The sequence below is a fragment of the Carettochelys insculpta genome, chromosome 23, assembly GCF_033958435.1.
Source record: "Carettochelys insculpta isolate YL-2023 chromosome 23, ASM3395843v1, whole genome shotgun sequence".
Taxonomy (NCBI): domain Eukaryota; kingdom Metazoa; phylum Chordata; order Testudines; family Carettochelyidae; genus Carettochelys; species Carettochelys insculpta.
Window position 1 is genome coordinate 6147647 of NC_134159.1, and position 259193 is coordinate 6406839.

General features: G+C 51.8%; 1 protein-coding gene across 11 annotated transcripts; it reads right to left on the minus strand.

The window, feature by feature from the left end:
* Positions 1-13798: 13798 nt before the first annotated feature.
* On the minus strand, positions 13799-221568 carry ARHGEF10L (Rho guanine nucleotide exchange factor 10 like). Of its 11 annotated transcripts, none has more exons than XM_074975929.1 (29): positions 221231-221563; positions 184464-184548; positions 178089-178373; positions 176996-177023; positions 157399-157490; positions 156379-156462; positions 148467-148624; positions 144755-144871; positions 134985-135093; positions 126452-126558; positions 124721-124798; positions 123339-123518; positions 121961-122077; positions 120869-120961; positions 119798-119971; positions 115685-115830; positions 113589-113603; positions 113112-113296; positions 109317-109432; positions 108578-108705; positions 107345-107445; positions 97017-97138; positions 91095-91181; positions 90148-90380; positions 88954-89108; positions 78556-78701; positions 63269-63443; positions 50405-50527; positions 41996-48619 (listed from the first exon to the last, which is right to left on the minus strand). In XM_074975929.1, exons 2-29 carry the CDS (start codon positions 184498-184500, stop codon positions 48105-48107), a joined length of 3906 nt encoding a protein of 1301 aa, XP_074832030.1. In that variant the 5' UTR covers positions 184501-184548; positions 221231-221563; the 3' UTR covers positions 41996-48104. The 11 variants fall into 11 exon arrangements, with proteins under 11 accessions (XP_074832036.1, XP_074832030.1, XP_074832032.1 ...); XM_074975931.1 differs by lacking the exon at positions 221231-221563 and adding an exon at positions 189404-189543; XM_074975935.1 differs by lacking the exons at positions 41996-48619; positions 50405-50527 and adding an exon at positions 13799-14449 and having other exon boundaries at positions 221231-221568.
* Between the last annotated feature and the right edge of the window lie 37625 nt (positions 221569-259193).

Consider the following 259193-nt stretch of genomic DNA (forward strand, 5'->3'; position numbering starts at 1 on the left):
CAGCATGGATCCCCAGCTGCCACAGCAGCAGCCAGAAGCCCTGGGCTAAGGGCTGCTGCCCACGTTGACCATAGAGCCCCACAGGGGCTGGAGAGAGAGCGTCTCTCAACCCCTCAGCTGATGGCCGCCATGACGGACCCCACTATTTCGAAGTTGCGGGACGCGCAACGACTACACGGTCCCTACTTCGACGTTGAACGTCGAAGTAGGGCGCTAGTCCTATCCCCTCATGGGGTTAGCGACTTCGACATCTCGCCGCCTAACGTCGAAGTTAACTTCGAAATAGCGCCCGGCGCGTGTAGCCGTGACGGGCGCTATTTCGAAGTTAGTGCCGCTACTTCGAAGTAGCGTGCACATGTAGACACAGCTCCTGTTTTCGCCACACAAACTCCTTGTAGGCCAACAGTCTCTTAAGGCAAGCCTCTCACTGGGCCTGAAGGGTCTCATTCGGATGCATTAGTAGGAGCATTGCCAGCAGCTCTAAGGAAGTGATTATTCCCCTTTATTCATCACTGATGAGGCCACATCTGGAATACTGTGTCCAGTTCTGGGGCCCATTACAGGAAGGATGTGGATGCATTGGAGAGAGTCCAGCAGAAGGCAACAAAAATGATGAGGGAGCTGGAACACATGACTTATGAGGTGAGGCTGAGGGATTTGGGCTTCTTTAGTCTACAGAAGAGAAGAGTGAGGGGGGATTTGATGGCAGCCTTCAACTACCGGAAGAGGACTTACAGAGGGGATAGAGAGAATCCGTTTTCTGTGGTGACAGATGACAGAAAAAGGAACGGTAGTCTGAGGTTGCAGCAGGAGAGTTATAGGCAGGATATTAGAAACAAACATTTTCACCAGTAGGGTGGTGAAACACTGGAAGGTGTTACCTAGAGAGGTGGTGGAATCTCCATCCTTGGAGGTTTGTAAGTCCCAGCTTGACAAAGTCCTGGCTGTGATAATGTAGTTGAGATTGGTCCTCCTTTGAGAGTAGGGGTGACCTCCTGAGGTCTCTTCCAACCCTATGATTCTCCAGCTGCTTAGAACTCTGATGCTGCTTCGCACATCCTCTGGTGGGGGACTCCGGATCTGAACTGCTTTGTGTGAGAGTAGGCTCCCAGAGGGAGCGCGAGCAGCCTGGCCTTTCGGGAGAGTTGAAACCAAACTGGATGAAACATTTCAAGTGCCCTGCAGGGAACAGTCATGCCTGACACACAGGCGCTCAGGAAAGAGGGATCACAACTGTTCCACCTTTCCCAAGGTGCTAAACAGGGTGAAGGGATTTCACTAGCTTCCAGTTAGGGGGAGCGATAGCTCAGTGGTTAGAACATTGGCTTTGTAAACCCAGGGTCAGAAGGTCAATCCTTGAGGGGGCTGAGCTGGTGATAGGCCCTGCTGTGAGGGCAGGGGGCTGGCCTCAATGACCTCTCAAGGTCCCTTCTGGTTCTATGATTGATACATACAGTAGTTCTGCATTCCTCATGTATCCCAAATTTCAGGTGAGTCAGGAGTGGGGGGCACTTGGTGGTGGGTTAAGCCTGGGGTGGGTTATGGCTGCCAGGGGGGTTGGGCCTGGGGAGGTTGGAGTATGGTCTGCAGGGGTGGCGGGTAGGGGCTGGAGCCCAAGCCCTATGGGGCGCTGTAGCATGCTAGGGGCTGCTAGCCACATGCATGGGTTGGGGCTGAGCTGGGGCCATGGGGGGAAGGGGGTTTTAGCCCCCCTGCTGCAGCAGGCAGCAAGGTGAGCTAAAACCCTTCCCCAGAGCAGTGCCTAGTGCAGCTTTGGGAAGCAGTGAAAGGGACTCAGCCTTTCCAGCTGCCTGCAGGTGCAGAACGCTGGGCAGGCTGACAGCCACATGTCTTCAAGTTGTGGGAAACTCACATTTAAGCAAGTTCGGCGCAACCTGAAGATGCGCAAAGCGAGGGTTTACTGTATAGCCAAACTCAGTGGAAGTGAAGAGAGTGGTGGTAGGGAACAGACTGAGCAGCAAGGGTCTAATAGGCTTTTGCCAGGTGAGACTCTGGGGAGACCACTTCACCATTAAAATCCTACTTACTTCTGGCAAAAAGCGGGTCATGTCCATCTTGCTGCCCTTGGAAAAAATCTTTGTCTTCTACATCACTCAGCTCCTGGCTTGTCACGTCCTGTCCCGAATGGCTGGACGCCAGCAGTGCACGCTGCTGGCTGGATGCTGCATGTCTCCGAGTGACCAGCTACATTTCTATGGCAGGGAGAACAATTCATGCATGGAAAGAGATTTGTGTGTTTTCAAAGTGTCTTCCAGGGACCCCCTCAGTGGCATGAGCTGCAGGCCAGGTCCTGGGCTAATTCCAACCCCCTCAAAGTGCTGAGGAGGGAACCAGGCGGCTGTATGGAAACTGAAATCAAATCTGACGTTCGACTAGGGCGCCCATGTGCCAAATACGGGATGGGGAGATGGAGGGGGGAGGGGCAGCTCCGCCCAGCTCCACTGAGCCCCCGGGAGCCAGGAAGGAGGTGGCAGCTGCTGGTGCTCCCTAGGAGCCCCAGGGAACCAGCAGGGACGTGACAGCCCCCCTCACGATCCCTCCACTTCCTTGAGGCTCAGGGAAGTGACCCACGTGCTCTCCGGCCAGCAGCTGCACCTGTGGAAAAAGTCAGCACAGGGAGGGCCCAAATACAGGACAATTATTCCCTTTTAAAAATTAAGTAGGGACGTCCCATGGGACCGTCCCACCAAATATGGGACAGCTGGTCAACCGAAGTTTGGCGCAATGGAAACAGGCACTGGGATCAGTGTGGCAAGTAAGTCAGCCCACCGCTGGGCCTTGCCACTTTGCACCCCCAGGCAGCTGGAGGGCACAGCTCTTCGGGCAGCCAGTCTGGCTCGCGGGGCCTGTGGCAGAAGAAGAAGCGAATCGTAACCGATAACGAAGCTGGTACGGTATTTTCAACATCTTCCCCTGTAAGTACCAGCACGTTCTGAAGTCTTTCCGGAATCTTCTGAGTTCCTCTGCATCTGATCTCTCCGCTCAGTTTCCAAGCAGTAACCCATGGGCAGTGGGTGACCCCACCGGGTGGGGAGGCTAGACCCCCCCCAGCCATGCCCCTTCCTCCTGAGGCCCTCCCACGATGGCCACAGCCCAACCCCCTCTCCCCCGCACATATGTAACCCACCCACCTATGTGTGGTCCACTCTCCCATGTAGCAGTATATAGACCACTTCACAGAGAAAGAACAAGTGTCCTTTTGGCCAGCCAGCTGGCCTTTAGCTCAAGCTGTAGCGGCACCTCCATGAAGCTCCAGAGGTCCCAGGTTTGAGCCTGCCTGTGGGTACTTATACATGCACACAGTGGGGGCACTGGCCTGCAACCAAGCCTCCAGCCTCCCTTCCCCAGCCTCTGTCACCCACAAGGGCAGGCTGTGGGAGGTACCCTGGGTGAGCATGGGTGGCACCAGGTGAGGTGCTTTGGGAAAATATTGCCTGCACCCTACCACGAACCCCCCTGCCCAGGCCGTAACCCACCATCCAGCCAGGATGGCAGTGCAGCTCCTTAGCAGCAATCCCGTGAGAATTCATGTGCCAGGAGGAAAAAAATCCCACAGTGTGCTTCAGGGAAAAGAAAAAAATATAAGGCTGAACCCTGAAGCATGGCCATGCATAATTCATCCCTTGACCTTCAGCCAGAAGTGGTAATGGGGAGAGCTACTTGAGCAGCTTTAATCCCCTCGCCTGGGAAAGCAGTGCTGCTTTGGACACGGTCCAGGCCAAACCAGGAAGAGCTTTTAAATCACTAAGAGGCCTGAGGACAATCGCTGTAGGTAAAGCAATTGGTCTTTCAGCTCCTTCTAATAGACAGCTGGTAAGTCTAGCTATCACAGACGACTTGGCAACAGCTACTGCAAACGGGGTGTGTGTGTGTGTCTGGAAAGGAGGAAATGGGCTAGTCTCACACCTTCTTTGCTGGATTCATTTTCACCAGTGGATGTCTCTGTTTAATGTTTAGAACACAACGATCATGTCTGAAAATAGAAATGGTCCCTCACCTTGTCCCCAGGTGGCTCCATGGTAAATGGAGCAAGAGGGACCCCCACCCCTGTGCAGTTTTCCCCCTTGCTTTAATACCACCTACTCTGGAAGACACCTCCCCCAGCCCCACACACACACGTCCAGTCTCCCCCTCCATCTTGTGTCTTACCAGCTGAGGACTGGAGCTGCATTTGAGTCCACTGACTTTATCAAGGCTGTTCCCCCTTTGACACTCCAAGTGTGGAGGCAGGAGGTTCTGCAAGGGACCATAAAAATGCCTTGACTCTATTCTATAAGGTTCTGCATAAAAGCTTCCCAAGGTCACAGATTGCCTGATCCTTGGAGGTAGCTGCCACCACCCAAGTGAGAAAACCCCTCTTTAGAGCCCAGGAAGACACACTTGGGATGTGTCCCTGTGGAGTAACCTCAAGATCTTAACCATCGCTTAGAAGAGAGCTTTAAAACAAAGAGGAAGAAATTAAGCTGAAATCTGATCGTTGACCTTTCAGTCTTAGGCCTGCACATACACAAACCCTCCTGTGGGACACAGGAATCAAATAATTGCCTTAAAAAGCGGTTTATTAACAAAACCAGATATATGTGATAAAGCATACTTGGCTGCTAGGTGCTACAGAGCAACTAAATAAAAGGTAGATTAAAGCACACTGGAATTCAGTTTCACAGTTGCAGTGTACAAAGGGTTAACATCAGCCAGCCTGAGAAGTCGCACACCAAACCCAAAATAAGAAAATAACCTGATTGCATCTAACTAAACATTTCCTTTCTACTTACATATTAGTATGCCCAGATTTCTTTGAGACCTAGATATTTACTGAATCCTCCAAGCCTCCCCAGGCTGAAACCATCTCTGTCTGTCTGTCTGTCTCTCTCTCTCTCTCTCCTCCAGTTACACCTCAGCAGGAAACTCAAGTCAACAGTCCCCTTCTGTCTTCCTATTGGCTCACCTGGCAGTTTGCCAGCAGAGAACCCACTCTTGCTGGGTTTAACCCTTTCCAGGCATTCATTCATGACAAACCTGACTTCTGAATTGGCCCCAGCAGTGGCGAGGAACCTGTGGCAATCTCCAAAGCTGAGCCTGTCACTTCCTTCTCCCTGAGCTCACCAGCCACTGGCAGCCAGGGAGGGAGGGCAAGAGGCTGAGACCTTGCGATTAAAACCAGGTCCCTCATGTTTCAGAGCAGCACATCAGCCACGAGCTGTATCACCAGGGTGCCCAGCCTGACTTCACCTTCTCCCTCAGCAAAGGGCATTGGTGACAGATGAGTCTAGAGTGGCAGATGTTGACGTTCACCACAGAACACATGCCATGGGCATCTCTCATTTCTCATCCCCCTTGGGTGACAGTGGCAGGGAGGCTGCATGGCCTGTCTGATGACAACACTGCCTCAGCTGTCCAAGGCCTGCGCCTGGACAAGGCCCCTGCCACCCATGCTACACGTCGTGGTGTGACATTCCCAATGGCTGAGGACAGCTGCCCCGCACAGCAAAGTGCCATGCAAAGGTGGAGAGAGACATTCTTCCCAGCTCCTGGCCAAAGCAGCAGTCTGAGGGCCTGTCTTCATGGCAGTGTCCCCGGTGGGAGAATGTGTTCCGTGAGTGGCAATTGCGGGATGATGTTGGAGGGTTATTGGCACCGGTGATGTTACCTACATCTTCACTGCAAGCTGAGCCGGTGGCAGCCTGAGGGAAACCAGAGTCTGGTTGTTTCAAAAATGTCAAAAGGAATCGTTAGTGGTTTTTTTTCCTGATTTGTTCTTATTGCTTTTTTTTCAGATGAAACTATTCAATAAATTCAACATGAATTGAGGAAATATTTGGGTTGAACTGAATCAGCATTTTTCAGGGGGGAAAATGTTTAGGTTAAAAAAAAAAAAGTTACCCAGCTGTTAAGATAACACTGCTCAGGACCCTTTGCTCTTTCAGCTCTTTCTGTTGAGGTGGCCAACAGGTGGGCCTGAGTTCTGATTATGATGGGGTGTATCCTAGCCATCAGACACTGGCCAGAACCCTCATCCTCTTGTCACAGCCAGCCATTGGGTGAGAAAGATCACTGCATCCTAGCACCTCTGACTGGACGACATTTTCTTAGCTTCCAGCAGCGGGCTGCTGAGAAATCAGGAAAGCAGAAGGATGCCTGCTTTAGCACGGCCTGATTTCCAGCAACGAATTCAATCAGCAGCCAGTCACCTGGACAGTGCTCTTGTTTCTATTTCAAATGAAGAGACAAGGAAAAGCGTTTAGTGTGGAAAGTGGAACACATTGCCATGTCTAAGTTGCACGTGCTGCTACACGCTCCCCACTCCCCAGCCTTCTGGATCTTCCGTTGCTTGGCTCCAGGAGAAAACAAAAAATGTAAGAAGAAGAAAAAATGATCTAAAAAAAAAAAAAAAGTGGGAGCCTGGGGACTGAAATGAAGAGAGCCTTTCCAACCAGCCCTTGGTAGCCTGATCCAGGAGTCAGGGCAGAGGACTGAGAAGTCAGCAGGAAAGGCTACTGGTTTGTTACATGACTTTTGGACATTCATTTCATACTACTACAATCTAAAATTACATTTGCTATTTGCATGTAACAGTCTGTTGTGCTCGTTGCTGCACAAACACAGTGTGGGAGACTGTCCTTGTGCTGAACAGTGAGAGAGGATGTTACCCCCATTTTATAGACGAGGAACAGAGGCAAAGATGAAGGTCATTTGCCCATGCCACACAGTGAGTCAGAAGCAGAGCTGGGAATTCAGCCAGACTCCCGGGTCTTAGCTAGATCTAAGCCAGTGCACTGCATCTGGTATGTTTGCCTCAGGGCCACGCTCCAGGCGTGCCGTCGGCTGCTCTGGACACGCACCGCCTGCTTAGTGGGAGAAAGGAGTGGCAGCAGTGGCTCTGGGGAAGCAACTCTGGGGTGGCGACAGTGGTAAGTTGCTGGCATTGAGTTAGAGTGAGGTAGGGGGTGCTGAGGGTGCCTGGGGAGGGGGAGTGGGTTAGAGCGGGGGGGGCTGGGGGTCCCTGGCTCTGAGGGAGGAGGAAGGGATTGGGTTACAGATATTGGGTGTGCCTTGAAATTATAACAAGCACTGAAGTGTGCCAGGAGGTGATAAAGGCTGCTGAGCACTGGTCTAAACCACAAAAGACATCCTTCATCTTTTATCTAGCATTATGAGATCATTTTGAATGATGCCATATAAATACAAACTAATATGAGCAATAACAAACACTGCCCTAAACTCAAGCGCTGCAGACACGATCCAGGGTCAGAAAGCAGCAGGAATGCCTTTCAACAAGCTTCAGTCACCGGCTCGACAAATCCCTCGTGTCAGAGGAGCCAACGCTGTTCATCTCCATTCCCTCACTTCGTGTTTGTCACACGGCTACTGTAAATATCTTCTCTTGTTATCCTCAGTGGAGCGCTATAAATCCAACCCGCTCTCCCTGCGACGGTTCATGAGCCGTATCGCTGAGAACAGCACGGCTCAGGGCTCAGAAAAACACCTACAAGTCGAAGCCTGAGAACTTTACTCTGCTCTTTAGTTTCCTGCCTACTGGACAAACCATGTTCTGGGGGATAAGGGAACAGAGAGAGACAATTACAGCCAATTGCAGCCAGTTAGTGGCTTTGCGATGGACAAAGGGGAATTTTCAGTGAGTATTTTTGCACTGGTTCAGAGCCTCTGAGAAGCTGTTTGTGGCAGCCTTAGGCATGTTATCTCTGACTGCTCTTCTTCCCTTTCCCCCCTTTCCTGTACACTTTGGAGTAGTTTGCTGTCATAAATGCTAAATGGAGCGTGCAATCTTTAATGGGTGAGATGGAGTTGCATAAAGCAGGTGGTAAAATTTAAAGGCGTGCCAGGAGATAAGCACAGAGCTGGTTATCTCCCCCCACAGGCCTTCACGCTCCCCCCACATCCAGGGAGCTAACACAGGATGATGATCCTTTAAAAGTTGGGATAAACATACAAAGGCCCTCAGGAGCAGCGAATGTAAGAGTGTTTGAGGCTGGTGCATGCTAGCTGGGTCCTTTCCCTGCTGGGGAACTCTGAACGTAGGACCCTGGGAATAGGTCCCCCAATTCATTTGCAACCTGGACCTTTATCTTTAAATCCATGTAAAGAAACCTGCCCATTCTACCCTAAAGGTTCAGCTGAGACATAGATACATAGGAATCATCCGGTTGGATCAACCCCAGGGGCCACCCAATGCAGTAGTCTGGCTCTGACAATGAACAGCGCCAGGTGCTGCAGAGTAAGGTATAAGAGCCCTGCAGAAGGCCAGTGCAAGATAATTTGCCTCCTGAATGTTACGTTTATCTGGATTTCTAAGGGGTAGTGATTGCCTTAGAGATGCCAGGACACAACCATTCACCCAGCTGGCACAAAGACACCGCTACATGTGCACATACATGTGGATGTTTGCACAGGCACCCACCTCTCTCTGCCCCATGGTGGCATTTGCATACCAACACAATGGGTGCAATGTAGGGAGGCAGGCCAAAGACCTCTGCTCGGCGTGGTCACACAGCCTGCTGGCTTCTTTCCTTCCCCGAAGGGAAATTTGCAGGGGACGGACAAAGGGGAATTTGCAGCTAGAATTTTCACACTGGTACAGAGCTGCTAAGAAGCTGGAATGATTGTTGCAGCCTTAGGCATGTTTCCTCTACCTGCTCCTCTTCCTTTTCCCCCCTTTCCCATACACTTTGGAGCAGTGTGCTGTCATAATGCCAAACGGATCTTGCATACATAAGCCCTAATTCTGCACTAGCCACAGAGTCTGTCCTAGAGCTCTCAGAGCACAGCCCTGGTCTCCCACTCCATCCTTGGCCATCGGCCTGGTGTTAATGCACAGCCATGCAGTCAAGGGATCATTGCATGATGGTGAACCAGGTGCAAAGCATGCGCAAGACCGGCTGTGTGTCATTTTTGCAGGAGACACACCACTGCCAGCATCAGTATGGACAAGAATTGGAGCACTGGTCTCTGCCGTAGAATCATAGGATCCTAGGGCTGGAAGGGACCTCAGGAGGTCATCAAGTCCAGCCCCTGCCCAAAGCAGGATCAATCCCAACTGAATCATCCCAGCCAGGACTTTGTCAAGCCAGGACTTAAAAACCTCTAGGGATAGAGATTCCACTTCTGTAGGTAACACATGCCAGTACTTCATCACCCTCCTGGTGAAACAGTTTTTCCTAATATCCAACTTATACCTCTCCGTCCTTAACTTCAGACCATTGCTCCTTGTTCTGCTATCCAGCACTACTGAGAACAGCTTCTCTCCTTCCTCTTTAGAGCTCCCTTTCAGGAACCTGAAGGCTGCTATCAAATCACCTCCCACTCTTCTCTTCTGCAAACTAAATAAGCACAGATCCCTCTGCCTCTCCTAAGAAGTCATGTGCTCCAGCCCCCGAATCATTTTCCTTGCCCTCCACTGAACCAGCTCCAATGCATCCACATCCTTTCTATGGGAGGGGTGGGGTCAGAACTGGACACAGTACTCCAGATGTGGCCTCGTCAGTGCCAAATAGAGGGGAATAATGTCTTCTCTAGATCTGCTGGAAATGCTCCTCCTAATGCACCTCAATATGCCATTAGACTTCTTGGCTACAAGGGCAAATCACTGACTCATATCCAGCCCTTCATCCACCGTAGTCCCCAGTCCTTTCCTGCTGCACTGCTCCTTAGCCTGTCGGACCCCAGCCTGTAGCAACACATGGGATTCTTCCATCCCAAGTGCGGTACTCTGCACTTGCCCTTGTTGAACTTCATTGTATTACTTTGGCCCAATCCTCCAATTTATCTAGGTCACTCTGGGCCCCATCCCTAATCCCCAACATATCTACCTCTCCCCCTAGCTTAGTGTGGTTTGCAAATTAGCTGAGGGTGCAACCCATCCCCTCATCCAGGTAATTAATAAAGGTGTTGAACAAAAACAGCCCTTGAAATGATCCTTGGGGCACTCCATTGAAACCAACCACCATTGATTGCTACTGTTGGGCCCAACCATCTAGACAGCTTTCTATCCATCCTACAGTCCGTTTATCCAGTTCATACTTCTTCAACTTATTGGCAAGAATGTTGTGGGAGACTGCATCAAAAACTTTGCTAAAGTCAAGGTATATCACATCCACCAACTTCCCCATGCCCACAGAGCTTGTTACCGCATCATAGCAGCTAATCTTGGTCAGGCATGACTCGTCCTTGGTGAATGCACGCTGACTACTTTCATCACCTTCCTCCCTTCCAAGCACTTCAGTTCCAGGACAGGCAGGCTTCAATTCCTTTTCATTTCCTTTTCGACTGAGTTTTATTTTTAATTAAAGTCACACGCCCACAGGAGAGCTTTCTAAGCCTATGAATGGGTGGGGTGGGCAGTTTCTCTGAACTGGGTTCCACCTGCTCTCCCACAGAGGAATATAGGGATTCTTCATCCGCCCCTCAGCAGGGCCCCTTTTGTCCCCATTCCCCCAAATGAAATTTGCTATGAAAAGGGACAGATCACATACACGCTACAGGCTTTGCATTATCTCAGACAAGTGGGACATGTGCCAGTCCATCCTTGTGGGACATAGAATGGGGGCTGTGAAATGTGGGAATAAAAGGAGAAATGCTACATTTCTGTGCAGAGCAGGCCAGCTCCTCCTACTGAGAGGTGTGCCGGGAATATCTATCTTGGTTTACTTCTGTGGTTGACAAATCATGCCAGGCAGAGGCAGATTTTTCTCTCTTTTCCACATTGCTTCCTCCACCTGCTTTTTAATTTCTTGCACTGTCTCTTATCTGCAGTCGTCCTGAACTCTCAAGTGGCTTTATATTGTTGCAGTGAAGAACAAAACAAGAGCATAGTGTGTCTCACCAACTGAAGCTGCCGTAGAGTCAAAGGAGACATTCCTACCCTCTAGCAAATGAGCATCATACTAGATAAATGGCACAGAAATGCACATACGTTCATCTGGATTGTCAAGTGAATTCACGTCCTTATCCCTTTCCTGTTTATTTTTCACAAACAACAAAGCAATCACATTGCACTAGCATGAATGTTTGAAGAAAACAAAATTTAAGCCAGGACAGAAAGCAACTTTAAAAACATGCTCTCTGTCATCATTATGTGCGACAGACAGACACCCAATGTCCATCTATCCCAGAAGATGTGACTCTACTACAGCTCTTGGTTACAAACACTAGCTCTTTGGCCCTTGCTTTTAGCTTTGAAGGTCCTCCATTAAATCCCTGGTGTCAGCTATCACCTATTCGCTGGTAACCCTGCTCAGAGAACAGTTATTTGCCTTCTAGGGAAAAAACAAACAAACAAACAAACAAACAAACATCAGACCACCTCCACGATCAAATTGCAACCCAGTAGCTACTCTGCTTTCAGCTTTTGAATGGGTACACAGAGAGCTCAAGCTGCTCAAAAGAACACCACAAAGTATGGTAGAATTTTGAAATTTTGCACTTAAATGTTGTACTGAAAATCCAAGGAAACAGGATGGAAGCTATGTAAATGGATCCCTACCCTAATGAGCCAGCCAGTGACTTTTTTGATAGCATACCAGGAACAGAAAACCATTTTCATACACAGATCTAAAATCACTTTCCACAAGGAAGGCAAGGATTGCTAGCCCCATATAGGTAGAGGTGATATAAGGCCTGGATGATCAAAGACCGTATTGAACAATGTGCCAGGCAAGAATGGACTTTAGGGACAATATGAAGGACTCCAGAGGAATCCAAATGCAAATTCGCCAGCTTTGATTATGCAGCAACCCAGATGTTTGGCACTATGCCCTGAGAAGTGGGCCTTTGCTTGCTAATCACTTGTGACATGAGGACAAGATCAAAGGCCCAAAGAAAGACTGATCTCACTGGGCAGTTGCCTCCCTGGTCCATCTTCTGCTTCTTCCTGGTTGTTCTGTTTCTGAATGAGATGGTTACAAACTTGTAGCCATGGGATAAACCCACTTGTGGGTTTTGAAGGACTGCACCTACAAGACCCAAGGCTGGATGTGGAGTGTCCTCTGGTGAACTTCTTAGCAGGTATGCATGTTCTTTTATTGTTCTTAATAAGTTTTCTCTGAAATGCTTTCACCTTAGGAATAAATGTGCTTGCTTATAAAAACAGCTATGAGTACACCTGTAGCTGCTGACAATTGCAGCTGTTCAAAGCCAACAAAGAGAAAGCAAAGCAAAGACGCTGACCTGTCTGGGCAATTTGGCTTGCTATGGACATCACAGTGTCATCTGGGAACTGTGCCACCTGGAAAACCCCCAGTCCAGAAGGTCTGCACCCAAAGGAGGTGACAGCTGACAAGCCAGGAATCTAGAGTGTATGCCCTCAAGAGACCATGCAGGGAAATACAAGTGAAGACATCCTAACCCGTGACACAGTTTATGACCACTCCCTCTGGGTTTGTTACACATGGTGTATCTTCATGACCTCTTCTGTCATTTTATCCAGCTGCCGCAACAGTATAGCGATGTCTGATGTAACACCTGGGCACAAATGACACTGGCTTAGTGTTAATGTTGAGGGTACAGGTAAGTAGTTTAGTGTAAAACACTACAGGATTTTAATGATCTTCCAGACAAGCATTTCAATGGGGAAGGGAAATACACCCACACGTCCCTATTTACATATGCAGTTTGCAGATCTTTTTTCAGGGCTTTCCTTTAGAAGGCACGATCCAGTGCAGTGGAGTGGTGTCCAAGAGAAATTTAACAGATCACCACTGGTGACCCCCCACCCATGCACCCCCCCCCCAAATCAGGTGCCACCCCACCCCTCCGAGCTAGCCACCACCTCCCCACCCAGGTTACTCACTGGAGCCATGCAAGCTGCCCCAGGATGCAGCTGCACTGCATGAGCTGCCTTGCAGGGAGCCCGCCAGAGCCAAAGGAGCCACCTCTGTCGCTGCCGCCAAGCGCCTGTCCCACTATATGGTGGGGCGTGTGCACAGAGAGGCTGGCAGGGAGTCCCACATGTGTGGCTCTCCTGAGCTGCTGAGCCACAGATCGCCACATTCTGCTGCCCCGTGCAGCAGCTGGAATGAACGGGGAGCATATTGGACTCGTGGATCTAGTGGGTAGGTCACTAGACTGAGATGCCAAAGACGTGTGTTCCAATTCACGCCCCCAAGCAGTGGGCAACCTGCGGCCCACTGGGGCCCCAACTGCGGCCTGCTGACCCCTGGCTCCCCCCGTCCCCCCTGCCTCTTGCACACCTGGGTACTGGAACTCCACACTACCTTGCTCCTCCCCCTCCCTCCCACCACTTTCAGAGCCACAAATCACCTGATTCGCACCTGTCCCTGCTCCCCCACCTCTAAGCTGGACTAGGAGTGGGGGCGGAGCGGGAATCAGGCAATCGGCGGCTCCCGAAGTGCTGAGCAGGAGGGAAGGAGCAGGTCAGCGTGGGGCTCTGGCGCCTCGACGCATGAGAGAGACATGGGAGGGGGCAGATGAGGGTGTCTTGGGGTGGCGCATGCAGTTCACCCACTACTCAGGGTTGCCTGTCGCTGCTCTAGCCCTTGGTCACAGCCAATCAGTGCAAGTCACTTCCCCTCTGTTTACATTACCTGTACTGTATCTCTTGTCTGTTTAGACTGACTGTGAACAGTGCCTCGCCCACTGGAGGAGGGGGTGTGTCTCAAGTGGGGTTAAAGCCTGTGGACGTGATCATAATACACAGGGTAATAATTCTGTGCCTGCAAGCGGTGGCTTGTTAACCAAATAAAATCCAGAATTCGGGTTGGCAGAATGTGATATTATTTTGCATTGTCAAACACCCAGCAATGGTAATTTCTCTATTTTTAATTTATTTAAATTTTCAGTTGTGCAAATTTATGGGTTTTCAGCTATTCCTAATTTTATTGATTACAATTTTCACAGTTGTGGAAAAGCAGAACCAGTAATTATTTAATTACAATAAATATTGAGCTTTCAAGAGCTAATGCACAATTCTCAATGTCACATCAAAATATCCAAAGTAAATATGCATAAATCAACCTCCATTAAGTTCATCGCACTGTTCATAGCTTGCCTAACTTCTGTTCTATTGCTACTAGTGGGAACAATGTTTCATTATTTGCACGTGTATGGCAAAAGCAATGTTAACCCACATTTCCCGATAAAAATGGAATCCCTCCAAGCCTGTACGTGCTGATCTCTTTGTGTCCTGTAGAGGTCAATATTCATTTTGCTTGAGTTTATTTAGTCCCTCAGCCTTGTCTCCATAGACTTAAGTTATCCTGGCCGCTCCCATGTTCTTAACAGCTTTGTTCAACCAAAAAATATAATTTACTTGAAAGCCTCAAGGGGCTCACCTGTATCTGTTGAGTGGTCCTGGTTCTTCTCTGTTCACTTCTGGGTAATGTGAGCTCAAAGCAAACCAGGAAGGATTTTCCTGGGAAGTCCTATCTCCTTGCAACCATGTCATGCACCCATTCATCTGAAGAAGAATCATGGAAGTTAGATAGCCAGGTATGAACGATGCAATCCACCAGTCTGCAGTCTCCATTTTTTTGGCCTTTTTATAAGGAAATACAGAAGAAGCAACGAAAAATTACCTACCACCACACAGGGCAGATAGATTAATAACCCACAAGATCCGGCCAACCCTAACAACTAAAATGACAAGAAAGAAAACTGGGGAGAGCCAGGTTGCTGGCTCCATAATGTCCATCAGAACTAGCTTGGTTGTAGTGAATTGCGTATAACAATCGCTTAAGGGACTCACCCCAAAAAGCAATCAGCATGGCTGGCAGGCATGCCACACACACACACGGACGGACGGAAAATAAGTTTCCATCGAAAATGTTAATTTTCCAGCAAAAATTAGAATACAGGAATGTCTCAGTTTGGAACTGCTGCTTCCTGGGAGTTGTCATTTGTGTGCCACATGCTCCTATCTTTCTTTCTAGACCAGGCTCCCTGACCAAACTATATTTCCCATGATGCAGCTCAAGCTGAAGGGAGGCAGTTGCATCATGGGAAACCTTACCAGTGGGAGATGTAGTCTGGGCAGGAAGCCTGGCCCTCAAAGGAGAATGAGAAGTCAAGGTGACAAAACTACAGTTCCCATGTGCCACTAGAACAGCATAGCCAAATAGAAATATTTCAGCTTTGGGTTGTTTGACAATCAGACGTTTCCAACAGAAAGCAGAGACCTTGTGGGGGGAAAAAAATTCCTTTTACTTGAGTACTCAATTATCCATCAAAAACTATTCAGAGGAAATTGTTTTGACCTGCCCTATTGCATTGTCATTCTTTGAGGTGGTCCCTGAAAGTTGAGGTCTATTGATATCAGGGGTATTGGCACTAACCAGGCTGTAACTCTCTGTTGAAGAATGGGATTTTGCTTTCAGTCTGTTACCTTTTTGCAGATTTAAAAAACCCTGAAGTGTGCACTGTGCAACTCCTGGTATTTTCCTTTAAAAAAGGAGGGACTTTACAGTTAAACACTCAGCAAATTCTCATCTACTGCACAAATGGAGACCATGTGAGAACGAAATCAAAAAATACTTGGGTAAACCGATGGGATCCAAGACCATGTTGATACAGTATTTTTATGCCCCTTTTGTGATCTTTATCTCCTGGTGAACATTCAATCCTTCTCCACGGGCCCCTTTTTTCCTCTTCCTTTTTCTCTAAAATCGTGTGTTCCAGATGGTTTGAGCAGTTTTATACATCAGAGCCCTGTAGCTCTGCTGCACGCTCTGTTCTTTGCCTGGCCCTGTCATTGCCTGGAATTTATTTTTCCCCATTTTCGACCTACAGTGCATCTGTTTCTCATAAAAGCCCAAATTCGTTTTCCAGCTCTCCCCTGCCCTGCCGCCTCACCATTTCAGAATGAATTTTAGTGCTCGCACAAGCCGATGGCACTTGCTACAGACTATCCTTTCTGCAATGCATCTGAACCTTGACATGCTGTGTTAGCCCTGAACCGAGAGAGGCAAATTGTTGCAGGTTATGAAGCAATGTGCATTTGGGAATAAAGTGAAACCACTATACACATTTTACCATGGACCTGCACAAGCTCTGAACCCAGGCTGTCAGGACTGAAAAGCTATACGCTGTTCTCCCCCTGCATAAATCACTTCTCCCATAGCTGTTAGGCAGGGAGGGGGTCTGTCTCTGGAGGGCCAGGAGACAATGCAAGGGCTAAAGAGGGCATCAAATCAAAACCAGGATTTGAATGTTGGGGAGGTTCCGTACTTAACATTCAGCCCCAGGCCTGGTTTTGCTGTCAGTTACACTGGTGTAAACAGGAATATCTCACAGTATTGTCAAGCTGCCCAAAATTAAGAGATTGATTAAAAAAAAATCTTGAGATTTGACTGAACCTTTAAAATTGGGGTTTTTATTGCCCTTTTAGTTTCTGAACCTGAGGGCATGTTTTGAAGCTTTTTTTCCTTATGCCCTGAAGGCTAGAAGATTCCCTCTGCAAAAGTGAGGACAGCTGAGGTTCTTATCTATTCACATGACTCCAGAAGCTGGAGTTGTAATAAACATGGCAAGCACTGTGAGACCTGTAATTGTAATCATGAAAGATACTCAAGTCACTATCACTAGTGAAGGTCAATGTTGATGTTATGAAGGGTAGAACCCACTCCCCACAGCCCTGCACTGGGAGGAGGTAAACTGACAAGCATAGGCCCAAGTCAACCTGAGAGGTGTGATGATTTGGATTGCAACTTATATGAGGATCCCACACCCGTGCCAAACAAAATCCTGTCTAGAGGCGAGAGGCAGGTGCACCACCATCTGTAGAGGTTCTGACAAGTACATTAGAGAGAAAACCTAATCAACTAGCATTAAAGAGCATCCCATGCTACACCCAGAGTTAGACCCGGTAGCCTGTGTGCTGCCCCTTTGTCCTTTGATTCTTAGAACTGTTTCTCCAAGAAGGCACAAGCCGAGGCACTAAGGAACAAAGGAAAATGGCTCCTCCAAGGCACTGCTGACTTGGGTCTGGCCTTGCTGAAGATCACAACTCCAGTTGACAGCCATCTGCGTGATACCACAGTATGCCGACTGCCCTTAGCTAGCAGAAGCCTGGTGGGTTCTTCATTCCTTCCACACGCATACGCGCCTGAGTAGAAACAAGGCAGACAGCAAGCAAGCACGACAAAACACAGTCTGCAGGTACACGAGGGTCTTTGAAACTTCCGGGGCGGGGTGGGGTGCGGGGCTTGGCTCTCCTCAGCCTGCAGGCCCAGGAACCACCTCAAAGGCAGGAGTGTTCGGAGAAGCCCAGAAAAGTCTGGTGAGCTCTGGGACAAAAAGGGGAGGAGGGGAATCTGAGATTTCTTCTACAGGTGAAGCTGGGAAAGGGAATCAAAGAAACGCAGAACAGAGCTGAATACACACTATGTGCCAGCCGTCACCACTCACAGCCTCTGTCAGGATTTAACTGAGGCACATCAGCCTGCGGGCGCTGCAGTGCCCAGCGCGTAGGTGCGTGCGTGCAGCAGACAGTTTGACAGCGTGGAGGTACTCACGTCTCGTTTGCTTCCGAACCACATTCTTGCTGTGGCTTCTGCCATCAAAAATTCCAGCCCTCCCCCAGTTAGCATCAAGGATTCCAGCCAAGCCTCAGGGCCCCATTGAAGGGAAGCCTGCGAGAGAGCTTCATGACAACAGCCAACTACTAATTAACGGGGGTTGGAGAGGAACGATTTTCAGAGTGCCCAGGTTATTCCACAGCTGCCACGGCAGAGTTTCACAGCACGGGCAGAGGTTGTGCTTTTGTCCAATGGCTGTGCAGCATCGAGCACAATGAATTCCTGAGCCAAGACAGGGGCACCTAGGCATTGTCTCTCACTAGGCCTGTTTCAGCAGGAGGCTGTTCGACGTCTGACCTAGTGGGTAGTGCTCTGGACTGGGATTTAGGACCACATGGGGGTCTAGTCTTAGCTTTGCTGTTAGGTGACCTTGAGCAAATCACCCCCCTTCTTTTCCTCAGTTTCTCCATCTGTAAAATGGGGAGAGAGACTCTCCCCTCCACTATAAGCACTTCAAGATTTATTGGTGGAAAAGGCTAGATAAGAACTAAAGATTATTATTAGACAGAGCCACTTTGCTGGTTCCTGTGTTTCCAAGTGCTTTGTGATAAAAAGGTTTTGTGGCTTATCCAGGAATTTGACCCTGTTTTTACGTTCACATATGTCCGGATATTTATGGCCCTAGCCGTATAAAATCTCCTGAGGTTGCTGCCAGAGAAGGGCTGAAAGCGGAAGTTAATTGTGAGCAGGAGGTGGGTAGGTTTATCCTCTGCTTGCTCATGAGGAAAAGACTTGGTGGAAGGTGAAAGAGATGATTTAAACATTGGCTTTCAATGAGATTTAATAATGTGTCACATGCCCGTGAGTTCCCCAGGCAAACTATGAAGTGCCTCCTCTCACCCATTTTGAATTCGTCCTCTTTCACAATCACACCAAATGTCCCCTTGTTCTTGTGTTACGGGGCACTGTGAATGCCAGAGGCCACTTTGTGGTCTCCAGACCATTTTGTGCTTGGGCTCCCAATATTGGATCTCCTCCCCCTAGCAAACTGCCCACGCCATTTCAAGCTCTCTTTGTTAAGAAGGTTCCCACGCTGCTTAGGACGGAAGTACATCAGGCCTGACTTGCCCGTGAGCACAGCGGGATACCATTAGAAAACCCTTCCAGCCTACATCTCAGAAAAGACCTTCTCCTTGGGCAGGATCAGACAACTTCTGAGGACAGTGGAACTTGACTCTCAAGGTTCCTTCCAGTTCTAGTGTTCTATGAGTCTATGAAACAGCAGGAGAGAAATGAGGCTGTTGCTCAACACACCAACTCTTTCCCTGCATGACCATCTCACTGCCTTGGTGCAGTCCCATGGCTTTACTCTTCGACAGCCAACTAGGAGCACTCCCTTCTCACAACCGCGCAGTTTTGAGCATTAACATGCACGGCGGAGAGGCAGGGAAATGCTTGAGGATAAGCAGTACCACCTGACAGTGTGCTCACAAAGAGCTGGCGGCATAGCCTGGGTCCAAGCTACCCACTTGGCTGAAGCTGAAACAGATCCTCATGCAGCCCTCAGAGGTATCGCAACAGAGATCAGACACAGGGCTGTAATGCTTATGCTGATGGGGTATTTTTAGCCAGGCAAAGGGTTTTATAGAAAGACTCAGAAATTGCTACATTTTTAGATAATCCAGACGTTATATCGAGTAACCAGAGCCCTTTTCCATGCGAAGCATTCTAACTGAAATCACGCCCCCACCTCGGCCCCTGTCTCTCCCTACATGTAACCCAGAGGCAATGAAACCACTGAGAAGAGAGAGTGAAGGTGGCTTTACAGTCCTACTTGTGACCCAGTTGGCTTTTAGCTCACACCATACATGACTTTAGACCCTAAGGTTGCAAGTTCAATCCCACCTATCGAAGGTTTGGGTCTGTCAGCTTTACACATACGTTCACCTGTTCTCAAGAGCTCATATCTTCTACCCTCTCTGCCTACTAGGGGCAGCAGGGCAGGATACTAATGGGGATGGGGGAGACAGGTGTAGTAGAGAGAAATAGTCCTCAATCTTCCCCTCCTGGCAAATAATTCCTGTTGCACATATTTACAAAATCTTATTGCTTCATCTGCTACCCATCAGGCCTTGCAAACAAAGCATTACATGTGCACATCTTTGCAATTTCATGCAAATGACCTCTAAAGGACACGTTCCTTAAATTCCTTCAGCAGGATTAAGCTCCTGCTGACATATTCCTTACACCATAATACAACACACTTCAGAATACAAAAGCACCATTGGAGGCTTTTAAGAGCACATTAGACAAACACCTGTCAGGGATGAGATGGTGGTTGGCTGTGCCATGAGTGCAGGGGACTGGACTGAATGTCCTCTTGAGGTCCCTTCCAGGCCTATGATTCCATGATTAACTATGTCACTACACTATGAGTCACTCTAATCTTCAACCCCGTCTACTCTGAAGCCTCTACAAAAGGAAGTTAATGGAATCATCCAGATCAAAATCTGTACCCTAAGCAGAGCTTCCTTGAAAAAAGAGAAGTGCCAGCCACACCGTGAAGTCCACTAAAGTCTTGACAATGTTACTGACGTTACATAAGAGATGCCCAGAAGTGATGTTCAGGAGCAGCAGAGCAAACTCCTAAGACAGACCACTCTTCGACACACGTAAACACTCTTAATTCATGTGGCTGCAAGCTACAGATCTCCAGAGCCCCCTGAAGGCCCCAAATGCCTTTGATTTCTGTGAGAGTTGGTGCCTGAATCCCACTGAGGGTCTGGGCCTTAAGGACTTAGTATCACCCCTTGGTTCCATTTGTGAGAGATGCGTGCCTTTTAGAGCCTTTCTGAGTGAATATTGATCTGTATTTTTTCCATGGATCTCTCAAAGGAAAATCAGTATCCGTTTTACCAATGGGGAAACTGAGGCACAGAGCCGCAACAGAGCTACATAATAAGTCAGCGCCAGGAATAGAACCCAGGCATCCTGGTATCTCATCCATTGAGCAACACTGCATTCCCCCATGTGCTTAACCAACCTATTAATTATTTGCTGTTAACAGGCCAGACAAACAGTAGCTCAGGCTAGTCCCACCATTGACCATGCCCATTTCCTCGCCTCTATTGCTCGGCCAAGATTGCATTGCCCCTGGAGTTCTAATCTTCTCAGTCTCCTGGAGCATACAAACCTGCTATTCCCAAATCTCTCTCTCTCTAAAAGAGGCTCGTTCAGCACTCAGAGTCCTGCCAAGGAAAATCACATCAGAGCAACAAGGTGGGGGAGACACGGTGGTGCTGACAGCGACTGCGGGCCCTGGGACAAGGTGCCGGGGCTGGAGGAGAGTGGCAGGGCTGTCAACTCCTAGGGCCAAGGATGGCTAGGGTTACGGGATTCACTCCAACACACAGCCGAATAGGGATAGTGTACTACATTTCACAAGGTACACATTAGCAAGCAAAAAGTCCAACAGGACAATGCTTTATCAGATGCTCTTTGGAATGCTTATGTCCCTTCTGCCACATGGAATCCCAGCCCCAGAATTCCTCACCCCAGGACAGAGGTGGCTCCAGCTGGGGGAATCCAGGGCCCCTCTGAGGCTGAAGTCCCTGGGGGAAACTCACCAGGGGTGGGACCTCACAGTGATTTTGTCCTGTAGCTGTTCGCTGGGTGTGTACGCACTGGCACAATGCTACATTTAGTGTTCTCATGAGGCTGAAGCAAAGATTACCCTGTTTACTGGTTCCCTAGGTTCCTACCTCAAGTGCAAGCGTTGGGGCTGATGTGGCTATTTGGTGTTTGGGGGGTTTAAGGCTGTAACACAGGGATGGGAACTTGGTTGTACTACAGAAATGGAAATTTCCACTTTTGTTCTCTGAGGCCTGCTGGCTGCTCTTTCAGGCCTGCAGACAGGCCTGCTGGTGTGCTACATGACAGGGGTGTGGGGCAAGTGGCCCTCAGCACTGCACAGACCACAGTGCTGCCTCGCTCTGCCCCCAAACACAGCCATGTGCGGTCGGAGCAGCACTACTGTGGCAGTTCAAAGGTGTCTGGGGGGCCTGGGGCCGGGGTAGTATCTTTCCTTGGACCAGCTTCTGGTGGTTTAAAAGAGAAGCTTTCATGCTCACGCAGAGCTCTCTTCAGGTCTGTAGAGCTCAAAAGCTCATCTCTTTCACTGCCTGAACTTGGGCTCATAAAAGATATTATCTCATCCACCTTGTCTCTGTAATATCCTGGGCCCAACCTGACTACAACAACACCGCAAACCATTATGTCAGGGTAGCAGCCATAAAGAAGCCGGCTGGCCCGTTTAGTTCAACCCGTGGTTCGCTGTCGTTAAAGCTAGCTTTCTGTTTAATGTCATTAGGCAGGAGTTTTCAAATGTTGCCTGTGACTAGCTCGCCTGGTGCTCATCATATTAACATCTCAGAGTAGTAATGAGGCTGGGAAAACAGATCAATAAAGGACATATTGAAAAGCTAGGAGAACCAGGATCTCAATTTATAGCTGTTCCGGCCAGCCCTTCCAATACATGGCTGTCAAAGCCACTGCCTCCTACAACAGCCTGTACTGTTTAGATGTTAAAAAGTCAGATTTATCTTCAGGAACTCCCCATAAAATGTGCTTACAAGGAAACATTTCAGACCATTATAATACACCAGATTACATATATTTTTTAAATAGAATACAGGCAGCATTACATCTTCCCACGTACTCAGAGGAGCTTCTTGGAACTTGCCAAGAAATTCCACCGGTTAGCACTCCAGAGTCAAGCTATCTTCTCTGTGTAGCACTGTCATCCCCATACATCTAAATCAAAATGAGCTCTCTCATAGTGGTTGGGAAGCAGTGTGCACACAGCTGGACTGGGAGGCAGCAGATGTGGGTTCTGGTCTCAGCTTAGTCACTGGCCAGCTGGAGGATTTTGAGCAAGGCACTTCTCTATGAGCCTCAGTTACTGCATCCATTAAATGGGAATAATGATACTGCCCTGCTGTGTAAAGCACTTGGAGAGGGACCGATTAAAAGCGCTCTATAAGATCTAGGGACTACTACTGTTAGAATAATTTGCTACCAACAGTGAAGTTCTCCATCTCCCCTTTCACACCATTACAGCTCCAACCCTATCAGTTGATCACAGATGTGAAAGGTCTTCTGCTTGGATCCAGGCAGGGGAGCAGGGTCTAATACTGTAATGAGATTACATGAGCAAAACCAATTTTTTTTTAAAAATCAACATTTTGGCCATGATGTGTGCAACCTTTTTGAGAAAATGTACTGAAAATGTGGCTGTTTTCTAGCAAGTAACGGCTAAAATAGAATTCAAAACTTTAATTTTTAAGGGAAGTATTTCAACACATCACCCTTCTTTGGGGAAGTTCTTCTGCCTTTTTCAACCAGTTCTAATGACCCACTGATGCATGGAAACTGCTCAAATTCATTCACAGGCTGCTGCAAGTATTGAGGCATTCAGATGCTGTGCTAATTTAAAAGGGCAGGAGTACTAAAATCAATCCAATAGTGGGGCCCTCAGCATTGGAGGAGCATAGCACAACCAAGAACTTAGAGGAATGAAGCCCCATAGGTTAGGATACACACAGATTAGGTTCCCAGTTCTGTCTATGCGACCTTGGACTCACAAATTCTTGATCCTTCATCTGTCTAACTAGGATCTGAGCACACCCAAAGTGTTTGAGAATAAATACCGTAAGAAAAAAATGTTTGTGCTCAAATATAATTGGCAAGACAGCCTCTTAAGTACTTGAGATAAAGCAACAGGTCGGGTGCCCTAAAGAGTTATGACTTTGTCACCTACATTGCGATAATCAGTGGCTGCACCATCAGCCACCCTGTCCTTTTCCTCCATGAGATGCAACAGTTCCCCATTCCTCTGCTGCCTGGAGCACAGCCATCTTGAAAGCCTTTGACCAAGGCCCGGTGGTCCTCCTCTTTTAAGGGTCCTGCTCAAAAGCCATTTACAAATTCAAGTTCATTCTGATCATCACTAGTAAACTCCTAACTAGCCCTGTGTGGTTCAGTGGGTCAGGTGGATCCCTGCTGGTTGGCCATTGGAAGGTGGCCGAAAAGATGGTGTGGTCCAGGGATCAGGGACTATGACTCAGAAAGCCTGACTCTGCCATAAACAGGTGGGAAGTTGGGACGTTTTATTCTGATTTACCCATTTGGATTATAACACCTTTGGGAACAGGGGCAGTCTCACGCCCTGGGACGCCCATACACATGCCAAGTCATCCACTTCACCTCTATTTCCCCAGCAGGTATAATTATATTCACCTTCTTTGTTCAGGACCAGGGTGCAAATGAGGTGGTGTGGCTGAGGAATGAAGCCCAGGGTCAAACACCTGAGCTAACCAGGTCAAGGGTCAGGCCAGAGTCAGGGTCAGAAATTGGAGGCCTGGGTTGCAGCTGGAACTTGTAGCTGAGCATAAGAGATGAGCGTAAGGGCAGGGGAAGAGGTAAGTGGCAAGCAAGGAGGAGGAACGTAGTGGGAATGGGAGGAAAGACAAGTGCCGGGAGCAGAGCAGGAATCAGGTCCAATGCAACAAGAAACCTCTCTGCTGCTTGAAGAAGCATCCTGTGTCTCCTTCCAGCTTAAATAGCTTAGTTCAACCAATCACCGGAGCCGGACAGTCCTCCAGTCAGAGCCCTCGTAGGCGGTGCTTTGGCTGGGGCTGCCCTAGTAGCTTCTCACCCTACCTGGCTGCGGTAGGCATTGAGCGCGAGGGGAGGATGCAGGGTAGCACAGGGACTCCCACAGGCGGGTTCCAGAGCTGGAACATCGCAAGCACTTTGGGGACTCTGGGCGAGCTAGGAGCTAGGTACTGTAATGACAAGTGTGGGCCTGATTCTCATCGTTACACCAGGGGCTCTGCTGTCGTACCGCCTTAGAAACTGTGAGTCAGCAACAGACTCTCAGTCTAAAGGCAGACTCTTCTGTGACACGCTTCAGAGGCTGTCAATCTCTGCGAGCGCCACTGAAGTCAGTGGGAGAGATCCCCAGCTTCTGCCAAGGAGTGTAGCACCCGTGTGGTCAAGAGAGCTACACCAGCTGGGGATGACCGTAGCAAGGGCCTGCCTCCTGGCAGCGCCTCTGCAAGGTAAGAGGAATTCATGCATGCTGCCTCGCTCACAGGACAGACCCACCTGCACGTTCCCTACAGCCAATCTCATTAAGGAAACAGGAATTAGTTTGCTCTCTTTGACGGTTTCAATCTGCACGACACAGCGCCTCTCGGCAGTGCGATACCTACCTTATTAGGCAGACAGCAGAAAACGAGGCTCTGAGAAACATCTTCATTACACTGCTGCGCCAGCTAAAGTACATTAATTTGATAAAAGATAATCAAGCCCTCCGGAGCGAAGCTAACAACAGAACCCTGAGCAGCTGCTTGCTGCCAGAGCCTGGCTCAGAGAGAATCCCGATCGAGCCTGCACTTCTAGGTCTCACTGCACAGGGTGCAGACAAGGGGCCTGGTGAATTGTTCTGCCTTCTGCGTTCATATAAACCTCTTTGCTTCAGGCCGGCTCCAATGCCCACAGTAACTGGAAGGACCCACAGACTGGAGTGAGCTTTGAGTAAGCTGGGGACTGTTCATGAGCTTTGGATTGGTCTCCCATTATCCTTTAATAAACATGAGACAGCAGGTTCAAAACTAACTAAAGGAAGATTTTATTTACCTAGCGCAGTTGGACTGTGAAACTCCTGGCCAGAGGAGGTTGTGAAGACCAAGACTTTAACAAGATTCAAAAAAGACTTAAATAAATTCATGGAGGTTGGGTCCATCAATGGCTGTCAGCCAGGATGTGTAGGAAGGGTGTCCCTAGCTTCTGTCAGCAGCTGGAAATGGATGTCAGGCAAGGGATGGCTTTCATGATTATCTGTTCTGTTCATTCCCTCTGGGGCATCTGGCATTGGCCTCTGTCAGATGACAGGACACTGAGCTAGATGGACCTTTGGTCTGACCCAGTGTGGCCATTCTTATGTTCTTAACACTAAACCTTGTACCCTCCAGTTTGCTGTGTCTGAGCTACAGAGTCCCACCTCAGGTAGGCTAAAGCCTCTCACAGGTTCATGGTGGTCTTTGCTCCTGACTGTGGAGATCCCATGCTTCCACGGCTGCTGAACTCAGATCGATCAGCGAACAATTTCTGTTCATCAGTCAAGAAAGTTCTAAAGTGGAAAGGGAGCTGATGGCTCTGTCAGATATAATAATGAAAAACATTGATATATAGATGTGCGTCAAGCATGGGCTCTGGCAAAGTTTCCAGCCTCTCCCTGGCTTAGAATCACAACATTTAGTTTATGCCCTGAGACAGAAAGATGGGCTTGTAGTTAAGGTACTGGACTGGAATTCAGGTGGCCAGGGTCAAGTTCTTGATTCCAGCACAGACTCCTTCACAGATCCATGGCCAAGGCACTTAGGGTCAGATTTTCAAAAGTGCTCGGACCCCGTCTATGCAACAAACGGGACGTACACATTTGCAAGGGAGCGCAGCAGGTCGTGTGTTGGACTCTTGAAAATTTGGGCATGAGGTTCACAGCAGGAGCTGAGAACTTCTGAAACTCAGTCTTTATCCAGGTGCCTAAACAAGCCAGTGCTCTTTGGAAAAATCTTACCCCAAGTGTGGTGCTGAGTCCTTGGAAAACCTTTAATCTAGCCACACTCCCATCTCCCCACCAGCACAATGGGGATGACATTTCCTGCCTCACAAGGAGGTTATGAAGATCGCACCATTCCCACCTGCGAGGCCCCAGTGACCGGGGGGGATCACATATACGTACACAGAGGCCAGCTTTGAAGGGCATTCCTTGTAATGCAGCCTTTCCAGCTCGGTGTCATCTCTGTGGAGCTGTCAGAAGCCTGCTCCCCAGCTGATCAGCAAAGGCAGCAGCAGGTCAAAGCTTCCACACCGAGTACGCTCACAGGCTGAAGGTGGTGAAGGCTGCAGCAGCATTTTGTAGGTGGTTCCCCAATGGGTTGCCAGGTGTCTGGTTTTCAACTGATGGGGATGAGCGGAAATGGGGGATAGGGCCTGTAGGGAGAGGCATGGCGGGGCCTTGGGTGGGGGCGTGCAGGAATGGGCCAAGCAGAGGCAAGGCCTTGGGTGGGGGCAGACCTGGAACAGGGTCAGGGTCATGGTCTGTGGCGGGGAAGAGGTGGAACAGGGTGGTTCTGGCAGGCAGCGTCCATTTTTCACAAATTGGAAGGTTGGCCACCCTGGCATGAGCCACACTGGCACAAAATTAAATGGGAGCAGGGCAGACAAACGTTTCCCCTACTCTGGGCTTGGAAGTCTAGTCATCATTGGCATTCCACGCTACAGCAGCCACCCCATTTCCAGGTAGAAACGTGACTTCCAAGGGTCCCTTTGAAGGGCCCAGTGACACTTCAGAGACACTGGAGAGAAACGGGCTCTGGTGTTCCGTACCGCCAGCCCGGATCTGTCTGACATTCTCTCACCTTGTTTCATTTTGGTTTTCAGCTCCCTGGATGGTGCTGCTGTGAGGGCAGAGGACTGGACTCAATGGCCTCTCGTGGTCCCTTCCAGTTCCACCATTCTATGATGCTTTCCGGAAAGAGGTACTCCTTTGGTTTCTGGCAAGACGGTCAGGCTTTTCCCCTGGCTGTTCACAGCTCCCCTAACTTCACAAACATTCCTTTGTGGCTGCAACTGGCTGGCAGAGGTAAGGACGGTATTGCTGAAGAACCAGGAGCTGCCTTTGGGTGAGGAACACATGCCTGGGCGGGAGCTGAGCCACGCGACAATTGTCACACAGGGCTTGGGGCATCTGGTTTGACGGGGTTTGATTTCGAGCATGTTCTACATAAGGCCTCTCAAGGACGTCACCACTTGGCCACCCGCTGATTGAGACACAGCCAATCACGAGTCACGTTTCACAAATTTGCTCATCGTGCCCGAGGTCAGGGGCCAGCAACTCCCCCTCGCCCCGGCACAGGTGCCAGGAGCGGCACATGGCCCAATTTTCATGGGCAAGCGAGGTGGGAGCTCAGCCCCCATCCCCTCCCCCAGGCAGCTGGGAACTTGCTCAAAGCCAGGCCGCCTGTGGGTTAACAAAAGACCAGCTAATGCCACCAACCGCCAGCTAAACAGTAAAGCTCTGCACCTTTATTTCTGTATTAATGAAGCTGTTGCAAATAGGACTGTTAGTGACTTTAAAGAGTATCATCAGCCCTTGGACCATCCATAGGGGTGTAAAGGTTAAATTTCGGCACTCCGCCTCAGAAAGGTTGCTGACCCCTCCCCTAGATCCGAAAAAGTATTTAGAGACTTAACTCCCATTGATTGCAGTAACATTAGGTGCTTAAATACCTGGGCTGACGTTGCAGAGATGTAATCACACTGGTGCTGTAAAGAAAGGCCCTAGATCTTCACTTGGCAGTAAAAAAAGGCAGTTCTGTGGCCTTCAAGGGAGACAGGCTTGTTCATACCAGCAGAGGCTCCGGCCCAGGACCGGCCTGGTGCTCCTCAGAATCCCTGACCTAAGCACACTTCTCTGTGCAACAGCCACTGAGATGCAGGGAAAAAAACTTATTCAGAAACGGCTTTGCAAAAAATACATGCAGATTTGATGTCTAATTAGAAAAATACGAGCAAATTGGTGTAAGCCGGATAATCTGCTCTCTTCTGACAGCGCCGGCCAAGCTGGCCCATTTCAAGGATGAATAGCTGGGAATATAAATCTGATAATTGCAATGCTGAAAATGAAAATCAAATTGAAGCCATCAGAGGATCCTATTTTAAATTGATTTAGTCCCCTGACAAAATCTCCATTTTCCCCTCTCCCAGGTTGCTCTAGGAGACAGCTGGATGGAGTGTGCAGTCACTAATGGTTGAGACACACAGCAGCTGGGTCAGTTGTCCAGCTCTGAGTCTCTGCTTTCTGCATCCCTTCCCCCAGGCCAGGAAGTCACTGCCTGGGTGCCACATGGTCTCAGCTGGTTAACCACCAAACACAGTCTCACTGGCATGTTTTGATGGCACCAAACTGACATTTTTCAGAATTTTCCCTTTGCTGGAAATTTCAAAGTTCAGGTTGTGCTCCAGCCTGGGGGTGAGCCCCACCCCCATTTGATAGCCCGAGGGCCACTGGAGCAGATTGCTTTGAGGCAGGCCGAGCAGGGATATGCCCACATTCCAAGCAGTCGTTCTAACCACCAGCACACACTTGTGCTCACACAAACTTCCATTTTCACAAAAGCATTCCAAAAGATTTTGGTGTTGATCTAATGCTACACCTGGGTAACAGAGCTCCCCCCACCCCACACCCGAGCAACTCTACTCATGGATTCCTGGGGTCGCTTCTTTCACCACAGCCTCTCACCTCCTCCTCTCCTGCCGCCGACTGAGCAAGTATGTGAAGACCAGTTTCAGCCTGGCTGCATCGCTGCAATCCTATCCACTACAAGGGAGGAAGGATTTGGCAGATTTTGCAACACGAGTGGATGGCAGCAAATGTTGATCATATTAAAACGCCTCAGGGGTTGGTGCAGAGACATTTGAAATCAGCACTGAACCATGGCCAGCCAAGCTGGGAACTCAGTTTGCCTCCCAGCCAGAAGTTCTCTTGCCAGCTGGTCTTGTACTTGCGAAGGCAGCACCTTCTAGTCCCTGAGCAGGAGGCCTGTTTTCTTCCAACAGCAACATGCAGCTCCTCGGGAGTCCCAGCCAGTCTGGTGTCCAGCCAGAAGAAACCTGGAGCATGACGACCCAGGATGGAGGACCAGAAAGCAAAGAATTTTTTGAGGGAGATGAAAGAATATGTGAGAGCTACAGCAAAACTTTGGTAACGACCCTGACAGCCACTGGGATGTGACCCCCCATCCTCCACCTACCAGGCAAACTTGACTCAAGGAACTGTTGCAAGCAGAAGTCACACTTACGCTGGTGATTTGGGCAGCATTTCACCTTGACGTGCTAGTATCTTTCCACCTACAAATTGGAGGGTGTTGTGTGACCTGGCTCAGATGATCCGCCCAAACAGAATGGGTGGCATGAACCAGGAGAACTTACACTGGTGTTCCAAGCTCTAGGAGCTTGGATTGTAGAACACTGCACAGGCACTTGATGCAAGTCCTGATGGGGGTCAGTCTCCAGCTGGCTCTCAGAAGGACAATTATGATAGAGCTGAAGGTGCAATTTCCGGTCTGCACAGACACACTCGAGGGAGCATGTTAAACTAGCAGGATACCAGCTGTGGCATGGGGTGTGAATCTGCCTCATGTGTGGTCCCATCTGAGCCCTGGGCCTGCACTCTGGGCAGTCAGCCCTTCGCCCCACCTCTGCTGGTTTGAGCAGGCTAGCTCAAAACGAGGGTGTGGATTCCAGACGTGCTCCAGCCTAGACAGGCTCCCAGGCAGGTCTGAAAATCTTCCTCTTGAACCCACTCCTGGAGAGAGCAGCACTTCCCCACCAGACAGTACAGCCGATGCCCTGGCTGGCAGACAGTTTGGCACGGGGCATCGGCCGCATCTGCTCGGCTCTGTAGCACGTCGCTCAGAGCTGACGCTCCCGCAGAGCCAGGCAGGTAGGCTGGGCCCCCAACATTTGCGTCCCATGAATTATTCAGGGAACGTGCAGGGCGGCGCACACCAGAGGAGCCACAGCCTTGACGCTCCTTAGCTACGTCTACACGTGAATGCTACATCGAAATAAGCTATTTTGATGAATAACGTCTACATGTCCTCCAGGGCTGGTGCCGTCGACGTTCAACATCGACGTTGGGCAGCACCACATCGAAGTAGGCGCTGCAGGGGAGCGTCTACACACCAAAGCGGCCCACATCGAAATAAGGATGCCAGGAACAGCTGCAGACAGGGTCACAGGGCGGACTCAACAGCAAGCCGCTCCCTTAAAGGGCCCCTCCCAGACACAGTTGCACTAAACAACACAAGATCCACAGAGCCGACAACTGGTTGCAGACCCTGTGCATGCAGCATGGATCCCCAGCTGCAGCAGCAGCAGCCAGAAGCCCTGGGCTAAGGGCTGCTGCATGCGGTGACCATAGAGCCCTGCAGGGGCTGGAGAGAGGGTCTCTCAACCCCTCAGCTGATGGCCGCCATGGCAGACCCCGCTATTTCGATGTTGCGGGACGTGGATCGGCTACACGTGCCCTACTTCAACGTTCAACTTCGAAGTAGGGCGCTATTCCCATCTCCTCATGAGGAGAGCGACTTCGACGTCTCGCCGCCTTATATCGATTTCAACTTCGAAATAGCGCTCACCACGTGTAGACGTGGCGGGCGCTATTTCGAAGTTGGCACGGCTACTTCGAAGTATCCGGCACGTGTAGACACGGCTCTTGAGACGGCTTCTCCTGGGAATCTGACATTTGGTGCAGTGCAGGCATCAATCAATCAGTGATCCATCGCCCAACCCCTGCTCCTCGGCACCGCTATTCCTTTGCTCCTCCCCCGCATCCGCCCGCCCGCAGGTGAAAAGTGAGCCTCGATTTAGCGGATGAACCCAGAAGACTGGGAAACCCAGCAGGTGCCAGCAGCACCTGTGCCCAACCTCCCACTCAGGAGCCTGTACTGTCGGAGGGGACAGTCAGGGAGCGTAGGCGAGGTGAAGGTAGCCACCAGCACATCTTGTGGCCTCTCCACTAAACACCATGTCCCCCCACCCCAGCTGTGCCATGCAAACACGATGGGGAAGAAGTCGGGTATCAGGGTGTGGGGCTGGAGTGGAGTTCGAGAGATCAGTGACCGGAGTCATGCTGGCTCAGAGCCTCAAAGATGCTTCGGCTTCTAGGCTCATTGGATTCAATGGGAGTTACCAAGCTGTAAGGATCTGGGCCTCACCTCTCTTGTTTGTACAATAGGGAGAACGCTGTGTCCCTTCCCCAACCTCATCTGCCTGTCCTGTGCAGAGATCGCACACTCAGCACAATAGGTCCTGAGCTCAGTGTGCTGCCCTGGGTGAAGGAGAACTCAAAGGACTGGCTCAGCGTCTTCAAGGGAGAGCCCAGGTTCCCCTCCCTGCCCAGCTGAAGGCTGCACTGAATTTCTGGAGCTCAGATCATAGAGGGCCATGGGAGCCATTTCAACAGGACTGAGCTGGCACCTCATTTTCTCCCTCTTTGCCCAGCTGAGCCAGGTTTCCTTTCAGTTCTGGAAGGTTCACCCAGCAGCTGCTGCACCTACAGGTGCTGCAGATAAGAACCAAGAGGGCACCCTAAGTTTCAGACACGGGGAGGGGGAACGAATGCCTTAAAAGGAACAGGACTGTACCTTCCTGCAGGGTGGCTCATCGCTGTTCCCCCGAAGGCCAAAGGACAGAGCCCCAGTGAATATACTCCCGGTCACGTCATGAAATCAGCAGATCTTATGTTCTTATGATCTGTGCCTATGCATCCCAGCCTTTACAATGCTAAGCACTGAGCACCCCTAGAATGGCTCCTCTCGACAAGATCCACCGTGTTTCCCTACTATCTGCTCCCCCTATGCACCCTGGAACTCTGCTGCCAGGCACTTCACTGACTGCCACTGCATCTGGAGCCTCCTTGGGCAGGATGAGGGCAAAAGGGGCAATCAGGGGCTGGCAGCCCCATAAGCAGAGAGAAGCCAGCTGAGTGTGGCTGAGTCCTGGGGCTGGAATCTCCTGGTCCACGACAGCTTTGCTGGGCAAGGAGCCGACAGCTGCAGCGGTGGCTGCCCCTGACCTCTTGCTGATTAGCAAGCAGGCAGCTGTCCTGTTGGGAGGTAGAGCCTGAAGGACCTACCTGCTGTACTTCTCCTCTCCAGAGGAGGCGTGGAAAACACGTGGTGCAGGCTAGATTCCCGGAGCTCCGGGGCCAATTCATTAACAAGCCCTGGATATACCTCTTAGAAGCTAAAACCGTTCAGTGAAAAGGTTCAGTCGCACAAACCAAGCCCAGATCCCAGGTTTCCCTTCCGAAGACTTCCCACACCACCCACCCACACTAGGCTGAACGCCTGGGGCCCAAGGGCTGCACCACAACCAACACTCTTGGGTCTGCAGGTGGACACATCCCACAATGTAGAACCTCTGCTGTAGGGCTCCAAATCTGGCACCGTTGCTCTCGACAGGGTAGGTGGCTCCCACCCGAGCTCTGGTGCTCATCCAGAGTCCATTTGTAGGTAGGCTCCCCTCTCTCGCCTCCACGTGCCTTTCAGGCCTTTGGCCCTGCGTCAACCCTTGGCAAGTGCCCCGACACAAGCCATGCACACCTCCCAGAAGCAGTGGTATTGTGTCACTTCCCTGCACAGCTCACTGCCCCAACACCGGAGCAAGAGCAGTGTCCTTCCTTCATCAGCTCTAGTCACAACACGGGGCCCAACAGCAAATGGCTGAGTATTTCTCCAGAGAGGGTGTGCTTTGCTCTCCCTTGGTGCCATGCTGTCTGCATAGGGATTCTCACCTGCTAGCTTAGGAACGAAGCTGTGTCTGGAAAATGTGTGTATTCAGCAGCATGTTGTACGGGTGTGAGACACGGGTGATAATGAAAGATTTGAAGAGAAGGATATTGGCATTCGAGAGGAGTTGTTATAGAAAGATCCTGAGAATAGGATGGATGCAGAAGGTCACCAACGAGGAATTATATAAGAGGATACAGCCGAAAGAGAACCTGCTGCAGAAGGTTATACAATGCAAGTTACAGCTATTCAGGCACAGCTACAGAATGAACAATGAATGAAAATTCCAGACCCTGGTATTCGGCATAATGGCTGGTTTGAACAGGAGGGGCAGACCCTACAGAGAATGGGTAGATGACACAGTAGATTGGTGCGGCGCCAGTCTACAGAAACTCAGCCACTCCGCACTGGGTGGGGAAAGACAGAAGGAAATAGCGACGGAGGCATCGGACACCGACGGGCGCTGAGCCCATGGTGTTCATGATGACGATGGCAATGCAGCCAATGGCTGTGCAGCACCCCAGAGTCATCTGAAGCAGATCCCAGTCTAGCTGAACACACAGAGGTGGCAAGCAGGCAACCAACATGTAGGAAAGGCATCTGGCAAGAGCAAGCATCACAAACGCCCTCGACACAAAGCACATGCCAGGGGTTTGCCGGTCACCACAAGGACTTAGGTGTTGGATTTACCCCAGAGAGACCCTCTAGTAATGCCCCCGCATTTCCAGTTTTGCAGGTGACCAGGGAGCCTGCACTCTACACTGGGCACAGAGCCTGCATCCTTTGCTTTGAAAGAGCAGGCTCTGCTGTCCGAGCGAACGGAAACTCGCCCTCAGTCAGAGCAGATTCTGGGAGGGAGGCAGCCACATGTAGGTGGAGCATCCAGGGCACTGATGAGCTATCCATTAGTCGGGCAGCCCTGGAGACGGCCATTCTGTGCCAATCGCAGAGGCAACAAAGCAAGCTCCCCCCCCGGCACACTGCCCGTGACCAACATGGCTTAACCCTGAACAGAAGGAACTGGGCCTGAGAAGACAAGGAGGTCCCGCCAGACTGCTCTCCGCTGCAGAATTAACTTGCGTGTCGCCCAGCTTGAGTCCCGCGCACACACTAACCATGGTCGCAGGCTGGGTGAGATGAGAGGGAGGCATAGGCTGAAACCCAAGTTTCAAACACAGCCACTCTGTAGCATGGGCCCAGCAAGGTGTCACCCGAGAGCAGTGACTCCTCCAGCCCCCTTTCCACAGTTCCCACCATGCTCCTGGAAAGGCGAGATCAGTAATTCGCCCACAATTTGCTGGGAGAGAACTCATGGCTCAGCTCAGTCTAGCGCTAAGCACATGGGATATGCTCCCCAATCCTACCACCACACAAGGGCAGTGTCATTGGGGAATATGGTAACTTGAGCTAGACCAACTTGAAAGGTGTAACTCAAGTGTAGACAGCTTGAATTAACCGCTCAGTGGACAGAGACCTTGGTACATCTAGCCAGCAACGCTATTTCAAAATAAGCCATTCCAGAAGAGATCTTCCGAAATAGCTTATTTCAAAATAACACCGCTACACACAAAATGCATTTCAAAATAACCCTCAGCTTTTTCAAAAGAGCATCTACACACAAAAGAGCCTATTTCGAAACAGACCCATTGGCTGCACTACGGCTTACTTCAAAAGAGGCTCGGTTCCCTGTTTACACAGCCCCTAATTTGAAATAGGGGCTATTGCTCATGGAACGAGTTTTACCTTATTTCAATATAAGCCAACTTCTATTTTGAAATTCTTTCAAAATAGCGGTTGCGTTGTGTAGAGGCCAGCGAAGTTACTTTGAAATAGCGGCTGTTAGTTTGAAATAACTTTGCTGAGCAGACACACCCCTAGTGCCCAATCTGACTCAAGCCCAGATCTCTGCGATCAGTGAGCACAAGGACAAGTTGATCTCTCAACAGACTTCAGCATCTGCCAAACAGAAACCAAATCCTGCCAGACTAGAACTGGTCCGGAGTTGTACAATGAGACGCTTCTTCACCAACGAATGACGATTACTCAGACCCAAAGTTTTTCCCTGGAAAGAGACAGTTTCAACAGAACTGTAAGTCAGGAAGGTTTTCAGCTCCAGAATGGGATTTCAGATCCAAATCCCACAGTCCTACGGTTATGGCACTTGCCAGTGATGTGGGGGACAGGAGAGAATCAGGATTAGAAGACCAGATCCTGAGGAAGTTAAAAAGGCGGGGCATGTTTAAGCTTCAGAAAAAAGACTGAGCAGGGATCTGAGAACAGTCTTCATATATATGAAGTCAAGTATCGGAAGGGTAGTCGTGTTAGTCTGGATCTGTAACAGCAACGAAGGGTCCTGTGGCACCTTATAGACTAAACAGAAAAGTTTTGAGCATGAGCTTTCGTGAGCACAGACTCACTTCATCAGATGCTGGTCTTGGAAATCTGCAGGGCCAGGTATAAATAAGCCAGAGCAAGGGTGGGGATAACAAGGTTAGCTCAGTCAGCAAGGGTGAGGCTTACTACCAGCAGTTGACCTAGAGGTGTGAACACCAAGGGAGGGGAAGCTGCTTCTGTATTTAGCCAGCCATTCGCACTCTTTGTTTAAGCCAGAGCTGAGGGCGTCGAATTTGCAGATGAATTGTAGCTCAGAAATTTCTCTTTGGAGTCTGGTCCTGAAATTTCTTTGCTGTAGGATAGCTACTTTTAAGTCTGCTACTGTGTGGCCCGGGAGATTGAAGTGCTCTCCAACGGGTTTTTGTATATTGCCATTTCTGATGTCTGATTTGTGTGCGTTTATTCTTTTACGTAGAGACTGTCCAGCTTGTCGGATGTATATAGCAGAGGGGCATTGCTGGCACATGATGGCATAAATTATATTGGTAGATGTGCAGCTGAATGAATCCACGATGGTGTGGCTGATCTGGTTAGGTCCTGTAATGGTGTTGCTGGTGTAGATGTGGGCAGAGCTGGCAACGAGGTTTGTTGCATGGATGGGTCCCTGAGTTAGAGTGACTGTGGTGCGGTGTATAGTTGCTGGTTAGGATTTGCTTCAGGTTGGCAAGTTGTCTGTGGGCAAGGACTGGTCTGCCTCCCAAGGCCTGTGAAAGTGGGGGGTCATTGTCCAGGATGGGTTGTAAATCCCTGATGATGTGCTGTAGAGGTTTTAGCTGAGGACTGTAGGTGATGGCTAGTGGTGTTCTGTTGGTTTCTCTCTTGGGCTTGTCCTGTAGTAAGAGGCTTCGTGGCACACATCTGGCTCTGTTGATCTGTTTTTTCACTTCCTCAGGTGGGTATTGCAGTTTCAGGAATGCTTGGTAGAGATCCTGTAGGTGTTTGTCTCTGTCGGAGGGGTTGGAGCAAATGCTGTTATATCTTAGTGCTTGGCTGTAGACAATGGATCGTGTGGTGTGTCTGGGATGGAAGCTGGAGGCATGAAAGTAGGCGTAGCGGTCAGTAGTTATGGTACAGGGTGGTATTGATGTGGCCATCGTGTATTAGCACCGTGGTGTCCAGGAAGTGTATCTCCTGTGTGGACTGTTCCAGGCTGAGGTTGATGTTGGGGTGAAAGTTGTTGAAGTCCTGGTGGAATTCCTCCAGAGTCTCCTTCCCATGGGTCCAGATAGAGAAATTACTCACCGTAGTAACAATGGTTCTTAGAGACGTGTCCCCGTGGGTGCTCCACGATAGGTGTCGGGCTCGCCTCGGTGCCGCAGATCGGATCTTTCCAGCAGTTTCTGCCGGACCGCGCATGCGCTGGCGCGCGCCGCTCCCTTGCACACTCCCGGCCACCACGTGCGCGATCCGGTCCCCCCCAGTTCCTTGACCAACTGCCTCCGATGCTCCTGAAAAACACTAAACAGAGATCCGAAGCGGGGAGGATGGGCGGGTGGTGGAGCCCCCATGGGGACACATCTCGAAGAACCATCATCACTACGGTGAGTAACTTCTCTTTCTTCCTCGAGTGTCCCCGTGGGTGCTCCACAATAGGTGACTACCCAGCAGTAACCCAAGAAAGGAGGTGGGTAATCGGGTTATGTGCAGCTTGCCCCCGAAAGGACCGCTGTCGAGAGACAGGTATCCTCTTGGAATACCCTGTGTAGGGCATAATGCTTGGCAAAGGTGTCATAGGATGACCATGTCGCCGCTCTGCAGATGTCTTTTAGCGCAATGCCCTTGAAAAAGGCTGTTGATGCTGCCACCGCCCTGGTGGAGTGAGCCCTAGGCGGGGCCAGTAAAGGAGTCTTTCTAAGTTCATAGCACATTTTTATACAGGATACGATGTGCTTTGAGATTCTCTGCGAAGAGAGGCCTTCTCCTTTTGATCTGGGAGTGAGAGAGACTAGGAGTCTATCCGTTTTTCGGAAGGACTTAGTCCTGTCTATATAAAAAGCCAGCGCCCTCCTCACTTCCAGGAGGTGTAGGCGCGCCTGTTTGTTGGAGTTATGAGGCTTTGGATAAAACAAGGGTAAGACTATAGGTTCGTTAATATGAAACTCTGAAGAAACTTTCGGAACAAAGGCTGGATGCAGCCATAAGGTTACCGCCTCCTTCGAAAATACCGTGCAGGGTGGCGTTGCCATAACTGCCGCGAGCTCGCTCACCCTGCGAGCTGACGTGATTGCAAGAAGGAAGGTCGTCTTTATCATAAGGAGACGGAGGGAAACCGTGGCTAAGGGTTCCAGTGGTGGTCCCGTTAGCACGTTAAGCACCAGGTCCAAGCTCCACGAAGGTGGAAGCAGTTTCCGAGGGGGGTACAGGTTTACCAGCCCCTTCAGGAACCTGGTAACCATGGGATGGGCGAACACCGTGGGCCCTTCCTCTTCGTGTCGGAAAGCCGATATAGCGGCAAGGTGGACCTTCAACGAGGATAGGGAGAGTCCGCCTCTCTTGAGGTCCACTAAGTATTCTAATATTACAGGTATAGGCACAGCAAGGGGAGCTAATTGAGTCCATCGAGTCCATTTCTGCTTGTAGGTCTTCCTGGTGGAAATCCTTCTGCTACTTTCTAGGACTTGTTGCACTCCCTCCGTATATGTGCTCTCTAGGGAGCTGAGCCATGGATTAAACATGCTTGCAGTCGCAGCCCTCGGGGGTGTGGGTGCACTATAGACCCCTGGGCTTGCGTGAGCAGGTCCGGCACCACCAGAAGGGGCATCGGTGGGCGGTCCAACATGCGCAGGAGTAAGGGGAACCATTGCTGTCGATCCCAAGTTGGGACTACTAGGATCATGCGGGCTCTCTCTCTCCTGGCTTTCTGCAAGACCTTGTGGATGAGCACTGTGGGAGGAAATGCGCAGAGCATGGGGCCCTTCCACGAGATCACGAATGCGTCCCCCAGGGACCCCTGTCCCAGTCCTGCCCTGGAGCAGTATTGTGGGCACTTCTTGTTGCGATGAGTGGCAAACAGGTCTATCTGGGGAAACCCCCATGCATGAAAAATCGGTCGTAGCAGATCGGAATGGATCTGCCACTCGTGTGTGAGTGCAAAGTGCCTGCTCAACTGGTCTGCCTGCACGTTGTGAACACCTGGTAAATACACGGCTTTCAAAGTTATATCGTTGGCGATGCACCAGTTCCACAGGCGGACTGCTTCCGCACATAAGGCATGGGACTGAGCTCCTCCTTGTTGATATATATAAAACATGGTGGAGGTATTGTCTGTATTGATCCCGACTACTTTGCCTTGTATATGGTCTTGAAAGTGTTTGCAGGCGTTGAACACTGCTCTGAGCTCCAGTATATTTATGTGCAGCGACTGTTCCGTGGGGGACCACAGTCCCTGCGTCACCCTTTCGCCCATGTGTGCTCCCCACCCTATGTGGGAGGCGTCGGTGGTGAGAAAGATAGATATTTGTGGTTGATGAAAGGGTACTCCTGTTAGCATGTTCTTGGGGTTCACCCACCATTGCAGGGATCTGCGCACCTCTGTCGTGGGCGACACCACCCTACAGACGGTGTGTGCTGCCGGTTTGTAGACGCTCGCCAGCCAGTGCTGCATGCTGCGCATATGCAAACTGGCGTTCTGTACTACGAACGTTGCTGCTGCCATATGGCCTAGCAGCTCTAAGCACATTAGAACCGGCACCGTGGGGCTGAAGGTGATGACTTGTACGAGGGAACCAATGGCGCGAAAGTGGGCATCTGGTAGATAAACCCTTGCTGTGATGGAGTTTATGTGTGCCCCTATGAACTCTATGTCCTGTGTGGGGTCGATCTTTGACTTCGCCAGGTTGATGACCAGGCCCAGCGAAGAGAACGTGCCTGCTGTAACGCGTATCATGCGTAGTACCTCTTCCTTGGAAGCCCCTTTCAGTAGGCAGTCGTCCAGATATGGGAATATAAACACACCGTCTGTGCAGGTAGGCTGACACCACTGCCAGGGTCTTGGTAAATACTCTGGGGGCTGAGGAGAGGCCGAACGGCAGAACCTTGTATTGGAAATGTTCTTTGCCGACCATAAACTGGAGAAAACGTCTGTGAGCCGGGTGGATTGTTATATGGAAATATGCGTCTTGTAAGTCGAGGGCTGCGAACCAATCTCCATCGTCCAGTGCCGTAAGTATAGAGGCAACTGTGATCATCCGAAAGTGTTGTTTGCGCAAGTACCGATTGAGGCCTCGAAGATCTAGGATGGGCCTCCAGCCTCCTGTTTTCTTCTCTGTAAGGAAGTATCTTGAATAGAACCCTTTCCCTTGGAGTTGCTCCGGCACTCTTTCCACTGCCCCTATAAGCATAAGATGGTCCACCTCCTGCTTGAGTCTCGCTTCGTGGGAGGCGTCCTTTAGATGGGGCCTGGGTGGAGGTCGTGGCAGTGGGAGCGACTGGAAGGGGATCGCGTAACCCGTGGCTATGATCTCCAGTACCCATTTTTCTGAGGTGATCTTTTGCCACTGGGCATAGAATGGTCGGCGGCGATGATGCAACATTAGCTTTGGATGACACTGCGCGATGGTAGTGATAGTGCAGCCCTCGGTCTGTCCGTCAAACTTGTTGCCTTTGGCCCTGCCCCAAGGAGGCACGGCTCTGTTGGGAATGTCGCCTGGGAGTTCTGTACTGTTGGTGCTGTTGATGCCGCCCTTGCTCGTAGCCCCTTTGGTAGTGAGCACGCTGGGGTTGATACGGGTATCGTCTTTGCTGAGGGTAATACTTTTTCTTCTTGTATGGAGGGGTATAAATCCCCAAAGTTCTGAGAATAGCCCTTGAGTCCTTACTGGAATGAAGGACCGAATCAGTTGATTCAGCAAACAACTTGTGTGTGTCAAAGGGGAGATCAACGATCTTCGCCTCCAGATCCCTCGGGATACCCGATGTCTGAAGCCAGGATTCCCTGCGCATGACCACTGCCGTAGTTGTTGAGCGTGCCGCCGTATCTGCTACGTCGAGGGCGATCTGAACTCCTGTCCTCGAGGCTGCGTAGCCTTTCTGCACGATGGCCTTCAGCACCGGCTTCTTATCCTCTGGAAGCGAGTCTGTGAGGGAAGTCAGCCTGGAGTAATTGTCAAAGTTATGGTTCACTAGATGTGCTGCATAATTTGCCATTCTCAACAGTAGGGTAGAGGAGGAGTAGACCTTTCTGCCGAATAACTCTAGCTTCTTGGCATCTTTGTCCGTTCCCCCTGTCTTTTACTGAGAAGTTTTCGACCTCTGTTGAGACGATTCCACCACCAGAGAATTTGGTTGTGGGTGACTGAACAGGAACTCCATGCCCTTCGCCGGGACGAAGTATTTCTTATCCGCTCTCTTGTTTATAGGCGGAGCGGACGCTGGGGTCTGCCATATCGTGGTAGCGGACTCCATAATTGCTTCGTCGAGCGGAATAGCTATTTTGGAAGAGGCCGGAGGTCTCAGGTTTTTGAGGAGCTTATGGTGCTGCTCCTGCACCTCTGCTGTTTGGATGCCTTGCGTAAAGGCCACCTTTTTAAACAGCTCTTGAAACTGTTTGAGATCGTCCGGGGGGGTGGACATCTCCTGGTGCCATAGCCTCTTCAGGGGAGGATAGAGAGGAACCACTCAGGTAAGCCTCTCTGGATCCCTCTGGGTCCTGTTGACGGTGATACATCTTCTCGCTGGAGGCTTGCGAGGGGAAATCTCGGGGTTCCAGAATCGACTCCCCCTGAGATATCTGCGTTTCTGTCCCCGTCCGCGATTGCCCTCGGCGATAGTGAACCGTCTGAGGGGACCTGTTCCTGGGGGTATGCCTATGGTGTCTATGCCCCGCATGATAGGGGCGACCATGGCAACACGGGCACGGTTCCTGGGATGGAGACCTGGACCACTCTCGAGGCACATACCCCCTGCGTCTGGGGGAGCAAGATCGCCGAGCTGATTGAGACAATGGTGAGACTGATTTGTGATAGTATTCCAGGGGGTCAAATCCCAGAAAAGGCAAGGGTGGCCTGAGCCATGGTGAGGCTGGCTGGAGGAACGGGGAGGGAGGCTCAGGGGAGACTTGGGGAGACCCCTGCCTCCTTGTTGGAGTTCGCAGCATAAGGGGAGGGCTTAGGGAGAGCAGCCCTGCAGCCCTGTCTGGAGAAGGGCTGCGGTGCTGGGTTTTCTCTGTTGCCTTTCCCCTCCCCGTGGGGCTGACTCCGCCCCTTTCCGTGCCGGGGATCTTGGCCCCGCTGTCGGCGCCGCGCTCGGCACGCTTCGCTGCGGTGCCACGCGGGTGGTCTCCCCCGGCGCCTGCAGGCCACGTGCCTGCGAGCTCTGCACCGTCGGCGCCCCGGGGGTCTATGCTGCTAGCTGCGGTGCCGCCGGTTCCGGCGCTTGCCTGGCCGCCGCTCTGCCTGCGGTGCGGGCCGGCTGTTTGATTATCAGAGGCTCAGCCTCTGCCACGTGCGCTTCCGCGCCGCCGCCGCTTGTCTGTGATTGCGGCTGGGGGCTACGTGCTGCACCCGTCCCGCTCGCTGTGGCTGCCGGCAGTGATCGGGTTGGCGAGATTTTCCTCTGTTTCTGCACTGACGGGGTGAGGGAAGCTGCCTTTCTTTTATGACCCCCTGCGGGTCCCTCTTGTTGGGGCCTGTAGCCAACCAGGCTCGGGTTCCCCAGAGACGAGGCTGCACCCAGAAGGAGAGTGCTATATTTGGTTTATTGAAAGCGCGTGACACCCGCGACGGGAGCCCCGGAGACGCCGCAGTCACCCATGGGGGGAAACCCGACGCGCCGGAGCTTCGCTCGGGGAGAGGCTCTGTAACAGGCCTCCTAACACTAGCTGATAAAGCTGAGCTCATTAACATAAGATTGCCTAACATTGCCTATGCATTTCTTATCACTATCTCTTGTGGCCTACTGCCAGCGTAGCCTTGAAATCTTGGCAAGCGCGGCTTATTCTGCAGCTGTTCCCATGGCAGTTTGCAGCTTTCACCTTGCACAGACTGGTCTGTTTAGATTCTCCTGAGGATTCACAGAGGGGTCGATCTGCTCTCATGAGACCGTTACAAACTCTTCTCGCACCCTACACTCCTCCCCGCGACCCCTTTGTGAACGCCGAGGCTAGCAGGAATCCAGTGAGGTGGTTGATGCTCTTCTGACAACACAGTGTGCACCTGTGGAACAGACTTGACAACAGCATATGAGAGCAGTGAAAGCAAAGTTAAAAATAATGGTTCCCAGGAGAAGGGTGTGTGGAACAGTAAGTGTGGGGGCTCCCAAGCGCATGCACTGCTGTAAGTAGTGTTTCCACTTGAAGTGGGTAGCTGCTTGGGCCATGCCCATATGTGCACGCTCAGAGGTATCCGTGACCCACCCCATCCCTTGCTGACACTCAGACAGAGAACAATTAGACAGGAAGGCAGATGGGAATTATGGTCTAATCCAGAAAGTTCAAACCAGTTACTTCTACCCCCACCAGCTTGGGTGGGAGGACGGGACAGAAGGGCCCAGCCTAACCTTGGAGCTTCCTCGCACGCGATGGCTTCCACTCCGAGGAATTACAAGCAAGACACCCAGTTCCACGACAGTTCAAACCGGTTACCTCTACCCACACCAGCTTGGCTAGGAGGACGGGACAGAAGGGCCCAGCCTAACCTTGGAGCTTCCTCGCACATGATGGCTTCCACTCCGAGGAATTACAAGCAAGACACTCAGTTCCACCCTCCCAGCACCCGGGACGACAAGGTTGTCAAGGACTCAAATTCCAGCAAGCCTCATCCTGTTACAGGGTACGATAACAAAACCAGAACCAGAACCAGAACTTCCAGATTCCTTATCCAGGTAGGGGCTTACCCTATCGCAGCATGAACCCCAGGGGCCGCGGCGAAGGTAGGAGTGGATGTTGCTGTCATCAAACCAGACTGGTCCCCACCAGAAGATGTTGCTCTTGTCCCACCAATCATTCAGGTTCAGAGGGACAAACTCAATTCCCAATCTGGTAGAGGAGTTCAGCAGGGTACGCATCCAGCAATCCGTGGCACCAGCAGTGGAGACGATAGACTGGATGGCATTCCTGAGGAGATGCTTAGGTGTGGCAGAGGTCAGCGAGGTAGTCAGGAAGATGACAAGGAGTTGAGGTGCCATGCTGTCATCTGGGTTGAAGGTAGCTGTACTGGCATCATGCCTGCCACCTCCTGCAACTCCGGACAGTCCGCTGGGGCTGCCCAACAGGCCACCATCCGCGCTACCAGCCCCCATCGCCCCGTCGAGGGCTATCCTGGTATGCGCTGCAGGGACAGCGCTGGCTTCCCTGCCTCCCCAGCTTTCAACCAAAAAGGCATCATATCTGGAGAACCCTGCTCGCTGCGCCAATTGTAGCCAACCAGGCTCGGGTTCCCCAGAGACGAGGCTGCACCCAGAAGGAGAGTGCTATATTTGGTTTATTGAAAGCGCGTGACACCCGCGACGGGAGCCCCGGAGACGCCGCAGTCACCCATGGGGGGAAACCCGACGCGCCGGAGCTTCGCTCGGGGAGAGGCTCTGTAACAGGCCTCCTAACACTAGCTGATAAAGCTGAGCTCATTAACATAAGATTGCCTAACATTGCCTATGCATTTCTTATCACTATCTCTTGTGGCCTACTGCCAGCGTAGCCTTGAAATCTTGGCAAGCGCGGCTTATTCTGCAGCTGTTCCCATGGCAGTTTGCAGCTTTCACCTTGCACAGACTGGTCTGTTTAGATTCTCCTGAGGATTCACAGAGGGGTCGATCTGCTCTCATGAGACCGTTACAAACTCTTCTCGCACCCTACAGGGCCGCTCCGGCACGTCTGGCTGGAGGGCCTTGTCAAAGAGCAGCATTTTTAGCTGCATTTCTCTGTCCTTCCTTGCTCTAGCCATGAGCTTTGCGCAGAAGGGGCATTTTTGGGTGACGTGAGATTCCCCCAGGCACCTAATACACTGACTGTGCCCATCGGAGGCCGGCATAGCCTCGCGGCATGACTCACACTTCTTGAATCCTGAAGAGGACATTGCGGTGAGTCTTTGACTTGTTAATAGGGTACTTAGCACCTTTTCTGTGCGTGTTCCCCTCTCGGACCCAGCCTGCCGCGGCAGGAGGCCTAATGGCCTTACGTCCCCGTGCCTCCACTGCTCCTCTTGTTACTATGGCTTTTATATACTTTTTTTTTTGCAATAAGAAAAATAACAAGCTAACTTAAAGACTGAAAGACTGAAAAGAAATTCTAAAAACACTTAAAACATTAAATACGCTGACTCTGGCCGCAGCCTGAGCGGATTCCGTCTGCAGCCAATGGCGGTTAAGAAGGAACTGGCGGGGACCAGATCGTGCACGTGGCCGGGAGTGTGCAAGAGAGCGGCGCGCGCCAGCGCATGTGCAGTCCGGCAGAAACTGTTGGAAAGATCCGATCTGCGGCGCCGGGGCAAGCCCGACACCTATCGTGGAGCACCCACGGGGACACTCGAGGAAGAAGATGAAGATATCATCAATGTAGCGTAAGTAGAGATGGAGTGTTAGTGGACAAGAGCTAAGGAAGCGCTGTTCCAGGTCAGCCATGAAAATATTGGCATATTGAGGGGCCATGCAGGTACCCATAGCTGTGCCGCTGATTTGAAGGTATATGTCGTCGCCAAATCTGAAATAGTTGTGTATGAGGATGATCCTGTAGCATCATCAGGGATACTGTTCCGGACAGCATTTATTCCATCTTTGTGTGGAATGTTGGTATAGAGAGCCACTACATCCATGGTGGCTAGGATAGTGTTTTCTGGTAGGTCATCAATGTCTTGCAGTTTTCTCAGGAAGTCAGTGGTGTCTCAGAGATAGCTGGGAGTGCTGGTGGCATAGGGTCTACAGCGCATCATCAGGGATTTACAACCCATCCTGGACAATGACCCCCCACTTTCACAGGCCTTGGGAGGCAGACCAGTCCTTGCCCACAGACAACCTGCCAATCTGAAGCAAATCCTAACCAGCAACTATACACCGGACCACAGTCACTCTAACTCAGGGACCCATCCATGCAACAAACCTCGTTGCCAGCTCTGCCCACATATCTACACCAGCAACACCATTACAGGACCTAACCAGATCAGCCACACCATCGTGGGTTCATTCAGCTGCACATCTACCAATATAATTTATGCCATCATGTGCCAGCAATGCCCCTCTGCTATATACATCCAACAAACTGGACAGTCTCTACGTAAAAGAATAAACGCACACAAATCAGACATCAGAAATGGCAATATACAAAAAACCCGTAGGAGAGCACTTCAATCTCCCGGGCCACACAGTAGCAGACTTAAAAGTAGCTATCCTACAGCAAAGAAATTTCAGGACCAGACTCCAAAGAGAAATTTCTGAGCTGCAATTCATCTGCAAATTCGACGCCCTCAGCTCTGGCTTAAACAAAGAGTGCGAATGGCTGGCTAAATACAGAAGCAGCTTCCCCTCCCTTGGTGTTCACACCTCCAGATCAACTGCTGGTAGTAAGCCTCACCCTTGCTGACTGAGCTAACCTTGTTATCCCCACCCTTGCTCTGGCTTATTTATACCTGGCCCTGCAGATTTCCAAGACCAGCATCTGATGAAGTGAGTCTGTGCTCACGAAAGCTCATGCTCAAAACTTTTCTGTTAGTCTATAAGGTGCCACAGGACCCTTCATTGCTGTTACATATATATGAAGGGCTGTTATACACAGGACTGAGATCAACTGCCTCCATGGCCACTGGAAGTAGGAAAAGTAGCACTGGGCTTAATCTGCAGCAAGGGGGACTTAGGATAGATATGAGGGGGAAAATAATCTAAGTACGAGGATAGTTAAGATCTGGGGCAGGTTGGGAAGGAAAGCTGCAGAATCACCATGGCTGGAGGCTTCAAACCACAGGCTGGACAAACACCTGTCACAGAGACGGTAGGTTATTTCCTCCTGCCTCAGTGCAGGCCCTGGACTGGGAGGCCTCTCAAGGACATTTCCAGGCCTACAGAATCATAGAACACGAGAACTGGAAGGAACCTCGAGAGGTCATTGGGTCCAGTCCCCTGCCCTCAGGGCAGGACCAAGCACCACCTTGATCATCCCTGACAGGAGTTTGTCTAATTTGTTCTTAAGTATCTCCAATGATGGAGACTCCACAACCTCCTTAGGCAATTTATTCCACCCTGACAGTCAGGAAGATCCCAATGTCCAATCTAAACTTCCTTTGCTGCAATTTAAAGCCCATTGCTTCTTGTCCCGTCCTCACCGGTTAAATAGAATAGATTTTTCTCCCTCCTCCTTGTAACCACCTTTTACATATGCATATGTGATAGAACTGGAAGGGACGTCAAGAGGTCCTCAAGCCCAGGCCCCTGACCTCTCAGCAGGAACAAGCATCCTCCCTGACAGATTTTTTTAATCTATTTGCCCCTTGACCCCTAAATGGCCTCCCCAAGGACTGGCCTCACAACCCTGGGTTTACAAGGCCAATGCTCAAACCACTGAGGTACTTGAAAGCTGTGATCATGTCCCTTCTTGGTCTTCTCTTTTCCAAACTACACCTATTCTTTCAGTCGTCCCTCATAGGTCATTCCTAGACCTTTCATCATTTTTATTGCTCTTCTGTGAACCTACTTCAGCTTCGACACATCTTTGCTGAAATGTGGTGCCCAGAACTGGACACAATACTCCAATTGAGGGCTAATCAGCGCAGAGTAGAGCGGAAGAATGACTTCTTGTGCTTTGCCTACAACACTCCTGTTAATGCATCCCAGAAGGATGCTTGCTTATTTTTGCAACAGCCTCACACTGTTGACTCGCATTTAGCTTGTGGTCCACTACAATGACTGAAATCCCTTTCTGCAGTACTCCTTCCGAGACAGTCACTTCCCATTTCATATGTATGAAACTGATTGTTCCTCCCTAAGTGGAGTACTTTGCACTTGTCCTTGCTGAACTTCATCCTATTTGCCTCAGACCATTTCTCCAGTTTGTCCACATCATTCTGATTAATAACCGTGTTTCTAGGATTCTCGCGACCTGAAATTGGACTTCCCCCTTCCTGCGGGAGAGCTCTGTGGTTTGCAGGGTTCATCCCTATGTCAAAGCAGCTGTTCCTTGAAACAGTAAAAAAATCCTCGTGGCTGGGAAAGCCATTTCATGCCCAGCTTGAATCCAAGCCCTTGAGGTAGACGCACCACACTGCCCCAACAGGCATCAGAGCTAAACCCACACAACCAGCCAGCACAGCTTAAGGGGACCTTGAGAAAAAACAGTACCCACTGGGCTGCAATTTGCACCTCCTTTTTATTCCTGAACCTCCGGATGCCACAACATATACAGATGGTTTTATTTATACACATAATAATATACAGGATTTTTATATGTATATATAGGTGTGTGTGTGTGTGTATATATCTATATATCTATATATATATATATATATATATATATATATATATTCACACATGGACATTCACACCCCCTTCTGAAGAGAGGCACCCAAGAACTCTGCAAACCCCCTCAGCCTGCAGGGAGGTGCTGCTCCCAAAGCACTCCAGAAGGATAAAGGAACCCCCCAAAACAAGCTGGTTTCTCAAGAAAAATTACAGGAAATTTGAAAAAAAAGTGTCTTTAAAAAGAGGAGTGTTAATTTGTTCGGCACGTCTTTCCAGTCAGCCTGGGACAGTTGGAGGTACAATCCCAGCCTTCCCTGGTGCAGGCCACTCCTCCTGGGGCTTGGCATGAGTTCAGAGCCAGGGCCGGCCATTCTAAAAGGTGTGTTGTGGGTAGGGGATGCTGCTGACGCTATAGCATCAAAGGGACCTGCCACAGGAGAAGAGTGCTGTCCGTCTCGCTGCAGGCCGGTAGCTTGCTGCCGAGGTTGAAATTCCGATAGCCCCGCCCACCGGAGATGATGGCCACCGAGGATATCTCCTTGCGGTGAGTGTCCCGGCTGCACGGCCTGCTGCGCACCCAGACGTCCGGGTCGTCAGCCATTTCGTAGATGGAGCCATCCTCCTCGCTGTGCTCCAGGGCATTCCCGCCCTGCAATGGAGGGGCCTCCTTCACCGAGAGCAGCTGCCCAGGCAGGTGGGCGGTGGAACGGAGACGGTACTGCAGGAGGATCCCCTTCTTCCTCATCTCCCTGGCTGGGTGCTTGTCAGGGGCCGACAGCTCCGGAGACGGGCCGTCCGCCTTCTCCTCCTGGCCGCCCTCCTCCTCCTTGTCGCTCTTCAGCACGTCCGGGGCCAGGGTGCTGACGGCCACGGCCAGGAACTCCACCGGGCCGCAGTGGCCGTTCAGAGAGACCATGCCTTTCCCTGGGCGCAGAGCGGGGAGAGAGAGGTTTTATTAACAGTAAACGCTTCGTAAAACAAATCAAGTTCATGCCTCATAAATATTGCAAAGCTCGTCTGCCGAGCCCCGGCGGCTCCCTGCTGCCTCGATTACTAGAGCACGTGATTCTGAGCGGCACAGACAGGCCTGAGCTCTCTGCTCCTCGCTGTTAACCCTGCACTCGCCAGGAGAATAGAGGCCAACGCGCTCAGCGCTCCACAAGGTGCGTGAGCTTCCCGACAATCCCAACAGCCTGCAGCCCACACCCTCTTCGGTTCACTGAACCATGAAGGGGACCTGGACTGCCGTGCTGTGCTCCCCTTCTGGCCACCCCCAGCCTTTCTTGTGAGAGCCAATGTTTCGTTGCTCTTCTTCTTCCATCCCCTCATAATCTGTCTTGAGCCCCAAGTCCCCTTCACTCACGGACGCTGGCCCCTCCCTGGCACTGTGGCACCGGTGCCCTGGCTATGCACTGCGACTCCAGGTTTGTATTTGTGGAGGAGGGGGTGGGTGGTGCTGGGAAATCACTGGCAGCCAGCCCAGACAGGGGAGCTCAGACCGCTCGCCGTAGTCCTGATGACGATGCTTGTGTCCCAGTGTCTCTCGGGGCTCAGACGGTGCCTGAGCAGGGCTGACATTCGGCAACAGCTGCTTTGCAGGGTGGGAAGAGGGGAAGTGCAGTACCCTGGTGCTTGCAGAAGCAAAGGGATTGCAAAGGTGCCTAATGCATGCCTAGGAGAAGGAGCATTGTGCAGGCTTCCACGCCCAGCTCCGCCTGGGTACCCCTGCCCAGACCGGCACCTCTCTGTCCTCTGGGAGTCCAGCCCTGGGGACCCTTCTGGTTCATCCCTGGAATTCTCCACACCTGGGTCCTTCCCCAAGCACAGTGAAGAATGACCCTGGCTCCCAGTGCTGAGCTAGAGAACATGGGGCTGCTGTCCAAGGTAGGACCCAGGGGGCTCATTTTTGGCTTTTGCCTGTGTGTCCCATGTAGGGGACTCTGTGAGAACCCAATGTTATGCAAAAGGGCAACAGCTCTCCAGGGCCCCCTAGAGTTCATCCAGGGCCAGCCCAGGGAGGGAGAGTACCCACAAACCCAAAGCAAGGCCCCAGACTTTCTGGTGGACATAAGAGGAAACCCACAGAAAGGCACTGGTGCAGCCATGTGCCGGGGCAGATTCTGCAAACACATGGATAAATACGGGACCTTCCAGAAGAGCCAGCGCTTGGGGCTCGCGGCCTGGGACCCATGGAAGTGGCAAGGCTTCTCGGAACACAGTGCCTCTAGCAGCGCATCAGGGCATCGATTTACTGCTGGCTCAGCACGTGGCCACCGATGGCCGTCCTGGGCCTTGCCTGGGGATATTTCAGCCCCACCTCACCGAGTTGCGGAGAGGGAAAGGGTTGGTGGAAACACGCTCTGGAGCTAGTGCAGCCAGCTGACAAGCAGACGTGCTACCCCAGCGCAGGCTGCGTTTGGTCTCGGTGGGATCTGCAAAGGAGTCCAAGGGAGAGATGCCAAAATGCCACTGCGATGCCACAGGAGTTGGGGGGCTACGTTCCCTTCACCTCCATTGCAAATCCCCGCGAATGAGCCAGCCACAAGAGCTCTACAGTCCCACGGCTCTTCACCACCGCTCCCCAGTCACTGCTTATGCCTAGCTCATTAGCAATCCACCAGGACCAGCATAGACTCCCTCTCGGCCCAGCCGAGAGCCCTGCGCTCTGGCCAACTCCTGGGGTGAGACAGAGCCCATGAGCAGACTCACCAGTGATTTTGGGGATGCCCTCCAGCCTGGGCACAGGCAGCAAAACGATGATGCCCTGGTCTGTGCCAACCCACAGGAGTCCCTGGCAGATCAGCAGGCTGGTGACACGGACGTTCTTCTGGCCTGTGGGAGAGAGTTGGATGTGCACATGGACTGGACTAGGGGAGGCTTTAGCAATAGGAAGGGGGAGAGCTGGGCACTGTGAGACGAGCTCTTGTACAGCTGCAAGCTTAAGTCAGTAGGACGCCAAGGGGCAATGCCTGGAGCCACTGGACTTGGGCTGCCAGGAAGCCAGACTCCTATAGCCTCAGCTGGGGCCTTACATCAGTCAAGGGGGGACTGGCACCAGAGGGACCATGCCAACTCCATAGGCAGCATGGCAGAATGTGGCACCAACCAGGATTGCTGAAGCTGAGCAAGGGGCCAGCCTGGCTGGGCCTGGCAGGAAATGCACAGCGCCACCTGTGCCCTCTGAGCGCCCTGGCACGGCCCCGGCTGGACAGGAAAGTGGGGCTTAGGGACACCAGCGGGCGACGTGAGATTCCAGAGCCGCGTTTTACATTCTGAATGCATGAATGCCTCTGCCTCGCAAGAACAGAATACCCTGTTGTTTCTAGGCACGGACAACGAGACGGATAATTCGCTGCCATGAATTAACATGTTTCTGATGTCAGTCCAGATTAGCTCCCCCCGCATGATCAGCGCTGGGCTGTCTCTTCACTTTAGCAGCAACGGTCGGGAGTAAGAGGAAGGGGGAGCAGGCAGCTCAGTGGGGACAGTTCAGTCTTCTCTCAGCAGCGCTGACACACCTCGGGCAGGGCCCGAGCAGGCAGAGGTGCAGCTGGACAGGGAGAGGTCTCCACGAGGCCAGCGGGGCACGAAGAGCTTTATGATACCAGTCAGGCTGCCATGGAGAACCCAAACAAAGGAAGATCCCCCCCATCCCCATGCATGCGCACAAGGGGCCCAGACCAGCTGGTAACAATTCACCCTCTGCAATCACTGCCTGGAGGGATGGGGCTGTGGGGCTGGCTCAGATCACAAAGCGGGGGGGGCCGGGCTATAGCATCCAGCCCGTAGGGCAGGAGAAAGGGCGAGCAGGGTGTTTAATGCACAGTGCTGTGATGTACGAGCCATTCTGTGCCAGCCGGGGTCCCTGTGTGCGCGATGGAACTGAAAGAGAAATACGACACGCCTCCCTTGCTCTCAGCCCAGGAAGGGGTGCCTCCCAGCTTACCCTGCTGCCCACGGCACTACCCCGCTCCACTCCAGGGACGGGGGAGGAGGTTGCATGCTCCAGCAGCAGGTAGCAGAAAGGTAGCATGGAGGAGGGTGGGGGAGGCGTAAGAACAGCCGTGCTGGGTCAGAGCAAAGGTCCATCTAGCCCAGTGTCCTGTTTCCAACAGTGGCCAATGCCAGGCACCCCAGAGAGAATGAACAGAACAGGGCAAATGTCAAGAGATCCAGCCCATGCCCCACTCCCTGCATGCAGCAATCAGAGCTTAGCACAAAGGGCTGTGTCCCTGCCCATGTTGGCTAATAGTCAGCAGTGGATCTATGTCCTCTACGAAATGATCTCATTCTCTTTTGAACCCAACTCTACTTCTGCCCTCACAACATTGCCCGACACTGAGCTCCACGGGTTGATTATGCATTGTGTGTAGAAATGCTTCCTTGTGTCTGTTTCTAACCCACTGCCTGATGATTTCACTAAGCAGCCCGACTGCTATGTTACGAGAAGGGGTAAATCACACTTCCTTTTCACTTTTGCCACACAATTCAGAGTCCCACAGACCTCTGAGCCAAACAGTCCCAGTCTTCAGAAAACAAAGCAAGCAGTCCTGGAGCACCTTAAAGATCAACAATATTACTTATCAGGTGATGAGCTTCTGTGGGACAGACCCATGTCATCAGATCTGGAGAATATCTGATAACTGAGAGAAAAAGAATTAAAAACAAGATAGAAAAAAAAAGAAAGAAACAAAAACTGATGAACTTTCTTTTTTTCTTTCTATCTTGTTTTTAATTCTTTTTCTCTCAGTTATCAGATATTCTCCAGATCTGACAACATGGGTGTGTCCCATGGAAGCTCATCACCTATGAAATAATATTGTTAATCTTTAAGGTGCTCCAGGACTGATTTTTTTTTCTTTTGTGAAGACACAGACTAAGACGGTTACCTCTCTGAGACTAGTCCCAGCCTTTTTAATCTCTTCTCAGCTGGAAGCTGATCCAAACCCTTATTAATTTTTGTTGTCTTCAGTAGCTTTTCCAATTCTAATATATTTTCTCAGAGCTGGGGGAAGCAGAGCTGCACACACTAGGCAAGGGGTGGGCTCAGCATGGATTTACAAGGAGGAGTTACGATATTCGTTGTCGTATTATCTCTCTCTTTCCAAACGATCCCTAACATTGTGTTTGCTTTTTTGATTGTTGCTGCACACTGAGTGGATGTTTTCAGAGAATTATCCATGACTCCAAGATCTCTCTCGTGAATGGTAATAGCTAGTTTAGACCCCATCATTTTGTATGTATAGCTCAGATTATGTTTTCCAATGGGCTTTATTTTGCATTTATCAACATTCAACTTCATCAGCCATTGTGCTGCCCAGTCACCCAGTTTGGTGAGGTCCTGCTGTAATCCCCCACAGTCAGCTTTGGGCTTAGCTACCTTGGGTAATTTTGTATTGTCCGCAAACTTTGCCACCTCACTGCTTACCCCTTTCCCCAGCTCATTTATGACTACATTGAACAGCTCTGGTCCCACTATCCCTGGGGAACCTCACTATCTACAATAAACTCTTTCATCCCCGGCATCCCCGAGACCAGAAGGCTGCTGGATATTCAAGTATTCTATACAATAGACAGGTGGCTGAGCACAGGCAGTGGCTGTGTCTGGATGCAAAGAGCATCACACTGCCTGACTCCGGGGCTGTCTTAGAGGAAGGCAGGCAGACAAGAGAGGAGCAGGAACCATGCCTGGGGGCTCAGGCACCACCAGCCACTGCCACAAGCTGCTGCTGCAGGCGCTGTATGCTCATCTTCCTCTATGCACTGCAGCTGGCGAGTGACTGACCCAGGCTCAAGTCCAGGCAGGGACACAGAAAGAGCCCACCCTGCCACTGGGGACAACTGAGCTGTGATCACCACATGCCCAAACCAAGCCACCAGCTTCCACGATTCAGTCCAGCACTGGGGAGGGGACATCTGTAGCAAGCAGTTGAAGGATAGTTCCCATTGTTTTCACCACGGCACTAAACGCACACACAAAGCAATACACCCTCTTGGACTTCAGACTTTTGACTCTAGTGTCTAGCTGTTAAAACACCCGTTATCAGAGAATTCTGGGTGATAGAATGCCGGTTACAACTGAGTTTACTCTACCTCTTTCCCTTCTGCAAACGGACCATTTATTCCTGTCCTTTGTTTCCTCTTTTAGCCAGTTACTGACCCATGAGGTGAGGGACCTTCTCTCTTGCCCCATGACTGCTTAATTTGCTCAAGAGCCATTGGTGAGGGACCTAGTCAGAGCTCCTCCTAAACTCCAAGTCCACTATGTCCACTAGATTCTCCCTTGTCCACACATGCACGAGAGGCGGCAGACAGGTTGGAATGGCCAAGAAGCTACTATTACACCACAACAAATGATTTGCTTTGCATCTCAATGCTCCCCTGTTCCTAGTGCAGCGGGAAGGATGCCGGCTGACACACCGCCATGTCCCCAGTGGGGGCAGCTCCCACCAGCGACAAGAAAATACCATTTCCAATTATGGGGCAGGGAAGAGGGATTATGGATTTTACCCAGTCTCCTTCGCCAACCCCCGGATCTGGTATATCTCCTGCAGCCTCGCCATGCTGCTCCCAGGATGAAGTTCTGTCGCTGGGCTGCTGGCGCAGGGATCTAGCTTCCAGCATCCCTGTGCAGAACTAGCCTGGAGTCAAGAGCAGACCTTGCTAGTGCCGGGGCCTTGGGCGACTGGCAGAGGATAACAGCAGTCACAGAGGTGTCCTGAGCCCTGGCTAAGCCCGCCACCTCAGATCCAGGCCAGAGCCGCTGCTTCCTTCCTCAGCTGCCAATAGCTTGCATTTGTTTGCCCTGGAGAGAAGCAGGGGCTAGGAATTTCATGACAGCCCTAAAGGCCCAGCCTTCCGCAAGGCGAGCAAGGCAGTTGCCATGGGCCCCGCATCCCAACTGACTGTAGCATCCACCACCCGCCAACCAGGCCCTGCTGGGCCAGCTGTTACCCCCAGTGGCTCCACTGCAGGGGCCCTGCGTGGCTGGAATGTGGAAGAGGTCTGGCAGAAATGAATTAATCCCGGTAAGTAACCAGTACATGCAGACAACTCGAGGCAGGTCACAGCCTCACAGACACAGCTGGGCACCTGCGTGGGGCAGGCAAGGAGGGGCGGAGACAGCTCATCTGGGTGGACACCACTGCCTGCAACATCGCCTGCTCAAAGCCATCCTCCTCGCTACCAACGGAAGCTACCTGCTCACTGCAACTGGGGAGCAACATGCACCTCGATTCCCGCTTAGGGGCTGCCACATGAGCTGGGCTATGCCACATCCAGCACCCAGTTCTTCTGGTGTGCCCTCTGGGGCCCCTCCCAGGCCTGTAGTTATGCCCCATCTCACACCCTGCTCTGGAGAACTAACGACAGTACGAAGACTCAGGAGGCATCCTGAGTCCTGGTTCCAGTTCTACCACTTACTCGCAGTATGGCCCAGGAGAGCTGCTTTCTGCCTCAGTTTCCCCATCTGTGAAAAGGGGAGAGTAATGCTCCGCATTTACCACAGCAGGACGGCATGAACTAATTAGCTAATTGCCAGTACAGACTTTTAAACACACTCTGTGCTCTAGAAATGCTCAGGGGTTAAGGGAAGAGATCTCAGAGCCTTCTGCTTCCTCAGCACGTGGCTCTAGCCACTTGGACTAAAGGAGACTCCCCACTTGCTGATGGCAGTAGAGGGCTCATGACATACAGCAACTCAGCAGTGACAAACTCTAGCCAGTTTGATACACCTCCACACGGGTGTCCACAGACAGTGCCAATGCACTACAGAGCAGGCGACAGTCCTGGCATCAGCCCCACAGCCCAGGGTGCAGGAGAAAGGGGTGCTGGGTTTCTGTGCACAAGAAAGGAACATGCCCCTTGATGCCCTGGCAGCTCAGTGTCTGTGGGCGGCCATGCGGCTAGTTCTACTTCAAGAGGGATCAGCTACTTTTTTTGTCAAGATCCAAACTGCCTGGTCAAGTCCTACTCGCAGTCCTGACTCCAGAGACAATAACAGTGCTGACAGTAAGAACGTAAGAAGATTTCATGAGCCAGTTGAAACCAGCGGGCGGTGCAGCGCAGCCTGCGGTTCACCTATGACTACCCTGCCCTACTACCACAGCGAGCCGGGCTGGGTAGGGCTCCTTTAACCTCTGTGGGGCCAAGCGATGGAGAAGGCCAGCCCAGCTGAGCGGAAGCTGCCCTGTCACAGCGCTGAAGGGGCTCAACAACTCCCTCTGGTCGGTGATAAAAATGGGACAACAGCCACACACCAGGGATCCCGGAGCCGGGGGTGGGAAGTCCCTCCCTCCCAACATTCCCCTGCCTCCCCAAGCAAAAGGGGGCTCCGAACCGCACATCTCCCCCCCAAGACCCCCTCCCTTCCCTCAAAACTCCCAGAGGTGCCATCTCCCCAGAACCACAGCAGAACCAGCCGCCCTCTGCTCAGACCAGCAGGCCCCAGGAAGCAGTGGGTGGGGCAGACACCTGTGTTCCAAGGGCCGAGAACAGAGGGGGCAGCAGAGAGAATCAAGTGCCGCTCCATTCCCCCCAGCTTTACACAGAGCACAGGCAGACGGGGTGGGGGCTGGCAGAGGCACTGGCCAGACGTCCCCGAGCAAAGGGAAGCCCTCCCAGGTCCAAGGTAGGTGGGGATGGAGCCGCGTCCAGAGGCTGGCCTAGACCTGGTGGGGGTTAGCCCAGGCAGGAGGTGAAGAATCACTAGTCCCTCGTGCAGACAGACCCCACTGACACCTTCCATGCTCGCTGGGCCCCAGCCCCTGGTGCATACTGGGCCAAGGAGCAGCAGCAGGGACCCACGCCGGCAGCTGTCTGCAATAGCGAGGGGGCTAGGGACCAGCAGGCAGCCCCGATGAGCCTCAGAGTGGGAGGGTGCAAGGGCAGGACAGACAGCGCCCACAGGAGAAGGGCAGCTGTTTCCACCCCTCAGCAGCCACCGTCCCCTATACTCCAGCCACCAGCCCAGCTCTGCATCCTCCCCTAGCCCAGCTCAGGCCCAGCCCCTGGCCTCCCCTGCTACACACACGCTGGTGGCTGCACCCCTTTCCCCGCAAATGCCGTGAAACGCTCCCCCCATCCTCTCCCCACGCCGAACCCATGAGCCACTTTCCCCAGCCAGGAGCTGCTTCACAACCATCGAAGACTGCAATAAATACAGACATCAAATCAGGAGCAGGGCAGATGGAGGGAGGGAGACTTGAAAGGTGAGTTCTGAGCTCCTTCCCGAGCTTCTGTTCCCCCTTGCGCCCTTTGCTCATCCTGTCTCTTTAGACTGAGCCCTCTGGGGCGAGGACAGTCCCCACTGCAGCTGTGGCGCTGGTACAAGCGGCACACGAGGCAGCTATCCTGCTTACAGAGATGATTTTCCTTTGTAACTGAAACAGTTCTACCAAAAGAGCAGTTAGGTACCAGTAACAACCCAAGCGTGAACTCAGTTACAGCGATACAAGGGTAAAGCACTGGACTTGGACTCAGGTCTATGCCCTGCTCTACCATTAGCCTGGACAAGTCACACGCCCCGCCTCTGTGCCTCAGTTTTCCCATCCGTATCTCACTGGGGTTTTGAAATCAGCAGATAAGCAGCGCTGTGAGAGCGCTAGGAACTGGTAATATATGGGTACAGCTTTCCTGTTTGGGAATCAGCTGGAGCTGCATAACTGCATCCCCACAGGGGGTGGGACTGCTTAGAAAGCTCACCTAATAAATTATATTGCTAGTCTTTAAAGTGCTACTTCACTGCTTTTTTGTTTTTATCCTGGTATAGTTTAAAAGGTTCAGCTTGCTAGCACAGACAAGACCTAGCATCTGTGTAGCACCTCAAACAACAGAGCCCCAAACGCCAGTGAGACTTCTCAGCACTGCCATCTCACCAGCCCTGTTAATAAGATCCTTAACTCTTCAGGGCTCGTTAGCAGCTGGGCACCCCTCCCCCTCCAAGGAAGGAAGAGCAAGACATCAAAAGAAAAATAGGAAGATTTCTAATGGCAAATAAATATTTTATCACAGCGACTTAACACTGCGGCGTTGGACTCACCGAAGCAATATATCTGCTGAGATACAGCTGGAGAAAGCCAGGGCTCTCCAGGAAGACTTTATTAATGACCTGTCTCGTTAAGAAGGATGAGGGAGCTTCAGGTCAAAAACGCATTAATGCCAAAACACTCACTCTCCCTGGAAGAAAAGGAAGTGATACATTTTTTAACATGCACTAAAAAAACCCCACCACCCACTTACATGATGACTGCCTTTATTACTAATTAAACAATTACTCCTGCTCATTGCTGGAGCCAAGGGTGCGGACATGACGCTTCAAAGCTGAGAGTGGGGAATGACAAATTTCACAATTCTTTCCACTTGATTTCCCTGCTCTTAAAAGGGTCGCTGGTGCTTAGGGGAAATGAGAGATGGGTCCAGAGCAGAACTCCCTGATTCCTTTGAAGTTGGGTCAGCACTTGAAATCTGGGACTTGAGCCCATTTTGAAGGGCAAGCGTCAGGCCTGGTCCTCACCAGTGGGACTCCCCTGATTTCAGCCAGAGGCATAGCTGCATCATTGCAACACTAACCTGCTGTCAGACAGAGGTTCTGTCTGTACTTGATCACAGAGTGGGGCTGCAGTGCCAGAAGCCATCCCCTGAGCTAGCTTTAATCCAACTAGCTCACGCTGCAGAGCTGGGACAACTAGGGCTTCCATGCAGGCTGGACAAGCCCCGCGGGAACCCTGCACAATCATGTGCGTGACTAGCCCTGGATGAAGTGTGCACTGCTACTGCCTCATCGCTCCGGTATCCCAGCTCGTACCCTTGATTAGAGCTAGCATGTGCCCCTTCCTGAGTGGCAACCACAGCCCGTGATTATAGTACAGACATGGCCAGAGTTGCTCCTTTCACTGGCGAGGGGAAATCCAGCAAAACGGCAGCTTAGCTTTACTCTCTCTGCACCGGACACATGCTTAAAGCCAGCTTGGATTCTTGACACCAGCGTTTCTCAAACCACGTTCCATGGAACACTGGTGTTCTCCATGATGTGAATAGGTGTTCCATGAAAAAATATTTAGGCTAGTGATATTTTTCCCTTCTAAAATATTAAATATGAAATTATGTGTGCATCAAAACTACTAAGGAATGTGAATAGTATTTAGATTGTCAGTATATTAATATTTATAATGCATTCCTAATACTATAGTTACTATGTGACTCATGCCAAAATAAAGTCAATTTGGATTGTTTCGACATGAGTCATGTTCAGAGAAATCACGTCATGCTGTACTTGATTAAATGACCCAACTCTCCAGCATCGTTCCTAATATTAAGTGGATTTGTGATGAAAAGATGCAAAAACACTCTTCCCATAAGAAAACCTGTCAAATGTGATTTTTTTTTTAATTTTCCAGGAGTTTTCTCTAACAAATTTATAAAAAACACAAAATTTAAATATATTTTCCAGACCTAATTTACTTTGCATTTCTCATTCATAAAAATGTTTAAGCTTTAAGGAAGGACAGTTCTACTTTTATTTTTATACTTAATTAAAGGGTTGCTCATTGAGCACCTTTCAGAACATTAGTTTTTCATTCAGACAATTGTCTCTTGTTGTTTTGTGCTTTGTAAAATAAAAGACATCTAAAAAACTGACTCTTTTAAATCAACTTTTAAGCATTATGTGTGAAAATTTTTTTGGTAGCAGGACACCCTCCAGCCTCTCCACCCAACCAGCATGGATGTGTTCTGTCAACATATTCCAAGCCCCAAAGTGTTCTACAGTTAAATTAGTTTGGGAAAAGCCACTCTATATCATCTGTAGCCACTGTGTCTGAGCACCTGAGGCTCAATCCACGAGAGCTGCGTTGAACCAGAAACTGCCCCTCCTTGTTAGTTGAGGCAGAGGTGAAGGGATGAATGGTGCACAGCGCTTTCATCCTTTCAAGTCAGGGCGGCTACAAGGCAGCCTTGCCGGTGGAGCAGGGGAGGAGGACGTCCTATCCATATTCTGCGGCTAAATACACAACTTGGCTATCGGGCTGATAGCTCACAAGAACTTCTGTCGTCAATCCCCCAGACTGCACTTCTCATCCCCGCAGCCTGCTAAAAAAAACCCCATTAGCACTGACGAGCATTTGCATGACAACAGGCTCTTTGTTTCCAGAGTTCACCAGCTCCTGGCTTCTCATTGGCCCACTAGACATGGTTACTCTTTGCAATATCACAGACAGTTGCCTTGAAAACAAATGGACAGCACAAAGGTACAATCATTATTTGGAGAGGGGTGGGAGACCAGGGGAGAGGAACTGATGGGAACTGCTCTATGCAGACAATACAAATAGCAAGTGGATGAGAATGCAGAAGAGTGGAGCTCTGGGTAGAGCTTTCTCGGAAGGGAAAAAGGAGGGGGGGTGTCAGAAAAGGACTTGAAGGTGTTGTGGCTTGTCTAGATTATGGAAACTTGCAGTGCGTTAACTAAAGCAGTGTGCAAATCTCTAGCGTGCACCCATTACCATCATTCAAAAACACTACACGCACAAATATAATGGGCGCTCGTGCAAATCCAACATTAGCGGTGTCTATCAGTGCAACGCTATCAGTGATATTACACCGGTGCAGGTTTCCCCAGGCAGCCACGCACTAGGACTTCAGTTGTATCTTTTTATACAGGGCCTGAGAATTACAAGCCCCTGAAAGATGCCAGCTTGATGACAGAAGAGACCCAAGTTCTGTGTGTGACCAGACAGCAGAATCCAGACAAACTCCCCTGCCCGCCCCTCCCCTCCTGCTCTGCCTATGAGCCCCATGCCTGACACAGGCAGGGACCCCTCTCTAAGGACAAGGAAGGAGCTCAGGGGAGGTGGTCCATGTACAACTTGCCCTCTCCGCGAGACTGCTGGGAAGCGAGGATGCTCCCAGCAGGACCCACTGCGCTCTGCACCGAACACCCTTCTGCAGGGCACACGTCTTCATCAGTTTTAAATGTGACCACGTGAAGCAACTAAGCCACACTGACACCGACAGGAACAGAGCGTTGAACGAAGCCACAACAAGGAAGCAATGCTTAGCCTGAGACCACCCCCCTCCCAGAATGCACCTCTCTCCCGCAGGCCAAGCACTTGACAAGGGGGGAGAAGGGTCACCAGTGCTATTTTTAAGATGGGGAAACTGAGGCACCGACAAGTTTCCTAAATGCTCGTCACGCTGTAAACACACGGCAGAGCTGGGAGAGGGGACCTGCGTCTCTTGAACTGGACTGAAGCCGCACTGCTGTGCAGCCACAGCATGTCGAATGCTGCGAGGGAGGCCGAGCTCGTGCGCGGCACATGGGTGGGGCCAGGGGCAGCTGCGCATTGCACTGCTGCTCTCCAACTGCCTCCTGCACATCCGCAGGCTCACGCCAGCTCGCAGGCGGCAAACAGCTCTTCTCATTTCACAGCAGGAGGCTCCAAAGCAGGGCTGTGGAGTGACCTGCTCCAAGCCGGAGTCGCAGCCTCCCGGATCCCTAACCTTTTGGGATCCTTTTGCCTTCTACAGCTGGAGGCCTTGGGAATACAGTCTGAGTCCCCCTCTGGTGCGCCGCGGCCCATGGCTCTAGGGTCAGTGCCCAGACAGGTCGCTCCCAAGGGAGGTGTGGGCAGCTGTATCATGCCTCTCAGTGCAGCATGAAGGATCACTTGGGTTATTTTAACCTGGGGACCAGGCCTCTTTTCGGCTACTCACTCCCTTGGGTACTGTCCTGGCCCTTTAAGGTCCCTCCCTGCACAGCAGGTCCCTGAGCTGCTGTATGAAAGGTGAGACCAGACAAGGGCAAGTGGAAATTTAAAGGGCCAGGCCTGCAGTTTTAATGTAGTCTTCTTCATCCCATCCCCCAGGACTGGCTTTCCAGTGCTGCAAGGGTGAGCTGGGGCTACCAGGATCCAGGCTCGGAAGTGGGCGACTTCTCTCCCCACCATCTCCTACTGCCCCACTTACACCCCACTTTCCCCCTCCCCATTCCATTCCCCACTCCCGCTGCCCTGCAACAAAGCCGGCTACAAACATGAGTGGATGTCAGCCTGGAAAGTGACCTCATCTGTCCCACAGCTGGTAAAGCAGGAACTGCTTCTCAAATCGCCAGCTGAAAATCCCAGCCAAACATGCTGCAGGGAAGATGTTTCCTCAGACCAGTAGCATATGCAGGCGTCAGACAAAGCAGCTTCCCTCAGCATCAGTCACAGCCCATCTGGCTCCTTTAGCCCAGCAATTAGTGAGAGGTCTGCAGCACGTCTGGCCTACGCTCCTCTTTTAATGCTAATCAGACACCGTTCCCTCCACTGGTTCGGGGCGTGAGGTCGGGCCCAGGACACAGAGGCTGCAAGGGGGCTTGAGGGGCGAGTGTTCCCCTATTCTTCCCAGAAAGAGGGGTTTGGCCCATCTGCTGCGTGCGTCCTGCATGAACGGAACAGCTCGCAAAGGCTGGGCAGGGTCGTTTCTCTGCAGCACTTCACCCCCTGCCTCAACAAACTGCTGATAGGCTGCCCTCACACAAATTCTGCCTCGTTTCCTGGCATGGTTACAGCACCAGTGGGTGAGAAGGCAAACTCTTCTTCAGCCACACTGGTTAGACACCCTGGCCTTGCGCCCCACAGCCAGCCCCACTGGAGGGGTTTGACACACAGTCCACTCCTGGCCATGTGCACAAGCAGCATTCAGTCAAACAGCTACTTGCTTGTCTGCAGGAGGCACTGCCTGGCCAGTTCATCCACCCTGGCAGGGCAGAGGAGAGTCTGGAATGGGCCCCGAACATGTGAACCAAGGAACAGTGGCGAAGAGGCAGAAATGGTCTAAAGTGCAGTTAGCATCAGAGCGGCTCAACTGTGTGTCATAAACCCCTACATGAGGTCCAGGGATCAGGCACAGCACCAGCCCACGAAGCTCCCGCTGGGTCCCGAGTTATGACAATAGCAAGGGCGGGAAAGGAGAGACTGAAGCGGAGAGAACAACCCAGGCCGCCCACGCAGAACAGCGCAGGAAGGGCTCTCCTCAGAGAAGGGCCAGCCTGGGGGAGGCAGGATGCTGCAGAAGCTCTGCTACCCTGGCCACGTGGGGAGAACGTGTTCCTGGCACTAGCCTCTCTAGGCTGATTGTCTCCCCTGGTTTGCTGGGGGAGGAGGGATGGGGCCTTTGGCCAAACCTCGGCATTGCAGAGCTCCAGCAAACACCTGCTCCCACGGTATCTCCCCACAGTCATGTCCAGTTGACCCCGCCAAGGCTCTGCTGCTGGACCCCTAGAGTAACCTCCCTCAGCCCAGACACAGCGCAGCCTGTGCTCTGGGCTGCAGGGACTGGAGATGGTCAGCCTGGCCCCAAAGCCCCCACCAGCTGGCTCCTGGCTGCCGGAGCCCTGCCAGCTACCGTTGCTGTCACAGCACTTTGCCAAGATGACGTACAGCCTCCCTGAGCGTCAAGCTCTTTTCACTGAAATGCTCCCCTGCTCCTCCCGGCCCCTCTATCACCCCAAGCTTGTACAGGAGCTGCCTTCAGCACACACCACCGGCCCTGGGGCTGCGTCCTAACAAGCAGCCAGCCCTCCCCGCCTCGCCCTACCTGGCAGGACGAAGGTGGTCCGCGTTGCTATGTTGATCTCCTGCAGGTGCTCCAGGGTCTCGGTGTGGAAGAGGCGAATGGAGGACCCCGAGGAGAAGGCCATCCAGACGCCGCTGCCTGCCTTGATCATGTGCGTCACGCTGGCTTCCTCCTCCGGGTGGGCCTCAAAGGTTTGCTGTGGGGCGGGGGGGGGGATGAAGGAGAAGAACTGAGACAGGGCATCGCCATGGAGCACATTGTCATTGGGCAGGTGGCGAAGGGCCTGTAACACAGGCTTCCCGGCGGGCGCTCCGGCACCAAAGCCAGACACGGGGTTTGCCGCAGCGGTCCCCGAGGGCAGCAGGGGCGTGGAACAGCCAAGGCAGCTGGGCTGTCCCAGCTCTTGGCTCCTGGGTCACACCACAAGAGTTTCGCACAGGCTACAGCTTCTGGCGCAGCATGGCCCGGCTGGCGCCTGCGTGCAGCATGGTGGGAACTCCTGGAGCCAGCGAACAGGGGTCTGCTGGGTGGGCAGCACTCGCTCCATGCCCACTCATATCTATATAACTGCCCTGGCCAGTCCGACCAGCTCTGCACGGTAGGTCGTCCTAGAATGCATTGCTCTAGCATCTACTGGTGCTCGTCTGAGCAATCCAGCCTCTGCTGAGGCATTATGGAATAGCCGTCCCATTACCCGCACTCAAGTGCCTTCCAGCAACCATGGTTAGGCAGTGTGGCCCCAGACACACAAAACCCACACTGAGTGCCCCACTAGAACTGGGTGCTGTGGTAGCCTGGCCAGTCAAGATGACCAAGCTGGTAACTGGCTACCAAGTCACAGGGAAACGTGAACGGAGTCTGGATACCAGGCTCAGGCTATCGGGATTCTATTCCCAGCTCTGCCACTGACCTGCTGGGTGACCTGGGACAAGCCACTTCACTCCCTATGTCTCAGTTTCTCATCTATGAAATGGGGTCAATGGATCCCATGCTCCTTTGCAAAGTGCTTTGAGAGGTGCTAGAGAAGAGCCTGGGATTATTAGCTGGAGGTGGGAAGTGGCCCATATGCCTGCAAAGCAAGAGGCGCACAATAAAAGGAGGAGACCTCCGAATTGTAGATCGGATTCATCCGACCTCATCCCTTACAGGGCAGGGAGAAGGAGATCTAAATGCTACAGGCATGAGAGCAGAGATCTCCGTGTTACCAGGGGAAAGCAGGTCTACGGGAGAAACCTTGGCATGCAGCAGGAGCACATCAGAGCAGGGGAGAGATCTGAACTGGTTTTTAATTATCCAGCACTTTGATTTTAACCGTAACCACCTCCACCAATCACAGTGCACGCAGACAGCTCCATCCCCCACCCCATGTAGACAGCAGCACCGTGCCCTGCACCAGCCTTCAGGTGCAGGAATTCACAGCTGCTGCTCCCATCTTCATATGAAGCGATCACAGCAAAACAGCCCTGTGAGTGCAAGCAGCTGCCAGCCACCCACAAAACCACAACGAGGCAGCCCAGCCTTGTCCACTGCAAGTCCTCGATACAGACCCTACACCCAGCTCCTGGACCCAAGCACCCTGCACTTCAGAAAGCGGAACAGAGAAGCAAACCTGGTCTCAGCTTTGCAAAGGGCCCTGACCCACACAGACGGAGCAAACCACACTCTCCCGTTCAGCACTCCCTGAACTTCTTGCAGGCGCTGCAGAGGTGGAGGAGCTGCCTGCCCAGCTAATCAGGGAAATGCACGAGCCGTCCCATGGACCAGCAGGAGCGGCTCAGAGCTCTTCCACCTCCTGCCCTGAATTCACACCACCTGAGAGAGGCTCCACTACTCACATGGACCCCCAGCCACCAGCCTCCTGCTGAGTCCACTGCCCCCCAAACCAACAGACTAGAGCCGTCCATCCCTGCATCAGCGGGCAGTAAAGGCGGGTGCTCAGCCCTGCTCTGAGGCCCCCAGATGCCTGCCCAGGAGAATTGAATAAGGGATGCCTCCTCCGACCCCAGGAGCCACACCACAGAAGAGGACTCAGACCATGCTTTGTGCCCTTCTCCATCTCCTCTGCCCAGCCCGAATGACATGCATTTTCCCCACTGTTAATCCACCCCGGAGGCTGAGCTCTCTCCCCTACATGCACAAAGGAAGCCCCTGGAAGGAGAGTCACCCAGGGGGCTGAGAAAGGGAGATGGAGCCCAGATTCAAGACTGGGAAGAGCATTTTCGTACCAGTGCAGCGTGACTGCACCAGGGCTAGGGGTTTGCACCGAAGTAGCTATGCCCTGTGCAGACACCCCCCTCCTGCTTCCCTGCCATTGCACGGACTTCCTGCAAGCACAGGGAAGAGCCTGTTAGCTTGGGTTCCACTGGTGGCCAGCTCTGCAGCTGCAGAAATGTGCCAGGGGGCTGCCTAGACGACCTTTTTACAGCCAATTCTGGCTCCAATCACCTTCCCCATGGACAGCTGGTCTGTGGCGCACACAGCATTGAAAATGGCCATGCAGTGTTGCCAGTGCAGGAGAGGAAAGGCAATCTAGCCAGTCACCACTATGGGAGGGGGAAAGACAAACACCAGCAGGAAGAGGGTGGTTAGTCCATCCCACCCTGGGGCACTCCAACTAGTGAAGGGAGCTTCTTTCCTAGCACGACCCCTGCTTCCTGGAGGGAAACTATGAGCAAAGAGCTGTCTGGAAATAGCTTCGACCCAGCCCAGCCTGAGATGCAACAGCAACAGTAATAACCGCAGGCTGGGCCCTGGCTGTCAGAATTCAATGAGAATAAAGATTCAGTGTGGGAAATGGATTGGGTTACAATGCCGGAGAACCAGGTCTGCCTGGGACCCTCTGGCCTCTTTTAAAAGGCATCAGCCAATCTGCTGAACCTAACAGTGCTTGAAAAAACTCGCACCAACTCTGCCCCCAGCTGCAGGAATTCACTGTTTAGATTAGACAGGAACATAACATCCTAATCATCACCATTGGAGCTACTCACCCTCACCCTCTCCCCCTGCAAGGGTCCCTCCCTCCCCCTCATTCTCGGCTACAGGAGAAGGGAACGCCCAATGTCCTGGCTCTGCTAGGGGGCTGCCTACCAGATGACAGGGCTGGCAGGCTGCATGCAGGAGAAGAGAAGGGGATTGGGATTCACTTCCGAGAAGACAGACATTTCAGTGAACTAGAAACAACAGGGCCGAGCAGCATCCCAAGCAGGTGCTAAGCAGCTCCCACCGTCCTAGGGAATCAGGCACTAGACAGAGCTGTGGAGACTGGGACAGGCAAATGGGGACAAGCTCAGGAAGACCATTTAACAGGCTCCAGTGGACCCAGAGCTAGAGAGAGGACAAATCCAAGGGCTCTCAAGCCCAGCATCCCAATGGTCTCAATACATGCAGCTGCCAACCTGCCAGGACGTTCACAGGTTAACCCACTTGTCCTGCTTGGAATGAGTTGCTCTCTTTTTTTAAATGCACCCACCACACAGAATCATAGACTCCTAGGGCTGGAAGGGACCTCAGGAGGTCATCAAGTCCAACCCCCTGTTCAAAGTAGGACCAATCCCAACTAAATCGTCCCAGCCAGGGCTTTGTCAAGCTGGGACTTACAAACCCCTAGGGATGAAGATTCCACCGCCTCTCTAGGATACGCATTCCAGTGCTTCACCACCCACCTGGGGAAATAGTTTTTTCTAATATCCAACCTACATCTCCTGCTCTGTAACTGGAGACCATTGCTCCTCGTTCTGTCATCTGTTACCACTAGGAAAGCCAGCATCCTGGGCTCTTTAAATTGCTGCTGGAGTGCCAGGCCGCAGTGCTGGGCAAGAGGCATCCTGCAGCAATGATGGCTGTGGGGTGGGGACCAGCGGGTAGGGGTCACACTCTAGGCAGTGCCAAGGACAAGCTGCCCTCGGCCCTGCCCCTTCTGCCCTCAGCCTCACCACCCCCAGCATGGCCCAGAGGCCTGCAGAGGCTGCTGGTTCCACTGATGAACCTTCTTCCTGAACTGTGAACCTTGGCGTAAGTTACCAGCTGTGGTCACACCACATACAGCAGTACAATAGCCTCTCTCTTCCCGCCCATGATTCCCCCAGGCTCTGTACACACCCTAGGGTGCAATTCACTGCATGCGTATATGTGGGAAGGAGATCCCCTTCCTGGACTGGGGCACTACACACTAGGAATTTTTAACAGACAAGTCAGGACTGGGTAACTAGCCTATGTCTGGATCTCACCATGCACTCTTGTTTCTGCCACTGATCCCCTCAAAGGATCTAACTGGATCAGTTCGCTCTGGTTATGCAGAGAGCCCAGTAGTTTAATCACTTCCAGGGTGGCTATTAGGCACCGGGGACAATGAGTGGGCAAAGCAATGCACCAAACAGACGCGGCATCAAATCCGAGGCACTCAAAAGACATCCTGCCGGAGAGACTAAGCACTGTTTGCTGGAGAGTTAAAAATAAGAGGCGGCTCTTTGTTCCCATCTGGAGCGCGAAAAGGAAAGAGCCACAAGCTAGGCTGGAGTTTGGTACTGCTGTGAAGTAATCCTTTTAATGCCCCATCCTTATGGGCAGCCAGCAAACACCACGTTATGTCTGCAGGTTTGAGCGATTGCCAAAGACTCCTTGGGGACTTGGAAGCCCAGTAAGTGCGGATCGCAGCCTTTCAAGTACTACAAGTGCTACACAGGTGCTAGGATGGTATGTTGGAACATGCCTACGACCTTTCACTCAGGGCGTGAGCTCAGCTGCAGAACCCAGCGTACAGATCTCAGTTCAGAGATGTCTGGATGCAGTATTGCGGTTCCGGCCAAAATGAAATCTCTGACAAATGGTCAGATTCTCATCTCCTTCCTGATTTACTCAAACACAACTTGCTTCCCTGGATGTCAGAGGAGTTGCTCCAATTCCACACCAGTGTAGATGAACCCAAACTAACAGCTCTGCTTGTTATCACTATCCAGGCACCACGCAATTGTTAATGGATTTCGGGTCACAACGTCCCTGTGAGAAAGCTGGTGTAATTGACCCCATTTTGCAGATAAGGGAAACTAAGGCATAGAGTGGCTAGGTGACTTGCACAAAGTCTGCTCACAGGAAACCTGTGGCAGAGCAGGGATGGATCACCAGGCCTTCCAAATTGCAGGACCACCTTTCCTGCGCGCCTGCCTACCTCCACCAGTATGTCTTAGTAGTGTGGTTAAAAGCAGGCAAATGGCTGATTTATTATCCCCTTCCCCCAGTTTAGCAATAAAACCCAGGCCAAGATTCTATGCACCTCGTCCCAGCTCAGAGCAAAAAACTTTACAGTGGGAGTTATAAAATCCTGAATATTATATTGGAAATGCTGCCACAAGCTTACCTACAGCAGCACAGTATTTATGCACCTAGAAATGTCTATATAAAATAGTGGCCCTATAAATCTACACAGCAGGAAGCAAGGCAGGAAAAGTCATTAGTATTGATGAGGCATCAGTCGTGCTAAGAAACTTCCAACCGGCTGTTGATACGAAGAAGCCATCTTGGGGATGTGGGGCCTGATCCAACCGCCATGAAAGCAACAGTAGTTTTTTCCTGTTGAGTTTAATGGGAGGCTGGATTAAATGTGCTACTTGGAGAATGACATGGGGTTAAGTTACAGGAATGGGTCTCAGAACCGGATTCCAGTTCTCAGCTCTGTCCCGTTTGGAAAGATCTGGGAAGTTTTTGATGGATTTTCTTTCCCAGCAACGACTGATTCACTGAAAGCAAAGCTGTTTGAGAAACAGGGTTGGGTTCAGGAAATCTTGTGACCCAAAAAGGAAGCTGAGAATCCCCCCTCTCCAAAAGGGGACATTTTGACGTTTTCCAAGTGAAAACGTGTGATTTTCCAGTTAATTGCTTTAATTTGGAAATGTAAACTAGTGACGCTGTGTCTACACAGAGGAAAAAGGTTGAAATCAGACTCAACAATATTTGCAGGGTGGGAAAGCCATATCCCACTGACTGACCTTGTGTATGGCACGTAGGCACTCCTGAAAATTTCACCTTCAGTGATTTAGAAACCTAAGTGCCTAAGTCACTTTTGAAAATGGAAAGTCCATTGGGGCTTTTGAAAATGTTCCCCTTAGTTCTGAAAAGCCTCATTTTCCCACCTGTAGATTGGAGAGCAGACCTCCTCTCTTCAAGCGGCACCCAGGTCTTAAGGTTTCATCCAGCCACCTGGCCTCTCTCTTATTAATACATTTGTACAGCGCCTAGCACAACGGCAGCCAGATCTCAGCTGGAGCCACCCTGGCTACAACACAAAGGAGAGGTGTTTGCGTTCCTCAGGGAGCGCTGCCTAACCAAAGCAACAGAGCAAAACCAGGTGTGGTTTGGGAAAGATCATTGCTGAAGCATAAACTGCGAGCTGGAAAGAGACTCATTAGGTTACCTCCACTTTGCTGTCAACCAGAGTGGGATTCACTTGGCCTGTGGTTTATCATCCAGCACTTTGTCCCATTCACGAAACTACAAGAGCTTATTACACAGCGCTCTGTCAAATTCTATTTATACCGTAACCAGAGGGGGTGTTTGCAGAGCCACTATTATACTTCTGGTGGCTCATGTTAGTCACAAGGGAAGTAATAATGTGGCTGAGTGACTGTCTGACTGATACATGAAGGAAAAAGCTGGGAATATGCAGAGTTAACACAAAGCTTTACATCCCTAAGCTGCAGTAGGAGCATTCATTAATGCAACGCCACTCTGGGAGGAAGGTGGGCAGGTGTCATCCACATTCAGAGACTGGGAAATTAATGAAGAGGAAAGACAAAGTCCTGGCTGGGATGATTGAGTTGGGGTTGGTCCTGCTTTGGGCAGGGAGCTGGACTCGGTGACCTCCTGAGGTCCCTTCCAGCCCTAGGATACTATGATTCTAAGTATCCTGACTTCCAGAAGGGCCGTGTACCCAGTGGGAGATGCAGATGCTCAGCACCTCAAAGTCAGGTCATATGTAACTTGGCTAAGGCCACCCAGCAAATCCTTGGCAGAGGAGGCTCAGCACTTAACCTGCCAACCAGGCTGGTGCTTGCTCCTCTAGATGGAGAAGGACCAGTCTGCAACCCCAAACCTTTTCAGAGTCGCTGCGTCCCAGGACAGACTCCATCCTCCCATCTGCACAGACAACAGCTTTTGTTCCCTGACGCATAGGTTGAGATTTAGCCACAGTAACATATTGCTAACTTGCACCCAGTTCATCCAGCAATCCGGTGACCTGCCCTTCTTCCAAGTTATCGATTAAAAAAAAGTGTAATAGCACAGAGCCAAGAACTGATCCCTGCAGGGTCCCATGACAAACATATCCTTTTGATGATGCTATCTTGTCTATAATTTCATTTTAAGACGCAACCAGTTAGCCGCAAAACGCCTAACAGTCCATATGGCCAATTTCTGTTCCCAACTTTCCCCTTTGTTTGTTATTTTCATCAACAACAAACAGAGAGTAGGGAGGACTTAGTGGAGGAAAGCAGCACCCCAGATATCCTGCACTCCAGAAGCCTGAACATTGGAACTCTGCCCTTCTGGCAGCTTCGCAGCCTTCCAAAAACTTGGTTAATTTCCCAGCCCACATGCTGATTTGCACAGCATTACCCAGCATGCCCCGGACCCAGACCTCTCTTTTTCCTTGTGCAAAAAGTCCCAGCCGGCTCATGTCATAAATAAGATAGGAGAGAGAAAACTAATATAGCCCTGCAATGCATTATTCATCCCCAGCACTATTGTTATGATGGATTTACAACAGCTAATACATGCAAACTGAGTTTGGGCACTAACTGTGAAATTTAAGGGTGGGAGAAGAAAACTATTCAGCACTCCCTCCTTGGACGAAGCAACAAGATCTTTTCTTTGCACCCAGTGACAGGCACTGCTCGCTCTGGGCTCAAAGGCCATAGACCCAACAGCATTCATTCCAGCTGCAGGAAGATGGTTCAGCAGGACTGTCAAAGGCAGGTCAGCTTCAGCCCTATCACTGCATTGCAACAGTGATAAACTCAGTGTTGGCTGAAAAGTCTTTTCTCCTCCCCGACACGACAGCCCTTCGTGGACAGGCCCTGCTCACGCAGGGTCATCCCTGACTTTGCTCCTTGCTAACTATGCCGGCCCCACCCACCAGCTTTGTCTGGTTTGTCTCGAACAAGCAGCACGGTTCCCTCACGGCTGGCTTGCAAACAGGGAGCGTGCCCTTGGATTAGTCTAAGACCACAGTTCTCTCCCTTAGACAGCTCTGCTGCAACACCTACAACAGCTACTCTCAGCAGGTGCATGTGCGAATCACTCTGTGACACACACCCTCAGCTGGTATAATCTGGCACAAGTTCAGTGACTTCCCTGGAATGCCACAAGCTCGTGCCACCCACTCGATCTGTCCCGTGTTTGGGACCCTCGTGCTGTGCCCATTGTTAGCACAGATCACTCACGGCTGCTCTTATCTCTCCCCTTCTGGTTCGTCCGTCTTTTCTCACTTCTGGTCTTCGTCTCCAACGAGCCCTTCTGGGCAGGGACCCCATCGCTTACGTGTTACTAGCTCCTCTCCCTGTGGGGTTCTGGACGGCAGCCTTTCGCCAGGGTACCCAACTGCCTTCTGGGTGGCCCAGCCCAAACGTAACACTCAGTAACCAGCTCACTGTGCTCCACCCACAGGGCAGGGCTGTCCAGAACACCACAGCGAAGAATCATTTCCCTCCCTCCCTCAGGGCTAGGGCCACCTCACCCTGCCCAAGCCATGCCCTGACCCCCTATCAAGCTCAGGTCACAGTCTGCTCCTGGTACCCTCTCTTATCGATGGCCTTCACAAGGCTGAGTAGCTCCAGCTCTCCCTTCTCCATACAGGAGGGCTGTCTGGCTATTTCTGCTGTGAAGAAGAGCCACAGAGGGGCATGGGGAGACGTCACAGATCCTCTGGGCATCCAGACGCATGCAGAGGTGCCCAGGCAGAGCTATGGCGAAGGGGGAGCTGTGGAGCTGGATTGAGGCGTGGGACAGATGTGTGTGGGCCTGGCAATGGTGCTGCCAGCCCTGCCTGGCTGGAGCAGGGAGCGGAAAAGCTTGCCTACGTGGAGGGATACAGTGTCGCTTCAACGCAGAAGCAAACTCCCTCCAGAGCCAGTTTTGGGGTACCAGGAAGGAGACGCCCTGGCTGGAAGAGGGAGCTGCGCGACCCTGAACCTGCCTGGTCTGGCGGTTGGTCGGGCACCCAAAGCAAAGTTATGGAATCAGATGCGATGGGAGTGGGGCGACCGCGGAACGGGACGTTATTTCACATGCGTCTGACAGCAAAGAGCACCTCCGGCAAACAGCGCTGGCGGTTCAGCCCAGCCTCCAACCCAGGCTGCCGCACACTGTGAAATGCTGCAATTACAGGTAATAGGTGCCCTCACGTTGCCCTCCGCCTTCCTTGAAAACCGCTCCCCGCCCCCACCTCCCTGCCCCAGCCGGGGAAGGGATAATGGCTGGTGAGATGGAGCGTGTGTGCTGTTTGTGGAGACTGTCATTAGCCATATCCAGAGGGCCGCGCCGTGGAATGAAGCCCATTTGCTAGTCGGTTGCCAGCAGGAATAGCTCTCGATTAAATATGGATGGAGTTCACCTCGTTCCCGCGCAGAATGGAAATGGGACGGCATGTGCAGAAGGCCAGCTCCCCCGGACAGCGCACGCCTCCCCTCGCCTTCCATTTCCACCCGGCTGCCGAGAGGCACGTCTTCTTCGGCGCTCCCCCCACACCTGACAGCAGCGTGATGAGCCCCTGCTGCGTCAAAGACAGGCGAGGGGCAGCATCGATCCCTTCAAAATCCACTAGCTGTGTGCTGTTCTTCAGTCACAAGTACAGAAGGGAGAGGGGCTGAGGCTTGCCCTGACAGGGGTGTCCGACGTCAAGCTCAGGCGGGCAGTGCAGACTGCAGCCTTGGAACACAGTGGCTTGGCCCTACGGCCTCAGCCAGGGACGCAGCCCGTGGACACCGGGAAAGCGACACCGACCTACGGCCTCAGCCGGGGACGCGGCCCGTGAGCGCCAGCAAAGCGACACCGACCTACGCCAGCCGGGGACACGGCCCATGGGCGCCAGCAAAGCGACACCGACCTACGCCAGCCGGGGACACGGCCCATGGGCGCCAGCAAAGCGACACCGACCTACGCCAGCCGGGGACACGGCCCATGGGCGCCAGCAAAGCGACACCGACCTACGCCAGCCGGGGACACGGCCCATGGGCGCCAGCAAAGCGACACCGACCTACGCCAGCCGGGGACACGGCCCATGGGCGCCAGCAAAGCGACACCGACCTACGCCAGCCGGGGACACGGCCCATGGGCGCCAGCAAAGCGACACCGACCTACGCCAGCCGGGGACACGGCCCATGGGCGCCAGCAAAGCGACACCGACCTACGCCAGCCGGGGACACGGCCCGTGAGCGCCAGCAAAGCGACACCGACCTACGCCAGCTGGGGACACGGCCCATGGGCGCCAGCAAAGCAACACCGACCTACGCCAGCCGGGGACACGGCCCATGGGCGCCAGCAAAGCGACACCGACCTACGCCAGCTGGGGACGCGGCCCATGGGCGCCAGCAAAGCGACACCGACCTACGCCAGCTGGGGACACGGCCCATGGGCGCCAGCAAAGCGACACCGACCTACGCCAGCTGGGGATGTAGGACTAGATTCTCTTCTTCCAGCCACAGTCGACCCCACAGGGGACAGAGGAAGCAATGTGGAGCGTAAGACACAAGCTGAATCTCAGGCTCCCTGGATTCCCATTCTGCCTCTAGCCACAGACCAGGCGCATAACCTCAGACCAATCACTTGGCACCTCTGCCTTAGGCCATGTCTACATTACCACTTATGTCAGTATCACCTATATCATTCAGGGGTGCGAATAAGCCACCCCAGCCAAGTAATGTAACTTACACAGAGCCACGCGCTGGCGTAGACAGCCCTAGGCCAGCAGGACAGTGTCTCCCATCAACATGGCTACCTCGTTGGGTGGATTAAGTCTGTCAACAGGAGAGCTCTCGCCTGTCAGCTTAGAGCAGCGGCACTATGGAGCTCACAGCCACACAGCTGCATGGGTAGAGCTGTTCTGCTGTTACCGTGCACCCAGATGCACACTTGTGGTCCCTCCCCTCAGCAGTCTGGGGCAGAAGCACAAACCCTGGGGGCACCTATTTTGTCTCCAAGACCCCAGGCCCCCCTCTTTACAAGTTTATCCAGAGAAGTCAGGGGGGATGGGGCCGGGGGGGGGCACATTTCTAAGGGTGGGCCCAACAAACCCCAGCTGGGCCTGGTGAGTCAAGCTAGCTTCCCTTCAGCTCTCCCCTTCTCCCCAGTACTCAGGGCCAGAAGGTCACAATGCCTTCCTCATGGGGAGCTAGGAAGCCCCCTTGCCATCACTGGTTTTGCACAGGTGTGAGTGGGGGTGGGGCGGCCTTAAGTGGAAGAATAGAACAGGCTGCAGCTCCTCATCCACTGCCAGGCTAGCTCTGCTGGGGAACACGAGAGCACCAGAAGCCAGGCCAGCTCCATCCAGGTCACCAGCTTAAGTGGATGTGACTGAGTCTGCTCAAGGGACACACAATGGTGCAGTCACTTGCCAGGAGGCTTGCAAGGACGCCTGCTGTCTGTCCGCCGATGGCTCAGACGCAGGCGCAGCAGGGTCAGTGCCTGAGCCAAGCAGAGGGAGGGAATTTCTTGCAGAGGCTTTGCAGGGAGTTGGTGCTCCAAAGCAAAGGGGGGGGGAAAGAAATGCTGCAGCCCAGCCCATTGTCAGCCAGAGGCTTGTTCTATCACCCGCTCAACTAACGAGCTGCAGCCACATGACTGTTGGGTACGAGGCGTCTAGGGCAGCCCGGTTCCCGCGACAGAGAGGGCCTGACCCACCACCGGCTCTGGGAACAAAAGCACGTGAACAGTCTCACCAGCCCAGGGCCGCCTCTGCCTTTTCCTGACTCTGCCCCTCGCTGGTGCCGTCTCAGCCGCCCCATAAGCCCAGCTCCGGCGGCCTGCACCACACCCAGCGGGAAGCTTCCAGAGCAGTCTCAAATGCCTCTTTGTTCCCTCTGCTTGGGGCCCCTAAAACCTCAGTGCCTGTGTCCCGGCCATGCTCCGAGTGCAGCCCAATGTCACCCTGACAGGCTGCCGTGGGTCGGGGGTGTTTGGGGAGCCGCCAGCTGCACCAGCTTTAGCCTCTGGGACTTGAGTCTGCAGTGTGGGCAAAGGGGGTCCCCCGAGCAGGCCTGGAAGTACCAGCCATGGGAGGCCGGGGTGCAGGCAGAGTTTGAGAGCTCCCCACCCACCTCTCCTGGCACTGACTGTGCACTCTACAGCTCTGGGGCATCTTACTGGGGTGCCACCAGTTCAGTTGATGTTTCACAGCCAGAAGGAACAGCAGACTAATAAGCCCATTTTAAAGCCTCCATTTCTTGTACACTCCCACGCCCCATGAATCCCACCCCCCCGGGCGTGGGGTGAGGGGAGTCTGTGCCAGCCCTTCCACCAAGCCTGCAGCAGCCTGAATTCAGCACCTGGCTCAGGGTTCCACTCTGCAGTCCCTTCAGCCTGGTGTTTAGTACCTTCCTATGGGCCAGGACCTGCACAGCCCTCCCACTGGCTTTTATAATCCCCTGGGCTGGGGCCTCCCAAGTCGCCGGCCTTTGTCTGACAGAGCCCTTTGGAGAAACCGAGCCTGGCCAGTCCATCACGTAAGGCCCAGGGACTAGAACCCTCATCCCTCGGCTCTCTCAGGACAGGCCCCTGCTGAAGCCATCTCCTGTAGCTTTCAACCCCTGAGAGCAGCAGAGCCCTTATCCTCGCTATGGGCCGAGCTACTCTAGTTATCTGTAGCCTGGGAAAGCCCAGCCGCTAGCCAAGAGTCAGACTCCCCTTTGCCTGGACCGTCCTGACCCCAAAAGGCACAGCTCCCGGGGGCAACCCACGCTCACCGCCGGGGGTCACACACTGCCCCGCCGTTGGGTTTGCCAAGCTCAGCCTCAGGCCATCTCTTGCCACTGTTGCCTGGGGAACCACGAGTGCGCCGGGCCCATTGGCCCAGACAAGTCGGAGCTGGCTGATCTGCCCCATTCAGGCAGCAAACGACGCACTGCTCCTCCTCCCCACCTGGAGAGGCCAGTTAACAGCACTGTCACCTGGCGCTCTGAAGACACAAAGCAAGACACTAGCGGTGCTGCACGCCGAGGGACAATCACAGCCCATTAGGCAGGAGGTGGCATACAGAGTCCGGGGCCCACGCCTCTGTAGTAGGCTGGGAGTGCTCCAAGGAAGGTGCGGTAAGCAGAGACGCGGGGAGCGCTCAACCGAGAAACGCGCCCTCGTCGGACGCCTCGCTGCTTGCTGTGACCAGTGGGGAAATGGGCCTGTGAGGGCAGCCCTGGAAAGGGCACAGAACACTCGAGCGGTGTGAGCTCATGCACAGCAGCAGCAGCAGGCAGGGCACTGCCCCCACACCCTTCCCTGGTCTTTCCCAGGGGAGCCGCGAGGGCTGGCTGAGCCGGTCTGCGAGAGGCTCTGCTGCAGGCCTGCGGGGGCTGACTCGTCCTGCAGGAGCAAGGAGGGGCTGCCCCAGCCTCCCCAAGTTCAGCTCGTCACTGCAGAGGACCTCGAGGGCTGGTCTACACCTGAAACACTGGAGCACCCCACTGCCGCACCCCCCCACCCCCCTGCAGCAACCCCTCCCGGTTCTCCCGCCACTGTAGCCAACCCACCTCCCTGCGAGGCACCAGCCACGTCCGTGCACAGTGCTGTCTGGGCAGGGATTACAGGCCGTGTGCTCCCCTCTCTCGCGGAGGTGGCGGGGGAGCCACGTCATGGCCCTGAGTGGTGCAGTGGTGTCGGCGGCCAGCCCCACGGTCTATCTAAGCCAAGTCAGAGGCGGGACAGCAGCACGGAGCCAGAACAGCTTGAACCAGAACAGGAAAACCTTGGCAGCACGGGCGGTATGAGCCCCCCGGATCCAAGGCCCTGGTGGGCTAAGCCCCCCCGCCGCAGCTCCAGAGCTGTGCTTGGCGCGCACCAGAACACGTGGGGCCTCTACGCACACCCAGAAGTGCTCCAGCTGTGGCCTCTGGCTGGAGCTGGGACCCTGCCGGCTGGCTCCCACGCGTCAGCCTCAGCTCTGTCCGTCCTGGCTGGGGGGCGTGTGGGACGAGGTCGGAGACTCAGCCAGTCGCACTGGGTACAGGAGACCCTGCGTGCAATGGGGACAATGCGACCTGGGACCAGCCCAACCCCCGGGGGCAGGGCAGATGCCTTAGCCAGGCTGTACATCAGGGCCTCCTTCCTTGGCAGGCTCCTGCCAGCCGCCCACCCACAACCAGGCCTATCTGCTCCCCTGGGGCTCCGTCCTCAGGCTCCTCCCCACGTACCCCTGGCCCTTCCTCCGCCCACACCGGCACTCGCTGCCTCGGCCCCATGCACCAGTGTCAGGTGGGCTCTGGCTACCCTGGAGCACCAGCACCTCTGCTTGGCTGCCCCAGACACCCTGTGGGGGCTGCACCTTCCTCCCTGAGCCCCTCCACCAGCGACAGCTCCATGCTTTTTCCCAGCCAGTGCCCTTCCCCACCTCCAGTCACCCTCCAGACACAGCGGAAGCCAGGGACAGAGGGACCCCACGCACAAGGGTGCAGGGACCAGGGTCACAGAGCACAGAGCTCCACCCAGCCACATGCCCAGGTTCCATGCCTGCTGCCCCAGAGCTGGTCCCAGGCCATTCAGCGCCTGGCCTCCTCCTTTGCAACTGCCCCGGCCTTCGCTCAGCAGGGCCCCAAAGCAGGTCGGAGCAGGGCCCAGAGCAGGGCTCCTGGAAGGACTGGGCAGGGTCTGTTGGGCTCAGCTACCCCCCGACTCCGCCCAGAGCAGCTGATGCAAATAGGGACGAGGTGGCACCGGGGCCGCGTGGATGAGAGGCGCAACGGTCGCAGGGATCCCAAGGAGCAAGAGGCTTGCTGACCTCCCCACTCCCCCGGCCTGTTCAGCCACCCTACCTCCCCTGCCCCACTGCTCCAAGCTCACTCCTGCCCAGCCCCCACCAGACCAGCAGCGAGCTCTCCATCTGAGCTGTCTGCGTGGGGTACAGGCCAGGCCATACCTGGGCCTCCCAGGGAAGACGGGGGACGGAGAGACGTCAGCCCAGAGTAGCACCCACAGCAGCCCGGCCCCGGCCCCACCTGCTCAGTGTGCAGCTTCAAGGGGCTGGGAGAGTGCGTGTGGGGAGGGCAGAAAGGAGGCCGGGCCCCCAGCCCTGCCCGCGGGAGGGGGCGCCGCACTGACCGCATGCAGGGCCGTACCTGAGCCTTCAGGCTGGTGGCATCCAGCACGGTGACGTGGTTGGCGCAGCTGGCCCACACGGTGTCCTCCAGCGCCAGCAGTGTGCGCACCGGCCCTGTGCCCACCTCCAGGCAAGTGGGCTGTGCCTCCAGATCCCACAGCCCCCCTGCAGCAAGAGCAGACAAAGGAGGTGAAATCAGAGACTGCAGGGAGTAGACCAGAGGAGGCCGGTCACCTCGCAGCCGGCTCTCACGCCCCCCACCCCACCCCACAGCATCTAGGACTCCCATCAGGAGCCTGATCAGATGTGGACCCCCGGCAATGCTGCAGCACAGGACAGGTTTCAGCAGCCAGATGGAGCTCCCGCTTCCGTTCACCAGCTCACCAGCTCCCTGCGGCACCTGCAGCAGTCACCACAGCTTCGCCTGGGAAGCTTTAGCAGCTGAAAGTGCCCGGGTCTGCCCCTGCTCTCCAGAAAGCCCAGGAAAGGCCTCCATTGCCCTGAGTTTGGCAGTCTCTGCTCTCGTGCCCAGCCTTCCCCTGTGCTTGCAGCCCTCAGCAGTGGGGTTAAGGCAGTAGCTGTGCTGGGCAGATGCCAGGAGCTGGCCCATGACAGGAACCCAGGTGCTGGCTCAGCTGGGCTGCACTCTCTTTCTCCTGTGAATAAAGTCACACCTAATGCCACAACATCCCAAATGCTGCAGCAGGAAACCCAGCACGGTTCTCCCCTGCTGCAGCCCTGGCGGTATGCACAGGCTGCCAGGTGCCGGAGAGGAGGCTGTGTGGGGTTGCTTGCACTAAGAAACATGAAATATTGGAGAGCGCGGCATGAACCCTGGCCTTCCAAGCCGGCCGTGGCTCTTCCAGAGCTCCCTTGCCGCTCTGCCTGCCTTGGGCAGCAACTTAGGGGACTACATAACTTCCCTTCCTTGGAATGGGGCTCCGAGCCTGGGGAGGGATGAACCAGGTGCGGAACTTGGCTGGCTCGCGGCCTCCTTTGCTGAGCACCGTGGTGCTGGGAACAGGGCTAGTCACTGCACAAGACCCATCCCCTCCTTTCCCCCAAACAGCCTAGCCTGGCAGCCAGGGGTCCCTTTTTCCATCCAGGGCAGAATAAATTTTGTCACGTGCACCAAGGCATGTGCAGATGCGCACCACCCACAGAAACACAGGCTGCCCACTGGGGGATCTCTGCTCATCAGCTGGGCAGCACCCGAATGTCTCCCGGTGGCCGCCCAAGTGCTCAGCTTCCAGGGAACACAGCTGGCGGCACTTCCTGACTGCCACCTAGCTGCATTGGTTCCACAGTCTGGTCTCTGCATTCTCCACCCCCTCCTCCAGAGGGGTCAGGCTGGGGTGGGGAAGTTGCAAGGTGAGTAGGTTTTTGAAAACAGCCCAGATCCCAGGCCCCACACCACTGCCCAGCTAGAAGCAGCCACAACACGTGGGCTCTTTATACCAGAGTTAACCAACGCGCATTGGGCTGGCCGACGGGTGGCAGCTTTTGAGAGCTGCGCAGCTGCCTCCTGTACCCTGCTGCACTCTCTCGCACCAGACCCAGCCTGTCATTAAGAGAAACTGAACTGCAAGCCCATTTCATCAGGGCAGCCCGCTGCGCCCATTTCCCCACAAAAGGCGCGGCAGGAACGACCTCTCCCGCCCCTCGCATTTGCTGATCTGCTGCAGGTTGACCCCTCTTGGCACCTGCCTGATGTGAACCATGAAAGGCAGTCTCTGCTCTCCACCGCCCGACCCGCAGCGCGCACGACTCTACAGACGGTTTAAAGAGCTGGAGGCGGCGGCATCTCTTTGGGGAGACGGGGGCGTTCAGGAAGCTCTAATTAAAGCAGTGCCGGGTTATGGATTAAACCAGAGCCTGGAGCAGAAAGAGACAAGAGGCTGCCAATGGTGTGTGGTGCGGCAAGGGGACTCGGGGCAGATCAGTTGTTCTCGGCCTGCTGGGGGTTCTCGAGGTGCCACGCTTGGGTAGAAACCCCTCCTGCTGCACAGCACAGGTTAGAAGGGACCACTGTGGTCACGGAGGCTGATCTCCTGCAAGCTGCAGGCCACAGAACCTTCCCCATCCTCTCTCTCCCCTGCTCAAGAAGGAATGGTACCCAGCCCTCTCGGGTAGGTTTTTCCTAAACTCCCAACTTCATGGTGTCCTGCACCTGCTTTGTCTCTAGCGTTGACCAGATAGGTAGGCCCCTGTCAGGCCCTACGTGGCCATTCCTCTGATCTGGCCCAGGTACGTGAGTCAGTGGGTCTCCTTGAAGAAGCACAGGCAGTTTTTTTCTGTGGAGTTTGGCCAGGGATGTTGTTTTAAAGCCTGAAAATCACTCAAAAGCTCCCAGAAGGGGGCAAGCGACTGAAGGGATCGGGCATAGCTGGGTCTGGAACCCACGAGTGCAGTGTCTGTAATCCACATGCCTATGTGTGGTTCTCTGTCTCACATAATGGCACCTAGACCACTTCACAGAGACTAAGTAAGTCTCCTCTGCAGCCTAAGCTAAGAGGCAGCTCCCTTTTAGCTCAAACCATAGTGGCACCTGCACTAAGCTCCAGAGGTCGCAGGTTCAAATCCAGCTGTGAGCAGTTACACACCCACAGCAGACGATCCTCTCGCAATAAAGTAAAGGAGCAACTGCTGGCTGTATCGACAGCAGGCTGCGATAGATGCTGCCTGGCAGGAGGGGGAGAGGTGGTAACACCAACCAAGTGAGTGTTAAAAAGCCTGAGACGCATAATGAGCACTGGGCTTTAAAACAGAAGTTTTGGCAGTTCCCAGCTCCTGAGCGCAATGAGCTGCAGCCGTCCTGCCTGAAGGGCCAAGAGCCAAAGACAGAGAGACAGAGACCCCCAGAGCCCTGGACTTAAGGTTGAACAAGTCAGCTCCACACCCATTCTGGAAGGACCATTCCCTTCTCATTGCTTGCCTGGACTCAAGGTGGGAGTGTTAAAAGCCTGGGGAGGACACGCTGTGTTCTGCAGACAAAACACAGAGGTTGAAGCTCTGTTCTAAGCCCCTAATTGAACTCAACCCGAAGGCTGAAGCCACAAACCAGCACCTCCACAGTGCTACAGCCAAGAGTCCAGGCAGGAAGAACCCAGTCTTGGTTCCTCGGAATTGTTGGGACATTTCCACCTGATCGTTTTTATTCACCCAATCCACATACACAATCCACTTCTCTCCAACTCATCATGGACAAGAACTCCCTGCCCACAGCTCACTCCAGGGAATTTTCACACATTCAACACCCTTAAAACTCTCACCATTTTGATTAAATCCAGGTGACCTTGAATGGTTCTTTCCCTGAGTTTGCAGTCAGGTTCCAAGCACAGTCACTTTTGCAAAGGAACTTCTAATGCTCGGAAGGAGCTGTGCAGCCCTGGGCTATGGAATTTCCGAGAAATGCAGGACTGGAAGGTACCGCCAGAAGCCAGTCCTCTGTGCTGAGGTTTTCCTCAGGAAAGAAACCAACCACCAATTAAACCCAGCCCAGCTCTGACAGGTGCATTTCCGTTCTTAAAATCCTCCCTTGGAAGCCTATTTTAGAGCTTAACTATCCTTAAAGTTAGAAAGATTTTTCTGACATTTAACCTAAACCTCTCTTGCTGCCGATTGAGTCCATTACTGTTTGTCCTACCTTCAATGGACACAGAGAACTATTGATCATTGTCCTCTTTATAACAGCGCTGAACATAGTTGAAGACTATCATCAGGTCCCCAGCCCTCAATCTCCTTTTCTCAAGACAGCACAGGTCACAGAATTTCACCCCGCAATTCCTGCAGCGAAGGAATTTTTTTCCCTGCTATTGAAGTGACACCACAGAGCTGATTAATGTGTGGCTGAACTATAGTGTATCTTTTAGAAAGACATCCAATTTGGATTTAAAGCTTTGCAGTGATGAATCTACCACCATTGCTTGCTAAGCTGTTTCAGTGGCTAATTGCCCTCACTTAAAAATTAGCATCTTATTCCCAAAATGTTTTTTTTTTTTTAATGGAAACCATTGGCTCTTGTTATGCCTTCATCTGCTAAACTTCCTCACATCAGATCTCTTTTCTCTGGGACCTGTGGTTTGTAATCAAGTCACCCTTTAAGCCCTCTCTTTGATAAGATAATGATCTTAATCTGTTTAAGTCTCTCCCCTAAGGACGTTTGGTAGTTTTTGGAGCTCTCTGAGCATTTCTGCAATATTCACTGAACATCAGCAGTTCCAGAAAATGTTCCTGAAAATGAAACCGCTCAACAGACCAGTTACTTTTGGCTTAAACTGCAACAGCATTTATGGAAATATTTCTTCCTGAAATATTTAACCAGCCGTCCCTGTGTGCTTCACCCCAAAAATCTCTGCAGGAGAACTGGAAACAGACACAAAAAGCAACTTCGTCAGCCACCTTGGAAGACCCAAGCTGTGTAAATTGGCACTACTCTACTGACTTGTACCAACTCGGGATCTGGCCCAGAGACTCCTGGGCTCGAAGGTGCAGCCTTGGAAGAAACTTCAAATAGATTTTTAGGGAGGAAAATCTTAAGACTCGGGCCTCTGGCCCGACCAGAGGAAGGGAGGGCAAAGAGGAGCTTTGCTAATTTCTGCCCTTCTGGTCAAGAAGGAGAAAAGGGAAAGGAAACAAAAAACATAGCAGCTTCCTGAAAGCATCGCGCTCAGCTGCCAGTCTCAGCACCAGCTGCAGCGCAGAAAGCGACCGACTGCTGCCACCCAAGTAAGGTGGTGTCTGGTCACACGTGCAGGACACCACATGTTGTCCTCCCAGTTCTGCCCCAGAATCTGAAGGAGCAGGTCTCTCGCACCACAACTCATTATCAACAAACAATATTGTCAGTCGCGGGTACTACAGGCCTGCTTGCTTTGTTTTGCAGTGACATCACGTCTCCTCTATAGCCCATGCAGGAAACGGTAATGGAAACAGGCCAGCTGGGAGAGGAAGGGATCCCTGAACATTCACCAGCTGCTGCCCACATCGGCCTGCGTCAAAGGGAAAGCCATTCTGTGTATACACAACCGAGGCCAGCTCCCACCTCCCACAGCCCTGGTTTCCCTGGCTTTCAAGCAGGTCTCGCTAAGATCCCACACCCTGGCACATGACACCTCCAGGGTCCCTCTAATTCAGCTGAAAAAGAGATACGTCCCACTCAGCCGTTGGCACCCCACGCCTAGTCCGGCAGGCCTGCGCCATGGCAGGAGACTTCAGAAACCCAAGGGCAGACCTCTGGGGACACCCCAAGGTGCTCTTTGAGCCCACACCTGTGAGCAGAATTGGGTCTGAGCATGCTGTTGGCCCATGCTGGGCATACACAACTGTCCTGGACTGCATGCCTGCCTTTGGCCAGCGGCAGGACACTGAGCCTAGGCGAGACTGGACTGCCACACTCAGCGTTAACCTCAGAGAACATGGTCAGCAGTGGCTCCATATGGGAGCATCCTGCAGCCCAGGAATTAGCCCCCTCTCTGTAACTGGCGGGCCAGCACAGCCGTGTCCCCTCAGACACACCTTTCTCTACGGCCTTGTGGCTTCAATCCACCCAGGGAGCTGTAGGGCTCCGGCCCAGTGCTGTTCGACGTGCCCCACCCCAAGCCTGTACACAGCACTGCCAGTGGCTGGCAGGGCTCCTGGGTCCACGCCCCTTTCTGGGGATGCAGCTGCTTCGCTCAGCGGGCAGTGCCACTGCGGGACCCAGGCACCCGCAGACGTTTCCATACAGCCTGGTATCGAGGCTCTTCCCTGCCCTCTAGTGATACAACATAGGAACTTCCAAACCCCATCCGCATGGGTCTCTCAGGGGCGGGAGGGGAGCCCCGCTCGGCATCCTCGCATCCCATAATCCCTTGGGCTTCTCAGCCCCCGGCCAAGCCTAGGTGCCCACCTGCTGTTGAGACCCAGCTCCTGTGCACTGCGCGGCTGGCGCTCCAAGCAAGGATCGCGCTAGGACTCACTGGTCACACGCGAACGCCAGGCAGAGGACAGAAACCAGCTGCTCCCCACAACTCTCCAATCTTCAGAGCCCCGCAGGCAGCCTAAGCGCTGGCATAATGTGGCCCACAGCAGACACTGCCTCATGGGAACCCCACCCAGGACAAGGCCCCGGGTCCTCATGGGCTGCTGAACTGCGGTCACCCTAGAGCCGTGTTCCCCGTACGCTGGGCACTTCTGCGGCTGCTCAGGAGATTCCAGCATCGCCCAGCTGATTAGCCAAGCGCCCCCAGCCAGGTGTTTTGTTTCTATGGGCGGTGCACAGGCTAACATGCCTCAGTGCGCACAAGAATTTATTCTGCACACGGATGGAAGAGATGAGTGGGAACACAGCTCGGGAGGCACTCGGCTGCGGGCTCAGCCAGCCCCAGGGGTACGTAGTGACCCCCAGAATAAGCTGGTGGTGGTGTGGCTCCAAACCAGTCTTCTACACTTCTGCTACAGGAGTAGCTGCGTTAACTGACTGCAGTAGTAGACTGTTCTCCTCCAAGGGGGCCAGCTCCGCAGTGAGAATGGGATGCTTCCTAGGCGCAGCACATGGACGCAATGCTGGTGTTCTCCCCGTTGCCATCAGAGCGGGAAAGGGACGGGGAGAGGTTATTTGTGGTGTGGGGGTCAGTAATTCCAGAAGACAGAAGCTAAATTTAGCCCTGGAAATCCCAGCGGGAATGAAGTCTTCCTGGGGTCATCCACCTGACAAGCAACGGCCTGGATCCAACTTCACCAACACCCCAGAGAAAAGCAGCCAGTGACCAACGGAGGCCTGTATTAACCAAAAAAGCCACAGCAGGGGCCTTGCAAATCCCTCGCTCGCTCGCTCCACTCTGTCTTTTGCTGGGAGAGCCGGCAGAGCGCTGAGTGAAAGGGGCTCCCAGTGACGGAGCAGGGTGGAGACAGCCCCCTTGCAGGGAAAATGGTGCATCTGCCCCTGGTGTCAGAACTGCCCACAGCTCATCTTGTCCAGTCACTCCATGCTTTGCAGTCAGCACCACCAGGATCCTCGCAGCCTGGGGACTCTGTCCTCACCAGCCAAGGAAAAATCCCCTTCCACAAGGCTCGTGTGTGGCTGGCCACTGCACCCCACACATCCCTGGCACCAGGACACGCAGGCTCTCTGCACGCTGGTGACCACAGCTAGCTGCCTTGGCATGAGCAGGGGCCCTGGGACTCCTGCAGCCTCATCTGCTCAAGCCCCTTCAAGCCTTGAGACCAGGCTGGGCTCTGCCTTGACGAGGGGCTGAGGCGAAGAACTGCAGATCAGCTCCATGCCTGCTGTCGGCTGTACAAGGGCTGAGGGCAATGTCTGGATCCCCCATATGGCAGCTGCCAGCCAGGGAGCTGAACACCCCCCCATCTGGAAGCATCAAACACCTTCCTCTCTGGCCTCTGGCCTAGTCGAGGGTGCTCAGCACTGCACAGGGACAGGCCACCAGTATGGGCTTCATGGCAAGGGAGCTCCCAACCCCTCCCACCGGGACTCCTGGAGAGACCTAACAGCAGCACACTGGTGGCTGTGCAGTTCACACAGCTGGAGAGGAGCAATGGGAGGGAAGCCTTGAATATCCCCTTTGCAGAGCCTCAGGCCTGGGTAAGAGTGACAGGCCTTCGACCAGTGTCACTTCTTGGGGCAGATTAGCCCTGCCCAGATGTGCCATGGTTTCAGCAGAACATCAAAGGGCAACGGGGTGCTGGAAGGAGGGTGCCGACAGCCAGCACAGCAGGAGCTCTCCCCTGCAAACCCTGAAAAGGTGCCCAAAGGAACCTGCTCGCGTCCGATAGTTGAGGAGACAATCTGGCCAACCGCTGGCTGGGAGACCTCCCAGCACATTCCAGAAATGAGCCAGGCGTGGCCTCCAAGATCCTGCATCCTGGACAGAAGGGAGCCCAGCTTCCTCCAATGCCACACCTCAGAACCCCAGCGCCTGGCCTCTGTGCTGGCTACCGCGCCGCACCAGCAACAGGCGCAGCTGAACTGATGCTGAAAACGAGTAGCCAGGCCCAAGGCGCCTTCAGAAGCCAGGCTGAATGGCTGGGCACCAGAGCCCCAGAAATGTCTTTGCTAGGAAGCTACAAGCCAGCACCGAGCCCCAGTACACGCTCCCTGCGGGTTGGCAGCCTGGTGCCATATTATTCTGCTGCCTCTTAAACCACAAGCCTGGGCAGATACCAAGAGCAGCCAAGAAATATATTCCCATCCCTCCCCCAAAGCCACCTTCTCTGCCACTAAGGGCAACCCCCGACATGAGCAACAGAAGCAAAGGGGGCACATCCCCAGAAGAAGCAAAGCCCAGCAGCGAGGGAGAGGGTGCTGAGGGCAGTCTCCGTGCAATGCGAGGAGCCAGGTTCCCTGTTGTATTTATCCAGCCAAGCGAGAGCTCAGTGGTACATGACCCTGCAGATCTGTGCACATATTTACATTCCTGCACCGCCCCCAGGAGATGGCTTTTCTTCACCTCGCCCCCTTTAATTAAAATCTATAAATGCCTTATCAAAAACTCATTTAAAAAAACCAACATGCTGCAAAGCACAGTAAGAGCTCTGCGCACACGCCCATTTCAAACCCTGGGCTGGCGGTGATGACACAACTGTTCCAGCTGCTTAATGCAGCGCAGGGAGAGGCAGCACAGTGGAGACGCCTGGGCTGGAGGCTAGAGTACACATCCCATGGCACGCTACCCCACAGCCAGCGTCCAACCCACAGGGAAAAGTCATCCACAGCACAATATCCCTGCACTACACACCCTCCGGGCATCTTCCTCTATGCCTGAGCCACCCAGGGCATGAATCTAATACTGATGCCAGCACACACCCTGAGTCCTTTAGCTCCAGGGGCAGAGCTCTGGGCTCTGAAGGTCCCCACTTCAAGCCCTGATGGTGACCAAAAGGATGGTCAATGCAAATGAACCATTTCAGTCCTATTTTGCGAACAGTAACAGAGAGGGAGCCGTGCTAGTCTATACACTATCACAGCAAAAAGCAGTCAAGTAGCACTTTAAAGACTAGCAAAATAGTGTATTAGGTGAGCTTTCATGGGACAGACCCACGAAAGCTGAAGAAGTGGGTCTGTCCCACGAAAGCTCACCTAATAAACTATTTTGCTAGTCTTTAAAGTGCTACTTGACTGCTTTTCTATTTTGTGAACCTGAGTGGTGGTTATGGCTTTGTCCTGGTCCTCAGCAGAAGAGTGAATTTCACCCAGAAATTCTCTCTAGCTAGGCATTTTCACCATCAGTTTCAGTGTAGTTACCGGTGCCGGGCTGGACTCGATTTATTCTGGTAGCTGGAGATTGCCAGTTGCTCTCTTTTCCAGGAATGGAAATCATCCTGACAGATGTCACTTTGGCAACCCTCATCTAACTGGGCAGGCCAAGAAAGGATCATTGAACTGAATGGATCTGAACAAACATCTGGTGTCCATCTAGAACTTAGAACAAAGGACGTTTAAAAGCCATTTGGAGACTAGTGTGTTCTGCACCACAGAGAGGTGATGGACAATCAACAGGAAATTGGTCTAGAATTCTCAAATAAGATTTTTATTTCCGCAGCTGTTACGAATCCTGAGTTCCAGCCACTGTATTCTGAACTGCCAGTTTGAAGCTCTTGCTGTGTATATTTACAACAGGGGGAAATAAGAGTTTTAAAATCACTTGGCAACTGTCCTGGACCAACTTTCCTGACACGGTGCAGGGAAGGTTCAGACAAGTCTGTCCCTCCACTGGGTCAATTATGTATTATTCTGCATGTGACGGTCCCTCCGGAGGTTCAGGGCAATCCAATCTCAACGTGACCATGCACGCAGGCCACGGATACTGTGTGTGTCCTGTACATGGGAAACTGCATATCACATGATCTCCTCTCTTTGGTACATCTATGGCCTTCCTTATGGCAGTAGCTGAGTGTTTTCCAATATCAGGTGTACTTACCACAACAACACCTTTGGGAAGCACAGAAATGCTAATATTCCTGCTTTAGATGGGGGAAATGAGTCACTTAAATGTTAAGTGAGTTGACCAAGGTAACAAATGAAGTCTGTGGTAGAGAAGATAATTGACTCTAGGGCTCACACATCTGACCCATGGCATTGAACCGTCCTTCCCTTCTGAACGTGCTGTTTTACTCTCCAGACCACCGGCCATGTGAGCTGCTCAGAAGATCCCATTCCTCCTGACCCAGCTAGCACTAGGCACATCGCACCTGAGCTTCAGGCGCAGATTTGCAGGTGATGTTCCAGTGCAACGAACACCAAAGGGTTAACTGCCAGCCCTGCTGCGGCCAAGGCAAAGGTGAGATGAACGAGCTAGACCCACTGCTGGGAGACGGTGGGAGACCATTCCTGTCTCCCCAGCCTCATTCCAGACCCCTGGGGAAGGCCACTCGAAAGCCAAGCACTCGTCCCCCCATGCACTGCTCCCGCACTCACCGCTGTTCCTGGCGTAAGCAGCTACGGTGCCATTCTGCAGGCCAGCAAACAGGTAGTCGGGGCTGTGTTTCAGGCAGAGGACAGGCTGCGGCCCAGGGCTACGGCAGACCAGCAAGCACTGAGCCCCCGTGTCCACACTGCTGTACACCAGGATACTGGAAGGGGAGGTAGTGAGAAATGGAGTTACCGTGGAGAGCTCTTGCACAGCACGCAGTCCTGCACTGTGTGGGGAGTTGCATGCGTGGGGCAGCGCACGGGATTAGGCCCGTCTGACCCACCTGCACCAAGCAGGGCCCGACCAGGCCACCCCAGGCTGATTCCTGGTATTTCTACTCTGCCCATTTGCTCCCAGACAGGGGAAGGTACGGCCCAGCTCCTCTAGGCATGCAGGGAGGGACAGCTCACTGCCACGGCGGAAGCCACAGCAAGCAGGTCATGGAGCTCAGGGTACAATGACCATGGATGGGCCTGTGATGCCAGATTCAGGTTAGGTTCACAGGTTGGCAGCTGCCTTTCGTACCGGGGCTGAGGGCCAGTGGCACACGCAATGCCAGGATCCCCACAGAGAGACAAAGCTCAGTCTGGGGAAACTAGGGGTGCCCAGAGCATGGTCCTTGCCAGCTCCTGGCTGGTGCTGCAAATGCCCACAGCACCTAAAGGTGGCTGTCCTTAGCTGCATGGCAGAAGCATCCCATTGGCATCAAGTGGAGACAAGACCACGGGCTACAGGGAGGGATGCAGGGGACACACAGAGGGTATCTACCTGTCTGGGACTTGGCCCCTGCCTATCTCAGCTGGAGGAGGCAGGACATGTTTGGTACAGAGGAGCAGCCTTATAACCCCTGACAGGAAGGGCGGAGAAGCTCCATGCCCAGCCCCGCCTGCGGCTCTAGGAGTAGAGGCTGGCAGCCAGGCACACAGCAGGGGAGGGAGACGTAAGAACTGTGATTTGCCCCGGCTAGCAGAGGAGGGGGAAAACCAATGCTGCAAAACAAAGGAAGGACCAGCCGGGTGGATAACGGCAGCCCCTGAGCCGACACTGCCGTGCCGGGGGTAGCAGGCTGCTGGCGATCAATATGCAGCATGTCACCGTGGTGGTGCCAGGGGAAGAGCTACCTCCATAGAGGACACCCTGAGGCCAAGACACCGCCCCGAGGAGAAGGCACCACCGATCCCCCCCCGTCCACAACTCACCTGCCGTCCTGCAGCCCCAGGCAGATGGTGGGAGGCGGAGCGGAGGGCTGCTCAGCTGCCGTTCTCGAATCCTCCGCGGTCCCCTGCTCTGGCTCGCCCTCACTCTTCTCAGGAATGTATTCCATGCACAGCACCTGGGAGGCCACCGGGAAGGACTTCACCGTGCGGGGCACTGAGCGGTTGAGCGAGAAGATCTCCACCTGGCCCCCTGCCCCCTCCTGGCCACCGCCGACCTGTGAAGATACAGGAAGCCACCCAGAGAGGCTTTGAACTTCTGCGCTCCGGGCTGGAGCATCACCTCCACCCCGAGCCTTCATCATCACTGCTGACAGGGTGCCCCACGTCTCCCTGGTTTTATCGCAAGGTGGAAACTGGGACAGACAAGTCCTTGGCGGCTCCTCCCCTGCTTCAGAGGGTGCAGGACTGTTCTCTGGCCAGAGAGTGAGGGTCGGAGTGGCTGAGAAGGGCCCCTCCTGGGCTGCAAGCTCTCCGACGTGCCGAGGACCTCCTTAAAGGAGTGTTGGACAGCAGAGTGGGGTGGGGGGGTGGATTCAGCCCCATGCCACATACAATAGGCCACAGCCGAGGGGTTGGTTACTGCAGCTACTTGGGCAAGTGTGCACACAGCCCGGCTCGAACATCTGATTTCTCTGCAAGGAACCAAGCCCCTGGGGCTGTGGCATTTCACTGCCCTCCCTGTCGCTCCCAGTCCCCTCCGCACGGACACGGACCAATGGCGCACAGGCCTGGATTGTCCAGGAGCCGTGCTGAGTCCTCACAAGGCACTGCTCTTCTTCACCACCACCCCGGCCCCGGCCCCGGCCCATCAACGTGGCATCTGAGCTCAGGCCTGAGCTACTTCGAGACCCCCCTGCCAGTAGCAGAAGGCGTTAGCCTCTGGCTCTCCAGTGCCAGTCCCCACGCAGGCCAGCTCAGGCCACACTCACCCACAGATATCCCTGCGGCAGGGAGGTGCTGATGGCAGAGAAACCCAGCAGCGAGGACTGGACAGGACTGTGCACCACGGCTCCCAGCTGGAAGAGAGATGGGGATACGCCACCATCAGTCGAAGCCTGGACAACATCACATCAGCACACAGGCAAACTCAAGAGCCAGGTGACAGATCCAAAACGCGCCCTGGCCTCTCCACCACCCTGCTACACCCCAATGCTGCAAGGTGGGATTCGACCAGTGGTCCCAGCAACACGCTGCTCTGCTAGGAGAAACAGCAGGGTAGAGAAGATGGCTCTCTGGCCTGCGATCCACCAGGCCCCTGGTAGCCTGGGGATTGCACCTGCCAGCAGAGATATGGACCACTCAACCCTTCTCCTCTTATTCCGGCCACTGGGATTTTGAAGCACCATTTTTAGACACACCAGTTTAAATTGCGGCTTTCCTTAGGCAGCCTCTCGATGGGCGTGGGGGATATTTACAGAGCTCTCAATGAGACGCAGGTTACACTGGGGAGCTGGAAGACAGAGGGAGATCATCCACTCCCAGGCATGCAACTTTCAAACACACGAGCTGAAAACCTCCCTCAGACCCTGGCAATCCAGCTTCAGTCTGGAATCAGATGGCACCGTACGTCTCAGCCGCTCGCTCCCCTCAGAGGCAGGCAAGTCGCTTCATTAACAAACAGCAAAACTACAGACCGGCCCCAGGTGGGTTTGTCAGCAAGAGCGAAGTGACTTGGGACCAGTCACGTGGGCTTTTTCTGCAAGTCTCGCCCACCGCGATTTGCTCAAGATCGTGCGGCGAGCCCATGGCGGAGCCAGCAATGGAGCCAGGTGTCTTGGCTGAACGTTCCCTTGGGGAACTGAGCGAGTCTCCTACAGCTGCTGCCGGGCTCTGGCACTTTTCCAAACCGCACGTCGATCTCTTGGGGGAGGGGGGAGCGCGCACGAGATGGACCAGCCTCAGAGGCGGCCAATCAAAACTTGTCTGGCTTGTGTCCCAGGTCCCTGCTCTGACCACTAGGCCATTTTGCCTTTGCAGAACCCACAAACATTCTCAGCGGGAGCGGGGAGCTCAACACCCAAACTCCCTTTACATCTTTATTCCATCAGCTGCAATCAGGCCGAGCTGCCTTCATTTATGGAAGGAAATAGCAGGAGAGCCCTCAGACACCAATGGGCACTGAGCACGTGGGTGACGATGATGTCGTCTTCATTTACGGAGGCAAAACAAGGGAAGTCTCTGTTTCCTCTGCACATGGCCAGCCTGGGATCTACGTGCAGACAGGCAGACAGACGGACGGGTCTCTTCTCCCTCCTCACCGCACAGAGAGGGGCTGGGAACAGATGACCCGCAAGTCAGGACAAAGGCCTACCGCTCTCTCCCATAGCTCTGCTGGCTCTCCAGCTCCTGGGCAGCAGTCCCTGGCTTTGGGCAGCAAAATGCAGCAGAGGAGACACCCAAGGGACACACTCAGGGGCACACAGACATGCCTGACCCGAAGGATGCTTCAGCCAGGGCAAAGTCAGAGCCACCCGCCCTTCCCCGGGGGATGAAACGCCCCCTCCTCCAGCGAAGCGCATGGGAAAGCTGCCATCAGCGAGGGCAAGAAGCCCCTAGAACAGACTCCCCTTCTAGCTGGGGGTGGGGAGCACCCGGGCAAGGTTCTCCCCACCGCTGGCCCCTCCCTGGGCACTGCACTGTACCCCCTCCTCACGTGGGCACAAGGGCGGCCAGCAGGACACCGCTCCGGCGGCTCGGACTGGGCTCACGTATCCCGGTGTCTCCATGAGGAAGCTGAGGGTCGGACACTGCCGACACGCAGCCGGACAGGTAAAGGGGCGGGAGGCTGCTCAGTGGATGACCCACAGCAGACTGAAGGGAGGGCGGGGAGCTTGGCAAAGCCGGCCGCTTGGCGCCTCCACCAAGCACTTGGCTCAGCACTCCAGGCGCGCCGCTGCTCTCCCAGCTCGCCAGGTCTGGCTGGACGGATTCCTGGAGGCTGCATCACACGACAGGCTCTCATTCCTGGAGACTCCCGGACAAGCCTGGAGAGTTGGTGACCCTGCTGCCGCTCAGCGGTGCAGGGATGAGGGCCCTACCCCCTCGGAGCAGCCCACCTCCCTTTGTTGCAGCATTTGCGGCGGGCACTGCGCTCTTTAATGAGCGCCTCATTAGCCTCTCGGGGGGCTCTTCTAGCCTTGTTTGTGTTCTAATTGACTGGCATTATTTATCCATTCCAAAGCACCAGGACCCAGGCCATCTGTCAGAGACGGGCTGCAGGAGTGGCTCTGGCAGATGGAGCAGGGAGGGGCTGTGCCGAGCCAGGGACAGGTGGCAAAGGGGGATGCCAGGAGAGTGGAGGATGGGAGGGAACAGAACAGGTGGGAGAGGGAGAGGCCAAGGCCTTTGCTGAAGAACGCTGCCCTAACGAATCTCTCAGTGCACGGCTGCAACGGGTACCCAGGCACGCTGGGACTGGCACCGCTCCGGCGCAGGAAGCCTTGGCTGCGATGCTGAGTCACAAGCCTTCCCCGCTTTGCTTCACTATGCCCCTCCCTCAAACTACAACATGTTCCTTTGGCCCCTTGCACGGCGGAGAAGCCCGTCGAGGATTTGGGCACAGCTAGGGAATAGTTTCACCATTTTCTCCTGGAGCCCCACAGGGGGCATGTGGGTCCAGAGTGCCCCCAGGCTCATCCTCCCCACCTCCGCTTTCCAAGTGCATCCACAGAGCTGGACACTGGTCTCAAAACTGGACACACAGCGCCTGGTAAAGCCCAGCCCACGAAGGGAGCGAGGCTACCAGCAGCAGAGCTGAGCAAGGGGGGTAAAGCCGCGGTAGAGCCCCTCCCTCAGCAATAGGATGGAGAGGGGAGGACCAGAGATCTTAGTCTGAAGGTCAGGGAGGATCTGGAAAGCTGATGGCTCCCTGGAAACAGACCAGAAATACCCCAGCTCCTGGGACCCCAGCAGGTGTCCGGTCAGAGAACATCACAACCATTTCACAGACTCTGCCAGGACAGGCGGGCAGGATGTTACCCAGACAAAGGCCTGTAGATTAACGCCATATGCACGGGAGTCTTGTGCTCTTCCCTGTTGGCATCCTGATTGGCATTGCAAAAAAACGCCTCTACCGCCTCAGAGAGCGGACTGGTAAGAAAGCAGCACGCCCGCAAAACGCAGGCAGCCCGGCTCCCTTCGGAGAGCGACCAGCCGACGCGAGACGGAACGTGCTCCTCCGCGGACGGAGGCTCCCGCCGGAGCCGGCTGGGAGTGGGGGAAGGCAGCCGGCGGCTCGACAACATCGCAGCTGTTACTGTCGGTAACTGGATGAAAAGCCCAGCACTCCGGAGCCCTAATTTATCCCACTGATGTGGGACTTCTCTGTGGAAAGCAACAGGAAAGGTGTGGGGGGAGGGACAGGGGCTGGGGCCCTCTCTTGAAATAGAAGCACGAGGGGCGAGGCACTTACCTGAACAGCCCTGCTTAGCTAACCCCTGATCACCATGACGCCCGAGGAGACGCCTCTGTCCAGTGGAGAAAGGCAGAACTCCTGGGTCCTACTCTGGCCACGGAGACTCTGTGCCTCAGTCTCCCCAAGAGAATGCGACTCCCCTGCCTCAGAACGCTGCTGGGAGGGCTAATTGGTTCCCACCTTAAAACGCTTTGAGGACCTGGGATAACGGCATTGTCCCTTTCAGGGCTTCGGGGTTGGGGCCGTGTTCAGAAAAACCAACTGGCCAGGACATTTCCTCGGAGGCTGCTTTTGAGGGGGGCGTTTCCTGGCTTGGGTGGGATTGGAGCAGGCGAAAAACACAGGAAATCCATGACACCTGCAATGGTACCTGGGCTGCCGTCCCCTAAGCCACCCACCTCCAGGGCTCGGGCATGTTTTGCTGCTCTGAACCTGCAGATGGCTCAGGCTCACAATACGTTCTGGTCCACATTAGACTGTAAAGGAGAATCCACTCTCCCATCAGCCCAGGACCTGCTGGACTCGCCCCCTCCTTTAGAGGCCCAAGGAAGGCAGGGCAGGTTGCAGCCCACTCTGCCTATTCAGTTATCCTAGGCAGCCGGCTGCAGGACATCAGCACCGAGCCGGTGTGAACTGGGAACAGGCTGAGTCATTGATCCTTCCCAGTTCAGCCTCATAACAGCGCCCAGCTGACATCCCCCGGAGCTCAGAGCTCCTCCAAACACAGCACGGGCACGTTTCTGCGACCGATGGGGGCCCAGCCGTGCTGCCGCAGTCAGGCGGCCGTAACACCAGTGTCCTGCATCGATGGAAGGAGGTCTCCCAGCACTGCTGCTAGCCCACCTCCGAGTGGCGGTACCAAGCTGACAATCAATTCTTGCCCCCGCCCAGCCCTGGGCAGCTCCACGACAGTGCTCGAGGGCATGAATTTTGCACACCCGGGTCATGCAGCTGCACCAAGACCAGGGCCAAGGTTCGGCTCGGTCCTTGCTGCTGCAGCACACCGGGGGGAAGTGCCTTTTCCACCTGCTGCTCTGGAACTGGGATCCTCGCATGTCCCTCTGGTGTGCCCTGGGGCAACGGAGGGGAACTGCCCTTCCCCAGGCGGCACAGGAAGGCCTTGGGTGCTGCCCTCGAGGCCTGGGTCGCAGGCGGACAGGCAGTGGCGGTTCAACTCCAGGAGCAAGGCAAGCGGATCGGGACCACCACACGGTCCAGCGACTCAACAGGTGCAAGGAGCAGATCTAACCTTCAAGTCCTTCCACCCCACACACAAGCCAGGAGCGAAGCAGAGAGAGCGCTGGGCAGAGCGTGGCAAGGCAGCCAAGGTCAAACAGGCTCCCTTGTCGGGAAAGCAGCGCAGCGGCGAGCCCTGCGGCGGGCATGCTGTGTGCAGAGGCAGCCAGGCAGGTTACGCCTTGAGCTCCCAGGCCAGCCACGGGAGAAGGCAGGTCACCCAGCAAGAGCTAACCGGAGCTTTCGAGCCGTTTTCACTGGCTTCTTCCGCGGAATGCTGCATCTACCATCCCCCGCGTGGGCCGTCTGCAGCCCCCCAGCCCCAGCAGTCCGTCTCCGGCAAACCCGGCTGCCTGTGATTGTGGTAGCGCTGCAAGGCAAACCCTCCCCCCGGCTACTGTGAGGAGCTCCCCCGTGTGCTAGGGTCTGTCCATACAGCCACGGCCAAACTATCCCTGCCCCCGGGGGTCACAGCGGGCAGACCAGACAGAGCAGAAATGAAGGGCTGATATTCCCCGCTGGGTACAGCGCTCGGAGAGATGAAATCTCTTGCCAGTCACTCAGTGAGTTAGTGACAGAGCCAGGATCTCTGAGTGCCAGTCCAGTGCCTTAACTCACAGGGGAACTGAGCTCTCCAAGTGTTCCCTGAACTGGGGGCTACCGAGTTCGTCCCACGTCATACCAAGGCTGGACCACTTACACAGCCGGCCGGTCCACAGAGGCAGTGACTGGCTTTGGGTTCTGTGTTCATCCAGCCCCTCGCCCACGAGGGAGTTCCTCAGGGCTTCTGCACCAAGCTGACCACAGTGCCCCAGGCAAGCTTACCAGGGACACAGCACTGAGAGAGCACCTGGGATTTCCACCGGCCTGCAGTCCAGTGTCAGAGACTCCCTCCCTCACCCCAGAAGCCACACAATGACTCCCCCTGACCCTACGCCCCGGGCTTGCCCTGCAGCAGGGCTGTCCAATCTTATAACCCTCCTTCACCTTCTCCGGCTAGCATCTCCCAAAGCGATGTGAACCCCCTGGCGCTGCCTGGGGAACCCCTCTCCACACCCCTTACGAGCAGGGCAGCGCAGGCCAGGAGAAGCCGCAGACAGAGGGAGGTGGTGCATTCACATGGGGCAGCCCTAGAGCTCACCCCACATCTGCTCTGCTCGGCACCCTACGCAGCCTGGGGGAGGGGAGACCAGGTTCTCACCTGCAGGTCGAGGGCCTTGGAGGAGAAGGCAGGCATGCGGCAGGCCAGGATGGGACACCAGAAGGGAGCCTTGCTCTTCTTGTCTTCGTCAGGACACAACCATCCAGGCTGGTTCTCCTCCCCTGTGGCAAGCAGAACAGGCAGAGAAGTTACAAGCTTTGCAGGTTTTCATAGAGACTCTTCCCTTCCATCCAGCACTCCCCAAATGCGCCCAAATATGCAGAGCTGAGGCTCCAGCAGAGATCAGTGCCCAGCCCACCAGGGACAGAGACAGGGTTCAAGCCCTGCGTCTCAGAGAATAAACATCCCCATTCTGCACGGGAAGCTGGGTTTTGAAGTGCTCCCTGCCCTCAGGCGTGGGGTGGGCAGGTCTTAATGAAGTGCTTACAGGCCCACCAGCACAATCACATGAGAACACCTTGCATGACGTCTTTACCCTCACCGGGCCCCGTGGGAGCGTCCCGCTGAGTCAGCGACTAGGGACGAAGGCTCAGGCGACTGAGCGACGTGCCCAGTCATACCTCTCGGACAAGAACCCCGACACTTTATTTCCTAGTCCAGCGATGAACCAACAGGACGGCCTGTTTGCAGACAGGAGCAGACACCAACCGCTGTGATGTCGTCACCACCTGAGCTTTCAGTGGTGCTGCTCCAGGACCATTCACGGCAGGCAATGCCCAAGAAGCCAGTAGCTACCACCACCTATTTTTCACAACAGAGTCTCCCCCTCTTCTCCAACCAGCCTCTTCTACCCCCTCCCACCTACTGTTTTAAGAGACAGCCAGGGAGGGGTCAGATTAGATCTGCAAGAGAACTCTAGAATCCTCGGGCTGGAAGGAACCTCAGGAGGTCATCGCGTCCAGCCCCCTGCCCAAAGCAGGACCAACCCCGACTAAATCATCCCAGCCAGGACTTCGTCAAGCCAGGACTTAAAAACCTCTTGGGATGGAGATTCCACCACCATGCCTGGCTCAAAACAGCCTGGGGAAATCACCCTACAGCCCAGCAGCTGCTAGCGGGGGAACCACACACATCGACATCCATTGCTATGCCTGTGCCCGGCCTGCACGCCCCCAACCCTAGAATACTGGTTTGCCCAGCCAACCCTGGCCCCTCTGAACCTGCCCTATGCACCCCAGGGGGACAGCTGCTCCCTGGCTGGAGGAGACCAGCCTTTGATAGACAAGACAGGGGAACTTCTACAACGAGGGAAGCTTCAGCCAGCAGCACTCACCCTCCAGCCCGAGGAAGCAAGTCCCCAAGAGCTACTGCAGTAGGAATGGGCTCTTGTCATTTGCAGAGCTCCTGGAACACTCTCTTACCCTACTTGCTCCCTGAATGGATCTCTCCCTTTCCACCTGCGGCCAGGACACCGAGCACCTCCAGCTCCTTTAACACGCGGGGGATGGAGAGCTGTGGTAGGGCTACCACTCCACAACCCTGCCACTCAGCTAGGCTGAGTGGAGTGAGTGTTAATAGCCAGCACGAGTAAACAGCGGTGAAGGTGCAGCGATGCTGACTTCAGCGTGGGCTGCAGAGGCCTGCTCACAACTCTGGGCACACGCTCATCGCTAGCCCGCCCTGGGGTCCAGGCCGCCACAGCGACGCTGCTATCGTTAGCCCCACGTGCCAGACCCAGGCTAGCTCAGCAGCACTCCAGCTGGCAAGCCCACCTCTGGTTACGTTGCAGACAGACCCTTGGGGGCCTGTACCGACACTGCAGGCAGCCTGCGTTAACTTTGCATGTTGCAGCAGAAGGATTTCAGGCTCCCCCCAGCCACAGCAGCCTTAGTCATGGGCTTTGCAACCCCCGAATACAGAGCATACAGAGTACGTCTGTGCTGCAGCTAGACACACACTTGCCCAATGCGGGGCTTGGACTCAGGCTGTTTAACTGCTGCGTAGACACTGCGCTTGGATGGGACCCTGGGTTACGGGAGAGCCCCAGAGTTTGGGATCCAGGCCAAGCCAGAGAAGCTATACTGCATCTGAAGAGCCCTCGTCGGCTGCCACGGGCCAGCTACAGAGTCTCACTGCAGTGTGGCCATACCCCTGGACACTAGCGACCCGCCTGCCCTCTCTCTGGCTCAGCTGGCTGTGCCCTGCCGCACGTCGCCAAGAGTTTGCCCAGCCTAGTTTTTAAACATGCCAAGTGATGGCGATTCCCCGCCCTTGGGTAAGTTCCAGCCGAATCCACGGCACTGCCAAGACACCTTGCCCCACCTTTAGCTCAGCTTTACCCCAGCTTTCAATCTGACCCTCCTGCCACCCCCGCCCCCATCTCCAATCCTTGTTATTTAGCACAGCCCCCACATCACCCGTAAACCAGGCCCACTCTCCTTTAGAACTTGGCCAGAGGGCACCCAAGCTAAGCCCCAGTCGGCCTCCCAACTTCCTGTCCCCCCCGGTCATCTCCTGAGCCCCCAGCGAAAGAGGTCTACAGACCCTCTGGGCCCAGCTTCCCTTCTGAGCCAAGCCTGGCCCAGTACTACTCCGTTTGAGTCCGCAGAGAGACTCCCAACTTGCGCCCGTGAGAGGGGGCGTGAGCCAAACATGAGAATGACCCAGTTCCCTCCTAGCCCCCAGCTCCCGCCATCAGAGGCGGCCTTCTGCACTGCTTCCCCAGTGCTTGGCCCTTTGCTGCTCCTTGCACAGACCCCTCCCTGGAGGCAGCTGCTGGACTTCACTATCAGGTAAAACCGAAAATGAATGTGCAGCCTCCTCTGGACCCACACGCTTCCCCGCAGCCAAAGCCGCTGCTTTAGGAGCGCCTGGAACTGAGCTTTTACTTCTTGCAACTTAATTTACATTCCCAGATCAATACGGCATGACAGAGTAACTGGAGGGAGAGAGACCATTAACAAGGCTTTAATTGGGCTACGTAAACCTCGAGCAAGGCCAGCTGGGAGCTTTATACTTCCCCATCGCAGAGGAACACCTTCTTCTGCGCTAAGAACTTCCCTGCTCTTGCCACCAAATGGTTAACCCGCAGGCAGTGCTTGCGCCTCCTTGCCAGCGGCTGCGTGCAACCGGAAAAACATCTGGTCTGAGATGCAGCCAGAATTCAGCCAGCAACAAGCAGCTGTTGGGCATCTAGAGCAGCACCCAGGGGGCTATAGACTGGATGCTACACTCCAGCGGAGGCACCAAGCCCAGGCTGGGCTTAGTGAGAGGGTCCCGCCACCCCCTGCAGGTCTTTGCAGTCTCCGGTTTCATGTGTGGGCAGCCCCAGCCTGCTGATAACCCTCTTGGGTCTTACTCCTCCCTATGGGCAGTGCAGGACGCCTTCCTGGGCTTAGTCCTGTCTGAGGCAGCATGGGAAAGGTGTGCAGGAGGCCAGGCCTACCTGTGCTAACCTGAGTGCAGCCAGCAGGGCTAGTGAGAGTGGTGGTGAGCACAGACCTGGACGGCTACTACAAGCTCAGAGAGGACCCTGGGTTCACCCTCCTCGTTAGCTGCGCTGCCATCGCCGCTACCATTACCTGTGCTTTTGCCACGCGGACACAGCTACCCCCTTAGCATCCGCACGAGCAGCCAGGCTGGCACCTAGCACTCTCAGCTCACTAGAACGTGTCTATTGATGTCTCTCAGCTACCGGTCCACAGACGGGCGCCGATCCCCGGGATCTGCCGGACACTGTTTAGGGAGGCAGCAAGCCAGTCCCTTGTATGAAAAAGTTGAAAAACGCTGGCTTGGAGCTTTAGGGGATGAAAAGCGAGATTTGATCAACAGTGTGCAAAATGCATATAGATCACCTGCTCCCAATGAACCTCACAGGGGTGCACCCAGCCTCAGCCATATTGAAACTCCAGTCTCTGGCACGGACAAGGATGAAGAGAGGCTCTTTGGCCGAGCTCCCCTCCGCAGCGTGCTGCAGAGCGCCAGGCCCGAGCAACAAGACCAAAAAGGGAAAAGAAATAACAGAACAAAATGCTCCTTCACATGAGGCTTTAATGCATTTTTATTCTTAACTGGTGGTTACAGGATGTCCCCGCAGGCACCCCAGGCAAAAAAATAAACGGTTAAAAACAAGAGAATCAAAACTCCTTCCAGCCTGGGGGAATCCAGGCATTCAAATAATATTTCAAATGAATTTTTCTTGCATTAAACTTCTTTTTCCCCTGCAGTGGCTGGTGGTGTTAAATAGAAACAAAGATAAGAGGGGACAGAAGTACCACCAGGGAACTTGAAGCTGACAGGAGGACAGAGAGGGGAGGGGAGCTGCAGATGCCTACAACCATTTGCCTTTCTTTCCACTGTTCAATGAAGAGATCAAAAGGGCCACCGTGCTCTGAAAAGCAATTCCACCGATGACATTGTGGGGTTACACAGGCACTCACAGTGAACTCCCAGAGATGTGCTTCATTTACAAGACAAGAGAAGATTTGAAGAGACACCTTTGTGGCATGTTCTACCTTAGAGGTGACAAACTGCAGATTGGGTTGGACTCTCCAAAAGTGACTGGTGAATTTCGATACCTCCGTTCTGGGGCTCCCAAATAAGACCCTTTAAAAGGGGCCCAATGGCCAAGCACTGACCCTCTGAGGACCAAGGCCTCTCAGACTAGGTACTCCAGGCCACTAGTCCCGTGGGGTCCAACACACTAGCCACTAGCCACGTGGCTGGTTGAGTGCAACTAGCTGACTTGAACAAGAAAATATATTTTTAGAATAACGCGGCTAGTTTTCTACAGCAGCCCCCACTATGGCGTCTACTGGATGGACACCACAGCACTAGTCAGCGTTCAAAATCCTGGCCATCGTAATGGGAGCCTTCTGCCATCCATGGTATAAATTACAGGCTGCATCCGACAGGGCGCAACACTGATTTTTTTTTCCCCTAACGCCAATGCCATGGCTCAGCAGTTTCTTCACCTCCAGCACGGTTTCACACTTGGCACTTTTTGATGAAAAATTGCTTGCGGAAGAATTCCCAGCTGGTTCCTGCCTGAGTCACAACCCACAACATGCTGACCCCAACATCGCCCGTTCTTTAGAGCAGATGTCTCTAAGCACAGAGCTTCATCGCCCTCTGGTTAAATCTTGTGGCCTTTGCAGTGGTGAAAGCTATCTGCCTTGAGGTGAGAAGCTGCCTGGTTCCAAGCCACACGTGTCCACCCCGGTCCCCTACGTTCATGAAAGGGCTCAAAAGAGCTTAGCTTCCATACAGGTATCAAACCAGTGTCCACATTTTCAATCAGTGCTCAACACCAGTCGTGACGGCAGCTGCTGAGTGCAGAGCTCAGCTACAAATCTAGTCTCAATGGTGGATGCCGAGGGCTTGGAAAAAGACCCTGGGCCAGGGACCTTTTTCAATCTCGTTATTCTCTTCCTGTCACAGAGACAGCTGCAGAACAGACCCCGCCAAGGCATCGCCAAGCATGAGACCACACTGTGCCAGACCGTCAAACACAACTCACGAAAGGGGGTGGGGAAGGCTGAGTAATCGTTCTACAGGCACGATTCTCAACATTGGCAAAAGGTGACCACACCAGGAAGTACCTGTCCAACACGTTACAAGACTCCAACCCAACACGGCAGCTGTGGGCCGGCACAGCATAAAGGCTGCATGCACACAGATCCTTTCCCGGCTTCACTGTGTGAACTCGAAAGCTTCGAGAAGAGGACAGCCACCAGAACCCTGCAGTGTGGGTGAAGAAGCAGCTAGTCCCTAACTGCTAGCCCATTTCCTCAGCATTCAGAGCCAACACACCCAAGAAAGCCCCCCGGCAGTAGGAGCTGGAGTTATTTATTTCAGTGATTTCCAGGGCGCTGACAGCTGCTAGGGGCTTTAATTACAGAAGGTTACATGCAAAACAAAGAGCGTTAATCAAATGCTGCACACAAACATCTTGCCCTGCAGGTCAGTGGGAGAGCCAGGTAAGCCTGGGAAGGAACAGGCAGGCGCAGGCATGGCATTTAGGAGTTTATCTGGGCATGGCGTGCAATGCACTGAAACCCACAGCATGGGCTTCAGTGACCTATGGTGAAACCTGTGGTCAGCTGAGTTCCTTCTGCTTCAGTTAGGAACACAGGAATGGCCACAACGTGTAACCAGGAGCCATCCAATGCAATATCCTTTCTTCCACAGCAGCCAATTCCACTTGCTTCAGAGACCATTGGGATCATCTAGTCCAGGGGTCAGCTAGCAAAAGGGCAAGAAAAGCCTTTCCCCCCCCCCTCAATTCGGTAAACCACTCAATAATTGAACAACTGCAAAGCATGTGAATACCAGGTGGTCCTTAATAAGTAATGCCAAACCGTACTTTTTGTAACCCCTGTTTTAAGAACAGTGCACACAAGGATTTGTAGCGTGATACATGTTTACTGCAGGACATTTGCAAGCTTTTTACATCTTCTATTTCGTCACACTTGAAGTGTGTGTTTGTAGCACTGTCTCCCTGACTTTCATTCCTGAACCTCCCCTCTCTCTCTTAGGGACATTAGGGGGGTTATCCAACATTCCAAGATCACGTATCGTTTGCTATTTAGATGTGAGTGGTTCATTTTTGAGATTTTAGACATTCACTGTTTATCAAAAATAATCAGAGGGTTTTGGGGTTTTTTAAACTTTGCAACTATAGCTTCAGAAGCCACAAAGAAGTCCTTAAAGCATGCGGCCCCAGAGCTGCAGGTTGCAGAACCCTGATCTAGTCTGACCCTCCTGTACAAACACAGGTTGCCAGGTGGTGTCCAATGCTAGAGCTCAGCCTTTCAGACGGATGGAAAACTAAAAGACAGGACTGTCTGGCTGAGCTCCCAGACAGAGGGAATGGGTCCTTGCAATAATCAAGGAGCAAGGGGGGGCCAAAGAAGTGGAAGGGAAAGGGGCATGAATGCCCTCAAAGTACTTCAGTGCTGCACAGTGCCAGTGCCAGGGTCCTGGGAGAGCTGCAATTTCCTTTCAGGGACTGACAGGTTTTCTTCCACGCTGGAAGTGAACACTCAACACATCCTTCTGGCCGCTGCTCCTGGGGCTGGGTCATGCCCTCAGGCTTCTCTCAGACACAGCCACGCTCACTTACACAGCCCAGATCCCCTCCCCAGTCTGCTCCTCAGCCTAAGCAGAGCTGCCAAGGTGCTATGCCAGGCTCCCTGAGTTGCGATACATAGTCCTCTCCGATCGGAGACCAGATGGACATTCTCCCCGCACGCCCTGGGCGCACATGGTACACCAGTCTAGTTAGGCAGTTCAAAGCAGGCGAGACCGTCACACCAGCACCTCTGGTTTTAGAGACACAAGGAGACAGTGTCCCTCCTTCCAGCTTCACGGTGACAGCACTGTCACCAGCAACTGAGGCTGGCAATGCAATACCATTGAGTCTCTTGCCTTGCCCAGAAAGCACTGCCTGCTGGGTAGGCCAGGATGTTGGAGGGTTTGGTTACATGAACTCGGATTAAGACAGACATAAGCCGGGCTGCCATGTAAACAGGTGTGGGCAGTAGAGGTTCCTCCCCTCCTGTGCTTCATACAAGGCAGGAGAATAGTGCAAGAGCCCAAGAAGAACCCCGCATGCCAGGTGGAACGGGCAGCTTATAACACGCCAGGTCCCAGGGACTGAGACCCCTCTGCATAACCTGCCTCCCTCCGCCAGCCATGCTGGTTTGCAAGTGCTGAACTGCAGGATGTGCACGGTGACCTCACTGAGGCCTATTGTGTGGCTGCTGCTGCCCTGAGCCCAGCACATCCTGGATGGAGGCACAGAGCTCCCCAGCTCTGGTGGGGGATGATGCCCTGAGGCTGTGGAGGATGGATGCTCACGTGGGTGCAGAATGGTGCTGGGGGGCGGCCATGGAACTGTGTACATGTAGAGGGATGGTATCCTAGGGGTGCTGTGGGAGGAGAAGGAGGGTATTTGGGGACCTCAGAGGAGACGTGTACTTGTGGGGTGTGGGAATGTGGAGGTGCTGTCCCCACCCCTGCGTGGGCAGCAGGAGAGCGACGGTGCCTGGGGCTGTGCGCACAGAGGGCTCACGGCTCCTCATGTGACATGCAGAAGTGGACCCGCTGCCCTGTTTTCTGACTGACTAACCCAGGTTAGCCTTTGTGCCACTAGCCTCAGCCAAGGAGCTCATTCCAAAAAGGTGGCTGGCGCACCATCAACTCCCTGCCTGGCCGTTCTCTTCTTGCCATACCTGACTGTCATGACCACGCATGCTGGCTAGCAGAAAAGAGAGGAATGCTAATTAATGCTTCCAAGACAAGCCCTTCCCCTGGGAAAAATACTCCCTGTTTACATCCTTAACGAGAATGAGACAGCAGATATCCAGAGTCATCTCAGCCTAAACTCTCTTTCCCCTCTCTGCCGCCACTCACAAGCCACCGCCCCAAATGGCAGGTGCACAATTTTCCCTGACCCTCAGATTGAAAACAACAGGTCTAGGCCGGGTACTATTTGCCCAGTATGAAGCAAGTTTAAAGTGTTGGTTTGGGACTCCCCTCCACTGCCACACACACACTTTTCTAAGCCCTGCGGAGTGGAGGAAAAGTCACCCGCCCCAGCTTTGACACTTTCCCAACAGGGAATGTAACCGCCCACAGGTAGTCTCGAACCACGGTCCTCTGGAGCTTAGTGCAAGAGCCTGCACAGTTTCAGCTAAAAGCCTCTTGGCTAAGGCTGTTAGAGCAGATGCATTTTCTGCGTAACTGGTTTAGGTGCCACTAGATGGCAAAGTGAACCACACCCTGCATCCCTATTCAGGATGTACCTTCATCTCAGGGAGCTCAAAAGATGTCCAGCACATGCTGGAAGTCGAACATGCTCAGGGGCTTTCCTCAATCAAGGCCCCAACATAGTGAAATTACCGGCCTTTCCTAGTGCCTCTTCATAAAAGGCCGGCATCCGTAAGCTCCTACTGATGCTGAGGGTACGCCAGGCTACTACGCAGGAAGGTGCATAGCTCGGTTTCACCAGAAAGGTTGCCAGAAACAAAACCGGTATGTTAAATATTGTGGCCAAATGGAAATTAACCCTGGGAACTTACTACAGGGCTCGCATCCATCAGCAGGGCCCTGTTTGCGCTGGGCTGGTAATTTTGTCATAGGAAACCTAGACGAAGCCATAAAGACTCCCAAAATAGACTGATTTTTTTTTTTTTTAACACCTTCTCCTGAGCTTCCAGAGACTAAAGACTGTAGCACTCTGAAATCTGAACCCGCATCCCTGACTTACACAGCTCCTCTCTGCACGTTTTGCCTCAATTTGTCCTTTGATGGGGTTTTCTGGCTACCCAAATCTGTTTTCCCGTTTCAGAGAGACACTCCCACAGCACCTGGCACTTAGCCGCTCAGGGAGACGGGAGGGAGGGCTACAAAAGCAGGTTATTAAAAGCACAGAGGCACAAGTCAGAGAAAACTGCATCATCACATCCAACTCATTGCTGACACTGCAATCGAGAGTATCCACAGGGGCGGGGGGAAATCGGCAAGCAAGATGTTCTCTACATTCTGTCGGACAACCCAGGGCCTCCAGCAGCAAAGAGCGACTGCAACAGTTGCCAACACTTGGGTCTTTACTATTCAGTGGGGGGCGAAGGGGAGGATGATGAAAGGCGGCACAGCTTCCATTCAGACAAACACTCCTCAGGAAATAGCCCTGGTACGAGAATACCTGCTGTGCTGCAGAACCGAAAGATCTGCAGGCAAGAAAATCACAGCCATTTTCATTGGCATCAATCCCGGATGAAACAGTAAGAATGCAGGAATAAGCTTCCAAAGCATCAAAAGCAACAGGAAGGACGGCTGGTAAGAGAGACCACTTTCCAGTCATATACCAGAAGTGCACAAACCAAGCCAGACCCAAGCCCATCCGGACCACAGTTCTCCACTGCCTTGCCATTTGCACAGACAGGTGTACCAATGCAGAACACAAGGGCAGGGGACTGGACTCAGTGACCTCTCAAGGTCCCTTCTGGTTCTATGAGATAGGTATAAGAGTGAAACACGATGAAGTCAGCACAGGAGCACTGCACACTGGGTGGGTGCATAAGGCAGTGGAAAGCTGGGTCCCTTCATCTTCATGAAGCAACACAAAGGATTAATTTGGCCCCTCGCTAAAGACCTCCCTGACTCGGAGAAGTGGCGTCCACAGGTCTGCTCTGAGATTCCTGGGTGACACAGGGGAGCTAAAGGCCCTCCCTAGTCAGGCTCTTCTTTGCAGCTCTGATAGTGCTTCACCACTCACAAACACACACCCCAGAATGCCCCATGGATCCCTATTTTCCTCCCCTATCAAGGGGAATACAGGCCTCACCAGGCCCTCCCTTCCCCACCCCTTCTGTTGCATCCGGAGGGATGGGTGCCCGGCCCACGCAGACAGGGTTACTCACTCAGTCCTATCTTTGCCAGGTGCAGGCGGTTCACCCAGGAGATCTTGCTGAGCGGGTTGGGGGTGATGAAGACCACCATGAAGCTGATGGGACGGCCGGACCTGCCATAGGAGGATGATGGAGGTGAAAACTCAGTTCCATTCTGAGTCGGACTGAAAGTCATTGATGGAGTCAGGCTCCTAGCACCACTCCAGCCCTTGTGTAGCTCCCTTCTGTGCCACAGGGCACCTCCCCAATGACAGAAGTGCAACCACCTGTGTGAGCTGTCTACCAGGGCACGTGGGGGGCGAGCCACGGGAAAGGTAGGGCTGGAAATGCACTGACCATGTGGTCGGCAGGCTGGGCATTCACATATTACCTGATTGCAACAGACCCATCAGCCTGTTGTACTGTCAGGCACTAAGTTCACCTTTGCCGCTACTGGAGTCAGTTTTGTGGTACATCACCCACGAGGCCCATGGCTCTACCAGGAGACATAGCTGGGGCTGGCCTGGGGTCCACAGAGCGGCTGCTGCTCAGGATTCACCACCAGTACTGCCCAGGTGAGGCAGCTGTTAGCTCCTGAGCCGTGACCCTCATGCCCTGCAGAGCACAGGGCTAGGAGCGGCTTTAGCAGCTATGCCCAGACCTGGCCTAACCAGGGCTACCACACTCGGGAACTGCATGTCAAAAGAAAGGAGAGGACCAATCCCTGCTGTAGCTGTCACAGCCGCCTGCCCTTCACTCTGGACTAGACATAAGAGCATCAACAATGGGAGGGAGGAAAGAGGAGCCACGATTCGCCAGGAGCACACTGGGACAGATTTTTCAGTGTCAAACAGTGCAGCACCACTCCAAGCTGATTTCCACCAGCTCAGGAGCCATCTCCGGCTCCACCATGAAACTTCTTAGCATCTCCTCAAAGAGTAAGGCATAATCCCAGCTCCAAAGCATCTGGCATTAAGCTGGTTGTTTGTTCTGGTACATCCCAACCTAGTCAGGACAACCTTGGCTGCCCTGGCCAAGAGAGACATATGGGGCACTAGGTATAAACGGGACCTTATTGTTACACTCTGACAAAGGCTTCCCTCCCCTGAGGCACACACCTGGACTGATCGCATGACAGGATGCAGTTCTGTACTGGCCTGTCAGCAGTGACTAGAATACCCTAAGGTGTTTCCCCTCTGAGTCTGTCTCTGCGCTCAGAGCTGCAGCAGGAAATGTCCCACCCACAGGATCAAAGAGCAGACTTACTTGTCCGGTTTCCCTGGAAGCAGGAGACGGAGGCGGCACTTGTTGGCTGAGTGGATTTCCTCCTCTTTCACCCTCATCATCCTCTGCAGGGCCAGGCACCAATCCTGAGCCACGGTCATGTTCAGATTCTGGGAGAGGGAGAGAAAAGGAAACCCCGCTGAGATGCAGGCGTCGGCGTGGGAGAGGTCCAAGAGTTACCATCCCACAGCACCCAAAAGCCCACCCAGCATCAGCAAAGAGCAGGGCCCTGGACTAGCACAGGCACCTGCATGGCCAAGGCTGTGGAACAAAGTCCACCAAGAAGTTGGCAGGTCTGTAGGTTTCTGGGGAAGCCAAAAGCCATCCACAGAGCAAGGAGGCACCTGTTTCCCCAGCTACAGAGCAGCATAGCAATGTTTGGAGCAGGTGTGCGAGAAGGCAGGGAGGGCTGTGAAGAGTGAAGAAAAACAGTTGCTTTAGAAACAATGGAGGCAGAAACCTCATTCAGAGCCTCTCTCTAGCTGGGGCTGAGGTTATGTTCTTCGTCCCCTTTGGGGCTGATTGCCGTTACCAGACTGCCATGGCTTCCCCCAGCCCTGGTCCTGCCTGGTTAGGCCCAAGTCAGAAACCAACTTGTGCCTTGCTGACCACAGGGGAATTAGGGTTGCTTTAGTCAATCCCATTCCCAACTGCCCAGTGAGCCGCTGGCAGGAATTGGGCTGGAGACGCAGAGCATGAAGGGGAACAGCCTTGCTGTTACCTGGTAGGTACCGTGGAGGGTGCTGATGAGGAGGGTTATTTGCTCCACCACAGCCAGATCCTTCTGCAAATCCTGGAGTTCCTGGAAGAGCCGGGGAGGACCGAGGTACACCTTATCTGGAGGGGGAAGCAAGGCGTTAGTGGACAGAGAGGGGCTCAGTGGGACGTCGGCTGACACTTCTGAAGATGAGGCCACAAATCCCAACTCAGGTCGCGAGGAGGAAGCAAGTTCGCATTGGGCTGTCATACAACCGGCAGTGCCTGTTGAGGGGCAGAAAAGCAGCAGGGGCTGGAATGCCAGACTGGACTACGTTAGCACGGCCGCATGGGGACACCTAGCACAGACACTGCCAGTGCTACCCAGCCCTGGCCTTCCCATATTCCACAGTTCTGAGCTGGGCTTCCCTTGATTCCTTGTGCCACCACTTTTGTCTTTCCTTTGCAGTCAAACTCCTCGGGCACCATAGTCTGACTGCAGAAGGAGACTTCCAAATTCCCTGTGCATTTCAAAGGCAGGAGGGATGATACAGCTTTACCCCAGGAGCGTGGGCGAGGGGGCCACGGATCAGCAGCTACCTCACACTCCCAAGCCAGGAAAGCCTAACGATCCAACCAGTGGACCAAATTCAGGGATGAATCCTGGTCATGTGCTGCCTGAGGCATCCTGTGCACATGCTAAGAAGCTGCCTGACATCTGCATACTGTAGGCCAGAATCCAAAGGCACCACTCCAGGAGCGCGGGGGATGGGAAGGGCTATGGCCATGTGTACTGGGATCCTGCTGGGTCTTCTTCCCCTTCCCCTCACCTTTAGCGAGCGAGGGGAAAGTACACAGCTTGGGAAAATGGCTCTGGGAGGGAGTGAGCGACACAAGCAGTGTGCTTTCCTCTCACTCCCTGAGAGTGAGGGGAAGGAGAAGAGCAGCGGCATCCTGGTACATGCACTGTAGCCCCCTTTGCCCTCCCAAAATGGCGCCCTTGCCAGATCTGCATAACCCTCACATCAGACTCAGATTAGGATTGCCCTGGGGCCCATCTTTTCTTCTCAGTCGCATTTTAAAGACTCCGCACTGTGACAACCCCTGCCCCCAAGCTTTGTGGACAATGGGTTAAGACGAGAAATAGGCATAACTCAGAAATGCTTTGGACGAGAAGTGGCTTGCGGCCTACCATTTTTGACGTTAACAACCTGCTGGAGCTGCAAAACCTACGTCTGTGCAGGTATCATTCTCGCGGTTGAAGTTACACGTCGCGTCTGCATATTTGTATGTCACATGTTTGTGAAGAGCTCAACATGAGGTGTGGCTATTCCACTGGAAGAGTACAGTTTATGAGGGCAGAGCAGTACTAAGCCAAAGTAATGGACGTCAATCCACATCTGAGGAGCCTGTCTATGAACATGCAATCTGGTGGGGCAATGGCAGACTGCCTAAGAAGGACTTGGATAGCTCCATCTTCGAGTATAGTCTTACACAAAGAGAACTCCCTCCATGGGGAAAAGGTAGAAAGGGACCCTGGTGTTCCCTCCATCTTTTGTCATCAGCCTGCCTTGGAAATTGCCTGACGCACCCTAAGAAAGACAGAGAACGTCACTGGAGACCCAAGTCAGGATAAGATCATTTCTGACCTGAAGATTTCACCTGATATGAAGACAGTTATTTAGGGTAAGAACTCATAAGAATAGAATTACCCGCACGTATTCTCTTTTGTTTGATTTGGCAACTCACTTTGATCTGCCTGTCCTTATCTATACCCACTTAAATCCTGCTGGTTTGCCAAATAAAAACTCTTTTGTCTATTATGGTCTGAGGTAAACAGGATGAAGTTTAATAAGGACAAATGCAAAGGATTCCACTTAGGAAGAAACAATCAGCTTCATACATATAAAATGGGAAGCGACTGTCTAGGAAAGAGTATGGCAGAAAGAGATTTAGGGTTCATACTGGACCACAAGCTAAATATAAGTCAATAGTGTAAGGCTGTTGCAAAGAAAGCAAACAAGATTCTAGGATGTATTAACAGGAGTGTTGTGAGCAAGACTCGAGAAGTCATTCTTCCGCTCTATTCAGCACTCATTAGGCCTCAGTTGGAGTATTGTGTTCAGTTCTGGGCACCACACTTCAAGAAAGATGTGGAAAAATTGGAGACGGGCCACAGAAAAGCAACAAGAATGATTAAAGCTCTAGAGAACATGAGCTATGAGGGAAGACTGAAAGAACTGGCCTTGTTTAGTTTAGAGAAGAGAAGACTTAGAGGGGACATAATAGCGGTTTTCAAGTACCTCAAAGGGGGTTACAAGGAGGAGGGAGAAAAATTGTTCTCTTTGGCTCTGTAGCAATGGGCTTAAACTGCAGCAAGGGAGGTTTAGATTAGACATAAGGAAAAACTTCCTAACTGTCTGGGTGGTTAAATACTGGAATAAGTTACCTAGGGGTGTTGTGGAATCTCCATTGCTGAACATATTTAAGAGCAGGTTAGATAGACAACTATCAGGGATGGTCTATATTGTGCTTGGTCCTGCTGAGAGGGCAGGGAACTGGACTCGATGACCTCTTGAGGTCCCTTCCAGTTCTAGTGTTCTATGATTCTAGGATTATCAAACCCAGTGTAAATTGTTATTACCTGGGGAGGGCTACCACTGTGCCCTTTCATTGATAAAGAGGGCTCACCTAATGAGCCATTCCTAGGCAAAGTTTTTGCACAAAGACGCAAAATTATTTGGGGTTTTGATCCCTTCTGGGGGTTGATTCCCTGTGTGCTGGGCCCTAGAACTGCTTCCACCCAGAGATGTGGTTAAACAGGGTCTGCGTTGCTCTGCTGGCGTGCAGTAACCTCATCTCTGTGCCTTGGTTGGGGGAGATCTGGCTCAGCAGGTCAGAGTGGTGGGGGAGCCCCAGCAAACAAGAAAGTGAGTGTCAGTGACATGATCAGAACCCTAGGGAACATCCCAATGGGTCTTCTGTGACCATACCCTATCACACACGATGATCCCACCACATCTCTAGGTCATTTGTTCCGACAGCTAAAGTGGAACAAAGGCAGCTTCTTGTGGCATAAAGAAATTGGCGCCAAAACAAGTTCAAAAGACAGTAGTTACATCCAATAGCCATGAATCCAGGAGAACAGAAAAAAAGCAGCTGGAAAGGGCAAAACTGAGCAGGGCACAGCAACGGGCGGTGACTCAATGAGACCTGTCCAGGAATACAAGCAGCAAAGGGCTCCAGATTCTTGGCCTTTGGTCATGGGCGACACAAGCAACTTCCAGCCCACATCTGCCACTTGCAGAGGTTTCTACAGCTGTGGTTTCCATAGTGCTAGCAGAAGTCGTCCTCTCTCACCCACAAGATCCACAGGTGAAGTTTGTTAGTCATCAGAAAAATGTCACCACATAGGCCCAGCCAGCAATACACAGCCGGGGCTCTGCACCCAATGTGGGCTGGTGCACACGCAGGGGGCTAATATGCGGATGGGACCTGGAGAGGCTGGAGCAGTTGCTGGGGGGCCCAGGAATGAGCCAGGGACCAGAGAGGAGCTGCCGGCATCCCCCTTCCCAGCCTGGAGCTGGCTGCACCACAGTCTTTGCAGATTCCCTTGTTCCCCATCCTATCCCTTCCCTTTCCAGTCTCTACTTCCCGCACTCCCCCACTTCACCACTAAAACCAGGGCTCCGTCACAGGAAATGAAGGAGTAACTCCACTGGCTAGGAACAGGAGAGGACTCTTCTCCTCTGTGGAGCAGCCACTAGAGGAAGACACACTGCACTAAGCTGGTATGTTACCCCCCGCAGCAGTTACTCACTGTGGGACGACTGGCTGGAGGGCACATGTTTTTTGGCACCCGCGTTCTGGATGACCACACTGTCTTTGTCGTATGTGCTGTTCTCCTGCCCCACTTCCACCACTTGCACCTGGGGGAGGGCAGTGTTCCACTTCACAACGTACTTGGGGCCCAAAGGGACAAGACTGCTGATTTCCAGCTGGCCCCTGTAGAAAAGAAAGAGTCTCTTAGTCCCTAGTAAAACATCCTTTTATGCATCCAGCACCTTCACCATGCCCGGCCATGCCAGAGCCCTGCAGCACCAAGAGGGAACAGTTAGGTCATGCTAGGAGAACACCTCCAGACCACAAAAAGGCATAAACGTTTGCAAGTCTGAGTCCCTCTCCCCTACTTCAAAACATGCCTTCTGCACCCTGCACCAGCAAGTTAATTCCTTCCACCAGAAAACTGCATCCCTTAAGCACAGGGCAAGAACACCAGACCACGTGCTAAACCTACCTTGTGCTCACGGGCCTAGAAAGAGAGAAGATTAACAAAGTTTGTTACCATAATAGCATGTAAGTCCTTAGCTTCTGTCCCCTCCTTTGATACTGCAGCTGCCTTTCTCTACTCTCAAGAGACCTGATCTAATCTGGAAAGTAGGAAGTCCTGGGAGTTCATATCCTGGCTCCGACACCAGCTGTATTCCTAAGTGACTCCCTCATGGTAAAATGTTCGGATCAGGTGTCAAAATGCACCTTTGGGCAGCTAGCTGAAAGGGGCTTCGGTGGGCATTCAGCACCTTCAGAAACCAGACTGTTTCCAGAACGATAGACATGTAGAGCTCTGAGTCTTAATCTTTCCCCATGTGCTGAAGCAAGACCTAAGCTATGTCTACACCGGCCCAGAAGATTCAAATGCTCAGGGTTGATCTTCCAGGGTTCAATTTTGCCCCTCTGGGAGGAATGCACAAAATCAGCCTCCCGTCAACCTTCCTCAGTGATGACGGCCAGGTAGGTCGATTGTAGATACATCGATTCTAGCTACACAATTGCTGTAGCTAGAATTACATATCTGCAGTCAATTTACTTTCCCTAGTGTAACCATAGCCCAAGTAAAACCACGCCATCCTCGACGGGTGTTTGTTCAACCTGTTCTCAAAAAAACCTCACCATTGGGGATTCACAACCTCCTAGGTATCCTGCTCCAGCACTTAACTGTCCTTAGGGATAAAGCAAAACAAAAAACAGTCCTGTAGCACCTTAAAGACTAGTATTATTATTTATTAGGCGATGAGCGTTTGCGGGACAGGCCCACTTCTTCAGATCTGGAGAATAACTGCTAATACCAGATCTTTGTTTTGCTTGGTGACAATGCAGATTAACGCGGCTGCCCCTCTGAGACTGTCCTCAGAGACGCAAGGTGTTTTCCCCATATCTAACCTGCATCGCCCTTGCTGCAAAAGAAAAAAAAAATAAGCAGATTTCTTTTTGTGCTACCCCAGTGGCCATGAACAGCAACCGATCGCACTCCTCTTGGTGACAACACAGGGCCGTTTTGTGGCCCCTTCTTTTCTCAAGACTAAACATGCCCCATTCTTTTAACCTTTCCTCACATATCATCTACACTTTTTGGTTCACTGAGACAACTGTCTCTTTAAATCCCCCTCTGAATTGCCCCCACTCATGTATCTGATGAAGCGGGTCTTTGCCCACAAAAGCTAATGTTTCAAAATATCTGTTAGTCCATGAGGTACCACAGGATTTCTTGTTGTTTCTGAAGATACAGACTAACTCGGCTACCTCTCTTACTTTTGGTTACCCTCCTCTGGGCTCTAATACATTAACTGCCCTGGTGAACCAAGCAGGCCAATCACCTCGTAGGTCTTCTTTAAGTGCCTAATTTCAAACATGCAAACTGAAAAGTTTTAGCCTTAAATCTTCACACCAGTCAATTATTATATGCTATAGGGCTTCCAGCATTACAGCTCCTTCTCCCAAGGAGCTGGCCACAGAGGCTGTAACCATGATGGGTAAAATGAGATTAGGATGCAAATCATGATTGATGGGAGCCCAGGGTAAGTACCCTGCAGGGACAGGATACACTGGGATCAGGCTAGACAGAGTACACGGCACAACTGCAGACAGAGGGTGGGCAGGGCTGTGGGCTATCCTAGTTTGATGCAGTCAACTGCAGCAGCACCTGGCAATTTACTGACCCATCTTCACTGGTGATAGCACCCGCAGGTTTATAGCCAGGTAATGGAGCTTCTCTGCAGCACTCTTTGGTAACCTGCCACTGCAGGGTAACTGCAATCAAAGGCCTGTTTGAAAGTCAAATTGCCCATAATTTATCACCTGAGTAACTCCGACAAAGCCAACAGGGTTACACCAGGGATCCCTTTGATCCCAGGTTGCTCAAACAACTTCAGAGAAAAATGCCAAATCCCAGCAGAGATGCCAGGGACAAAACAGAGCTGGCACTTTATAAAGGTCAGCCTGCATTTTTCAGATGGATTTCACTGCATGGAGCCTGCAGATCCCCCCAGGGCTGAGGGGCCTTTCACAACAGACGCTCGGTTTGGCTCACAGCGGGAAGCGCACGTGCCAACATACTTGAAGTTGATGTTGGCGCACACCAGCATGTCGTTGAGCAGGAAAACCTTGCGCTCCTTCGATTTGATCAGCTGGCCCCGGTCTCCGTAAACCGTCTCTGTCAGTGTCTCACAATGCAGGAGCTGGTGCTGCCCTGAATTCAGCAGCTTTGGAGGAAAAGGAGAGAAGAGGTCTTTTATTAGAGGAGCAGGGAGGTATGGTAACATTCTAGCTAGCCATACTTGTGCGCCACTACCCCCTGCTGGACGGAATCAGAACTGCACCACTCCGTGCCATAGGCCCTATACTGCTAAGTGTGATTGGGGTTTTTTCTTCAGCTCAGGGAGTCTGTGCTTTTGCAGCTGGAGGATCTGAGTTCTGTCGAGCAGTTCTGAGCGGTCCTGGTGCTGAAAGCATAGACGGAAGCTCTACCTGATTTGCTACAGCAGCTCTTTCCTTCTGCGCCGAATACGAGCCAACAGGACTCCACAGCATCACAGCAGGAGCACACTGCGCCACAGTCCAGCAGAACTGGGCTCGGGGCCACCTCAGAACTTTATTTCTCAGTCTCAGAAGCTCTGTGCCCGGCTGTGGGGGAAGGGGCCAGGGAAAGGTGGAAGGTGCCAATGACTGAGGGCACATCTATGCTGCATTTTAACTCCCCCCCCCCCGCAGCTATTCCCAGAGCCCCCCAGCACCCTGCTTTGCAGGATGAGGCCATTTGCTTTCATTTCCTCTGAAGAGCAGACCGTGCCTGTGCTCGCATGACACTCGCCGATGGGGCTACTCAGTCACAGGATGTTCTGCAAAGGCCTTTCCCAGGCAATTTCGAAACCCTGCTGAGTTTCGGTCTCTCTCCTCCCAAGGGGTAAATAACCAGGGGGATTTTCCACCAGTGCTTTCATTTTGCGTTACCAGACGCTTTCTGAGCAGCATGCAGCATCCCACTGACTTACGGCAAACAACCCCCTGCATGTCTGAAAGACGGGAGACTAACCACCCAGCCATGCTGCTCGATGCAGCCTCTGAGCTGTGCCAGCCGCCGCAGTGCCCTCAGCACGGACCGGCCCCAGGCTGACCTACAGTAGGCCCAAGAGCCCGTTACCAGCCAGCCATACAGCTAGCAAGTAATGTCCCTCTTTTCAGGGGCAGCCCTGTTGCTCTGGCCCATCTTTAGTAAGCTCCAACTGACAGGAGCCATCCGAGACCAGAAAACACTCCTGAGTGAAGATGGGGGTGCCCAAGGGAACTCTCTGTACCCCAGCCAGAGGGCTACACGCTGGCAACCTGCTCTCCCCACATGCTGGAGTCCAAGCTAGGGGGGAGGAAGGGGTAACTTTGCCTGGGAAGACAGCAGGCTCCCCTTCCTCGCTCTCTCCTTGCCCACATGAAGCCCAAATGCTCCCTCCTTGTTACACTTTGCTGCTGAGCCTGGCTGGGCTGCTACAGCACCGAGCGAGCTCTGATCAGCCTTTGTGCTGGGTGCAAGGGCACTGTCCCTGCTCCCATTCAGTGCCTTGCAGCACATGAACCAGCCAGGCTGGGTCGCAGAGCCACCCAAGCTCTCTCTCAGCTTGCCAAGGAGCCACGAACCCAGGCATGGCTGGCGAGCTGGTAACAGCAGCCGGAAAAGGGAGCCTTGGCCTGAAGCCACAGACACGTCCCTTCCGCGGACACCACCATCCTCAAGCACTGATCAGAGCTGCCCCTTTAAACAAGGCACAGCCTCCATCCCATCCTCTGGCAGGGAGTGCAGCCCAGCAGACTGTTTGTGACTGTGCCCAGGTTTCCTGGCAGAAGGCCCCATTGCAGCCAGCCAGGGAGATGCCAGCCAGCCAAGAAAGTTTGAGATGGATTTCTAACAGAGATGAGCCCGAGCTGTGCAGCTCAGCTCTGGAGCTGCTGAGATCAGTCATAGCTGGGAGATTTGTGTTCAAGCCCCACTTAGACAAACAAAGAGTCCAAGCTCCAGAGATCTGTTCAAAAGCCATCACAAAAGCCAGATGCCACAGGCTGGTGGCACCATCCTCCAGATTACCTTGCCAGCCCTGCAGAGAGGAGCCCAGCAGACAAAGGACGAAGCCACCTCCAACTTGCAAAGGGCAGCATGAAAGCCAGCAAGGGGGGCCACAAGGACAAAGTGGGGGCGGCGGATTCTTCAGAGCTCTTGCTGTTGCATCCCACCCTGCTCCTCTCCAGGCTGCTTTTGACTTGGTCAGACTAACAGCTACACAGCAGAGGGCAGGCATGGTGGGGGGGGGCTGAAACACATACAGCGAGTGACTCCAGCAGGCGATGGGAAGGACATTGGGTGAAGGGAGAGAAGGGCTCAGGAACAGAGAGTTTTCGGCCTAGCACTGTAAGCCAGAGTTCAGCGCTGGGGGTCACCAGAGAAAGATTCAGGAATTCGTGTGGCCACAGCCACAACCCAGCCTAACACTGTCTTCTCCACAGCATGGCTGTGGGGAGAATCCGCCTGGGGGCTCAGCTATCCACAGCAGGCCTTCCCTCTCCCTTACCCAAACCAACATCCAGTTCTGGGCCCCCCAGTACAGAAAGGATGTAGATGCATTGGAAAAAGTCCAGCAGACGACAACCAACATGACTAAGGGGCTGGAGCACAGGACCTGAGGAGAGGCTGAGAGATTTGGTATTATTTAGTTTGCAGGAGAGAAGAGTGAGCGGGGATTTGATAGCAGCCCTCGGTTTCCCGAAGGGGAGCTCTAAAGAGGCTGGAGAGAGGCTGTTCTCAGTAGCGGCGCATGGCAGAACACAGAGGAAGGATCTGAAGTTACGATGTGGAATGTACGTTGGATATTAGAAAAAAAACTGTTTCCCCAGGAGGGTGGTGAAGCACTCCTAAGCTGTGTCTACACGTGCACGCTACTTCGAAGTAGCGGCACTAACTTCAAAATAGCGCCCGTCACGGCTACACGCGACGGGCGCTATTTCGAAGTTAACTTCAATGTTAGGCGGCGAGACGTCGAAGTCGCTAACCCCATGAGGGGATAGGAATAGCGCCCTACTTCGCCGTTCAACGTCGAAGTAGGGCACGTGTAGTCGTTGCGCGTCCCGCAACTTCGAAATAGCGGGGTCCGCCATGGCAGCCATCAGCTGAGGGGTTGAGAGACGCTCTCTCTCCAGCCCCTGCGGGGCTCTATGGTCACCGTGGGCAGCAGCCCTTAGCCCAGGGCTTCTGGCTGCTGCTGCGGCAGCTGGGGATCCATGCTGCAGGCACAGGGTCTGCAACCAGTTGTTGGCTCTGTGTATCTTGTGTTGTTTAGTGCAACTGTGTCTGGGAGGGGCCCTTTAAGGGAGCGGCTTGCTGTTGAGTCCGCCCTGTGACCCTGTCTGCAGCTGTGCCTGGCACCCTTATTTTGATGTGTGCTACTTTGGTGTGTAGACGTTCCCTCGCAGCGCCTATTTCGATGTGGTGCCGCACAACGTCGAAGTTAAACGTCGACGTTGCCAGCCCTGGAGGACGTGTAGACGTTACTCATCGAAATAGACTATTTCGATGTTGCTACATCGAAATAAGCTATTTCAATGTAGGCTTCACGTGTAGACGTAGCCCTAGAGAGATGGTGGAATCTCCACCCGTAGAGGAGTTTAAGTCCGGGATTGACAACGCCCTGGCTGGGATGATTTAGTTGGGGTCGATCCTGCTTTTGGCAGGGGGCTGGACTCAATGAGCTCCTGAGGTCCCTTCCAGCCTGAGGATTCTGTTATTCTATGAAACGCGCAGAGCAAGGGCTGTTTGATCAGCCTGTCTGGCCTCTCGGTGCCCGTGCCTCCCCCTGCCCAGCACTAGCGAAGATGCTGTTCACAACTGACGGCACACACCTGGACGCAGCTGGAGCAAGGAGATTCCTGAACGAGGGAGCGTTTTCTGTCCTACGGGAAGGGATCCAAACACACAGCTGACTGCCCCTGTCCCCGCACAGTGATACCAAACCCTGCTCTGCACTAGGCTCGCGCTGGGACGGGCAGCGGGAGGGGAGGAGAGGAAAGGGGAGGGGCATTCCTACGCTCTTCTCATACCCACAGCATCATCTAGTGGGCAGAGGCGGGAACAGGAATTTCCCAGATAGAGCCGGACCCGCAGACCCGTCAGGCAGGTGCTCAAGCCCCCACCTTGTTCAGGCTGCTCCGGTCGCTGACGCTCCTCATCAGCTGCTGGATCTCGGCCACCTGGTCAGCCACGCGCTTCTGCTCGTTGAGTTTCTCTGCCAGCGTCTCCAGCTCCGTGAGGGCAAGCTGGAGCGACAGCCTGTCCGGGTGACCCTTCGGGGTGTTCTTCAGCATGTCCTGGGGCACAGGGGGAAGGGAGACAATCGCGTTACGAGGGAGGGACGGACGGACATGCTACCCCGCCAGGCAGCCGAGCTGCAGGCCAGAGGGAGCCCCTGGCGGCATAGCACTTGCACCGTCAGGGGTGCCTTGTAGTTGTAGCTCACGCACAGCACCTCTGCAGAGCTCAGCCCCTGGAGATTGGACAGGCCTGGCCTGCGAAGAGCCTTGCAGAGCAGCAGCTGCTCCAGACAAACAAGCACACCATGGACTCTTCCCCCATTGCACAAGGTGCATGCCCAGGACGGCCACACAGCCACCCCAGCCTGGTCCCTCTCCTGGCAGCTTCCTGCTTCAAAGAACCAGGAGGGAAGGGACGACTTTGTTTCATTGTTCCACGGTGCTGAGCTCAGGGGCTCCGACAGCAGAAGCTCTGCCTGCCGAGCGGGAGCCCCTCTGTACACATGCCCAGCCAATGACAGTGGCCAGCCTAGGCTATGCTCTGGGCAGGGGCGTCCGAGCAGGGGGCCTCATGCTTTAGCGGCTGTAGGGGCAAATGATGGGGCACTGGAGGCAGGAAGAGGAGAGCAAAGGGCAGGGTCCTGGGGGAGGACGCAGCACAGGGGACAGGGCCATGACGGGCCCCTCTGTTTTCAGAAGCTTCCACCGCTCTGGACCCTGGGAATGGATTTCAGATTGAATTTCCAGCACTCCAAGGGACGGACCCCAGAGGCTGTAACCCAACCTCGCTTTGCTGACTCCTGTGGAATTATCCCAGCTGCAGGGCTGACTCCGAGACACCAGACTGAGTGGCCATCCCTCCAGCCCTCACACCCAGGCCACTTCCCAGGCCAGTTGATCCAGCCCCTCCTCCCGGGTGTGCCCCACCAAACAACAGACTCTGGCAGCCAGTACCTGCAGCAGCAGAATGAACTGAGGGAACCTCTGGATGGGCTTCACCATCAACCCGTAGAGCGTGACCCGGTCAGGACTTGTCATCTGCCGCTTCTGTGGGGACAGGACCAGCCCATTACCCCTGTACTCCATGCAGGATCTCTCAGAGCAGAGACCCCCCACACCTGTATGTCTCCCCTCCCCCAACCCTGCCACACACCTCTCCAAGCCAAGGACCTGGGTGGAATTCTTGGCTGTTTACTCCTCCACTCCAGTCCATGCTCACTCCATTTTCATTCCTCCCTCCCTGACTGCATCCTCGTTACATCAGAAAGATGCTGCAGAGCTGCAATAACTAGTCCATCCACCCCACCAGACTCCATGCTGCTCTGAGCATAGCTTCACTTAGGACCCCAGGCTCCTGCAGTCGTTTGCATGGGCAGCTCCTCTCTCTCTAACTTCCTTCCAATGCAGCATTAGCAGGTAAGCTTGGCACATGCATTGCACGGATATCCATGTGAAAAGATGGGTAGGGAACAGGGCAGGCTTGAAATGGACATGCAGTGACTGCGGCACCACACTGGCATCTGTCCTGAGTTTCACGATCAGGAGGGTGGCACTGAACTGGTGGTTTCCCCAACTTTGTTCTGGGATGGGTATCCATGCCCAGTGAGGAAGGATGACACAGGTGCTTTGCAAGGATTTAATCCCAGGCCAGTTGATAAGGGCTGCAAACCAGCATCATTCAGTGCCACCATTCGAGAAGAGCAGCCAGCAGCCTGAGCAGAATATACACTGCGCAGGTGAAGACCACCCCATGGCTCTGGAAGCCCCAACCCTTTGTGTACAGGGCCGTCGGACAGCACAGATGCAATACAGAATGGGAAACCCTTTACTGCTCTCAGAAGCCACTGAGCAGGTAGACAGTCCTGGTACCCGTGACCCTTGCTAAGTGATTCATTGAGTCATTTGAAATACATCATCTTGACACCTAAATCCTCTGCTTGTTCCTGGGAAACACTGGCCCTTACGATATCCCTGTTGCAAGCAGGGCCCTATCCAGGCAAAAAGCCAGAGGGTGACAGGCACATCCTGCCCAACAAATCCACTGACCTTGAGGAACTCCAGAAATGCGGGCTTGGTGAGACAGGCCTTCTTGATGATGGACATGGCATTGGTGAAATTATTCACGTAATCGCTGTACACATCTAGCACCATCGACTTGGAAAACTTGCCACATGAGCAAAATAAGACAGACAGGGGAAAGGGGACAGTCAGATCCAACATCTCTTTACTAGCAATGAGGAGACACCAACGCCCATGACCTAGCCAACTCATTGCAGACTGCCAGAGACTCACAGCTTGCAAACCTCTTTACCCACCTTCCCGCTCAAGGCATATGCATTTAGAAAGTCTGTCCTGATATGCACAGCTCCCACTTCAACCTGCGAGAAGGTGAACCCCATCAAACAAAGAACAAGACGGGGGCCGGTCTGGACGGGATGACAGTACGGAGGTGTACGGACATGTTCTTGGGGTAGTGTCTAGGACAGAAGGCTACGAAATCAAGTTGTCCACCAAGATTTGGGCTTGTACCCAGCTGTAACACTTAGAAGCCTGCAGGACCCAAAGCAAAGGATGGGGATCACGCCATCAGAGACACCAAAACTGGTAAAAGATAACCTGAGCTTCAGTTGCCTCTAGTAGCTGCTCCAAGGAGTGAAAGCCATGGGAACCCGACGCCTTCACCCCCATTCCAATCCCCCCAGAAACAAGGTGAGCAGCCCAAGCTTTCTGAGCTACTGTCTGCTCTGCATTGGGTATGGTTCTGTGGCCATCGACCTCACTGTCCTGCAACCACTGGGCAGGAGATCACCACACAATGCAGATCTACACATGCTGCACCATCCCAGGTAGGCCTAGTACAGGACACTTGGAACATGCCTAAAGACCCCAAGCATTTCCCCATTGGTCAGCATAGGGCGACTGCTCTTCAAACCTGCCAATCACCTTCGTAACAAAGGCGTGTTGCCATGGCATCGTCTACCCTGCTCCTATCGCAATACTGTTGCCATGGCATCGTCTACCCTGCTCCTATCGCGATACACCAAGCTGTCAATGCAGCTCGAGCCCCAATTTCAATGCCAACCATTTACCCCTAGTGCCTGCTCCAGCCCCCTTCCACCGCCACCATCTGGCTTCAGGCACCAAGGAAGTGGAGAAGCGCCACCTCCATCAAGTTCCCAGTGGCCTGGAGCTGGAAGCAGGTGGTGTGGACATGCCCCAGAGGGGACAGGGGGCCTGGGATGGAAGAGGGGGGCTGGGAGGGTCCCGAGGGAAGGGCTTTGAGAGAAGATGCTTGTGCATTTTGGACGCCATGTCACTGCCTGCAGGAGGCAGAGTTCTTGGCCTCCTGGGGGTGGGACAAGGACCTGCGTCGGGGTGGGAATCGCAGCCCTTCTTAACATCACTCCAGAAGGGTCTCTCTTACCGAGGCCACGAAGAGGTCCCCGATTTTCTCCGTGGAGTCCCACTCAGCCACGCGGGAGAACAAGGCGATCTGGAACATGGAGTGGCAGTGCAGGATCTCCTTGAGGCGGAAGAAAACCACCTGGCACTTCCTGGCACTGAGGACCTTGGGATCCATCTCCAGCAGGGGGTGTCTGTAATCCTGTAGGCCACAGGGGCAGGTTTAAACACCCCCGCCCTTCCCCCGCCCTCGCCTCCCCAGATCACTCCCTCAGGGCTCATCGGAGGAGCCAAAAGGAGCAGGCTGCCCCTCCTGGGAGCCTGCCAGCCTTCACTGTCCCTTCTCAGCTCCCCAGCCAGGGAACAGGGACTTACGCTGTACCCTCTCTCATGCTGCCTGATGGCTTCCGTGCTGTCCTTATGCTCTTCTGAGCAGGGAGCACCCTTCACCCAGACACGTACAGCACCAAGCTCCAGGGAACCCTGCTCCCGGCCGGGAAGTGGTTTGATGCTTCTGAAAACACTCTCCCTGCCCCTCCTCACCTCACTTTTCCCACTTCTATCCCTCTTGCTGCTGCTCCTTCGCATTCCCATGGACCCTGCCATTCCCATCCCTTGCTGTGCTTTGCAAAGGTGAACGAGTTGGCCAAGCCCTCCACACTCTATGGCTGCCTTGACCTCAACTCAGAACACCACAGAGTTCCCAGGGAGCAGGGGGACGGGATGAATCAAATGATCCTTGGTGTCTTCCATGCACCGTCTAATCTGACGTGTGATTAATTTCACGGTGCTGCTGAATTTGCAGTGAGCTTCAGAGAGGCAGGAGGGCCGGGGCAGCAGGTAGGGAGACTGGAGGTTTGGGTGGTGAGTAAGGGACAGCTGGGGAGGCAGTTTAGATCTGCAGGGTTAGCGCATTTGCTGGATGCAGCTGCTAAATGATCAGCAGTGAAAACAGCTCAATGTTGTCATTTCCATTGTCGTTATTAGGCTTCGGAGTTAATATCCCAGCTAGGGGCCTTGGGCAGTTCAGCCCCCCCAGAGCTCCGGGAGGCTGTTGGGAGACTTTGGCAGATGTCCCTGCATTTGTTACACTCAGGGCTTTCTTTCCAGGCTCCCTCTGCAACCAGAAAGAGGGGACAGCGAAGACTCCTCTGAGCAAAAGCTTCAATTCCAGAGCCCAACGTGGCAGCGAGTGCCCCGGCTGGGAGCCGAACCCACCGGCTGCCATTGCCATTGGGGATCAGACCTTCTGAGGTGCCCTCCATGGCCCCATCCCTCCCTACATTTCTAAGGGGGATGGGGGTTCATTCCCCTCTATCCCTCCCCCCCCGCCGCCAGCTGCAGGAGCCTGTCGTCCAGCTGCGCTAAGGCAGGTGATTCACGTGGGTTTAAGGCTGTCATCACCTGGAGGATCCGCTTTAACGAGTCCACGTAGCTCCCTTCACTCTGCACGATGGAGCCCAGGATGTGGCGCCGCACCACCTGTCAGAGCCACAGCAGGTCTGAAGTCAGAAACGCACACGGAGCCCCCGTCCAGCGGCAGCCCCGGACACGCACGCAGTCCTCGCGCCTAGTGCCACGGCACAGAGCTAACACAGCTTCCCTCTGCTCCTGCCTCTAGACGCTGCAGGGGTGGGGTGGGGGGGTCACGGGGCTTGGCGGGGGGATGGGGCTGGGGGGTAGTGAGGCAATTTAGTTACTCACTACACAGCTCCAAAAACAAACACACAGCTCCTCAATAGAGAGGAGAGGGAGCGAGTCCAGCTGAACTCCAGAGGGCTTGAAGAAGTTTGACAAAGGCCCCGCACAGACTTGTGGGCCTCTCACGAGATAAAAAGTCCTTCCTCCAGCTCCCCAGCAAAGCCTAGTACCCCTAGCCTTGGGCTCACTGCACTTGGTGCTCTAAGAGACAGTGATGGTCTGGTGCTCCCAACCCCCATGTGGTACTTGGAGCAGGCCCTCAGAGCCTCACATGCACCTACAATACAGAACCTCTCCAAGGCTGTTCCACAAATCTATCTCAGAGGGCCACAAATCATGGACATAGATAGCCAAGTACAGAGGCTGGGCTTGTAGCCAGGCCCACCGGGTCCTGCCATGCTGGAGAGGACCTAGCAGAGGTATTCAGCCCTCCTCTCATCCTCAGAAGTTCCTGTCAAGCCTTGTTGAGAGCGACAGCCGGTTGGAAGCAACAGAAAGAGCCACGTTTGCAGGCATTCCTGCCAGGAGATCAGGTAGTTTCTGGGGAACCTCACACACTTGGGGGTAATTCACAAGTGAAGCCATTGAGTGGTTCAACCACTCACTAGCTCCCACAGATTCATGGCTACCAGGGACACCTTGCACATGGCAACATCTGGCGACTGTTTAAATCCTACAGATCAGGGGTCAACAACCCCTGCACAGGTGCCAAGAGCGACAGGTGAGCCTATTTTCATCGGTATGCGAGGCAGGAGCTCAGCCCAACCCCTCCTGCTCCATGCAGCCGGGAACTTGCTCAAAGCCAGGCCATCTGTGGTTTAGCAGAAGACCAGCTAATGCCACCAACCACCAGCTAAACACTAAAGCTCTGCCTCTTCATTTATTTCTTAATGAAGCTCTGGTAAGTCAGACTCATGGTGACTTTAAAAGTATTGGGCCGTACATAGAGGTCAAAAGGTCAAATTTCAGCCCTCTGCCTCGGTAAGGTACCAGTCCAGGCTACAGACCACAGACAGGTATTTGTTCAGGTCAGTGAGTGTTTGCTTTTGTGGCAACCTGGTAGGGACCAGTCTCTGAGTTCCAAATATTACATTGAACAGAGCGAGGTGACATTTTCCAAGTTTTGTCCAGAAGTGAACTTTTTTAGGCCATCGAATGTTCCATAAAAATGGACAGTTGAAATCTTTTGTTTTCACTTTGGCCAATAATTACCCTCTCCCCTTGATTAGCCATTTAAATGATGTTCTTTATAAAGGTTTCAAAAAGAAAATAGAAAAAAACGGCACAAAAGAGGCCCCATTCGGACTCTTCAAAAAATAGCATTTACATCAGCAAACCAGCTGCAGACCTTGGGGACAGTTTGTTAGGTCACATCTTGGGGCACTCAGCCAGCAGAGGTAAAGCCACATGTACTCAACACTTTCACCCACCAACCTGCTGAGGGCTTAAGCCATCTGGCATGGGGCCCAGCTCCGGAGAAGGGTGTTTCACGTCTGAGACGGAGACCTCCAAGAAGCCCATGTCCTCCTCCTCAGAGTCACCTGGAAAACACAGCACACAAGCACTGAACACCAGAGGGGCACACCCAGCCGGGCGCAGCTGCAGCAGAAGTAGGGTGATTATCTTTCCTGTATTGGCTGGGACAGCCCTGTATTTCGGGCACCAGGAAGGCATCCCTATTTATTTCTAAAAAGGGGCTCTCCGTGGCTCGTGGGAGCCGGAGCCCAAGCGGCGGCTGCAGCCTGGCTCTCAGCTCCCAAGCTGCAGAGAACTGGGAGCGCACGAGCACTGCTGGCCTGGATCTGGCTCTCCATGGCTCAGGGAAGCCGGAGCTGGACCAGCACAGCGACTGCCTGGCTTCCAACTCCCCGCTGCTTGGGGAAGTCAAAGCCCGAGTGGAGGAGCTGCTGCCTGGCTCCCGGGTCCCCAGAGCGCAGAGAAGTTGGGAGCCACTGCTGCCTGCAGCAGCCAGGGAGCTCCCCTCCCCAGCAAAGTGGCAGCCCCCACAGGGCAGCCACCACCTGAAGGGTAAGGTGACCACCTGTCTGGTTTTGGCTGGGACACTAGCTCATCCCCCTGCCCCGTATTTGGCCTGGGGACATCTGGTCACCCTAAGCAGAAGGACCAATGGTGAGCGCCCGGCATTCTAAAGCCTGCAGCTTGCTGGAAGGCCGCAGTCCGAGGCCTTCACAGTTCAGGTTATATGCACTTTGGGGCTGGTGCCATAGCCTCCGGCAGGCACACAGGGCTGGCATGCCAGGTCCCCAGCACTTCGCCAGCCTGTTCTCTGCTCCCCCTCCACCCACCCAAGGAGGATTGTCACCCTTGGGAGCAGGTGAGCTGGAGGTTAACACACTGGCCTTGTCTCTTAACCTAGCAGCTTGATGTAAATTCACTGGTCTCATCTTAGGTCTCAGCTATTCCCCTGGGACAGAGATTTATCCCTCTCTCTCCTCTCCCCCTGCCCCACACCCATACATCCTGCTCCTGCCCACCCTGCAGCTCAAGCGCTGTCCTGGGACTGAGGAGGAAACTGTCTCGTGGTGACCAGGGTTCAGGCGTTGCCACAGAGGGTTTGAGGAGCAGAGGGTCCTTCTCTCTACAGCAATATGCTGCACAGCTGCTTGGTCCGAGCCGGGACTTATGGGAGATGCTGAATGTGACACCAGACACCGCTGGGCTGCATTAATCAGCCTAAAGCATTTGCGAGGTAGGGTCTGGAGAGCCACTGAGAGCCAATAGGGAATCCGTGCCAGGCTGAGCTTGGTTACAGCCCAGCCCTGGCTCTGTCCGCAGCAGGGAAAAACAGCACCAGGGCACTGGGTGCCCTGTCTGCCGCTGACTGTCCTGACCAACGAAGCTGAGCAAACGCCTTTAACGGGGAACTCCAGCTCACTCGGGGTTTAAAGCCACTGAGAACAGCACAGCTCCAACCAGCCCTAGGACCCTGCTAAGGGACCGAGCAGACGGATCCTGGCAGCAGACCACTGGCCTGGTCCATTCTTCTTCAGGAAAGCAAACCTGTGCTGGGGGGGAGTAAGTAACAAGCCCCATGCAGACAGAAGCAGCAAAGAGAGCGCAAGTTTGGGGAGCTGAGGCAGCATGAACCAAACCTACCTGAGTCAGGGAAGCCCAGAGAGACGGATCTCCCCTTACCTGAGGCAGAGACCGAGGAGGAAGAGGAGGAGGAGCAGGAGGAAGGGCTGATAATATAGTCATTTTCAATGGAGTACCGTTTCCTCCACATTCTGCCCCCTGCATTCTCTCTCAAAACTGCCCGTCAGCTTCCTCTTCCCCACCACCCAGTTCCCATTCGGGCTTTAGGTCTGAGCACAGGATATAAATAGCAGCCACAGAAGGGAGGGCGACAGCCTGGGACACTCTGGGCTTGTGCTGCTGGAGACGGCGCGGGGAGGGGCCTGGTAACCAGGGGATCAGAAGGCCACAGGAATAAAGCAGCTGCTTGGCTCCCAGCTCCTCAGTGACCTTTTTCTTTCCCTAATTTTGGAAGGGCGGCTCAGCTCGCTGTCTGTGCGCTCTGACACCAGCTGCCCAGCCCTACAGTCGCAGCGACGGACGGGCAGGCAGAGCCACCCAGATTGCCACAGCGCTCTATTCTGGATCAGGCCTCTCTCTGCTCTTGAGGGGCATGGCATCCTCGGACCAGATCACAGGCAGCTGGGCTCCAAAGCAGAACCCAGAGACAGTAGCCGCCAGTGGGGACCAGGTAGGGGGAGGGAGGAAACAGAGGGGCAGAGGACAGCCTGGCTCTTCTCCAGCTAGATTTGTTGTCTCGGGCAGCTCTTCCCTTGGACAGGAGGCAGCTCTCACTTCAGTCCCAACCCACTGGGTAACCCCACAGGCCTCTCAGGCTCTTTGTCCTGCGCTCTCCCCCACAGCCTCTCGAAGCTATTTGATCATCCCCTGAGCCCCTTTAAGGATGTGTGATATTCTCAAGTTACAGCACAGCCTGTGCTTGGACACAATTCTCTCCATGCACATGGGCAGACTCCGCTGCAGAGAGCCCAGATGATAACCAGAATGGTTTGCACTTCTGTCGCACCCTCCCTCTAGCAGTCTCAAAGCATTTAGCAAGTTAACCTTCAATAGCTGAATGTTCAGCATTCTGCCCATTTTACAGGTGGGCAAACTGAGGCACCGAGCAGGGACCTGACTTGCCTCAAGGTCACACAGTGAGTCTGGAACTAGAACCCTGGAATCTTGACTCCCCACAGTCCTCTGTTCTCGCCATTGCACAAATCACTCCTTCTGGGAGATGGAGAAGCAAAGGGACAGTGGGGGTCAAACCCCAAATACCAGCAGGAGCCAGACCCGTGGTGGATCACACGCATCTCTGCAAGACACCCAGGGTGTCTTATCCCTCAGCAGCTCTCCTATAGCTCATTATGCCAGGCATGTCTCATTGGCCAGAACGGAGCGTGGCGCATATGGGCTACGTCTACACGTGAAGCCTACATCGAAATAGCTTATAGCTTTGAAATAGGCTATTTCGATGAGTAACGTCTACACGTCCTCCAGGGCTGGCAACGTCGATGTTCAACTTCGACGTTGCGCGGCACCACATCGAAATAGGCGCTGCGAGGGAACATCTACACGCCAAAGTAGCACACATCGAAATAAGGGTGCCAGGCACAGCTGCAGACAGGGTCACAGGGCGGACTCAACAGCAAGCCGCTCCCTTAAAGGGCCCCTCCCAGACACAGTTGCACTAAACAACACAAGATACACAGAGCTGACAACTGGTTGCAGACCCTGTGCCTGCAGCATGGATCCCCAGCTGCCGAAGCAGCAGCCAGAAGCCCTGGGCTAAGGGCTGCTGCCCACGGTGACCATAGAGCCCCGCAGGGGCTCGAGAGAGAGCGCCTCTCAACCCCTCAGCTGATGGCCGCCATGGCGGACCCCGCTATTTCGAAGTTGCGGGACACGCAACGACTACACGGTCCCTACTTCGACGTTGAACATCGAAGTAGGGCGCTATTCCTATCTCCTCATGGGGTTCACGACTTTGATGTCTCGCCGCCGAACGTCGAAGTTAACTTCGAAATAGCGCCTGGCGCGTGTAGCCGTGATGGGCGCTATTTCGAAGTTAGTGCCGCTACTTCGAAGTAGCATGCACGTGTAGACACAGCTATGGAGTAGAATCCTCCTGTGCTCTGAAAGTTCCACTGAGATCTCAGACATTTCCATCTCCACTGCCCTGCTCCCATGTTCCCCATTCCCTCCAGAACATGAGGCACATCAGCAGAAAATCTCTTCAGCTGGCCTCAATTCCTTGCCTTCAGCAGCAAACCTCACACCTCTCTTCCCTGGAAATGATGCTCCCTTGGATTTTGTCTGTGCTGTTCTAGAGGCCCAGATTTTTTTAAAAAAGTGATTTAGGCACCCAACTCCCACTGAAAACAACAGGCATAGGTGCCTAAGTACCTTTACAACTCTGGGCCTCGGTGCCGGGACAGAGAACGTGCCTGAGCTGCATTTGCACAGCTCTGTGTAAAGGCACGCTGACTGGCCTGCTGACCCAATTCGGGTCATCTGAAGGGAAAGTCAGCTATGACACCTGGTGCAACTGAAGCAGAGGACGAGCCAACTTCTTACCGTGTGTACCCCAGGACAACTCCTCTGTATAGCCCTGGCTGAGATGTACAGAGCCAGGAACTGCCTAGCTAAGAGCAGCAGGACAACAGAACACACACCCAGGTAGGCTATGGGAGGGTCTTAGCTGGAGGCTTTCAAAAGGAGGCGAGATAGCCATCTGCCTTGGATGGTTTAGACAGCAGAACCTGCTTTTGGGCACTAGATTAGAAGAGATGGCCCTTGCGGTCCCTCCTAACCCTATGGTTCTATGACTTCAGGTATCCTTCTCAGGATATATTTCCATGGGAGTTGTGAGGCTCACGCCCGCCATTGGTTTTGAAAACCTCAGTCCCTATGCACAGTGTACCAGCTCCCCAACTGATCAGTGCTTATGAAGAAAAGAGCCGTCGGGAAGGTCAACTTCTTTTCCCTCCCCCATGACCATCATCTATGAAGGCTGATTGCAACCGATCTGTTACAAGTTGGAACAAAGTATCAGAGGTGATTAGACAATGGAGCTTCTGCCACCGCTAATCCACGCACCACTTTAAGAGAAACTAAAAGTTTACGTCAAACAATGGGCCAAAACCAAGACATTTTCCATGAGAATCTGTGTTGTCAAAACCTTATTTTCAGCTGGAATAAAAAGTTGATGGAAACTTTGTGACCGGCCCTACTAAATATCCTTGACAAATCAAGGTTACCAGTGCCCTCAAGGGGCACCCCACAATGCCAGCGCCTCCACAAGGGAAAGTCCCCAGCAGAGATAGATGAAGTTCTGTCTCGTCACGCCGTGCTGGCGCTCCCTCCATCTCAGCTGCTAAGTCTCATTGAGCAACTTGAAAATGCAGCAACGCTTGCCTGAGGTCACTTAATGCAGTGCCATCAGGAATGGGGCAAGGTCTGAGATGGAGACCCCACACCCTCCAGGTTACACTGAGGTCTGCACAAAGAGAACTGCTACTCTAGGAAGATGAGAGGTCTTGGGGCAGCAAGGGATGGCTGCCCTTGTAGTGTGGCGCTTTCTGGTGTTCAGGGCGTGTTCTGGGCTCCTGGTGTGTCCCACCAGACTTGCCTGTGCCAGTACTCACCATATCGTAAAAACCACGGGGATGGCTTTGGTTTTTGTTCTCTTTGCTTTAGCCACACCCTGGCTGCTCAAGACCACAGTGACGTTCTCCTCTGAGGCTTGGTCTACACTCGGCCAGTAAGTTGATTGCAGATAGACAATTCTAGCTACAGCAATTGCATAGCTAGAAATCAACTTACCTGCAACCGACTTACCTGGACATCTTCACTGAGGGAGGTCAATGGGAGAGTCTCTCCCGTTGACCTCATTTACACCTCGCACTATTGAGGAGCACAGGGGTCGACTGCCGACCCCAGATAGTTTGATTTCACACATCTCCACCAGGCACATGGAATCAAACTCCAATAAGTACAGACAAGCCCTTAGGCTGCCACTCAGTCTTTTCCTCACTCTATTTCTCCAAGAAAGATCTCTCACCCAAACCCTCACTAGTTTCCTTCCTCCTCCTCACATGCCACCAAACAGCCTGCAGAAAGGGTATGGTGTGACGCAGGCATTTCCATGGAAATGAAGCAACACCACTCAGTATTACAACAGACCCAGGTGGCAGAAGAGGGAAGAACCAGATTTAGTTATGTAAGGCCAGCTCTCTGAAGCCAACCCCGCACACAAAATTATGCTAGTTACACCACAGACGCGTTTACCCCCAGCAAATTCTTCTGGTTTAAGAAGAGCAGCTGAAGAAATACAGGCAATAAAATCACCCTCCTGTTTTATATTTAAAAATGAGGCTGAACAAAGAGGTTTCAGGCCAAAAGCATCCGGCTTTGTTTTCCCTAAGTGGACCGAGCACCCACTGCTCCTACTGATGATAAACACTTTAGGCCAGGGGTCAGCAAGCCCCAGCACACTCAGCCCTGCCCTTCCTCCTCCATGGAGCCAGGAGCTTGCTCAAAGCCAGGGTGCCTATGGATTAACAAAAGACCAGCTAACACTACCAACCACCAGCTAAACGGTAAAGTTCTGCTTCTTAATGTATGTATTAATGAAGCTGTTGTAGGTAGAACTACTAGTGACTTTAAAAAGTATCACCAGCCCTCGGACTGTGCATAGATGTGAAAAGGTCAAATTTCAGTACTCCACCCTGGAAAGGTTGCTGGCTCTTGCCTTAGATGTACAGCTCATTAAGGGACAGGCTTTCAAAAGACCACAAGGACAAATTTTTCCAAATACCCCCTGCTCAGAATTAGGCCAGATGACCAGCTCCCATCAACACACCTGAAGATTTTCAGAAGAGCACCTGATCTGAGTTCATTTGTAAAACTTAGCTATTGCTTTTCTGCACCTAATTCAGAGCAGGGCTCTTTAGAAAACCTGGTCCTGAATTAGGGGTGCTTTTAACATATGGCCTTATGTTTGCATTTACAGCTTGAGGGTCATGAAGGGTTTGATACATTTTAGAAAAACTAAACAGATGAGTTTTTTAAGGATACACAAATGTTTCACATGTATATTTGCCCCCTTCTTTGCACTCTTGGAATCTCTGGTACATAAAAACTTCACAATGGCCACGCTGGGTCAGACCAAAGGTACATCCAGCCCAATATCCTATCTGCCAACAGTGGCCAATACCAGGGTGCCCCAGAGGAGTGAATCAAACATAGAATCATAGACTCCTAGGACTGGAAGGGACCTCAAGAAATCATCGAGTCCAGCCCCCTGCCCAAAGCAAGATCAATCCCAACTAAGTATCAGAGAGGTAGCCATGTTAGTGTGTAGCTTTGAGAGCAACAAGAAGTCTTGTGGCACCTTATAGACTTAAAGATATTTTGGAGAATAAGCTTTCATAGGCAAAGACCCGCTTCGTCAGATGCGTGAGCGAGGGGGTGGTTTCAGAGGGGTATTTAAAGAGTGGGGTCCCAGTAAGAGGGAGGGCCAGAGCTGACAAGGTCTATTCAGCAAGGTGGAAATGGCCCAGTATCAACAGTACTTATCAAAAGAGGAAAAAACAAGTCAGATGAAACAGGGGGATGTGAGCCTTTGTCAGTGTCTAATGGGGAGACTCTGACAAAGGCTCACATCCCCCTGTTTCATCTGACTTGTTTTTTCCTCTTTTGATAAGTACTGTTGATACTGGGCCATTTCCACCTTGCTGAATAGACCTTGTCAGCTCTGGCCCTCCCTCTTACTGGGACCCCACTCTTTAAATACCCCTCTGAAACCACCTCCCCCACTCATGCATCTGATGAAGCAGGTCTTTGCCCACGAAAGCTTATGCTCCAAAATATCTGTTAGTCTACAAGGTGCCACAAGGCTTCTTCTTAATCCCAACTAAATCATCCCACACAAGTAATAAGCAGGATGGCAGAAGACAAGTTGCTTGATCATTGTCTTTGGTCCACCCCACTCTGGGCACCTGGCTCTGGCCACTGTCAGCAGACAGGATGCTGAGCTGGGGCTAGTCTTATGTTTTAATGTTCTTAATGATCAAGTGATCTCTATCCTGCCATCCATCTCCAGCCTCTGACAAACAGCAGCTAGGAACACCATTCCTACCCATCCTGGCTAACAGCCATTAATGGACCAAACCTACATGAATTTATCTACCTCTTTTTTAAACCCTGTTATAGTCCTAGCCTTCACAGCCTCCTCCAGCAAGGAGTTCCACTGGTTAACTGTGTGCTGTGTGAAGAACAACTTCCTTTTAATTGTTTTAAACCTACCACCCATTAATTTTGTCTGGTGTCCTCTAGTTCTGATATTATCGGAACAAGCAAACCAATTTTTCCTTACTCACTTTCTCCACACCAGTCATGATTTTATATACCTCTATCATATCCATCCTTAGTCTCCCCCTTTCTAAGATGAAAAGTCCTGGCCTTTGATCTCTTTCCATATGGGATTCAACTGTCTTGCACCAGGCAAGGGATAAAGATTTCACAAGAATCTAAAGAGAGTTTGGTTTACAGTGCAAAAGGAAGCACAAAGCATAAGTTAGCTGCAGAAAAATCAAACATTAAAAGACTACTTTTTTTCCACAGAAGTTCATTGATTTTGTGACTTCAAACTGTAGTGTATGGGAGCAGCAGGGGGAAACCCAGAGCTCCGAGCAGTCCCCTGCAGGCTGCCTAGCCGCTGCAGGCAGCGTGGGAACCTGAAACTGGGCTCCACATTTTATCATTGGTATTTTTTGGTAAAAGTCACAACCAAGTTTTTGTGAATTAAAAAATATACATGACAAAAAAAAATCTTAGCCTTAATCATGACTAGTTTAAAATTTGTATTTCTGCAAACTTAAGTTATTTTGCAACAGACGCTGACTGCCTCCACAGCAAGAGTTACCTGGGGCTTCTTTCCGGTGCAAGAAGGTCACCTTCCGCATGACAGCGATCTTCGTCTTCTCCAAGCCGTCCTTTGTGCCGCTTCTGGCGGCTTTCATCAGCTGAGTCATCTGAGCAGAATTGGGGGAGAGGAGGGAGACACAAAAAAGTGACCACCTCTACCATTTCTCCAGCCCCAGCTGCTCCATCCCAGAGCAAGCAGCAGCCCACACTCCCAACCTCATTGCTAAGAATGGTTCTACCTCCCAGCTGCGAGAGCAGTTCTCCTTCCCTATGCCGACCAACTGTACACTTCACAGGGGGGCATGGAGGTGGAGGAAGGGACATCAGTACAACACCAACGCTCAGGTATTCAATAGGAGCTACCGAAAACTATCACTCTCTTGGCACTGAAGAACTGACCTGCAAAGAATCTGTTATTTTCTTTCACTAGTGGCTTTAAAAATCAGCAACACTTTATATTAAGGATCTCTCTCTAAAGGGTTAAATTACTGAGATGTTAGCGTGTTCCAGGCGGAGTAGCCTGGGCTACAGAGGAATTCAGCACAGCACTAGAACATGTTCATCATGGTTTAGGAGCAATCTAGAACAACTGGTAGGCCAACTAGAGAACCAGCTATTGACCCCTTAGAGACCAAACCCTTAGCAGAAAGCATGATCTATACGCCCAGAGAGATTCCTGTGGGCAACATCATAGGAGTTTGATGAGCAGTTTCTTGCTGCAAGTTCTGATCTTTTCCATCTCCAGAAAAGAGGAAATGCCACTTTTTTGGCTAGTACTGGGGTGGGGATTTGCAGACGCATGTGACATTGGCCAGCTCCGCTCCTGTCACAGCCTGGGGCAGAAGTCCCAATGGCTTCCAGGGAGCAAGGTGAGGTGGGTCTAACCCTTTGTGGCAATGGATCGACAGCCCTGGTGACCAAAGCCTATTTCCACATGGACCAAGGCAACAGCAGTGCAACGCTCCCCCACAGCATCCAGCCAATGTGCTCCATGGAGACAGTAAAACAACAAGAAGTCTTGTGGCACCTTACAGACGAAGAGATATTTTGGAGCATAAGCTTTCGTGGGCAAAGACCCGCTTCGTCAGATGCACAGAGGTCCAGCCTCCAGGGTAGAGAGAGCAGCTCAGTCTCCAAGGTCCTGTCTATTCTTGGCCTCTCTGCTGAGCCTACCAGCACAGCAGCTGCTATGGGACTGGATTGAACCTCATGAACTAACTCCACGTAGGCCCCAAACCACCAGCAGATGGTGGCACCTTCTAGTCACTGCCAGCCTGGATCACAGGCCCCCGATCCCAACCTGCCAGTCAGGCACACCCGCGTGCCCCTGCCCCTTCCCATCCAACCAAACAGCAGCACTTTGGCGCCTTTTCTGCCTCCCTCTGGGACCAGCCTTGGCCACAGGACTCCAGAAACGCAGTGTCGGTAGCTGCACCCAAGTGAGCCTACTGACTGGATAGCTTCCCTTTAATGCCACGCCATGCGGGGGCTTCCCCGCCCTGTGGCCTGCAGCCCTCACTTGGATCCATCACCCCATTAACAGGGCCAGCATACCACACGTAGGGAAGGTGGGAGAAGCGGGTTCATTGTGTGGCAACAAGGCAGCCTAGTGAATGTCCTACACCTGGCAACCATCTCCAAGGGGCTGGGGATCACCGGAGCACAGCATGCCCTGGCTCTGCCCAGTACCACCCTCCGCACAGGGGCTGTGGAGAAGGCCGTCTGCTAGGGACTCCCCAGCGAGCAGCACTCAGAGGGCAAAGAAACCGCCTGGTATATACCCCTCAGATTTGGACCTGGCTTGAGTGTTAGACAAACTCTGAACATTTAAAGCAGGAAGGAGCACTCAGGCTGGGCAAACAGAAGAAAGAGACTGGGCTGATCTGCTCAAAACCCTACCTAATTTTGAAATAGAAGCACCATTAAAAATAGTAACAGAAAGAAAGCCGTGCTAGTCTATACACTATCTAAACAAAAAGCAGTCAAGTAGCACTTTAAAGACTAGCAAAATGGTTTATTAGGTGAGCTTTCGTGGGACAGACCCACTTCTTCAGACCATAGCCAGACCAGAACAGACTCAATATTTAAGGCACAGAGAACCAAAGACAGTAAGCAAGGAGGACAAATCAGAAAAAGATAATCAAGGTGAGCAAATCAGAGAGTGGAAGGGTGGGGGGGGGTCAAGAATTCGATTAAGCCAAGTATGCAGATGAGCCCCATAGTGACTTAGAAAGTTCCCGTCCGGGTTTAAACCACGTGTTAATGTGCCAAATTTGAATATAAAAGCCAGCTCGGCTGCTTCCCTTTGAAGAATGGTGCGAAAGTTCTTTTTCACTAACACACATACCTTTAGGTCATGTGTATGGGAAACACTTTAAGCACATCTTGCCTTTTCACAACCCCTCTCCCCCCGTCTCCCCGCCCGCCACCGGTATTTTTATAAAGCGCAGTAAATGGCACATGAAGGAGCTATGCATGTGTACCTGAACATCCAGCCACTGCACGTGCAAAGCGCCCGTTTGCAAACTGCTGGGGATAAAAGCAGGGCAGCGTCCCAGTGGAGACAACAGGGGAGGGCAGAAGCACATGCACTCTGCTGAGAGCAGGACACCGAGCTCTACCCAGGTATCTAGCCTCGATGGTGACCAGATCGCATCAGAATAATCTTGAGGGATGCACTTTCCCTCAGAGAATGCAGCATCTTCAAATATCAGCAGGGTAGCCATGCTAGGCTGCATCCGCAAAAACAGCGAGAAGTCCTGTGGCACCTTATAGGCTGACAGATTTATTGGACCATAAGTGTTCATGGACAAAGACCCACTTCATGAGAACACTTATGGTCCAATAAATCTGACAGTCTATAAAGGTACCCCAGGACTTCAGTATCTTCAAAGTTAAAGCCCTTCCTGGAACGTGTCGTTCATTTTGGACAAAACCCTCAAGAAAGCTCCTACAATTTAAACATTTCCTTTTGGACATTTTCAGAACAAAATTATTTGATTTTTTTTCCCCCAATTTTGAAAAAAAAAAAGATTTTGATGATTTTTTATTTTTTGTATTTTGTATTATAATATCAAATAAAAAAGTTAATCAAAATTGACCAAGAAAAAGAAAAAAAAACTGGAGTTTTCTTTCAGGGAGTGTTTACAAATGAAACCTGAACATTTCTAACCCAAGTGAAGACCTACCCAGAGAAGTGGTGGAATCTCCATCCCTAGAGGTTTTTACGTCTCAGCTTGACAAAGTCCTGGCAGGGATGATTTAGCTGGGGTTAGTCCTGCTTTGAGCAGGGGGCTGGACTCAGTGACCTCCTGAGGTCCCTTCTAGCCCTGGGATTCTATGATTCTGAGTCAAAAGTCCCTAAATCCTTCATGAAATTGATTTACCACTTTCAGCATAGGTCTGACATGTTTTGGGTGAGCTTTGTAAAATCCTCCAGGGTCAGGTGACTGCAACAAGGAAATGAAGTTCAGTCTCCTATCAGCAATTGTGGGTGCTGAAGTACTACAGAATGGTCTCAGCAGTGGGATTTGAACCCATTCCTCTAGCACAGACCTATGTCACCCTACTATAACAATACAGGCCACTATGGCCGAGAATAAGCTATTCCCATTTCGTGCTAGAGCCCCGAATTATTCTGACGAAGGAGGAAGTTCAAATTCCACCTTTGGGGAGACTTTAGGAGGGGTTTTTAAGGGGCAGCAGCTTCAGAGATAGCCCTGTCTGAGAGGGAACAGTGGGCAGAGGGCGGGGAGGTGGACAAAGGTGGAGGGTAAATGCAAGACACCTAACTGTTATTGCTCTCCTGTTTTAGGGAGCATCATAAGCAGCAATGCTGAGAGATGGAACCCCGAGGAAAGACAGATCAATCACATGAGGGGCCAGTCAATAGGATACCCATTTTCTGTCTCAGAATGGATCAGATAGCAACACAGTCATTCCCTACACAGGTTCCTTCTACAAATGGTTTATAATGAGTTACTGAACTGCTCTGAACACGTTAGAACACTGAAAGTACGTGCTCAAGGTGGTTAAAAGCATGTCAGTAGAAGGCATTATAGCAGATATCCACATGCCAGCCTTTCACCGCTACACCTGTCGAAATGAATGCGTTCTGCAACACCCTATTCAGAGTGCTCTCAAAAACATTAAACATCTCTATCTTCCTACCTGGGGTGCTTTAAGAGTGCTGGATGAGCTGGTATTGACAGGTAACTTTCAGAAGGGGATTGCACTTTACTGAGCTGTAACTTTCACACTCAGGGGTGTGAAAAAAACAACACACCCACCATGAGTGCAGCAAGTTTCAGTGCCGCACAGTGCCAGTGTAAACAGGCTTCCAGTGCAGTGAGCTTTTCCCCTCATGGGGATTGTTTACCCACAGTGCTGCAAGAGTCTCCTTCAGTACTGGTGCTGTGCCCGCACAGCTGCGTTAAAACACTGCCGCGGCTGTCTTTAAACTTAGAGGTGCAGACAAACCCAACCTAAATTGTGCATGGACATGTGACTCCCCACTCCACCTTTACCTGTGACTTTCCACCGGAAGAACAATGGGATCCTCTTTACATCAGGGCTTTGTCTAGATTGTCGGGAACTACTGGCAAAAGATTCACAAGCTGCGCAAGGCATCTGCATATCTCCTGCCAAGAGGCTTTCCTGACATTTGGCCGATCCACATGGGGCCAAATGTCAGGAAAGCCCCACTCTGCCGAGACATCCCTTCTTCCTCACGGAACAAGGATGACTAGGATGTCGGCAGAACTCTTCTGCAGTGGCAGACTTCTGGCGGGAGATCTCCAGGCTCCTGGACAGAAACCTGCAGTTTAGACATAGCCCAGGAGTGGGGAACCTTTGGGAGTCAGAAGCACTGACAACAAGAAAAATCAGTGAGGGGCCATACAGAAGTGAGACTACCACCCACACTGATCTGACCCCTGAGAGAGACCTTGTTCTCCTCATGCGCCAGGCCCGCAAGCGGTCATGGGGGGGAGGATCGAGGTTCAGGGCTTTCCCCAAGCCACATTAACTCTTATGGGGGCCTAAAAGTAGATTTGGGGAGGGGCTGAAAACAAGGGATTGAGCATGAGGGAGGGGGCTTCCAGGCAGTAGGGTGGTGATGGGTGTGGGCAGTCTGTGCAGAAAGGGGGCTCTGTGCATCTTAGATGCAGGAGCTGGCTGGGTGGGGGGTGGAGTCTGAGCAGGAGGTAGGGTGCAGGAGTGCGGGTGTGGGGGATGTATGAGAGCACAGGGGAGGCACTTTTACCTGCACAGCTCGTTGGGGGCACACATGGTTCTTTGCCCTCCCACCTGCCACTCCTCGGCACCGCTCTCTGCGACTCCAGCCAACAAGAGCAGCCGCGGGACTAGCCACCAGGCAAGCAGTTCCCAGGGCTGCCATTCCCCCAGCTAAGGGGCGGGGGACCAGCTGCACAGAGCTGCTTCCTCTCCTAGCCAGGCCCAGCCCTGCGCTGTAGGATTCCCCACCCTGCTTCACAGGGCAGAAGCTCACAAAGGCCCTAGAAACACTTCCATTCTACCACTTTCCTGCTCAGACCCCTGCACTTCTACTAAATGGGAGAATCCTAACCCCACAACAAGGTCTTCCCAAGGATTAGGAAGCAACCAGAGATATGACATAAGCCAGGAGTTTATTCCATCATTGCTTCAATCCTGAACCAAACACTCTGCATTTACTGTATGGATTTGACTCCTTTAGTCAATTTTAGCTCTCACCTTTCTTGCCTGCCTTTTTATAAACCAACCTGTCCATTTTGGGGTAAGATCTGATTTTCACATTGACCTGGGGCTGGGGCTGCTCCTTTGGGATCAGAAGAACTTTTTGTTTGATAAGCCTGGTGTTGCAGAACCACTCCTCTTTAAATCCAGCATTTTAGGAGGCAATGCAAGGACGGAAATGCCTCAGGAAACTGGTTTTCTGACCTCTTGTTTGACAGTGTGGTGAAACAGTTTATTTTTGTTGCTGATTTGGCATACCTCCTGGGAGAACAACCTCTTAGCTTTGAGGTCTATTTGCCCAATTTCTCAGCAGTTTTTCCTGAATTTGGTGTTCTCAGAGGCACAGGTACAGGCTAAAAAGAGGCTGTGTTTACACCAGCAAGTTCTTTCGAAAAAAATAGGCCTTTTCCAAAAGGACTTGTGGAATGTATCTGCACACAAAACGCGCTCGTTCAATGTGAAATCAAAAAAAATGCAGCACTTTTTCTGGTGGCTCTCTTCCTCTCCCAGATACGGAAGAGTGCCTTGTCCGAAAGATTCTTTCAGGGGAAAAAAAAAAAAGCATGTAGACACCCGGGGGGCCATTTTATTGACAGAGCAGTACTCATGGCGCAGAATTTTTCGATCGCCAGCCCGTACTTTCGGAAGAGCAGGAGCTGTGTAGATGTTCTCTACTGAAAAAGCAGATCGATGTTTTGATCTGTTTTTTTGTGTGTGGATGTGCTCTTTCCAAAGGCGGTTTTATGGAATGGATCTTCCAGAAGAACTTCTTTCAAAAGATCACTGTAGTGCAGACATAGCCGGAGTCACTTTGAGAAAATGGAAATCTGCAATTCTTCCCTCATGCACAGAGTGGCTCGGTGAGCTCTCTATTAGAGCATTAATGGGAAAAGCAATCTCTCCATCTAATAGAAATGCTAGGGGGGAGGGGATAAGAATGCCTCATCACATGCAATCAATATGTATTTTTGCAGTTGAGTACATATCAGCCCTGGACATCTGTGTTACCGTCACACTTATTAGTCACTGAACTGAGGGCCTGCCTGCCCTTCATGGGCTCAGGTGTTGTGTTTGGTTTTGATTTTTTCTGGGTTTTGAAAAACAATTAACGTTGAATTTTGCTATTGATCTGCTGTTTTCATCCTGGTCCTGGATTTCCCTATGTCCAGGTGCATTAAACATTTACATTTTACATAAAAAACAAAATTAGTGTTGAAAAAGGTGTTGCAGATGGTTGTGAAGAACCTGTTAACTTACTGGGCTCTGGAGCACTCCATTCACAAACCATTAACGGTTTATAAAAGAACTTGAAAATGTAGCGTGACCGTTTTTTTGCACTTACAGATGAGGGCCTCCATATAAAAAGAGATCTGACTTGCCCCAGAGTGGCATCCACGAGACATGCGCTAGTGTTTCGCCGAGATTGACTCACTCGGGGCAGTTCTGCTCTGAAAAGTGACTGCGCCAAACTGGCCTCTCCTTACTCAGCAGATCTCTTTCCACCGCCTGTCACTCTCAGCGGCCCACTATAGCTGCTGGGTGGCAGAGTTCACTCTCACTAGCTGCTGTCTCCCTTGAGCAAGGAGCCACCCTGTGAAATAATACTGGCTCTGCACAGCAGGAGCATATGGGTAGTCAATGAGTCAGCCCACCCCAAGCTGCAGCCTGTTCCTCAGACAGGCCTGCCGTCTCCAGCTGAAGGCACCAACACGGTTGAGTTACGGGGCTGTCAGACGTGGTCAGGGCTCCCACTAACTCTGCAGTGAAGAGAAGCCCATTAACTAAGACTCTGCTGCTTTTTACTCCCCATAGTCAAGCAGGAGCCCATGCAGCCAGCAGAAGGGGACGGGATCACAGGCCAGCTGGTGCACACAACTATGTCCCAATCAGTGACACCAGTGGCTACACAGGGGCCAACCAGGGCAAAATGTGATCCGCAGAATCCCTTCCCGGTGCCGAAGCACAAGCCATGAGCCTGGTGTGGTACTCAGATCTGAGAGGGAACTGGCAGCCCATCCCCGCTTCATTTTACTGAGCAACCAAGCTCATGTGAAAGAAACACATGGAAATGCCATTCAGAGTCACTTCACAGAGCCACAGCCAGGCGATATGGAGCCCCCGAGAGGCAGAGAAATATTCTACCCATTTTCCCTGAAAGGTAAACAGAGGAACAAAGGGGCTATTGTTTCTCCACAGGCAGTGCTCCCTTTCATTTTGTTCACCCATCTGTGGAATAAATTTTGTTGTACATACAGCAGGGTCTCAACTTTCATCAGGGTTCCAGTTTGAGAACTCTCACGAATGTTGAATTTCACGAATATAGCAGCTGCTCCCCGTCCCGGAGCCCCGGGGAAGTGGCTGCTTGCAAATAACTGAATTCACGAACCTTAAGTTCGCCAGTGTAGGGACCCTATTGTACTAAGTACCAGTAGGAACACAGGCTGCTGGCTAGGGGTCTCTGTGGGCATGCTGCTAAACAGCTGGGTGGTACCTGATTCTCTCCTAGGTGCCCAGCCAAGTGCTCAGCTTACGGGCAACACTGACCACAGGCAGTGGGTACAGCTACACCTCAAGCTCAAGGGAACAAATCCATGCTTACTTTGATGAAGCAAGTGCACCAAAGCTAGAAATGTAACTGCCTCAAGCACAAGCCTGGAGTCTCGGATGGTATACACCAAGTTGCTCAGGACAGTCAAAACCAAAACAGATTGTGAAGAACTACAAAAAGATCTCAGCAAACTGAGTGATTGGGCAGCAAAATGGCAAATGAAATTTAATGTGGGTAAGTGTAAGGTAATGCACATTGGGAAAAATAACCCAAATTACACGTACTACATGATGGGGTCAAATTTAGCTACGACAGATCAGGAAAGGGATCTTGGAGTTATAGTGGATAGTTCTCTGAAGACATCCACGCAGTGTGCAGCGGCAGTTAGTAAAGCAAACAGGATGTTAGGAATTATTAAAAAAGGGATAGATAATAAGACAAAAGATATCATACTTCCCCTATATAAAACTATGGTACGCCCACATCTTGAGTACTGCGTGCAGATGTGGTCTCCTCACCTCAAAAAAGATATATTGGCATTAGAAAAGGTTCAGAAAAGGGCAACTAAGATGATCAGGGGCTTGGAACGGGTCCCATATGGGGAGAGGCTAGAGAGACTGGGACTTTTCAGTTTGGAAAAGAGGCGATTGAGGGGCGATATGATAGAGGTATATAAAATCATGAATGGTGTGGAGAAAGTGAATATAGAAAAATTATTTACCTTTTCCCATAATACAAGAACTAGGGGACACCAAATGAAATTGATGGGTAGTAGGTTCAAAACTAATAAAAGGAAATTTTTCTTCACACAGCGCACAGTCAACCTGTGGAACTCCTTGCGGGAGGAGGCTGTGAAGGCCAGGACTCTATTAGGGTTTAAAAAAGAGCTTGATAAATTTTTGCAGGTTAGGTCCATAAATGGCTATTAGCCAGGGATAAAGTATGGTGGCCTAGCCTTCAGTACAAGGGCAGGAGATGGATGGCAGGAGATAAATCACTTGATCATTGTCTTCTGTTCTCCTTCTCTGGGGCACCTGGCATTGGCCACCGTCGGCAGATGGGATGCTGGGCTGGATGGACCTTTGGTCTGACCCAGTATGGCCATTCTTATGTTCTTAAGACTCCAGGAGACCAGCCCCTCCTGCCACAGCTACACTTCCCTGTTTAGTACCCTGGCCGGAGCAGAGACAGTGTGAGCACATCTCCTTGAGCTGGGGGCTGCTCGTACCCAGTGAGTCATCGGGAACAGAACTCACAGCACCAACTCCCAGTTCTAGCCACTGGTCCACAAACCACTGCCCCTTTAAGAGCCTCTGGCCCCAGCACTCTGGCAGAGCTGAGTTAAGCAAGCCTGGTGTAAAAAGGAAGGAACTGTGCAAAGCAGAGTTACAGGCGATGGGAAACCACAGTGAGGAGAGAGCATGCAACCCAGGTGGGACCAGTAAGAGAATAAAACAAAGGACAGTCTGGAGGAGAGACAGTACCTTCCAATCGTACTTCTGCTTCAGCTCCTGCATGTCTCTCCCCCCAACTCTCAAAGCCAGAATGTCCCTCTTAGTCCTGGCGTATCTCTCCTTTAGCCTATTCAGGTCTGGAGAAAGCTGCACGCCAAGCACCCGGGAAGGAGTTGAAGCAAGAGAAGGAGGGAAGAGAGGCAGAGAAGAGAGATTCAGGTAAGCAGCCAAACACAAGAGGAGGAGAGAAAACAAAAAAGGACCAGTGATCCCTCTTAACTTACCAAGATCCAGCGGGAACGCAGGTGAGATGCTCCTGTTGCCTCCATCCTAAGGAGGAGCGAGCCTGCCATGACCCCCAGCTAGGGGGTGGACAGCTCTGGTCCTGCAGGAGGGAGGGGGCAGCAACGGGAATCTAATTGCTTCACGCCCCTCTCAGGGTAGCAAGAGGCCTTGTGCTGAACAGTGGCCAAGGCTCTCCCACCCCCTACCCGTCTGCAATGCTGCACCCGTGTGTACTGGAGCGCCTCCAAGGAGTGGGAGGGGCTGGGAAAGAGGGCTGCTCCCTACTGGGCACCAGGAAAAGGGTTCTCAGACTGTGGAACTGTGTCCCCCACCCCACTTTAGAAATCTAGCCAGGAAACAACTGCTACGTTTCAGTAGTTCACCAGGCTCTGCACATCCCAGTCACATGTCCACCTCCCACCTCCCCAAACCCCAGGAAGGGGGTGCGGGGGTGGACAAAGAGCGATGGAGGGGAGGCAGTGCATGGAACTGAGCCGAGCTGTGCCACAGCCATCATCCAGCAAGGCATCCCATCCAGACCACACAGCAAAGCAAGAGAGGCCAGCACATGCAGGAGCCTGGCTGCAGGGGGTGGAAGGAGCAGCACACGGAAGAAGCGGGGCACCAAGCAGGATCGCAGCCAGCAGGCAGTGTTGCCGGGTGCCCCCCATGCTGGTCCCCTCCCAGGTCTGTGTCCTACCCCCCAGTCATGATGCCCAATCAGAGGCAGCCTGTGCAGCAGTCAGCGCTGGGATGACTTTGGGACAACTTGCCCCGGCTGGCTGGAGGCTCAAAGCCCTGACGAGCCAGAGGTCCAGACAGAACACAGCTTTCCTGTGCACCTCTGCCCAACGTGGGTACCTGCCCCTGAGCTCAGCGCAAAACTTTGGAGGGATTCTCTTAGGCACAGGCTCTGCTCTGCCTGTCCCAAGTCCAAACCAGAACCGTGGAGCAAGATCTCCCTAGGATATCACTGAGGAAAATCAAAACCAAATGAACAGCACACCTATAGACAGGGCTAAATTTGTGCTGGGGCTTGTCAGGGCTGAGTCCCAGCCCCTCTGGGCCTGGCAGCCTGTGGCCCTTTTGGGTGTACTAGGTCAGTTATGAAACTACAATAATTGCTTGAGCCCCAGTACCTCCTTCCTTTGAAATTAAGCTTTGGCTACAGGTCTACACACCCTTTTGAGAAGGAGCCAGCCCATGGTACGATTCCATAGCTAGCAGCTTGGAGGGGAGGTCCGTCAGTTCTCACTGACAGAGGGATGACCCACCTCAGAAAACAACAGGACTCTTAGGCTCCAGACACCCCTGGGGAGAACAGGAGCTTTAGCCATCACTGTCACCAAAGGAGCAGCTGCACGAAGCCAGGCATGCGCAAAGTGGGGGGTAGGTCCCCCCCGAGGGGGCATGACATTTCATAAGGGGGTGGGGGGTGCAGGTTTGGTCTCTCACCCATCCATAAATGTGTGACTGTTTTTATGTCTGTGCATTCACAGTGACACACCGACTGGTCACATTTTTACATTCTATGGAGTTATTTTTGTACACATGCCGAAAGGGTTTTTTTGTTTGTTTTTTAATATGAGCACGGACCAAAATTTCCATCCATTTGGATGACATTAGACAAGTTGGGGGGCCCTGACAATTGCAGGGACAAAAAGCAGGGCTTGAGGTTAAAAAGTTTGCTCCCCGCTGCACTAACCGACCTAGAGTACAATAATAGTGCATGCAACACGTACGAAGAAGGTCTTTTGGGAATGTGTCTAGTGTTCTGAACTTGGTTCTCACGAGTAGAGCCTCACCAATCTGCGGAGATCCGCAGATCTCCGCAGCCACAGATGGGGGTGCAGCTATCCCTGGCTCACTCGTGCAGATGGGGCTCTCTAATCATGAGATAAGAATGCAGGCACAGCTCCGTCACCGGACAAACACCATACTCATAGCTGGCATTACAATTTCAGGTACACCTCCCAGCAGGGAGGGGCGCCTCCCACACACGGGACCGACAGGAAACGAGTGCTAAATAAGTCACTCAGTGGAACTGCCTGTGAAATCCAGGGACCTCCCATGGCTCCAGGGTACCATGGGAAACTCTTCCAAAGCCATCGACAGCTTGTAGGAGAAAAGGGATTTTATCCGACCCAGGAGCATCAAGTTTGCGGTTGCCTCTTTATGGTTGTCTTCTCCATGACTAGCTCAGCTCTGAATCGGTGCCTTTTCTAGGTTTGTTTTCACCCCAAGCAGGTCTCCAGTACAAGGAGGACCCGGAGTCAGCTGGCCGCATGGCTTTGAGGGTGATGCTCCCGAAGGGAAGTTAAGGACTCAGGGAGGAGGGATTTCAACAGACTCAGGTCAGGAAAGGCTGCTGGTGTCACCCTGCAAAGAGCAACCAGGCCAGTGGAGGCCAGGGTGAGAGCCTGTGCTTGTGGGCGGGTGACTGGCCTCAGGACTCTGAGCCTTCGCTGCACAGCACGAAAGGCCACCCACACTGCACAGCAGGGGGTGACTGAGCACCCCATTGGCCTGGGCGGTCCCCAAAGCGTCCCAGCTCTCGAGCACAGCCGTCAGGAATGGGATTCTTCCTGGCCCCACTCTGACGAGCCTCAAGAGCACTGGTACAGGTGGCAACATCAGCCATTGGCTAGGTGTGCGCTGGAGGCTGGGACCTCCGATGTACCCTGCACAGCCTCTACACTGCTGCTTTTCAGGACCGTCTCTAATCCATGTGCTCAGTCCTACCTGCTGTGCCCCCCAACTGCCTCTATTGCAAGGGTAGATTCCTGGTTCAATCGAGAACAGAAACCGTTTCCCCAGTACCAGGTGAGATCAGCACTGGGCAGCTAATGGACCATCCCAGCTTAACGTCTCCAGGCAAAAAGTTGTATAAATTATAAAAGTTCCACCCATCACCTGCTGAACTCCTGGCTGTTTATGAGCCTTTTCCTCCACAGATCTCAAAGGAGGTCAGTATCCACCCCTCCCTTTCACAGGTGGGGAATCTCAGGCACTAGCCCCATATCACCCAGTAGGGTCAGGAAGAGAACCCAGGTCTCCTGAGTACCAGTCTAGTGCCCTGTCCACTAGGTCAACACTAGTGACTGTGTTGCTTAAGTCCCCTGCTCTCCTCCCAGATAGTGAATTAAAAGGATTCATGCCCAGGCCACCTGACCACATCCCACATCTCAGGCAATTCAAGTTTGAAACAGCTACTCTATTCCCACCCTCCAATCTGAGGCTTAGTCTCAAGCTACGGACACACCAGTCCCTTAACTGCTGATGGGCTATGCACATCAACAGCATTATCTCTAAAATCCCCATCTGATCTTTTCCATCCAGCGCCCCTCAACCAGTACAGCCCTGCATCGCCGCTGCAAGAAGCAGGCTAGACATTTCACACTGGTGCAACCCAACCCTCCCACCCAGCAACGGTCGTATCATATCCTGCACTGATTACCTTGGGCTGGAAGGACGTCCTGTGTTTTGCAGGCTCTGCCTCAGGCTTGGCCTCCTCGCCAGAATCCTCACTGTAGCTCTCAAACTCGCTGGAGCTCCATCCTAGATTCTCTCCTTCCCGGTGTGCCCCATCCTCGTACAGCAGGTTTCTGTCTGCCCCTGTCAGGGCGGGGAAAAGAGCAGAATACCATTGGTACAGGCATTGCCTCCTGGGAGGAGTCATTCACTTCAAAACACCACAGGCACCAATTAACTCAGCATTAGCCACAGCGTGCCTCTCTGAATCCCACACCACTCAGTTCCACCTAACAGGCTCCTGCCAGTGCTGACCAAGGCCCAGCTAGCTAACGGCAGTCATGTACTGCGAAAACATATTTCAGGAACTAGGAAAGTCTCCCAGGTCTACGTACAATAGCTGGTAAGTCACACTTGGGTGAAAATGAGAAGGAGCACGACCTAGGGAAATTGGTGGACTCACACCACACTCAGATCACATCAAACCAGGCAGAACAACGGAGGAGAAAAGGAACGATCTCGCAAGCAGCGTGGCGAGGCACAACAGCTCAGTGATCTTTTCCCCATCCGTTTCCAGGAGCCATAGTCAGAAGCAACGACGCGTGGATCAGGCCAGAGATCCTCTTAATACTCGCTCAGAGCAGCTATGCACCAAGCCCAAAGGCCAGAGTCAGCTGTGGGCCAGCAGGACTCGCAGTTCAGCACAAGCCGCGTGCTCCACTCTGAGAGCAGGCGGCTGCACAGACAGACCAGCCACAAGTCACTGCGGGAGCTTGAGAGAAGAGGGTGGATGGAGGGAAAACAAGGTGAGAAGTCCTGAGAGTGCCAGTGAAACATGACGAGTCACGAGGGGAGCCTCAAAGGCTGCACAGACTGTCCACGGATTCCCCACTGAGTCAGCAAACAGCTGCCTTGCTCATACTTGTCACCATGCGAGACACTGCACAGAACCCTGAGCGGTACTGGTAGAAGGGAGAGCAGGCAGGGGTGGTGCTGTCCAGCAGGGGGCACTTCTGCCCCACACGTAGGAGGCTACATTCTCTCCCTGGAACCGTACAGACAGGCTAATGCTGGAGCATCCAAAGTTACAGTCTGGCACCGAGAGAGGCAGAATTCCTCGAGGGAGATCCAGGGAAGGTGGCAGAGAAGCCCCTTAGAAATGCTCATTCTGTGACAGCAACGCTAGAGGGACCCAGTCAGGATGGCAGCCCCACAGTTTTCTGCAAACAGTCCCGGCCACAAAGAAACGAAGATCTAACTAGAGCAGGGCAAGGAAGGTGCATTAACCTATTTACAGACGGGGAGCGGAAGGCCAAAGAGACTAAGTGATTTGCCCAAGGTCACAGTGGAACCTGTGTCACAGCTGAGAGATTACCAAGCCCTGGGGAACATGTCACAGAGTGTGGGGGTCCCCAGGCCCTGTACCCCATCCTCAGTCAGACAAGACTCATTCAGCAGGTAGAAGAGAAGGGTTATCAGTCGACAGGGACGCCGCGCAGACCAGGCTTGTCAGTACAGAAACCAGAAGCAGTCAGTACAATCCATTTCGAGGACAGGGGGTTGGGGGGGCGGGCAGCCCCTGAGCCAGGGCCCTGGCCCTCCTTTGTCTCTCTCCCGCAAATGAGACCTACCACCTTCCAACTGCCCAGTTCCAATTCAAACCAGCCAGGCCCCACCTCCCTCCTTTGTCTTGTTTTCCCAAGGAACAAAGGTATCACCTGGTGGCAAAGGTCAGGAACATCCATTGTCTACATGTGAGACGTCATCACACTGAAATGCCAATTACCACTATGCCCTGATGCTGTGCCTAGGGGAACTGAGACACCCACCTGGTGTTACTAGAGGGCATGAAGAAATACATGCAACCTAACCACAGAAATAAAATCCTCACACCCCCCACGTCACCACAAGGCACTGCATAAAGCTGGACAGGTTCCCCTGAGTTCTTAGAAAGCTGGGCACCACAGCAAAGGGGGAGAACTTCCAACTCAGCGATGCCATTCTCATTCTCGTCTCCCGGACCTTGCTGACAGCCTGATGCCATTGAACTCTACAGAAACGTTCCCATGGGCACTGCTGGGGCCAGGACAATCCCCACCATTCATATTTCCTTTTCTCTGGTGGGCCCCTCACACCTGTTGGACCATCAAAGAGCCCCACAGCCCCTCCTTCATTCCTAGACTCCAAAACTGGATGGGACCATTGTGATCAGCTAGGCTGACCATCCGTTAACACTGGCCAGAGACCTGTTCCAACCCCACTCCTAGGGCAGATCTTTTAGAAAACATCCCATCTTGAGTTACTGCTAGTGATGGAGAAGCCACTGTAACCCTGAGTGCATCGTTGCAATGGTTAATTACTCACACAATTACAAATGCACACCTCACTCCCAGTCTGAATTTGTCTAGCTTCAACTTCCAGCCCTATGGGTTCATGGTAGACCTCTCTCTGCTAGACTGAAGAGCCCATTGTTATCAGTCACCCCCTTTTTGTTAATCAAAATAGATGGAGCTCTGTGGGTCTATCGCTGTCAGACAGGTTTTCTTAGGCTTTAATCACTCGTGGCCCTTCTCTAAGCCCTCTCCAATTAACCAGCATCCTGGACTTGCGGGCACCAGAACTGGACACGGGATTCCCTCACTGACAGCACCAGTGCTAAAAGCAGACACAAAAACTCCCGACTTCCTACTCAAGATTCCCGCGGATGCATCATCACAGGATCGGATTTGCTCTTTTGGCCACAGTGTTGCACCAGGAGCTCAAGTTTAACTGGTTATCCACCATGACTCCCAGAATCTCTTCCAGAGTCAGAGCTTCCCACATCAGGGTCCCTCTTCCTCTACGTACAGCCAGTATTCTTGGTTTCGAGGTGTATGAACTGACATGTACACTTACAGAACAGGCAACCCATCAGCATTACTTCTCTGGCCCAGAGATGGACACCAAGTCTACCTCAGACTAGAGGCCTCTAATGTTTGCAATGCACTGCAGTATCGACACACTAGAACTGTGATGGGCTCTAGACGTACTGACCAGTGGGAAGACTCAACTATAGACAGCTGGGCTTTTTCCACACTCACAACATCCTCTGCTAAAGCTAGGGAGGGACCCAGTTCCATATGCAGCCTGGCCCGAGGCAGAGAGGCACTGGAAGGAATGTGGGCAGACAGGAATGTTAAACTCACAGCTAACATGGATGTCCAGTCATCGGGCTATTATTAACCAAAAAGATAAACACCTCCCTAGAAGAAGGTTTGGCTTTAGATCACCAGTGCAACTGGCCATGGAGAGTGAAAAAACACAATTACTGGAGCAGCCAGGAGACGATAGCTGCATTTCCATCAAGGGCAAAGGAAGAGTGGATGGAGACAAATGTTCACCGTGAGCTGTACTGCACTAACTAGGGTACACCTTCAGAACCCGCTGCAGTGACTCCCAGAGTCCCGGACAACAGAGTCACGCTCACAGGGCTCTGGAGCTAAAACTGCATGTAGACATTCAGCTCAGACTGGAGCCTGGGCTCCGAGGTCTACTGACGGGGATGGGTGTCACAGCCTGAGCCCGAACATCTACTCAGCTATTTTCGGCACTAGATGCCTAAGCCCCAGGCTGTGGAGCCAGGCTCCAAGACTCCCTGCCTTGGGCTGCTGCTTGCCATATAGACGGACCTGTGAGGTACAAGCAGCCCTTGCCCTGCGAGCTCACCGTCCAGATAGACGGGAGGAGGGGATATAAAGGAATTATTGCCCCCCTCCGTTTTACAGATGGGATACTGGGGCATAAACAGAATAACAGCCAGGATGCTCAAAAGAACTTAGGCACCTAAATTCCAATTTGAGGCACCTGAATGGTCAGGGTAAAAGTTCCCTCAATCCCCGTCTCTCCCTCTCTGCTGCCTCCCTGTGGGGGTCCAGAAGTTTACTCCCCCCACAAGCCTCACAGCGATTCCCCACCCAGGGAAGGCAGGTGTTCCAATGCCTAGGTGGCGTGCAGGACCCAGCCCAGCAGATACCCTCTGAGCCCTCCTAGCAGAGTGGGTCCCATTCAGAACCTGGCGGGAGGAAAGTTTCAGGGGGGTGGCCGTGTTCGTCTGTGTCCGCAAAAACAAGACGTCCTGTGGCACCTTATAGACTCACAGGTGTTTTGGAGCATAAGCTATCATGGGCAAAGACCCACTTCATCAGGTGCATCTGAAGTCTGATGAAGCGGGTCTTTGCCCGCCACAGCTTATGCTCCAAAATATCTGTCAGTCTATAAGGTGCCCCAGGACATCTCATGGTTTGGCAGGAGGAAGGGGAGCCACTGGGACTAGGTGAATATCTCTGTCATCAGCTTCAGGCATCCACCTGGAAGATGGGAACTGCCCCCCTGCCCCAGCCACTCCATCACTGTCTCACCACAGTGGACCTGTTTTGACAGGTAAGGCAGGGCAGGGGGTGCTCCACATCCCACTACCCCATCACTTAGCGATTAGAGCACTGAGCTGGGAGACCCTGGTTCAAACCTCCTCCCCACTGTCAGAGAGGGCGAATGCAGCTGGGTCGCCTACATCCCCGGTGAGGGCACGAACCCCTGGGCTAACAGCTGTAAGGAGGCAGCTTGCCCCCACCTGCGAATGGCATAAGGTGCCCGATTCTGAAGAGAGCTCCCAGCTTCAGACCTGCAGAGCAGAAGTAGGCACTGGCCTGCATTTCCCACCTCTCCTGTCGGCATCTCCCACTGACTAGCTCAGACAGCTCCCTACCGAGCATGACCCTTATTCACAGGAACACAGATCTTCCCAGGCATGCAGATGTCTAGCTCAGGCTTTGGGAATCACACAGAGTTTGCCAAGCACCTAAAATGAGACCTAACTCCTTTTAAGCACCAGCCCTAAGTGACTTGCCTATGGTCACATACAGAGTCTGTGGCAGAGCCAGGATGTGCCCCAAATCTCCCAAGTCCCAGCCCACTGTTCGAGACATGAGGCCACATGCTACATCGCAATCAGAGCTTACCCAGTGCAGAAAGTGACAGTGGCAGGGTCTGGATCCCCACCCCAACGCATCCAGGCTAGAGGTAGATACACCAGGTCCCTGAGTCAGTCTCAAGAGCCCCTGATACAATACGCCTGACATAACGGTGATGCTATTTCCTACTCTGGACAGGTGGTCTACATTCCTTCCATTTTCCAACATCCAACCATTAAACTCTCTGTAGAGTACTTTCACATCAGCCTCCACCTGCTTGGCAGCCCAAACACCTTCAACAACGGAACCTACAGACAGACAGTCACATACAATGAAACCCACAGATCACCACACGCACCTCCACACATCCCGGTACACACCAAGAAACCTGTCAGCTACAGCCGGGCACCCAGAGCCCACAGAATATGCTCTGAGGAGAAAGTCCAGGATAGGCACCTTCACCCATCGAAAACCACCTTCGCCAGACATGAACACTGCACCAGAGAAGTAACCACCCCTGAGGGAACCCACTTCAGTACAGAAATACACCCTGTTCTGACCACACACCCCTCCCAGCCCACAACAGAACTCAGATGCTTTAGCGATGTCTCATTACAATGCCGATTTGTTGGGGAACCCATCCTGAAAGCATTCGCTCCTAAGTCTCCTCTTCTGGCCTTCAAACAATGCCCAGCCTCCCCGAACTCTTCTCGGGGAGCAAGCTCCCCACAGACCACGACCCACAGCTCAAAGCAGGACCAGGCCCTGCCAGGACAGACACAAAAACTGCTGCTCTAGCTCCATGGCTCTGATGATCAACACGCCCACAGCACACTTCCACATCCGTGGGTCCTGCACACAGAGGGTCAGACCCTTATTAAAGCTGTCTCCCAGGTGCCCCAAATTTTTCTTTTTTTTAAAAGAAAATGGGCAAACTGACCAATATTTTGCAGGACTCCTGTTCCCTGGCATCTCAATGCAGCAGTCCCCACTTCCAGGGAGCTCCTCCGCTGGGCAGCTGCCCCATTCCCTGGCACCCCACAGAGGCAGCTCCCACTGCTGGTGATTTCTGCCATGGAGCAGCCTCTTCATTCCCTCGTGCCCCACCCCCCATGTGGAGGTTGCAGAGCCCCCATCCTCCACTACCCCTTCTCTGGAGGCTGCACAGTGCCCAACCCTGGTGCTTCATTGTGGGGCAGCTGCCCCCCATCACTGAGGAGCCCTGACATGGAACAGCAGCCCCCCCCAGTCACTGGAGGCCGGTGTCCTGTATTTGCTGTAGGCCAATGTGGTCAGCCTATACACGTGCCTCTCACAATGTGGTGTGCCTCATCCAATGCATTAAATGCCCCAACACAACCGTGACGGAAGCCAGTCGAAATGCTGACATCCCTGCACTGCACAATGACAAAGGACAAAACCTCCCTATCAACCATGGGCCGATGCTGTTCACAAAACGATCGCTCCGTATCAGAATCTCAGTCTTTGTCCTCAAAGGAAACTGCAACAAAACCCTCAGAAGACCAGCGCTGGAGTATGAATTCATTAACTTTATTTGGTCCCTGATGTCTAATCTCTAGAAGAGAACCTGGATTTCACGGCTTATTACAACAATCTTTTTCCCTCCACCTATGACTGGAGAGATGTTAACTGGCCTCTTCACCTTGAAATGTGCATTAAATAGTTACACTAAACAATCACCCCAGCTTGTGTTTCACTGGAAGGTTTCCCAGACCTGAGGAAGAGCTCTGTGTAAGCTTGTCTCCAACACTAACAGAAGAGAAAAGAGAAAACCTCGCCTACCCTGTCTCCCTAATCACCCAGGACCAAGGACACTACAACAGCCCAGCAAACAGCAGAGGAGCGTGTCACCAGTCCCATGGCCCAGCCACACTACAGAGTTTTTCACCATGTCACTGTGAGCTCTTTAAGCTTTCTAAGGACTCGAAGGTGACAAGAGAAAGCTGTTCTGTCAGCTTCATTATTCCAGCCCTCAGGAGTGGCAGTAGCTCTGTTGGTGAAAGCTCTCCTGCTAATACAGGGCTGCCCACATCAGCACTTATGTCGGGATAACCTACCTGGCTCAGGGGGGTGGTTTATTCACACACCCCCAGGCACGACAAGTTCTGCCAGCAAAAGCTGTCTACTCCCACACACCTCGAAATAGCCTCTCTCTGGCATCCTTTGCTTGCTCAAGTGTCGCAGGCAGCAAGAGTTTGTTGATTCAGAGTCTCCCTTTCCTGGTGCCCAGTCAGTCCCTTGCAGCCCAGGCTGGCTGTGGGTACTGACCCAGAGTCACTGGACTTTAAAGACAATTGTTTTTTCCCCTCCTTGCTTCCACCCTGGGCATTTCTTTAAAGCAGCACAGAAATGAGGCAAAATCCTTTGTCACATAACCCTACCCTACTGCTGGCCATAAAGGGCCTCTTCTGGAGGGGAAGGCAGGAGACTGCAAGGTGGATACCCAGCATTGCTTCATTGGTGTAAACGGAGTTGCACTAATTTATGCCAGCTGATGACCTGGCCCTTTGCTTCCAGAAAGACTCTGGCTTAACTCCAAGGAGGATGAAGGGACCCACTAGAAGCAGGAAATCAACAGACCAAGAGGAGCTTGTAAAAGGCCAAGGTACCCAGGAAGGGAAGGCCAGGGGAAAGCAGGTGTCAGCACTCCTGGGTTCTATTCCCAGCTCTGCCACGGAATCACCCGGCCACCTTGAAGCAAGTCACATCACCTCTGTGCCTCGATTTCCCCACCTGTACAATGGCGTTGCCACCCACCCACCCACCTCCCAATACTCAGTCATGGCTGCAGGACACGGGGATGGAAAGGGCTAGGAAGGGAGCAGACAGCACCAGGGGAAGAAGTAAGTAGGAGATGCAAGGACAGCTTGGGGGGGAGGAGGGCACAGAAGACACCATGCTCATAGTGGAATTCTGGTGGTTCCATACCATGCTGATCTGAGTCCAGGTTTTCACATGGGACATCATCATAGATCACATCTTCGTCCAGGGGCGGGAACTCAAACCGCTCAACTGGAATGAAAAACAACACAGAGCAAGCTGCGGAGAGGAACCTGAAACCAGCCCAGGATTTGCCGTGAGCCTCAACTACCTCTAGCTTTGACTCACAGCTGCCGCTGACAGCATCGCCCAGTGGGCAGGGCACTGGATGGGGTGTCAGGACACTGGAGCCCCATGCCTGACTCAGCCACTGGCCTCAGTCATTTCAGTCCTGGAACTGCTCCTCCCTCCTTTGTCTACTTAGGCTGTCAACTTTTCTGGCAGGGACAGGAGTCCCCTGCGTATCTGCACAGTGACAGCCTGAGTGCGACTGGAATGCAATTAATAATAGGTCTTGTCTGCAGCACCCGATACTTCAGAGCCAACCCTCAGTGTGCCGGTCTCAGTGCCTCTGTGGCAAATGCCAGATTTTGTCCCCGCCCTCGGAAGCGCCTCTAGGGAGAGCCCAAACCCCATTCCTCAGGTTTTTGACTTGATCCTGCCTCCTTTCCAAGGCCAGGGCTGAGAAGGGCACATCTCAGTGCCAAGTCAGGGGCTTTCAGCGCAGGGGCTTAGCCCAGATGAGGGGGAAATTGAGACCAGCTGTGAAATCCAGATCTAGGCCCAAATGCTGATTCCCAAGCAGCAGTATCCCAAGAATTCTGGACCAGTTCTTTGGATCAGACACATCTCTAATATTTTATAAAGTACCCCCAGCCCCTGTATAACCTCCTCCCTCCCCCAGAGCCAGGCACCCCCAGCTCGAATTTTAATTTCTACATCTCTAATTTATACTCCTCAGGTTCTCAACACTTTGCCAGGCACAGTAACTGCTCCGCTGCAGGGTAAGTTACTGTCCCACCAATGGTCGCTGACACATCCCGTCAAACGCTGGTGGAGCATTTGCCTTTCCTGGGCCTGCAAACGAGGGAACGGCTCACAAGTCATTTCGCTCTGTCTGTACCCTACCTCGCCGGGAGCTCTTCCTTCTCCAGCTGCCAGTCCGCTGTCCAATGCTGGCGCCGCCCCCCACGTCGCCATTGCTGACCACCGTCAGGAACCTAGGGCGGTAGGGTAGGAGCCTGGTGAGTTGTCATGCCAGCGGAACAGCCAGACAGTTCCCGGGGACGTTTGGGTGAGACTACAAGCTGGGCAAGTGCAGCCCCATCAACCTGCACAGCCAGGGCTGGTTGGGAGCAGATGCAATGACCACACCCAAATCGCTTGGCTGCAGACATAACTGCAGACTGGGAACCTCCAGAGCGGGTAACATGCCCGGGTCACCCATCCCACGGGCCTTTGTCTCCATCTCGTGGCTGGCCTGGGGTTAGTCAGTGAGTCTCCTGCTTCCAACTCCTGGCACAGGGGTTGGAAGCCTGCAGCTCACGAGCCACAGGCACCTCTTTAATAAGTCATTTGTGGCTCTGGCTGCTGCTAACTCCTCTGCCGCTCTCTACGAGCCCTCCAACAAGATCCCCCCAGGAAAGGCCTGGCCACAGAGCTGCCTCAGGAGGGCGCCCTGCTCCACTGGCAGGTTGCCAACCCCGGGAAGCAAGAGAAGTCTGGGGCAATTAAATCCCCTGAGCCTCAGGGGCGCTGTGTGCCACTGTGTGCGTGTGTTGCTCCCCAGTGCTTTGAGGGAGAAGCGTGCGGCGGCAGTGATGGTGGCAGCACTGGATTACAGAACGGGAGGGGAGCTGGGGGTGCCTGGCTCTGGCGGAGGGGGAGTTGGGGGAACAGGTGGTACTTATAATTTTTTTTAAAAGGGTACTTTTTTTTTTTTTTAAATAAAGAGGTGAAAAACACTGGCGTGAAGGGTTGATATAAACATTGCTCCCTCCTGCTTAAGAGCCTGGCCCGAGGCCCAGCATCTTCCTTGTCCTCATTTGCTCTCCAAGGCAGAGGTGAAAGTAACGGGTACAAATCCTTGTGTGCGCATTAGTCTTACAACAGAGGTTGCAAAAAGCATGGTTTGACGTGACGTCTTAAGGACCGTCTCGTTTTCACTGGCACTGCGGCTTTGGAAGGGTTGACTGTGTAACCGGATTTGACAAAATGGCTCTTCTTGCTACTTTGGTTGCAGACCCCGTCCTAGACTCCCCCCTTAAACTCCAGCAACAGAGGTGCAAAGCCGTTTGCTCTGCAGGTGCAAGCTCCTAAGCAGGGCTAGTTACACAGGCCCCCACTTACAGCCACCAGACTTATCAAGCGGAGTCCCAGCACCCCTGCCATCCAGGTACGCTGCACTGTACTCTCCACTGACGCCTCCTCTGATCCTCTCTCCCCCTCCTCAGCATGAATCAGCCTCTTTTCTCTCCCCCTTCCCTTTTCCACCTCCCTACTCCTAACACCGATGTGCTTGGTGTTGCGCAGATGTGTAACTGAGGCAGCCCTGCCCCCAAAGAACTTGTGATCCAAGCTGGTCTCTTAGGAAGAGCCCTTTCCAGGCCCAGGCAAGTTTTCCCAAGCTTGGTGGGCAACCTCTGAACGCAGACACCAGCTCAGATTTCACATCACCCAGGCTAAAGGCAGCAGACGAGCACTGGGAAGAATAAGAGTCACGGTTGAGTGCTGGCACACGCTGCCCACCTGACTGGGGGCAAATCACATTTTCTCTGTGCCTCAGTTTCCCACCTAGGAAGCAGGGATAACTCCTCCATTCTCTGACACTAGACTGCAATGTCTTTGCAGCAGGGACCTGCGGTGGCTCCCACTACGTCGGTACAGCTCTTGGCACAGGGGAGCCCCGAGTTCAGTCTGAGCCCATAGACGCTGACATAATCCAAACAGCACCCTGCCGAAGCAAAGCCTTCGTCAAACCCAAGTGGAAGCACTCCATTACTGTGCCTCCCCACCCCATTATTCTTCCATGCATGCAAGTTGCAGCACTGGGCTCCCAGGTACCAGATGTCAGCAGAAGGGCCCAAAGGACAGGGAAAAAACCCTCTCCCTTAGGAAACTTCCTGTCTAATTTTCCATCCTCTTGGAGAGTCACAATCAGCCAGCACATCACCACTTCCCCCAAGCCCATCTGCTGCCTGAAGTGGACAACAGCAGCCGCCCGAGGGACACGCACTCATTTGCCAGACATACCAGGTGCATCTCCCAGCATGGAAGGAATTATGAAATTTGAAAACTCAGTGCTAGCAGGGAGGCTTCCCTCGGTGTTAGAGGGGAAGAGGCAGGTCTGCCTGACCTTTGTGGGGAGGGAGACAGTGCCGGCTGGAGCTGGGAGGGGTGGCATGGAAGAGGATGTGAGAGCTGTCAGCAAGATCAAAAACAGTCAGTCAAACGGACTGTTTCCCAGGTAGCCCCTGATGGAGAGTCCTACTGACCCTGCATCCCCTTCCCAGGGAGCATCCTTGAGGGTTTCTGCCGCTACCAGCCCTGCAGAAACAGGATCTAACCAGGCAGACTGGCCATGAACTCAGACCTGGGAGGAAAGGGATGGCTTATAAAGTCTCCAGACAGACTCATTTGCTCCTTGTGCCTCTCCCCGCGGTATAATCTGAGAGACTATTAAAGCAGCATCTGGAGCCAGGAGACGGCACCCTGAGTTAACTCACTCAGCCTCTCCCCTGCCCTACAAGGAAGCTGCAATCCAGGTTCAAACACCCCTTATGAAACTAGTGAGATAAAACCCACGTCGACCCCCGAATGTTCCTCCACGTCACAGAACACACCTCACCACAGCACTCAGGGCAACCTTAGCAACCTGAATGCATCCAACCCTAACATGGATGAGGCACTAGCACAAACCAGCCCCACGCTGGCTGGACTAATGGCTCAGCTGTAAACCAGGAGGGCGAGAGGGGAAAACAGCAGCTCTCTCAGCATTAGGCTTAGAGTTCAGGCTTGGGCCTGGTTTCATTGAGTGAATAAAACATCAGTGGAAGGGCCTGGGCCACAGGGCCTGGTGTGTGATGGGGGGCAGACACACAGCCTGCAATCCAGGGCCGCAGCACCAGCAATCCGACTGTCTCAACCTGGCTGCTTGCCACAAATCCAGCCATGCCAGACTCCTGTGGGGGCACTCACAAGCTGAGAGCCCTCAGGCCAGTGCAGAGAAATGAAGGTGCAAGCCCAGACCAAGCTGTAAAGAGCCCCATATACAAGCTCTGTCTGACCACCCGAGCCCCCTCACACCTTCCAGTGCTTGCTTCTTTGTTTGCCCTTCACTCAGCTTCCCTGCTGAGAGGTGGGGAACTCCAGCCCCCCTGGACTGGTGCTAGGGTCCTGGTGACTGGGTTTTCCGCTGTCTTCTCCTCTGTTCCAGTGACACAGGATCGGTCTCAACCAGCCCTTCCTTTTTAGTGACCCATGCAGGATTAAGGCCTGGTCTGCACACCCCCACCCCTCTAAGATACACAACTTCAGCTGCGGAAACGGCATAGCTCAAGTCAACACACTCATTGCAGCATCTTCCGTGCCATAAGGTCAGAGGGGCTGCTCTGCCATTGACTCGGCTTACCTTTCCTGGCCTGGTGGAGTGCTGGAGTGACAGGAGAGCACTCAGAGGTTAATTTATTAAGATCAGCCACTAATGGTTTAATCAATGTACCGTCAACTCTCCAAGACAGCTTCCTTGCTCACTCGCTGGTACCCTCTCCCTCTCTCTCTCTCACACACCCTACGCCTCCTAGATGACCACAGCACAGACTTATACCTCCCTCCACAGCTCAGGTAGCCATGCTAAATATAGGGGAAAATAGGGGAAACTGAAGCACAGAGAGAGAGACAGACAGACAGACCGACCAGAAAATTCCCATTTCATCACAGGAAGTCAGCCAACTCCCTCTGTCAATGGCCTGAGCCAAATCTAGGACAGCATCTCTCCCCGCTGAGAGGGATAGGCCTCGTGCTCTGCTCTTCAGACAGGGCCTGTCTCACTGGCCCCAACTTTCCACTCAGCTGGCAAACCAGGCCATCAGGGAGGGCTCAGCTCTCCCCAGTTTTTGGCCCCCCTGTGGGCCCATCAGCCCCGTTCCCCCCTGAACACCTAAGGAATAAGCCCTGACTCAGCAGTGGCTGCCATTACAGGTTCCTGCATGGTCAGCCCGGGATAGGCAGGGCATGCACGGCCCCCGCAGCCCCCCTCCCCTCCCTGCAGGCAGCCCAAGAGGCAGCCCCGTCTTCTCACGTACCTTTAGAGCAAAGCCACAGAAGGGATAAAGATACGGAAATCAGACCCGTCTCTCGAGACCTGCAAGGAGACCCATCATCTGAGCTCCCAGTTCACCCTGCCACTGGTATCCAGAGATCCTTCCCCTTCAGCCACATGCCCACCCTCTGCCTGCTGGGGACACGCACTGGCTGGCTGTGCTGACGGGGAGAGAACCAGAGGCAGCAGCAGAGCCGTGTGGCCGCCTCTTCCCTGTCACAGACAGCCTCTCCTCCGCCCTCACTGCATCACTCCCTGCTGCAGCTGCTGCTGGATCCAGGCGCAACGTCAAGCTGACACCTAGAGCTGCTGCCCGCCTCTCCACCCTCCTCCACGCACGGCTGCCTTCCAGCTGGGCTGAGACCCGCCTGTATTGGCAGGATGAGAGAGAAGAACCAATTAACCAGATCAGAAGCCCTGTATGTCTGACAAGCATTGTGGAGACACAGCGCCATATGAGAAACGGCGGCCGACACAAGGAGCCTGGGAAGAAACAGCCTCATGAGGCTAGTTAGGGTTAATACAGATTTTAGAATAGAGGGAGGCTGTGGAGACCTAGCACCTACCCCCCTGCTCTGCCACTGACCTACAGGGGACCTTGGGCAAGTCCCTTCACCTTCGTGCCTCCATTCCCCTCAACAGGTTTTGTGCGTTGGATATTTCAGCTGCAAGCTCTCCAGTCCAGCGACTGTCTCTCGTTATGCGTCTGTGCAGCACTCAGCACAATGGGGCAGCAACCACAGACAGGCCTCTAGACACTATCACCACAACAATAACTTTTAAAAAGTGTTTAACAACTATTTTCTCTCTTTCATCCTGCAGGATCCCATTGGGGTTCTAACTTTCAATCAGACATGTCAATTACTATCTGCAGCAGTCCCTTCACTCACTACTGAAATGCAGCCACCTCTTGGCTGTAGCACAGAGCCATCCTATGTAATAAATTTTGAACAAGGAGCCAAGGGTAACTTTTCTAGCTGAACCTGTGGGGGAAATTTAGAGAAGCGCAAGGTTAACTAAGTGCTCTACCCCTCTCCCTCCAAACACTGCAAATTCCACAAGGAGTCCAGTGAGTTCCAACACGCAAAAGTTTATGCCATTATAAAATTGCTAGTCTTTAAGGCGCCTCTGGATGCCTTGTTGTTTTTCTGAAACCAACCACCATGGCTACCTCTGAAAGTTGCCAAATTGCTGCAGCTAACCAATGCAACACAAGAATGAGGGGTCACCAAATGAAACCAAGAGGCAACAGGTTTAAAACAACCTGTGGATCTCTGTCAGAAGATGCTGTGAAGGCCAAGGCTGGAACAGAGATTGAAAAGAGCCAGATAAAAATCATGGAGGATAGGTGCACCAATGGCTATTAGCCAGGGAGGCAGGATGTTTGTCAGGAGCAGGGATAAGGAACAGGGAATGGATCACTTGATGAAAACCTGCTTTGCTCATTCCCTCTGGGGCACTTGGCACTGGCTGCTGCTAGAAGACAGGACACTGGACTAGCTGGACCTTTGGTCTGACCCAACAGGGCTGTTCTTTAAATGCAACTACCTGTGGCTCCTTTGATCTTATAAGCAATTTGTTTTGCTTTTAGAAATAAGACATTTGGTCAAAGAAATTCAATGCAAGAGTCATAACAATAAAGAGCACATCCAGTGTCACGATACAGCGTCTTAAAGCCAATTCCCTCTGAATGCCAGTGGGGCTCAAGACTGAGCTATCATCTGCCTACCTGAAGTGGAACCAGGCTGCTAATCCCTCTAACTCTCGCTTAGAAATTTCCCTTTTGTTTTACACACTGGGGTGATCTCAGTCCATGAGCCAGACCTGTATGTGCCTATAGAAGTGATGGCTTCCTTCAAAATGCTCTTGCCTCCACTACCAAAATCCCCAGGCCCACCTTGCACCACCCTGCAACCAGCCATGGCTGAGACAGGCATTGTGCACAGGGGTTTAACAGGGGGAGAAGCACTGTGAGGCAGTGATGCCAACAGAGACCTACCTAGAAGTGGAGGTGAAGGGGTATTGCTCAGATAGCATAAAAAAAGCAAAGTAAGCCACCACTCATTGCAAGGTAAAGTCCTCTCATGGTAAACAGTGGTGTCCCCCCAGGCACACCAGTTCTGCAACCAGTCCTTTTCCAGATCATTTATGAGCACGTTGAAAAGGCGTGGCAAAATTTGCCGATGATTCGGAACTACTCAAAATAGTTAAGTCACAGGCAGACTGAAGAGCCACTAAGAATCTAGCAAAACTGGGCCACTGGGCAATAAAAGTGCAGATGAAACTGAACGGTGGTAAATGCAACGTAATACATACTGGAAAATATAATCCCAACTATGCATATAAAATAAGACATCTAAATTAGCAGTTACCTGTCAAGAGAGATCTTGGGTGTCACTTTGCATAGTTCTCCGAAAACATCTGCTCGACATGCAGCAGCATTCGAAAGAGTGAACAGAATGTGGGGAATCATTAAGAATGGGACAGATAAGACAGAAAATATTATATTGCTTATATATAAATTCATACTATGCCCACATCTTGAATACTTCAAGCAGCTGTATTTACCCCATCTCAACAGAGACATACAGGTTTGAAGATCTCTAGTCCTGCACTCCCTCATCAGGTAACCACCATAATCCGACATGATTTTACCTACCAGATGACCACTTATCATGGGTCTGGCCAAGATTCCATAGACCCATCAAGTTTGTTTCCAGCCACCAGTCCTGATTCTCCATGTTCTGTGCTATTATTTAGCTTTAATTTACCCCTACATGTCCTCTAAGAGCCCAATATGCAGCCACAGCGTTAGTAATGATGCTAAACAATGTTGACCTCTCTTGGTCCAACAAATTCTCTAGTTCAGCGTCAGTCAGGTCTTGAGGATGCTGGACTGGAGAGGTTCAACCCATATAGGAATTAGAAAAGATTCGAAAACAGCAACATAAATTATTAGGGGTATGAAACGGCTTCCATGTGAGGAAAGATTAATAAGACTGGGACTTTTCAGCTTGCAAAAGAGGCAGATGGGAGGGGAATATGACTGAGGTCTATAAAACCATGTGTGGTACAGAAAAAGCAGACATGGAAGCATTATTTACTCCTCATGACACAAGAGCTAGAGGCCACCAAGTGAAATTAATAGGCAACAGATTTTAAAACAAACAATAGGAAGTATTTCTTGACACAACTTGCAGTCCACCTGTGGATCTCTTTGCCAGAGGATGTTGTCACAGCTAAAACTATAATGAGGTTCAAAAAGGAACTACATAAACTCATGGAGACTAGATCTAATCTAAGAATGGACACACTGGGTCAGACCAAAAGTCCACTTAGCCCAGCATCCTGTGTTCTGACAGCGGCCAATGCCAGGTGCCCCAGTGGGAATGAACAGAACAAGTCATCAAGTGATCTATCCCGCCTCCCATTCTCAGCTTCTAACAAAAAAGGCTACAGAAACCATTCCTGCGCATCCTGGCTAATAGCCATTGAAGGACCTATCCTCTATAAATGTATCTAGCTCTTTTTTGAACCTTGTTATTGTCTTGGATTTCACACCATCCTTTGGCAAGAAGTTCCACGGGTTGCCTGCTCTTTGGGTGAAGGAGTACTGCCTTTTGTTTGCTATTAGCCAGATGAGCAGGGACAGTGTTTCTAGCTACTGTTTGCCAGAAGCTGGGATTGAGCGACAGAGGATGGATCACTTGATTCTCTTCTGCTCACTCCTTCTGGGACACCTGCCATTGCTTGCTATTGGAAGACAGATTACTGGACTAGATGGATACTCGGCTGTTCTTATGCTCCTAACCAGAGAGAGACAAACATTAAAACCGAGCTGCCTCCAACACTGGCAACCAGTCCAGGATCTGCAGAGAAAACCAACACACTTCCCTGATTTCTTTCCCAGCTTTATGACTGGATGGGCAGACAGATCACCATCTCACAGTCCCTGGCCACCATCTCTGGCTGCTGGGGCATTGTCCTGCACCTGCAAGTAGTCCCAAGCTATCAGACAACGGAACAGTCCATCCTCACATCGCTCTAAGCTTCAGACACAGTCAAGCCTTCCCTTTCTCCTGCCTGCATCTAGCCGCCACACCAGCTGGGTGTCTACCTGCACAGGGCTGCTGTGGTGTCCAAATAAAGCCATTTCACACACTGATCTTCTGGGCATCACCTAGATGCCCAACACAGGCCTGGCATGTACACGCAGCCATGTACATATGATGGGGATTTCAGCATCTCTGGAAGGTTTCATAGCCACCAAATTAGGGAACATTTCCCTGGATCCCAGTTAGCTTCTCCCAGTGCTCATGGGTGCCCAGGTAGGAGGAGAAGAAAGGCCTTTGCAAAGCCACCATGAAATGTTTCAAGTCATATCTGTCTGAGCAGCTGCACTGAGAGGCATCAAGATTCTTATCCCCACAATACAGCTGAGAAGCTGTGCACGGAGGTTACAGGCCCATCTTTTGGGGTGCTGAGTGTTGTATAAAGCCTCCGCTCAGTCCAGTTCAGTGCAGATGTTAAGTCCTGTAACTTCTCTTAAGCTTTGTTTTGTAGCAGTTCCTAGGTCTATATTAAGTATTATAAGTCAGGAAGAAATTGTTTACAGATGCCATAATTCTAAGCAATCCTGGCTGCTCCCTTGTAAAATAAACTCCTTTTCTCTGCAGTGAGCTATCCTTTGAGTGAGGAAAGCATTTGGGGTGCAATGGGATCAGTCAGTCGGGATGCCCAGCTGTCAGCAGCACTCAATGGCCACAGAATAATAGGAGCTGACCCCTGCAAAAGACCATCCAAGAAAGTGAAAGAGGCCTCATCAAGAGAAGATCAAAGTCCCATCTGCCATTAGCTGATGACTCATGATCATACAGAGCCTTGAGCCAGTGGTGATGACTCATGGTCATACAGTATCTTGGGGCAGTGGGACAGGACAAGAATTATTGGACTGAAACATAAAGAGATGAGGGCAAAGCTACAGGAGTTCTCGTCAACACCTCTCTGCAGAAGTTCGCCTTGGCTAGCTGGGGAGACTGGGATGAGGCCAAGGGCCCTGATCCTGTGCCCACCCCCTCTCCCGAGGACAGACAGAACTGACTGCTCCTGAGTACGACACAGACAAGAGAGCAAGTTGACAAGGGGGCCATACTATCAGCTCACCACCCCCGATTCATGACTGCAGCCAGACACATTGGATCCGCTGTGCCTTGGCTTCCTCCATTGTCACTATGCAACTCTTTACCTGCATGAGTTCACTTGTGCATGAGAGCAGGAGGGTATGAGTGTGTGTGGGTGTATGCTTGAAAGCCAGTTCCCCTTTTTCCTTTAACTCAATAGTGGCATTTAATACATATGAGTGTAACCCAAGGATGGTCTCTAGGGTTAAATAGGGTAAACAAGAAATACAAACATAAGATCTCAACAAGGGAGAGCACAGTGTGTGTGCCTCTCTCTTTTCTGTAGCAGTCTGCACCTGAACTGAACTCACGCTATGTCTAGACTAGAGAGCTTACAGAGACACAGCTGTATTGATGAGAAGCTCTCCCACTGACATAGTGCTGTGCACACTACCATATATTCCAACAAAACTTAAGACTCTCAGGAAGATGTTTTTTCCATGCCCAAGTGACACAAGTTTTGCCTCAAAAGTGGTAGTGTAGATATAGCCTCATTGTGAGCTGTGGGGGCAGAACAGTCAGCCCAGGTTGGTGCCTAGGCACTACAAACATAAACATGATTAATTATAATTGCAGCTGAGCCAACTGGGATCTTGAACAGTTAACCAGTAAGAATACTGGTAAGCATGAGACTTACCAGTATACACCTACTGGTTAACCGATTAACCGGCCCTTGCCGGGGAACTCTGACAGTGGCCAACTGCGCTGGGCCAGACTTAGAAATTTGAAGGTGCAACATGCAGAAAATAAAATCACATCAGTTCCAAAGCTACCTAAGCCACAGCCTAATGATCACTTAGCAGCTGGAACCAGACACCAAGGCTGCAGCTGTATCCATTTCTAAATACGGCTACAATCTCCCCCACACCACCACAAAGCTAACTCGTTTTGGCCTCCACATGGAGACTGAGATTAAAATATTAAGAGTTTGCACTGAAAGGGAACCTTTTTGCCAAAGGATCACATAGAACTTAGAAAAGTAGGTCAGAATGATCCCCCTTGTACAGGTGGGGAAACTGAGGCACACAAGAGCCATGACAGAGCAAACCAGGAATAGGACTTGGGCTACCCAGACTGACAGCCCTATGCTTTCAGCCAGTAACCACAGACCCTACACAGGGAAATACACAAGTATCAAGGAAAAAAAAATCACTTCCCAATTCTTCCATGTCTAAGTGCCTATAAGTGACAACATGCCAAGACCGGGCAGAGCTCAGGAGCAGGCTACCCAAATGGAGGAGGAGAAATGCAGGGGGCTCAGGTGCCCCCTTTGAACCACTTCAATCCTGAAATCCTTCCTGTCTCATGCAAGATGCACTCCCTGTGCCCGAGGGTTTGCCAATACTGGAGTTAATAACTACATCGCTCGGGCTTCTGGGGCTGTACAGTTGCAGTGTAGACATTTGGGGGAAGGTGGCAGAGCCCAGGCTCCAGCCCGCACCTCTAAACCACAATCGTACAGCCCTGCAGCCTGAGTCCAGCCACCCTGAGATAGGCCAGCCGTAGTGATTACTGAGAGACTAGGCAGACTCCTAGAGCCTGAAGGGTTAATAGATTCATGTTTTACTATACACAAGCCCCTTCCTCCCATCCAATCCAGCTGACCCAGTTACACCCATCCCCTCAGGAATACCAACCACCCTACATTCCTGCTTTACCGACCCTGGACCCACTGCTGCAGCAGGGGTGCGCTGCCCTTTGAGTACAAACTCCTAATATTTTAATCTTAGTTTCCACATGGAGGCCAAAATCAGTTAGCTTTTTGGTGACGTGTGAGACAGCGTGGCTGTATTTAGGAAGGTGGATACAGATGATACAGCTGCAGCCTCAGTGTCTGGTGCCAGTAGCTAAGTAGTCATTAGGCTGTGGCTTAGGTAGGTCTGTCACTCACGTGATTTTACTTTCTGCATCTTGCACCTTTAAACTGGGTTGGTGAGGGAAGAGCCCATGACAGGGGAGGCTTAAATCTTCAGTAGACTCTCCCACCCGCAAAAGGCTCCCTCAGAGGGTAGGGTTTGCAGCCGAGATTCAAATCGAAGCCAGTCCAGTGGAGGTCAGATAGCAGTCTGACCCAGCCACCTGGGAAGGCAGGACCAGAAATGGGAGGTGGGATGGAGAGAGACAGACACAGTCATGCACCACCCACAATTGGGGTGGACTCAAGAGCGGCTCCCGGTGGAGCTCTGCCTCATATCGCTCCCACTGGTCCAGACACAGACAAGCAGTCATGCCCACAAATGGTGAGGGCCCCAGGTGATGTCATTCCTGGGAATCTACTGGCAGGCTTGGGGCAGAAGTTTAAAGGCATGGTCCAGTGTATGGCTGGGTTCATGAAGCAGAACTAATGGGGTTCCAACAGCCTCGGGAGTCCCAGCACAAAGGCACTAAGAATAGCGGCCACAAAGCTGATGCTGCAGCAGACAGGCAGACCTACACTAGGAAGGCAGGCCCAAGAAAAAGGTGAAGATAACCTTGGTCAGGTGGAGCCCAGCTCACACGCAGGGGCTCCCAACCAGAGCTTAAAGGCCATTTCTAGACCAAATTTAGATGAGCTCCAAGCTAGACATAAAACCAGCAGGGATCGATCCAGGAAATGTATATCCCAATAGGAAAGTTTAGGCAGCAAACATGCCTCTAAAGAAAACACTGCAGCATAGCACACATAGCAAACGCTATTTCCCTGGGGCAGGGGAGGTAGGTGAGCTAAGGGACATGGGAAATGAATTGGTGGGGGGATTGTTTTGATATCTGTGAGCAACTAAAGGTATCTGAGGAGAATGGAGCAGCTTGTTGCGTTACATTTTTCTGGATTATTATTCTTTGGACAGCGGGAATCTTTAGGCAGGGTGAAAGCAGCAAGGAAAATGGGAGGGGCCCTTACCAGCACCAGCCAAAATACATGCAAACTGGAAAAGGAAACTAGCCCACTGCCAGCTCTGTCCACATATCTATTCGGGAGACACCATCACTGGACATAACCAGGTTAGTCACAGAATCACAGGCACATTCTCATGTTCCTCAACTAACATCATATACACCAACAATGCCCAGATGCTTTGTATATTGGACAGACATCAACTCTCTTAGACAACGGAGGGTCCTGTGGCACCTTATAGACTAACAGAAAAGTTTAGAGTATGAGCTTTCGTGAGTTAACTCACTTCTTCAGATGCTGGTCCTGGAAATCACCTGAAGCATCTGAAGAAGTGAGTTAACTCACAAAAGCTCATGCTCTAAACTTTTCTGTTAGTCTGTAAGGTGCCACAGGACCCTCCGTTGCTGCTACAGATCCAGACTAACACGGCTACCCCTCTGATCTCTTAGACAAAGAATTAATGGGCACAAAATAGACATAAAAACACTCCTGATCCGCAAACCGGTCAGCCAACATTTTAATGGAGTGGGCCATTCTGTTAATGACCTGAAGGTTTGCGTCTTACTGAAGAGGAATTTTCACACTACTTGAGAAAGAGAGGCTGCTGAACGCTCTTTTATATTCAAATTTGACACATTAACACATGGTTTGAACCAGGATGGGAATTTTCTGGGTCATTATAGGGGCTCATTTGCACACTTGGCTTAATCTAATTCTTGACACCCGCCCCCAGCCCTGCCCCTCTACTCTCTGATTTGCTCACCTTGATAATTTTTTTCTGATTTGTCAACCTTGATTACTATTTTTGGTTCTCTGTGCCTTAAATATTGAGTCTGTTCTGGTATGGCTGTGGTCTGAAGAAGTGGGTCTGTCCCACGAAAGCTCACCTAATAGATTATTTTGTTAGTCTTCAAAGTGCTACTTGACTGCTTTTTTGTTTTGACTAGGGCTGTTTGCATGGATAAGGTGGATGGCCAAGTGAGTCAGGCACTGGGCTGAGGCTCAGTAGAGCAGGGGTCAAATCCTGCTCTGCCACAAGGCTCTATATGTGATCCTAGGCAAGTAATTTAACCTCGCTGTGTAATGGAGAATCAAATCCTTCCTTTCTCTCAGCTTTGTTTATTTACATTGAGATAGAGAACCTCTCGGGAGAGGCCTTAGCTGAGGCCCCTACTAGTAGTAATACACCTATTCCACTCCAACATCCCGGAGCATGGACCACTGATGACCACTCTCCGGTGTCCCCAGCCAGGCCGCGAGCTGTTGCTGAAATGCTACCAATGAATATTAAGAATTTGTCCAAGCCATGCCAAGTCCAAGAATGACAAACAGGCAGCGCAGAGGGAGGGGAGTGAAGATTTAAAAATAACTCAGTGGCAATCACTAAAGCATTTTTCACAGCACAGGACAGGAAGCCCAGGGAATCGTCAAGCAGAACGTTTAAAACATTTGCTCAGGGTCACTTGAGATGAAGTTAACAGCCGGGGGAGCTCTCCTGGGAGGACGGTGTAAGTGCCAGGGTGGGAGGGCTAGCCATGAGAAGCAGGTAGGATGGTGGGGGAAAGCCCTGACATATTTAACATATGGCTCAAGCTGAGGCACAGCACCACACACGTGCAGGTCTCACCCTATGCTGCACTCCTAGCAGAGGGCACACCATAGCCTCCCAAACTTGATTCAAGAAATAGCCACACACAGAACAACCCACCTGCTTCCCTTACCTGGCCAGGAAACTACCAGGCAAACACCTGTAGGTAAAGCTACTGGACCAGTCCATGCAGACTCCACTAAGGCTGCCTGGTCTGCCTTTCTTCCAGGCTGGGTCATAAGCCCCATGCAGAGTTCACACAGATTCAGCTCTGTTGGCTGCCTCCCAGCTCACCTGAATTATCACTTGGGGAGTGGGAGGGGCCCAGGCATGTGAACCCAGCCAGGAATTAGCAGCTGGGGAGGAGTTAACCCCGCAGGTGCTGAATTAGGGGAACAAGTCTAAAAGTGCAGTCCTGGCTCAAAGCCATGCTGACTACCTTCTTGGTAAGGACACATCAGTGCACCAGAGCATTACTACCATGTCAGGTAGAAGCTCAAGTCCCGGCCCAGGACCCCACTGTGCTAGGTCCTGTACAAACACACCACAACAGGACAGCCCTGGCCCCATGGAGCTGTTTGTATCTTCATGATCACAGACAGTATCTGTTCATCTGGTAACCCAATCCCTGCAGAAGGGGGGATACTGATACCGACCCGCTGCCTGAAAACTGCTCCGAGAGCCTCCACTGAAAGAGGTTCTGTACTTTTGGTGCATCATCTCTCCCTCACTACCCAGTAGAGAGACACCTGACGAGTGAGGGAGCCCGAGATGCCCAGGACTGGGAATCCTACAGGTTCAGAGTTGCTCAGGTGTGGAGGCAGGCTGGAGTTCAGGGGGAGGGGAAAAGGTGTGACCTGGCCCTGTTCTGAGGCAGGAGCAGAGATGGTCTTTCTGCTCCGTTTGTACAGCACCGGGAGCACTGATCCATGGCAGGGGGCTCCCAGAGGCTACACATAATAAATAACACTAATTCTGCTCCCAATCCAGATTTGGATTCACCCACAAAATAAATACAGGGGGAGTATTTCTTGGATTTCAGGGATTGAGATGAACTATTGCTGAATGTAGGACAAATGCCCAGACAGACACCCCAGACTGGGGTAAAACAGCTGGTCCTGAGCCAGTTCAGGTGATTGTGTGGTATGGGGGCTGTGCTGGGAGTCAGGAGAGCATGGGGTTAATTCCCAGCTCTGCCACAGACACTCTATGTGGACTTGGGCCAGTCACTTGGGGCTTGTCTGCATGACAAATTAATTCACAACAGGATGGGGTATGAATCTCTCCTCCCCCAGTCTGCCACAGACAAACTGTCCTAGTGGATCCTGCCAGTGAGCAGTAACTTGTCATCAGTGTGCTCTGACTGAGTTCCTATTCAAATGGGGCCCTGTCCTTCATCTGCAATATTCCAGCTCTGCTACCACCAGGCTGGTGCAGGACAAGAAACCGACTCGAGGTGAATCCCTGGACAACCAGAGCCCCACTTCCTTCCAATCCGGCCCCACAGAGCCCCAGAGGTCAATAATAGAGTTTACAGCTGCTCACTGAGCAACTGTTGTGGATTCCCCAGCCCTGACGCCAGGTCTGGAGTCAGAACAACGATCTACCATGTGATCAGGCTGCAAAGTGCCAGCCAGTCAAAGCAAAAAGCCCCGGTCCCTCTGGGACAGTAAGCTCAGCTCTTCCAGCTTGTGTTCACGGTTCTGCCCTGCTGCTGTGGAGCACTCTGCAGAGGTGACTGTATTCAATCAGCCTGACTGATGATGAGGTGCAGAGAGGAGAGGGAAAGCCAGGCCCATGGACAGGACAGCTCTCAGCCCTGCTAAGGATAACCCTCAATGCCCTGAAGGCAGCCCGCACCTGAGAAACTGGGGACCCTGTCCCCAAGTGAGGAAGGCACAATGGGTACAGAAGGAGAGAGGTAGAAAAGGGAGCTCACTTCCCCGTCTCCCTAGCAACCCCCACCCCATGGACCAGACTGCCCATGCAGAAGAGAGCTGGCTCAAGGGCTAGGGCAGGGAGCCAGGCACCTCTTGTGCGGGGAGAAGGGGAGGAGAGGTACCTAGCCTGGTGCAGGATTCTCCCCAAGGCAGACATGCCCTCAGCTGCTCTCCTGCCGATGATCAGGTGGCCACTCTGCTGAGGTCCCAGAGTGCTGGGCAGGGTGAAAGCAGCAGGAACATCCCCATATCTGGGGCAGATGGTCACAGGGCTCCCCCTGGGAACTTGCAGCAGAGGCAGAGCTGGCAAAAGGCACTTGGGGAGCTCCCGCTGGCAGCCTGTTCTGTTAGCATTGGAGACACATGGCTGTAAGCGCCACGGTACAGTTATGACACATTCCGGCATCTGGCGATCTGCCTGCAGAGCCCTCAGGGTCGCAGAGTGGCCAGCCCTTGGCAGGACTTGAACCCACACCTCCAAAGAGACTGGAGCTTGCCAGCCCTTGGCAGGCACAATCCCCACTCCTTATAGACATTCTCTGGGGGAAGTGCCCACTCGGTCTTCAGCTCCAAGCAGACCCCAGGCCCCCTACCCTCCCATAAATTGAGACTTATGTTGCTGCAGCCTGGAGGAGACACCACCTCCTCCGCCAGAGCCACTACAAGCTCCTCCCAGTGGGGTGGGGCGTGTACATGGGCAGACCGGCATTTGCGTATGCGCCCCATCCCTGGTGGGAGGACTGCATGGCAGCTCCGGCGACGGTCTCTCCAACTGCGTGGAGCTTGAGACACCCCACCACATGGCAGGGCACCTCCAGAGGCATGGCAAGGCGGCTCCAGCCACATGCGGTGAGGGGGCTCCAGCCGCTCGGCGAGGGGCTCCAGCTGCATGCAGCGAGGCGGCTCGTGCCACAAAGCGCGGCAGCTCCAGCCACGCAGCGAGGTGCCCGGAGCCGTGTGCAGAAAGGCAGCGGGGTCCAACAGTCTTCTAGCAGAGGTGGCGCTGGTAAGGGGCGGCGGCGGGAGTTGCGGGGGAGGTCTTGTTTCTTTTGTTTGGTTGTTTTGTTTGTTGTTTTTGTTCTTTTTAGGGGGGCAGGGCTGGGGCTGGGGGAGCCTGGCGGGCTGGGTGGGCACTAAACCCTCGCATTTAATAGACTTTTGGGATTAGCAAACTCCCCTCTGCCCCATTAGTCCGTAAAATCGAGGGTTTACTGTATGTGCAAAGAAAGACACGAGCGGGACAGGATTGTTTTCGTTAGCATTCATATGACTGTGGACCTTGGCCAAGCACAGCAGAGGAGTTAGTTAAGACATTGTTGTAAGACAGAGTGACAACATACAGAAAAGGTCGGCGGAAGCACAGAAAGGAACAATGGCGTGGCCTGAACCATTATTCAGAGCACATACCACTTCCTATATTCCCCCCACTTTTGCCACAGAAAAACTGTCCTGGCTTCTGGGCATAAGGGAGGCCTGACCTGGGAATATTTTGAAGAAATTTGTTCCCTGGGTAAGAAAGGAAAGAGGCACCAGTGTAAGCAGTGCAGGAAGGAAAGCGCCTTGTTGCAAGAATGAAACATCACAAGAAAAACTGCTTCTTGGGAGAAAATGATGCAGATGAAGATGTGGATCTGGCTGAATGGATCAACAACTTTAATAATTCTATCAAAACAAAAAGCGGTCAAGTAGCACTTTAAAGACTAGCAAAATAATTTGTTTTGATAGTATATAGACTAGCACGGCTCCCTCTCTGTTACTATTTAATAATTCTCTTTGCGATGCACCATTCTTGAAGATTCTTACTGTGCCTTTTAGTAGACGTGTGATTTCCCAAGTAAATTCCCAAGCTGTTTGCTGTGTTGGGCATTGCTAGGAAAAGAAGTTTAGCTTAGCTAGTCCTTATGGCTTGTTTAACTAATTAACTACATTTAGAATCTATCACTCAAGTATACACGACAGAAAGCTGCAGTAAGAGAAATCTAGAGTTGCCAGTTGCCACTGTTATTTTCTTATCTTGTATTACATAACACATGCCCCTGATTTTGAACCATCGTGGCCACAGACCATAAAGGTGATGCCATAAATCTGTTCTCTATTTTACTTCGGCATAACTCACCTTTTACAAGGGAATCCCATTACATCCTTCCTTTCTCAAAAAAACAGAAGTACTGGTGAGTTCAATGGGGCTTACTCCCAAATTAAGAGCACTCTAAGCATATTCCATCTTAGATTAATTGATAACCTGGTTTAAATCAATGATTTTGGGCAATTTAAATCAATTCACTTTGCAGGCAACACAAGCCACGCTGAGCTGCAGAAATCTATGGGCTCTGCTTGTGCTGCACCTGGCTTTCTCTTCGACTTCCCAGGCCTCTCACATCCTGAAGGCTCAGGCTGTCCTCCAAGCTCCCATTGGGGTCAAACCAGAGGCATAAGAAACAGTTGCTGGGGAGCAGGAGTATCCCTTCACAGCCCCATGCCCTGGGGTCCTTTTGCACATCACAGTGAGAGCCTGAAGAGCTGCTGGGATCTTACAGCATGTCAGGGAAGCTGAGTGGGGCAATGATGTTCCAGTCACACAGGGTGAATCAATGGCAGAGCCAGGAATAGACCCCAGGGCTCCTGACTCCAGGTCTTCAGCTTAAAGCAGTAGGCACAACTCCTGCCCAAGGCTCTGCCCTGCAGGAGTCACTCACACACCTACTGGGTGTGGTTCACTGTCCCATCCTGGACAGCCCTAACCAGCAGCCAGCCAGCCGTTAGCTCTAACTACAGCGGCTCATTCGCTAAGCTCCAGAGGTCCCACATTCAAGTCTGCCTATGGGTAGTTACACCAGCATCTCTCTACCAGCTTAATTTTAACAGCATGTGTGATTGACACCTCCACTCGCTTTATGGAGATTGGGGTGTGAATAGAAATATGAGTAACCTGAAGATGCTTTGGACAAAATTCTTCTTGGAACCCATCGTTCTGAATGCTACAATCTGCTGAATCTGCATATCCCATTTTCATGCCTGTATCGTTCTCGTATGTGATGTCGGAAATATGGAGTGTCTGTTTATAGTTTTAAATGTGCGCATCTCGCATTCATTGATAAACAGGGCTTGTCTGGGGAGCCCTCCCTCGGCAAAACTCTCACACAGAGAGCAACAGATTTATTTGAGATTTTGATCCTTTTGGGGGTTCGTTTCCTCGGTGCTGTGCCCTAGAGCTGCATCCTCCCTGAGCCGTGGTGAAACACTGTTCTCGATTGCTCTGCAGGGGGGTGGTGACCCCAACTCTGTGCCTTGGCTGCGGGGGGACCAGAGGATCTAATCCAGCCAGACAAGGAGGTGGGGATACCCAGAGAACAAGGAGGCGGGTATCAGTGGCATGATCAGAACAGCAGGGAACATCCCCCGGGGTCTGCTGTGACAGCACCCCATCCCAATGTGAATCGCTCCATTGGCTGCAGTGATTAGGCCCCAGGACTGGAATAAGGGCTGCTGCCACTTTGACCTCTGTGCGGTAAGCACGTACAACAATGTTTTCAGGATCAGGGCCCCACATACAAGCAAGCAAAGAGGAAAGGGTAAAAGGAGGTGACCTGCATGCTGCATGCCAGACTGGGCTTGGACTTTACCATCACTGGATAGCAAGAAGAAGCATGTAGCAAGCCAGGTATGTTCTATCAGTAACAAAGCGTCTTGGGTTCAAGAAACTATTTGCATTCTCCTCCCCAGCACTACACCCCTCGGGCTCCTCTGTCTGACATGACCCAACAAGCACAGAAGGGTTGGGAGCCAGGGGGCAGTGTTCAAATAAAATCTAGACTCACTTACTCTGTCTGCAGCGTTGTGTCAAGTGGATCTGCCAAATACAAAAACAAAAGGAAACCAAGTCGGCATCTTACAGCGCATTAACCCAAGTACAATGAGAATCAGAGCTGACAGGACCATATGGATTGTCCTGCTGGATCACATTACAAGTCTACCCTGCTCAGTCACTGTCTCTGGGAGTGGCTGTCGTCACTTCTGAATGTGCAGGAAAGCCAATATTGGACAATTCAGGAAAAAACTGGTCTTAGAAGTTCCTTCCTGACCTCCATTAAGTAGGGGTTTGCTTATGTCCTGAAGCATGATGGTTTATATCAGCAAGTCTGGTTTATAAGCAGGACATTCCCTCCATAATCAACCCATATTAGCTGCCCTAAGAAGATCCCATTCATGCTGGCTTCATTTTTAACCCTTCTTTCTATTGCCAAGTGAGTCTGAAACGTGTTTCAGGGAGACCTTTAGACTCTCACCCCAAGTTTAGGTGAATGGGTGTTTCTGTTCCCCTGAAACTGACAGTCCTGAGCCAGCTCTCAGGGAGAGCCTGGTCTTTGGCCAGAGGGTTGGCCCTACAGTAGGATCTCCCTGGGATAAGACTGAAAAACAAATATTTCCCCTCCTATTCTAAACAGCCTTCGAGGGCAGTGGTAGAGTTCCGTGACTTGGACAGCCTGAGGCAGGTGGGGGAGGCTTCAGGTCAGGACTGAGGGACACTGGCGCGAATGTGAAGAGAGACCCGGGCTAGACTGGCAGGGGAGGAAAGTAGCCATTTGAATCAAAGGGCAGGAGCTTCGCTGGGCAGAAGCCCAAAGCAACAAGCAGTAGCAGCAGAAAGCATGGTGGGCCTGATTCTCCGCTGCATCGCACTTTACACCACTTCGGCGGGATCACAGAACGGGTGCCAGATGAGGACAGCTTGTGGTTCTCGCTGCACTGGGTACGTGACAGCAACAGACAGGCAGGAAATGGCTCTCACTCATTCCTTCTGCTGCTCAGCCAGCGGGATGGGCACGTCTCATTGCAACCCCGTGTTGTGCAGGGACCCCTTAGAGATGCCGGAGTGAAACACCCCACGTTAACAGGAGCTGAGCATCCTACTCACCAGTGCCAGTGTTGGAGCCAGACTCTGTCAGCTGTGCCTGCCCTGCAGGGGCTGCTGCGTCCTTCTCCTCCTGGGCAGATAAACCGGGCTGAGCGGCAACTCCTGATCTGCGCCTCCTGGGTGGGGCCTGCAGGGCCCCTCCAGTGCCGGGTTCGGTGCAAATGCTGCTGACCCCAAGCATGGAACCTTCATCCTCCTCTTCACTGTCGTCAAAATCAAATGCCTCCCCGAGCTCCTCCTCCCCATCGAGGGAGGTCTCCAGGGGCCCCTGAACTAGCCCGTCTCCTGCCAGAAGACGCAAGAATTAGGTGGATCAATAGACTTTGATTAGGAGAATGAAACGTGATTAACTCCAAGCAGCCAGATCACAGATAAAAGCTATGGGCCTTTTCTCTTCGGAAGCAGTGCAGCATGGTCCTTGTCATCACCGTCCTCCTGCTTTTTGTACCCCCTCCACAGGCTGTACCTGTATTACAGGTTAATAACCCTGCTACTGTCTCCATGCCAATGCCCTGGAGTAGAGCTCAAAGTGCTTCGCAAAGGAGACTGTATTTCTATCTCCATTTGATAGACAGGGAAACTGAGGCAGGGAGGGGAAGTGTCTTGCCAAAAGCGACCCAGGCGGCCAGGGACAAAGCTAGGACCGAAACCCAGCCCCTTGTCTAGTGCCCAGCCCCCAGCCTCCTACACCACACTACCTCTGCGAGCATGTGCCCTCCAGCTCACATAAGAGGGGCTCATGCATTCAGCAATTCAGCCCCTGCAGATGACTCAGCCGGAAACATCACTGCCCTTTCTCTCACCCACCCATCAAGGGCCGTTCTGATCCCTGTGTGGGGAAGGAAAAGCTCCTTTGGGTAACTAACTCCTGCACTCAAAGCATCATCCTGCTTTCAACAGTAGGAGGAAGAAGGGTGTTTTGCCTGTGGGGTTTCCTCTTGAATGAGCCCCATTTACGCTGCTTGTTTTTTTCCAAAAGCAGCACTTCCAGAACAGTGAGTGGCTGCCATCATGCAGACGACGTGCGCAGTATGTACATCAGCACCTCATTTGCATTTCCGATTGGCCACATTTGCATTCCCCTTCTGAAAGGGGAATGTATCATAGCTGCAGCCTTGGTGGGTAGGATACCAGACACCTGTGGGACAAATCACTTCCCTTCTCTGTACTTCAGCTTCTCCCTATGCAAAATGAGGTTAAAGGGCCAGCTAAGATTACTGAGCATCATGACAACTAGAGACAGGAGTCTAAAGCAAGGGGAGGTCTCAGGTAAAACAACAGTGCTGGTGAGTTACCTAAGTTCCCAGAGGACTTCAGACAAATCTCAGAGTCATTGCTCAACCTGGGTGCTCAGTGTGCTCCGCAGAACAAGACTGAAGTGTCTTGGCAGAGCTGAGGCCCAGGTGTGGGGCAGCCATGGGGCGCAGCTGCTCAGGAGTCAACTGCATTGGCTCAGCTGTTCACTGGTGGTTACAAAAGGCACACACTAGAGGGCTGGGGGGTTGTGCCCCTCCAACCCTGCAAGAGCTGGTCAGGACCGCGGGCCCCTGGGAGTGCTATGTGGCGGGGCTAGGACTGGAACAGTAGTTTACACTGCTACCGAGAGTAGCAGGGGGGCAGGATGGGGGCGCACTGGCTGAGCTGTAGGGGTCTCAGGCCAGGAAAGGCAGAGGATGCAGTGGGTCAGGACTGAGCTGACCTGGCAGAGCTAGAGAGGGCCAGGACCGGACAGCAGTCCAGTTCAGTGGGTCAGGATTGAGGTTCATTAACTGAGTGATGTGGGATTGGAGGAAAACTGAGCTGAATTTGCACCTTCCCTCGCAGGCCACATCTACTTTAGAGTTTTACTGGCAAACTCACAGAGGTTCACACTAAAATGGGTTCTGTCAACATACGGTCAACAGAACTTGGCCCTTTCGTCAACAGCGTTGTGCGTCTCCCCGAGGAAGCGGAATGCCCTTCCTGACAGAATCTGTCGACAAAAAAAGTCATGTGAACTCTCGGGGGGGCTCTGTGTCTACAGACAGGGTTTCCAGGTCACCGGGCAGCCCTGTCTGCTGTGCTTCCAGTCAGCTGTTCTGTTGAGAGGCCAGCCGGGCAGTCCGGCCACTCTCTGCCAACAGAGCAATCTGCTTTTGTGCGTGGCCACAATCTCAACAGAAGTTTTGTCGGAAGATCACTTCTGACAGTAACTTCTATTGACAGATCACTCTCATGTAGCTGTAGCCTCAGAGCCCAGCATGGTCTGTCACACTAGGTCAGCCCCATCAGGTCAGGGTCCTTTGAGCCAGAGGAAAAAGAGGGGAAATACAAACCCAGCAGCACCTCCCCTCCTATTTCCAGCTCCCGTCTCTGGCCGGCAGCCCACAGGGAATTTTAGAGCACATCTCCAAATGCCCCAGCAACTCGCAGTATCTTATCTCAATCTGCTCCTGCTTTAGCAAACACAGTGGCTAGGAGCCAAGACATTAGTGGTTAATTTTATGAAGTTAACACAGCCACCTGCGACCTGCTCAGAGACAGACCCAGTTTCTGCTCAGCTGGCTGCAGAGGGGAACAACCTCTCCCCCGCAGTGGCGGCAGGCCAGTCCAGGAGGGCAGCAGCAAGCCAGCACCTTCTGCTGCTGAGAAGGATTTTTTTTTTTTGGTGGGGGCGGGGGCAGTCTCAGAACTGCTTTCACATACACAGCACACAGACCTGGAAGGGACCTTGGGAGGTCATTGAGTCCAGTCCCCAGCCCTCTTAGCAGGACCAAGCACCATCCCCCTTTTTTAAATCTATTTGCCCCAGATCCCCAAATGGCCCCCCTCAAGGATTTGAATTCACAGCCTTTTCCTGCACTTCCTATGCTGAGGTATTAGCTAACCAGCTGCTCCCTCTCTCCTGCCACCGCATCCTCTCTGAGGCTTCTCCCCTGTTCCATCTCTGCCCTCAGCCTCGCTCTGTCTGTCTCTCTCCCACACCTTCCCTCTGCCTCTTGCATTACTGACGAACTGGCAACGGCCAGGCCAGGGTGTGCCTACACTCATGTGTGTGCCAGGCCACAGCACATGCATGTGTGTGTAGGCACATGTGAGGCTACTGGTCCTACAGCCTGTCAGTGGGGCAAAACACTGAAGCAACCTTGACTTCAGTGGAGCTGCGTGATTTTATGCCAGCTCAGGATCTGGCAATTCTGGGTTTAGGAGCAGGTGTGTCAGTGGCTGGAGAGCTTTATACTTTGTATCCCTGGCAGGGAATCTAGCACACTAAAATGGTCGACACCGCTTTGGAGGGTAGGACCAGCAGAAACGCTGGGATCAAAGGATTCTGGGGAACAACCAATGAAAAAGCAAGAGGCGGATGGCAGACCACAGGTTTAGATGAAGAATTCTGTTTGAAGGCTCTCCAGGCTTCCTGTCCTGTGCGCCATTAACTCTGTAACAAGTGGCTCTCAGATATTTTTAAATCGCCTTCACCTGTCTCCATTGATACTGCCTGTTTACTGTTCTTGCACTGTGTGGGGCTTGGATGAATTATTCATATTCATTATTAGCACTATGACAACAGCTGGAGGCATAGCAACAGACAGCCCCTGTCCCAAAAAGCTTCCAATGTAAATAGACAAGGGTTAGGATCCATTGTACAGGTAGAAAGAGGTTAAGTGACTTGCCCGAGGTCACACCTACAGTCTGTGGCAGAGCAGCGCTTGCCTACAACTCTACTGAGTCCCAGACCAGTGGCCAGACTCAGTCACCCACCCTCTGCACAGAGCTTTATACAGTGTGGCTATGTGAAACTGTGAGCTGGGTAAATTCTGAAGCAACGGTTCAGCTCAGAGCAGGGCAGCTGGACAGCCAGTCCAGCTAAGTTATGGACTATCCCTGTGTTCCCTCCATCTCCTGGCTTTAGGTAGTGTAGTTTCTGTGTAATGAAAGATGCTTTATGGTTAAGGCTGTAGGAGGGGACTCACGGCTCAATTCACAGCTCGCCACAGACTCTCCATATAATCTTGGGTGAATCACTTACTCACTCTAGGTCTCAGTTCCCAGCTGTCAAAGGGAGATAAAATCTCGCTCCTTCCTTGAGCTTATACATCTGTATCCATCTGCTGACCCTTGGCTAACACGTCACTTGCTGGCTGTTTTGGGACAGGGACACTTCTTGTTCTATGCACAATGGGAGCTCTCAGGTGCTATCTTAAAACAAGTAACAGTAATAACACCCTTCCTCCCACTCTCTCCTTTCTGTCTCATCCATGCAGATAATAAGCTATCCGGGCAGGGCTTGTCTCCCACTCTGGGTCCGGGCAACATCCCACATAATGAGGCCCTGATATCCGCTGAGGCCTTTATGTGCCACTGGAACAAAAATTGTATTTAGCCCATTGTTTCTTCCTTCTCCAGCGTCGCCCTTTGCAGTCCCCCTGTGTCTCAGACCTCCCCATGGGGAAAGACAGACAGCTGCAGGGACAGACTGCGGCCTCAGGGACTGGCCCAGGCTCAGTCCCTCTTGACCAACCAGCTCCAGTTTGAAGTGAAGGTGTGTACAGCACAGCCCGGACCAGACCACAGCAGATGGAAAATCAGTCTGTATGGCTCCAGCTGCAATGCTGGATGGGGCAGCCATAAGGAGCAGGCCTCAGATGATGATGCAGTGGTTAGGCCACTAGCCTGGACCTTGACAGACCGGGTTTAGGGCCCTTCTCTCCCACAAGCTCCCTGTGTGACCACAGCACGTGGCTTAGTCTCTCTGTGCCTCGGTTTCCCAGATGTAAAAGGACCCCTGGGTGCTGCAGTGCATATACAGAAGCTGAGTCCTTTTGAAAGCATGGCCCACTAATGCCCTGAGGATGGAGTTTATGGTGAGCTCTGCGGTGATGTATTCGCTGATGATGGGCACTTGGGCTGGCCCAGCCTGGGTCTGAGAGGCCACACTCCGAAGCTACACTGGAGTGCATCCACACAGGCATTGCACTCACTGGGGTGGGATCATGGCCCCTGGCTCTTAGCACACCCCTGGGCTGAGCTGCTCTGTGATTCCTTCCCAGTGAATTGCGGGAGAACTTGTCTGTCCTTGGGGACAGCAGGGGGAGCAGAGATGATTTCAGGGTGACTCTGCAGTGCCCCCTCAGAGGGCTTCCTGGCTCTTCTAATGCCTAGCAAGGTCGCCCTGACCATCAAGTGCCTGCCAAGCACCTTCCCTCATCATTTCCACCATGTAACATGGCTCAAGCAAGCTGCAGGTTCCCAGCTGGCCATGGTCAACACTCAAGCTGTGGGGTGGGGGCAGAAGCAGCCCTTCTCTGGCATCCCTCCCCCACAGGCATGATGTCTATGCATCACTTTGGCCTGCCCTTTGGCCAAAGCTGCATCAATGTCACTGGCACAGAAGAAGTGGGCCGGACAGGATCACGGACCACCGATGTGGGTTGGCTGGGGGTTACAGTGGGGTCGTGCTGCTGCAGGAGCCTTAGAGTTCTGTTAGGGATGGATGGAAGTCCTTGCCAGACACTAGGTGGCATGGTCACTCTCAAAAGGCACTGGAAGCCCTGCCTCCCAAGGCAGATGCCCACCAACAGCTGCTCTGCACACCTGTCTCTGGTTGTCATTTATCTCTGCAATTGCAGAGGCTCGTTGGGGAACTGGGAGCCCTTGTGCCAGGCGCTGCACAGACACAAAGGACAAAGACAGGCCTGATCCCACGACCTCACAGAGCGAGGGGACCAGGCCAGGTCTGTGTCATTTCCCAGTGATGAATACAGTAGAACCCTGAGAGAGGCGCACTTAAGTTGCGTGAATCTCGGGTTAACACAACTCTGAGTGGCAGGGAGCTCACGCCTGGCTCCAGGCTGCTCACCACCCAGGGGGCCGGGAAACTGACCAGGGCAGCAGCGCTGGTCAGTTTCCTGACTCCTGTGAGTGGCAGCCGGAGGCCAGGTGAGAGCTCCCCATCAGTTTCCCCACTCCTGTCAGTGGTGGAAGCAGACAGCCTGACTCTCTGCTGCCACCACTAACAGGAGCAGCTGCCACCACTGACAGGAGCAGCAGCCTGACCCTCACCCTCCCTGACAGGAGCAGTTTCACAGCTCCTGTCAGAGGTAACAGCCTGACTCTTGGCTGCTGTCACTGACAGGAGCTGGGAAACTGACCAGCGCAGCAGCTCTGCACAGTTTCCTGTCTCCTGTGAGCAGCAGGGAGCTGGGAGCCAGGCTACAGCTCCCCACCACCCACAGGAGACAGGAAACTGTCCAGAGCTGCTGAGCTGGTCAGTTTCCTCCTCCCCCAAGTAAGGCAAAATTTGACATATGCTGGGTTGCACAGGAACACAACTTCCACATAAAACGAGGGTCTACTGTACAAATTCTTGAAGGAAAAGGGCTGGGTTTACAGTACCTTCTACAGGGACTGGGGGTGGGCTGGAGGAAGCCATCTCTCTAGGAATCCTGATGCCTCACCCGGCACCTTCCCAGCTGCTTTCCTGGGGACAGAAAGAGAAAAAAAATTGATTCAGAGGAGAACCACCAGGTCTGTTTATTCCACGGGCAGATAGCAGAATAAATCATTACAATTCTCTAGCACCTCACAGGGCTCTGCTATTTAATTAAAGCTCGGTGGTTAGGGGTTCCATCCTTCAGCAGAAGGGGAAGAGGCTCATGGAGATGAGCACCCTAATATTTAGAAGAGCTGAACAACATGAGCCAGGAGTGACTTGCTCCACCACTAAAGAGTAGGGCCAAGAATATGGTGGGGTCCTGGGGCTGCGCTGACTCAGAGTTATAGAGTACAGATCAGAACCCAGGGGCCCCCAGTTCCCTCCTTGACCCACTAGACAATGCTCCTCCACAGGGACTTTGCAGTGACAGAGGAGGCAGTTTCCTGTGGGGAAGGGAAGAGAAACAAAGTAGGAGCCCAAAGAAGCAGGAAGGGTTGGAACACCAGCAGCGCTGGTCCAGGATGCAGCAAAAATTGCTGACAACAGTGTCGGTGATGGTATCCAGAGATGGAAGAAGTACCCCAAAAGTAAGTTACTTGAGTAAAAGTGCAGCTGCTGGCGGTGGGGTTGTACGTAAGTACAAGTCACCTGTGTCACTCTGGAAAACTACGTGAGTAAAAGAACACACATGCACACAAACACACACGACACATCTTTACTGTGTTGAACCTCTCTCATCCGGCACCCTCAGGACCTGACTGGTGCCGGATGAGAGAATTTTGCAGACAATGGGAGGTCAATATTTACCACAATATTTCCCAATGTTACCAACACTTCCACTTCTTCCTGGGCTCTTGGAAGACATTTGGGGGTAAATTACAGCTAAATAACCGCACAGAACACAGAGAGCCAGGGCTGGTGGCCAGTGCCTTTTTTGTGCCAGTACTTGCCGGTACTGAGTACCGGCACCTCTTCTTTGTTTTTAAAAAACACACTGAATCTGACTAACTAAAATCATGCCAAATTAAGGAGTTTGCTGGCGGCAGGAGTTCCAAATTAGAGAGGTTCAATGAGTACTCGAGTATCCAGAGGTGAAAGCAGCTGCAATTTTACTCAAGTAACTTTCTGGGTACTTTTTCCACCTCTACTGGTATCCAGTGAGGAAGGAGACAGAGAGGCCTCTGGTGCTATCATTCAGAGCTGATGAAACACAAACACAGGCCACTGCACAGCCACCCCCGCCACGGGTGATCACCTGCCTTCCTTATTTGGGAGAAGTGCCCTCCTAGAACTTCTGGCTTTCCATAGCTGCAGCCATCCAGCTGCTCCTTGCCTGGGAAACTGCAGCCCCCCACCCCTTTGTTACCAGAAACAGAAGCTCTAAAGACAACCCCCAAAATTCAAGACCAAGCGGCTTAAAGCACAGGTGCATTTCTGTGTCTATGATCCTGGGGATTTCAATCCCCAGTGCATCTGGGTGAAGCTGCTAGCAGCAAGCTTTGCGGAGGTACAACGAGCCCTGGGTCTGCAGCAGGACTGAACACCATGAGTTCAAAGAGCAGTCACACCTGTTTGCACGGCAGGTTTACTCTGGCCAACCCCAGGACAGACAAAGCCTCAGCTCCACGGGAAAGGAGGGGGGCAGTGCATGGCACCGAACAGGCCAGAAGTTTAAAAACAGAGAGAGCCCAAAGCCATTAAGTCTGGCTGGAATCCAAGCTGAGCTTGGAGGCAGCTCAGATACACCAGTTTGGCTTGGCCAATGAGGATATGTCTACGCAGCAATTGAGAACCTGCAGCTGGCTGGAGGCAGATGATAGGCTTGTGGGACACAGGCTGCAGGGCTGTTTAGCTTCATTGTGCACTGGGGCTGCGGTCCAGACGCTGGGACCATCCCACCTCCCAGGCTCTAGCATGAACCCAAACAGCTACACAGCAACTATGAAGCCTCTTAGCCCGAGTCTTAGTCAGCTGCAGGCTTTTTTCAACTGTAGTGTAGACATACCCTTGGGCAGCCAATCGGCAGAGATTCAAATGCTGGCTAGCTGATTAGCAGAGCGCCCACAGCCAAGTTTTTGCTTTTACTGGTGGTGCACAGTCGCACATGCCCTAGTGCACACAATAAAATGTATTCTACACATGGATGGACAAGATTAGAGGACCCATTGACCCTTATAGCTATGGGACCCACCCCAGATCAAAAACAAGACTTCCCCAGGATTCAGGTAATGGGCAAACAGATCAGACAGAAGCCAGTGCAAGGCACTTTGGATCCACTCCAGAACAAAGCTGGGAAGGAATTAGTATCTATTAGTAAGTCTCATTTCCCCCGGAGGAAAGCACATCTGTCTAATGTCAGCAGAGTCGAAAGGGCACCAGCCAGCTGCACCAGGTGTGTCCTTTCCGAGCGGGCTGTAGATGCACAGCGACTGCGTTTCTTTACTGGAATACCAGGCATGGAAGGAAGGCAGCTGCGTGTGAGGCTAGCCAGCCAATTGTCAACCGGCTCATTCCCTCTTGTCCCCTCAATTTCACTTTTAAACCCAGACAGACGTGTGAACAGCGCAGATCTGTGCCTGGCACCAACAGCGTGCTGGGGGTCTGCTCAGCCACGTATGCCGCCCACCCGAGGGCGGTGGGAGAGGTGCAGGGCTGGAATGGTGCAGGACAGGACTCAGGAGAAAGGCTGCTGACTCTGACCTTCAGGGAAAGGGTTGCAAGGGGGGAGCAAGGAGTCTGCAGAGCTCTCTGAGGAGCCGCAGACAGGAAGGGCTAGGAGAGGAGATCATCACCGAGAAAGGCACCAGCGGCAGGGAGGCTGTAGGGCAGGGAATGAACCAACAGTCAGAGATGCTTAACTGTCATGGCACTGAGCCCTCAAACCCCTGTGCGTTAGGGGAGCACATCCCCTCACAGGTCCGGGCCTCCTGCGCCTGGCTCCAAGAGATTCACCTGTAAGGATATGACCTGTTCTGTAGCCATATTGGAAAGCCTAAAGCCTAAGGCCATCCAGACTGATAGAGGAGCTGCCATTAGCTGAGGAGCTGGGAGTCACAGCCTCACATTTTCCATCAAAATTGTATTAAAATAACGTAACACCAGGCTGCTAAGGGGTCCTGTCCTAGTAGCCCCAGTCTCACCAGATAAAGAGGCAGGTCACCGACTCTACCCATCAAACAGCAGGACTGACGAACCACATGGTTTGTTTTCTTTCTAATCAACACGGGAGCTGCCAGGTACCAGGCACTAATACAATTTCAGACAAAAGCATCAGTAGAATGTTGCTGACAACTGTCCCATTGCATCAGGGTGTGGCCGCACCAGGGGTGCACAAAGTGGGGGGCAGGTGCCCTTGGGGGCGGGGGATGTGAAATTTTCTAACGGGGAGCACAGCACAATGGACTGCTGGGTCTCCGGCTCATCCAGCTCATTAAAAGTGTTGCAGTGTGTTACTGTTTTTATGTGTGTGCATTCGCATTTACATTTCTGTGTTCTTATTTTCTTATATGTACCAAAAGGGTTTTGTTTTGTTTTTTCATATGAACATAACCAAAATTCCATTGGTCTGGATGACATTGGACAGGCTAGGAGGGACCTGCTAACTGCAGGGATGAAAAGTGGGGCCCAACGTAAAAAGTTTGCTCACCCCGATCTACACGTCAAGCAGCACATGAAAATTTGCTCAGAGTTGGCATGGGTACATCTCCTGGCGCTGGAAATCACACCACCAGCTTGATGTGCGGCTGTACCCTTAGTCTAGTGTGGTGAGAGCTGCCATACTGCCAGACAACCCTCCAGCTGCACAGAGTGGCTGCACGGGCAGAGGATAAGTTGGGCTAACTCAGACTGTAGCCTCTACCTCCCTCGTGGACCAGCCGACCAAGCTTCAAAGTATCAACTGTCCTCAGATGTGAATGGAACTTGAATTAGGGGCAACACTCAAGTTATAACTAGAGATGACTGGAGGGAAGGCAAGTGCTGAGGCACTTAACACCAGTGTTCCCTTTTTTTTTTATCATCCACTGGGTGGAATAAATTTTGTTATGTGCACCAAGGCATGATGGATGTTTACCACCAACAGAAACACACGCTGCCATCTATGGGCACTCTGCAAATCAGCTGGGCGGCACCTGAATCTCTCCTAGGCAGCTGCCCAAGCTCTCAACTTACCTCTTTAAAGCAGATTATTGTACCCTTTTTACAGATGGGGAAGCTGAGGTACAGGAAGGGCCTATTGCCCAGGATCACACAGAAAGTCAGAATCAGAGTCAGAACCCAGGGCGTCTTGACTCCTAGCCACAGGCTCTAACAACTATTGAAATCATTTATAAATCAGCCCGCTTCCCACCACTAACTAGGTAACACTAGGCGACAGCTGTGCTATTTCCATGTATAATTTGGTGGATGGAACTCCCTAATGCGAGAGAACGTCCACTGGGAGAGGAACACTGCCACAAACCAGGAGATCCCACCCATTCAAACCACAGAGTGGTAGTAAAAAGGAGAGTCCTTCCCAAGGCTGGGGACCCACGAGGCGGCAGCCAGCAGTCAGCTGATGAAAGGGTGAAAGAAATCACTCGACAGGAACAGCTCTGTACCAAGCCCAGGCATCTGCTCCAGGTAACAATCACACTGCCGGGCCCAAACGCAAGGCCAGGCTGGAATTTTCAGACTGGCTCAACATCCACAACTAGGGCTAGATTTGCAAATTAACTCAGCTCCCCCAAGCTGGGAGAACAATGGGAACTGCTGGGTGCACAGCAACGCATTGTTACGCACCTAATGCCTGGAGCTGGGAGGGGGAGCAGCATCCCATGAGGGCAGATTGTAATTGTCCATCTAATCTAGTATGTCCCTACAGCTCCTATGTTGGCTTAAAAGAGGTTTTCTGCTGCCTCACCAGGGTCTATGCAGCCGCGAGTCTGAGGTTTCGCCTGCTGTGTTGAGGCAGCGACGGAAGGTCCTCCTGTAACCCCGACTCCCAGGGGTGCTGCTGCACACTGAGCTGTCTGGAAGGCAGGCCGCAGAGCCGCCAGCTCCACCGGCGCTGGGCATCAGCTGGTTTTGCAATGCTGTTGTTTGATTGCTTCTCACTGCAGCTCCCAGGGGCTGTTTGACTGCTTCTCACTCGCTCGAGCCAATGACACCAGCCCAACAGAATGCAGCCGGAGCTGGTTCATCTGGGGCTGTTTTGGGAGCCATGGCAACTGCGTGTGTGTGTGTCTGTGCCCAGGCGCATGTGCAGAGAGAGGGTTGCAGGAGACTGAACGCAATCACTGGGGAGGAGAAACCAACAGAGCCTCACTGCCCAGACCTTTACTTGACTTGCATGATTAAGTGTGAGTTCACCCTTTCCCTTCCAGCACATCATTTATAAGACTCAGTAAACAGGCGATACGAGTACTGACAAAATTAATAACAGGACAATCCGATATCTTCTCAGGACAGGACTTCACAATAGCGCTAACTGCCGGTAGAGAGGCACTCTTGTGCAGGGGAGCACAAAGTCAGGGATGGGTCCCTGGAGGGGGACATGGAATTTCACAAGAGGGGGAGCAGCACGATTGGCTGCTGGGTGTCAGGCTCATCCAGCTCGTTAAGAATGTTGACCTATGTTACTGTTTTTATGTGCATTTTTGCACTTACATACTGATTAATAACATTTTTACATTCTACAGACTTACTTTCTAGCAGCCTAACAGCCAGATCAGGCAGGAGGCTGGGAGTCAGGAGCTCCGTCCTACGCCCAGCTCTGTCACAGACCTGGGATTCTCCGGCAGGACTACAAATACGTTTGATCCCGTGACACAATGGTCTTGTGACACAAGCTGCTTTCCTTGCCCTGGCACGACGAGTCTGTTTGCTGCACGGCTGGATAAATCCATTTTGTGGAGGAAAGGGGCACCACACCCCCTCAGCAGGGGGTATGGGCTGGGACAACCCTCTTCCTCCTCAATGCCCCGCACCCTTTCTCCACCCGTCGCAGTCCCACTTCTTCCCCCAGCTGGGGAGGACTGTTGTTGGTGCCAGGTGCTGACTGGTCCCTCCCACCTTTGAGGTACATGCAACCCCTCGTGCACCACCCATGCATCACCCCAGCCAGAAAGGCAGCTAAAAGCAACGCCCTCCCCAGCCTCATGCTGGTACCCAGTCACCACAGAGGAGGACCATGTGCTGAGCCTGCATTTTCCAACAATCGTGTGAGAAGTGAGACTCCATCTCTCAGACAGAAGCTGCTTTATCTACCTTCGCAGTTCTTTTCTCTTCCCTCATGTGTGTTCTGGTCCTGTTTCCTCAAAATACAAGACCCCGCTCCAGCCCTCTCATCCAACTTCTCTTTTCCCTATTTTATACCATCTGAAAAGCTGGCAAACAAGGAGTTATTTCTTCTAAATGTCTCTGCAGTAAATGCAACGTGGAACACTGCTAAAATAAAAGCTTTATTTGTTATTTCATATTTCCAATGCACTAATGGAATTCCTTTCTTTCCTGTGTCTTTGACAACAGGTTAAAAAGATGTTTAATGGCGTGTTTGCTTTGGTACCGGTTGAACCTCTCCAGTCCAGCTCTCTCTCGTCCAGCAATATCTGTAGTCCAGCATGATTTTAATTAGCTGGACGATCACTTATCATTGGTGTGGCCAAGTATCCCATGATCCATTAACGCTTGTTTACAGCCCCCAGTCCTGGCTCCGAGTGTTCTGTGCTCTTATTTATCTCTATGGGCTCGTCTATACCATGGGGAAGATCAAGCTGTTGAGGGTCGATCTGTCAGAGTTTGATTTTGTGTAACTTGGAGAGATGCATGAAACTGAACTATGTGGGGTCGGCAGTGAGCCCCTGTACTCCTCACTAACGCCAGGGCATTGACCTCCCTCTGTGAGGATGGCCAGGTAAGGCGATTGCAGATAAGTTGATTCTAGCTACGCAACTGCCAGAGCTAGAATTGCCCATCTGCAATTAACTTACCTGCACAGTACAGACCAAGCCTTAATGTCTTCTAAGAGCTCAGTTAGTAGCGGAAATGTTGGTAATGCAGCTAAACAATATTCTCTCATTCAGCACCAGTCAGGTTCTGAGGGTGCCGGACTAGGAAGGTTCAACCTGTATGAAGCAGGCTAAGATCTCTATTTACCAACCCCCCAAATTTGTTGGAAACTGTAATGTTGGACCATGTCAGTCATGTAAACTCTTTGACTTCCTGGGTGCCTTTAGTCCATGGAAATGAACACCAAGTCCATCTGTGGAGAAGGAGAATGGAAGGAAAATACAGAAGGAAGACAGGAACTCACGGGCCCCTCTGGAGATTACATAGGGAAACCACTGCATGTTGATGCAAACAAATGTGAGATAGGAGGCATTGTGTGCAACTGCCCAGACAGATTCATGCACAAACCAAGGATGAATACAGTCAAGAGCTGGATCTCAGTGATGTACTGATCTTGGGTGGGCACAATGCACGGAAGTCAACTGCACCCAGAGTGGGAAGAATTTTCCAACGCTGAAGAAGAAAGAGTGGCAGGAAGCAGATTCAGGACCCAAGTGTCAATAGGCCAGAGCAGTTTAACTGATGAAGGAACGGAGGCTGCAGAAACCTGAAGTGGCTGTGTTTGCAAGGAGAAGGATGGGAAGCTGATGCCAGTGAGAAAGAAATACATTTTGCCAGGGGAGAAAAGGAAACAGCTGGGAAGAGTTGGAAGGGTTGCACCAGTACTAGGAAATTAACATTACCAAAACAATGGGTGAAGCACCAAGAGCAGCCTGACTCCTTCATCACATCTGGAGGACGTGGTAAGAGACCGGGGAAGGCATAGCAGCTCTCAGGGAGCTGCACGTATGAGGTGGAGAGGCAAAGATGGTATTCAGAGCATTAAGAATAAAGAAATAATTACTTGTAACAGGGGCCCTGTGATGGAGCCTCGTGCTGCACCCCTCTTCCAAGGAGTCTCACCCCATAGCAGCTCTCCCCTCGTTAGTAGCCCTACACTGCTTAGTCACCCTCTCAGTCAGGCTCAGTGGCCTCGTCCTTTAAGTTCAGGATCAGCAGCCCAGTCACTCCCCTTCATTCCCTTACTCCCTGGGCCACTTCCCCTGTGACCCCTTGCACCTCCTGGGCCTCTTTCAGGAGTGAGGCTGGAATCTTCCCCAAGCTCCCCTTACCCTGGCCAGCACTGCCCTATCTAAGGTTGTCTGTCTGTCTGTCTGTCTGTCTGTCTGTCTGCAGGACCTGCACCTTCCTTGGCCAGGACCCAACTGACCCAGCTCTGGTGGACCAGCTCCTTATATTCAAGGCTGTTCCAGCAAGCTGCCCTCTGATTGGCTCCCCAGAGGAGCCCCTCACTCATTGGCTGGTGGTGCTGCACAGGCTCCCTCCAGCCTGCCTCAACCTTTTCCTTGCCCCACTACAGGGTTCCACTGTGCAAGGTGCTGTACAAAATCCAATGAGATACCAGTTACAGTCTAACTAGACAAAGATTAGGAGGGCAAAGAGAGGCCCAAACCTGCTCATGGCCACCCAGCAGGTGTGAATTAGGATTAGAATTTGAGTCTGTGGATTCTCCAGTTCAATTCAATAGACATAGGAACATAAGAACGGCCATACTGGGTCAGACCAAAGATCCATCTAGCCCAGTATCTTGTCTCCCCACAGTAGCCAATGCCAGGTGCCCCAGAGGAGGTGAAGCGAAGACAATGATCAAGTGATTTGTCTCCTGCCATCCATCTCCCGCCTTCGACAAAAGGCTAGGGCACCATACCTTACCCCTTGCTAATAGCCATCTATGGACTTAACCTCCAAATATTTATCAAGCTCTTTTTTAAACTCTGTTAGACTCCTGGCCTCCACAGCATCCTCTGGTAAGGAGTTCCACAGGTTGACTGTGCGCTGTGTAAAGAAAAACTTTCTTTTATTAGTATTGAACCTGCTACCCATTAATTTCATTTGGTGTCCTCTAGTTCTTATATTATGGGAACAAGTAAACAACTTCTCTGTATTCACTTTCTCCACACCATTCATGATCTTATATACCTCTATCATATCGCCCCTCAGTCTCCTCTCTTCTAGACTGAAAAGTCCCATTCTCTCTAGCCTCTCCTCATATGAGACCCGTTCCAAACCCTTAATCATTTTAGTTGCCCTTTTCTGAACCTTTTCTAACGCCAATATGTCTTTTTTCAGGTGAGGAGACCACATCTGCATGTACTACTCAAGATGTGGGCATACCACAGTTTTACATAGGGGAAGTAAGATATTCTTTGTCTTATTTTCTATCCCTTTTTTAATTATTCCTAACATCCTATTTGCCTTTACTGACTGACGCTGCACACTGCGTGGATGTTTTCAGAGAACTATCCACTATAATTCCAAGATCCCTTTCCTGATCTGTTGTAGCTAAATTTGCCCCCATCATGCTGTATGTATACTTGGGGTTATTTTTCCCAATGTGCATTACCTTACACTTACCCACATTAAATTTCATTTGCCATTTTGCTGCCCAACCACTCAGTTTGCTGAGATCTTTTTGAAGTTCTTCAGTCTGCTTTGGTTTTGACTATCCTGAACAGTTTGGTGTCATCTGCAAACTTTGCCACCTCACTGCTTACACCTTTCTCTAGATCTAGACCACAGAACTTCCTTCCAGAACCCAAGGGCTTGATTCTCCCCTTCCTGAGACCTTGAGTCATAACTTCACATAGAGGAGCATGGACCAAGTATGCAAAAATACTGCTCCAAAACAGGGTGCTCCGCTCACTCCCAGCATCAGGAGCTCTCTCACCTATGGTGCCCAGGTCTAGAGGAGGACACGAGGTGCAAAGGCGAGGAGAGAGGGGCCCAAAATGTGTAGGGCCAGCACTTCTATCCCAGGGCTCAGCCGCACTGGTGCAAGACAGGGTGTCATCCGAAACCAGTGGGTGAAACCACCACACAAGAACGCTGCATGGATACTCTTATTTCAAAACTCACGAGGAGTCCTGTGGCACCTTACAGACTCATAGTCTATAAAATACCACGTGACTCCTCATTGTTTCTGCAGACACAGATTAACATAGCTCCCCTCTTAGTTCAGTGTGAATCAGGCTTATTTCAGATTAGCTGAGGTGAACTCAAAACTGACTTGAGCAAAACCAAAGTAAGCAAGACTGAGGGCTTGGCTATGTGGAAAGGTGCTCAGAAGTAACTGTTCCAGATTAGCTCTAGGTATGGACACTCTTATCCCAGAACAAGTGAGTCTTGTGCCTATCTATACCTATCATAGAACTGGAAGGGACCTTCAAGAGGTCATCGAATCCCATCCCCTACCCTCACAGCAGGACCTATCACCATCCCTGACAGATTTTTTTAATCTATCTGCCCCAGATCTCTAAATGGCCTCCTGAAGGATTGAACTCACAACCCTGAGTTTAGCAGGCCAAAGCTCAAACCACTGTTCAAACATTGCTCAGTCACTGTTTCAAACCCTGTCTCACTTCAAATTCAAAGTGGGTTAAACTAGCAGGAACAATGCTCTTGCTAATGAAAAACAAGCATCCATATAAAACAAGAAGCCCTGTGGCACCTTATAAACTAACAGATATTTTGGAGCATAAGCTTTTGGAGCATAAGATGACTCATGCATCTGAAGAAGCGAGTCTTTGCCCATGAAAACTTATGCTCCAAAATATCTGCTAGTTTATAAGGTGCCACAGGATTTCTTGTTGTTTTTTGAAGATACAGACTAACACGGCTACCTCTCTGACAAGTGTCCCTATGTCGAGTTAATCAGGAATAGCTATTGTGCTTTAAATTTGCACCCTACCTTAATCCACATTAATTTTCAAGTTCAGACAAGCCCTGAAGCTGAAATAAGAGTATCTGCCATTTTGTGCATCAGTTAACTAAATTGTTTTTTTTCAAATGATTTAAATTGAACTGGGGCAAAATGCTTTTGGAGAAATATACCCTGAAACCAAAATAAGAGCCATGGCAAAGGAGTCTGCACGAGTTTAACAGAACCAGTTTAGGATTTGTCTACACTACAGACCTATATTAGTGAGGGTTGAAAAATCCACAGGTCTGAGCGACATAGTTACATTAGCCCAGCCCTCTGTGTGGACACATTATGCTGACAGGAGAACTTCTCCTGCCGACGTAGTTATAGTCTCTCAAAGGGAAATGGATTTCCTCCACGACAGTCGGGCTTTCCAATACAGCATCTTTGTGACAGTGCTACAGCAGTGTAGGTGCACTGACGCACTGTTCTAACTGTAGGGGTGCCCTGAATTAATTCAGTGTAAGTAGAGCAGTGTATGCCTTGGGCAGATAGGACCTGGTTCCAATGTGGCTAGGACCTTTTACACAAACTGCCAGCACGCAGCTCAGCACTAGCATACACAGCACCGGCTGTCCGTGCAGAACCTGCCGCAATGTAACAGAACAGGGGTAGGGAACCTCAGCCTGCAGTCCACACACAGCCTGCACCTTGGCTGGATCCATCCCATGAGGGTTGGGGCTCCCTCTGCCAGAATCCGGCCTGCTGTAGGGTAGTAAGGAGCCCCGAGACTCACGGACTGGAGTCAGAAAAGCCAGGGCCAGATCTGGCCCACAGGCTCCAGCTGGGGAAAGGGTAGGAAGCGCTGCCTTGAGGCTTTCCCCCATCACTCTGACTGACCAGAATTGCTGTCAATCACAGTGCCGGGGCAGTGGCTGGGAGCAGCAGGGAGCTGTACCAGATAAGTGCTCCTGCACCCTCCCTCCCACTCAGATATCCCCTACTCTCAGCCTGTTCCTGCACTTTTCCTCCCACCCAGGCTCGGTACCCCCAGCCTGCTCTTGCAACCACCCACCTGCCCAGATCCCATACCTTCTCCCTGGCAGGCCCCCTCCCACACAATGAACACCGAACCCCACACTACAAGGGCAACCTCTCCACCTTTGATATTTGCAGGAATGGCACCCATCCCACTGAATGTACTTTTTCCACTGGTCCCATTAATGATAGATAACTCAACCCCATTTTTTCTCCTCCTCCTTCCTTCCTTCCCCCAACCCCACCACTAGATAAACCCTGGATTCTTATCATCTGCTTTAATCTTATGAAAGTGAGTCTTACCCACAAAAGCTCATGACTTAATAAATAAATTTGTTAGTCTTTAAGGTGCTACTGGACTGCTTGTTCTTTGTATGGAAATAAAGATGTATCTTATTATTACTGCAAATGACTGAAAGGCACAAAAATAAAACAAATCTAGCAAATCCAGACTCACCTTTACCCAGGTAAAGAAATTTCTTTGTTTCTTTCCTAAAAGACTGAAAGCTAAATAACTTTGACCCACTTTATGACACTCTTGAAAAACAATCCTGCACAAAGATGCTTTCTCGGTCGGCCGCTTTTCTGCACAAACATATTAACAGTGATTTATGTGCAAGGAGAAGCCAGGAATATTTTTTATCCCTCAACTGTGCTCCCTGACCCTGGAGTTAGAACAGCTTCCCAGCCAAGGAGTGTATTTTCTCTCCTTTTCTGGATGTTTTTATCTGCTTTACATTACCCTTGCCTAACAATATGATGAACACAACAGCCCCCTGAATGCCCTTCCTAGAAGCAGGATGGATTGATTTAAATCAAGGTACTGACTTAATCGTGATTTAAATCACCCAAAAATCATTGATTTAAATCAAGTTACCAAATAATAGACTGAATGTGCTTAGAGTACACTTAATTTTGGAGTAAGCCCCATTGACCTCACTGACACTTCTGTTTTTGAGAAAACACATGTGGAATGGGAATCCCTAGGAAAAGCTAAGGTACACTAAAGCAAAATTGGGAATAGACTTATGGTTTGTGGCCACCGTGTTCCAACATCAGGGGCATGTGTTATATAATGTAAAACAAGAAAATTACATTCACTGGCAACTGGCAACTCTAGATTTCTCTTACTGCAGCTTTCTGTACTGCATGCTTGAATGACAGATTCTAAACCTAGCTAACTAATTAAAAAGCCATAAGGACTAGCTAAGCTAATTTTTTTTTTCCTGGCAACATCCAACACAGCAAACAGCTTGGGAGTTCACTCGGTAAATCACGCTGGTACAAAAAGCCTGGAGAGAGTCTTGAAAAATGATGCATTGGAACGTGGATTATTTAAATTACTAACCAGTTGATTCCCCTCAGCCATATCTGCATCTTCAGCCACATCTTTTTCTCCCAATAAGAAGTTTTCCTTGTGACGTTTCATTCTTGCAGCAAGGCCCTGCACCTCCTTCTTGCACTGCTTACACTTGACACGTTTTCCTTTCTTACCCATGGAATGAATTTCTTCAAAATAGGGTCTCCAGATGCCATGACAGTTTTTATGCAGCAAAAGTGTGGGGGAACATAGGAAGTTCCATGTGTGCTCGTTGTCTTCCCTTTTTCTTTCTAATCCATAACATTGTTCCTTCCTATGCTGCCTCCATCCTTTCCGAGATATTGTCTCTCTGTCCTTAAGACAATGTCTTAACTAACTCCTCTGCCCTACTTCACCAAGATCCACCACCACATAAGCACAGAACAAAAACAATCTTACCCAGCCTGTCTATCTTTGCACTTGTTAGTCTTTAGTCTGCTGAGAAACAGAAATTGAAAGCCCAGAACTTTCAAGAAGCAAGAGCTAGTAGTTAGGCAGGACAGACTAGAGCCATTCATTCATTTTTATGAGACTGTAAGCATGTGTGTAGCATGTTTGTGATGAGATTTTATTGGAACTGTTATTTTTAAATGATAAAATTAGTACTGATGATTTTTTAAAAATAAAAATTCCAATTCAAATTTAAAAATTGAGGGTTTTTTTTTTTAAATCATCAGTTCTTATGCACTCTGCTTCCAGTCTCATCCCTCTAAATGCAGCTGTGTCCAGGGTCCTTATTCCACATTGAGAACTGAATTTTATGTTTGTAAATGCAGACTCCTTGGGCCATGGCAGCCCCATGGCACTCAGGCCTTCCTGGTACTATCAAGGCTCAAATGCAGATCCTTCTGCTCCGAAAGCCTATGCTCAACCCATCTGAGTTAGATAATCCTCAATGGTGGCAGTACAGAGGCTATGACACTCAGGCTATGTCTACACTAGCCGCCGCCCCTTTTTGAAAGTTGGATGCTAATGAGACATTTTGAGATATGTTAATGAGGCGCTGCAATGAATATGCAGTGCCTCATTAGCATAATGGTGGCCACAGCACTTCAAAAGCGCTGCTTTCGATCCCATGCATCTCTCCTACACAGGGTCCTTTTTGAAAGGATCCCGCATGCTTCAAAATCCCCTTATTCCTAAGTAACAGAGAGAGAGCCATGCTAGTCTATATACTATCAAAACAAAAAAGCAGTAAAGTAGCACTTTAAAGACTAACAAAATAGTTTATTAGGCGAGCTTTCGTGGGACAGACCCACTTCTTCAGACCATAGCCAGACCAGAACAGACTCAATATCTAAGGCACAGAGAACCAAAAATACTAATCAAGGTTGACAAATCAGAAAAAAAATTATCAAGGTGAGCAAATCAGAGAGTAGATGGGCAGGGGGGGAGCAGGGGAAAGTCAAGAATTAGACTAAGCCTAAGCGCGTGGGTTCCTTTCGAAAGGGGGCAACTGGTGTAGAGATAGCCTCAGTTGAGCAGTTCTGATTCCAACCACTAGGAGACAGTGGTAAAGCTACCCCTCGAAAACCCATTCCCATACTCTATGCAATGATCTGCCCTCCAAAATCCAGGGATCTGAGACTCTACATCCAATGCACAAGTCTATCCATATGAGACTGAAGAAGACCTGGAAACATGACATGGAGTGACGCAAGCAACAGGAGGCCTCCACCCGTCCCAGAGGCAGGTACTGCAACGAACCACAACAAGATACCCCAGGCATTACTTTTCCCCCAGCTAATGACATTCCCAATGGGGAACCCAGTAGGGAGCCCGGCACGCCACCTCCTCGCTCAAAGCAGGGCTTGAGTCGGACTCAGTGCAATGGGCCCTCTGCCAGTGGAGCCCAACCCAAAAGCTCCGTGTGGGTGGCGGCAGGAGAGTGGGGGAAGGTCACAAAAAATGCCATAGGAGGAAATGTTTGGGAGACTTACACCTTATCTCAGCAAACAAATCTCCTTGCTGGCTTTCTAATTCTCTGGGAAAAGTAATTATTCCCTTCTGTGCAGCACTGGTGGGGCCGTATCTGGCATACTGCATCTAGTTCTGGGCCCCCTAGTATAGAAAGGATGTGGATACATTGAAGCAGGTCCAGGGAAAGACAACCAAAATGATTCAGGGGCTGGAGCACATGACCTATAAGGAGAGACTGAGAGATTTGGGCTTATTTAGTCTGCAGAAAATTAGAGTGCGAGGCAATTTGACAGCAGCCTTCAACTTCCTGAAGAGGGGCTCTAAAGAGGATGGAGAGAGGCTGTTCTCAGTGGTAGCAGATGGCAGAACAAGGAGCAATGGTCTCAAGTTACAGAGTGGGAGGGGCAGGTTGGATATTGGAAAAAACTACTTCACCAGGAGGGTGGTGAGGCACTGAAATGCGTTACCTACAGAGGTGGTGGAATCTCCATCCCTAGAGGTTTTTAAGTCCCGGCTTGACAAACTCCTGGCTGGGATGATTTAGTTGGGGTTGGTCCTGCTTTGGGCAGGGGGCTGGACGCGATGACCTCCTGAGGTCCCTTCCAGCCCTAGGATTCTATGAGTCTTCCTCCTTCCAACAGAAACGCACAGATCTGTTTATCTGATATCGAAATAACTGGAGTAACAAATACGCAAGTAAACACATGGTCAAGGCCTACAATAGGAGAGGGGCTCAGCCCAATCGATTTCCACAAGCTATGAGATGGGGAAGGCAGCTGCTGCTATAACAGCCAGCATGCGCTCCGTAACAGGCTGCTTTCTCCTACAGCCAGTTATTTTACCATCTGACTCCTGCAAGAGAGCTCACTACAAAAGGGAAATAGTGAGCTGGTTCTCCCGCTTTGAAATAACAGAGGAAGAGCTCTAATTGCTCCAGGGGCAAAAAAAAATCTGGTTGCTGTACGGCAAGGGGTAATGCAGAATCGAAACTGGAAGCACAGTAGCAGCTGAGCATAGCTGTAATGGCCAAGGGCCACCACTTATGCCCCTGTGACACAGGTCATATACCAAATGGTTTTCCTGTGGGATAGGGAGAAGGCTCTGTCCCCTCACCTGCTTAGAATGGGGTGCACAGGGTGGCAAACAGTAGTCTTGCATTTGGGGCAACAAACAGCCCTTGCGGAATTATTTTATTAGAAAACATGTCAAAGGAGACTAGATGCAAAACAGCGCGGACAGTGAGATAAAAAACAGGCCCGATTCTCCACTGATTGCATTGCCCAGACTTCCTTCCTGCCAGGCGCTGTACAAACACAAAACAAGTCCCTGCCTCAAAGAGCTTAAAGTCGAAAGTGATGCAGTTTATGCCATTGCAAAGGGGCTGTCAAACGCTACGCCTGTGATTTTTGTCTTGTAGCTCCGTTTGCCTGTAGAGCCCTGTTGTCTCCTGCCTCTCACTTATATTGCAAGCTCTCAGGGGCCCAGGTGGTCTTTTTGTTCTGGGTTTGTACAGCACCTGTTGCCACGGGGGCCTTGTCCCTCACTAGGGCTCTTAGCTGCTCCAGCAACACAACTAAATAATAATAGTGGGTTTACATCCACAGTGCTCTGGTCACACCATGTTTGGGGTGTCTCTCTTAAAACCCCAGCCCTTGGAGGCATGTGGCCAAGAGAGCCTCTCAACTTTCCCTTTTAAAAAGTTCCCAGCCCTCATAGTGGTAGGAAATGTTTACAAATGTGACCATCCTCAGAGGGGAGAGATTCCATATCACAAAGTTCACGTAACCGGAGAGAGGCTTACAACGGCTGCTCTACAGGCCTACCAACAGCTCAGAGTTGTGAGGACTCAGATGCCACCAGACCAAACAGGCCACAATGTTAGAAGTGGTAATGTAGGACGGCATTGTAGCTAAGGCATCTAACTGGGACTCAGAAGATTTTAGTTCTGTGAGCGGCTCTGCCACAGACCAAGGTCAACTAAGTCCCTGTCAATAAAATGGGCACAATAATCCTTGTCTGCCTTGACTACTCAGTGTGTTGTCCTTGGGGCAGGGCTGCTCTCTTACTGCGTGTGTACAGCACTTAGTACAATGGGGCCGTGACCCTGGCTGGGGCCACTAGGTACTAGCACAGCACAGCTGAGTGTAATCAATCCTGAGCCGTAAGACTTCTTAGGGCATCCTAGCGAGCAACAGTTTGAAAAGACACGTTCTTCCTTGCCAGTAAGGGGGGAAACAATTTTAAAACAGTACAGCTGAGTCATCTGCTGCACCACAGCAGCCCCAGTGACTTAATGCTCTTCTAGGAGCAAGCTGGCAAATCTTCTTTATTTGTCTATTTTTTGCCGTTCTGCTCAACTGACAATGTCCAGGTGTTAGAACGGCAGCCAGCTTGCTCTCTTGCCATTCCTGTTTGCTCTTTTGCTTTCCTTGCACATTGTAAATTGCACAGGCCAATTTCATCTCCTTGGAGCTGTCTAGCAAGGCTCTGATGGTAAGTCTACTGGCTCTAGGACCTTCCGCCCCTCTGTATCTCCACAAAGGCTGGGCCTTCCCAAACAGGGGATTCCACAGCAGTTATATACCATCTAGGGAACCAGCTGGGGTGATTCTTTGCAGCCTGATACAGCAGTAGTGAACTAGAAACTGTTCACTGTATGCCAGCAGACAGGAGATCAGATGCTTCAGCCTGTGCTAAGTAGCAGGTGCCCTTAATGGTTTTTAAGATGAAATAAATTAAAATAGACTATTTCAGCTATTGTGTTATGTCACAATTTAGCATGTTGCTAGCATTCGTATATTGTGCACTGCCACTGTCACGAGATAATGTAGAAAGGACAGAAATATCAAAAAATTGGGGGGGGAAAACATAAAATGACATTTGGAAATTTTAAAAGCAGCCTTTTCCAAACCCCAGATTTTTCAGAATGCCTGTTGTGCAGGAAATGTCCCAAAGCTGAAACTTCCCGCAAAATAGAAACTGAGGGCAGGTCTGCACTAACCCTGGAATATCAACCCTCTCCGGATCGATCTTCCAGGGTTCAATTTTGCACTTCTCATATAGATACACAAAATCAAGCTCTCAGGGGTCTCAGTTGACAAGGAACAAGGTATAAAACAGGTCTACGAGAGAAACTCTCTGTCGACCTTCCCCAGTATAAACAGCCACGTTAGCCGAGTGCAGATATGTGGGGTTTAGCTACACAACTGCCATCATTAGAATTGCGTATCTGTGGTTGATTTTCTTGGCCTAGTATAGACACACCCTGAGTTTCCATCAGCTGTCTTGGACACCATCCTCCTGCAGAACCCCACTGCTCACTGCAGCCTCTTCTCCAGTGCTCTGCCCAACCCAAGGCTCAATTCCTGGAGAAAGTGGGTTTGCATCATTGCCCTTGGGCTGCTGCTGCACAGCCTGGGGCATGACTGCAATGGTCTGCGTCCCAGTTTCATCCGTGTGCCCCACTTACACTATGTAAAGCCCTCTGCAAAGTTCCTTTCCACCACAGGAGCTCACAAAGGACTGGGGGAACTTCATATCACCCAGCTACCTCTGCCCCCAGCAGTGCTCATAACCAAGGTCACGCTGTCCAATATGCCTGCTGGGGAACTCTGTGGTCCAGAAACAGGCTCTGCTGGGAGAGGAGGAAGGAGGATGAGGTGGGCCAGGTTCCTTAGGCCATTTTAGTAAAGGTACAGAGACTGGCAGTACCATAACATAAGCCAAGCGGGCAGGGCTCAGCTCTTATGATTTCACTCGTGTGTCTCCTTCAGCCCGTCTAGCTGCCCATCCTGAGCCACATTTTTAGGTGAGCACCTGCTACACCGGCTGAAGCCCCTCAGCTCTGCAGCACCTCAGCATCTCCAAAATCAAACCCAAAGGCATCTTCCACTGGGTACTCAAGAACTAAAACACACAAAGTGGACCCATCGCTTTCAAGCCACAGGACTATCTAGTCAGACCTGGTGTTCTCTGCAAATTGGATGCTTGTCCTGCTGCTCAGAAGAGATTCAAATGCCACCCAGGTGATTAGCAGTGCTCACCAGCTAGGGCTTTATTTCTACCAGGGATGCACATCCATACATACCTCAGTGCACAGCAAAAAATGTATTCTACATGTGAATGGAAAAGCTTTGAAGGAATATTGGTCAGACCTCCTGCCCCTCATAGGCCACCCACAACCTCTACCCCCCAACCCCATTCAACAAGCCACGCAACCAAAAGCTAGCCAATGTGTTACAGTCCTTCGGAGACTAAAGAGTTGGGTGCCTCGAGCAGAGAACAGAGCCTGAGGCCCACACAGTTGCAGGGAATGAAGTCAATGAGATATACCCATGCAATCCTGGCAAGTGACCCTTGGGCCCCTCTCCCACACCCACACTGCAAAGGAAGGTGAGTAAACTCCCAGACCCCACAACTGGTGATCAGTTACACCCTGAGCACGCAAGCAAGAACTAGCCAACCAAGCACCCAAGAGAATTCCCTGTACCACTTCAGAGCATCTGCCCATGCCACCCATGGCCTTATCTCCAGCCATGGTCATCTCTGATGCCCCAGAGGAAGGAGACAACAGCAACAACAAACACCGAATACACTGGGGGTTGGGGGGGTTGCCTTCCTGACCCCTGCAGGTGACTAGATAAAGTCCTCAAGCATGACACTGGAGATTTTGGAACGCTCTGACTTCCCCTACACCACACAACCAGACTGCATTAAGACTGGGATTAGAATTCAAGGGTTTCCTTCCTCTCAAGACCATGCTGCAGTGACTGGACAACATTAAACCCAATGCCTTCTCCAAAGTTATGCAATGTTAACACCGTTTCAGGGAGGCAGAGCTCCAAGTTCCCGTGGTTGGACTGTTTGTTTTTTTTGAAATCTTATATACTTCTGAAAAATACCCATTCAAATCTGCCCTCCAGCAGACTTTCCTGTTGGCACTTGCTCTAAGATGCCTTAAAATTATAGCTGGTGCCACCTGCTTCTTTCACACCGCCTCCTCATGAATTTGTGAGACAGCCTATGCTATTTAAAGGTGACTTTCAAGAGGGGAAAAATAACATTAAAATAGACTTGTGCACTTTTCTGTTCCTCGTCAGTGAATAAGGAATACCTGGTACTGCTTTATTTCAGTTTGTTAAGGTTTGCTTTCCTCCCATTTCTTTTTACATGAGAAATTCATGGGTTACCTAGCTTTACTGGAAACATGGATACATACCTCATGGAGCTGGAAGGGACTTTGAGAGGTCATTGAGTCCAGGCCCCTGAAGAACCATCACCATCCCTATCGGATATTTTTTTAAACCTTATCTGCCCTAGAACCTTGAGAGACCCCTCCAAGTATTGAGCTCACAACCCTGTGTTTACCAGGCTAGTACACTAATCATTGAGCTATCCCTTCACCAATCCTGGAAGAGTTTGTGATTAGCAGCACCTGTTGTGGGTGCTTTGTTACACAGGAAAAAACATTTCCAATGCCCCCTGGAAGATCATTTAAAAAAAAATCAAAACCAGCAAAGCCAATGTAGCATGCACACACAACCCACCCTCGCTGTCGATTTGGTCCTCCTGAAAGTTAGTGCCCAGAACAACCACCCTCATTGCTCACTACTAATGTTTGCCCTGATGTTTAGTGAAGGCCTATGGTTGGTTTCTACTGGATTTCGGGGCAAAGTGTGTATGTGTGCACACATGAGGGGGATGGATTTGACCGGCTACATTATCACAAGTCCACAGTGTAAACATATTGCACTAGTGTAAGACACTAGTGATATCCTTTGTTTAAATAAGGGGTTTGTCCCAATATCCCTAATCCACGCAGGCCCCCAGGGAATTTTCTTAGGCTAAACAAAGTGAAATGACAACAGCCAGTCCTGGAAATTGAAAAAGGAAGAGATTTCAATCAAGCAGTTTAGAACCCACACCTTTTTAGCAACACTAACTGATTCACATCCGGGATAAAAGAGTCTTTGTTAATCATTCAATAACTTGCCCATTCAAGTGAGGTAGCAGAGCTCAAAGTACAAATTCTTTGTGACTCTGTCCTCATCAAAACCAGAGGGCACAGGGCTGACAGTACTGAAAATTTACCAGTTACAGTGACAACCACTCTTTTCTCCTGGTTACAAAGCTGAAGGAGAAAGGCCCAGCCCAATGGTTTAAAAGCCCTTTGTAATTCAGCTTCAAGCTCTAGACCCTACCTACTGTAAATTTTAGTTGTTCTAACCTAGGGGGGAGCTCTCCCAATTCGAGAGAAACAGGAATGAACCACCAAATTCCAGGCTGAATTTTGATCACTCCCCTACTCTGAATCCAGGCAGGGTGCTTGGAGCTATGATTTTCAGTTCAGTCCTATCACAAAAGTAAGAGACAACTGTGAAATCTGGGCATAGATCCAGGTCTAGACTTCAAATTGCCTCAAAGCACTGGAAGTATTTACAGAGGAAAGATGGTCTTGGGTTAAGGCACGGGTCTGGCTCTCAAGAGGGTGAGGTTCAAGAGGTTCAAGAGGTTGAGGTTCAAGAGGTTCAAGAGGTTCAAGAGGGTGGTTGTGCTACAGGCTTTCTGCATGATCATGAGCAAGCCACGTACAGGCCGGGTTTTCAAAAGAGCCCGTCACATCGGATGCAGAGTGAAAATCTGGCCAGTCGGTTAGGTGCTGAAAATGGCAGCTGTTCCAAGCTCTTGGAAACCTGGTCCTACTTGTCTCTGTGCCTCAGCTCCCATTGTTAATAGCAAACTTCCCTACCCCACCGAGGGACGTGGGGACAAGTATGTGAAGTCTGCAAGTTGCTCAGATTTAACTGTGATAGGAGGCAGATAAGCAAGCAGATTTCTGATTCTTAAGACTCAACCATTAAATTTCACCAAGCAATAAGCTGTCACTTTTTGAAAGACAGAATTTGGATGACAGTTATATACTCCTGAAGCCATCATCTCTGATTCTGCTGCACCTACCAGCAAAAGGTTCCCTCTAATTTTTTCCATCTATGTGCAGAATAAAATTTTAACATGCACCCAGACGTGCAGATGTGCACTATGAGTAGAAAGAGGTGCTGCCCGCTGTGCTAATCAACTGGGCAGCAAATGAATCTCTCCTGGGTGGCCACCCAAATGCTCAGCTTACAAAGAACACAGCCCACAAGCAACAAAACTGCATCCCATGGGCCTCTGCTCCATCAGACACACAACAAAAAAGATCCTCTACTGATGCCAGAGAGCACGGCTCTATTGATTTCAGGACAGCTGTGACCCTGGGTTTTCTCAATCAACATTCAAGATTAAAATAAAGAGGTTTTCTGAATGATAATGTCACTGTGGTGCTTGGCCAGAAGCTCCTTATTCTGGCAGGAAAGCTGACAGGAGTTGTCCAGCTCACACTTACCCCTTCCTTGTGGCGTCCAGAGAGTCAATTACAAACAAAAGACTCACTTGTGTTCTGTTAGCAGGCAGGGGGCTGCTCCAGCCTTGAGGGGCCGCCACAGGTAAGAGGCGCTCCAGCTGGGCCAGAGCAGCCCCCATGCATGGCAGCCTGGGCGGTGGGGTGGTATCAGAAGGAGCAGGCTGGACCAGCCCCTCCACCATGGACAGGGGCTACTCCAGCCAAGTTGTAATGTTGCCATCCACAGTGCCGGGGACTGGAGCTGCTCTGACCTCCCCCACCCTCTTCCGAGCCTTTAAGTGGCTAAACCGTTAAACAGTAGGTTAGCCTATCATTTAACCAGTTAACCATTTAAAGGGAATTTTGCATCCCTATTCTGAACATGGTATGAGCAAAAGTCAAAGGGATCGGGGCATTTACGGAGGAAAGGTGGTCTTGGGGTTAACCAGGTCCAGCTCTCTAGCGGTTCAGTGCAAGGAGGGGGAGGAAGGAGCGGAGTTATAAGACTAAGTGCCAGTAGTGATGCAAGAACAAATGGCGGTAAACTGTCCATGAGCAAGTTTAGACTTGAAGTTCAGTGGAGGTTTTGAGCCATTAGAGGAGTGATGTTCTGGAGCAGCCTCCCAAGCGGTTAAACACCTAACTGAGCTTGAGATGTTTATCGATGATGCCAGGCCACAGGCCATTGTAGGTAATCTGCAACTGCCAACAGCAAATATCCCTAACAGCCACTGCTGGGGAGAGCTCTGAATTATACAGAGAATTCCTCCCCAGATGGCTGGCTGGAGGGTCACCACATTTGGTGTCTGGACGAATTTCCCCCCAGCTCAGATTGGAGGAGCCCGTGGGGTGTTGACCTCCTCTTCCACAGGGGGCGTGGGTCACTTGTAAGTTATATTAATGCGAATGGTGAATTCTCTAAAAAATCTGCACCTGACCAAGTGGTTTTAAGCCACGAAAGCTGATGTCCAAATAAATCTGTTAGGCTTTCAGATGCCCCAGGACTCCTCCTTGGTTTTGCAGATACAGACTGACACAGCCAGACCTCTGAGACGGGTGAATTCTCTGTAATGGGAAGTCTTCAGGTGATAAGATGTCTAACTCAGCCGGAGGTCCACTTCAAAGCATCTCCCATGATGTGCTTCTGCCTCTCCCTGGGGGCCGCTGCTCCCCAGTCCCACCCCTGCAAAGGCTTTCGCATGGACCTAACTGTTCCACGGGGAGTCGTCCCATGTAGCTTATTGCTTTGTGTATCTCCTGCTTTACAGGGAAGCTGCTGTGATGCTGCACGCTGCCCGGACGGGAGCCCCCGGGTGTTTTCTCCATGTTCACCGCAATGTGTCTTTGCTCAGCTTCCTCCCATAAGCCTAGTTAGCTCGTAAGGCACCTGACCATCTTCTCTGTTTGCTTGTAACTGCATCTTTCAGTCATCCAGAGACACTCATCCCCACCATCCCAGCAGCCCTTTTTTAGCCAGCCTGCACACGCGCAGCCCGTTCACTCCTGCCCCCGGCCCTGTGAGCCTCTTCCCTAAATTCCTTCCATTTGAGCAACATCTGCCTAGCATGGCAGTGCCCAGCCCAGCAACATACACAATACCATAGGTACTGGGGCAGAGACTCATTTACACCATTGTGGCAAAGTACGGGACATGTTTACAAGGGTCAATGGAACACTGAAAATTAGATCCCTTATTCCCAAGTGTCATCTGATACAATCATTTCCTGGGGCCAATATGCCTCTGTATGTACAGCCCAAGATCTCATGATTTTGTTTTGCCGCCAAGCTCTGCTGTAAGATGCCCTCTGCTATCACTCCCGGATCATGTTCCATGCTGTCTGGTTACCAAGAATTTCCTTCCAGCGCTGCAGCTGGATTCCTGCGCCCCAGAAGGAGTCGCTTGTCAGTGTGACTCATTGTTACCCCCAGTCTGTATTTTCTAACTTGCAAGCTGTCAGACACAGCCTCAGCAAACGCCAGGATAAGGACCTGGAATCCCTGCAGCGTCTCCCACAGGCCAGAGTCCTGTGGGGTTCCAGTAGTTAATCTAGAATATGGAGGGCAGTCAGGAAAATCTGTGCTTGGCTTCGCTGCAGTGCCACGAAAATGCAGAACTTCCCTGCACTGGGAAAAACGCACTCCAGGTTGAACCCCTCTAGCCTGGCACTCTCGTCAGTGACATCCATAATCCAGCATGATTTGAGTTAGACGGACAACCACTTACCATGGGTGTGGCCAAGTTTCCCACACTCCCATAAAGTTTGTTTGCAGCCACCAGCCCTGGCTCTCACTGTTCTGTGCTGTTATTGAGCTGTAATTCACCCCTCAATGTCTTCTGAGAGCCCAGAGAGCAGTGGAAGAGTTGGAGATGCTGCTAGACAGCACTGGCCTCCTGTGGTCTGGCAAATGCTCTCGTTCGATGCTGGGCAGGTCCCAATGGTACCCGATCAGAGAGGTTCAACCTGGAGTCCAAACACTGTTTGGTATGTCAAAGCCACATACCAGCCAGAAATGTGACTGTGCACCGCCACTCAGCTGGGCAGGATCTGGCCCAGGAGCAGGACACAAGTGCTACGCCTTTAGCTTCTGGGGAATTTCTTAGAACACGGCACTGAGAGTAGACATGAGATATGGACATTATGGCCCTGGTCATAGATCCTCCTAAGCCTGAGGTGTCCCATATGTTCGCCACTCACCCCATGTGGCAAACAGGACACCATGGTGTGGCCATTCTGGGCTCTGGAGCCACACGCAGCTCTTGGAGCCTTTAAATACAGCTCTGCAGAGCTGCACACACGAGCGCCCTACACCCACTCCACGCACGCTCCCCACCACTAGTTGGGACAAGCACTTGGCGGTAGTGGCGGTAGTTGCAGCAGCTCCTGCCATGGCAGCTCAGGCCTTAGCACAGCTCCAGCTGCTGCAGCTCAGGCCTCCGTCTGGCTCCTGCCCCCCGCCACAATGTGGCTCAGGCCCCATGTGGCTCCTGCCTGTTGCCACCACGCAGTGGGGACCCCGTCGTGGTTCCTGCCACATCCTCCACTGTGGCTCACACCTCCGCGTGGCTGCGGGTCAGGCCCCAGGTCAGCTCCTCCAGCCAGGGCTCTGCTGAGTCACCATGCATGGGGGGGGTGCCTAGCTCAGAGGGAGGGCATTCATTTGGAGCAGAGGTAGGGAGGGGACATATGGCCGTGCAGGTGTTATTAAACCTTGGGCAGGGGCTCAGGCTACAGTAAGGCGAGATGCATCTCCCCAGGCTCTGAAGGCCAGGACTGGCTGAGTAAAGCCACCCACTGGCCCCAGCATGGAGCTGTCCCAGCCAGTGGAAGGGAAAATGTCCCTGCGAGCCCTAGCATGGAGCTATCCATGTAAGCCCAAGCCTCAAACCCTGCTTCCCCCAGCTCTGGGCACCCTCCTGCACACCACAGCACTTACCCTGGGGCCCACACAAGCCCACACCCCCTGCCAGAGCCTCTCCCAAAACCTGGACCCTGCCTTCTGCACCCCAAGCCTCTCGTGCCCAGCCCCACCCCAGAGCCTGCACCCCAAGCCAGAGCCCTTGCACTCCAACCCCCTGCCCCAGCCCTGAGTACCCCCTCCCACATTCAGAGCCTCTTGGCCTGGCTCCGCCACAGGAATGTTGTTATTGGTACATACAAGAAAGCACATTCCAGCCAGCGGTGGAAAAACTCAGAATGAACACTGGCCCTGATCGAGCAAAACATTTAAGCATGTGACTGCTCCCATCACATTGATGTAAAATGGTCCAGCTCACATGCTTAAGCACTATGCTGGATTGGGGCCCAGGAGTTCTGCTGATGTATCCACTGCAGGGATATTAGCACTGCACCATTAAACAGCCAGTGCCTCTGGTCCCAGCATACAGGAGGCACTAGATAAAACCTGGAGTGTATTGCTCACATCTGTCTCCCTCCACATCTTTTGTGGGTGTGGACGTGGGCTGGGTTTGTACAGTGCTAAAACAATGGGGACTGGGGCCATGCTCAGGGCAATGCAATTAACAGTCTTAATCATCTCGACAGCTACGTCCGGTTTTTTAACCATCCCAAAGGCCAGGCTGGCAAACAGAGATGCCAGCCCCCAAGTACAAAGAATCCAGTTTCAGCAGTAAAATGGGGCCTTTTCCACACAGAACTTTCACCTTGAGGTTCACTAAGGAGCAAGCAAGGTCTCTCTCTCTCTCTCTCTCTCTCTCTCTCTCTCTCTCATACACACGCGCGCGCGCGCGCTTTCACAGACTTCTGCCAGGATTCAAAACCAGAGGCAGTGAAAGCCCATTCTTGGCTTAAAGACTCCAAAAATTAAGTGAGACAATCAGTGGGGGAGGAAGGCACCCATTAGAAGCAGGCCTCTCGCCTTCACTTCCGCAGAGCCTGTCTCTGGGCCCTGATCCTTTGTAGGGGGATGGGGCTGCAGCTGCTCCAAGTTACCCTATCCACCCTAGAGACACTTCACCCTCCAGTAGCCTCCAATCTAGGTTGCTGGATCAGGCCTAATCCAGAAGCAGCAGAGGTTCAAATCCCCTGCATGTCCTGTTGTTTTGCAACTTCCACTAGCCACACGACTGAAGCTGCACAGCAAATGAAACCAGGAAAATAGTTGCAGAGGTTGGACAGCCAGACCAAGGCAGCCCTGGCCACACATTCCACCCTGCAGCCCCGGTTACCACTGTCAGCTCTTAGAACAGAGTGTGAAAGGGACAGAAAAATTCTTCGGTTTCGATTGCCACCCAAGTCAAAAACATGTGACCTTTAAAGTTTGACGGGGAAGCTAAACAAAAGGTCATGCAAAGGTAGAGACAGGCTACAACCAGCTAATTATTTAACATTGGTTTCATTGTTTATCTGATGCTGCATTTTCTTCCAGCTCCCATGTCTGCATATCCGCTGCATTCACCCCTGCCTGATAAAGAAATTCTGTTCTTTATCAGTTATTATAGCACGGTCATTACTGTAATGTCTGAGCACCTCTCGATTCCGCAGTAAGCAACAAGACTATACACCTGTCTGTCCTCCTCTCCCCAGAGGGAGAACCGACCGTGTGGAGTGCAGTGTCGTGTTTTGGTAGGCGCAGATTTATTGGTATTTGTTAAATATACCCATTGCTGAATGTTTATGTTGGAGAAGGAAAGGTCGGGGAAGTCTGCTTGCACATAGAGCGGAAAATGGTGAGGTCTGATAGTCCTTAGTTCCTGGGGGAATTAATGAAGGTGCACAAAGCCTTTCACAAATAAAGATTCCCCCGCCCATACACACCTCCACACACATAAGGAAATACACTGGATTTCCCTTGCAAAACTTGGCTGCATGTCCCCTTTTGTGCCTCTGACTCGTCAATGCATCATCCTAATGTGTGCACACAAATACCATGCGAGCCATGGGGGTGTCCACACACTTATGCAAGTGCAAACAGCCATATGCACGGCATCAACAGCCACATTTAAGCCCCTTGCATCTGAGCCCATCCCACAGCCCACAGACAAACAGAATAAAGGTGAATCCGTCCTGAGCATCCTACAGTTGAACCTCAGCTTGGAAATGCACGTTTGTCCCCAGCCCTAAACATGTGCTTGCTCACAAAGGAAAGAAAAGACTCCTCTGACCACACTTTGGTGACACACACAGCACATGCTGGCATGCCTAGATCATGCAGCCTGTCAGTGGATCTCAGGCTTTCTGAACCCCAGGGCTCCTTCCCCAGGCAGAGGGGGAAATTTGTCCCATGCATTTGGGTAAAAACACAAGGCGCCATCGGACCCCTTCCAAAGTCTTCACCAATCACTAGGTGGCAGTGACCCCTAGTTTTAAAACCTCTCATGCATAGTACAGCCCAAGGGCCTGAGGTAGAACCCTAAGGATACAAAGGACTAGTACAGGTTGTACCTCCCTTGTCTGGCACCCTTGAGACGAGATTTGCTGGATGAGGTCAGGTCAGGCCCCCAGGCTGCCTGGAGCAGGGGGCCAGTTCTGCAGGGCTCCGCCACGGGGTTGCAGGGCTCCCCTGAAGGGCTGCCAGGCTTTCCCAGCCCCAGACAGAGCTCCTGCAGCTGCAAGGTTGCCAGAGGGGTTCCCCCCCCCGAGCTGACTCCCAGCTACAGGGCTGCCAGGGTTCCCCCAGCCCCAGCCAGGGTCCCTGTGGCTGTGCAATTGCTGGCAGTGCTCCCTGCTGTGGGGTGCAGGGCTCCCCCAGCTGCAGAGTCCCTGAGGCTGTGGGCGCTAATGGCACAGCTGCTAACTGGGGCTGGGCTCCTCACAGTGGGGCTTCCCAATCCCAGCTGGGGCTCCTGGTCGTGGGGCTCCCCCACCCAGCTAACTGCACCAGCAGGGGGCTCTCTGATCCAGGTACTCTCTAGTCCAGCAACATCCACTGTCTTGGCAGAAGAGAGTTTCCACCTGCTCGGAGGGGAATTTCGCCCCCCATGAATACAAGCGCAGTGCTAGCTGACCTCTGTGCCCACCACCATCAACCGAAGAGAGCGAGGCCACCGCGGAGCAGGAATTCAACCCCCCGGAACTCCTGCTGAAAACAGGAAGTGTCCCTCCTTCCTTCGTTTTCAAGTCTATCGCAGGCAAACGTCACTCTCACTCCAAGGAAGGGGGCTGATGGTGCCAGCCAGATCCCGCCGGAGTACTACATGGGTCAGCAACAGAAAAACTTGCTGTTCTAACCGACATCACACCCTCCCTCCAGGCCTGGGCTTCCCCCATGCCGTGCCAGTCAGCCAAGCCCAGGGCAGTATTCTTCAGTGTGAGTAAACCACTTACCCTCTACACTGACAATGGCTCACACCCAGATCCAGTCTGATCTGACTTGTTTTTATCTCTTTTGATAAGTGCTGTTGATATTGGGCCATTTCCACCTTGCTGAATAGACCTTGTCAGCTCTGGCCCTCCCCCTTTACGGGGACCCCACTCTTTAAATACCCCTCTGAAACCACCCCCCCCCCCCACACTCATGCATCTGATGAAGCGGGTCTTTGCCCACAAAAGCTTATGCTCCAAAATTTCTGTTCCTCTATAAGGTGCCACAAGACTTTTTGTTGTTCTCAAAGCTACAGACTAACACGGCTCCCTCTCTGACACTTACCCTCTGTGCGCGTGGCGATGAATAGTGCTCCTTCCTCCCACCCTTTGTCTATGCAGATGGGAGGCTCTTTGGAGCAGGGACTCCCTTGCACTACGCGCGAAGCTCCGCACAGTGTACATCGGGACCCTGCTGTCAGCTGGAGATATACTATGCAGGTGTAATACCACCAGTACTTTTCACCTTCCCCTAGTTTTCTGCATTCTTCTGGGTGAACCTGCCTTGCTGAGGCAAAACCCATCAGCGACCACCTGGGCCTAGCTATTGCGAGGGTTCAAATGCTTAGACCTGAACAAAGCTTGCAGATCCTGCATTTAGAGGGTCAAATCAAGGGTACCAAAGAAGCCTGCCTTGCCAGCTGGAGGCACAGTGGAATAAGGTGGGAGGGGAGGAAGTCATTGCTGGAGCAGGAGCTAATAACTCTCCTAAAAATCCCTCTTGGGAGCTCTGGGTGCACATTGCTGATTAAAGGCGGTGCCACACAAACCCAGTGTAGTTCCACCACGCAAAGCCCTTTCACTCAGCATTTGTGTAGGTACCACAACGGGCTCCAGGGCACTTTTAGATGCAGAGGCAGACACACCAGGGCTGGGTCTACATGTGCCCCTTCCTTTCGAAAGGGCCATGTTAACGAGCAGGTTCAAAATATGCTAATGAGGTGCTGCAATGAATATGCAAGGTCTCATTAGCATAATGGCGGTCACGGCGATTCAAAAGTGCGGCTTTCCGAATCGTGTGCCGCCCGTGGAGACGGGAACTTCCAAAAGGACCCCCCCAAGTTTTCAAAAGCCCTTCTTCCTATCTGGTGATCGGAAGAAGGGCTTTCGAAAACTGGAGGGGGTCTTTTCAGAAGGTCCCGTCTCCACAGGCGGCACGCAATTCAAAAAGCCGCACTTTCGAATCGCCGCGGCCGCCATTATGCTAATGAGACCCTGCATATTCATTGCAGCACCTCATTAGCATATTTCGAACCTGCTCGTTAACATGCCCCTTTTGAAAGGATGGGGCACGTGTAGACCCAGTCCAGAGAACTCACATTCTTCTTCTGAACTTCCATGTGTAGGGAATGTGGCAGAAGGAATGCCGTGCTGCTGAAGGCTGGGAGGAATGAGTCTCCCAGAGGTCATCTGCATGAAAATGCAAAAGGTGTGCATGTGTGATACCTTTTCAGGCAAAGCCTAATGGGTAGCAAGTAAGCCATAAGATTTGGTCTATTGTAAACATGTAGTTGTAAAATCACAATTTAAGCTGACACTTAAGGCGGGAGTTGTGAGATCTCACCAATGCTCTGGGTTGTTGTGGGGGGACAGGGCAGTCGCCTTAGCTGTGTAAGACATTGATTACACAGGGCTCCCTGGTTTAAAGCATTGTGAGAGAGAAGGGGAGGGGTATGGGTTGAGCCAGCTTGCTGAGTGCCTTGGCCCTGCCTATGCCTTGGCCATATAGCTATAAGCCTGGCTTGACTAACCCTCCCCACCTGTTAAAAGATAGAGCTGGCTACTAGGGTGTTTGTAAAACCCCACACTAGAGATACCAAGAGCTGAAATCACAGAGTGGCAGCTGAGGCCACACAGAGCTGAAATCACTGGGTTCTGCCTTAGGGCAGTCCCAAGCAGTGGGGTTAGGACTGGCGGACAACAGCAGGACCAGCGGGCGGCCGGTAGGAGCGGCGGCGGTAGACGACGGCGGCCGGTAGGAGCGGCGGCGGCCGACGACGGCGACCGGTGGGCGGCCGGTAGGAGCGGCGGCCGGTAGGAGCGGCGGCGGCGGCCGGCGACGGCAACCGGCGGGCGGCCGGTAGGGGCGGCGGCGGCCGACAACGGCGACCGGCGGGCGGCCGGTAGGAGCGGCGGCGGTGGCCGACGACGGCGACCGGCGGGCGGCCGGTAGGAGCGGCAGCGGCGGCAGACGACGGCGACCGGCGGGCGGCCGGTAGGAGCGGTGGCGGCGGCAGACGACGGCGACCGGCGGCCGGCTGGTGACAGCAAGGGGAGGCTACAGACAAGTGGACAGCTAGTATTGCCCTGGTGATGTATCTGTGGGCTTTGAGTTTGGGACTGTACCGCAGAGGGTACACCCTGTAACTGTGTGTGTGTGGAAAAGGGCCAAGAGCCCCAGCAAGAGACTGGGTTCTACTGCATATGGGGATGGTATCTGGGTAAAAGGGGTTTTGTCTCTTCTGTGCTGAGATATACTGCATCTGTCGCTGTAACCTTGGGGTAGGTTACGGTCATTAAACAAGCCATTTCTATCTCAAACTCTGTGCTTGCGAGGGGGGGAGAACCGCCTTACAGGCACCCAGCACGGGGGTGAAATTGTCCCAGGCCACTGGGTGGGGGCTCGAGCCGGTTGATTGTATCCTTGATAGAAAAACCCCACAAGAGTTGAACCCAGCCCTTCTGGCAGGCATCTGGCGTTAACAGAAGGGTTACACATGCTTAGTACATAGGCCTATCACCTTTTCCCCCAGCACCAAGATGCTGATGGAAACCAATGGAAAGATTCCTCTGGGTCAGGCCGTAAACCCTAACCACCCCTGTTTTCACCAGTCCCCAGACACAGTCAGCTGACCAGCTGATCATTTCCCCTGCCTGGCTATTTGCTGGGATTCCCCCTGAACAGATGGTCCCCACCTCCTTAGCTTTACTGCTCCCCTTGAGTTCAGCTTTGTTATTTGTAAGACACTTCCTCTGCAGCACTGTCTGTTGACAAGAGACACAGGCTAATGTTTACCAGCCTGTGCCCCAGCTGGTACTTATGACTCCTCACAAAGCAGCATCCTCATTAGAAAAAAAGGGCTTGGCCTCTCTCCATTCCTTCCCTGCCCTCACACTATTGTCTCCTAAATCACTATCCTTAAAAACATGCCTTGCAATTTGTGAACAGTTTGGTAGGGCTTAGTTGCAATCACGCGCTGGAAGTTTGAAATGTAAAACTTGTTTCATCCCTTCCAAATGGGGATTCCTCTCTTACACAGACACTCACCCGGATTGTTATTGCAGGGTACTTATTTACTTTGATTAACAAAAATTCTACAAATGGCATCTCTACCCTTTGCTCTAGGGCCCAGCTCCTCAAAGGTATTTAGGCCCCAAAGTTCTATTGAAACTATTTGAAATCAACACGTTAGAAGCCTAAATACCTTTGAGGCTCTGACCTGTTTGCCTAATTTCATCAGTTTAGGATAACCACCACAAATCCTCCTCCAATGCTTCCCCACCCTTACAATCCTGGCCTACCCTATTTTCAAACGCCCATGAGAAAATATTTACCTTGGCCCACATCCTGAAAAGCCGCATATTTCCACTGTTTTAGTTTGCACGTGCCCACTTCAGTCCACTGATCTATTCTTGTCACTTTGCTCATCTCAAGTGCAGGGCTGCTGAGTAACTTTTAAAAATACTAGTAACAGAGAGGGAGCCATGCTAGTCTATATACTATCGAAACAAAAAGCAGTCAAGTAGCACTTTAAAGACTAGCAAAACAATTTATTAGGTGAGCTTTCATGGGACAGACCCACTTCTGCAGAATTATTTTATAAATTATAAAGAGACAAGCTCACCTAATAAATTATTTTGCTAGTCTTGAAAGTGCTACTTGACTGCTTTTTGTTTTAAAAATAGTAGTGCAGCTTTTTTTCCGAAACACTTTGCCTGTTCAGTGCTCTATGTGACTTTGAGATGGCAAATCAGCCATGGCACAGTGAACCGGCACAAGACCTCCAAATCAGGCAGTTCCCATTTTAAGCTCATAAGACAGGATTCTATTTATTCCTGGGCATTTTGTTGGCTGTCCGCACAGGGCTGAATTTCACCTTTGGTGAGCAGATGTAAATTACAGATAATCCATAGCAGATAGATCCAGAAACTGACACATCCACTTCGATGAGATTTTTTACAAGCCCGTTTGGTCTCCCCTGACCCACTCTGCCAGCATCACTAATTTGATTAACTTGGTATGCAAAATGAGAGAGATCCAGTTTCAGTAACAAGATCCAGTGGCTGGACACTGAAGACACACAAACGCGGATGGGAAATAAGGTACACATTCTAACAGCAAGGGCGATTTGCCACTGGAACCACTAAACAAGGCTTGAGGTGGAAATGTTTAAATCAAGACTAGATGTTTTTCAAAATGCTCTGCTCTAGTTCAAACAGAAATGATGTCAGAGAATGCCTATTGCCGGTGCTCTGCAGGAAGTCAGATAAGTGATCACAGTGACCTATTCTGACTTCAGAATTTATGAAAAAGCACCAGTATCTTAAGCCATGTTTGGAGCTGGTTCCAGCAACAACTTTAAGTGTTTTTAATCTCATCTTCATGCTAAATTCCTACTGAGAGATACAGCATAGGCAGCACTCAGGGCAGGACGCAACTGGTACTTACCTGGATGTCACACTAAGATCTGAGGCTTGGTTCACTCTAGACCTTACAGGTCAACTGCAGATATGCAATTCTAGCTACCGCAATTGCGTAGCTAGAATCGACATACCTGAAGTTGACCGTAAGTTCTGTCCTCGCTGAGGGAGGTCAATGGGAGTATTTCTCTCATCAACCTCCCTTACATCTTATGAGAGCAGGAGTACAGGGAGTCGACTGTGGACCCCAGAGAGATTAATTCTGCGTCTCTACCAGATGCACGAAATCGGACTCCAGAAGATTGACCCATCTCCCAGTGGCTGTGTCTACATTTGCATTCCTCTTTCGAAAGAGGTGTGCAAATGAGGGAGATCGAAAATGCAAATGAGGTGCAGATTTACATATCTAGTGCCTTATCTGCATATTCTTCTTTTGCAGGAGCTTCTTTGGAGAGAAGAAAAGCAGTGTAGATGTGGCCCTTTCGAAAGTAAAACCCATCTTCGAAAGAACACTTCTTCCCGTAAAAAAAGGAAAGACGGGTTCTTTTCAAGATGGGGTTTATTTTCGAGAGAGCCATGTTTACACTGATTTTCTTCTTTCCACAGAAGCTCTTTTGAAAGAATATGCAAATAAGGCACCAGATATGTAAATCTGCACCACATTTGCATTTTCAATTTCCCTCATTTGCACGTCTCTTTCGAAAGAGGAATGCAAGTGTAGACACAGCCAGTAAGTGTAGACATACCCTGAGTCAGATATGCAGTTTCCTAGTCACACCTTCATCTATGTGTGGCAGGGTGTATAACAATGTCTGCTGGTGAAAGAGACAAGCCTTCCAGCTCCACAAAGCAATTCGTCAAGTCTGGGAAAAGTACTCCAAGCATCACAGCTAAATCCTAGGCACAATAGCTATGTCAGCATAAAGAGGTAATGCTGTAAGAAGCCATTCAAAATGAAGTGGGCATTTAACAACTCCAGTCACACACAAAGTCTATGAACAGGAGAATAGTCACACTGGGTCAGACCAAAGGTCCCTCTAGCCCAGAATCCTGTCTTCGAACATTGGCCAGTGCCAGGTGCCCCAGAGAGAGTGAACCAAACAAGCAATCAAGTGACCCATCCCATCTGTAAACAGTTTTCGTAGCACTTTAACTATAGCCACTAGAAATCTCTAAAAGTAGCACAATGCTCTTGCGAGGATACCCAAGTGAGGAGGGGCCATATACACACAAGGGCGGGGAGGGTTCACTCATCATAAATGTCCTAGCAGTGCTAGCCCTTGGCCAGGGAGAGAAGTCAGCAGTCCTTGCTCCCAGCTGCTCTCCCACTCTAACCACTAGACTGCACTCTCCTCCCAGAGTTACGGAGAGAACCCAGGAGTCCTGCCATTTCTGCAATACCAGCCGTGCTCTTGCCAAGTTCTGTGAGCATGCACCTTTCTTCAGATTCTCTCCATGCCTTAGTATAAGTGTGATTTGCCAAGTAAACTCCCAAGCTGTTTGCTGTTAGATGTTGCTAGAAAAAAAGAAGTTCAACTTAGCTCATCTTTATGGCTTACTTAATTAGTTAACTAGGGTTAGATTCTATCACTCAAGTAGACCGCACAGAAAGCTGCAGGTAGGGTAATCTAGAGTTGCCAGTTTCCACGGAGTGTCATTTTCTTACATTGTATGACCCACACCCTTGATTTTGGACCACGATGGCCACAGACATTAATGGTGATGCCATGAGTCTATTCCCTATTTTACTTCAGTATAACTCAGCTTTTCCTATGGATCCCCAATCCGTATTTGTTTACTCGAAAAAAAAAAAGTGCCAGTGAGTTCAGCGGCACTTACTCCAAAATTAAGCGCACTCTAAGCACGGACTGTCTTAGGGTTTTTGGTAACTTGATTGAAACCAATGATGTTTTGTGATTTAAATCAATGATTTAAATTGCCTTGATTTAAAAAAAATCAATCCACCCTGGATTACACCGATTTAACTATTTCGTTTCAAACCAAGTCCTTCCCCTCACCTGCACAGCTCACCCAAAAGAGAAACTGTGCAGAGACCAGACCTTTGCGTTGAGTGTCCTGTCACCGGCACCAACAAGAAGTCCTGTGGCACCTTACAGACTAACGCATATTTTGGAGCATAAGCTTTCGTGGGCAAAGACCCGTTTCATCAGCTGCATCTGACAAAGCAGGTCATTGCCCACGAAAGCTGATGCTCCAAAGTATTTGTTAATCTATAAGGTGCCACAGGACTTCTTGTTGTTCTCCAAGACACAGACTAACAGGGCTTCATCTCTGACACCTGTTATTGGCAGTCTCTGAGGCCAAGGACACCCCTAGCCATGGAAAAGGGAACTGCTCCCCAGCCCTCCAGGTGAGCTCTCTGAGGCACATGGGAAGCACCTATCGGTTCTGCCTATGGAGCATCTTGTAGACAAACTCCCCTGGGCCGGAGCAGCCCCACGCGGGGTGCAAACTTTCCGAGATGAGGACAAAACACTGTAACTCTTTTTCCTCTGCCTTCCCCCTTCCTTCGCCAGCCTCAGCCCGGGCAACCCGCGCTCCAGCCCTGCCCGCATCGCCAGCGCTGCCGGACCCGACGTTTTGCAGACCGTGACCGCTCCAGCGGACAGGCCCCCGGGCCAGGCCCCGCTCCCTCCAGCAGGGGCAGCGGCCAGGGCCGGGCGGGCTGGGGAAAGGCTGCCCTGCCCCTGCGGGGCTTGGTGTCTGCTCCCCGCCCGGGCCGAGCGGCGCTTTGTGCCCCGGGGGCTGGAGCCTGGCGCCCCTCGCTGGAAGCGCAGGGGGAGCGGAGCGTCACTTACCCCGGCGCCCGCCAGCCTTTGTTGCGGTTGCGGCTCCGGCTCCGGCTCCGGCTCCGGCTCCGGCTGACTCCACCCCGCGCGGCGGCGTGTGCGACTCCCGCTCGCCCCTTCCCCGGCCGGACCCCGCGACGGGGCCTGAGACAGGGCCAGGGCCAGGGCCGGGCCCTCCCGCAGCCAATGGCGGAGCGCGGCTGCCCGCTCCCGGCCGCGCCGCGAAGGGGCGGGAGCGGAGCCCGGGCGGGGGAAGGACGAGCCGGATCGGGCCCCTGGGCGCCGCTGCGCCGGGCTCGGACTCCCGCGGCTGCAGCCCGGGGCCGCCCGGCCGCCCGCGTTCCGAGGGAGCTGCGGGGCGCGGCCGAGACAGCTCCGAGCCGGCCGCCGGGTACGCGCCCCCCGGCGCTCGCCTGAGGGGCTGGTCCCCAGCGCCAGACGGGCAGGCGGGATATGCAGCCCCCTCAACCCAGCTCTGCCCCCCCCCGCTGCCCTCCAACCCCCAACCCAGCTCTGCCCCCCGTCCTGCCCCCCAACCCCCAACCCAGCTCTGCCCCCCGTCCTGCCCTCCAACCCCCCTGCTACCTCAGCCCCCAAACCCAGCTCTGCCCCCCACCCCGCTGTCTCACTCCCAAGCCCAGCTCTGCCCCTCCCGTCCTGCCCTCCAACCCCACTGCTACCTCAGCCCCCCAACCCAGCTCTGCCCCCCCCGCTGCCCTCCAACCCCCAACCCAGCTCTGCCCCCCGTCCTGCCCCCCAACCCCCAACCCAGCTCTGCCCCCCGTCCTGCCCTCCAACCCCCCTGCTACCTCAGCCCCCCAACCCAGCTCTGCCCCCCCCGCTGCCCTCCAACCCCCAACCCAGCTCTGCCCCCCGTCCTGCCCTCCAACCCCCCTGCTACCTCAGCCCCCAAACCCAGCTCTGCCCCCCCCGCTGTCTCACCCCCAAGCCCAGCTCTGCCCCCCCGTCCTGCCCTCCAACACCCCCGCTACCTCAGCCCCCAAACCCAGCTCTGCCCCCCCGCTGTCTCACCCCCAAGCCCAGCTCTGCCCCCCCCGCTGCCCTCCAACACCCCCACTACCTCAGCCCCCAAACCCAGCTCTGCCCCCCCGCTGTCTCACCCCCAAGCCCAGCTCTGCCCCCCGTCCTGCCCTCCAACCCCCCACTACCTCAGCCCCCAAACCCAGCTCTGCCCCCCCGCTGTCTCACCCCCAAGCCCAGCTCTGCCCCCCGTCCTGCCCTCCAACCCCCCACTACCTCACCCCCCAAACCCAGCTCTGCCCCCTGTCCTGCCCTCCAACACCCGCTACCTCACCCCCCAAACCCCGCTCTGCTCCCCGTCCTGCCCTCCAACTGCCCCGCTACCTCAGCCCCCAAACCCAGCTCTGCCCCCCGTCCTGCCCTCCAACCCCCCACTGCCTCACCCCCCAAGCCCAGCTCTGCCCCCCCGTCCTGCCCTCCAACCCCCCCACTGCCTCACCCCCCAAGCCCAGCTCTGCCCCCCGTCCTGCCCTCCAACCCCCCAAACCCAGCTCTGCCCCCTGTCCTGCCCTGCCCTCCAACCCCCCCACTACCTCACCCCCAAACCCAGCTCTGCCCCCTGTCCTGCCCTCCAACCCCCCCACTACCTCAGCCCCCAAACCCAGCTCTGCCCCCCCGTTCTGCCCTCCAACTCCCCACTGCTACCTCAGGCCCCAGCCCCAGCTCTGCCCCTCGTCCTGCCCTCCAACCCCCCCGCTACCTCAGCCCCCAAACCCAGCTCTGTGCCCCACATCCTGCCCTCCAATCCCCCCCTGCCACCTCAGCCCCCAACCCTGCTCTGTGCCCCCCGCTACCTCAGCCCCCCCAAACCCAGCTCTGTGGGCCCCCCAGTCCTGCCCTCAAACCCTTCCCACTGCTACCTCAACCCCTCCAAACCCAGCTCTGTGGGCCCCCCGATCCTGCCCTCCAACCCCCCACTGCTACCTCAGCCCCCAAACCCAGCTCTGCGGGTCCCCTCAGTCCTGCCCTCCAACCCCCCCACTGCTACCTCAGGCCCCCAATCCCAGCTCTGCGGGTCCCCCGAGTCCTGCCCACAGCCAGCCCCAGACTACCCACACATCTCCCAATGCACTTCAGTCCCAACCTCCTATTTTCTTTCTGTCCTGTTGTCTTCTGTTCTATCAGTCCGGGCCCCTTACAGCTCGGCTGCTGCCCCTCATTCCTGACCCACAAAACTCCTTCCGCCCCTGCCTAGACACCCACTCACCCGCACCTGCAGCTGTGGAGTTTTGCTACAGGGGATAAGAGATTGGGAGAGAGGCAATGAGGGGAAGAAGAGGGGAAGGGTTGTCCAAAGGGGTGGATAGGTCCACTCTATTTGTGACCTTATTGAGTTCTCCACGGCTAGGAGCCCTGAAAGCAACGGTCTACGTGGGAATTAATTCATTAAAGGAAATGGGCATTTTTAGAATAAATAAAATTTTCCATTGTTACAGCACACAGGCAGAACAAAACCACTTCAGTTCCATTTAGCTACTGGGCCACTGAAACACAGCCACCTTTTGCATGAAGCACATCAGACGCTACATTGACCAGATATGCTGAGGGATGAATTGTCGCTGAACAGACTGGCCTGGCTACACTAGCCCTCGCCTTTGAAAGGGGGTATGCTAATGAGACACTTCCAAAAGGAGTGTTCTAATGAATATGTAGTGTCTAATTAGCCTAATTAGCACTTTTGAAAGTGCTGCTTTCGAAATGCATGCTGCTTGTGTAGACGGTGGCCTTTTGAAAGGACCCTCGGACTTCAAAAGCCCCTTCTTCCCAAAACCAAGTGGGAAGAAGGGGCTTTTGAAGTCCAGGGGGTCCTTTCGAAAGGCCTCTGTCTACATGGGCGGTGTGTGTTTCAAAAGTGGCACTTTTGAAACATGCGCAGCCCTATTATGCTAATGAGATGCTGTGTATTCATGGCAGCACCTCATTAGCATCTGGCAAAGTGGCTCATGAGCATGCCCCTTCCAAAAGGAGGGGGCTAGTGTAGTCACGGCCACTGTGAAAAACCTCTGTTTTAACAAAACACAACCTGGGAGCATTAGATAAGGCAGAATCTTGGCTTATAAGGGCTCAGCCCAAGGCCCCACACATCAGAGCTACATCTACATGTGAATGCTACATCGAAATAGCTTATTTCAATGTAGCGACATCGAAATAAGCTATTTCAATGAATAACGTCTACACGTCCTCCAGGGCTGGCAACATCGACGTTCAACTTCGACGTTGGGCAGCATCACATCGAAATAGGCGCTGCGAGGGAACGTCTACACGCCAAAGTAGCACACATCGAAATAAGGGTGCCAGGAACAGCTGCAGACAGGGTCACAGGGCGGACTCAACAGCAAGCCGCTCCCTTAAAGGGCACCTCCCAGACACAGTTGCACTAAACAACACAAGCTCCACAGAGCCGACAACTGGTTGCAGACCCTGTGCATGCAGCATGGATCCCCAGCTGCCGCAGCAGCAGCCAGAAGCCCTGGGCTAAGGGCTGCTGCACACGGTGACCATAGAGCCCCACAGGGGCTGGCAAGAGAGCGTCTCTCAACCCCTCAGCTGATGGCCGCCATGGCGGGCTCCACTATTTCGATGTTGCGGGACGCGGATCGTCTACACGTGCCCTACTTCGACATTCAACTTCAAAGTAGGGCGCTATTCCCATCCCCTCATGGGGTTAGCGACTTCGACGTCTCGCCGCCTAACGTCGATTTCAACTTTGAAATAGCGCCCAACACGTGTAGCCGTGACGGGCGCTATTTTGAAGTTGGCGCCGCTACTTCAAAGTAGCGTGCACCTGTAGATGCAGCCCAGATGGAAACTGACCATGACCACCTTTGAAGGAAGAAATATCTTCCTCAGTTATTAATGGCTTAGGAAGTGCACCTCCCACGTTGGTGGAAAATACCAGGCTGGGAAGGATTGCAAGTACTGTGGGTCATAGGATTAACGTTCCAGAGAATCTGGACAATCTAGACAAATGGTTTGTAGTAAATAGGATGGAATTCAATACAGACCAATGCAAAGTACTCCACTTAAGAAGGCCCCCCATCAGCTGCACCTATACAAAATGGGAAACGACTGCCCAGGAAGGAGTACTGTGGAAAGGGATCTGGGGCCATACTGGATCACAAGCTAATGTTGAGTCAACAGTGTGACACTGTTATAAGAAAAGCAAACAATTTGCAGGAGTGTTGTAAGCAAGATACAAGAAGTAATTATTCAGCTCTATTCCATGCTGATTAGGCCTTAACTGGAATATTGTGCCCAATTCTTAGCACCACGTTGCAGGAAAGATGTGGATACATTGAAAAAAGTCTAAAAGAAGAACAAGAAAAATTATTAAATATCTGAAAAACATGATCTCTGATGGAAAAGTAAACAAACCCAGTTTTTTCAGCTTTGAAAAGAGAAGACTGAGAGGGGACATCATAGCAGTTTCCAAGGCCTAGAAAGGTTGTTACAAGGAAGAGGGAGAAAAGCTCTGCAGAAAGGACAAGAAACAATGGGCTTAAATCGCAGCCAGGGCTGTTTAAGTTTGATATGAGGAAGTTTCTCCCAAATGACTTTTCAGGATGGTTAAGCACTGGGATAATTGCCCAGGGATGCTGTAGAATCTCCATCACTGGGGATATTAAGAGCAAGGTAGACAAACACTTGTCAGGGATGATCTAGATTGGCATTTTCCAACCTCTTTAAGTGCAAGGTCACTTCCTGAAGTTAAGTCACTTGCACTTCTACCTCAAACCCAAACCTCCTTGCTCCACCTCCTTCCCTGTTCTTTCTCCTAGGCTCTGCCACACCCTGCCCCGCCCCACCCCACCTCTGAGGCTCTGCCCTGCTCACTGTGGAGATGGGATACAGGCATGGCTGGTTGATGAAGGTGCAGCTGGGGGAAAGCAAGTATCAGGCCTGCCCTGCCCCCTCCACACTGAGCCCTCACCCTTCTCCCCAGGTCCCACTGCTCCTGCAACCTTCCCTCTCAGATGGCCAGGGAGCCAGGCTGCAGCGCCACAGGCCCAGTCTTCCCTGGACGCCGGGCAGCTGTGCCACGGCCCCAGACTTGCTGGGGGCAGAGAGTATAGGCAATTTTGGGAAGGCAATGCCTTCCCTTGCCTACACTACCCACCCATGAGCACAGGGAGAGGAGAGGGACACACCCTGACATCAGCACCCCCCCCCGGTGCCTCCCCCACCCGTCACAGCAAGCAGGATGCTCCCTGGAGGGCAGCTCCAAGGCAGGGGGCAGGATCAGCACAGCAATGGGACAGGCAACTGAAGCGCTTGATAGCCTCCCAGCCAAACCAGTCAGGATCACCTGTCAGAAGCTCCAGGACCTACTGGTAGACCCTGATCTACTGGTTGGTGACCAGTGGTGTAAATGGTGCTTCGTCCTGCCATAAGTGCAGAGCACTGGACTAAATGACCTCTTGAGGTCCCTTCCAGTTCTATGGAAACTGACCCACTCCCCAGGTTCAACTTATGGCTTGAGGCTCCAGTGCCTTGTGTGGAACTGTCTTCTATCATCACTTGCACTAGTGTTGTGCAAAGTATGGGTAAAATGCCATCAACTTGGAATCCTACACCCTTGCACACTCACTTTGCACAAGCATAAGTGATTCCATCAGGCAGGATGGTTAAAAATGGGGGCAGGAAGGAAATGTGGAAAACCTTGAAATTGCTTTTGTTTTGCAGAATTGAGAAAGAAATCACCCCCACAACATTTTCACAGTTTTAAAACCGAATCAGTATTGCAACGTTTGCTGGCATTTTTCATTTACAGAAAACCAACGTTTCGGTAAATGAAGAACTTAGCTGCCAGTTTGATTTTCTTTAAATGAAAAGTGTTGAGAAAAATTTCAAAAAGGAACAAATTTTCCACTTTGGAAACATGATTCAATTTGAAAATTTTTAACCAGGGCTTGTGGCAGGTGGTGGAGCAGGAGGTCTGTGCAGCAGGGAACCAAATAACCACCCAGGCCAAAGGCATCAGAGGCAAGGGGTGGAGATAACCTACGGATGAAAACCTGTTGTGTTAGGAAGAGTAGCCAAGCGGAAAGAGTGAACTCAGACCGGGGCTCCCTGGCATTGTCTTCACTAGAACCAAGGGCATGTTCTAATCTGCTGTTAGCTGACTTAAGTTAAAATCTGAGTGACAAGAAAGTTTGTAGTTTTCATGTGTGTGTGTTTTAAGGCCAAGTTAAACCTCAGATTCTGCATCAGTCTTTACCTTGACACGCTGACACGTGAAAATGACAAACTGCTGTGTCCTCACTAAGGCTAGGGCTACACTGGAGCCATAACTCGACATAATTTATGCAATTGTGCAATGTACACTGCATAATTTATTTTGAATTAACTTAGTTTGAACTTGATGCCATCCACACAGCACTGAAATTCAAAACAAGTGGCTATTTTGAGGTTTCCGCTACCCCTCGTATGACAAGTGGTACTGGAACCAGAATACTATGCTCCAAATAGCGCTGCTATTTCAAGTGTGGCGCTTGGCCGTGGAATTGCTATTTCGAGATACATTTGTAATCCAAAATAGCAGCTACAGTGTAGCCATAGCCCAAGGGAATGCTTACACAGCAGTCTTATTCTGAAATAAGGTATTCCAGAATAGTTTATTTCAAATAACACTGCTACCCACAAAGGCTACATCTACACTACCACTCCTCTTTTGCAAGAGGCATGCAAATGAAGGAAATTGAAAATGCAAATAATGCACATATTTACATATCTGGCACCTCATTTGCATATTAGTCTTTCAAAAGAGCTAATTTCAAAAGAAGAAAAGCAGTGTAGATGCCGTTCTTTCGAAAGCAGTCTCTGTCTTCGAAAGAACCCTTCTTCCTAAAAAAAAAAATAGGAAGAAGGGTTCTTTCAATGACAGGGTTTACTTTCAAAAGAGCTGCATCTACACTGCTTTTCTTCTTTCGAAAGAAGCTCTTTCAAAACAATGATATGCAAATAGGATGTCAGATATGTAAATCCATGCCTCCTTTGCATTTTCAATTTCCTTCATTTGCATGCCTGTTTTGAAAGAAGAATGCTACTGTTGGCATAGCCAAAAATGCATTTTGAAATAGAATTTAGCTATTTTGAAATGCATTGTCTAAACACATAGGGAAGAAGGAGCTTTCAAAGTCCTGGGGGTCATTTCAAAAGGCCCCCGGCTACATGGGCGGCACACGATTCAAAAGTGGCACTTTCAAATCGCTGCGGCCACCATTATGCTAATGATGCACTGCATATTCATGGCAGCGCCTCATTAGTATCTTTCAAACTCCCTCATTAACATGCCACTTCTGAAAGGATGGGGCTCATGTAGACACACCCATAGAGCCTATTTTGAAATTGTGTCATTGGACTCACTGGCCATGTTTACACGTCCCTCCTTTTCGGAAGCAGTTTGAAAGTGCCACTTTCAAAAGCAGACTGGCTGAATAGACGCGGGCACTTTGAAATAAGCGCCACACCTCAAAATTCCCTTATCCCTGAAATTAATTGGGAATAAGGGAATTTCTTAGTGTGGTGCTTATTTCGAAGCTCCCGCGTCTATATAGCCAGTCTGCGTTTCGAAAGCAGCACTTTCAAAGAGCTACTGACCACTATTATACTAATGAGGCACTGAATACGTATCTCAGCGCCTCATTAACCTTTTTCGAAATGCCTCATGAACATGCCCTTCCAAAAGAGAGAGAAATGTGCAAACATGGCCACTATGGCTTATTTCAAAACAGGTTCTATTCGCTGTTCTAACATCAACTTTTTCGAAACTTTTTCCATCGTGAAATGAGGTTTATCAATTTCTAAATAAGACACCCGCTATTTCGAATTTCTTTCATCCTATAGCTGCTAGAAGAATTGTTTAGAATTAACGGCTGTTAGTTCAAAATAACTGCTATATAGACATACCCTAAGATTTTAACTTATGTAAAGTACAAGGTAAAAAAGCACCGTTTGTCTCCGAGAAGATCCACCCTCAGAGGGAGCCATTTCCTTGTTATTCTGAAAACATTCCTAAATTAACTAAAAATATTTAATTTAAACAAAAAAGTCCACTAAAACAAAAAAACAAAAAAAAAGAAAAAAAACCCAAGACAGCCTGTGTAAAGCCGGCAAAGTGAAGCAGCACAATGGAGAGAACAGAGCTGGCATCATCCTGGAGAGAGAACTCATGATCCTATTGAGCAACTCTACCCTAGTGACCCTGTTGTTTTGTAACTTCTAGAATTAATGCTCCATGAAGCCAAGAAGAAAAGATGCCCTGATCCTGATCATGTGACTCAGCCACTGCAGGGCAGGAAACACCACTATGGGAAGAGAAAACATCTTACCCACATAAACAACTCTGGGAGCAGCCAGGGTAAACCAGCCGGCTTAGACTCCTCCTATGATGGATTCTGCCACTGGCTCTCAGAAAGTGTCTCCTACATAGCAGATTCTGGGTAAACATAGGCTGCATCTATGCTATGAGAAAAATTCGAATTTAAGGCGGTTAGCTTGATATTACCACATAACTATCTTCACTGTAAATACCATTAACTCAGTTTAAGGCGCACTAATATTGAGATTACAATATTGCCTTTGCCTGATGGGTGTAGCATCAAGCTTGAATTCAAAAGTTTAATTAAAGGCCAGCGTAGAAGTGCCATGTCTTAAATTCAACTTTATAAGCCTCCAGAGGCATCCCATATGTAACCCACAGTGCCCCTCAGGGCTCTGTTCAGGCTGCCGCTCTCCAGGGCTACGTCTACACGTGCCCCAAACTTCGAAATGGCCACGCAAATGGCCATTTCGAAGTTTACTAATGAAGGGCTGAAATGCATATTCAGCGCTTCATTCGCATGCGGGCGGCAGCGGCGCTTCGAAATTGATGTGGCTTGCTGCCGCGCGTCTCGTCCCAACGGGCCTCCTTTTCGAAAGGACCCCGCCTACTTCGAAGTCCCCTTATTCCCATGAGCTCATGAGCAAGCCGCGTCAATTTCGAAGCGCCGCTGCCGCCCGCATACTAATGAAGCGCTGAATATGCATTTCAGCGCTTCATTAGTAAACTTCGAAATGGCCATTTGTGTGGCCATTTCGAAGTTTGGGGCACATGTAGACACGGCCCAGGTGTGCAGAAATTATGTAGCAGGAAGACCGTGAATTTCAAATCGGGACCAGGAAGCCTATGAATGTGGGGTCATGTTTGTATGAGAGCCTGAGAAATGTCCTTCTCTCTTTGCTATTACTGCTGTGAGTGCATCTACCCATCACAAATAGCTTCAGCGTGGAGTTTGTGGTTCTGTCTGTACATAGTATTTTTTTCTGTGCTGCCCGGCACCAGCTGCTGCCCCACCGCACCGCGTGGCAACAAGGCCATTGTGGGGGTCATGCTTGCATAAGAGGCTGAGACACTTCTTCTCAGGGGTTTACATTTGTGCGCGAACCCCCTGCTTCCTCCCCCATGGGCACCACACAGTCAAAGTCTTTCCTGCTCTCAGACACATCACGTGGGAAGCCACCGACCCAATAAAAGGATGTGCCTGCTGTTCAGTGCTGACCATGCTGCCAGGCAGCACCATCTCCTAGCTTATGTGCAGTTACGGCTCCAAGGGCAGGAAAGATTTTTGGGGGCTTGTTGCCACCAGGGAGAAGTCTCCCCTGGCGGCTAAGATATTCAAGGGGACTAATTCAACTGGTCCCACACTGAAACCCCCCAGTGCCCTGAGCAAGGGACCAGTGGGGCTTGCTGCCACCAGGGGGAAGTCCTCCCCAGCAGCTAAAACATTCAGGGGGACAACTTCAACTACTTCAACATTTCTACCAGCTCTGCAGCCGCAGCCCACAGACCTCCTCTGCCAGAAATATTTTCAGTCCTTGTTGTCCACTGCAGACACCTGCTGCTTTGATATTTCTGTTATAAAATCTTTTTTTCCTAATATTTCCTGTCTTTCTTCATGCTTTGACCCACCCCAGAAAACCTGTTTCCATTATAAGTTCAGTGTACGAGATTTCACTGCCCTCCCCCGTGTTCACAATGTCTGTGTAGTGAAAAGGGACGACAAAAATCTTTTTTCCTAGATTTTTCTATCCTCTTTCTTCTAACTTTGCACCCCTTCACGCAGGGAAGAGTGGGAGGAGGGCACGTTGAGAATTCAGTCTGTCCCTGTCTTATTTTCAGGGACTGGATGCAATCACAGGAGGGGGGACAGTCAATGGATGGCCAGCTGAGAACACAGCCTGTGCGCAGAAGCCTTATAGTGCACTGGGAAGCCAAAAACCCTCCCCTCAGCAACTCTTTTTTTCAAAACTTGACTATCATCTCTTTCTTCACGCTTTTCAGGGTCCCTTGTTATTTTCAGGGGTCAGATGCAATCACGGGAGGGGGGACAGTCACCGGATGGCCAGTTAAAAATTCAGTTACAGAAGAAAGATTTCTGTTAACTTTTCCACCATCTCTGTGGATGCCCTGCTTTTCCTTCCTTCCAATGGGAAAAATGGACGTTTGCTTACCATGGGAGGGGAATGAGGAAAACACAACATGGGAAGGTGATCTCAAAGACCAGTGAACATACCCAGCATGCTTTGGGGATGAGGGAACTGTGGGATAGGTTCCCACAATACACTGCTGCAACAGTCGATGTTTGCCAGTTGAGTGGGGCAGCAACAAGTTGACTCTGTGAGCAGCACGTGGGGAGGTGGGGATGGTCAACATTGAGTTTATAAATTCCAGAGTTGCGAAATCGATATGAATAAATTTGATTTTATCTCATAGAGTAGACACAGCGGTAGTTGCAGTAGGGCTACCACCTGGTTCCTGTGAGCACAGTGCTGAATTGTGCAGTGGGAACTCTGCGTGACTCAGGACAAGTGAGCATCAGTGGGTGAAGGAACAAGGGGGGACAATAACTGTTCTTCTGACAGTTCAGCTTGTGTCTTGGACAAGGCTCCCAGTTAGGCCAAGAACCTCTGAGAGCTCTGAAAAGAAGACCTGAAATGAGCTTCGGCTCTCCCTCACTTTCACCCCAAGCTACAGCTGATGCAGGATTCTGCCTGACTCTGCTTCCATCACAAGGGTAAGGGCATGGCTCGTGTCTTCTTCCAGTGACAGCTGGGGACTTGTTGGAAGCACAGCTTGTGCTAGAGAAGATCTGAGACTGCTCTGATCTACTCTAGGGGCTTGGCAGGGCCCAGAACAGCCCTAGAGTACAGAAAGCACAAACAACCTTTAAAGTCCTTATCCCCTGAGCTATGCACAAGTAGCTGTGTTGTGTCAGGAGAGCTCCACAGGCACCTGAGGCATGTAGGAGCGTAAATCCCTTTGGCTTTCAGCAAGATTTATACCCACTAAAGATCTGAAATATCTTCTCCATGAATATTATTTCACTGGAATTTAAAAGAGGGCTGTTTGAGATTTGGGGGGTTTAGTCATGGATTATGGATCTGCATTTGGGGTTAAAATTCTCACCTACATACACTCCCCTTCTCCAGCATAGAGAAATACTCAGACTGAGGGAACAGAAAGGTTCCCGAGTAAAGTTATGAAGATTAAAAATAAACCAAATGGGCAGATAAGCAGTGGATTTGAAATGGGCTACAACCAAAGAAAGAAAAATGTCTATTACTTAAAAATCATAGACTCCAGTCTATGATCACGCACCAGGACAGCAGCGTTTGGCTGAGGCATCCCACCTTCACAGTTCACGCTGATCCCATTGGGAAAGTGTTAAGAGTTGCAATGGCCAATTAGGGTAAGTGGATCCTTGCTGCATGTGGAAATAGGGGTGGGTCTCTAGAAAGAGAGAGTCTAGGGTCTGGGCTGAGAAGTCCTGAGAGAGGAACACAAGGAGCAACCAAGTCAAGAGAGGAGTTAATTTTTCAGTTAATAAAACCAGGAAGGGGGCTCAATTTTAAATCTATATGTTCCATGGATTTTCTCTGAATGTGGTGGAAAAGGAACTCATTCATAGACATATTTGCCAATACACCCTTTTCTATCAGTTCCAGGATTTCCTTATTTGACTGCTTGGCAGATGCTGCTGCGGCAAGTGGTAAACTCAAACACATGGAAACCTTCCCAGCTCTGTCATGTCATTTTTAAGGCAGATGAGATAAGATTAGTTCTAAGTACTGTTATTACTTGCTCTGTATTAGCTCTATGGGCAGCCACTGTACAAAAATCAGCTGGCTACAGAGAGGAATGGGATTTTAATTATTTCCTTTATGAAATACCACAGACACCACCAGAAGCAACTTACAGCACTGGGAGACATTCCCATTAAATAATGGAAGCACTGGGGAAACAGAAACCAAGGAGAGAAGGAAAGGAACACAGAGTGACTGTCCAACTATAACTCTAAGGTGCAAGGCCAGAAACGTGAGCTGAAAGTTATGAGATGCAGGTTCCAGCCCCACCGTTCTCATTAATTCCCTCTATAATATCAGACAATGCACTTAAAATGAAGCTCTTTTCTAAACAGCGATTAACGAAGCAGGACACAATGTTGTTCCCAGTTGTGCTCCTGGCATCTCTCTTTCCATTTACTGAGAAACACTCAGACCTCAGTGGTTCAGGAACCAAATTAGCAATCAGCATTACCCCCAAAAAGCCATAGTGTGAATTCACTGTTTCATTTACTATGGTACTATTTGCATCTAAACAGTATGATGGGGAAATAGTTATTTTTTTATATTATACTTGCAGCAAATAAGTTAATACCCTAGTGCAGGTTGATAACTTTATTGGTTAAGACATAGTAAAAGCATCCTGATTGGTTAATAATTAAATCACACAGCGTTTTAATATCATCGGCTGCAAAGAGTGGCAGCAGACACATCATAGAGACACTTGCTGCTCACAAGCCAGTCTGAGAATCGCTGTAGAAACTGATCTCACAGCACTATACTCCTGTGACACTTTTCCTGCTTGGTACTGGAGTAAGAATGAAGAGAACCAAATGCACAGTCAGTTTCTCACCTGGCTCTGTTCCACAGCATTCACATTTAGTAGGGAAAAAAGCACATTTCACTCCCCATGGCCCTTCAGAAGCAAATGCAAGTTCTCCTCCTTCCTGGGCACCAGTGACAGAATGGCTTATGGCCAGACAGTCAGCTCCACCTGTGCCAACCTGCCACTGGCCACCCCGCTGGGTTCATGTCACCAGAGAGGCACTGAGGCTGCACAGGTGTACCCAAGCCCGTAGTACCAGCAAGGAGACCAAAGATGGAAAGGATGCAGCTGGCTTGACTCATCCCAGCACCACTGTGCAAAACAGACCAAGAAAGCAGGGCAAACTGAGGCAGAGTCACTCGGTGTAACTTCATGGAACTCAACGGAGCACTGGCATGACAGGGCCATCTGAGGAGCAAGCCTGAGCTTTCTCCCTTCTAAACTGAGCATAATTTATATCTTCAGAGAGAGAAATCAACTTGCGACTTTTTACAAACCTACAGGCTGACCTAGTCCAGCACCTTCGGGATCTGTCCAGTCTTGAGCGAGAGAATTTGCCACACCCCAGGAGGTCAATATTTTCTAGCAGCATTGCCAATGCTTCCACTGCTTATTGGGCTCTTAGGAGACATTTAGAGACCAATTAGAGCTAAATAACAGCACAGAACACTGAGAGCTAGGACTGGTGGCTGGAAACAAACTTGATGGGAACGTGGAAACTTGGCCACACTCATGGTAAGCGGTCGTCCAGCTGATTGAAATCATGCCAGATTATGGATGTTGCCAGACAAGAGGTCCGGATTAGAGATTGGAGTAAGGGAATGTCAAAGTGGGGTGCTTATTTCAAAGCTGCCCCCATCTAATCATCCCCAGCTCACAGATGGGGAACTGAGGCCCAGAGATTAAATGACTTGCCCAAGGTCACGCAAAGAGGCTGAGGCTAAGTCCTAAATCAAACCCACATCATCTAACAGCTGGCTCACTGCCTGAACACCAGACTACCCCAGCTTTGATGTTAGTGTGTATGTCTTAAACACATGCGTTTGCTAGGCCCTGCACCCCACCCCATTATTTCCTCCACACTCACCTGTCACATCATGTTTTCTAGGACAGGGACTGTCCTTTCCAGTGTGTTGACAAAGCACCTAGCACAGAGAGGCCTGAGCCAGCTGGTGTCTAGACACTACCCCAAAATAAATAATAAATCAATAATACCATTAATGCAGGACACCTGCCATGTTGGTTGTTAACGCTGTACATCATATCCATCTCCAAGGCCACAACGGGCATGCCTGGTTGTCAGTATGCACACCCCTATCGTGATCATGTCAGCAGCAGGGAAGGAGCTCAGCTCTTCTCCTCCTGGAGGACCCCATCACTTAAGCCAAATGAGACTCCTATAGTTTCTTAGAAATATAGGGGGTATGATACACAGCTAAACTGTCCCACTTCCCTCCAGCAGGAGCAGTGGTGCTCGGATATGTGAGTTCATTAGACTGTTTGCATGCATGAAACACACTCAAGCTTCCTCATGGGTTGCAGCCAGTAAGGTGCAGCTGTGCTCAGTTCAGCTGTCCTCATTACATGAGTGCTCATTCAGAAGGACTCTGCTGGGCTTTTTCCTTGCCAGTCACATCTCTGCCCATAACCAGAGACTGCTGGAATGGACCCTCCCTGCTCTCTCAGTCAGAGCCATCCCATCCCCAGGACCGTTTGGGTCAGCCACCCCAGACCCTACATTCTGGGGGACCCTGTGGTGGCTGCCTCAGCCATGCTATGGATGGCACCCAGGGAGCCCAGAGCAACCTGGCAGTTTCCCAGGGGGTGGAGGGAGGCTGGTGCAGGGGTCAGCCCTCCCCGTTCACCAAGGCAGTGGGAGCTGGATCAACCCAGAAGCCAACCCTGCTGCTCATCTCCCAGCCTGCTGTGCTCAGCTTCACCATGCTAGTGGGAAACAGAGTGTCTCAGCCATGGTCCCAGGGCACTTCAGTTCCTGCCACCACAGTGAAGTGGAGCACAGTGGGCTGGGAGAGGATGGTGGGGTGGGGCAGAGCAGACCAGGCTGCCAGGTTGCAGTGAGTGCAGAAGGGGGAACCGAGCGGGGCTCCCACTATTGTTTTCTATCCACAGGTAGAATAAATTTTGCTAGGTGCACCAACACATGTGCATATGTGCACTGCCAATAGAAATGCCCGTTGCCCACTGGGAGCCTGAGGGAGCTCTGCCAATCAGCTGGGCGGCACCTGAATCTCTGCTGGGCAGCCGCCCACGTGCTCTGCTTACAGGGAATACTGGGGGCTGACCCCGCTAGTGCCCTGGACCAGGCCCTCAGGTCATCCCCTAGCTTGCAAGGGTGGGGTATGGGGAAGGGTTAGGGTGGGGGTGGGATGGGGTGGGAGTGGAGCAAAGGCAGGGCAGGGCTGCTGTGGGGGGGTTGCTCTGGGCCCCACACCTGGGGCATAGGAGGCAGGAGCCCCAGGCCCCACACCCCGGTAAGGATGGCCCTGCTGTCAGTGGCTGTGCAGTCGTTTTCCCTCGCCTTGCTAGCTGCAGACCAGTCACGCCCCGCATTGCGCCCCCTGTCAGCCCTCTGTCATGAGAAGGTATTTGACGATGCCACCTCCGCCCGGGCTGTCTCATAAAAATCATTCCCTTCTTGTTTCTGTACAAAGCAGATAAACCAGACGGACAGCCCAGCACCATCCAAAGGCCCTTGGGAGGGGAGTATAGCAACACCCTGGCCAGAGCCACAGATTTTTTTTTTTTACACTAGCACCACAGGATGCTTTACCTTTCGGGTGCTCCACTCACAGAAGTATGAACTCCTTCAGGGACATGTGATCTGCTTGAGTTATTAGACTGCCTCTTTTCTTCCCTTCCTGGGCCCCAAACGGGCAAGTAGACCCATGCAGGCAACCCCTAAAGCCCCTGGAGCATCCCACTGGGGACAAGAGTTGGCCACGTGTGTACAGTTCTAGCCACCTGGATCCGACTGCACGAATCGGGCCAGTGATGCTTCAATATTGTCCCACAGAGTTACCAGTGCTAGTGATTTCCTAAGAACAGCCACACTGGATCAGACCGGTGGTCCGCCTAGCACAGCGTCTTATCTTCTGACAGTGATCGATGCCAGGAGCGCCAGAGGGAGCGAACAGAACAGGCAACCATGGGCCGTGTCTACACGTGCCCCAAACTTCGAAATGACCATGCAAATGGCCATTTCGAAGTTTACTAATGAAGCGCTGAAATGCATATTCAGCGCTTCATTAGCATGCGGGCGGCAGCGGCGCTTCGAAATTGACGCGCCTTGCTGCCGCGCGGCGCGTCCAGACGGGGCTCCTTTTCGAAAGGGCCCCGCCTACTTCGAAGTCCCCTTATTCCCCTTATTCCCTTATTCCCAGGAGCCCCGTCTGGACGCGCCGCGCGGTGGCAAGGCGCGTCAATTTCGAAGCGCCACTGCCGCCCGCATGCTAATGAAGCGCTGAATATGCATTTCAGCGCTTCATTAGTAAACTTCGAAATGGCCATTTGCATGGCCATTTCGAAGTTTGGGGCACATGTAGACGTAGCCATGAAATGATCTGTCCCTCGTGAATTCGCAGCTTCTGGCAAACAGAGGCAAGGGACACAGGGACACCATCCCAACCCATCCTGGCTCAAAGCTATCAATAGACCCATTCTCCAGCAATGTGTTGAGTTCTGTTTTGAGTGGATGCAAGTCTCACGGTATTTGCTACTTTTCCAGTAGCTCTCGCTCCTGCTGTCAAGTGAAAGCAAGAAAGAAAAGGCACGTTTCTACATTTTGTGGCTGCAGAGAAAAGCTTGAAAATGTGACTCCCTAAAAGCTCAAAAGCTGCAAAAGAAAAAAAAGACCAACATTTTTAAAAAAATCTCAAAATTTTGGGCCTTGCCTTATGTTTTTTTGATCAATTCTAAATTTTTATCTGCAAGTATGAGGGCTGGAAACTTTTTTTTAATGAAATAAAAGAATTTTGCCTAGTCATATGACTCCAGCTGCTGGGTGTTTATTAATAAGTAACAATCCCTGGTTTTTCTATAGCACTTTTCAGCTGTAGATCTCAAAGAGCTTTACAAAAGGAGGTCTTTAGCCCCATTTTAAAGATGGGAAAACAGAGGCACAGCCAGGGTAAAGCAACTTGTCTAAGGTCACACAGCAGCAGCAGCAGGAGGCATAGAAGCCTGGTTTCCTACAGCCCAGGCCAAAGTGCTAGCCACTAATCCACACTGCCTCCCAAACAGCAAATGTCACAAGACTCACAATGAACTGACAGGAGCTAACATTACTGGTGCGTGAGAGACAGACAGAAACAGGGTGAGGTGTTTGTAATCATTTTCTTCACTAACATTCTGCTATTCACATACATCAAATTCTGACGGGGATTTAAATGACAAAGCTGTTTCTCTCTCTCTCTCTGTATGAACAGCACCAGCTTCCCAAGGAACCCTTAGTCAGCCTGACTCACTGCAGAACAGGGTCAAATAACAACCGGTCTCCCAGCACTTGATAACAGGTAACTCCCAGTTATTTGAGCAGGGTCCAGTCAGACCCTGCACAGAGACAGACTTGGGCCCTTGTACTGAATTCTGTTTCCTTTGCTCATCCTGAGACAGAAGAACATTGAGGCTTCCACAGTGAGCCACGGTGACTCAGGAGAAGTGTTTGATGCAGCAGCAAAGAGCTCAGCCTGGAACCAGAGCACAGAGGGTTCAAACCAAAGGGCTGATACCTGGAGTAAAGCTCTGAGCACAGCCCTGAGCCACTCTTCCTTCTCTCATTGTCTCCCATGTTCGCATGTCTCTGGAGATGAACTTTTCCTCCTGCCATCTGGTTCTGTGGTTGTTCCCTTGTGCCAGTCAAACAGGGTGGGAAAGAAGGTGAGCAGATGTTTCCATTCAGCCGCTCCTAAGAGAACACACTGTCCATGACTCATCAGGTTGCATTGTGCAGCTACATGTCCTGAGCTCAGTTCCACCCTGAGACCTGAGCACTTTACTGTTTCAGAGCGACTTCTGTCAACTCCTTACTACACCTGACCCAATTTCAGAGGGGCCACTCACCAGGGTGGCAGCCAGCGCTTAGTTTGTAATGAAAGAGGTGCCAGGACTCGAACAATTTGTCTTATATTCAGAACAGATGCAGCGAGCCCAGACAGGATGGGGCTGACTGCCATGTCCAGAGGTGCCGGAGCTCAGCACGTCCTGGCACAAATTAAACGCAGGGATTTCTGAACTAATGACCAGTACGTCTGTGCTGCAGTCTCAGAGCCCAGGTCATTTCAGTCTGGCTCACAGGGTTTGGTCTGTGAGGCTAAAAATTGCAGTGTAGATGGTCAGGCTTGGCCAGAGTCCAGGCTCTGAAACAAAGTTCCCTGTAGACTATGTGACCGCACAGCTGCCTGTTAAACCCCTGGCATGGTTGATTACACCCCCAACAGGGGCTCAGAGCTCCAGCAGGAAGAGATGCCCTGAAGTTTCCTTGGCCAAGGGAAAGACACCTCTCCCTGGTGGCCTCAAGCCAGAGCTGCCCCAACCAGGGAACAGGCAACCCTTCCCTGGCCCTCATCCAGCCTAGCCCAGACCTGCCTCAGCTGGGGGACAGGCGCCCCACCCCGGCCATGCCTGCAGCTGCGAAGAGGCACCTCTCCTCTGGCTCTGAGTTGCTGCTGTGAGAAAGGGCTCTGGGAGAGAGGCCTCTCAGAGCAGCCAGCACCGCAAACGTTTCATCCCCAGCCCCACCCCAGAGCTCTCTCCCCCAGCCGGAGCCCTCCCCCTGCACCCCAACCCTCTGCCCCAACCCTGAGCCCCCTCCCGCACTCCAGCTCCATCCCTGGCACACACTGTGTGGAACAACTTTTGTTATGTTCACCAGCATGGACACGATATGCCACCTCCACACTGGCGCCCATAACAAAAGTCAGTCGCGCCTGGGCATACAAAATTACAGGAAGCAATGCTCCGAAACGCTGCAAGCAGGAAGGGTCTCAGCCTGAGCCCCAACATCTACACAGCTGTTTTCAGCCCTGCAAGCTGACATGGGCCAGCCCCAGGTCTCTTATTGCAGTGTAGACATACCCATTGTTTCACTGGGGCAAAACAAGGCCTCGGTGCCTGGGAATACATCTGCCCTTTGAGGAACGCAGCCTGGAGCCAGCCCCAGGAGCTCCCTGCCACCTCTCAGCCCAGTTTCCTGCCCTCCTCACACTTGGAGTCATTCATCCTCGGCAAAGAAAATCAGTTTGTCTTCATTCTCCTCCCTCTCACAGATGGGGGTCTCAGGAGCTCCTGCTTCCCTCTTGTCACACTGATTCAGCCACAGGATTCCCCCTGGAGCAACAAAACGCTGCAAAAAGGACCCAGCACCTGGCCAGGAGCGAAAGTGCCTCGAAGTGCTGAAGACATGACCTCTTAGACACCAACGGAGCAGCAGTAACCAGCTCTAAAAGCCCAAGCTACAGCCATGGGAGTGGGGCATGAGGCCGGAGGCAAGCTCAGTTTTCATTTTTTTGGTATAATAGTGTCAGCCAATGAGGTGACTTGATTTTTATTTTAACTAAGACATTTAGACCAGCACAAGCACTAGTATCACAGTGACTTGATATGGGTATAGCTTATGCCCCTTTCTACATGGGAAGAGCAGGGAGGACAAGAGGATAACACACGAATTGGAGAGCTGGCTTCTATTCCCAGCTCTGCTGCAGACCTGCTGGTTGATCTTGCACAAGTCACTTCCCCCCTATGTGCCTCAGTTTCCCCAATGTATAAAATGGGACTAGGGATCCTGCTGTCCTTTGTAAAGCATTTGACATTTGCTGATGTCACATCTGACAAGGAGGTATTATTATTACACTGACATAACGGGGCAGCTGCCGCAGTTGAACCCAGGCTAGCCAAAGCGATACAATTTCCTAATGAAGACAAGCATTTAACAGGTTAAAAAAAAGCAGCTGGGGAATCAGAGGCGGAACAAACTTCTCACAGGAGGTTCCCTCACAGGGATCCTTCCCTACCCAGTCAAACCACCTCACCCCAGATTTTATCAAGATCCTATCAGCTGCACAACTCACTCAGCCAAGCACGGTGCCAAGAACCTGAACCACCTGGGAAGACAGGCAGCAAACCTTAAACTTAAACCAAGCCAAGCTTACTTGTTTGCTTTCAAATCCTCTGCTTGCCCTCCGAAGCAGCAAGTCCTCTGGTTCTTCAGACAAAGGCGATTGGCTCCTGTGTGCGCTACTGGTTTGGTTTCTGATGTCTCGTCTCTTCTTCCTTCCAGCTATAGCACTTCAGAGGCACGTCAGGCAGGAGTCTGGGAGTTAATCAGACCTTTGCAGGAGGAGCAGAGAACCTACAGGTACAGGCATTACCTTTCTCAGGAGTGACTGCTCATGGCTCAGCATGGGCCAGGCCTCTGAGTCAGCCAGTGACTTAGGGCTAGGAAACAGTTTGGAATTAAAGCTGTCCTGGTGCCACCCAGGGCAGAGATCCTTCCTTCCTTGTCTGCTGAGAACCCAAGTCTGGATTAGAATGCAACTTGGCACCAAGGGTTATCTTCCCCTCCCGTGCTGGTTATCAGCAAAGAAGGCTGTTTGCTGCTGAGGACGATTAGCCTGGACCTTTTCATCCAGAAGAGCCCCAGGAGAGGCCTCCCTCAAAATACCCAAGGCAGGGGGCTGGGGGTGCAGAAGTCAAGGCTGGTGGGAGGTGCAGAAGTTAGGCTCAGGACAGGGGTCTGGGAGGTGGGGGGGGTTTCACTGGGGCCACCTGTGGCAGCAAGGGTGGCACTGCTCTGACTGCAACTCCTCCCAGGGGGCCAGGGCTGCACTCCCCAGCCAGCGGCACCTCTTGGGAGACTGGGGTCTCCAGCCTGGCCCTGGCCTCCAGCTTCTCCCTGGCCCCTACTCTGCAACTGGTCTGGGCGTGCAGCTCTTGGGGGGGCTACCACAGCCTCCAGTGGTCCTCTCCATGTGACAGCCTGGTATAGTATACCTAGTACATTAATACAACGTGCGTTGCTACACACCAATACTGATATATTCCTTGAAGCGGGTCTTTGCCCACGAAAGCTGATGCTCCAAAATATCTGTTAGTCTATAAGGTGCCACAGGACTTCTTGTTGTTCCCGAAGATACAGACTAACATGGCTACTTCTCTGATACTCTCTTTTTTTGAAAGTTCAGATAAGAAAACCCTGTGTCTGCCTCAGACTGAATTGTTTTGGAAAATTTCTGCCAAACTGGGTCAGCTGTTTCTGAGATTGAGGCTTGAGAAAAATACATTGTTTTCTCAAGTTAAAAAATGCAGGTGACCTTTTCTCTGGCTCCCCCATGCTTTTGAGCAGGGACCTGCTGGAAATATAGCAGGAGGGTGCTATTGTGCCAGGGCGGTCTAATGGAATAGACACTGGTTGCCCCAGGAACAAACACTGACAGAAGGGCCCAGAGGCCTTGGAGCCATGGCTATGGTGTGAGCTCTTGGGGCCTGGGCTCCCCAGCTTGGCAATCGGAATCCCGGAGCGCCCCCGTTCCAGTGTATGAGGAAGAAGGTGTAAAATGGCTGCACAAACTGCTCTGCCTCAGGCCCACCCAGACTAATGCAGAAACTGAATGGAATAGGCCCACACCCCCGTGCTTTGTCTACAGCATTTAAATGCACACAAAATCAAAGGGAGTAAAGATCATTGGCTCATACAGCTCCTCCTGCAGCCAGAGCTCTGCCACCCTCCCTCGCAGGGCGGACCTGGCTAGTTATCAGATCACCCGACGTGATGGTACCAGAATAGAAATCAGCTGGAACTAGGCAAAAAACTAGCACGCGCAGATACATTTAATATGGCAAAAGCGATGCATTGAATAGTTTTATATACGAGCAATGCATTTAAAGCAAAAACCATAAATATCTGCCCTGAAGTTCTCCATATAGGACGCATGCCAAGTAGTCACTGAAGCAGCTTTGCCTGGTAAGTCTTAATCTACAAAGTAGGGCCCAGATCCTCTCAGGTGAGTTAGAAACTTACCTCTCTTTAAGGAGGTGAGCCAACAGCCTCCAGAGCCACCGAAACACTTCATAAGGACCCTGAAGACCCAGACCCCAAAAGGTTCCATCCTGCAAAACCTTTTCCCACCAGGTAATCCAGTTAACATCAGTGGCAGCTGCTTGCTCGAGTCAAGGTTTGTGAGACGACTTCACCAGTCAGCCACGTCCCCATCATTGGCTCTCAGTATTTTCCAACCTGGACCCTCTCGGCACAGAATGATGCAGCCCTGCAATGCACCCAGTGACTCAGCCGGCTGCCTGAGAGCAGCCAGCAGCACAGATTTCTAATCTCCTGCCAAGGCAGCAGTGTGATTGCCCTCAAGGGTTAAAGATTTCCTCCAGACTTCCTCTTTGGAAGCAATCTGAGGCTCCTTGGGCTGCTTAAGCCCCTGGAAACATGAAAAGAGCCTGTACTGGCAAGAAAGCTCATCAGCATTGGCACAAGAGTGAGGTTGTTTGGTTTGGTTGGATTCCCCACCCCGCCTTATGGTACATTCTTTAGCAACTTGAAGCAAGTCCTCACGAATGAAGTGTTATAACCTCTGCACCCTGGGACTAGCGGCTACCGTCCCACTAAGCCCCTCAGTATAGCTGCATCTACATTACAGTCCCCTTTTGAAAGGGAAATGCAAATGAGGCCAAGTGGAAATGCAAATGAAGTGCCAATTTACATATCTCACTTCATTCGCATAATCACATTTTCAAAAGAAAAACAGCCATATAGACAGAGGTCTTCCACAATAAAACACCATTTTCGAAAACACCCTTCTTTCTGAAAAAAAATAGGAAAATGGGGCTTTACCTTGAAAGAACCCTGTCTACACAGCTGTTTTTCTTTCGAAGGACTCGCTTTCAAAAATGTGAATGTGCAAATGAAGCATGAGGGGTGTAAATCGGTGCTTCATTTGCATTCCCAATTTGCCTCATTTGCATTCCCCTTTCGCAAGGGGACTGTAGTGTAGATGCAGCCTTTAGTGTGTGGAGAGGGAGAAGTTGCAGGGAGAACTAATGCTATTACAGTGAGGAGGAATCTGATGACTTTTCTGCTGGATCCCTTGACCTGCCTGAGCCAAACATGTTTAACCCCTTCCCCGCCAGGAGACTGTGCACACAATGTGATTCAATGAACAAGGAGTTTGGGAGCTGGTAACCAAAGGTGAATCAAAGGTCTGCCCCCAGCTTTACACACAGAAGGGAGTGGGCTTTTGTGTGTTTGTGCATGTGTGTGTGTATATTTTGGCGTGGGGTGGAGGAGGTTGTAATGTCTTGCACGCTCCAAAATGTATGTAGGTGTAGAACTGAAAATACACTAACCCTGTAGCCCAAACCATGTTGCTGACCCCACTTAGGGCACATCTACACCGCCAGCAGCAAACAGTCTCAGATCCCAAACTGAGAGACTTAGGCTCAGGCTATTGCACGAAAACCAGCTGTGCAGCTGAGTCCGTGTTCCCGTCAGAGCCGCAAGGCCTGTGCAGCTACGGACCTCTGACGCTTGCTACCCTGCCTTGGGTAGCGTCTCAATGACCCATCCTTGAACCCGCTCCGCACCAGTCCTTGAGATCACCCTGATACCAGTTAGGAAAACAGAATGCCAGTCCCTGGGATCAAAAAGGTTGAGAAACACTGGTATAGAAGCAGCCCTAAAGGTTAAAAACCTACTGCTGCTCCTGGTTAATGAAGTTACCCTTTCGCTTGAGTGCAAGAGGCTGAGTTTTAGGAGATGAAGAGTTCTAGTTTAACCCTTCCTGATGAGCCCTGGTGCAGGCCATTACTTTTGGTTTTCCAGCCATAGCAGCAGATAATCGTGCCATTGTAACGGTGCTCACAGGGCTTGTTGGATATGGACACCAAACAAAGTGTTAAGCTGTTAGAAGCAGCATCCTGCTCTGACCACCTGATCAGCCAATGAAAGTTTGTTTTGCTGGTGCAAGGCAGAGGGTCTCAAACTATGGCCCATGGAACTGTCAGACAGCTGGATGGCCATGTGGTGCTGATTTCTCCTGGTTTCTGGCTGGTTTTACATGTGCTCATCCTGAAGACCTGTCAAAGAAGCTGCAAGCAAGACGGAGGAGCCAGCATAGATGCTTGCATTAGGGAATGCTGCTAAATGTGCGGGAAAAGAGAAGCTGCTCACAGGCTGCGTTAAACCCAGTTCAGTTGCTCTCTTAATTCCAGCTCTTGTCATTTTTCCAGCTCACCAAAGTCTCAATTGTTGAATGACTGGTGTTCCAAAAGGCTCCCCTTTCTGGCTAGCCCAAGAGCATCTCTTTGACACAAGCCAGGATGGAAAGTTGGAGTTTGGGGGCATCTGGCAGCAGCAGTTGGAACTAGGGAGTTGGAGAGATCGAAGGCAAGGGCAGGGACAGAATGGGCGTAGGAAGGGAGGAGGTGCTAACAGGAAGCGGGGTTGTGTATGTGAAGGGAACGGGGAAAGGGAAGTGCAGCCAGGGGAGAAAAAGGGCATGAAGGAAAAGATGCCACCACAGAACCCACTAAAAATGGCCTAGGGGAGAGAAGACCTGAGCAGGTGCAACAACCTCTCTTCCAGGAGCTCTGCTGTTGTCCGGATCAGGCCACCCCAGAAAGGAAAGTAGAACAGGGAAAGGAGAATGGGAAATGACTGCTGGGAAGATCATGAGTGCAACTGCAGTTAACAGCTCAGCGCACTGAGTGGAAGAAGGGCTGGGACGGCTGCAGTCATTTACTTAACTGAAAGATCTGTGGGCCAGATCCTGTTGAAGTGACACCTGTGCAAATCCAGGAAACTGCAGTTCAAGCCAATGGAGTCATTCTGCATTTCCACCTGTGTAACTGAGAGAATCTGGCCCTTTGCCTTGAGTAAATCCTTGCCCGAATGAGCCATACTCCCTCTGCTCTGAAAGAATGATGTGCTTGGGAAGAAGATACAAAACAATTTCTGTCATAGTCAAAAGCGTTCAGCTTCTCATCAAAACCTGGAACATAAAAACCCAGAAAAGAGGGTTTTCAGCAACCACCCCTTACTTCGGGATGCAAATATTCATTTTGGTTATTTTTTGCTGCTGAAAAAATTCCTTCCCCAGCCAGATCTATCTGTCTGCATATACAGCTGTTACCCGTGGCAGTATCTAGCTATCAGTGACATAGCCCTAAAGGTTAAAAACCTACTGCTGCTCCTGGCTAATGAAGTTACCCTTTAGCTTGAGTGCAAGAGGCTGGGTTTTAGGAGATGAAGAGTTTTACTTCAACCCTTCCTGATGACCCCCAGTACAGGCCATTACATGATGGATAGGGAGACACAGAGAAAGCATTTGATCAGCAAACGGCTTTGAGATTAAATTCTCTTTCTTTCACCTTTTGTGACTCAACAAGGCAATGTGCCTGACACCAGCATTCGCGTGGCACTAGTACCCTGTTAAAAGTGCACTCTGCCATGTGCCATGGAGGTTCTCCTGGTGCCAGGGTACCCTCTGCTGGCACTGATGAGATAAAGCACCCTCCATTGCTAGAACTCCTTCTGTGCCCAGCAAAAGCAGTGTTAGTGCTCTGCGCTGCTGCTGGGCCTTTGCTTTGCAAGATGGTCGTTAATCAGCACACCTCACGACGCTCCGGAACACAGGTAAGCATTATCACGCTGTTCCACGGCAGAATCGGCAAGGGCACAAAGGGTGTCTCTATAATGTATTGCAAACCTGGGTCTGTGGGATGTGCGCTTGTGGTCTCGGTCGTTCCCCAGCACTGTCTTGAGCTATTCCAGTGTGGGTGCTTGAGTGTCCACACAAACCTGGGCTTACAACGGGGGGATCTGGGGCTTATAGCTCCGCTATCATCCATACTGCACCGTGCAGGCCTTCTGACTCGAGTCTGTGTTTGAACTTCATCCACGCTGCAAAACGGCAGGGCTTGGATCCAAAACATAGCAGGACTCAGGCTCTAACTTACCCTCTTAGCAGGGTCCTGGGACCAGGGTCCTGAGCACTGACTGAGCAGAGTCAGTCTGATTTGTGTGTGGGCAGAAATGGAGACCTGGGCTCAAACTGGCCGCAGAGACTGGGTTTAGTGGCTGGGTAGACATGTCCAGACAGGTTAGACCGGGGTCAGCAACCCTTGCAAGGCAGAGTGCTGAAATTTGACCTCTACTTATGGTCCAAGTGCCGGTGATACTTTTTAAAATCACTAATAGTCCTATTTACAAAAGCTTCATTAATAAATAAATAAATGAAGAAGCAGAGGTTTCCCATTTAAGTGGTGGTTGGTGGCATTAGCTGGTCCTTTGTTAATCCCCAGACTTTGAGTAAGATCTTGGCTGTATGGAGGAGGAGGGGCAGGACTTAGGTCCCGCCCCCGTGTTGATGAAAATCGGCTAGGGAGCCACTTTTGGCACCCGTGCTGGGGATTGCTCACCCCTGGGTTAGACCATTAAGTTTGCACAGTGGTAGACCTGAGGACAGAAGAAACCACAAGTATTTCTCCGACCACTAGATAACACTTTCCCCCACACCAATGTAAACACATGCCTTATCTGTCAGCAAATAGGTTATTCTGAGGTGCATTCAGTGCTGATGCTCACCGATACCTTATTTTTATTATTTACATTCCAGCTGCAATTAGAGGCCCCGGACTGCAATCCAAGCTCCATTACGCTAGACGTTGTATGTGCACATTGCAAGATTCCCTTCCTTGGGTAATGCAGATTCTCAATAGACAAGACAGACAAAGTTAGGAGGGGAAACTGAGGCACAGAAAGGTGGCATCAGACACTAGGTCAGTGGTAGAGATAGGAAAAGACTTTCAGTCTCTTGACTTCTCAGCCACCTTACCAGGAACTGTCAGCATGGATTCAGCCAGGGCAAGTCATGCCTGACCAACCTCATTGCCTTCTATGATGACATAACTGGCTCTGTGGCTATGGGGAAAGCAGTGGACTTCTTCAGTAAAGCTTTTGAAATCGTCTACCATGGTATTTTTACCAGCAAGTTAAAGAAGTATGGCCTGGATAAATGGACTCGAAGGTGGTGTGGCAGGGTCAGGCCAAAGAGAAAAGGAGACTGGTAGAAGTGACGTATATGAGCTGTAGGTTACAGAGGTCCCTCTTCCCCGGGGCACATTAACAAGGGCTAGTTGAGAACCAGCAGAAACTTGCCAGAATCAGTCAGGCCAATGCAGTGAGCTGCCTGTCTCCAGAAGCGACAGCAGCCAAGGACGAGGCACGCAGCAGAGGTGGGCTGGGAGCTCCAGCAGATCCGGTGTTAGACTTTGAGTTTTGAGGCCAGGGGTTTGGGTTCTGCAGCAACCCAGATGAGCCGCTCAGCATCTGTGTTGTTTTCCTCAAGGCGTGGCAACAAAAGAGATTGGGTCTCCTGGCGCTCTCCCCGCCGTCCAGGAGATGAAGTGCTCGGAGCACATTCAGCCACACACGCTGTAAGCCATGCTGAATCACCTATGCGCTCAGCCCCAGGAAGGGCTCCCTGGGGCATTACAGCCCATGAAAAAGGAGAGTAACCATACAAGTAAACATATGAAAACTCAAGATCTCAAAGTGCCAAGGACAAGCTACCTGGCCACCTTCCCCTTTAAGAGCCTCTCTCCTGGTTTCCAGACATCTATTACCTGTGTATTCACTTCACTTGGGAATGATGGTTGGGATCCTTTGTTCTGCCTTCTGCATGTCCTTTGTGATACGAGCTTCTGTATCTCAATTTGCTGATTAAATATCCTGGATAGCAAGGAGCAACTTGCCTGATTTATCATATTTATTACACCAGATTACACCCACTGTGAACCTCTCCAGCAGCTGCCCTTTTCTTTATGCCACCCAGAAACAGCCAAAGCTTCATTTAATGCTGCCTCCCTATCAGTCATAATACTTGAATGAGAATTGTTTAGGGCAACACAATGCAAATGGAACAACCACCATTTGGGTCACAGAACCAGGGACCTCCAAAGCATGAGCTAAACAACTCCTGTAGTAGCAGATTCCGTATTGCCAGTGGATGAGACAGGAGGGAGATGCGGTACTGAGCTGAGCTGAACTCTTCTGGTTTGTTACGTGAGCTGGATCCCAGGGAGAGGATGTGATGGGACCACGTGAGGCCACATGTGGTCTTTGGGGAGGTGAGGCAGATGATGGGGAAGTTGGTCTTATCACAGGGATGGGCAAACTGGCAACTCCAATCTGAACATCCGCTGTTGCCTGGAATTTGGGGGCAGGGTTTGATATGTTTTTTCCATGTACTTTTCAGCCTGAATTATTTAGCTTTTCATTGAAGAAAATGAGTAAGACTCAAGTGTACAGTAAAGAGCACACTGTATGCGCCTCCTCTGTGCCACGCTGCAGCCTCTGCCTCACCCAGTGACAGTGCCCTGTTCTCGCAGGCTCGGCAAGGCACAGCAAACCAGAAACAAAACCACCTAAGTTATGTAGTTATGACAGAGCCAAACATGTCGCTTTTGTTTTGGGGCAGTTCAAAGCCCAGACTGGAAGCAGGAGGCCAGGTTTGGGGGCCCAGTGCAGACATGGATGGAGATGAATGAAATCTTATGAGACTAATTTGTGAGTGTTCCCAAAATTTAGAAGACTGCGCTCAGCCCCCCTGGCTCAAGCTGCCTTCCTCATCCTTAGCGTAACTGGAGAATCCATTCTCCCAGCATGGGATGGGAATAGCAGCCACTGACCTCAGTAAAAGTTATTTGGGCCCTATGGCAGGAGAACAGAGCCATGGTATCCCAGCTCCATGCGCACTTCCAATCTCTAGTCCACAGCGAGAAGATAGCATGAGTATGACCGAGTCACAGGCCAGGAGAGACCATCAGATCATCTAGGCTGGATGACTGAATATCACAGGCCACCAACACTGTCTCACACTGAAATCAACAACCAAACACAGGCCAATGTATCGGACCCCACAGGAGACCACAGATGGTGAACAGGAGGGGCTTAGGTACACTCCAGCCTGATGCACCTATAATGGCATAAAACTGAGCAAGCGAGATATGCCGAGACAATCCTGGCAAGTGACCCACATCCATGTGCTGTGCAGAAGGTGAACACGCCCCAAAGTCCTCACCAGTCTGACCTGGGGGAAAATTCCTGCCTGAGTCCACCTGTAGCAATCAAGCCAGGTCCTGAGCACTTGAGCAAGAACCAGCCAGCCAAATACCTGACAGACAGACTGCTCAATGCCACCTCAAAGCCCTGGCTCACCTTGCCCAGCGTCCTATTGCCAGTCATAGCCACGCGGATGCTGCAGAAGAAGTAGATCAGAAAAAAGATACGTGGGATACACTGGGGAGGAGGGAAGGAAATCTGTTCCTGCCCCTTGCAGGTGGCCAGCTGTAACCTGGAAGCCGGAGCACTTAAGAATGCAAGACATAAGAAAATCCACTGTTTCCTCCTTTGTAAACGCAGCATTCACCAGAGCAAATATCAGAACCCACCCGTATAATTTTGACCTAGGAGTGCTGAACTACTCCTACGCGAAAGAGAAAACCAGAGGTTAATAACTAAGTGACAGCCTGACGCAGACATGTTTTCGTTTTAGGATTAGCAGGATTAGTTTTAGGAGAGAGCATAATTATTGCATCTGTCACATCATGGTTCTGTATGAACAGTCTCTTAACTGTGACTGAGCGCTGGCTAAGATGGAGGCGCAGGAGTGAGTACAGAGCTATTTACGGAGTCTACTGCTGTTTCTGGAGCCAGAATTGCAGGCCTGTGCCCATCTCACTGCAGTGAAGGGGACTCTTCGCAGGCAGGGGGTCTGGTTAGCAGAACTCAGTGCAGGACCGGGGAAAAGGCTGCTGATGGCTTGCCAATGGCCTCTCCACTTTGACCACCTCTCCCTAACTGGGTCAAAATTAAATGGTTCAGTCTGACATTGCTTCTGTGTGATATTTTGCCAGGCGAGCACGTGGTATAAATAAAGTATTTGTGGGAAAGTTATTAATGGTGTTAGCACACCCAGCCTCTTCCCCACACATACCGGCCTCTCCACGCCCTGCCCTCGGCAAGCTCGGCGCAGAGCCAAGCAGGGCAGGGGAGCAATCTCTGAGCCCTTCTAATAAAAACACTAAACTGAGAGCACAAGCTTTGCCCAGCTGTGGTTCCTGTTTTGCTTCAGAATATGACATCCAGACATTCTTAGGCAGCAACACATATAGTTCCACAGGGAAGACCCCCTATCAGCAACTCCCTTGTTTCTCTGAATCTGCAGGTGTTCCTCCATGCTGCCACAGAGGGGATTGCACCCTCTCAGCTACTGTCTCGGAAGGCAGAATCTAGCCATGGATAGCCTAGGCACTGACTTTTCTTTTGAATAGGACCAGTTCTGTTCAATGTCTTCATCAATGATTTAGTTATTGGCATAGAAAATATGCTTATTATGTTTGCAGATGCTACCAAGCTGGGAGGGGTTGCAACTGCTTTGGAGGATAGGGTCATAATTCAAAATGATCTGGATAAATTGGAGAAATGGTCTGAGGCAAACAGGATGAAGTTTAATAAGGACAAATGCAAAGTGCTCCACTTGGGAAGGAACAATCAGTTTCACACATACAGAATGGGGAGAGACTGTCTAGGAATGACTACAGCAGAAAGGGATCTAGGGGTTATAGTAGACCACAAGCTAAATATGAGTCAACAGTGTGATGCTGTTGCAAAAAAAAGCAAACATGATTCTGGGATGCATTAACAGGTGTGTTGTGAACAAGACATGAGAAGTCATTCTCCCGCTCTACTCTGTAGTGGTTAGGCCTCCGCTGGAGTATTGTGTCCAGTTCTGGGCACCGCAGTTCAAGAAAGATGTGGAGAAATTAGAGAGGGTCCAGAAAAGAGCGACAAGAATGATTAAAGGTCTAGAGAATGTGACCTGTGAAGAAAGGCTGAAAGAATTGGGCTTGTTTAGTTTGGAAAAGAGAAGATTGAGGGATGATAGCGGTTTTCAGGTATCTAAAAGTGTGTCATAAGGAGGAGGGAGAAAACTTGTTCTTTTTGGCCTGTGAGGATAGAACAGGAGGCAATGGACTTAAATTGCAGCAAGGGAGGTTTACGTTGGACATTAGGAAAAAGTTCCTAACTGTCAGGGTGGTCAAACACTGGAATAAATTGCCAAGGGAAATTGTGGAATCTCCATCGCTGGAGATATTTAGGAACAGGTTCGATAGATGTCTATCAGGGATGGTTTAGACAGTACTTGGTCCTGCCATTGGGGCAGGGAGCTGGACTCGATGGCCTCTCGAGGTCCCTCCCAGTCCTAGTATTGTATGAATAGGGAGACCTTCACCCTCGCTCTGCCCCAAGCCCCATCCCCACACTGCCTGTGCTCTGCCCCTTTCTCCCTCCCCACCCTGAGGCCTTGCACCATTTGCTGCTCACCACCCTCTCTCAAGGTCTCCACCAGCCACTGAACAGCTGTGTTTGGCAGGTGCTGAGTGCCCTCTATGTTTTTCATGAGTACTTGAGCCACGGCACACCCACGGAGTCTGTGCCTCACATGGATAGCACCATCCATTGTTTGGCATCTAATCAAGGAAAGATTGGCCATATCATAGCGGACCGGTGTTTGCCTTCTTTATGGAACACCTCACAAACGTGTGCGTCACCCTGTATGGTCCCAATCTGCTATCAAAGGTGAAACAGGAAGGTACTCCAGATCGGTGCCACCTCAAAGCCTCTCCCAGCATGGGATGGGAACAGCAGCCACTGACATCAGTAGAAGTTATCTGAGCCCCATGGCAGGAGAATGGAGTCATGGTGTCCCAAACCTATCATAGAATCATAGAATCCCAGGGCTGGAAGGGACCTCAGGAGGTCATCTAGTCCACCAGCCTGATTCAAGCAGGATCAACCCCATCTAAGTCATCCCAGCCGGGACCTTGTCAAGCCGGGTGTTAAAAATCTCTAGGGATGGAGAATCCACCACCTCTCTAGGCAACGCATTCCAATGCTTCACCACCCTGTGCCTACTTCCAGTCTCTAGTCCACAGTGAGAAGTTGGTGTGTTACAGAGTCACAGGATCATAGAGTTTAAGACCAAGAGGGACCATCAGATCATCTAGGCCAGATGCCTGTGTATCACAGGCCACCAATACCATCTCACATTGAAATCAACAACCAAACACAGACCAAAGTATCACAGCCCACAGGAGACTACGCTGGTAAGAGACACAGGCGGAGAATGGGAGGGACCTAGGTGCACCAGGGCCGGAAGCTCCTATAATGGCATAAAACTGACCAAGTGAGACATGCCCAGACAATCCTGGCAAGTGAGCCACATTCACATGCTGTGTGGAAGGTGAACTCGGTGGTCTTCCTAACGAGGGGTTACAAGACACTCCTTCCTCCTTTGCACTGGCTCCTCATATCGTGTGCGGTGGGAAGGGGCGGTCTGTGACAGTTACTCTGATGGGGTGGGAGTGGCTGAACAGTGGCGAGGAGTGGGTAGCATCATAGCAATGTAGTCAGTGTACTAGCTGAGGCCAAGTGTCTCAGGCGTAGAAGTGGTGCAGATTATTTCCAGAGCAAAGCCAGGATTATGAGTCTGTCTGGGTTAGGATCTGCTTCCTAGTTTGCTCCTGGGGCAGCACAGCTATGCCCTGACTCTTGCTCAGGGGTTAGGCCAAATCCCCTCTGAACAATATCCTCTTGAAATCAGCAAAACTGTGTTGGAGGTGCCCCTAAGCTTAAGGGTGGCACAGAACCTCACCTGGAGTGAACAAATCTGAGGCTGGTGAATGGTTTGGAGTCAGGGGCAACTGGTGCCTTCAAAGCAGGGGCTGCAGGGAGGGCCACCCCCAGTGGCAGGAGTGCATGGGGAGGCACCCCATTTGGCATAGGGGGGCAGCGCACTTCCTACGTGCTGTCAGAAGTCACCTATGTGTGAATCTCTGGATCATTTTAAAACAGTCCAAGCCCATGAGCCACTGCAGACAAAACATCTGGTGGTTAATAGGACAAGGCCCTTAAGAACTAAATATCTGAGAACTTGGAGGAATGTAAAGTAGCTTACCAAGTTTGCTGTAATCTAGTAACAAAAGTAATAAAATACGTGATATAGTGTAGTTCAGTATGGTACAACCTGGGCTCTGGAGTGTCACCTGCTGGCCAGCATAGTACTGCAGCGCTCTCTGCCTCACTTTCCGCCTCCCACACAGGTCAGAGCTGGTGGGGTAGCTTAGCCCTCCAGCCAAGTCAATCACTACAACATAACTCCTTCCCGGACAACAAAAATACAAAAAAACAACAAATTCTGTCACCCCACTTGGCTCCTCTTCTGCCCACCTTCTGGGCTCCCTTTACGATTCCCCACCCTGGGAGGGAACCCTGACTCCCAGGCAAATTCCTTGGTGTCCTTCCAGACCCTACTTCAAGGCTTTCCACAAGAGCCCACCCAGCTTCCTCAAGGGGCTTCCTCCTCCCCTCAGCTGCCTTCTCTGCTCTTTTATGAAGCCCAGGTGTTTATCAGGCTGTCACCTGACCCCAATTAGTTCAGCCCCCTTAGGCTGGAAGGCAACTAATTAGGGCACAGGTGGGGTTGATTGCACCCGTGCCTCTAGTGCCTTAAAGGAGCAGGCCACCCTGTAATACCAGGCTACTAAATATTTTGTATTAAAGATAAAATCCATGATGCCACCAGTGGAAAATTCAAAGCATAAAAGCAGGGACCTGTGTTTGCATAGTGTCTGCAGAGAAGAGCATGTGCCCTGCAGTTTCTGGCTCTGTATCAGCTAACCAGTTCTCTGTTTGCCCTAGTTTCGGTAAGGCTGCCCCGCACCGTGGCATCAGTGACTGTGCTGAACCGTTGTGCCGAAGACACTGCATGAATCCATCAGCTCTGTCAGAAACATAAAAAACAACATAAACATGGGTCTTGTTAGAAAGACCAGATCTGCACCATTTTATTTTCCAGCTTCCACAACCAATGGGAGCCACATTTCTAAAGGTAGATGATGGTTGTGTTAAGTGAAATGGGGATGAAATGTAAACTGCAAGATAAATGTGCTTCTGCTTTTCACATAGAGATAGGAAGGTGCCTTGTTCCAATTACCAACAGACTTGCAAACTCTGTCAAGCTCAAAAGCTTGTCTCTTTCTCGAACATAAGTCTGTCCAATAAAAGATATTGCATCATGTACCACATCTCTCTACATTTATTCTTCAGTTTCACCACTCTTAGCCAAGCAGTGCTCAGCTCTGCTGTTCCGTTACTGAACCCTAACTATATCTTTGCTTCTTGGTTATGCAGTTCTCTGTATTATGACTGGCTGAGTTATTCATTTCACAAACACTGCACTCTTCTTGCACAATAACCATCCAGTATGCAAATCCTAGTGCACTGGTTGGCTGAGGGCCATTATTACCCACTTGAAGAGTTATAATTTGCATAAACTGCATGCTTATCTGCATGAATTGCAGAAGGCTTCTGAAAGGCACTTAAACATATGCTTCACTTTTATTTGTGAATAGTCCCATTAAACTCAATAAGACTATGCTTGAAAAATTCAAAACATGGAAGTGGTGACCACAATTTTGTAGGGCCTACAAAAAACAAACAAAGAAACATAGCCAGGTGAGCACCAGTGGCTGGATCTGCATCAGCCACGGCAATGAACTAAAGAACTCTCAGTCTGCTGAGGTTCTGTAAGGTCATCCATTTCCACTAGGTAAGGGCCAAAATAAGCACCTAAGTAATTCAATCAAGTGAGTTTTCAAACAACCTGATCCTGCACCCAATAAAGTCATTGGCAAACCTCTCCTAGATTACAGCAGGCAAATAGTTCTTTCTCAATAGCCATATAAAGGTTATACAAATTTCTTCTTCCTGATTGGCTACTACCCTCATAACTCTTCCCCCTGCCCATGCACCTCACCTCACCTCAGATGTTATGTACAATGACATTTTTTTCAAATGTATTTATTCATGGTGGGAAGGAAGGACACTAACTCTCCTCAAAAGTCCAGAGCAACATGGCAGAGAGAGTGAGAAACCTGGGGACAGGCAGAAAGCAACAAGCAGGGGAAGAAGTTGGAAGAGGAGGGGCTTGGTTTTCTGTGGCTCTGCTGCAGATGTCTGCATCACACCCAGTGTAGCCAAGTTAGCATGGGCGGCTGCTCAGGCCAGAACACAAGGTGCATGCCCCAGCAGCCTGGAGGGAAGTTATATGCAATGACCAACATGAGGCACCTCTGTTGGCAACCTGGCTACACTGCTATCTTTAGCTCATTTGGTTGAGCAGAGCTAGTGTGCGTCTGTCTACTCACATTAGAAAGCAGGGTCCCAGCTACTCTGCAGACATGTCCCTTGTGACAGAGATGGCAATTTCCTACAGGATATTTAGAAGACCTGAGTGGATTAAGCTAGGGAGGGGGAAGAGGGAGGTAAGTGGCTTGAGCACTGGCCTGCTAAGCCCCTAGTTACGACCTCAATCCTTGAGGAGGCCATTTGGGGATCTACAGCACCAAAAAAAAAAAATCCAGCAGGGGTGGTGATGGGTCCTGCTCTGAGGGCAGGGGACTGGACTTGATGACCTCTGAAGGTCTCTTCCAGCTCTCTGAGAGGTATATTTCAATTTCAGCCTTTTTCATTTGCACCACCTACAAATTTTTGAATGGAAGCACAGACTCCTTTGGAAATCTGAGACATAGTTTGTGGACCCCAGGGATTGGTGGGCCATGGGTGGAAAACCACTGTATTAAAGTAATGTATTGTTGTGGGAAGGGATTGTATATTACCTGTCTATGGGGGAAATGTGACAGATTTAAGACCTGAGAGTTCAAAGGACCATACTGAAAATGTGCCGGACAAATATGAACTTTGTAGACAAAAAGTGCTAAGGGATTTAATGGCGAATTCGTAAGGAGAAGTTAATGTAAATTCCCAATTCCAGTTATGCAAAACCCCAGTCTTTTGAAGCTATCCCCTGAGGAGAGGATGATTACCGGTTACACAAGGCTGAGATCAAAGGCAAGAAATGATTGCTCTGCCCCGTCTTTGTTTTGATTCTGGATTGTGAAACATTAAAACATACCAAAGCCCTAATTTGGATCTGCAGGGAGACTCTGGTAAGCATTTTAGCCCATATGTAGATTCTTTTATGGTTTTAATATGTTTTCTCTGTAATGCTTTTACCTTAAGAATTAATATGCTTGCTTAGAAGGAGGAGGATGGCAATTTACAACTGTGGGCAATCTCCTAATTACAGTACTTAAGGAGAAATCAAACCATAGGTTCTGGCCTTCCAGGCAGTCTGGTTTGTTGGAGATGTCACAGTGTAGACAGGGTGCGGTCGAGCCTTGTAATTCAAAGTCAGGAGCGAATGAGAGGTGGGTGTGATGAAAAGAGATGTGATGGATGATGGGATGGAAGACTAACATGGGTGCCCTTGGAGGAACCCTGGATGCAGATTACATGCGTAGCTGCCCTGAAATATGACAATTCTCAAGAGTAGGTGTTATTCAGTGATTAGAGTCTAAGCAATTCCCTGGTTTCCCACAGATTTGCTATGTGATGTTGTTATGAAGTAGATTCTGAACCGTTCACCTGATTGCACAATCCAAATGGGATTTGAAAATCAGGAACAAAGCAGTTGATTCATGGACAAGAGGTGTAATTGCCTGTATGTTTCTGTTGGAGGACAAGTGTTTCTTCTGTCTTCATCCACCCCCTCCCCTTGCCTCCAAGCTGTAATCATGGACTAGGACTAAAGGAACACAGACAGTCTGTGCCCCAGAGAGGTTCTTGTCTAGTGGCACAATGCAGTATTGTGACACACTTTACCAATGACTGTCCACACCCACTTCTACAAGAGAAGTCACTGTAAGCACAGGCAGAGGCCTCCGGAGGTGAAATGACAGTTTGTATGACCAAGACATGCAGTAGCAAAACTACCCTGGGGAGTTAACAGGCAAGACCTGCTCTTCACTCTCCAAATTACTTTCCCAGAGCAGCCCAACATCAGGAAAAACCAGTTTCTGGAACTCCACACCTTAGCATCATATGATTCTCGCGTCTAGTTGCATCAGCTCTCATGATGCACCAGGGGGAAAAACAACCTTCATTTTCCTGCCTGCAGCCCAGACATCACCAGGTTTGCCACATGGCCACTTTGTAAACACTTCTCTAGCAGAAACCAACTGCAATGTGACATTTTCATAAGGAAATCGAATGGCAATTATGTGGGAGAAGGAGTCCCTTGCTAGCAGTCTTGTTTGTGCTTTGCATTGAAGCATGAGATATCATGCAGGCATTCAGAATAAATGAAACTACAGTGCTGTGTGCCATCACATAACTGATGATTAGATAGATAGATAGATAGATCTTGCACTTCACAAAGATTGATGAATTAGTCTTCATAACTACTCACTGACCATTTTACAGTTGTGAAAACGAAAGCCAGAGAGGCGTCATGTACTTGCCCTTGGTCCCACATTGGGTACATGGTAGGGGCTAGCGTGCGACCAGTTCTGATTCCTGCCCCTTTGCTTTAACCACAAGATCTTCTATGACCTTAAATGTGTAACTGACATTGTTAAACTAAAGAAAAATGAAGTTTCAAGACGTGGCTGGTGTCCCCTAGACCATGACTGGCCCCATTACAGACTGAAGCCATCTGTCTAATTGTCTTGGGGTGCTATCGCTGATCTGTTGGAGCACCAAACGAAACGACAACAAATAACAAGCAGCCCTGTAGCACCTTAAAGACTAACACATGTATTAGATAACGAGCTTTCACGGCTAAGACCCACTTCTTCAAATCGAATACTAATAACTTTGGGTGAGCACTTATACTGGCATCAGTCGGCATTGCTCCATTCAGGACAGTGGTGCCAGGCTGCCCCACACAAGCTGAGGAGGCTGTCACTTAGCTCTCACATGCAGCATTGTATGTGCACAGCACTAGCTAAATAATAATCACCCTTCCAAGGCAGGTGTGGTGGTCACAGAGATCCCCTTGAGACAGTCACTTAATG

Excerpts from the sequence above, each read along its gene's own strand:
- ARHGEF10L (XM_074975929.1), bottom strand. The coding sequence starts at position 184,500 with ATGGCTTCCTCCAGCCCACCCCCAGTCCCTGTAGAAG. Across the intron at positions 126,559-134,984 it reads GCACCGGAAAGAAGCCCCAG|GTGACTCTGAGGAGGAGGAC; the intron begins GTAACTCTTGCT and ends TGTGTTTTCCAG. Across the intron at positions 109,433-113,111 it reads CTCCAGCCAGTCGTCCCACA|ATAAGGTGTACCTCGGTCCT; the intron begins GTGAGTAACTGC and ends TTCCCCCTCCAG.